This window comes from Myripristis murdjan, chromosome 23 (assembly GCF_902150065.1).
Source record: "Myripristis murdjan chromosome 23, fMyrMur1.1, whole genome shotgun sequence".
Taxonomy (NCBI): Eukaryota; Metazoa; Chordata; class Actinopteri; order Holocentriformes; family Holocentridae; genus Myripristis; species Myripristis murdjan.
In genome coordinates this window covers 132,699-399,988 of record NC_044002.1, presented here as the reverse complement: position 1 = coordinate 399,988, position 267,290 = coordinate 132,699, and the positions used below count along the sequence as shown (strand labels likewise).

Below are 267,290 nucleotides of genomic sequence, written 5' to 3'. Positions count from 1 at the left end.
ACTATGAATGAACACATATGGAATTATGTTGTAAACAAAAAAGTGTGAAATAACTCACTCCAGCCATTAAGACACATTGATATGGTATGAATCATTATTTTGGTTCGGTGTATAAAAAAGTACCACCTTAACAGTACACAATATTAGTATGTAAATGTCTATAAATAAATAAATACATAGACCCTGCAAAATTAGCCTAAACATGTACCCAACACAAGAATAGAATATGATAAAACACAGTAGTAGGGGAACAATGCTTCAGAAATCCTATAAATACGGTCTAATACTAAAGTCTTCATTCATACCATTGGCCGCGAGGGTGTTAAGGGTATACATCCAGAACAGTTCTCTTTGTAGTAATAGGGTTTCAATATCACCCCCTCTGCGGGGACATTTGACAGCCTCAATGCCCATATAGTAAAAGGAGGAAGCATTATGTCCCGGATCTTTAGTACGAATAGAGCTTCTATGTTCTGTAATTCTAGTTTTGAGCGCTCTAGTCGACTTTCCAATGTAGGCCATATTACATAATTCACAATGGATCATATAGATGATTTTCTCTGTTCTACAGGAAATTATACCCTTAACATCAAAAATCTTACCATCTTACTGAGGATGTTTAAAGGTGTGTGATTTCTGCGTGTACACACACTGTTGACAGTTCCCACATTTATAATTGCCAGAGGCAATCTTGCTCAGAAAATGTGTGTGTGTGTGGCGATATGGTGGGGTGCAGGAGGAAGTTGCCCGACAACGCCACCTGGGAATTGCACCCCAGGAAGTACAGGACCCTCAACAAGACCCTTACGACTGAAGGTCACACAGATTCACACCACACCAATTACATATAGAGGACAGGAGACGGACTTCCAAAAGTATTAACAAAAGTTTATTAGTTAAAATGTACTGGGTTAAAAGAACACAAAGATGTCAAAAACATGGTCTGAGTGCCAAATAGGCCACAAAATTGATTGCGGTAGAACATTACAACACACACACAAAAAAAGGGGTAGGAACAAGGATACTGGGTGCAGTGATCAGAAAAAAAGGAGTAACTCAAACCAAAGAAAATCACTACAAACCAAACCACCATGTGCCACGCCAAACTAAAGAAGTGCAGGGGGAAGCCACCACCGGGGAAGTCTGTCACGCACTGCACCAGCTCCTGTCCTGAAAGGAAGAGGGAGAAGAAAATCAACACTGCTTGTGGCGGGACACTCAGGCAGACATGATACTGTTAAAATAAGGTATTTGACCCATACAAAGACACACCCATACACCCAAACACACAGCACTCACACCCACACACACACACCACATAGAATAAACCAAATGAATTGAATAATAAGTAACCAAACCAACGTTACAAAAATTGATGAAAAACAACCCCAAATAAACCTAACACAAAACTCAGCTGTGGGCGGGACCAGGGGTAGTCAATTAGGTGAACGCCAGGTAACAATGAGCGCGCCAATGAAGACAGGACCAATAAGTCAAATTGGCACCGCCTCGCAATCAGGCCCGAACAGCTGAGAATAAGGAGCAGCTGATGCCAATTAAAGTGGAGGCGCAACAGCACTCAACCTGCCACATTCGGCAGGTGGGGTTGGTTAAGCAGACAGTAGCTGGGTTTCCATCCAAATATATCGAAATTTTTTAGCGAATTTTGTCAAAATGCGCAAAAGAAAATGCGAATTTATGCCTATTTCCATTAGTTTTGTTTTGCGATTATTGAGAGGAGAGTGCGCCGTGAGATGACGCTATAAGATAGCGTCTGTGTGTCGACTGAACAACAACAAACACAGCTGACACTCAACAGCTGATCAGGGACAGATTCCTGCTGAACTTGTCGGCTCTTGGGAGAAGTCTGCTTACTATTTTGGCAGCGCTAACTTCGTACCGAACCATCCTAAATAAGGAATAAGATACTAATAATAATAGTAACAATAACTAATAATAAGACTGTAGCGTAGAAGTGTGATATCCGGTCCAGTCATCGTTTATTCGCAAAACCTGTTTCCACAGCAAAAAGTCGCATTTTCTTTTATCGATACGCTGAGAAATCCACCCCCTCCAAGCGTAAAAACTTTTTTGCGAATTTTCGGCCGTTTTTCGAATTTCTGGCGTTTCCATCCAAGTTTTTTTTTCGCAATTTCTGAAAATGCGAATAAATATAGGTGGATGGAAACCCAGCTACTGAGTGCGCCTTTTTACTGAGGAAATGGGGCTGTAGTCCAATTTTCTGTCAAATTTGGAATTGCTGAGTTGACTACGAATTTCTTTGTCATAGGCCTCACGGTTAAGTATAACGAATGAGCCCCCCTTGTCCGCCTTCTGTATCACCAGTGTTTTGTCACTTTGTATTGCTTGAAGCTCCTCTCTCTCTCTTGTCAGGAAAGATTATGCTGTCTGCTTAACCAATTACTGGAGAAAGGCTTTATAAGCAAGCATGAATATGAGTTCATGAAGGTCCCTGATAGCATTGACTTTTGGGCCACATGTGGCGTCTAGCTGGTACCTCTGGCTGAGATGTGATACGGCAAAACACATGAGGGCCACATCATAACCACATTGGTTTGGCCATACCTTCAAAAATGGAGGGGATTTCTCCTCTGGGACAGTTCTGTAATTGAAGCACTTGGCCCAGATAATAGATTTTACTTTTGGGCCACACGTTTTTTGTAACTGGCAAATGTGATATGGCAAAACAACATGCGGGCCACATCCTAACCACTTCAGTTTGGCCATACACTCTGACACCTGCCCAGGTGGCAGAGAGGAGTCTTTTGCAGCACGTGACCAGGACCTTATTTGTCTAATTTTTCACCTGGCTCCTCTCATCTTTCAACTGGCTTGGTAAGTGAATTTTAAACCTTTTAAATTTTGTTGAACTAATGATAATAAATGGCGATTTTATTCTCACTAAGTTATGGTTCCACAAAACCTAGGTCTTTGGAGGAGAAAACTATAAGATGATTAGCCAAACAGAAGTCTGTTCTTCTTTAAAACGTGTGAAGGCGGTGACTAGACACAGGCTTACGGCTGTGTTAGCATCCTCGCTAAGCCTGCTGCTTTTCGGATGAAAATGTTTGATTAAACTTTAATGATCTTTAATATCTGATTTTGCTAAAAGCGGTCACTAACTTTAAGCGCTACTAACATTGGCTGCTAACACCGCACCTGTGTCTATATGAAGCTATATGAAGCACAGTATATAAATCATATTAGCAGCTAACGCAGCTCCCGTGTGGTATATAAATTTTATTAGCTGCTTAGCTGCTAACGCCCAGTGTAAATTAAGTGTAAATTATATTAGCTGCTAACATTGGGTACTAACGCAGCTGAGGCGTGTCAGTGGTGACTAGCTGCTAACGTTAGCAAGTAATGAAGCCAGAGATCTATGCGCGGCGCTCCTGCCCATCCACCAACATGAATATATGGTCGAATGGCCATCTTTCACAGTTTCTATGTGCTTCTCTTACAGTGCAAACATGTCACTTGCCTTTGCTAAGTGTGTGTGCAGACCGGGAGACTGGTTTAGCGAATAACCTAGCTTATGTGTGGTCTTTCAAAAACTACAAATCCCACAATCCCCTGGGCGCAACGAACCAATCACAGTACTTTTCTGTAGTGATGCAACCAGTGTCACGTGAGAGGTGACACTCCTTTGCCTGTCTCCTCCCTCTCTATGCATCTGACAAGTGGCTGACTGATTGAAAGTCATACATACAGTTTATGAAATATACAAACTTTTTGAAAATTTGCAGTGCATTACATTATATCAAAAGCTACAATAACACTACTCTTTCTGAAGGTGCTGTTAGAAGAAACCCAATGACTTCCTCAGTCTCAGACATGGCTTCATCTGGCTGGTGACAGATGGTGGGAGAAAAGAAAAAAAACTGCTAATGAAAAGAAAAGAGCTGAAGCTGACAGTTAAGCTAAATTTAAACTGTTCATTTATCGTTACATACTGTTCATATTTTTTATACTGTTCATTTTTGAGTCATTCCATGAGAATGGTTAGAATTGGACTTGGATATTTTCACATTTTTTACCAAAATGTATTATTTCTATGTATATCCCACATCATTAAGGATATATTTAACTATCAGAAAAACACATTTTCCCACCTCAGGCATAAATTTTCTTTTATTATTGATCATTATTTCAAGATGTGGTCACTGTAATTCTTCAACCCCGTTATGTACACTATGGAGGCTCTCTGAATATTATCATAAAATGTATTTTTAAAGAAATCAACATTTTCACATTAATCAGATGTCCCCCATACTAATTCAATAATTTTAAATAGAAAAATGACATAAAATTACACATTTTTGCTCTCTTAAATCCTGAAATGTAACTAAGAAGTGAAAGCACTCTTGTCATTTTTCATCAAAAATTTAGTTTAACTGAATAATTGTAATCAAAATCAATGATCATATGATAGCTCTCAATTTTTTAGACAAAAGTCAACAAACATTAAATTATTTTTTCAACATTTTTAGAAAATAATATATGAAAATGTAGGTGTGACGGGGTTGTGACTAGCATAACGGGGTTGAAGATGGTAACAGGGTTGAAGGGACAAATGCAGCTTTACATATAAATAGTTGTTTACTCTCAAATTCAATGTAATGACTTTCCATTAGCATTATATTTCATTTTGTAACCATAGGAAGGACACCACATACAAACTGCAGTTGAATTGCGTTTTATTAATCTAAAGTAAAAACAACCACAACAGCATATTAACAACTAACAGTCATTCAGTCATTCATCTTCTAAACCGCTTATCCTTACAAGGGTCGCAGGGGGTTGCTAGAGCCTATCCCAGCGCTCATAGGGCGGAAGGCAAGGAAACACCCTGGACAGGTCGCCAGTCCAGGGCAAACACACACAGTCACTCCTCGGGGCAATTTAGCTTCTCCAATTCACCTAACCTGCATGTCTTTGGACAGTGGGAGGAAACCCACGCAGACACAGGGAGAACATGCAAACTCCACACACAAAGGACCTTGGGTGGGAATCGAACCCAGGACCTTCTTACGGTGAGGCGCCAGTGCTAACCACTGCACCACCGTGCCGCCGCCAACTAACAGTCAAACATTGTAAAGTGAATTGCTCAAATGTAACATAATGTGTATTGTTTGTGTGTGTGTGTGTGTGTGTGTGTGTGTGTGTGTGTGTGTGTGTGTGTGTGTGTGTGTGTGTGTGTGTGTGTAGGCATAAGAGAGCCTCATCAGAGGTGTGCTAAAAGTCACCCCGCCCTTGTTCCTATCTGACAGTAATACTCCAAGCTGTCAGAATGTGTTCTCCCTGCTGTAATGGTCAATTTTAATGATATCAAGCTGAAAATCACAGGACTTACCTGTGATACCTACTAATCAGCAGTATGAATTTGAAAGTTGTGTATAATAATAATTAATTTAAATAATTGGATAACTTAACAACCAAAGTATTAAAATCTCAAACCTGTCACAGTCTCACAACAACGTTACAATCAAACACATGATGGGGTTGAGTGTGACGGGGTTGAGATTTTTGCACAAAAAGGCCTCTGCTCAAATTTGTGAATACCAGAAAGAGAGCACATGGCATGCATGAAATTCAGAATTAGCATATATTCTTGGAATAACAAAAAAGTTTTTCATAAGTAATAGTTTTCTATCTTTTTTTCATGTTACGGTGTTGAGTCATTTAGTTTGACGACCACAATATCACAAGATAAATGACCAAAATAAAGGAAAAGATGGGAGCAGCTTGCCTGTCTCTGTGGTCCTGTTGTCCAAAAGACTTCAGTGATGTCACTTCCTGATGTATATACAATTATGGATCATACCATTGTATTTATGGGGGTGGGATCATTCGTGTAACGGGGTTGAGGGGTTACTCAGGTACAGAAATAATGTGATTTTAATTAATAATTAACAATTAATTTTGAAAAAAAAAGAAACATTTCCAGCAAAAGAGCACAAATAGATGTTTAGGTTGATATCAAAATTTATTGACTTTCTAAATAGTTTCATTAGGTATTGTCAAAGTAAACTTTCATCAAGGCCATGAGGGACATGTCAAAATAGGTGGTGTCAAATGAAAAAACTGTATTATTTCTCATAAAAAGATAAAATTTAGTTCAGTTTTTTTACACTGTATTGAAGGGTGCATTTCAACGTATATGTAAAGCTGTTTAAATATAAAGTTTGGTGACCCAATAGATGAAATACACCTTAAGAGGTGAGAGGGACTCAAATTGTGCCATTTTCATGGAATGACTCTTTTGTTTGTACAACATTTTGTGAAATAAAACTTTGAAGCAAAACTTGTGTGTTTCATTTTCATACATATTATGGATGGTTAAAGTGATCCATATACAGGGCAACTTAATCACTGCTCATATTGCACTAAAATTATTGTTGTTATTTAGTGCCAGTTAGATTTGACCTGTCATTCACTTTAAGTACTGTCACTCTGTCAACCATATGAGGGCCACATAAAGGCCATATTTAGTTTACTCCTGGTAGAAGTCTGGTTTTGTTATGGTTCAGTTAAGGCTAATACACCCTAGGGCCAGATGTGGCCCATCATTCACTTCCGAAAGTGAGCCAGGTAAAAGGTTTGGTGTAAATTAGGTTAGCTTCTGGGTAAAATCTGGATTTTGGTCTGTCAGCCACATGTGGGCCACTTAAGAGCCATTAGGCTTTACCAGAACTCAGCCATACAGGCAAGCTGTATGAGGCCCAGCTGTAAGCCATATGATCTTTGCAGTTGGTACAACTGTGGCAGAGGTTTGGCTATGTTATGGTTCAAGCACAGCTGTCATATACCTGGGCCAGATATGGGCCATCATTCACTTCCATAAATGGGCCACATCTTTGCTGTTTATGTGGGCCACATCCAAGCCTTGCCAATGGAAATTTGCTATTGGGGGTAGACCATGCTGTTACCCCGGTATTGTATACCTTACCGAAAATCCACAAATCCTTTCAGGTCATGCCCCCTGGCTGACCTGTTGTGGCGGCCATTGGATCCATCACGGAAAAGATCTCGGCCTTCACGGATCACACCTTACAACCCCTGGTGACGGCTTTACCTACCTACACACGTGACTCGATGGATTTCATTGAAGGTATCCAATCTATTATACTTACTGAGTCACAAATTTTGCTGACTTCTACCTGCAGATTTCTGGCGTGGCTATTGGATTGCATCACTCTACGTTGGACAGTTTGAGACGGAAGTGGTCTTCAACCTAGAGATCAACCCTTACACCACATACATTTCCAACTGGAGACGGTATCTAGATGATTTTTTTTTTCATATGGTCGGGCTCTGAAACACAGTTAAAAGAGTTCCATGAGTTTATGAACCACAGCAGTGAACATCTCAAATTCTCGATGGCTGTGGATTCTCAAAGAATGAACTTTTTGGACATTTTGATTATACGGGATGGTAACACTGTGAAAACTGATTTGTATCGAAAAAGCACCTATCGTAATTCCTTACTGCATGGGGAATCATATCACCCTAGATTCCTGAAGAAAAACGTACCTGTTTCCCAATTCAGCCGAATCAGACGAATCTGTAGCTCTGAAGAAAATTATCAAAAACAGTCAACAGTTCTTAAAGAACGTTTTAGAAGTAGGGGTTACAAGAAGACGTGGGTTGATGGGGCGGCCTCACGCTTTCCATCTGGGACAATATGTCCCAGATGGACTGTTTGAGGAGAAGAGGACCTAAACAATCTGATTCCAGACTCACATGTTGTATCCAATACTCTCCACTAGGGAAAGACATTGAGACAGTGATAAAAAAAACACTGGTATATTTTAGAGTCTGACCCCTCTCTTAAAGGATGTGGCTTTGATAAGCTCCCCACCCTACAAAAACTACAAAAGACCACCTAACCTTGGCAACAGGGTCTATGTATTTATTTATTTATAGACATTTACATACTGTTATTGTGTACTGTTAAGGTGGTACTTTTTTATACACCGAACCAAAATAATGATTCATACCATATCAATGTGTCTTAATGGCTGGAGGCTTTTTTGCCCCACTCTTAAATGAGTTATATTTAATATTGAGTAATGATATGTGTGCTGGCTGAGTACAACTCCCGCCAGCAGGAGGTGCTATTTTCCTTTGTGTTCATTTATTGTGTGTTCCAGGGGCCAATAGAAATAGTTGAGAGAAACCAGGAAACAGGAAGTGTTATGTTGTGGCTGATAGAGAGATGTTATTTGAGTTGTGACTTACCTGCATCCATCCACCTTTGTTGTTCATGCAAAGCATTGTCTGTGAGTACTTCTTGTATTTAACATGTCTATGAGCAGTATTTCAGACTATTTCTGGGTTTAGTAATGTTTTAGTGAATGGCAATTGATGATGTTTATGCTAGTAGTATACAGTGGGTACTTGCTTCAAGACGATCTAGCTGCAGACCTCCAGTGTGAGGCGTCTTCCGGTGCAGGCTCCCGTCTCAGGCCAACCTCCAGCGTGAGACCGGTTGGGACCGGAAGTGAGCTCAATAAACTTCAAAATAAAACCAAGTTATCGATTTTATAAGAGAAAACTTCATGGCAGATTTATATTTAATTAGCAGACTTTGAGACGTGAATGACATCAGTTTCTTAAATATGTAGCACTTTTGATGTTGTCTACCTTCTATTTGTGGCATTTACCAGAATTACACCAGTAACATCAAATATTAGTCCTCCAATGGGGTAAACTGCAGGTGCACACAAGAAATTTCAAATAAACCTTTAACCTGCTGCATCAATTTATAAACTTTTATCCTAAGAAAAACCTAACCTTTAATCTAAGAAAGACATGTAATCAGATGCCATAGGATAAAGGTATAACAGATACCACATACTGTCAACCTGGAGTCCCTCTGAACACTAGTTACATGAAAACATCAATGCACATTTGTTCAGAGACTTAACAGCTCATGTGTAACATTTATTTAAGTGCCTTATTTTTCAAATTTCTATTGTATTAAATGTCTTCAATGATACACTGTACACCTGAAGATCTTAAGAATGTTGGCACCAATCAGATTTTCAATTATGCTTAAATATAAAATTGTCAGCATTTAGGGAGAGGGAAAGATAAAATTGCAGTCATCTTCTTGAAATGCACTAAGTCACCTGTGACCTTCATGGTATAATTTAAGTAAATAAATTAATATCTCATAACTACATATTTTTATATACAAAATGAAAATATAATACAATTAAAGCAATAAGTAAAACAGGATAAAAGGACACATCACAACCCATCCTTACTAGCCTACTCCTTCATTTCACATTCAGTGTAGGCCATGTTGTCAGCAATCTCCTCACAAAAGACCCATATCTTCAGTTTTTTCGAATTTAAATTTGAAATGGTCAAGGATTGCTTCTGTCTCCTGGTCATCGAGATGGAAACGTTCTTTTTCATCCCAAAGCCTTCTGTACTGCCTCACAACCTCTTCCAGTTCTTCCTCTCCCACAGTGAGGACACAGGGAAACCTTGGCCAGGGAAACCTTTTTGCAGTGATGAAGTACCCTGGCCCCCACTTCGTCCTATGAGAAAGATAGAGAAAAAAGGTGTTAAATAAAAACTTGGGGGGTGATTAATGGTTTTTGTGTTCATTTTAAGAGCAGTTTAACAGACCGGTTGAATTTGACCGGGAGCACTAAAGTAACGGGCACGAGGTGAACACGACAGAGGGTTAAACAGCTTTGGACTAACTGTGATGTTAGATACTGCATGTGACGTTAACTCTGGAGAGTGAAAAGTGTCACGCCTCGTAAAACGTAGGCCATTACCTCGTTTGGACAGATAACACTACACAAATACAAACATCGTAACACTTATAGGATAATCCACCCACTATTTGATTTATCAATGGCTAGATATAATGTACGACCAGGAGCGGGGTCCGCAAAACAGCGGAGAACTGACCCGGGACTTGTAGATGCTAAATGCAATTTAGCCTTCAAGTCAATAAAAGTCGTGTTTTGATCAACGTTAGGCTATGTCTTAAATAAATTATTTCAAACAAATTGTCGCTACCGCCCAACTTCCGACCCTAAGTTAACACAGTTAACATATTTAATTGTAAACATGCAATAAAATATATGTAATGTACTGGGTAGTTTGAGTGCAGATGACCGCTAGTACAACTGCAAACATAACTCGACTATCGTCATTTTTTGTACTTTCACTTACTGTCACAACTGTCGGTCGTACACGTAAATGTCGGAGTCTCCTTCTTCTTGGTGTTTGGCCAAAATTCCGGAGTCCCTCAGCAGGTGTGAAAAAAGTTTGTTATTTCCGGTTATTTGTGTTCTCACGCTGGAGGTTGGCCTGAGACGGGAGCCTGCACCGGAAGACGCCTCACGCTGGAGGTCTGCAGCTAGACCCCTCTCACTTGCTTTGCTTCTTACAGAAATTATGATGTATATGCAGGTATATTTTGTTTGTGGATATGTTTAGTGTGTTAATTACACAGGCCCTATTCATGTTCTTTGTATTTTGTACATGTTACATGTTACATGTTACAATGTGCATACATTTTATGTTCGCATTTGCATATGTTGATATTCACACTACAGCTAAGTGTTTGGAAAAACATGTTTTATTATTTTTTCATAGTTTCACTCTGTTGTCATGTGGAGGAAAACGTCACAATAAAGAAGACAATACTCCTGCCATTTGTCAAAGAGTTTACCTGTCTGCTTAGCTGTGTTCAAGTCGAACAGTGAGAGCAGAACAGTGAAAAGACATTTCAGCCATGGCAACAAAATCTCAGATGGATACACACGTCAGTCTTACACAGAGCCAGAACATGTCTCAGCCACGAGGTGACAAAGCCACGTCAGTCCGCACCCGTGCATCTACATCATCAAGGAGCTCTAATAAGTCATCAGCCAGCATGGCTGCAGTTAATGCAGGGGCCAAAGCAGAGACAGCACGGGCAAGAGCAGCATTTGCTCGAAAAGAAATTGAAATGAATGTTAAACAAGCACAACTCAAAGTAGAGGAAACACGCCTAGAAGCCACTTTGGATGCGCTTCATCAACAACGAGATGCGGAAGCAGCCCTCGCTGAAGCCAATGTCTATGAGGCTGCAGCAAGTGAAATGGAGCAAGGCCGCATAAGTGGAGACCTTTGTCAGGCAGCTAACAACTCAGAACGTACCAGTGAGTATGTGAAAGACCAAATTTACCAAAAGTTCAAAATGACTCCACGAGAAGATATGAAACCTCAGGAGGTGCCAGTCTCTTCCACATATTTTCAACTCAAGCAGGAGATTGACATGCCTGATGCTCGTATTACACCCTACGTCTCTCTGCCTCAAAGCCATGGGAATGATGGTGTTCCTCTGCCATCCCAGAGCTTCAAGGTGCACGAACCACCACTGTGCACTAAACCTCAGACTGTCTCACAGGAAAACTTAGACATGTCTGACCTCACCAGATTTTTAGCCAGACGTGAGTTACTCACTGGAGGACTTATGAGGTTTAGCGTCAAGCCAGGTGATTACTGGGCGTGGAAATCCTCATTCAACAATGCCACACAAGGTTTACACTTAACGGCTAGTGAAGAGCTCGACTTGTTGACCAAGTAGCTAGGTGATGAATCCTCACAACACGCAAAACGTCTCAGAGCAGTGCACATCAATAATCCTTCTTTAGGACTTGCCAAAGTGTGGGAGAGGTTGCAGGAGTGTTATGGCTCTCCCGAAGCTTTGGAAAAGGCTTTGTTTGACAGGCTGGAACGTTTCCTCAGAATCACGAATAAGGACCCTCATCTACTACGTGACTTAGGGGACCTTCTTTTAGAGATAGACTCTGCCAAGAGTGAAGGTTACGTACCTGGACTACTGTACCTTGACACAGCACGTGGAATTCATCCCATAGTGGACAAACTTCCATTTGGGCTGCAGGAAAAATGGATGACACATGGAACAAAGTACAAACAAGAGCATTTGGTGTCATTCCCTCCTTTCTCCATTTTTGCTGCCTTTATTAGAAATGAAGCCAGTATGAGAAATGACCCTAGTTTCAGGTCTTCAACTCTACAACTCATCACAACCTCCAGAACGGATAAATATCTGGGGAAGCATGACAGAACAAGAATGCCTATCTCAGTCAACAGAATGGTAGTGATTAATTCTGAGCGAAAGCAAAGTGCAGAAAAAAGAGTCGAGGACCCTAACAAAGAATGTCCCATCCACAAAAAACCTCATGCACTTAAAAAATGCAGAGCATTCCGAGAGAAATCTCTGGAAGAACGTAAGGCTTACTTGAAACAGAATCAGATATGTTTCCGATGCTGTGCTTCTTCCAGCCATCAGGCTAAGAACTGTAAGGTAGAAATCCACTGTGCAAAATGTGCTAGTGACTCACACATCACTGCTCTCCATGCTGGTCCTGTGCCATGGACAATACACACTGTTGCAGACCCCATCACTGGTCACAGCGGGGAGGGAGAGTCACCTTCACCCACTGCCACCTCCACATGCACGCAGGTGTATGGAGATAAGATTGGTGGACGTTCATGTGACTGGAAGAAGAGCGAGCCATTTTATTGTGGAATCAACTGATGACCGATCCAGTCTGTCCTTGCCCACGCTTATCGAATGTGATATGCTCCTTAACAATCGAAATGAAATCCCAACCGCTGAAGCTGCTCTCTACCATTCTCACCTCAGAGACATAGCTGCAGAGATTCCAGCGCTCGACCCCCAGGCAGACATTTTACTGCTACCTGGGAGAGACATCATTCAGGCCCACAAGGTACTTGCACAGCGGAATGGGCCTCCAAACCATCCATTTGCACAGAGGTTAGCTCTGGGGTGGGTTGTTGTTGGTGACATTTGTCTTAATGGGGTGCACAAAGCTGGTCATGTAAATGTCCTCAAGACGAACATCTTGGACAATGGCCGACCAAGCTACCTCTTGCCATGCCGAAACAGCATTCAGGTGAAAGAAAGCTTCAGCTGCCAAGGTCATCACAAGACTAACCCCCCCATGTTTGGACAAAGAAACAGGCTAGAGGAGGCCGATGTCATGGGAGAAACAGTTTTTGAATGCCCAAGTGCAGATGAAAGGCCTGCATACTCAATCGAGGAACGAGCCTTCCTGCAGCTGATGGAGAGGGAAGTCTATCAGGAAGACACAAACAGCTGGGTGGCTCCACTGCCCTTCCGCTCGCCGAGACCACCCCTCCCCAACAACAAACAGCAAGCCATTCAACGCCTCACCTCAGTTCTTCGCATGTTGAACAAAAGACCTGGAATGAGACAACACTTTGTGGACTTTATGCAAAAGATATTTGACAATGGACATGCAGAACCAGCACCGCCACTGAAGGAACAAGAAGAGTGCTGGTTTCTCCCCTTCTTTGGGGTTTATCACCCTTATAAGCCAGACCAGATAAGGGTGGTCTTTGACTCTAGTGCACATCACCACGGACTGTCACTGCACGATGTTCTTCTTACAGGTCCAAATCTCAACAACAGCCTGCTTGGCGTGCTCATGCGGTTCCGCAAGGAACGAGTGGCAGTCACTGCTGATATCAAGCAGATGTTCCATTGTTTCTTGGTGCGAGAGGATCATAGGAACTTCCTGCGCTTCCTTTGACACGAAAACAACCACATGGAGGCACCCATAGTGGAGTACCATGAGAGTACACGTGTTTGGCAACAGCCCATTGCCTGCTGTGGTGATCTACGGGCTCAGGAGAGCATCCCAAGATCAAGAGGATGATAACAACAAGACAAGACACTTTGTGGAACGACATTTCTATGTGGATGATGGTCTCATCTCATTTGCATCTGATAACGAGGCTATTGCTGTTCTCAAGAGGGCCCAAGAAACGCTGGCTGCATCAAACTTGACATTGCACAAGTTTGCATCTAACAGCATAAAAGTGATGAAGGCATTCCCCAAGGAGGACCTTGCGAACAGCTTGAAGGATCTTGACCTTGGAGCAGACTTCCCACCCATGCAACAAAGTCTGGGAATAAGCTGGGACGTTGCCACAGATGTGTTCACCTTTCAGGTGTCCTCCATGCAGAAGCCCTACACTCGCAGAGGAGTGTTATCGACCATAAACAGTCTGTATGACCCGCTTGGTTTTGCAGCTCCAGTTAGCATTCGAGGCAGGGCTTTGTTGAGAGAGCTTACCACGGAAGCTTGTGAGTGGGATGACCCACTCCCTGAAAGGAAACTCAGAGAATGGTGTGAGTGGAAAAACTCCCTCAAGGATCTAGAACATGTCAGGATCCCGAGGACGTACACTTCCATCTCTCTCAGCACTTCCACAAATAGGGAGCTATGCATTTTCTGCGACACCTCCACCCAAGCCATTGTGGCTGTGGCCTACATTAAAGTCACAGATGCAGAAGGCAAGAGTGAACTTGGATTTGTGCTTGGCAAGGCCAAGCTTGCACCACAACCAGACGTGACAATTCCCAGGCTTGAACTCTGCTCAGCTGTTCTGGCTGTGGAAATGGCAGATGTGCTCACAGAGGAGATGGATGTCCAGTTCCATTCTGTGAGATTCTTTACGGACAGCAAAGTTGTCCTCGGCTACTTACGCAATGAATCCAGGAAATTCTATGTCTACGTAAGTAACCGTGTCCAGAGAATCAGGAAGTCATCCCTATCAGAGCAATGGAACTACATCCCCACGGACATGAACCCAGCTGACCATGCTTCGAGGTCAATCCCAGCAAGCACCTTGATGTCTAGCGTGTGGCTTAAGGGGACAGATTTCCTGTTGAAACCAGCTGAGAATGTGGCTGATATTGAACCATCCTTCGATCTGGTCAACCCCGACTCTGATCCTGAGGTCCGCCCTTTGGTGGCATCTTTTGCCGCTCATGTGGTAGAGTCTCCTTTGGATCCAAGATGTTTTGAGTCTTTCTCATCCTGGAGATCACTTGTAAGAACTATATCAAGACTGATCCACATAGCTAGCACCTTCAGGAGGGAAAACAGCAAGAGTAATTGTCAAGGCTGGCACACATGCAAAAGTCCCTGCCCTGAAGACCTTGCGAAGGCTAAGGGCGTTATCATACGCAGTCTTCAATACAAGGCCTTCCCTGAAGTCCTTGCATGTATCCAAGCAGGGAAGGAGATCCCTAAAGGGAACCAGCTCAGAAAGTTGTCTCCATACCTGGACGATGCAGGTTGCCTCAGAGTTGGAGGCCGGTTGTCACAAGCTGATCTTGCGAGTGATGAAAGAAACCCACTCATTATCCCTCATCGTCATCATGTAACAACCCTTCTGGTACGCCATTACCACCAGCAAGTCCAGCATCAGGGGCGCCACTTCACTGAGGGTGCAGTGAGGTCGGCTGGACTATGGGTTATCGGTGGAAAGCAGTGTATCAGTGCCATCATTCACAGCTGTGTGACATGCCGCAAGCTCCGATGGAGAACAGAGACGCAAAAGATGGCTGACCTACCTGTGGACCATCTGAGCACCGACCCCCCATTCTCTTATGTTGGAGTGGATGTGTTCAGGCCCTGGACAGTCACTTTTCGTCAAACTCGAGGAGGCTGCACCAACAGTAAACGGTTGGCGGTCATTTTCAGTTGTATGAGCACCAGAGCCATACACATTGAGGTGATGGAGTCGATGGAGTCTTCAAGTTTCATCAATGCACTGCAGCGATTCCTCTCCATCCGCGGCCCAGTCAAACAGTTGAGGTCTGACTGTGGGACCAATTTCTTGGGTGCTTGCAAAGAGCTTGGTATTGACTCAAAACACTGTAACAATGAGGCAATACAGGAGTTCTTAACTGACAACGGATGCACTTGGGTGTTCAACCCGCCTCATGCCTCTCACATGGGCGGTGGCTGGGAGCGCATGATTGGCGTGACAAGGCGTATACTCAACTCAATGCTTACTGGCATTACACCCCAGCAACTCACCCATGAAGTGTTAACCACTTTCTTGGCAGAGGTTACTGCTATTGTCAACTCACAACCTCTTGTCCCAGTATCCACCGATCCAAGCTTTCCTCTCATACTAACACCAGCTACCCTCCTTACCCAAAAAGTTGGAGTTCCTTCCATGCCACCTGACACTTTCAATGAAAGTGACCTGTACAAACGCCAGTGGAGACAGGTGCAACATCTTTCCAATGTTTTCTGGCATCGTCGGAAGAATCAATACCTCTCTACCCTGCAAGGTCGAAAGAAATGGCACTCAGAAAGACCTAATCTCCAAGAAGGGGACCTTGTGCTGCTGAAGGACAATCAGATCAAGCGGAACCACTGGCCCATGGGCGTGGTGGTCAAAACCTTCCCTAGTCATGATGAGAAGGTGAGGAAAGTTGAAGTCAATATAGCCTCTGGAGGAACATGCAAAACTTTCTTGAGACCTATAACAGACACTGTACTCCTCCTGGCAGACACTAAAGACAAGAACTATGGAAAGATAAAATGATTGTGACATCTTATGGATGTCAGACGGGGAGTGTGCTGGCTGAGTACAACTCCCGCCAGCAGGAGGTGCTATTTTCCTTTGTGTTCATTTTATGTGTGTTCCAGGAGCCAATAGAAATAGTTGAGAGAAACCAGGAAACAGGAAGTGTTATGTTGTGGCTGATAGAGAGATGTTATTTGAGTTGTGACTTACCTGCATCCATCCACCTTTGTTGTTCATGCAAAGCATTGTCTGTGAGTACTTCTTGTATTTAACATGTCTATGAGCAGTATTTCAGACTATTTCTGGGTTTAGTAATGTTTAAGTGGATGGCAATTGATGATGTTTATGCTAGTAGCATACGGTTGGTACTTATGTTATGATGGTATGTGATTTCAGAGTTAACATCTTTGCTTCTTACAGAAATTATGATGTATATGCAGGTATATTTTGTGTGTGGATATATTTAGTGTGTTAATTACACAGGCCCTATTCATGTTCTTTGTACTTTGTACATGTTACATGTTACATGTTACAATGTGCATACATTTTATGTTCGCATTTGCACGCATTTGTAATGCATTTACATATGTTAATATTCACACTACAGCTAAGTGTTTGAAAAACATGTTTTATTATTTTTTCATAGTTTCACTCTGTTGTCATGTGGAGGAAAACGTCACAATAAAGAAGACAATACTCCTGCCATTTGTCAAAGAGTTTACCTGTCTGCTTAGCTGTGTTCAGGTCGAACAGTGAGAGCAGAACAATATGGATATGATCTGATTATGTGTATCTTTCCTGGCTTTGCACTGTAAATATATTACAAATAGTGATGGTGTACTTTAATACAGGTGACCACCTCCCTGTTCACTTGAACACAGCTGATCTTAATGTGTCTAATTGTCATGTGACTGGGAACACCTTAGATATATCTGTTGGTTTTGTGTATCAATTGAGTCTGAAGAAGAGCATTTTGGCTCGAAACGTCACATTTTTGCACTTGTCTTAATAAATTTTTTCTGAATGGGAGCTACAGTGTGCAGGATCTTTATCTTCTTCTGTGGTCCTCATGTGAGCCAGTTTTGTCATAGCGCTTGATGGTTTTTGCGACTGCACTTGGGGACACATTCAAAGTTTTTGCAATTTTCCGGACTGACTGACCTTCAGTTCTTAAAGCAATGATGGACTGTCGTTTCTCTTTACTTAGCTGATTGGTTCTTGCCATATGAATTCTAACAGTTGTCAAATAAGGCTGTCAGCTGTGTACCAACCTGACTTCTGCACAACACAACTGCAATGTTGTGCAGAACCACACATGCTGAAATTATTCTGCATGCCCGGTTGGGGGCCACCCTCAGGCCATGGAGGCATGCAAACTGGGCCTTGATGACCCCAAAGGTCATCTCTATCCTGACCCTGGTTTTGGCATGGGCCACATTAAACCTCATTTGTGGCCCTGCACCAGGGTGAGGATAGGGGGATCATCAAATATGGCATGCATGCATAGCCCCTGTCTCCTAGGAGCACTCCACTGAACTGCCCTAAAGATAAAAAGAAATAGCTTTGATTGCTTTGAAGTATCACAAAAGCAGCTGCTGATAGGAGACACACTGCTGTCAAAAGGCTTCCTGGAATGTTTATTTTAAGGCCATTATCCACTGAACAACAGATATAACAATAAAAGATTAAGTAAGCAATGATGTCAGATCACAGATGCAGTTGAAGATGCAGATGAAATTTGGAACCACCAGGACCCTCCCTAGATCTGGCCGCCCGACCAAACTGAGTAAGCGGGGAAGAGGGGCTTTGGTCAGAGAGGTGACCAAGAACCCAATGTCACTAAGGCGGAGCTCCAGTGTTCCCTTGTGGAGATAGGACAACCAATGCTAACACACTCCACTAATCAGGCCTTTATGGTAGAGTGGCCAGACAGAAGCCACTGCTCACTAAAAGGCACATGGCAACCTGCATGGAGTTTGCCAAAAAGCACCTTAAGGATTGTCAGACCAGGGGCCTGTTGATCCGGTTGCACAAAAGTGGGATAGTGGATAGTGGGATATGTTATGACATTAGTTACCATGGAGATATATTCTGTGAAGCTAGCCTGCTCCAGACCAGGCTAAGTTCCAGGATCTATTTAATCTCATCCCTTATCTCAGCCAGCAGTCACCACAAACGGAAACTAATAGTTATTCCACTGCCCACTATACATTGCTATCACATCAACACCTTCCTAAAATAATCGCCTAAGTAATTTTTTCTGTTGTTTGATAACAGTGGCCGTGTTGCCCTTCTTTTTTATTTGATCTTTCACCTCCTCATAAGCCTCCATAAGGATTTCTACCTCAGAGGGGGAGAAATACGCTGCTCTCGCTGCCATGGTGAATCGGTGAATCTGTGATCGATGGCGGGGTCTATCTAAGGAAGCCGCGTGCGCGCACTTATCCAGGATAGGTTTCAGCTGGCTTGATGAATCCGTGTCTGCTGATCCTGACTTGGTCTTTGTGCAACCAATTAAGCCTGGACGCTCTTGTTTTGGATTCGTTGAGCTCGGCTCAGTCACTTATCCCGTATGTCTTAATCCTACTTTTGTGCAACGGCCCCAGGAGAAACAAAATTCTCTGGTCTGATGAAACCAAAATAGAACTTTTTGTCCTGAACTCCAAGCATCATGTCTGGATGGCATGCTTGAAGAGAGGAAATTCTGTCTTCAGACCAGCTCTTAACAGTTCTCTCCTTTCTGTCCACACATCTGAAGGTGGGTTTATACACATGCATAAGTTGTAGCGGTTTACCGGCAGGGTGATTTGTTTCTGCGGGGTGCCAGTCAGCGTCTCAGTCTGACAAAAGTCTTAATTATAGTAAACCAATATATTAACCACCAGTTCCACCTAAACCCCTACAAGGGACTGTTAGTTAAGTCCCACCCAAACCATCAACACACAAAACAAAATATACAAGAAAAACACACACAGTATTCTCCAATTTACCCTCGTATATTTCACAGTGCTCCCCTCAAAACCCCTAGTTCAATATTTCCCCATGGACACAAGTTCATACACAGTTCACACCAATCCTCCAATATTTCTCACAGTCTCAGTCTGGAAACACAGTCTGGTGAATGTCGCGAATTCTGCTCGGAAGAGCCGTAAACCGTAGGAGTCTATTTGCCTACGACAGTTTGGAGCAGACCACGGGAGGAGCTAGCAGCGGTCAGCAAACAGTTGCTAGAGCCGGCACTTTACCATTTGTGGATCCGACGCTTGAGTCGCTGCGGAGCTCCCTGGTAGAGTCGAGCCTTACATCCCCATGGAGAACGTCCAAGCCAGGATCCGGATGAACGACGGAGCAAGCTAGGCTAAACCGGACTTTGGAGGACACGGACCAGAGGTAGGCCTACTACATGCGCCCGTACTCAAACACACACCGCTCTTCTCAATGAGACAGCCCCTTTTCATACACCGAGGTCGGCTTGTTTCATTCATCGGATTGGACGGTGTAGTTGTGTGACGTCGGAGAGGCCGGCCGGTGTTTCATTGATAAATTCGGGTGGAGGGTGTGGTTGTGTGCCGATCGCCACACCCCCCCCCCCCTTGGAGAGAAGCTGCAACTAGCAGCAGGTGTTTCATTCTCCTCATCTCTGTCAGTATAATCAATTGCCCGGTGCAGAGCAAAGGTGATAGGGGAACTAGAGGGAAAGCCTAGAAATTCCTCATCATCACTCTCCTCCTTGAAGATAGTCAGGACTTCTTGTTTTTCCAGCTTATCCAGGTCTTGCGCTGTGGGATAACAGGACTTTAAGCGAGAAACATGCACTACCTTCCTGTTTTCTCCACTGTCCTCCAACACCACATCAAAGTTAACAGGTCCCACCTGGGCAGCAATGCGGTAGGGCCCAAGCCACTTGGGAGCCAACTTTGCAGCGAAGGATTTCTCTGCTTTGGAAAGGGGATGGGACCGGAGCCATACTCTATCTCCCTCCTGAAATTGCTGTTCACGGTGAGACTTATCATAATTCCGTTTTTGTCTGATTCTGGCTTTGGTAAGATTGTTCTGGGCAAATGTTGTCAAATCCTGAAGTTTAGCTAGTTGTTTGTAATTGTTGTAATCAGCTCCGCAGGGGTGACTCCGGTGACTTCATGCACCGCTGAATTGAGAGCAAAACGGAATTCTGGTAGGTGTTTGTCCCAGTGCTTATGGTTCTCTCCCACATAGGAGGCAATCATTTGTTTCAGTGTCCGATTTACTCGCTCTGTCATGTTTGTTTGTGGATGGTATGCCGAGGTTAATTTCTGTTTCACGCTCCATTGGTCACAGGTGGATTTGAAGAGACAGGAGATGAACTGGCTTCCCTGGTCGGACAAGATGTAGGTGGGGACCCCCCATCTGGTGAGGATTTCCTGGGTGAGTACTCGGGTTGCGGTCTCGGCTGTGGCTTTGCGCAGGGGAAATAATTCAACCCATCTGGTGTAGTAATCCACAAAAACCAACAGATAGACATTTCCTTTGGAACTCCTAGGGAAGGGACCCATGAAGTCCACGCCCAGCATCTCCCATGGATGGCTTACAACAGTCTGCTGCAACTTCCCAGCGGCTAGGCGGCTCTCTGGTTTGTGGCGCTGACATATTTGACAGTTTTTCACATGCTTACTGACATCCAAACTCATCCGAGGCCAATAGACCAGAGCTTGGAGCCTCTTGTATGTTTTATACCGGCCAAGGTGTCCAGCCAGGGGATCCTCATGGGTCATCTGTAGTAGTTGTAATCGGAGACTCTCAGGAATGAGAACTTGATAGGTGGTTTTATGGGGCAGTTGTAAAACTCTGTGAACTTTGTCTTCCAGGATGGTGTATTTAGCTGAATCTGACAACTTGACCTCTCCTTCCTCCATTACAGCCTGATACAGCCGCTGGCAGTCCGCATCCTCCTGTTGAGCCTTCCATATTTGTTCATCCGTGATGGGCAGGTCCTTCCCCCCCTCCACTTGGACTGACAGCAGGGTGGCATAGGCAGGTGGTAGACAGTGGCTGGTGGCAGTACCGTCATGTGGGGCTCGGGATAAGGCATCCGGTACAATGTTGTACTTTCCTCTCCTGTAGTCCACAGTGAAAGAAAATTCCTGCAGACGAAGGGCCCACCGGGTGAGACGTGCGCTGGGTCTCTGACTCTTGAGCACCCACAGCAGTGCTGCATGGTCGGTAACCACGGTGAAGAGTCTCCCATCCAGGTAGTATCTCCACCTTTCCAGCGCCCACACCACAGCCAAGCACTCCTTTTCTGTTGCTGAATAATTGCGTTCTGCGCTGTTGAGACTCCTGCTGCCGTATGCCAGGACTTCCTCCGTGCCCAGCCCAGTCTTCTGAGCCAGCACTGCCCCAAGGCCCACGTCACTGGCGTCAGTGTAGACCACGAAGGGGAGGTCAAAGTTGGGATGCCCTAAGATGGGTGAAGCGACCAGACACGCCTTCAGGATGTCAAACGAAGCCTGGCACTCAGGTGTCCACTTGAACTTAACCCCCTTGCGCTTCAAGGCATTCAGGGGTTCAGCCAGCTGAGAGAAGTTTGGGACATACCGATGATACCACCCAGACATACCCAGGAACCGCTGGACGCCCTTGATGTTAGTTGGTACAGGGAACTCGTCCACGGCCCTGGTTTTGTCTGGGTCCACCTGAATGCCGGCAGCCGACACAATGTGACCCAGGAACTTAAGGGAGGTTTGGAAGAAGTTGCATTTCTTCATGTTCATAGTCAACCCCGCCTCGCTGAGCTTCTGGAACACCAACTGAAGGTCACGAAAGTGCTGTTCCCCCGACGGAGAATAAACAATGATGTCATCCAGATAAACAAAACAGATGTTTCCCTTCAGCTCTCCTAGTGTGATTTCCATCAATCTCTGAAATGTTGCTGGTGCATTTTTGAGACCGAAGGGCATCACCTTGAACTCATATAGGCCAAAGGGACAGGTGAAAGCTGTCTTGTCCTTGCTGTCCTCATCCATCTGGCACTGCCAGTAACCACTTTGGAGGTCAATGGTGGAGAAGACAGCAGAGCCTGCCAGTGAGTCCAAGATCTCCTGTATTGTGGGGAGGGGGTAGGCATCAGTGTGTGTCACTGCGTTGACCTTGATGTAATTAACACAAAATCTGACTTTCCCAGTTTTCTTTGGAATGAGGACCACCGGCGATGCCCAAGCGGAAGAGGAGGGTTCAATGATGTTGGCGGCCAACATGTCGTCGACCAACTCCTTCATCACCTTCAGCTTGGCAGGGGAGACCCGGTAGGATTTCTGTTTGATCGGGATATCCTGTGTAAGAAAGATTTTGTGCTTGAGAACATGTGTTTGGCCCAACCTTGAGGTACACACATCACCATTGTACTGCAGGAGGTTAAGGAATTGTCTCTTCCCATCACTATCCAGCTGAGCTCTGTCTACCGCCGCCAGCAACAGCTCGGTGTCCTGGATAGGATGGGTAGGATGAACAGTGCAGCGGGAATCAATGGCTGAGTAAAAAGACAGCAGGCTTTTGTCTGCCCAGTTGGTGAGGTTCTCCATCTCCCTTTCAAAAAAATAAGTTTTCTCCTCATTCCTGAACCAGTACAAATTCTGTCCTACATCCATTTGCAGGCCACTGATGCTCAGGAAATCCACACCCAGAACAGCAGGAAAGGCCAGGCTTTGTGAAGATAGTACAACCACCGGCAGAGCACAGGTATGGTTTTGCAGGTTTATTACAACATGCTGCCACCCCAGTGGCCATCTTTCTCCTCCGTCAGCCAAGTAGAGGGGTTTTCCATCCCACGGGTACAATTCCTTGTCCTTCTCCCTGATGGACCGCCACAGTTCCTCATTCAGGAGAGTGTAGGATGAACCAGAATCCACCATAGCCTTGACCTTCACGGCGCCTATGGTTATGGGCACGACCAGCTGGCGAGGGAGAAGTCTGGAGGAAAATGGAAAAGGCAGCTTCTCTGGCTGTTTGTGTGATACAGCATGCACAGTGGGACGGGTGCTGGTGGACGGCTCGGAAGGAGAGGGAGGTGGAGGCTGGTAAGTGGTCTTTGGATTCTTCCCCTTGTCAGAAACGAAACGAGACAGGTATGGGGTGAATGAGAACCTTTACACCGCCAGCAATAGGGTTGAGCAGCTTTGTCAGCCGTACCTGTATGACCGACAGTCTTTTGTGGGGTGGTGGTGGTTGTTACTACTGTTTGATGCCTGTTGGTGGCAGGAGTGTACTTTTGTGCTGCCTCTTGCTGCCACTGTTTCTCTTTGTCCTTCTCCAGCTGCTGACCAAGCCTCACCAGTGCATCCACTGTCTTGACGCCGCTGCTCCTCAGCTGACTTGCTAGAGAGGGGTGTATGTTTTTCAGGATCAGCTGGATGACTTTTCCTTCTGAGATGTCAGGTCTCCACCGACGGCAGAGGGCCCGATACATGTATGCGAAGTCCCGGATGCTCTCACCATCTCCCTGCACCCGTGTCCTGATCCTCTCCTCGAGCTCATCCAAGTAATCCTCAGCAAGGAACGCTGAAAGGAATTTATGCTCAAACTCCCTCCAGGTAGATGTTTCCAGCCTGACCACATCCCACCAGTCCCGAGCTGTGCCAAACAGGACGTTGCGCAGGGTGGCCAGCAGCTCCTCATCAGTAAGAGGGTTCAAGGCTAGATAGTCTCGACACTGTCCAAGGTAAGTGAGAGGGTCAGTTTCATCTCCCATCCTGCCAAAGCACGGGAACTGCAGTTTAATTGGACATTTCCCCGTTGCTCGTCCTCCCAGGACTCCCTGGATAGGAGAGCCCATTTGAGGTGGGAATGGGTCTGAACCACGAGCAGCATGCATGGTTGAGTGCAGCCGCAGCTGAGCGTCCTCCTTTACACCAGCTGGAGGTAAGGTAGTAGAATGTAATGGTGGAGTGGTGGTACTGTGCTCCGCTGGGGGTGGTATAGAGCGGTTTGGATTTTGGAGGGTGTGTTCTTTCATGTTGGTTACATCTTCCACTGTAGTATGTAGTAATTCCTGACATGCTGTTATGTCCTGTTGCAGGCGAGTGACCGTGTCAACCAAAGGAGACATCACATTATTGATATCCCTCAGAACTTCCGAATGGTGATGATGAAGCCTCCATTTAATTGCGGCCTTGCACTGTGACATTGAATAGTCAACATATTGTTTGACACATTCTTGTATTTGCTGTTGTCCTTGTTCCTGCCTCCTAATAAAGGCATCTTCCATAGCTGATAGGCTGTCATTTATTGTTTGGGTATTAGTTTGTTGCTCCATTTTCCATTTGTGCACGGTTTCCAAGATTTGTTTTTGTCCATTTCCCAGAACATCCAGGGTCTGTTGAACTTTTTTGTATTGCTCATATTGATTGGTTGGTTGCAACGGGGCAGCGAGAGTCCCCTCCTCCACAATATCCATGTCAAGTACAGACCGATTGGTGCCACTGATTAACTCCTGTTCTCCAGTAGTTACATCCGTTAACCTATCCTCCTCAATACCAGCAGGGGGAGCCGGTTGTTCAGGGGATGAATTAACCACCTTGTCCTCTTGACTTCCCACAGGGGAGATTTGTGAGTGGTTAAGGTGCAGAGACTCCAGTAATCTGCCCACCATTTCCTCCATTTTGTAAAAAAAAATTCCGTTTGGGGTTGTGAATGGAAGAATTAATATTGCGTTACTTTCCAGATTCCCTATTGGAGGTATTTTCCAGAGCAATCCTTTATTTGCTTATTGATGATTTTGTTGGTTGGGCTTGTGGGTACTTGTGGAATAAACCTTGGTTCACTCCAGTGTGTGTTTCCTTTATTTCAGCCAGGGTGGGGTTTTTCCTGTTTGTTTTAGTGTGCACACGTTTAGTTTGGTTGTTGTTCTCGTGCTTTGTCTGGGGTGCCACTTTTTATGTAGCGGTTTACCGGCAGGGTGATTTGTTTCTGCGGGCTGCCAGTCAGCGTCTCAGTCTGACAAAAGTCTTAATTATAGTAAACCAATATATTAACCACCAGTTCCACCTAAACCCCTACAAGGGACTGTTAGTTAAGTCCCACCCAAACCATCAACACACAAAACAAAATATACAAGAAAAACACACACACAGTATTCTCCAATTTACCCTCGTATATTTCACAGTGCTCCCCTCAAAACCCCTAGTTCAATATTTCACACAAGTTCATACACAGTTCACACCAATCCTCCAATATTTGTCACAGTCTCAGTCTGGAAACACAGTCTGGTGAATGTCGCGAATTCCGCTCGGAAGAGCCGTAAACCGCAGGAGTCTATTTGCCTACGACAGTTTGGAGCAGACCACGGGAGGAGCTAGCAGCGGTCGGCAAACAGTTGCTAGAGCCGGCACTTTACCGTTTGTGGATCCGACGCTTGAGTCGCTGCGGAGCTCCCTGGTAGAGTCGAGCCTTACATCCCCATGGAGAACGTCCAAGCCAGGATCCGGATGAACGACGGAGCAAGCTAGGCTAAACCGGACTTTGGAGGACACGGACCAGAGGTAGGCCTACTACATGCGCCCGTACTCAAACACACACCGCTCTTCTCAATGAGACAGCCCCTTTTCATACACCGAGGTCGGCTTGTTTCATTCATCGGATTGGACGGTGTAGTTGTGTGACGTCGGAGAGGCCGGCCGGTGTTTCATTGATAAATTCGGGTGGAGGGTGTGGTTGTGTGATGTGGGGAGTACAGGTTATCAAGGCGCCGATCGCCACAAAGTTACATACCGTTGTGATAAGAAGCACCCAGTGAGGGCATTGGCAGGGATGTATATGCTCCCTTTACTGTACCATAGCACAGATCAATTATAGTGCTCTTCTGTGTAGTGGAGCAGGTCACATACTGTTCTTGTGTTTTTAAGACTGTGTGGTGATGACAGGACCTGCCTTCCCCATGTAACCTTTACAACTGCCTACATTTTCTTCAGTTACACATTGTATTCATTTATTTCTGGTTAACATATACATTCATACATATTTTCATCCATATTTCATCTTGTTTCTTCTGTTGCAGTATATTCACCTTTAATTTCTCAACTATGTGGTCCAAACAACCTGTTTGCTACAATGCATGCTACATGGTATTCAGGGAGTTTGCATCTTTATATCTTGACCAGTAAAACATTCAACATATAAACTATATTACAAATGACATAACAAAGGTTTGGTTCAAACATGTATTTATTAATTCAACAGCGGTTCAAACACATTATTGCTATCTATCTACAAACACACATACTTACCATATCCGGTTACTTGGTCTTACAGGCAAAAGAGTGACACAGGTGTGCAGACCTCCATTTATAGGGATGGTGATGTCATTAGGGCATACCACTAGCCAGGGGAGTTACAGTCACCTGTAAACTGTTGTTTTCACAATATTTAGATGTATGGTTATTAAGATGAAGTATACTTACCTTTTTGTACATTTTTCTTGTTTTATTTCACTTGAATTGTAGGTGAAGTTTGTGCATTTACCCTGTGTTTCAGACAGATGGTTTGGTCCAATAAGGGGAGGCCAGGGGCCTGTACCATAAAGCTGGATTAACATAGCCGGGTTTTCTCATATGCCCCTTTTCCATTAGTATCTACTCGGCTCGACTCGGCTCGACTCGGCTCGCCTCGACACGGTTTAGGTGGTTTTCCATTACAATTGAGTAGCACCTCACCGTGGGTGGAGTCGTCATAGCAAGGCGGCGCACCGTCCAGCTCCCTCTGGATTCTTTGGGCCGCCACCAAGCTCAGAAAAGTCTCCACGTCTTTATTTGACCACGGTAGCGATTTGCTTGCCATTTTCCGACTTTGACAACTTCACTGACGATCAATGCGCACGGCCGCTGTTGCCGTTTTTTTTTTTTTTTTTAAATGTCGGGTTTTGTTTTCGTGCAGGAGTCACTCTCTCAATAATCTGAAATAAATACGAGGAATATAAATCCATCATCCAGGCAAAAAGCAACACAGTTGAAGCTGCAAGGAATGCTGGCAAAAAAAAAAAAAAATCGCTGACTGTGTCAATTTGGAAATTAGTGGGATTATAATATTACTTCCCCACCATGATGGCATGAGTAGATCTGACTATAGTAACATTTGCATATTCAATAAATTAATGTGTCTCCCACTCAGCCATACACTCCTGCAGAGCAACTGGCCCTCTCTAACAGTGAGAGGGCCATGTGATAGATGGATAGATGTGACATGTTTTGAGTTATTTCAGACTTTTTTTGTTTACTACATAATTGCATATGTGTTCATTCATAGTTTTGATGCCTTCAGTGAGAATCTACAATGTAAATAGTCATGAAAATAAAGAAAAAACATTAAATGAGAAGGTGTGTCCAAACTTTTGACTGGTAGCGTATATACAGTATGTACAAACTGAACATGAGGTCAGAGAAGCCACAGTTCACGCAACAACACTTGAATCCACATTACATCCTAAAGTAGGGTATTTGCAAGAATCCACCTTGTGAGGTAAGAAATATGTCCATTTTACCCAGAGGTTTTCTCCTTTATCTCCTATACCTACAGTACCTATAATCTCAGATTATAGGTAAACTGCTCCATTTGATGCAGAAAGTGTTGAAAGTGTCCACTGGGGGCAATGCTTCTGGAGTCAATGTGTTCCTTTGGGGTGAATCTGAGGTAGAAGAAGGGAAAAAACATACAAACATTAAAGACCAATATTATGGAGATTATTTTTGATACCTCCTCCCAAAATGGCCTAACATGGGGAGAGAGTACATGTGTGTGGTCCACCATTGTTGTCCCACAGTCACTCTGACATGGTAATGTAGTCCCAGTTTGTTTTGATTTCTGTTTAGGGGTAATGAAGAAACAAAGCACACTCCATCAACAATAATCTCTCCAAGATAGCGAATTTGTGGCTGAAAGTTGGGTTTTCCAGATGTCAGCCCACATCTCTTCAGTTTGTTCTATTTGCATTTCCTTCTCACACCTTTGTTTTATGTGCTCTGTTGAATGTTTATTCAGTGATAAGAAACCTGACAATAACCTGCTTATTACACTTTTGTTACAAGGATACAAGGAAGTTTATTGGTCATTATACAACAGATTGTATAATGAAATTAAAATGTGGTTCCCTCTTGATTGATTAATTGATTGTATAAAAAAATTAAATTATTAAACATGGAGGAGTGCAGATGGTGCATTTAATAATCTCACAGCCTGGGAGAAGAAGCTGCTCTGTAGTCGGTGGTATGGCAGCGAATACTTCTGTATCTTTTGCCTGACGGCAGCAGGGTAAACAGGCTGTGGCTGGGGTGGGTGTTGTCTTTTAGGATCCTTTTGGCTCTGCGCAGGCACCTCACCTCCCCGATATCACTGATGCTTGGTAGATGAGTACCAATGATGTTTTGGGCAGTTTTAATCACTCATTGCTAGTGTTGCAAAGGGGTGGAAAGTTCCCGGTAAATTTCCCGGAAAGTGTCCGAAAATTCCTGTGGGAATTTTTGCTCTGGAATATTGGAAATTTTCAGGAGATTTTTGCTGTGACTTTTTTCCCTATTTTTCCAAAAGTTCCCGGGAAAATCCGACTCGGGAATTTTGGGAATTTTCGTTTTTTTTTTCTTGTCATCAATTTGAATGAGTACGGTGGCCGAGAACCGCCATCGCTGCAAATAAAAAAAAAAAAAAATGCAAACAAACAAAAAAAAAACGCAAATAAAAAAAGCTGCAAATAAAAAAGAAAAATGCTGTGTTGCCAATAAAAAAAGCAACGATCGCTGCAAATAAAAAAACGCTGCAAATGAAAAAGGAAAACGCTGCGTTGCAAATAAAAAAAAGCAACGATGCAAACACAAAAGCCAAAATGGAAGTGAATTACCGGGGAGTATGCACAGCTGTTTTTTATGTGAGAGAAGAAGAAGAAGAAGAAGAAGAAGACGAAGAAGACGACGTAAAACAAGAAGAAAAACGAACAAAGTTAAAAGTTACTGTTTAAACAGAAGTTGTACTGCATTAACTGCAGTAGCCATGTGTTTTCTATTTTTCATGGCAGATTTTTTATATTTGTTATATTTAAGCAATAAGCCCCGAGAAGCCATGGGTTACAGTGATTTTACAACGGCTGAGGGGCGTTCTAAAATGTAAAATCGCCGTTGTAAAATCACTGTAACTCATGGCTTCAAGGGGCTTATTGCTTTTATAAAACGGTTACCCTACATATAGCCCATAAAATAAACACACAAGAAAAAAATCAATAATTTATTAGTAATAATGCAACAATAAAACTGAGAACTATTCATTCTTCCACCAAGCAAGATAGAGTGGGCAGAATGGTTGCCAAGCAACACAGACGCTAAGACTGCTTTTTCATCTAGTGCCATCATCATGTGACATCAGGCTATTTGGGCTCGTTAATGTTAAATTGGATATTTCCATTAATAGTGCAATTGTTAAAATAGTATTCAATTATGTTTGGACTCCTCTTTGCAGGGACGGTGGCGTGTGTTTTGTGACAGGTGTGTCTTTGCACAGACATATGCCTAACGTCGGATGTAACAATAACAATAATAATAAAAGTATACAATTAATTTACCATACATCGGCGCTGTCACACTGTGTCCGCTTTGGGTGGAGATAAAAGGCAGGTGGATCAGGAGGCAGCAGGGAGAGGTAGGCTATTTCTCCAGGGAGGCCACCGGACACAGTGGGTTACCCGGCTGCTCATATATGAATCCCCGCAGGCTGTCTATGTTTTTTTCGGCATCATCTTTGTGATTTTTTGTGCATTCAGGGTGACATATTTTAGGTAATTTCGTCGTGGCAAATGCTGAAGGAGTCGGCTTTAATTTGCAGTTGCCCTAATTCGCCCTGCGTCCCATATGAAGCTGCACGTCAAACCAGACTTTACAGACAAGCCCCCAATGTGTGTCTGAACTTCGTGCCTGAAAGTGCTTCATCTTCTGGCAGTCTGCCTCGGTTATGGCTTGGTTTCTTTACCACACTGGCGAAAACATTGTTGCAGGTGGTGAATTCAGCATCCTTTAACAGACACCAAGCACCTCCTCCGACCACTCATCCAGGCTCAGGCCACCCAGCAAATCAAAATTCAACACAAAGTCTGACATTTTGTTTACAAAAGTCTTGAAACAGATGTAACCAAACGAGGAAGTGGAGCGCAGAGTAGTTGGTTGCTAGGCAACGCTATGTCCGTTTACACTGACGCAGGAATATTTTGTGCTGCGGTCTGCCAATGGGTTACACTGATTTTACAATGGCATGGAACGCGGCTCAGCCAATCACATTTAAGGATGGGAAGCACCCGTTTATAATAAAACGCACACACAGCCGGCGACCCTCTGGACGCTAGTGGCGACCCTCCAGCAGATGGCGCCCTTAGCATTTGCCTATACTGCCTATGCCACGGGCCGGCCCTGGGTAAGTGGGTGAGTTAAAGAGGCAGTGAATGTGAGGATGGGTGAATGAGAAAATGAACGAATAGGGGAATGAGTGAGTGTCTAGTTGAGAGTGTGTGAGTCAGTGAATGTCTGAGTGAGTGAGAGTTGATAGATCAAGACTTCAAGTTCCACTTAAAGTCTTCTTGATTAGAGTGCAGACATGGATTCAGAGATGTTGCTTTATTTTTAACCTTCTTCTATTTCCACTCTTCTATTTCATTTCATTTTCTGAAGTCAGTGTAGCTTCTGAAAAACAACATAAAACAAAAATATTGTAACCAGGTGACAATATTTGAATATATGAATGTGAAAAGAAGAGTATTTCACTGCAGTGACTGAGTTCAAGAGAAGGATGTGATGGAAAGGAAATAATATCATGATAAGTAGAGGGCAACACACACCCCACTTACTTTGTCTGTTGTGTGGCGCAGGGAATCAGTGTCCCCAAAGATCAATTCAAAGAAAAAAATCACACTTTTTCACCATTGCATTGATTTATTACAAGGAGTTGGTTGATGTTTTGGTTACAAGAACCTTTCTCAGTCTTGACAAAGGTTTATTATGAAACGCAACCCTTACGGAAAGAAAATATATTTACCAATATATGAAATGTAATGTATTGTAATGTATTAGAATATATTACATTTAATATGCGAACAACAATGTATAAAAATATATTATATATTTGAAAATGTCTCAGAAATAAATGGTGTAATATATAGCTGAATAATATATGTACCATATATTTATATATTGCATCAATATATTGTAATATATGTCAATATATGGAAAAATACAGCAACAATTGCGCATTTCATATATTTGCCATATATTGCAATATAAATATATACACTACTCACAAAAAGTTAGGGATATTCAGCTTTCGGGTGAAATTTCAGGATGAACCTATAATGCATTATAACCTTTACAGGTGAACTTAATGTGACCTTCTGTAAACTTTTGAATGCACATGTCAAACTGTTCAGTGTTTCAGTACCTTTTGCAGAAGTTGCTGTTCTCTAACAAGGAGCTTAACGGCAAAATTCACAACAGGTGTTTGATCCATGAATTGGCCAATAAATTTCCTGGTTCAATTAGAATTGGTATTTAAACAGTCCGCCTCATCATGCTGTTCACATTTTGACATCATTAAAGGAATATCTTATCTTATCTTATCTTATCATGAGACCAAGACGACACTTAACAATTGATCAGCTGCACCTCGCCATTAAGAGGCTTCAAACAGGATGTTCTCAGACGGAAGTGGCCACTGAGCTTAGAGTGTCACAGAGTGTCATCAGCAGGTTGCAACAGAGATACAGAGAGACTGGAAGAGTCACAGAAAGGCATAGAAGTGGACGTCCTTTGGCCACATCCCACACTGATGACCGCTTCATTGTGAACAGTGCCCTGTGGAACCGGATGATGAATGCCACTCAACTCCAGGCACGTTTAAGGGAGGTGAGAGGCACCCAAGTGTCATGTCAGACCATTTGAAACTGTTTACATCAGCATGGTCTGTGTGCTAGATGACCTGCAAGGGTACCTGACCACTCCACCAGGCACAGGTGTCATTGTCTTGTGTAATCTGGGTAAATTCACCCTAGATTAATGCTATGTTACTGTTCCTTTAAGAGAGGCTGACATTGATTGACATGTGCCGCTCACGCACAGCAGAGAGTGCTGTGGATGTGACTTTTTTCCCTCTCTTGCAGTGTGCAGTCTTTGTTTCCCTCTTTTCGCGACGCCACCCTGTATGAGTTGTTGAAAAAATATATACTTGGAAATAGAAAACTAAAAATTAGAGTTGAAGCTTAATGCTGGACAATGAGAAGTGGTCAAGAATCCTGGAACTGACTACGCAGTGTTCGCAATTGATATCCCGGTGAGTTGACGGTCATAATTAACTACCTGTTTCATTAGCATGCTAACTCCCATAGCAAGCACAGTACATGGAAAATTAGAGGCCGGTAACCCAATATTTTTTATTAATAATTAATAATTTTATTAATTATTAATAAAACCGGGATCATCTGAAAGAGGGCTTAAGTGATATTGTGTATGTGTATAAATAGCATTGTATGCCCTATGAGCCATGTGAAATTGTCAAATTGTATTTGCGTTGCCTGCTAAATTCTGTGCCGAAGCTAGCTAACACCACACGCAGTGTGGGGTCGGTGGAAAATCGCGGTCGAAGCAAGGACTAGTGGAAGCCATTTTGTAGCTTCGCTACCATAGTTTGTGGATTGTGCCTATAAAATGTATTTTTGAAGTCTATGGAGGAGAGGTGACAGTGTGCCTAATCTTTAAGATGGTCATGTTGTTTTTTTGCTTTAATATTTACAGTTATTGTTTGATTGTTTGAAAGTGAATTTCATTTGACATTTATGATGAACTTGTTGTATGATGGACTTGTTGAATAATTGTCCTGCACGTGTGTAGGCTTTTTTTTTCTGTGGAGATTCTTCGGTGGAGCACCCATCACCCGTCTGCCCCCTCCACTCATCTGTCTTCCTTCATCCGCGCCTTCGTCCAGGGCAGCACCGTCGCCTCCATCCGGCCAGCACTGCGGCCGACATCTGGGACTGTGTGGGACACTTGGTGTGAAAGATGGTGGTAGGACATTGAGTGTACTCAAATCAGTTTAGTTTTATTTCCTTTTACATTTTTCCTTTGTTAATTTGAACTTTGAAATTCCTGAGATCTCAGAGTTTTTTTTTCAGTTGTACTTACCTGTTGTGTGTCAACAGGGTTTATATGTAAAACAAGGTTGAATAATATGTATATAGTGAATAATATTGATGCTTTTGTTGGACTGGATTCATTCCATTATTATTGAACTGTTGACAAGTATCCTGAAAAAAAAAAAGAAAAGAAATTTTTTTTTTTTGCACTTTTTTTTGTGTGGGGTTACACTTGCATGGGCCAGGGAGCATTTACACTGGACGAGGGACCAGTGGGTCTCAGTGCTGTTCTTTGATGAAAGCCGATTCATGTTGAGCAGAAATGATGGCCGCCAACGATGTTGGAGACATCAAGGAGAGCGCTATGCATCAGCCACTGTTGTCACCAGACGAGCCTTTGGTGGTGGTGGTGTTACTGTGTGGGCCGGTGAGTCTAGTCAGTACAGAACTGCCCTACACTTTGTGAATGGTACAGTGACAAGCCCATTCTACCTGAATAACATCATTAATCCAGTCATTGTGCCCCTGCATGAACAACACTGGCCTAATTTCATCTTCATGGACGACAATGCTCCAGCTCATCGAGGTCCTATCATTAGGGAACGGCTGCTGGAGACTGGGGTACCTCAAATGGAGTGGCCTGCACTTTCTCCAGACCTGCATCCCATAGAAAACCTATGGGATCAGCTGAGTCGCCATGTAGAGGCTCGGAGCTCTGTACCCCAGAACCTCAATGTCCTGAGGGCCGTCCTTTAAGAAGAGTGGGATGCCATGCCTCAGCAGACAATAAGTCGACTTGTGAACAGCATGAGACGTCGTTGTCAAGCTGTAATTGATGCTCAAGTGCACATGACAAGTTATTGAAACACTGACATTTTTTGTTGTGGTATATCCACCACTGTTGATGGCTTTTGTTTAAAGAAATTGTTTGAGATGAGGAAATCACCAGTGTATGCTTCTACTTAAATGCCCTACTTTCATGATATAATATCACTGTAGCGTGAACTTTTTACATTTTCCATAAATTTCACCCAAAAGCCAAACATCCCTAACTTTTTGTGAGTAGTGTATGTGTTCATATATTGACTTTTATATGTATAAAAGTCCTCCATAATGTATTTACATTTATGTGATGAACACTGGGTTAATATATGTGTAAATACATGATCTATGACATTCCAATTATATGAGAACATGTATTAGAAATAGACATAAAATTACAGCTGCTGTGCAGCGATGGGTCGGGTCCAGGCATTTTTAGGAAGATGCTGCTCAGTGATCAGTCACACTCAGGCAGTTTGGAGCACATGATTAAGATATTCACATTACAGTGTGGATTCTGCACCAGTCAAGGTTTGAACCTGCAACCTCTGGAGCCAAAGACAGTCGCTTACCGCTCTGAGCTGATTGGAAAGTATCAACTCAATAGCAGCTTGACAAATTGACTAAGCCAGTGGTTGCATCGTGTTTTCCTGAAACTGAATAAATACCAAACAGCAAAATAAAACTGCTCTGCTAGCTCAATCATGTTGTAACTAGAATATCTGCTGGAAATTTTTTTTTTTTTCATGGACTGATAGTTATACTTCTACCGACTTCTCAGTCATTTTTAACCGGCAGATGTTTTATTTCAGCTGGGGGTGTGTCACTCCAAAAAATCTTACAGGTAGCCTACTGTCCGTGGTGCTGACTCCGCTGAGGCACTTTATTATAGAAATTAAAATTCATGGAGGATCTTGTTTAGCTCTTCTTTCTGTACAGTTGAGAAATCAGCTGTTTGCCCGGTGTTTTTCAGGTAGTCATGTAGACATTTGACGGCCCAAGACGTTTACCGGGCCGTACCGGCTTCATTTCCTGCCCTTACGAAACAAAAATATATTGCAGTATACTGGAAAATATCATGTGATCTATTGGATAATACATTTCCATATATGGGAACTAGTCTTTATATTTTACAATATATTGAAATATATGCATAGACCAGATCAGAAAAATTGATGTTTAAAAATGCCACTTTTACATTGACTCCAATTCTTCACATGAGAGCAAAATTCAAAATGCTGTCAAAATTGAGTTTTTGAGATACAATTCTGAAATTTACCACACATCATCGACCACGGCTCCAGAATTTTGTCAATTTTTTCATGAGCACTGAAGATTTATTTAGCAAGACTTTGCAGGTATATGTTTACAGTAGTGTTTACAGTAAAACATTTTGATGCTCTGTAGGCTTAATTTTTGATGAATCAAAAATCTGTGAACATCGTTTAGTCTGAAGATGCTCTGTAGCAGGTTTGGTGACATTTGAGCAAAAATTGTGGGAGGAGATAGGTTTAAGAAGTTTTACAGTTTTTGAAAAAAAAAACCAGAGTGATGGACTTCATAATTTTCAATAGGTTTAAATGTACAAAAGTTTCTTCTATATTGAGGCTACAGTTTGATGAAAGTTGTGAAGTTGTAGCACATATGGTTGATTTGTTATGAATTTTCAAAGTTTTGAACTTTAAAGGCTTGCTATAGCACCACCATCAGGACTATTGGCTTGAGTCTGCAGCTGAGGTAATCTGGCATGGGACTGGACCTTTGTGCAAAGTTTGGTGAGTTTTCACCCATTGGGAAATATGATTTCCTCGGAAGAAAGAAGAAGAAAGAAAGAAAGAAGACCTGGGGATACAATAGTGTCCGGTGTCCTAAGCTGCCCGGACCCTAAATATATGCCATGCGTGGTCCATGCATATGTTATGGTTGTTTATTGGAAAATATGCAATGTTAAGAAAAATCCCAATATATTTTTTTATATATTATGTTGCGATATATCGATATGCATATGCGATATGCATCCTTGCCAGTCTGGACCCTCAGCAGTTTGCATTCAGAACCAACAGATCCACAGAGGATGCCATCTCCACTGCTCTCCACTCAGTCTTCACTCACCTTGAGAAAAGCAGCACCTACACCAGAATGCCGTTTGTTGATTTCAGCTCAGCTTTCAACACAATCTCCCCCATGAAGCTGATTGGAAAACTGAACACTCTGGGCATCAGTACCACTCTCTGCAAGTGGATACTGGACTTCCTCACAAACAGACCCCAGTCAGTTCGGATTGGCAGTCTCTCCTCCTCCACTCTAGTGCTCAACACCGGAGCCCCCCAGGGCTGTGTGCTCAGCCCCCTCCTGTTCACGCTGTACACCCACGCTGTACATCCACACCCCTGACATGGAGAGAACTCTATTGTGAAGTTCGCAGATGACACCACCATCATCGGCCGGATTTCCAACAATGATGAGTTTTCATATTGGGAGGAAATCAACCATCTTGCAGAATGGTGCACAGAAAACAACCTACTGCTCAACGTCAACAAAACCAAAGAGCTGATAGTTGATTTCAGAAAAAAGGAGACAAAGACACACAACCCTGTCTACATCAATGGAGCTGAGGTGGAGCAAGTGAGCAGTTTCAAGTTCCTGGGAATCAGCATAACAGAGAACCTGACATGGACTTCACATATCTTTGCCCTGGTAAAAAAGCTCAGAAATGGCTGTATTTCTTAAGGAAACTTAAGAAAGCAAAATTCCCACGCCAAGTTCTTGTCAACTTCTACAAAGGAGCGATTGAAAGCATCCTGACTGGAAACATCACAAATTGGCATGGGATGTGCACAGCCCAGGACAGGAAGACTCTGCAACGAGTGATTAAAACTGCCCAAAACATCATTGGTACCCATGTACCAAGCATCAGTGATATCAGGGAGGTGAGGTGCCTGCACAGAGCCAAAAGGATACTAAAAGAAAACACCCACCCCAGCCACAGCCTGTTCACCCTGCTGCCGTCAGGCAAAAGATACAGAAGTATCTGCTGCCGTACCACCAGACTACAGAGCAGCTTCTTCCCTCAGGCTGTGAGACTACTAAATGCACCATCTGCACTCCTCCATGTTTAATAATTTTATTTTCTATACAATCAATTAATCAATCAAGAGGGAACCACACTTTAATTTCATTATTCAACCTGTTGTATAATGACCAATAAACTTCCTTGTATCCTTGTATATATACATATATATTATATGCATATATTGCAGTATATTTGAACATATAAAGACAAACTATTGCATGTAAAAATATAGTGCTGTATGTGGTCTTGATTGCAATATTTTTGTATCAATATATAGACATGTATGGTCTATGCATATATTTCAATATATTGTAAAATATAAAGACTAGTTCCCATATATGGAAATGTATTATCTAATAGATCACACGATATTTTCCAGTATACTGCAATATATTTTTGTTTCGTAAGGGAAGGGCACTCAAATATTAGAGTTTTTCTTCCTTGAGCACTTTCTCAATGCCATCCAGGCAAGATGAGTTTATCCATTTACACAGATTAGCATACAAGTACCTGACAATATAATGTATCCCATTGTCCAGCAGATGGCAGTGTTGGACTGTAACAGCTTAACTCTTATGGCAAGAAGTTTCAGTGGGATGTGGGATATGGTATAGTGATATGGCATAAATATTACCTTTTCCTTGTTTTGATTGACCATTGTGATGGTTTTTGTTTTAGGAATGTAACATGTGCATGGCCCATTCTTACTGGGGCAATGCCCCCTCTAAAGGTCAAATCCTAGAATCACCTTCGTTACAGTTTAGGAGACTTTAGTCTGATTACTCTTGTCTGTCATCATCATCGTCATCATCATCATTATCATTATCATTATTATCATTATTAGGGCCCTCGCCTCTCTGGAAGAGGGCCCTATTGTTATTGTACCATATCTTTTTAGTGCCCAAGCGCTGAAACAGCGCAAAACCCTATTGCTATTGTAGTGATTCTTTCTTCTTCTTATTATTATTACGTGTCATTAGACCTTAATTTGACCCCCTAAACATGCTCAAAAACTCACCATATTCGGCACGTACCTCAGATCTGGTCAAGAATTTGATAAAATGGATAAACATACCCCAAGTGCAAAAATGGGCTCGCTAACGCCACCTAGGCACACAAAGGCAGCTGCTGCGGCCAACAGAAATGTGATAGAAACACCAAACCAAAGCCGAAACGTAGATCTCATCAAGGCCGACATTTTTCGTGCTCGCGCTCCCCACCTAAAACCAACAGGAAGTCCACAATTTGCCTTTGAAAATCACGTCATCGCCCAAATTTTCATTTTGCAGAAAATCTATCTCCTCCGAGGGCATTAATGGAATCGACTTGAAAATTTAATACATGACAGAGGACATAGTACTTCACAAAAGTTGCTCAGGACTTCGACATTACTCGATTTGTTTTCATTTTATAAGCCCTCAAAGTCAGTGTCCACAACCAGAACCTCCACTTTTTCCTATGGACTCTGGTGTGAAAAAGCAGGATCTTGGCAGACACTTCACACTAATTAGGCCCCTGCAGTCTAAACTGTAACTCCGACAGCTTCCAAACCTATGCCAATGGAAAGAGGCCAAAAATTCCTACAAAAATATGATCTTTTGGTGTGGACTGGAAAAAATTTGTGGCCGCTGTGAAGACTTCTTTAACAGGTTTTGACTCTGGTCTGCTCTGCACTATGGTCTATTGGCACACACTAGCTGCCTGCCCATCCCCCCACACACCCCCATGGTCAAGAGTGAGAGGCAGCAGAAACAACTCTCAAACTCAGGGCCCACTCACATTGGCAAGTTTGAGCCCGTATCGTGCTAAAGCCAAAATCCCCCCCCTCCCCAGTCCCCGGCTGGCCTGCACTCACATTACCTAAAGCCCAAACGCGCCCAAGCACGATTGCCCCCGGTGTGCGCGTCATCACGTTGAAATATGACAACAGGCATGGCCCGATGTCATTATAAATCAATGTAGTTCAAATACATTCATCATGTCTTCCTTTTAACTAAAAAACGTTTTTGGTCCTTTTAATCAGACATGGGATGTTTATTTACCTTGACAATTTCGGCGGTAATTTCCTCCTTCTTCAGAAAGGTCCAATTGACAGCCGGAGCGGCACCTGTCAGATCCGGCAGACCGGGTGACCGGGTGCTGTACCATATCTTTTTAGTGCCCAAGCGCTGAAACAGCGCAAAACCCTATTGCTATTGTAGTGATTCTTTCTTCTTCTTATTATTATTACGTGTCATTAGACCTTAATTTGACCCCCTAAACATGCCCCCTAAACACTGGCCGGGTGCTGGCCAGTGCCGACGCGGTGCCGGCCAGCATCAGGTCTGCCGGATCTCCGCACACAGACTGCTGTACTTTCATTATAAACCGACTTTTGTTTACACGCGGTTGCAGCAGCACAATGGACAATGACACAGACAACATGGTTGATTATTGATTGCGCAACGCGGCCATTCAACAATTTTGCAGAGGCAGGAGGAAAGTTGCATGATTTACGTCCGCGCACTGCGTGCGTGACCGTGCATGTGCTCGTGTATGCGCCCGTACCGCGCTGAAGCACACCCCCTCCAACCGTGCCAGAGCGGGGGAAGTGTACTGTATTCATTGGTATATATATCTCCCCATAAAGTTAGAACAAGGCATTAAAAAAGGCAAAAAAAAACAAAAACAAGGCAAAATAATAATAATAATAATAATGATAATAATAATAATAATTTAGCACCTGGGTTACAAAACAAATTCACAAAGAGTACGGAAATGAAAATTACAGAAACCCTAAATGCCACTGTGTTTCATCTAGCCAAGGACAGGCAGAATAATAAGAATCACTTGACTGTCATGGTTAACAAAGTGAGGTACTAAAGTAAAAATGCACCCTTGTCTGGGGGAATTGAACCCCTGAACTCCAGCATGGAAGACGGAGACACTATCCGCTCTAACACAGGGATTATATCCCTTTCACGTAATTTGGGCTCACACTTTATTCATGCTGATAAATTATGGAAAACTCAGAAAGCAAAAAAGTCCGATCGGTTTGAAAATTGACAGCCGCTTTTTTTCTCGCAGTTTCTCTGCGCCACCTTTGCGTTTTCTCTCCATCTCAGTAGATCCTATGAGATAACGTTCGACTCGTGTTGCACTGCACACCGGCGCACCGAGCCACAGGCTCGTGATCTGATTGGGCCAGCCCCGTGTCAGTGAAGAAAAATAACCACAGAGCAGTGTGTCTCAAGGGCCGGCCTGGTGGTTAGTAAACAAACTCTTGCAATGACTTTATTTGCCGAAATAATTATGCAGGCGGGACCAAACTATGCAAAAGGGGTTGTTTAGCAATGTGATTGGGCCAGCCCAGTGTCAATTGGACCGCAGATCTACTGGTTGTATGGGCAGGTCAGCTATTTAAATAATAATTTAAAAAAAAAAAAAAAAAGTGTCGGGGGACGTAGCACATCGGCCCACTGGGCAAATGCCCGGTGTGCCCGATGGCCAGTCCACCCATGGTCACTGAGGAACGTATGTCTTGGTTTATGAATGCTGGCAACTTTGTTTTCCTCAGAGTTAAAACATTAGAACACGGGTGTTCAACAAAAAATTGAAATTTGAAAATCAAGGGATTTTTATTATATGTTGTGAAATCTTTTGCACCCCCATATAGAGGGTTTTCACCGACGTCACGTTCTGGGCGCTAACCCGGATGCGCGGCCATATTGGAGGTACTCGATGTAAACAACTGAACGGATTGCAATGGACACTTGTGCGCTTGGTATAGTTTAAGTGGGTTTAGCCATGTCAAAACAACAGAAAAGCTCATCAAAACGCGTCCATTATGCAAAGGCATATAGGGATGGTCTTGGACCACAAGAAAAGGCGCGATATTTCGAGAAATTACGCTTTATTGGTGGCGCAGATCCCTATGAGTGGGCTCCCTCTTCTCCCTCTTGGATCCATGACGGCCCGGTGATTCTTCCTTCAGCTGCATCCCGATATAGTCAACTACCTGGTTTTCTCACCAAGCCCAGACACAGCGAAAGACCTTAAATCCTACAAAGGTTTGGATGCCTGTAACCAGACTGTGTGTATGGGTGACGGAGACGCAGTACCAAGTCATCACCAAAAATCATCGGTCAAATGGTCAAACAAATTTGATTCTATTTATTGTCATTTTATTCTCCCGTGCACCGAAAGTACTGAGCCCTAATTTCGTTGCATTATTGTACTGTATATGATTGTGCAATGACAATAAAGATATATCTATCTATCAACGTCCATTGTGTTGTTAAGGCCAAAATAAGTAATGCAATAACATCCTAATCATCCTAACTTTAACTGTATGATGTAATTCCGACACTCAAGGTGTAGCCAAGTGACTGTCAATCTTTTTTTATTTTTAATTTCAAAGACCCGCAGTTTGCTATCTACACTGTGCACTATCTGAGTTAGTTTCATAGTGTTTTATTCGATCATGTACAATCTGACACACAAAAAACACACACTTTTGGAAGTCGGTAATATTCCAAATGTTTTTCTCCGTCTGACCTATTGGTACGTCCTAAAACACGGCAATAATTAACCATTTTTCTTGATGACGTTCGGGATCTACTATGTGTGTATGGTTTGTTGTGGTATGGAGTACCTCCAATATGGCGGCTTCCAGTCTGTTGACGCGCCAATGACGCGTCATGAAAACCCTCTATTGCAAAATGGTTTGTTGCAGTCTACAATGTGAGTAAATTGTAGCAAATAGGTCAAACATTCTAAACCAGTGGTTTGGTCTTTTAAGTCCTCAAATGTGAAAGCTTTAATGGACTAGCCATGGGTTGGATCGCTATTTTGTTCAACTGGTTACAGAACACATACATGTATTTACATGAAACTGTTCTATGTAAAAAATCATTCTCAAAAAACAAAACATCTCGATCATCATCATGTCCTTAACACGTTGCAAAATGGCCATCAATACCTGAATCAACTGAGTCGTACTCTCTTATGCGGCGTCTTGTTTGTCTCTGGAGTATGAAACTTTATTCATCTTTGGCAGCACATCAGCTGGTCACTCTGGCCACGTCGTCAGGTGGCCAGAGTTATTTATTTAAGAGTTTTTTTTTTTTTTTTTTTTTTTTTTTTTAACAACTAAAAATGTAATACATTTTATATAAACACGTTTAAATAAAAAGGGTCAGAGTATTTGTCCCTCTGTTTTTCTCTCTCATACTTACTCTCACTCAGACACGCGGACGTACAGAGCTTACAGCATGACGAACACTTAGCCCCGCCTCCGGGCTCTCCTAGCTCTTTGGCTATACCTTTCCAATCTGATAGAGTACGAAGGACCTGCTACTGTGTAAACCAGAACAAACAACTCAGGTGTTGAGCGGACCTACGTGACACTGTCTATCCTGCAGGAGTATTTTCAGCGCAGTGGGGTGGAGGGGAGACACACTGGGATGCAAGACCACTTCCTCAGCGTGTTTGACAAGATCAGAGCAGCGTGTCACTGTGCGACGCGCTCAGTGATTTGTTATTGCCATGTTTGATTTATAAGCGTGTTTCTGACCACATGGAGACAGGGGGGGAGCAGGCGCTGCAGTGCTCCAGCATAGGAGCCGAGCAGGGCATCAACACCTGGGTGGAGGGCACACTGGTATCTGTGGACCACGCTATGCTTGGAGTGGGTGACTGCGCCGGGGTACCAGAGGACAGCCGGCCCAACAGCGTTTTTAAGAAACATCAGCATAAACACAACCTGAGACACCGGTATGAACTGCTAGAGACGCTGGGCAGAGGAACATACGGCAAAGTGAAGCGGGCCCTGGAGAAACACACTGGTATGGAGGTCAGTCACTCATGTTTTGTTCTTAGGTTTATTTCATTTGAGTGTTTACCCTGAATAACCCATCATTAAGAATCAACTGAGTGGTTAAAATACCGAATGTCGTCTATCTGTTTAACATATATCCTCTCCGCCAGAATGAATTCTTGCTAATTATAAATAATAATCACAATTGATCTGATCTGATCATCTGACAGTGATGGAAAAGTCAGCATCCTGCAAAAACAATCGTTTTAACGAAAGTAAGAAAACCGTTTGTTACCAAAAAAAAAAAAAAAAAAAGAAAAAAGAAAAAAACGAAAAACACGCAATTCCGTGTGTGGTCATTATTGACCTATGTCGGCGCATTTGAGGTAGTAATACAAAAACTGTTTTCATTCACAAAGTAAAATGCCAAGTTTTAATATTTAGAATATTCCAAAAACAACAGAATCAATGAATACCAGGAATACTAAATTATTAAATAAAGTGGTTTCATAGATATGGCAAAGAAGTATTCAGCTATGTATTAAATTATATCGGCAATGTGGGCCGTTCCTGACCCATGTTGAGCATTATAAGGTGTCCAATACTATGTGCATCACAGGGTTACTGGCCAAATGAGCTTATGCATACAAGGAATCTGACTCTGGTTTACAGTAACTTGTAGCACTGACATATATCACACAAAGTAACAGGCAGAAGAGATATATAAACGAAGAGACTACTGTTTCCCCATACTGGGACACAAGACTATATGTAATGATAGGACAAACGGGAGAGGGAGTTATTTACAGAAGTGTGAATACTATGCCAAAAAAGAAATACCTCTGTCTTCTGCAGCCAGTAGTATAGATCTTAAGTATTAACTGATATATTTTGCTGCTCTCTCTCATATACTCACTGACACACACACAGCAGACACATGGCCCTCCCTTCTCCAACTTGTCAGCCATGCTTCATACAGTTGTATTGTGAGTGGAGAAGCGGAGCCAAGGTTCTGCATTTGGAATTTAAGATCACAGTGTCTTCTGGATATACAGGTGCATCTCATTAAATTAGAATATCATCAAAAAGTTGATTTATTTCAGTAATTAAATTTAAAAAGTGAAACTTATATAGATTCATTCCACACAGACTGATATATTTGAAGTGTTTATTTCTTTTAATTTTGATGATTATAACTTACAATATTGGAGACGCATGGTGTCACACTCTAATCAGCTAATTAACTCAAAACACCCGCGAATTTTTCCTAAGCCTTTAAATGGTTTCTCAGTCTGGTTCAGTAACTTCACAATCATGGGGAAGACTGCTGACTTGACAGTTGTCCAGAAGACAATCATTGACACCCTGCACAAGGAGGGTAAAACACAAAGGTCATTGCTAAAGAAGCTGGGTGTTCAGACTGCTGTATCTAAGCACATTAATGGAAAGTTGAATGGAAGGAAAAAATGTGGTAGAAAAAGGTGCACATGCAACAGGGATAACAGCAGCCTTGAGAGCATTGTGAAATGAAGCCCATTCAAGAATTTGGGGGAGATTCACAAGGAGTGGACTGCAGCTGGAGTCAGTGCTTCAAGAGCCACCACACACAGACATATCCAGGACATGGGCTACAACTGTCACATTCCTTGTGTCAAGCCACTCTTGAACCAGAGACAACGTCAGAGGTGTCTTACCTGGGCTAAGGACAAAGAGGACTGGACGGTTGCTCAGTGTTCTAAGTCCTCTTTTCAGGTGAAAGTAAATTTTGCATTTCATTTGGAAATCAAAGTCCCAGAGTCTGGAGGAAGAGAGGAGAGGCACAGAATCCAAGTTGCTTGAGGTCCAGTGTAAAGTTTCCACAGTCAGTGGTGGTTTGGGGAGCCATGTCAGCTGCTGGTGTTGGTCCACTGTGTATTATTAGGTCCAAGGTGAGCGCAGCCATCTACCAGCAAGTTATAGAGCATTTCATGCTTCCCTCTGCTGACCAGCTTTATGGAGATGCTGATTTCATTTTCCAGCAGGACCTGGCACCTGCCCACACTGCCAAAAGTGCCAATACCTGATTTAAGGACCATGGTATCCCTGTGCTTGATTGACCAGCAAACTCACCTGACCTAGACCCCGTAGAGACTCTATGGCATATTGTGAAAAGGAACATGCAAGACACTAGACCCAGCAACACAGAAGAGCTTCAGGCCACTATCAGAGCAACCTGGGCTTCTATAACACCTCAGCAGTGCCACAGACTGATAGTCTCCATGCCACACCGCATTGCTGCAGTAATTCATGGAAAAGGAGCCCTGACCAAGTATTTAGTGCTGTACATGTTCTTACTTTTCAGTAGTCCAACATTTCTGTGTTAAAAATCCTTTTTTTTTTTAATTTGTCTTAAGTAATACTCTAATTTTCTGAGATACTGAATTTTGGGTTTTCATTAGCCGTAAGTTATAATCATCAAAATTAAAAGAAATAAACACTTGAAATATATCAGTCTGTGTATAATGAATCTATCTATAAGAGTTCTTCTTCACTTTTTAAATTGAATTACTGAAATAAATAATAAATTAACTTCTTGATGATGACGTGTTGTGGCCATAACTTGTAAATATTTCAAATATTTCAGTTTCATCTAGAAAAATCATGCTTTTTTGCTGCTATGTCAAATGGCACCAAATTTCATAGTATATATTGATAGATAGATAGATACACACACACACACACACACACACACACACACACACACTACCAGTCAAAAGTTTGGACACACCTTCTCATTTAATCTCATTTAATGTTTTTTCTTTATTTTCAGGACTATTGACATTGTAGATTCTCACTGAAGGCATCAAAACTATGAATGAACACATATGGAATTATATTGTAAACAAAAAAGTGTGAAATAACTCAAAACGTGTTTTATATTAGAGATTCTTCAAAATAGCCACCCTTTGCTTTGATTACTGCTTTGCACACTCTTGGCATTCTCTCCATGAGCTTCAAGAGGTAGTCACCTGAAATGGTTTTCCAACAGTCTTGAAGGAGTTTCCAGAGGTGTTTAGCACTTGTTGGCCCCTTTGCCTTCACTCTGCGGTCCAGCTCACCCCAAACCATCTGGATTGGGTTCAGGTCTGGTGACTGTGGAGGCCAGGTCATCTGCCACAGCACTCCATCACTCTCCTTCTTGGTCAAATAGCCCTTACACAGCCTGGAGGTGTGTTTGGGGTTATTGTCCTGTTGAAAAATAAATGATGGTCCAACTAAAGGCAAACTGGATGGAATGGCATGTCGCTGCAGGATGCTGTGGTAGCCATGCTGGTTCAGTGTGCCTTCAATTTTGAATAAATCCCCAACAGTGTCACCAGCAAAACACCCCCACACCATCACACCTCCTCCTCCATGCTTCACAGTGGGAACCAGGCATGTGGAATCCATCCGTTCACCTTTTCTGCGTCGCACAAAGACACGACAGGTGGAACCAAAGATCTCAAATTTGGACTCATCAGACCAAAGCACAGATTTCCACTGGTCTAATGTCCATTTCTTTTGTTTCTTGGCACAGACAAATCTCTTCTGCTTGTTGCTTTTCCTTAGTAGTGGTTTCTTGGCAGCTATTTGGTGCTGTTAACTTGCGATTTCTGAGGCTGGTGACTCGGATGAACTTATACTCAGCAGCAGAGATGACTCTTCCTTTCGTGGGGTTGTCCTCATGTAAGCCAGTTTTGTTGAAGCGCTTGATGGTTTTTGGGACTGCACTTGGGGACACATTCAAAGTTTTTGCAATTTTCCGGACTGACTGACCTTCAGTTCTTAAAGTAATGATGGACTGTCATTTCTCTTTACTTTGCTGATTGGTTCTTGCCATAATATGAATTCTAACAGTTGTCAAATAGGGCTGTCAGCTGTGTACCAACCTGACTTTTTCTTTGCTACACAATTCCATATATCTTGCTTCGCATATTTGATGTCTCCAGTATGTATCTACAACGTAGAAAGTAGTAAAAATAAAGAAATAACATTGAATGAGAAGGTGTGTCCAGGGGCAAAAATCCCATTTCATTATTGGGGGGACCATAAACAGCAAAATTTCTGAGACTAATTGTTGGAGGGGGACATGAAAAAATTGCTGTCTGGCACAACTGTACCTCCCTCTTTCTCTCTTACGCTCCTTTGAAATTTGCCGTACAGTGTCCAACTACATCAAACTATTCTTCAAAAAACATATTTATTGTAGTGTCAACAAAAAACAAAGCAAGATATGGCATCAAATAGTGACATACAGTATATGTTTGAGCTGTACACTGTCCCTTTTAGATCAAATAAGGATACAAGGATACAAGGAAGTTTATTTGTCATTATACAACAGGTTGTATAGTGAAATTAAAATTTGGTTCCCTCTTGATTGATTAATTGATTGATTGTTTAGAAAATAGAATTATTAAGCCTGGAGGAGTTCAGATGGTGCATTAAGTAGTCTCACAGCCTGAGGGAAGAAGCTGCTCTGTAGTCTGGTGGTACGGCAGTGAATGCTTCTGTATCTTTTGCCTGACGGCAGCAGGGTGAACAGGCTGTGGCTGGGGTGGCTGTTGTCTTTTAGGATCCTTTTGGCTCTGCGCAGGCACCTCACCTCCCCGATATCACTGATGCTTGGTAGATGGGTGCCAATGATGTTTTGGGCAGTTTTAATCACTCGTTGCAGAGTCTTCCTGTCCTGGGCCGTGCACATCCCATGCCAGTTTGTGATGTTTCCAGTCAGGATGCTTTCAATCGCTCCTTTGTCGAAGCTGACAAGAACTTGGCGTGGGAATTTTGCTTTCTTAATTTTCCTTAGAAATACAGCCGTTTCTGAGCTTTTTTAACCAGGGCAGAGATATGTGAAGTCCATGTCAGGTTCTCTGTTATGTTGATTCCCAGGAACTTAAAACTGCTCACCTGCTCCACCTCAGCTACACTGATGTAGACAGGGCTGTGTGTCTTTGCCTCCTTTTTTCTAAAATCAATCAATCAGCTCTTTGGTTTTGCTGACGTTGAACAGAAGGTTGTTGTCTGTGCACCATTCTGCAAGATGGTTGATTTCCTCCCGATATGAAAACTCATCATTGTTGGAAATCCGGCCGATGATGGTGGTGTCATCCGCAAAACTTCACAATAGAGTTCTCTCCATGTCGGGGGTTGCAGTCATGGGTGTACAGCGTGAACAGGAGGGGGCTGAGCACACAGCCCTGGGGCGCTCCGGTGTTGAGCACTAGAGTGGAGGAGGAGAGACTGCCAATCCGAACTGACTGGGGTCTGTTTGTGAGTAAGTCCAGTATCCACTTGCAGAGAGTGGTACTGATGCCCAGAGTGTTCAGTTTTCCAATCAGCTTCATGGGGGAGATTGTGTTGAAAGCTGAGCTGAAATCAACAAACAGCATTCTGGTGTAGGTGTTGCTTTTCTCAAGGTGAGTGAAGACTGAGTGGAGAGCAGTGGAGATGGCATCCTCTGTGGATCTGTTGGTTCTGAATGCAAACTGCTGAGGGTCCAGACTGGCAGGGATGTTGTTCTTTATGTGCTGGAGAACCAGTTTCGCAAAGCACTTCATCAGGATGGGGGTGAGTGCCACAGGGCAGTAGTCATTTAGATCAGACACTGCAGACTTTTTAGGCACAGGGATGATGGTGGCTGTCTTGAAGCAGGTGGGAACACTCTCCTGTGACAGCGATATGTTGAAAATGTCAGTAATGACATCTACTAGCTGGTTGGCACATGTTTTTAGTACACGGCCAGGGATGTTGTCAGGCCCAGCAGCTTTACTCATATTCACTTTCAGCAGGACTTTCCTCACATCCACTGTGGATACTGACAGTGGCCGGTCCTCTGGAGGCGGAGTAGACTTTACAGCTGACTCCCTGTTGAGGAGGTCAAAGCGAACATAAAATGTGTTTAGCTCGTCTGGTAACGTGGCCTCACACATGATGGGAGCGCTCCTGCTTTTGTAGCCTGTCACACTTTTGACCGCCTGCCACAAGTCTTTGCTGTTGTTGGTGTTGAGGTCTCTCTCCAGTCTCTGCTGATGCCTTCACTTTGCCTCCTTGATGCCAGCTTTCAGTTTTGCTCTGGCAGTGTTGTAGGCTTCTTTGTCACCTGACTTGAAGGCAGCTTTTTTGGCTCTACATAGAGCTCTCACCTCTCCATTCATCCAGGCTTTCTCATTTGGGAATGATTTAACTGTCCTTATTTTTACCACATCATCAGCACATTTGCTGATGTATGATGTCACTGATGATGCGTATTCTTCAAGGTCAATATGGTTCTCCTGGGTAGCAGCATCCCCGAACATCTGCCATTCTGTGCATTCAAAACAGTCCTGTAGAGCCGCTGCAGCTTCGTCTGTCCAAACCTTAACTGTTTTTACAGTTGGTTTGACCCTTTTTGTCAGCTGGATGTAGGTAGGGAGGAGAAGCAGGGAGATGTGGTCTGACTGGCCAAAATGAGGATGAGGGAGGGCTCTGTAGCTGCCAGGAACATTGGTGTACACATGGTCCAGTGTGTTGTTTCCTCTGGTGGAGATGTGGACATGCTGGTGGAATCTTGGCAGAACAGTTCTGAGGTCTGTTTGATTAAAATCCCCGGCAACAATAATAACAGCATCTGGCTGTTTTGTCATGTGACTGCTGATGACCTCATACAATTCCTGGATTGCATTTTTTGAATTTGCATCCGGTGGAATGTAAACAGCAGCAACAAACACACTGGTGAATTCTCTAGGCAGGTAATATGGCTGACATCTCAGCAGTAAAAACTCAATGTCAGGTGAACATTTTCCATCCACTCTGACTGCACCTGTGCACCAAGCATCATTGATGTACACACAGAGCCCGCCCCCTCTCGTCTTACCGGAGTCTTGTGTTCTGTCGGTCCGGAACAGGCTCCGCCCGTCCAGTGCTAAAGCCTCATCCAGTATATTGTTATGGAGCCACGTCTCTGTGAGGATGAGAGCACCGCAGTTCCTGGTTTCATTCTGCTGGGTCAGCCTGAGCCTTATCTCATCCATTTTATTCTCCTGCGACCGGACATTTGCCAGGAGTAGGCTGGGTAGTGGGACAGCCTTGGGTCCAAGCCTTCTTAGCTTAAGTCTTACCCCGGCTCGTTTCCCTCTCTTCCTGGGTCGACCACACCGCTTGCAATGATGTCTGGTCAGAATGTTTTGGTTGTCGGATCTTGAGATGCCGAGAGCAGATATCGTCTCAAGGTCCGCGGCACTCAATGCAATTTTTGCACTTCCTCTTCTGATATTGACGAGTGTATTACTGTCATAAGTAATACACCCACAAGTGATACGATTCTCAGCAATAAAAACGGGAGAATCGCTCCTCTTTTTGCTGAAATTGAGGGAGCCACCAGCTGCTGCATGCATATGCGCCGCCGTTGCCATGGTATGGTAAATAAGAAAATGAAATTAAACTATGCCACAAAATAATTCAACTTAAAATGCAAAAAATAGATATCTATCCAGAGACAAACTCAAATTAAAGCTGCAAGCAGCGTTGGACGGGCCCTCGCCAAAATGCAGGCAGACAGAGAAATCCTCATTCAATCTAATGGAGAAATCCAGAAAACCCACCCCTTTTTGAGGTGTCACAGCTCGGTCACCGTTTAAGTGACAAACTTGATTCAAAGTTTAAACGAGTCACGAGACTTGGATCTATAAATCTCCCATTTACATGATTTTGCTATCTTTTACCGTTTTTGAGTTATGGCAGTTTTAGTTTGAGAGTGTTTTCTGCTCCCTCTGAGCTCTTACAATGGGTGTGTATTGCGCATTCCTGAGGCAGCTAGAGTGAGTCACATGTCCAGGCAGAGTGCAGAGCAGAGCACACCAGGGTCAAAAACGTTTGAAAACTCTTCACAGCTCCCACAAACTTGGTCCAATCCACATCAAAACTACATATTTTTGTAGGAATTTTTGTCCTCTTTCCATCTGCATAGTTTTCAAGCTGTCAGACTTTTACTTTAGACTCCAGGGGCTTAATTAGTGCCAAGTGTCAGCCTCTTTACACCAAACTCCATGGGAAAAAATGAGGTTTTGGCTCTGGCCACTCCGACTTTGAGGGCTTATAAAATCCAAACGAATCGAGTAATGACGGAGTCTTTAGCAACTTTTGTTCAGCACTGTGGCCTCTGTCATCTGTTAAATTTTCAAGCCGCTGCCATTTACGCCCTGGGAGGAGATAGATTTTGTTCAAAGCGGAATTTTGGGCGAGAACGTGAACATTCCAACGCAAATTGCGGACTTCCTGTTGGTTTTAGGTTCGGGGTGTCAGCGCGTGATTTGTAGGGCTTGATGAGACCTACATTTCGGCAATGGTTTGGTGTTTCTATCACATTCCTGTGGGCCACAGCGGCTGCCTTTGTGTGCCTAGGTGGCGCTACCGAGCCCATTTTTGCACTTAGAGCCACAAAGAGCCATCCAGTTTCAATCTGGATGGGCTAAAAATCGGATTTGGGCTGGCAGTCTGAACGCGGCCAAAGACACACTGGGAGAGGGAGGTATATATACACACAGGGAGAGGGGATAACAAGACAGGTGAAAAACATTGGAATAATTACGAGAGGCAGGAAGAGAACAAAGGGGAAGTAAAGATAGCGACAACACAAGGGGAGACAAGACTTTCAAAATAAAACAGGAAACAGACACTACACACGATGGGACCTGACAATATCAGAATCAGAATCAGAATCAGAATACTTTATTGATCCCCAGGGGGAAATTACTTTTTGTTACAATAACAACTCCCACTCAAAGTGTAAAGTAAAAAGAGCAATTAGTCAAGAAAAATAAAGAAAGGAATATAAATATAAATATACAGAGAATAAAAAGAAAGAAAAAATATATGTACAAGTGCAAACATGGACAGGAGTTATTGCACTATAGGTTATTGCACCTAAGTATGGTATTGAATATGGATTATTGCACAGGTTATTACACATAAGTATGGTATTGAATATGGATTATTGCACAGAGGGAATTTGCACAAGTGTTCGTTTATGGGGCCAGCCCACTGACTCAGAGTGTCTGACACTCAGAGTGAGGAGTTGTACAGTTTGATGGCCACAGGCAGGAATGATTTCCTGTGTCGCTCTGTGGTGCATTGTGGTGCGATCAGTCTGGTGCTGAAAGAACTCCTGTGTCTGACCAACTCCTGTGTCTGAGGATATTAGAATATCTTGTAATAATGTGAAAAAAAAACATCAGAATGTGAAAATATCTTGTTATAACGTGAAAAACATCTTGTTACAACAATAAACTTTTCACATTATAACGTGATACTGGTACATATTTCTTTTTCTGGCGTGGCAGAAATATTCTATGTGTTCAGAAGAATTAAATGCTTTTGCCAAAAAACTTTATATCTCTCTGACCCACTAACATGTAGGACTGATGTTATTTGTTTTGTGCTATAAACATTATGCTGTCATAGCCTTTGTCAGATTGCTGTATGCAATATAAGAAACAAAAGTACATTTTATATTACTTCATTTTTATAACAACAACTTTGGTGTTTGTTACAGTGAGAAAATGGTGAAAGCAGTCCTTGTTGCAGCCTTCCTTTGTCTCCCAGACTGAATGACTGATTACATACTGATGCTGTGACTGCCCTTACATTGTCAGGTTAACAGTTGCCACACTAAAATGACAAGGCATGAAAATCAGTGCCAGTCAGGGTTATAAACCTTTTTATGACTTATATTACACTGAAGTTAAAATGAGTAAGTAAATAATTACATATACAATTCGATTTAAAAAAAAAAAAAGAAAGAAAAAGAAGAAAGAGGACTGGAGAAGGTGGGAAACCCTGAATTCAACAAAAGGCATTGGTAAAAAAAAAAAAATGTAGGGGCAGAAGCAAAACAATAATTTACCTGCCTTTGTTTTATCTCTGTCAACATTTAGAAGGCTGCAGCATTCTGGATGAGTTGTAGCTGCCTACTGTTCTAGATAAACCATTTTTTAAACCCTGTTACAGTTGTCGAGTCTTCTAACAATGAACGCATGAATAAGTCCTTCTAAGTCTTGTCTGGACATGAGTTTTTTTTTATTCTTGATATGTTTTTAAGATGATAATAGGCTGATTTTGTGAAGGTCTCAGTGTAGTTGTTAAAATTCAAGTTTTAGTCAATAACAGCTCAGTTTCTGATTTATGAGTTAGGGAAAGGGATTCAAAGGGGGCACTAAATTAAGTCTTTTGGTTTCATTCCTATTCAGTTGGCTGTGATGGTGTGTTAGGGTCATTTTAGGAAGAAAAAAAAATTACAGAGCCGGGAGAGGAGAGTTAATATTCTGAGAAAAAAACTCACAAATTTATGAGAAAAAGAAAATATGAGATTATGAAGTTACAAATTTACAAGAAAGAAAACTCATCCTCTATCACCTCATCCAAATCAATATATTGTTTTTTTCAGGAACAGGCCCAAGTCATGGCAATGTTTCTTCAATGACTGGATTGGGGCTGTCCTAAAAGATTAGTCAAACGATAAATTTTTCAAGTAATCTAGCGTTTTTTTTGTTTTTTGTTTTTTTTTGGTTGACGAATATTACAAAAACACTTCTAGACATCATCTCCATAAAATATGACCCGGTTTTACTAAAATTGCTGTTATGTGCGACATATTAACAAAGCAGCTGGGTGCAGTCAAAGTTACCTAGTGTTGCTTTAACTCATTCATGCTACCATGTTACCGTAGATTTGTGTTAGTTGGTAATTAGTTAGTTAGATTTACGAATGCCCAGCTTTTTGCTTTCTTTCGTCCTCCAGCAGCACACCGGGATGTCACCGCTTCAGGTGCTTGTTCATCGCTGTGGTGCTGCTGTGCTGCTGTGGTATGCCATCTCCATCTTGCAAAGGCTGCAGACGACCAAGTCATTTGGCTTCTCTTTAAAATATCTCCACACTTTTGATGTCTTTGACCATCTTTTTGGCTGTTTCATGGCGCCACTGGTGCCTTCTTCTCTGTCTGAAACACTTGGACCTGGAGCCTCTGCCATTTTTTTCCACTTCTGTTCATGAACGTCAACGTCTGCTGTATGCTGTTTGCGTAAATTGTGTAATCGACGTAATCGACAACAACTTGACGGTATGTTGGACATGTTGACATATTTACGTCACTGATGTAATCAATTAAGTTGATTAATTGGGACAGCCCTTGTCCGGATGTTTGAATATTGTGATTTTCAGTTAAATTCCATGTACCTCCTTGTTGCTCCTTCTAAGTCTGATTGCTGTTGTATATTTGTGTTAAAGTTTGGAAAAGAAATGAAGCACTGGACAGAGGAGAATGTCACAACTTCATTTACTGTGGGTGCACATCAACCAGCTTATAAATCTACACACAGCAACACTTGCTGTCTTTTTCTTCACTATATGTGTCTGCCTTGGATAGGATTAGTTTACAGAACAAAACAATTTCAAAATATAATTTGATTAATTTTATTAGGTCATCAACTGCAAGCATGATACATAGTAAGTTTATACATCCAGGACAAGTGGCAGCGTCTGCAGTGTGTGGTTGATCCAACCTTGCAAAGTGAAGCCATGTGGTTCCTTGAATAAAAAACTGAAGAAAAAGTGTTTTTCTGAGTTTTTTCAAGTAAATTTGTGAGTTTTTTTCAAGTAAATTTACCACTTTAATCTCAGAGAATATCAGACTTTTAGGAAACAGAATGACTTAGCTTCATCAACCTTTATTATGTTTAGAAAACCACCCAAAGCTGTGAAGTAGTCCTATGGTTTATGTAATATTCCAGATTGGTGATTGCACTTAGAACAACACAGCATATCTGATGAAATGATCCAGGCATGTGTGTATAAAGTTTACTTAAATGTGCAAAGCTCATCTTCAAACTGAAAACAGCCTCATATCAAGCTACAACATAAAGTGCAATCTTTTCAGTAGACCTGTATTCTATAGATGTAAGAATGCTTTGGCTAGTTATAATTGCTAATGCAAATAAATGGCATATAAAAGTATAAAATATTGGCCTAAATTTTTTTCCAACACCAAAAGTATTCACTCAGACTCAGAAAAATTTGGATACCTAAATGAAATTGAACAAACAGCTTTAGTTATCTGTCACCTCCACTACACAACAGACAGATGTTGATGAAGAGAAGTTGGCTTACAAGCAATGCTGTCATAGCTTGCCTACTTAATGCCACAGAAACTACTCTGTAAATACAAGACTGTATTTTCAATGGAAACTCACTGTGGAATCTGAAAGGCTTTTATCATATAATTCTCTATTCTTGGATACCAAAGGAGCTTACCATTTGCTTATTTTGCATTCTTGTTTAGGATATCTTCTTCCTGTTGCTCTTCTTCCTTTTTATTGGTGAATTACAACTATTCGGAGCATTATCACCATCCTTTGTTACAGAGACTTGTTACAGTTTTTAGTCCTTCCTTGTATCTTTGACCCTTTTTCCACCTGGTATTAACATTTGTCCTGAGTGATCTGATTACAAGCTGACACCTCTAATTATAGGTGTAAACAGCAGCAATGCATCCTCAATGTGTTTTGAGATCCAGTCGCTCAGGCCACATTCAGAGATGGCTGCTTTTGTCTGCATCAAACCAGCCAAATCATCACTTTGTTGATAGACAAAATCTTCTACCTGACTCTGCAGCTGAAGGGCCAAATGCAAACTGAAGTGCAGGGCGAGTGTGAAGCAGCTGTTTAATTTAAAAAAAAAAAAAATACAAACTGCAGATTGGAAGTACAATGAAGTACAGTGAACCAGGAGGAGCTCACATCCCCTTAATAAGATTACCTCTCCTAAAAACATGATGCATGAGGCGTCTCTAAAATAAGTATTGACATTACAGCTAGCGGGGCTAGCGCTAACTAAATTTTTAACTTGGGCACAGCGCCCTGTGATGTCACCACGGCGCGTCCAATAGGAGAGAATATTGGAATTGGGGGAAAAAAATAGACGGATTTTGGCAGAATGGCAAAACAACAATGGAGGAAAGCATCATTATGCCTGTCTCTCTGTGTGCAGAGCTGTGGGACACCAGACTACAGTCCTACCAGGATCTCATTAAAAAAGTCCAATCATGGAGAGAGATATCCAGCAATTTGGGAATACCAGGTGTGTTTAAAAACTGGTGTACGTATTTAGAAATCTAGATGATTGACATCATGAGATATGCACTACTCTTGCAAAGACAATGCAGTATAGTCATACATTTATTACAAAATTCCATGTGAAGTCACACACACAACAGGTAACAGGTGAAATCAGATGAAATGAGAAAAAATACAGCCTTCATTCATGTAACAGTTTATTAAGAAGCATTAGTTCAGCTAATACATAAATTAAAGAATGTATTTGCCTACTTACATGGTTCATCCGAAGCTGCAGTATTGTCCTCCGGAGAAAAAGTATGCCAGAACGGAAAACTACTTCCTAATGTCTGTTTCGGTCATGTAGCAACCAGTGCCACATACGTGCATGATGCGCATGCGTGCGCCTTACTCTGCAGGCACGTACACGCTGCTCTGTGCCTGTCTGCGCCTCTCTGCGCAGTACCCAGCGCAGAGTGTGGCCCAAACCGTGCGCTGTGTGAAGTAAAATATCCATAATATCTAGAGGGTACATGCTATTTTTATATTTTTATACTCATTCTTTTATTGTGTTATTTGTCTACTTTTACTGGTTGTTGTCTGTTTGAGCTTGTCTGCCGAGGATATACCGAACAGAATTTCGTTGTACATTGTACAGTGACAGGTCTTCTAAGTTCTCCCTCCAAAAGAATGTTTTTGAAGTACCTAGATGTTGTGAATGGTGTTTTTTTTCCACCAGGGAAAGAATTCTTCTGTGATCCACTTTAGATGTATTCTGTGGTCTTTGAGACCTTTTGGTGTTGCTGAGCTTACCAGTGCATTCCTTCTTTTTTGGGCCATACCAAATTGTTGATTTGGCTACTCCTGAAGTTGGTGCTGTCTGATTCAAGTCCTTCAAGGACATTGGCGAAACAATGTATAAGTCCTTGCCTTCAAGGAGTTATACATTGGCGAAACAATGTATAAGTCCTTGCCTTCAAGGAGTTATACATTGGCGAAACAAAACTTATACACTGGCGAAACAAAACAACCACTCAACAAACACATGGCCCAACACAGACGGGCGAACTCCTCAGGTCCAGTCTCAGCTGTCTATTCACAGCTAAAGGAAAAGGCACACTCCTTTGAAGACAGAAATGTTAAGATTTTTGGACAGGGAGGACAAATGGTTTGAGAGAGGAGTAAAAGAAGCCATATATGTGAAAGTGGAAAAACCATCCCTCAACAGGGGAGGTTGTCTGCGGCACCACCTATCTCCGATTTATAATGTTGCCCTTTCATCGGTACCCAGGAGGTTCAACAAATTAACCTCAGACGACTCTCAACGATCGTCGTTCACCAGGGTTTCACTTGACTCTAACGACTGCCATTCACCAGACCAATGGTCAGAGTAAGCCCTGACTGCAGTCCGCAGATCGAGGACTGGCTCAACGTGGGCGGAGCTAAACGTTTGACTCCGCCCACTTGCTCAATAGCAAGCGGCCACAAGAGGTTGCTAACCCTAACCCTAACCCTAATCCTAACCCTAACCCTAACCAGCTGGCCTCCACGGAGGAGATGGTCTAGTGTGTAAACGGCCGAAACCCTCGATGATTCTGTGGTGACACTACTGATGAAATGTTCCATAGTCAACCCAAATTTAGGAATCCAAAATGGAGGGCGGTATGCGTGTATTGACGGCACACAGGCACGCACACACACACTTATGTGTGGGGCATGCATGGGTGCGTAAGTACAGGCATATAATCCTCTGCTTAGTAACAAAGCGCCTAAAGAGCAATATTCTGTCAAACCTATAACAATCCAAAAATAGGACAAGTACCTACCACCTAAACTGAGACCCAGTACAGGGAATCAGATGCAGGCTACTCAGCAACATTGAAAACGAACGCGACGACAGGACCCAGGTGAGCAGTTTCTGAGACCCAGTCCCGGGAGTCAGTTACGCCCACATAACCTCATATCAGACTACCCACCAACAAGTGAGACCCTCTTCAGGGGGCCAATCGGACCATGGTTGGCGGAGCCTGTATTCCAGTCCCGGGCAACAGGTTCAGCCACGCGGCCCAAAAGCCCCCCCGCGACTCCTACGACCCGAACCCTTTCTCCCTACCCCCACTCTACCTCTTACCTAGCCCAGATCATCCCAAACCTAAAATAAACATTTTGCACACACCGCCTTTCTCAGCAAGAAGCATGTCTAGGGCCATACGGTTCTGCCAGGTCATGAGGGAGGTGGCTTCTACCTGTTCAGCCAAACCTTTGATTGCATCTCAGAGTAACTGACAAAGCGCTGTTGATTGTAGTACAGATAATTTATCCAGTCAACATTTTTATTGATTGTAGACCACCAAAAGAAGAGCGACTCAAAACGTGTTGCAATCTGGTTTCTAGCCTTATATTCATTTGGAACACCTCGTGGGACACCAATTGAGTCAATATAAACTGTGTTGTCAAAAGTTCCGCCGGGGGCAGAATGCTTAAGGCGGTGAAGAAGGCCATGGGGCAAAGAGGGGTTGGCAAGGTCAGACAGGTCAGTGTTAGGCAGAATCATAAAAGGTATAAGAAGCTGAGTCAAAGCGCAGGAGCCAGTCCAGTCCTTGGGGAGTCTAGGTCTCAATGAAAGATCTCCGCAGAGCCACCACACATCAGTTCTACTAACATTGTGATTTAAGAACCAACTGGATGAGTAATTGCCAGTGTCGGAGGTGATATTTATCACGGAGGAACAGTAGCTTGGCGGGAAGGTAGTCACGTTTGTGCCAGACCCAGTTCTCATGAAACAGGTGTAATTACCCTTACATGCAGCAACAGAAAAGGGAAGGCCTTTACCATCACGTTTCAGACGGGGAAACAACAAAGACAGCGAAGCGCAATGGCCAGTACTATAGGATCTGTGGAACATCTGCAAGATACATTGCAAACCAACGGGATCGGTTTCAGGATCAAGTGCAAAAGGGACAGTGCCGAGTCGGGGCTTGGGACTGGAGCATACTATGCAATTACTACGGTTCTGTTGTTTAGCTGTGTACTCTATCCATCGCAACCATTCATTGTCAGTAGTCAGTCCAGTTTCCAGGGTCAATATGTCAGAAAATGTCAGGTTGGATAAGTAAGTCACTGGTCCATCAGTGTCGTCAGCAGTAGCATTTTGAGCAGCAGGGGGAGAAGCAGGTTTAGGGATGACTTTGATAACAATCCCACCAAAGGGATCCGTGCCTGAAAGCCAGGCGTATAGTCTGTAATTACCGGAGTCACAAAGTTGTGGATTTTTGAGGGTAATTAGCAGGGGATTACACTCGCCTGGACCGCAGTTGGGGGGCATAGGCGACTTTATCAGGAACAAACGCTTATGGAGGTCAGGACAGGATGACATGGTGTAACCCCAGTCATCTGTCCCCGTGTGCCACGGGCAGTCGCCCCAGTGGACGTCTTCACGATAACCTGAATAGTAACCCACGCCCGTGTGGGCAGGGCGTGGGAAGAAGGGCGGGGAGATTGACATATGAGTAGTATCAGGGTCACTGTGATCAGGGACAGGAGGCACAGGGTAGTTATGGTGCAACGCATACCACCCATGTTCCTGAAAGGGTTCCAACGACGGTTGGGTTCCATCTCTGAATCAAACGATGAGTGTCGTGTCAAAAGTCTGTAGGTGTGGCAGAGAAAGTCTTTTAGGTGTGTGTGATGTCTTCAACCACTCACCAGTGGTCAGGCAAAAGTCTGTGGGTGTGTGTGTGTGTGCGTGTGGTGGGAAATGCACAAGGCTTTGTTAACACCGCAGGGTTTCCACCTTAGTGCAATTTCACAGCTGATCAGCTCCTGTCGAAGTTCGTCCAATAACCGTCTGTGGTCAGTTGCAGCGGCAGTAAGGGGAGAACCACCTTACTGAGCCGTCGGACTTGCTCTCGTCGTCTCAGGACCAGCCGGTTCCGGTTCTGGCACCTTCCTGCAGTGGCTGGCGTGGACCCAAGTCGTCCTTTCAGCAACCTTCACAGCCGTGTGGGTGGTCAGCAACACCTGGTAGGGTCCTGTCCACCGATGGGAACGCCAGTTCTTCCTCCTGTGGTTCTTGATCACGATCCAATCACCGGGCTGGATGGTGTGGAGTGGGGTGCTCGCCTTCTGGGGCTGGGCGTCCCGGACCTGTTTCCTGACATCACAAAGAGATCTGGTTAGAGACATACAATACGTTACCAGTTGGTCTTTGCAGAGGGTGGTGTCCATCTCCGGTCCTGGGGGTCCCATTCCAACATTGGGTGGGGCTGCAAAAAGAATCTCAAATGGAGAGAGATTAAGAGGACCGCAGGCACGCATTCTCATGTACATCAGTACGATAGGCAGAACTTTAACCCATGTCAAGCCTGTGTCTTCACAACATTTGGTGAGTTTGTTTTTTAGTATCCCATTAGCTCTCTCCACTGCTCCCCCAGACTGTGGGTGATAAGCACAGTGTGTTTTCAAGTCAAATTTGAGTTGCTCTGAGAGTTGTGTAAGAGCTTCATTCACAAAACGAGATCCATTGTCAGATGAGATTTTGGAGGGAATCCCCCATCTTGGAATTATTTCTGTCAGCAGGGCTTTGGCCACCGTTGACGCTGTGGCATGTTTTGCAGGAAAAACTTCAATCCATTTTGAGAATATATCAATTATGACCAAACAGTACTTCTTACTTTCGCATGGTGTCAGTTCAATGAAATCAAGCATGATGTGTTCAAATGGTCAGGTCGTTGGTGGGTGCGCTCCTATGTGTGGTGTTTGTTCTCCTCTGCCTGTGTTGTTTCTGGCGCAGATGACACACCTACTACAGAAGTCTGCTGCAGCTGGTGTAAAACCTTTTGTGTACCAGTGTTTTTGAACTGCTGTACACATCCCTCCTTTTGACACATGATCCAACCCATGTGTCAACTTACAGAAACAGTGAAAAAACTTCTTGGGCAGGCAGGGTTTGTTATCCGGCCCACGCCACACACCATCAATCTGTTTACAACCATGTTGGGCCCAAAGTTTCAATTCAGCAGGGGTAGCATAAAATTTAAGATCAGTAAGAGGAACTGCTGGAGTAGAAAAAACAGGAAGAGTAAGAGGAAGTGGTTTCTGGGATGCTGCCTTTGCAGCAGCATCCGCTCGTGCGTTGCCACGAGAAACAGGGTCGGTGGCAGAAGTGTGGGCTGCACACTTACAGATAGCAATTTGTGCTGGGAGGAGAATGGCAGAGAGGAAATCAGCAACTTTGTCAGAATGTTGAATGGGTTTACCGCCAGATTTGAGAAAATTTCTGTACTTCCAAAGAGTGCCAAAATCATGTACTACGCCAAATGCATAACGGGAATTGGTGTAGATAGTAACAGACTTTCCCTTGGCCAAACGACAGGCTTCAGTAAGGGCAATCAGTTCTGCTGCCTGTGCTGAGAGATGAGAAGGGAGGGGGGAGGAAGAGACAACAGCATGATCAGAAACAACAGCAAAACCAACATGAGAGGTCCCTCGAAGTGGGTCACGTGATGCAGAACCATCTACATAGAAAACAAGGTCAGCGTTAGGAAGAGGGGTGTCAGTGAGGTCAGGTCGTGGTGTGCACGTCAGCTGGAGTTCAGCTTCACAACAGTGAGGTTCACCATCTGTTGGGAGGGGAAGAAGAGTTGCAGGGTTAAGAGTGGTGCAGCGTTTAGTTGTTACATTAGGCAGATCAAGCAGAGTGGTATGATATCTGAGCCAACGAGCTGCCGTGAGATGTGAACTCTTTTGGTCAGCGAGGATAGCAGCGACCTTGTGTGGGACATACAGAAGTAGTTCAGCATAACAAACAAGCTCACGAGAGGCCAGAACAGCTTTTTCAGCTGCTGCTATTGCACGCAGACAACGGGGAAGGCCCTTTGCCACGGGATCAAGAGTGCAGGAGAAATAGGCAAGTGGTTTGAGTGCTGAACCATGACTCTGGAGGAGGACACTGGTCATGTGACCAGCCTTTTCATCAACATATTGGACAAAAGGTTTTTCTGGATTGGGGAAGCCCAGTACAGGAGCAGACTGCAGTGCTTTTTTGAGAGCCAGGAAGGACTGCTCGGCTGCAGGAGTCCAGGTCATTGGTGCACGTGCAGTCAGACCACGGGCCAAGGTTATTTCACGAAGAGGGCGCTCCATTTCGGAATAACCTGGGATGAAATGTCTGCAGTAAGAACACATTCCCAAAAACGATAGGACTTGTTTCTTAGTGATGGGTTTTGGCATGTTAGTGATGGCTGTGACACGTGTGGGAGACAGAGATTTACCTTGTGGTGTCAGCACATGGCCCAGGAATGTTACCTCTTGTTACACAAACTGAAGTTTGCTGCGAGAGGCCTTGTGGCCCTCAGCAGCCAGGTGACAAAGCAGCTTGACTGTGTCAGCTCTGCACTGTTCCTCTGTCGGGGCAGCAATGAGCAGATCATCCACATACTGAAGCAACACAGAGCCTTCAGTAAGGGTTAGGGAAGCCAGGCTGTTGGCCAGTGCCTGAGGTGGGGACTGCATGTGAGGCCTTGTGGAAGGCGTGTCCACATGTAGCGAGCTCCATCAAATGTGAAAGCAAACCAGAACTGGGAGTCTGGGTGAACTGGAACCGAGAAAAATGCATTGGAGGGATCAACAACAGAAAACCATTTTGCATTTTCAGGGATTTGGGACAAAATTGTGTATGGGTTTGGAACCACCGGCACAGGTGGAGAGATGGCATTGTTCACAGCCTGCAGGTCATGGACGAATCGCCACTCGTCCGGCTGGCTGGGTGGGCGTATCTTTTTCACTGGAAAGATAGGAGTTTGGACAGGTGAATCATTACAAGGAACAATTATCCCAGCATCAAGTAGTGATTTGAAAACTGGCCTTATGCCATCAACTGCTTCCTTTTTTAGTGGGTATTGTCGCACATTTGGCCTGTATGTGGATTTAGGCTTGATCCTGACCGGATCACAATTTTTGATGAGATCAACGTCATATTTGGTTGTTGCCCAGAGGTGCTCTGGCACCTCCTCGAGGGCGGGTTGAGCTGTTTGGAGGTGTGTAATGTGGTGTGAGCAGTTGATTTCCTTGTCGTCAATCAGATGCACTATTCGCAAAGCATGCACCCGAGCGAGGAAAGGGCGTCACCACACCTTCGCGGATGGGGAATAGGACACACCTTTTTCATCAGTTTTCCAGTCTTTCAATGACACCCAACGGTGAAGAAATTTGCCTATGTCCTGCCAGCTCCTGGAGCTGGATTTTGAAATTGAGATGTGTGGGACTGATTCATAAATGTCAAAAAGCTTGCGCTGTTTGTCAGTCAATGTCACTGTAAATCCACAATTGTCTTTGTCCCAGTACAAGTCACCAACAGTCAACTGGTCATTAAGCTCACCCTCATGGAAAAAAATCTCCTCGAATGACCTGTCAGGCCCTCTGCACAAATGAGCTGTGCAGTGAAGCTCCTCTGAGGGCATGACATCACTCAAGGGATTCACAATGTCTGCTGTTTCCTGTGCAAGCTGTTTGGCAGTCAAATAACCTATCCACCACTGATAGACATACAGGGGAGAGTTAGGGGTGAACTTAAGGCATTGCAAGTTTGTGCATGTCAAGTCAGTCGTCACAACAGTCAGACCAGTCTCTGCAGGAATTAGTGACAGCTGCATCGGACAAATCAAATCTCTGGCCAGTAAATTTACAGGGCAGATGTCTGAGATCAAAAATGAATGTTTAAGGGACTGAGTTTTGCCTTCATGGTCCCACTGTACGGTTACTGGCTTGGAAAAATGTTCCTTCACTGCGTGTCCCGTAGAACTCACAGAAAAGGAAAATCTGCCACCAGGAACTAGCTCCAAATCTTCTGTTCTAATGACTGAATTTGTAGCTCCGGAGTCTACCAAAAATGGAATTACCTTTCCTCGAACAGTAGCTAGGAGGATGGGCATTTTGTGGAAAGCTTCATTTTTGTACATTTGATACGTTGGCCTAATTTCTTTCATTAGCTTTTGCAGATATTCTAATTCCTGTATTCTTTCCTCTATCATAGCAAGCAGCGCATCAGTGCTAAGCAGCTCTTCATTGCAAACATCAGCGTGTGTGTGTGTGTTTGTATCAGGTACTGTTACAGCATCAGCAAGCAGTGTATCAGTGCCAAGCAGCTCTTCATTGCAAACATCAGCGTGTGTGTGTGTGTCAGGTGCTGTTACCACATCCTGTTTCCTCGAGCTGTCGCGTCAGTCGGAGGGAGAGTGGAGCTCGGCAGGTGAGTTGTCAGATCGAGGGGGCCCATTTCTTGGACGGTTTCTTGGTCGAAATCGGTTGCCATCCCTCCTGGAGTATCGTTGTTCCGACTTGTTAGGGCACTCATTCTTCCATTGTCCTGTTTTGCCGCAATTGAAGCACCTGTCATCCATCAGCTGCCCTCTATTTTCTCTGCCTTGGCTTCTGGCTCCACGTCCTTGTCCTCGGTTGCTGTTTCCGCCTTCGCGGTAGGGCAGGTAGTTGCTGGCCAGTTGAGCCATGGCGAATGAAGCATCGGCAGCAGCCTTTGCCTCTCTGTCCTTAATTTTCTTTGTGTGTTCCTTGTTTTGCAACTCAGCATGTTTGCAATGTTTGACAATGTCAACAATGCGGTTTTCTGACCAGCCGCCAATTAGGGACTGTTGGACGGCACGTGTGATGGCTGGATTTGTCCCGTCTCTCAAAGCCATTTTCAGCACGCTTTCAAACGAGCCTTCTTCGTTTCCCCAGCCGCCAGCCGGGACTTTGTGACTGCTGTGTCGATCACAGGCTTCAGTCAGTCTGGAAAAATACTGAACGAAGCTCTCTCCTTCTTCTTGCTTGCAGTTGCGGATGGCTTCCATGTCAACTTTCACTGGGAATGTGGTTTTGATGTGGTTGACCAGTCGAGTGATATGTTCTTCCCAGCGTCCGTCGTCGTCCCACTCAGCCGTTTCAGCACGGAAATTTAAGTCCACACGGCTAATCGGCGAGACTTTAAAATAAGCATCTGCAGGCAAGATTTTTCTGAGGATTCTGTCCAATTCATGAGCAGTCGGTCTCCATGCCTTACAGAAATCCAAAAGGTGTTTGGTGAATGTCTCTCCCCCCTGAGTGAGTGGGGGAAGGCTTGAGCTGGCTCTCATCATTTCTCCGTCGTAACCTCTGTAGACCAGGACAGGTTGTCCGTCTGGACCTGGAAACTCGATCATCGGCAGCTGGAGACTGGCTGGAGTTGGTTGTTTTGCTCGAGTGTGTTTGGTGATCGGAGAGCTGGCTGGTGGTGCGTCAGCTGGCTCGGCCATGTTTTGCATCAGCTCAACTGTTTTAAGGATACAAGGATACAAGGAAGTTTATTTGTCATTATACAACAGGTTGAATAATGAAATTAAAGTGTGGTTCCCTCTTGATTGATTAATTGATTGTATAGAAAATAAAATTATTAAACATGGAGGAGTGCAGATGGTGCATTTAGTAGTCTCACAGCCTGAGGGAAGAAGCTGCTCTGTAGTCTGGTTGTACGGCAGCGAATACTTCTGTATCTTTTGCCTGACGGCAGCAGGGTGAACAGGCTGTGGCTGGGGTGGGTGTTGTCTTTTAGGATCCTTTTGGCTCTGCGCAGGCACCTCACCTCCCCGATATCACTGATGCTTGGTAGATGGGTGCCAATGATGTTTTGGGCAGTTTTAATCACTCGTTGCAGAGTCTTCCTGTCCTGGGTCGTGCACATCCCATGCCAGTTTGTGATGTTTCCAGTCAGGATGCTTTCAATCGCTCCTTTGTAGAAGCTGACAAGAACTTGGCGTGGGAATTTTGCTTTCTTAAGTTTCCTTAAGAAATACAGCCGTTTCTGGGCTTTTTTAACCAGGGCAGAGATATGTGAAGTCCATGTTAGGTTGGATGTAGGTAGGCAGGAGAAGCAGGGAGATGTGGTCTGACTGGCCAAAATGAGGACGAGAGAGGGCTCTGTAGCTGCCAGGAACATTGGTGTAGACATGGTCCAGTGTGTTGTTTCCTCGGGTGGGGATGTGGACGTGCTGGTGGAATCTTGGCAGAACAGTTCTGAGGTCTGTTTGATTAAAATCCCCAGCAACAATAATAACAGCATCTGGCTGTTTTGCCATCTGGCTGCTGATGACCTCATACAATTCCTGGAGTGCATTTTTTGAATTTGCATCCGGTGGAATGTAAACAGCAGCAACAAACACACTGGTGAATTCTCTAGGCAGGTAATATGGCCGACATCTGAGCAGTAAAAACTCAATGTCAGGTGAACATTTTCCATCCACTCTGACTGCACCTGTGCACCAAGCATCATTGATGTATACACAGAGCCCGCCCCCTCTCGTCTTACCGGAGTCTTGTGTTCTGTCGGCCCGGAACAGGCTCCGCCCGTCCAGTGTTAAAGCCTCATCCGGTATGTTTTCATGTAGCCACGTCTCTGTTAGGATGAGAACGCCGCAGTGTCTGATCTCTCCCTGCTTGGTCAGCCTGAGCCGTATCTCGTCCATTTTGTTCTCCTGTGATCGGACGTTAGCCAGGAGCAGGCTGGGTAACATAAATTTTGTGCATAAAGTCAGTTGCAGGGCTGCCTACAGACACCGGAGGTGGTTTCCGTGGTGTCATGTAGGAAAAAGGGTTGGTGGCGCTGAGTAGCAGATTTGTGGGGGGTGAGATCTCGGCGGTTGGCAGCGGCGGGTAGAGTGCTGGGACTGGTTGAAGTGGCGGTGGTTGAGCGGCTTCCTCTCGGGGTGGCTGTGGCGGTGGGGCCCAATCATCTTGCTCTCTCTCTCCTCCGCCAACGGACAGTCTTGGAAAAGAGGAAGAAGACAGACCTGGGTTATATGGTGGAGGTTGTTGTGGTTCTTGTGTTGTCAGTGCTTTTCCCTCACGCTTTCCCTCTTCGCTCACTTTACGTTTCTGTTTTGCTTCTCTACTCTCACATTCTCGCTTCCACATGTCAAAACACTTTTTTTGACCCTCAATATCCTCAAGACTCTTTTTGCTGATTCTTTTTTTGGGAATTTTATTATTCAGCGCTGAAGGGAAGAACCAAACAGAGTGCAAGGCAGTCTGCAGGGATGTTCCCCAGATTGTTTACAATCAGAGATATTTATGCAGAAAAATCAGACAATGAATCAAAAAAAATGTTTCTATCCTGTCTGGTTATGAGCGACATGTGCCATTTCCTAATTTGGTAATACAGACATGTTAAAAGTTCAAGTTCTTTCGGTGCAGAAGTTCAAGATTCTAAAAAAAAACAAGTTCAGCTAAGGTCTTACGCTAACAAAAGTTCTAGTTCCTTAACATAGGGTTCAAAAGGTCTAACGAAAGTTCATCTGATAAGGAAGTGCAAGCACAACCGGATAAGTGTAGATATTAGACATAGAAAACAGGAACCTTAAACAGGAATGTAGACACTGTCTGGATTTGATCAAAATAATCTTAAGGAAGATTAACAAGTAAACATGAGCCATTATATTTGTAGGAATCAGCAGTAAATTTCCATCACAATGGACAGAAAAACACTATACATGCACCCAGTGCAAGAAGTACATTTGCAATGCACACACAGTGAAACCCTGCACCTATTGTATGGCATAGTCTGGTATGAAATGGCCGTGTTCAATTGGGCTAATGTGTTGTTCAGACAGATTTTATGTGTAAATGTTAAGTTACATTTCTAATGAAATTCAAATAAAACACTAGTTATGAAAAAACTGCCTTCATTTGAACATTTGCTGATTATTTTCTAGTTATGCTTGTTTTATGATAGATTCTTATTTTGTTGCATTTTAATAAAAAAACGAGTGTTATTTCTATTCATAAATGTGATTTTACAAAGGTAAAGGTAACAAATATAACATATGTATTGTTTATATTACTTGAAATTGGGTTGAAGTAAAAATTTGCTGAGTATTTTAACAAAAAAAGGTTTGATTATGTTGAATTAAAAGCCCCAAAATGCAATGGGTCCACCAGACCTAGCAGGACTCCCTGTGTAACAAAAAAACGAATACCATATAAGGGTTAAAGAAGCCATCGAAATCAGCCGGCCGGCTGATAAATGACATGTCAGCAGCACGTCACATGACGTTTCTGAGGCAGGCTGGAGCTACAGCCGAAACTGTCAAGCATGTAAAAGAAACACCTCCTACATATACACTTCTGATCAAAATTTTAAGACCAGTTGAGAAATTGCAAGAATTTACATTTTGCACTGTTGGATCTTAAGAAGGTTCTAAGTAGAGCTTCAAAATGCAAAAAGAAGAAATGGGAGTGAGACAAAAAAAAAATTTGAGTAAGCAATTTATTGCAAACAACCATTAAACTGAAATAGGCTGTTTATCAGCTGATCAAAAATTTAAGACCACAGCCTTTAAAAGCCCAAATCTTGGCAAAAATGTGGATTCAGTGTAATTTTCTGTCAGGTATCCACACTGTCATGACCTCCTGATGGCAAAGGCAAAAAAGGTTTCTCTCCTTGAACGCGGTCGGATTGTTGAGCTGCATAAGCAAGGCCTCTTGCAGCGTGACATTGCTGCTGAGGTTGGACGCAGTAAGACAGTCATTTTAAACTTCTTAAAAGATCCTGAGGGTTATGGAACAAAAAAGTCAAGTGGTAGACCCCAAAAAATTTCACCGTCCCTGAGCCGGAGGATCCAATTGGCTGACCGTCAAGACACGGGACGATCCTCAGCCCAAATTAAGCTTGTCACTGGTGCCAACTGCAGTCCCATAACCATCAGATGGCATCTGCGAGAGAAGGGTTTCAAGAACAAAAAACGTCTTCAAAGGCCTCATCTCCTTCAACGGCACAAAATTGCCCGTTTGGAGTTTGCACGAGACCACCAAACGTGGGACATTGAAAGGTGGAAGAAAGTTTTATTCTCTGATGAGAAAAAATTTAACCTTGACGGTCCTGATGGCTTCCAACGTTACTGGCATGACAAGGAGATCCCACCTGAGATGTTTTCTACACGGCACAGTGGAGGGGGCGCCATCATGATCTGGGGGGCTTTTTCCTTCAGTGGAACAATGAATCTTTAGGTTGTGCAGAGGTGTCAAACGGCAGCTGGCTATGTGGAGATGTTGCAGGGCGCATCCCTCATGACTGAAGGCCATCGTCTGTGTGGTAATGACTGGGTTTTTCAGCAGGACAACGCTGCTGTTCACAATTAGGGATGGTCCGATCCACTGGATCGGTATCGGGTCCGATCCAGGCCAAAATGACTGGATTGGGTATCGGATTTTTTTTTATTAGAACCCGTCCGATCCGATCCATAAGCCCAAGCTATCTCACATATCCTCAACTTTACTTTGCGCGACATGCCGTAACACAGACGAGCTGTCGCCATGGTTGCCATGTGCCTGTGTTTTCGTCACGTGAGCAGAAGCCTGCAGAGCTGTAGTCATGTCCTCCGTTAACTATATGAGTGTCTCAAGGGGTGGTAGCAAAACCGGACGTTTTAACACAACGGACTTAATAAAGCATCTGAAGAAGCATCATGGAAAGGAGTACAGAGACTTTTTACAGGTGAGTGCAAAGAAAAGCGAACCGTTTTTGTTTTGGTGCAGCAAATCTTGGGTCCGTTTCACAAAGCAGGTTTAGTGAAAACTCGGAGTCTGTTAATCCTCAAAAGGTCCTGATAACTGTTGTTTCCTTTGCTTGTGTCTTAAAATTTTGATCAGGAGTGTACATCTGAAGATTTGTACGTTGTTTGTACGTCTGAAAATTGAATATATCGGGAACATATTTGACACAAGGGAATGTTCCTGAGCTGGTCTGACCAGGTAGGGTAGGTAGGTAGGTAGGTAGATACTTTATTCATCCCGCAGGAAATTCACATTTTCTTCAGCAGTATCCACAGATTACAGATTAAGTAAATAAAAAAAAAAAAAATAGAAATAAGGAATAAGATCTAAGTATAACAGAATAAGATCTGAGTACAACAGAATAACCTAAGTACAACCCAGTGTGCAAAAGCAATGTGCAACAAAAAAAACAGAAAAAAACCGTGTGCATGGGTGTATAAAATGTGCATAGAGGTAGGTCAATGTGCAAATTTAGAAGAAATATACAGTATACACATGATAAATAGCAGTAAGCAATATAAACACTATGAACAAGGATTATAAAAAGATAGGAATATGAACAATTTCAAAAGAAGTATTAACAGTTAAACAGAAGTAATAGTTAAACAGCAGTGGAAAATAACCTAACCTGAGGAACACACGCTCCGACCGAGGTTCAGAGTTAGTGTGAAACCATGAGACCAAGACCGTCGACAGAACCTGACGCCCGGTACTGGGAATTCAGGAACTGTCAGCCTTGATCCAGCCTCCAGTCTTTACGTGTTATCTACCAGTATTGCAGTATGTGTATAATGAGTTATTTCCTCCGGGTGGAGTTAAAAAGCCGCATGGCATGGGGGAGGAATGATTTCCTCAGTCTGTCGGTGGAGCAGGACAGTGACAGCAGCCTGTCACTGAAGCTGCTCCTCTGACTGGTGATGGTGCTGTGCAGTGGATGCAGTGGATTGTCCATGATTGACAGGAGCCTGCTCAGCGCCCGTTGTTCTGCCACAGATGTCAGGCTCTCAAGTTGTGTGCCCACAACAGAGCCCGCTTTCCTCACCAGTTTGTCCAGTCGTGAGGCGTCCCTCTTCTTGATGCTGCCTCCCCAGCACACAACCGCATAGAAGAGGGCGCTCGCCACAACAGACTGGTAGAACATCAGCAGCAGTTTTTTGCAGATGTTGAAGGACGCCAGCCTCCTGAGGAAGTACAGTCAGCTCTGTCCTTTCTTGCACAGAGCCTCAGTGTTGGCTGTCCAGTCCAGTCTATCATCCAGCTGCACTCCCAGGTATTTATAGGTCCGCACCATTTCCACACAGGCACCGTTGATGCTTATGGGCTTCGGGTGAGGCCTGGTCCTCCTGAAGTCCACCACCATTTCTTTTGTCTTGGAGGTGTTCAGGTGGAGGTGGTTGGAACCACACCATGCTACGAAGTCCTGGATGAGTTTCCTGTACTCCTCCTCCTGTCCACCGCTGATACATCCCACGATGGCCGTGTCATCCGTGAACTTCTGCACGTGGCAGGGCTCCGAGTTGTACTGGAAGTCCGACGTGTACAGGGTGAACAGGACTGGAGAGAGCACAGTCCCCTGCGGCGCTCCTGTGCTGCTGATCACAGTGTCTGACTTGCAGTCCCCCAGTCGCACATACTGAGGTCTGCCTGTCAGATAGTCCATGATCCATGCCGTCAGGTGTGAGCCTACTCCCATATCAGTCAGTTTGTGACCAAGCAGCTGGAGCTGGATGGTATTGAAGGCGCTGGAGAAATCCAGAAATGTGATTCTCACAGCACCACTGCCCCTGTCCAGGTGAGAGAGGGATCGGTGTAGCATGTAGACAATGGCGTCCTCCACTCCCACCTTCTCCTGGTACGTAAACTGCAGAGGGTCGAGGGCATGGCTCACCTGCGGTCTCAGATGGTGTAGCAGCAGCCGCTCCATGGTCTTGCAGGACGTGGCTTCTTTGGGACTGGGACGATGCATGATGTTTTCCACCGCAGTGGGACCCTCCCCTGCTCCAGGCTCAGATTGAAGATGTGCTGCAGAGGGTCTCCCAGCTCTGACGCGCAGACCTTCAGCAGTCGTGGGGATACTCAATCCGGACCTGCAGCTTTGCTGGGGCGAAGCCTCCTCAGCTCTCCACACACCTGGGCTGCTGTGATTGTAGGCAGGGAGGGGGTCTCCTCATCGCATCTGTCCACTTGTAGCGGGGGAGGGGAGCAGATGGGGGTGTGGGGGGTAGGATGGTCAGAGGTGAGAGTGAGATGGGGTGGTCAAACCTGTTGAAAAAGTTGTTCAACTCGTTCGCCCTCCCCCCATCCCCCTCAATGGTGGCCCCCTGCCTGGATCTGCAGCCAGTGATGATCTTCATCCCATCCCACACCTCCTTCATGCTGTTGTTCTGCATCTTCTGCTCCAACTTCCTTCCTTACTGCTCCTTTGCCTCCCTGAGCTGGACTCTGAGTTCCTGCTGCACGCGTTTCAGCTCCTGCTTTTCACCGTCTTTGAAGGCCTTCTTCTTCTGGTTCACGAGGCCTTTAATGTGACTGGAGATCCAGGGCTTGTTGTTCGCATAGCAGCGCACCGTTCTTACAGGAACAACAACGTCCATACAGAAGTTAATGTAGTCAGTGGTGCAGTCTACAACCCCCTCGATGTTCCCGCTGTGCGACCCCTGCAGTACATCCCAGTCAGTAGTGCCAAAGCAGTCTCTCAGAGCGTGCTCTGCCTCAGGAGACCACTTCCTGAATGACCGTGTGGTTGTGGGTAGCCTCCTCACCTTTGGTTTGTAGTGAGGCTGAAGCAGAACAAGGTTATGGTCAGCTTTTCCCAGTGCAGGCAGTGGGGTGGCCCTGTATGCGTCCTTTACATTTGCATACAGCAGGTCAATAGTCGTATTTCCCCTGGTGTTACAGTCCACATACTGGAAAAAAGCAGGAAGTGTCTTGTCTAGGGTCACATTATTGAAGTCCCCGGAGATCAACACAAGCGCCTCGGGATGCTGTGTTGTGAGTTTATCAACAGCGGAGTGGATGACGTCACACGCCACTTCCGCGTCGGCTCGGGGCGGAATGTAAACAATGACCACAATGGCGTGTCCAAACTCTCTGGGCAAGTAATAGGGACGTAAACTTGTGGCCAGAAGTTCGATGTCCCTGCAGCAGATGCAGATCTACACACTTACATGCCCAGGGTTACACCACCACGTACACCGCGAGCCCCCCTCCTTTCCGCTTCCCGCAGGCTTTGTTGTCTCGGTCCGACCTGACTGTGCTGAAGCCGGGTAGCTCCACGTTAGCGTCTGGGATGCTAGTCGTTAGCCACGTTTCAGTAAAGCAGAGCAAACTGCACTCTCTGTAGGTCTTGACATTTTTCACCAGTGCAGCCAGCTCGTCGATCTTGTTGGGCAGTGAGTTCACATTCCCCATGATTACCGCAGGCACCGTAGGTTTGTATCGCCACTTCTTCTCCAGGCGCTTAGCCTCCAGCTTAGCGCCGGCTCTGCAGCCTCTGAACGGTCTCCTCACCTCGTCAGGTAAATGTGGAACCACGCCGACACGGGACTTGGTCTTCAGAGCAAGTAGTTGAATTCTCGAGTAAACGAGTTTCACCGGGTGAAGATCCATGGTCAGGTAGCACACGGAGGTACGAAATTACAAAAAAACGGAACAACTCAACAAAAAATAAACAAAAAAGTAAACAACAAACACGGACATACACGGAGCTGCTGAAAAGGCTGCCACTCGCGTCGGCGCCGGAAGTCGAAAGAAACTGACTGGTCTGAGCCTAAGTGTCAAGCAGGTCACCCATACCCATACGTTCAATGGCAACTGTTAGAAATGAACTTTAACAGACAATGGAAACTGTAAGAAATGTGGCCTGAAAAGACAATGGTGTGTGACTCATAAATGTTCCAGAATGTACAGTGGGAATTGCCAGAAATATTCCCAAATTGAAAATACCATTTGTCAGAAAATCGCCCCGCGTGTCAGACAGTCAAGGGAAGGGGACCTTCCCTTCTGTCACTGCAGTTTCCCAAAAGGACAATGCTGATTGTCCAAAAAACCCTTTATTGCCAGGGGACAACTGAGATGACAAAAGGGAACATTCCTGACATCGGGACAGTCCAAAGGAAAAGATTCCTGCCACAGGACAGGAATCTCCCTCCTGAATATCATCATATATACTTATTTCTCAACGTGATGTCATCTTCCTCTGGCTCTATGAATCAATGCCTAAGACTTTGTCTTTTTGGTGATTTGTGTTCATTTTATACTGACAGATATAATCTTTATTGTCCCCATCCTTAGTCCCCCATTTTTCCCTTGTCTCTTCCCTGGACAGCTGGTAGGATGGTGCAAAGTATCAGTTTTTCAAAGTTCTTCTATAGTACTATTTGGGTGAGTGCAACAGGACGGTAGTGGTTGGGTTCAGAAAGATGGTGTTTCTTGGATACTGGTATAATGGTGGATGTTTTTCAGAGGGTGAGAACTGATGCTGTCCTGTAGGATTCACAGAAAATGGAGTGAAGGATTGGGGAGAGCTCCATGGCACAAAGCTTGAGCACTATAGCTGGGATTCCATCAGGCCCTGGTACCTTGCACTTGTCCAGCAAGTTTTGGGCATCCTCCATTGTGTAGGGCGGGTGTGTGGGGACGTGAGAGGGGAGGACACTAAGCAGCGTCTCACAGGCAGAAGAGGGATTGTGGATATCAAACCATGCACAGAGAATGTTCAGAGTGTTGGTAAAGGTGGTGGGGTCTGTAATTGTGAAATGATCTTGAGTTGAGTCATGACTGGTTAGTGTTTTCACTTTATGAAAGGCTTGTTTTGTGTGTTCATGTTGCTAAACTCCTGCTCCGGTGTCTCCTTATATTTGAGTTTGACCTTGATAATGTCATTTTTAATCTGTCTGTTAAAGCAAAGCCAAGTCCCTTCACCAAAATGCTGTCTGCTTTTCTTTCAGGTTGAACTTTATCCAAATTGGTTTGAAAAATGTCTCATTCTGTTTGTGCCAGTGAGCCTTGTAATTGTGTGATGATTGCCTTGTCAGTGAATGTTTAAATGAGACATCTCAGCTGAACTTTCATTTCCTGGTGTACATATTGACCTAGGTAATCTTAGCCTAATACAATTAAAATAATTTATTGTGTTCCTTTTAGAAGTTTAAAATTTGATCGCAGTCCTGTCAAATAAGAAAAGGTGGCAATGTGTGGACAGTAGGCTGTCATAAGTTAAAATAAAAAGCATAAATGTGGAGAAAATAGTTGTCACTCCAGAAGATCTAAACAGTGCCATCTGGCAGTGCTTTGGCTTCTGGTCAGTTTAAAAACAAAAACAGTCAAAGCAGAAAATGCTGTGTAAAATATGTCATTAAGACCAAGCATACCACTCTACTGCTGGTAATTTGAAACAAAATCTGCTAACTAAGCAACCGTTCACAAAGATATATGACGAGGCACTGGCTTCAAAACAGCCATATCTGACAGCTGTTACAACAGCGAGTATACCCCACCCCTCCATTGGAGCCCGGGGGCTAATAGCTGAAGTCCAAATTCCCTGAGTGGTCCGTCAAGCAGGCACAGTTGTTCTGTTTGTATTATTTTTACATATGGCAAGGCACAGTGTGTTTGGAGACTTGGCTAATGATAAAAGAATCCTGTTAACGCAGTCAATTAGAGAATGTTTTTATTTAATTTTACAATATTCTGTCAGTGTACCTATTAAATAAGGGTTAAATAAGTTATTATTTTGGCACTGTCTGTCAAATAAAGATTTCCAAAAAAAAAAAAAAAAAAAAGTTAAGAGTCACCTAAGCATATTATGGCCATTCTGGAGATTAATGATGCATTTGATGCAATGTTTTTATTTTATATATATTTTTACAATAAATATTTAAATATGTTCAAATCTTTCTTATTTATTTATTTTTTGATACATTATTCAAAATTGATTGATTGACAGATAGATTGACAGACCTAATGAGTACACATGTGATCTACTTTAAAACACATTATAGTGAATTGTTGAGACATTTACTCAGTTGTACTCAGATGTCCAATAAGTTTCAGCACAATCAAATATCAAATATAGTCATAGCAAAAACATAGCACACTGACCACAGTCCAAAACTGTTTACTTCCCTCCCCTGTAATTAGCTTAAATGTGGCCAGCTTTTGCCAGAGGACATTTAAGCCACCCATAAGCTACCTTGTGTCATGGAGGAATATTACATTTTATTACATTTTATTGCAAGTCAAATAGATGGCTTCAATGTACATCTTTCTTTTTTTTTTTTTTTTTTTTTGGTATTTCTGCTGTATTTGACAGTTACAGTAGAGAGAGACATTAAAGGCAGGCGAGAGAGAGGGGATGACATGTCGGATTTGAAGCCAGGATGCTATGATCAGGACACCGGGGAGCCACAGTGGCACCCCCTACTCCTATAAACATCTTAATATATGATTGTGCCATGCTGGTATATCCAGCTCCAGCTCACGAGTAAATCTGTTCTACCCTCATTAAAACCTGGTCCTTACCATCAGTGGTTGTGAGTATGAAGTAGCCATCAAGCAAGTCATCCACAATGTGAAGTTCACGCATGCTGAGTTGTTCACAAAGTTCAAGCAAACAGTTTGTGGTATGTCCAGATAATACATATGGCAAAAAGGACAAATTGGAAGAAAGTTCGGTTGAGTTGTGTGTCTGAGGTTTGTTGATCCACTAGCTTAGCAAGTGAAGTTTAGTCAAGATTAAAGGACTATAACAGTGATTCTGCATGTTTTACATAAATGTCTACAATTTACGTAAGGGTAAAGGTGGGTGTTAAACCAAAATTTCTAATTTAAAAATCAAGCAATTTTTATTATATATTTTGAAATCTTTGGTAACCCCTGTATGATTTGCAAAATGATTTTTTGTTATATAAAATGTGGGTAAATTGTAGTAAAAGGGCCAAACCTTCATAATCACTGGTATGGTCGTTTAAGGTAGCTGCTGTCCTGTGAGCAGTAGTATGGAATTCCACAGAATTTCTTTCTGTCAACTTCTGTACTGCAGGCCACTGGGAGCTGCCAAGCATGGTAGACCTGTAGTCTTCCACTGGTGTCCATTAACCAGCCCCACTGGAGCAGCTCAGCATTTGGTGCAATGTTTTTGGACCCATCCTGGGATTTGAACTGACAACTTTCCTTTTTTACTGATGTTGAAATTGTAGAATATGGCTAACATTGGGTTTGGACTTTGAATAAGCCCTCTGGATGTTCTTCCTCTCCTGTACATTAAATTGATGTTAATTTATAATCTCAGCCTGTAACTATAGTCATGTATGTATTTTTTACTCTTAATTGAGGTCTTTTGTGGGCATGATGGTGGGTACAAGCACTGTTATTTCCATTTTTATGGATGAAATAAACTTGACTTACCTTGACTTAACTTGATTTACATTAATGTATTTTAACTGAAGTTGTCTTTTTTTCCCTTTCTTCCCTAACCTGAACTAAAGTAAATGAAACTCTCTGTCTATATTCAGGTGGCAATCAAGTCCATCAGGAAGGAGAAGATAAAGGACATGCAGGACATGGTTCACATCAGGAGGGAGATAGAGATCATGTCCGCGCTACAGCACCCACACATCATCTCCATCTATGAAGGTAAGTAGGTGTGTGTGTGTGTGTGTGTGTGTGTGTGTGTAAAATGCTTCTGTAGGGGTTTGTCTCAAAAAGCAAAATTAGCTGGCTCATGAGCAGGAATACGATATTAAGGTAATTAGAACTAAGAATGGTATCACACCCTCATGTGACCACTCCTCTTCAGACATCGAAAAGATGGCAATGAGCCTACAGACGTTTATGTGTAAAAAAAAAAAAAAAAAAAAAAAAACTGCTCATGGTGCAGTTTAGCAGCATTTTGAGTTTGTAGAATGGATACCGAGCAAATTTGGATGAGGCTGTTTGCCGAATTTGCATGACGAAAGTTGTTTCTAGAGAAGGAGAGAGACACTTCTAATTTACATGCCCATGTCTGAGTTAGCCATACACTAACCTTTTGCCAGGACTGATGTGCCATCAAGTCCATCACCCTCCACTGCATTTGCTGCCTGAGTGCAAGCTGCACAACCAACAATATTAGGGGCATTTGGGAAAAGAGTGGGACAAAACACAAAACAAAAGGGACAGTGTGAGGTGGAAAACCATGGTGACAAAGTACCTAGCAAAGAAAATGGGACATGACATGACTATCAGTATGACCTGCCTGGATGGAAAGACATTGCGAAAACCACCAGAACTTTCCAGCAAACAAGACATCCAATCTCTGCTGTTGAGGAGAGACAGCTTTTCCCTTACAACTGGCATGTGGCTTCCAGTCAACATGATTGACATGTTTGACATCCAAACCGGTCACACCTGATTAGAAGCTAGACTCTTAATGCCGTGGCACAAGTTTTTTTTTCATACAGTAGACAATCTTGCTGCTGCACTCAGAGATGCGTTTTGGGACTGGCAACTGGAGGAGAATAAACTCTCAGTGATAACCAGAGACAATGCAGCAAATATTTCTTCCACCTGAATTGGCTGTGGCTTAATTGTTTTGGCTACAACCTGAATTTGATTGCTCACAGCACACTATGGGACCAAATACAAAAAAAAATGTGCCAAAACTGGGGCTCTGCCTTAACATCACCATTGCCTTTTCACTCAGTTGGTCACAGAGAGAGAGAGAGAGAGAGAGAAACTCTCACATCATTTTTAAATTGTTTCCCTTGTTATTGACTTCTTTTAAATAAGGATTTAATTTTTCTTATGTTGACTCTGAAATCTAAATAAGCAATGATCAAGAGCATCCTTGCAGGCAATTAGGCCCTCCTGACTGAACATTTCAAGGACACTTAAACCAGTCAGTGATATTTTGTTTGAAAAAAGAAAATTGTTACCAGCTCCTCTTTCCTCCTCATGCACCAGCTATGCAAAGATGTGTTGACACACTCAGATGATGATGTCTGGTTAACCAGATAACCAAAGGCTATAAAAGCAGGAATACTGAACAAACTGGAGTCAAAATGGTGAAGTGACACTGTGCGAGATGATGCACAATGCACCTTCCTCCACCCGCAATTCTGCTGAGGATACGGGTCTAATGAGATGTGACAGAGATCCCCCATTTCTCAGCTCACCCAACACCACTATGTTGTGCATTGCAGCAACCATGTGCAACAATACTGAACAGCTGATTTGTTTCATCAACTCCTGTCACACACAAAGTAATTGTAAATTCTAAACTAGAAATAAGACAACTTCAGGACTGATTTCCAACTAATTTTCCTCATTTATTTATTCAAATAGCGCTAATGTCAGAATTGTGTGATTACACTCAATTAATAGATGAATATACACTACTCACAAAAGTTAGGGATATTTGGCTTTTGGGTGAAATTTATGGAAAATATAAAAGTTCACGCTACAGTGATATTATATCATGAAAGTAGGGCATTTAAGTAGAAGCATACACTGGTGATTTCCTCATCTCAAACAATTATTGAAACAAAGCCAACAACAGTGGTGGATATACCACAACAAAAATGTCAGTGTCAATAACTTGTCATGTGCCCTTGAGCATCAATTACAGCTTGACAACGACGTCTCATGCTGTTCACAAGTCGACTTATTGTCTGCTGAGGCATGGCATCCCACTCTTCTTGAAGGGCGGGCCCTCAGGACATTGAGGTTCTGGGGTACAGAGTCCGAGCCTCTACTCGGCGACTCAGCTGATCCCATAGGTTTTCTATGGGATGCAGGTCTGGAGAAAGTGCAGGCCACTCCATTGAGGTACCCCAGTCTCCAGCAGCCGTTCCCTAATGATACGACCTCGATGAGCTGGAGAATCAAACACCTGATGTGAATTTTGCCGTTAAACTCCATGTTAGAGAACAGCAACTTGTGCAACAAGTACTGAAACATTGAACAGTTGGACATGTGCATTCAAAAGTTTACAGAAGGGTCACATTAAGTTCACGTGTAAAGGTTATAATGCATTTTAGGTTCATCCTGAAATTTTCACCCGAAAGCCGAATATCCCTAACTTTTTGTGAGTAGTGTAATTAAATGCCAACTACAGCAATTAGCAGAATGTATTTGAACTCAAGGGAATACAATAGATGGCTTTCCACTACTGTGCCACTACAATCTAGGGCTATTTTTGACCCAGACGGTACTACTGGCCTGCAGCCTCAAACTACGAGGACCGCTATAACCTGACCATCACTTACCGCATCAGTTTAAATCTCACACATAATAACAAGACCCTGCAGATGACATACCAGACTTGTAAGACCCTGGTTAACAAAATAGCCATACTGGAAGTACAGTTAATGCCTTTTATCAATCTACAATACAAGAAGGCTATATATTCAGTTGATATTTTCTCTGTTTTGCTAGAAAAATATATTCTGGGGGGTCTCTCCACTGATTGTGGGGCAGTGGCCCAGGACACTGTCCTCAGGTCTTACCACAGGATTTTTTTTCCCTTTGGATGCCACTTTGTGTGTTGTATGCTTTACTGCCTTTTACTTAGACCTACATTTTTTTCAGTTTTTCCAGACCTGTGCTGTTGTGCATTGCATCCCCACTGCTGCTAGCCTTCTCACTATACATTAGGGGTGCTCCATTGCAGGTACCTCACGATTCGATTCGATTTCGATTATGGAAGCTTTGATTTTTCAATTATAGCGATTATAGCGATTGTTGATTTGATGCAATTATTGGTGTCACGATTCTTCGATTATTGTGATTTTTACAGCTATTTTCCATGCAAGACTGATTTTGTGTTAATCTGTGGATAGCTTTGTAAATAAATAGCCCATAAATTAACTCATGTCACTCTCAAAATAAAGATTTTTTGAACATTTGACTAGGAGTATTTTTCAAAGACACAAAATATTTTCAAATTTCAAAGACAATATATTTTGACTATGTAATCTGGGAGTAGCTCCCAACATTTAACCCAACATTGCCACGGAGCACAGCCCGATCTAGGGGCCAGTGAAAGAATTGCATAAGCTAGTTCCATCATAACAAAGAGTAACTCAAAATTTGGTCCACGGGCACGACAGTACACCATTGACTATAATTTCTATACAGATAAGTATGACTCCCCTGGACCTATAAGACACTTTAGTAAGGTCATTAATTCACTTAAACACGAACATAATTATGTATCTCCATCAAATTTTATTAAATGGAAACGTGCCATTTGTAAATGCAAAGTGACATTTTACAAGGCAACAACAGCCTTAACTACAATCCCAAAGACAAAACTGCCTTAATCCAAGTCAAAACAGTGCAATCTTCAAAATAAAGTCAGCTTATTCAGTCCGGAATTCGCCATCATAAACCGCCGTATTATTGCAAGGGAACAATAAAAAGTGCATTCTTCAAAATCAAATAATTCAACTTACTCAGTTTGGATAAGATAAAATACTGCATTGACCTGCATAAAAGACGACCCTGATTTTAAGACGACAATGTCATGGGGGTAACCCATGCCTGTAATAAGTAGGTGACACACCGCTTCTACACACAGCCAAGAGACACACAGTTCTACCTTTTTTTTCCATCTGGCCGGCATGTAGGATTGTGGTTACTTGTGTTGTGTTGTAGTAGGCATCATTGTTGCATCTCTTTTCTGCATTTTGGGCCTCATGGTGTGCCCTTCAGTTTGGCATTGTGCTGGCATGACTAACTAGTGCTAGGTGACATTAAAATATAGTTTGCAAGGCATATGGCTCACAAGCATGTGGGGTTCATAAACATTCATTTCTTCATTGACAGATCATTAAACACACATAATATTTTAACCATCATTTATTGGAATATTTGTGGGTTTCCAAATTGTATGTTCTTTGTTGGTTGCTGTACCTTTTGTCTCCATACAGTTCCTGGTTAGAGTGGCAAACCAGAAGTGGGGGAGTCCACGTGGTTATATAGGAAGGGGTACCCGGGAGGTACCAAGTGAAGGCCCATTCAGAGGGGGGTCTTGCCCTTAGTTTTATATATGTGTTTTGTCAGGCTAGACAGGGGGTGAAATGTGATATTTCTGGGTCAGTGTAGACATAATACTGGGTAGAAGTACACAGGAATATGTATATGTGTTACTGTGGTATGGTGTGCTTGATTGATTTATATTGACTGTGGTGCTGTCCTTGTAGGAGGGGCTTCCTGCATAAACCGGGGGTAGAAGCTCCACTCGGCAGTGTGGCTTGGCCTGGAAGCCGGAAACAGCTAGAGCCCCATGAGCCAGGGGGCCTAGTTTTGGTCCTTTTTCTTTTGTTTGTTGGACCTAAGTTTGTTTTGTTAAGTTGAAGAATTCTACTTTGATTTCATTCTCTGGTCAAATGTCTTCATTTGACCAGTGCTGCCAGTATTAAGGCCTGCCTCTAATTTTCTTTTCTCCATTATTTTTTTGCTACAAAAGTGAGCTGCTGCACTGACATCTGTCTTTATCCGCCACATCTATCTCCCCACCCAAAGCGAGGTAAACCCTGTCTATGACCTGTAGCTCTGCCTCAGATCTCGGTTAGCCCTCTCTGTCCCATAGGTATTCTGTGGGCCATTAGCACCTGGAAGCTGGCCCGACAGCCCCTCCGATGTACCATCAAAGACCGGAAGTGACAGTGGAAAAGCAACTGGCCTTGGCATGCACTAGCATGCCTGTGTTTGGTGCAGCAGTGTAAAGCTAGCTAAAAAATAGCCTGGACTAACTTGTTTAAGGATGTGCAGCACCTCCAGATAAGCTGGTGTGTTCTTCTGCTTGTGAAGAAGGTGCTGTGGATTGGAGTGGGCTTAATGTTGCTTCACCTGTAAGCAAAATCAAACAGGCATAAATATCCTCAGACCAGTTTGCTTTATCTACTATATTATCTACTATACTTCCTTTCCCTAGCAGCTGGGTGTTTTGCAGAAGGGGATTGGTGCTGCAGATATTTTGAAACATAATTGAAAAAAGTAATAATAACAATCAATAAATAATAATAAAGGATATTTAGGCCAAATTAATGTATGTGGGAATTGGTTAATTTTAACAGCTATGGCAAAACTCTCACTATTACACCCCCTTTATTATCATGAAAATTGCCTTGGTAATTTTATTAAAGGTGGCATTATAATAAATGGTGTGGTCTATTGAAAATTAGGTTATGATGTGTCTTTACCTTTTCTACAGTCACATTCATTCTACATTTAGCATTCACGAAATCCCTGTTAGTTTCTATTTATTTCCTGATAAGCAATTTATTTATTTGTTAATTTCAGTGTGTCACAGTAGCTGTATAAGCTATATTATGTTTTTACTTCTACTGGATAGAATAGAGTCCAAAGCAATGACCCTTTCCCTCTGATTAAAATTTGACTGGACTGGTTTGCACTGATGTGAGGAAAAGAAAAAACTAATATTGTGCGTGACATGTGGAAATGACAGTATGATACCAGAATTACAGCTTAGATTGTGTGAAATCTTGGGAGACTGTCCCAGAGATGGATAGAGTTAAATAATAACTCTAACCATAATAGGCATATTTGCCAAGTTTGCACACTGCTAATATAACTCTCCCTGTCCAATGTTAAATTAAATTCACGTGACCAGCAATTTCTGTCACAAGATATTAGTATATGCCAATATTCATTTTAATGCCTTTATTGGCTGATACCAGTGGCACGATATTATCACGCATTCCTACTTTTTGACCGTCCATGCACACTGTTCATATTCATAGTCACAGCAACCAGTTTCTCAGTTACAAATTGTTATAAAGTTCGGCTTCCTTACTTGGCAAGAAAATAACATTTTGGCTTTTCTCAATGGTGTTTTCAATGAGAAAATAATTTAGATTACCAGTTTGATTAGATTCTCCTGTGATTTGTTTGTTCCTCTTGCATATTAAAATACTCTACAGGTACATCTAAAAAATTTGAATATCACGGAAAATTTCTTTTTTTTCCTGTACTTTAATTCAAAAAAATCAAAAAATGAAAGGGTTCATAAAAATAAAATAATCCAGTGTCTCAAAATATTACATAAAACCAATCCAAAAAGGGTTTATATTACAGACATGTTGACTTTCTGAAAAGTATTTTCATTTATTCACATTTATTCAATACTTGGGCTCCTCTTGTATGAATGACTGCATCAGTGCGGCATAGCATGGACGTGATTGGCCTGTGGGACTGCTTAGGTGTTATGAAGGCTGCTTTGATAGCAGCCTTCAGCTCATCTGGACTGTAATAGTTCAGTTTCCCTCCCTCAAGGACCTTCTAAAAGACTTGAGGTTAAACAAGCAATTCAGCAGGATTGTTCCTGCTCCAGTTTATTATTATTTTAATTGCAGCATTGTTGGATATTTTCATATATAATAGCCCTGATATAGAGCCCATAGAACCGAATGTCCACAAAGGTCCACAGCAATTCTACTTTATCAGTTTCATGGTCCTGGTGAACATAAGCACCACATATACAATACCTAGTAAAAAGTACAAGACATGACTTCTGGAAAGGGAGGCAAGCAAGGTGGTTGCCTGAGAATTCAGTTCTCACTGGTCTGTAAAATTAACCTCTCTAAGGAGTCATAAAAAACTGGAAAACTAAAGAGCAACACAGTAAATGATGAGATGGACAAGGAAGAACAGACCTGCTGCAGGGAAAATGGTGATACTGAGAAAAAGTGCTAGGTGCAAGGTTCTATTGCAGAATGTCCGTAGTGCATCAAGCATACAACAAACTACACATACACATTTACATATGTTCACATATCTGGTTTTCTAATAACCATGTTTTAAGATGTATGGAAAATGATGTGATGGTTGGTAGCTCACGTATTGTGCTCGGTATACAGTTCCAGGTTTTAGATGCTTGATAGGAGAAAGATGCTTGACCGAATGTACTTTTCCTCAGTGGTACTTTACAGTCACCCCTAGAGCCAGCTCTGGTGGATCTGTTTGAGTTTTTTTTAACAAAGTCTTGTAGTGGTGGTGGAGACTGACCATGAAAAATTTGGTAGATGAGTACAGAGTCAGTGTGTTTTACGATGTTTTCCCAGTTCATTTGCTCATGTTTCTTCAGAATGCGACAATGATGGTATTGTTGAGTTTTCTTGTCAAGTACTTTTAAGGCTTGATAATAAACTGTTTCAATGGGTTTTAACGTTGTTTTATAAGATGTTGCCCAGCTTGTTAAGCAATACAGTACAGGCCAAAAGTTTGGACACACCTTCTAATTCAATGCATTTTCTTTATTTTCATGACTATTTACATTGTAGATTCTAACTGAAGGAATCAAAACTATGAATGAACACATGTGGAGTTATGTACTTAACAAAAAAGGTGAAATAACTGAAAACATGTTTTATATTCTAGTTTCTTCAAAATAGCCACGCTTTGCTCTGATTACTGCTTTGCACACTCTTGGCATTCTCTCGATGAGCTTCAAGAGGTAGTCACCTGAAATGGTTTTCACTTCACAGATGTGCATTATCAGGGTTAATTAGTGGAATTTCTTGCTTTATCAATGGGGTTGGGACCATCAGTTGAGTTGTGCAGAAGTCAGGTTACTACACAGCCGACAGCCCTATTGGACAACTGTTAAAATTCATATTATGGAAAGAACCAATCAGCTAACTAAAGAAAAACAATGGCCATCATTACTTTAAGAAATGAAGGTCAGTCAGTCCGGAAAATTGCAAAAAATTTTAAATGTGTCCCCAAGTGGAGTCGCAAAAACCATCAAGCGCTACAACAAAACTGGCACCATGAGGACCCGCCCAGGAAAGGAAGACCAAGAGTCACCTCTGCTTCTGAGGACAGTTCATCCGAGTCACCAGCCTCAGAATGGCAAAGTTAACAGCAGCTCAGATCGAGACCAGATAAATGCCACACAGAGTTCTAGCAGCAGACCCAGCTCTAGAACAACTGTTAAGAGGAGACCCGCGCGAATCAGGCCTTCATGTCAATAGCTGCTAGGAAATCACTGCTAAGGAGAGGCAACAAGCAGAAGAGATTTGTTTGGGGCAAGAAACACAAGGAATGGACATTAGACCAGTGGAAATCTGTGCTTTGGTCTGATGAGTCCAAATTTGAGATCTTTGGTTCCAACCGCCGTGTCTTGTGAGACACAGAAAAGGTGAACGGATGGATTCCACATGCCTGGTTCCCACTGTGAAGCATGGAGGAGGAGGTGTGATGGTGTGGGGTGTTTTTGCTGGTGACACTGTTGGGGATTTATTCAAAATTGAAGGCACACTGAACCAGCATGGCGACCACAGCACCTGCAGCGACATGCCATCCCATCCGGTTTGCGTTTAGTTGGACGATCATCTATTTTTCAACAGGACAATGACCCCAACACACCTCCAGGCTGTGTAAGGGCTATTTTGACCAAGAAGGAGAGTGATGGAGTGCCTGCGGCAGATGACCTGGCCTCCACAGTCACCGGACCTGAACCCAATCCAGATGGTTTGGGGTGAGCTGGACTGCAGAGTGAAGGCAAAGGGGCCAACAAGTGCTAACACCTCTGGGAACTCCTTCAAGACTGTTGGAAAACCATTTCAGGTGACTACCTCTTGTGCAACGCAGTAATCGGAGCAAAGGGTGGCTATTTTGAAGAAACTAGATATAAAACATGTTTTCAGTTATTCACCTTTTTTTGTTAAGTACATAACTCCACATGTGTTCATTCATAGTTTTGATGCCTTCAGTGAGAATCTACAATGTAAACAGTCGTGAAAATAAAGAAAACGCATTTGAATGAGAAGGTGTGTCCAAACTTTTGGCCTGTACTGTATAACATATGTGATACACTCATAGAGTCAAGGTAAAGCTTGGCTGTTTCAATAGTTAGATTATTTCGAATGAATCTAAAGTTGGAGAGATTAAATTTCATTCTATTCACAATTTTTTTGACCTGTTGTTTGAAATTAAGCTGTGGGTCAAGAATGACTCCTAGATATTTAAATTGTTGTACTACTTTATTCTTTGATTTTGAACTACAACATCAGGATTACTATCATTATTTATCTTTGAAAAGTACATGCACACAGTTTTGGATACATTAAGGTGTAAGTGCAAACTCTCAAGCCATTTGTATACATTACTCATAGCAGCTGTCAGGTCTTGTGCAGCTTGTGTTTTGTCCTTGAGACAAAATATGAGACTGCATCGTCAGCATACATTTGACACATTACAGTGGATGGACAACAGTTTGGTAAATCGTTTACAAATAAACTGAAGAGCAGCGGCCCCAGCACTGACCCCTGTGGTACCCCATGACTGTTGTTGCGGGACACTGATTTCATGTCCTGAACCCTGACACATTGCATTCTTGATGAGACATAAGATCTGAGCCAGTTCAATGCATTCAAAGAGAGGTTAAAATGAGACAGTTTGGTCAACAATATTTCGTGATTAACTGTATCAAAGGCTTTTCTAAGGTCAATGAAAACAGCACCACAACACCACCAACCGCATCAAGTTTAGATTTATATTTTCAAGAAGAAAGCAGACAGCTGTTTCAGTGGAGTGATATTTTCTGAAGCCAAACTGCATTGGTGAAGGATGTGTGGACTGTTATTCAGGTGTTGATGATTTGCTCTGCGATTAACTTTTTCCATGATCTTTGGAGGACTGCAGGGAGTATACTTATGGGTCTGTAATTGCTAAACTATTGCTGGATTATCTGATTTATGTATTGGTGTAATGACAGAACATTTCCATGAATCTGGGAAAACTCCTTCGCTATTTAGTTATTTATAATGACCGTTGTTGGTGCTATGAGAGATTCCTTATGAGTTTTTAAAAACATCACATCCATACCATATGCATCTTTGGCTTTAGAGGTTTTGAGACCACAGATAATCTTGTCAACCTGTGACTGGGACACTGTGAGGAGATCACTAGCTCAGCTGTGTTCAAGGGCATCGGCAGGAAATGGCATGTTTTAGGATTAGAACTTTGTGCTAGGTCTTTAACAGAGTCTACAAAATAGTCGTTAAGTGCTGTTGCTATTTGTTTTGGATCATAGATTGTGGGTGACCCGCTGCTGGGTTGTCGACATTGGGATGATGGGTTTAGCCGTTAGCTGCCAGCTGCAGGGCCATTCGCCCTGGGCACGGCCCCGCTGGGTGACCCGCCGCTGGGTTGTCAGCGTCGGGATGGTGGATATAGCCGTTAGCTGCCAGCTGCTGGGCCGTTAGCCCTGGGCACGGCACCGCTGGGTGAGCCACTGCTGAGTCGACATCGGGATGATGGGTGTAGCCGTTAGCTGCCAGCTGCTGGGCTGTCCACCCTGGGCACGGCCCTGCTGGGTGAGCCACCGCTGGGTTGTCGGTGTCGGGATGATGGGTGTAGCCGTTAGCTGCCAGCTGCTGGGACGTTAGCCCTGGGCACGGCCCCGCTGGGTGAGCCACTGCTGAGTTGACGTCAGGATGATGGGTGTAGCCGTTAGCTGCCAGCTGCTGGGCCGTTAGCCCTGGGCATGGCCCCGCTGGGTGAGCCGCTGCTGGGTTGTTTGGCGTCGGGATGATGGGTGTAGCTGTTAGCTGCCAGCTGCTGGGACGTTCGCCTTGGGAATGGACCCGCTGTCCCTGTTTTCGACGGTTAACTGTTGTCTTGTGATAAAGAAAGCAGGCAATTGTAAAAAAACAGACTGGGGATCCAACTGTAGGATGGAGTTAAGGTTCGTTTGATGGCTGGGGTTGGTATGTGGGGTACAAGCGCAGCGCCTGCCTCACTGGCAGGCATCATTCTTTTTGACTTCCATCTTACTCTACAATGGCCATACTTGGAAGGAACGGGACGTCCTGCTGGCTGGGCAAGCCATGAAGACGAGGCTGACCTTGTTTTCACTATCGGTCTAATTATTAGCGGTGTCCATATTGTGGACTTGATGTTGTCTGACCACAAAAGTGTAATGTTTTGCTTATCTTTTGACAGCGACTTTGTTCCAGAAAAACATGTGAAAAGCTCTCACATTATCAACAACCTAGCAGTGGAGAGTTTTAGAGCTAGTTTCAACTGCAATGTTTTGATGTCGCTGGATGATGATGTTGACTGTTTGGTCCGTGTTTTTAACGCTCACTGCGCAGCCATTCTAGATGACGTAGCCCCTCTCGTCACTCGCTCTGCCCGCCTCACAAATTCATCTCCCTGGGTGAATGAAGAGATCTGTGTGCTCAGACAAAAACGCCGCAGAGCAGAGAGGGACTGGAAAGCGTCCAATCTGGAAGTCATAGACTGTACTACAAAGACCAATGTCTGCATTCAATAAGTTGGTTGAAATGGCCAGGGCTGCTTACTTTGCTAATCTCATCTTCTCAAGCATGAACAACCCCAGAGTGTTATTTAAACACCATTAACATGATTGTCGCTCTTCCTCCACCTGTACCTGTGTTTTTCAAATGATGACTGTAACACCTTTCTTTTGTATTTTGTCAACAAGGTTGCAGATCATGGTCAATGGTCCCCAGTCCAGTCACTTTACCATCTTTGAGCAGCTTTTCACCTGTCTCTCTTGAAGAGGTCATAGAGGTAGTTAGCTCCATGAAGACCTCCTCAAGCCCCCTGGACATCATCCCCACCTCCTTGCTGAAACAAGTGATCATTTCTGTTGCCCCCTGCCTGGTCACTATCATAACAGTTCCCTGGTCACAGGTGTGGTGCCTTCTTATTTTGAGCAGGCGGCAGTCCAACCCCTCCCTTAAAAAGCCCAACCTGGACCCCTCCTCTCCACAAAACTACAGGTCCATTTCAAAACTACCATTTATGTCCAAGGTGTTAGATAAAGTTGTAGCTAACCAACTCAACTCTTATCTGTCCACCTATGACATTGGTGACAAATTCCAGTCTGGCTTCTGGAAAAAAACACTCCACCGAGTCTGCACTCCTTAGAGTATCCAATGACATCTTGATGGTCTCTGACTCCGGCAATGCTCTGTCTTAGTCCTATTAGACTTAAGTGCAGCATTTGACACGGTCTACCATGGCATCCTCTTGGACAGACTAAGGAACTGGGTTGGTGTGTCAGGATGTGCCCTAGAGTGGTTTGCCTCTTACCTCAGTGAGCGTTGTTTCTCAGTGGCCGCTGGCCGTTTAAGTCCGACACAGCCCCTTTACACTGTGGTGTACCCCAAGGTTCAGTGCTGGCCCCATTACTTTTGCATTGTACATGCTGCCGCTAGGCCAGCTTATCAGGAATTTTTCAGGTGTAGCATACCACTGTTATGCGGACGACAGCCAGCTGCATTTCTCTTTCAAACCCGAGAATATGCAACGTCTCAGCATTCTGATGGAGTGTTTGGCCGCCATCGAAGGCGGCTGGCGAACAACCTCCTACAGCTAAATGCGGCCAAGACCGAGGTGTGAATCATTGCATCTGACAGTGTCACAGCCAGGGTATTAGAACATCTGGGCCCCCTCGAAAACAACGCCCATCCTAGTATTAGGAACCTTGGTGTGCATTTTGATCAGTCAATGCTCCTGGATTATGCATGTGAAGACTCTGAGTTGTAATTGTTTTTTTCACTTAAGAAGCATCACCAACTGCATTCCATCATCTCCCACTCAGAGCTGGAGATGGCTATACACCCATTTATTTCTTCCAGGCTTGATTATTGTAGCTCGCTTTTCACATGTTTAAACCAAGCATCCATAAATTGTCTACAACTGGTCCAAAATGCAGTGGTCTAAATTATTCACCAGGTCAAAGAAATCATATCACATCACACCAATACTTGCCGCCATACACTGGTTACCGATTCCTTTTAGGATCCAGTACAAGTTGCTGCTTTTTACTTTTAAGGCTATCCACAGCTGCACTCCCAGCTACATCTGTGACCTTATCCACCATCGCACCCCCAGTCGCTCTCTGCGGTCAGCTGACCAGGGGCTCCTGGCAGTGCCTCGCACGAAATAAAAACTAAAGGTGATCGGACCTTTGCAGCAGTAGCCCACACCTTTGGAACTCGCTTCCTCAGGCTCTGAGAGCTGCCCAGTCTATGGATAGCTTTAGAAAGCAGCTCAAAACTCATATTTCCGGCAAGCCTTCTTAACGTAGGCCTGAGGTTATGTCCTTTCCGTTTTTTTTCCATTGTACAGTTGTGCGGTTTTTTTCTTTCTTGTTTGTGAAATACTGCACTCGCACCTTATGTCGCACTGCCTCTTTCACACAACTATGGCAATGCTATTGATGATGTTTTGTTGTTGGTGATGATGTTGATGTTGATAATGATGTTGACAGTCACTTTACTGTTTTGTTTTATCTGTTTTTAGTGTGAGGCACTCTGTGTATTCGTACTGTGAAGGGCGCTATACAAATAAAATTTTACTTTACTTACTTACTTACTTGCACCCAATTTTAATGCACACTTCAAAACTGGCTGTGGATGCTTGTGACATTGCGTGGGGGCAGTCCTCTTGCAAGCAGATTCAGCCGGACTAGACAGGCCAGTTGCTATTATTCGAAAAAGCTAAATAAACAACAGAGAGCTTATTCGACTATTGAGAAGGAGGCTTTGGGCCTTGTCTTGGCCGTCAAGCATTTTGAGGTGTATGTGTCTCACTCAGGTAGGGAGGTTGTGGTGTACACAGATCACAATCCTCCTAGCCAAGTTCAAAACCTCAAACCAGAGAGTGTTACGGTGGGCGCTAGTTTGCAGCCCCAGTTTTTGGGAGCTCTGTCACTGGAGCAGACGTTACGACAATGGGTAGAGAAATCTACATGTAAATAAGTTTATTCAAATAAGCATACAGTGGTGTGAAAAAGTGTTTGCCAACTCCCTGATTTCTTATTTTTTTCCATGTTGTCACACCTTAAATGTTCAGATCGTCAAACAAATTTAAATATAAGACAAAGATAACACAAGTAAACACAAATGCAGTTTTTAAATGAAGGTTTTTATTATTAAGGCGGAAAAAAAATCCACACCTACATGGCCATGTGTGAAAAAGTGTTTGCCCCTAAACCTAATAAGTGGTTGGGCCACCCTTAGCAGCAACAACTGCAATCAAGTGTTTGCGATAACTTGTAATGAGTCTCTTACAGTGCTGTGCAGGAATTTTGGCCCACTCATCTTTGTAGAATTGTTGTAATTCAGCTACATTGGAGGGTTTTCGAACATGAACCGCCTTTTGAAGGTCATGCCACAGCATCTCAATAGGATTCAGGTCAGGACTTGGACTAGGCCACTCCAAAGTCTTCATTTTGTTTTCTTCAGCCATTCAGAGGTGGACTTGCTGGTGTGTTTTGGATCATTGTCCTGCTGCATAACCCAAGTGCGCTTGAGTTTGAGGTCATGAACTGATGGCCGGACATTGTCCTTCAGGATTTTCTGGTAGAGAGCAGAATTCATGGTTCCATCAATTATGGCAAGTCGTCCAGGTCCTGAAGCAGCGAAGCAGCCCCAGACCATCACACTACCACCACCATGTTTGACTGTTGGTATGATGTTATTTTCATGAAATGCTGTGTTAGTTTTATGCCAGATGTAACAGGATGCACACCCTCCAAAAAGTTCAACCTTTGTCTCGTCAGTCCACAGAATATTTTCCCAAAAGTCTTGGGGATCATCAAGATGTTTTCTGGCAAAACTGAGACAAGCCTTTATGTCTTTTTGCTCAGCAGTGGTTTTCGCCTTGGAACTCTCCCATGGATGCCATTTTTGCCCAGTCTCATTCTTATTGTTGAATCATGGACACTGACCTTCACTGAGGCAAGTGAGGCCTGCAGTTCTTTAGATGTTGTTCTGGCTTCTTTTGTGACCTCTTGGATGAGTCGTAGCTGCACTCTTGGGTATTTTGGTCGGCTGGCCACTCCTGGGAAGGTTCACCACTGTTCCATGTTTTCGCCATTTGTGGATAATGGCTCTCACTGTGGTTCACTAGAGTGCCAAAGCTTTAGCAATGGCTTTGTAACCTTTTCCAGACTGATAGATCTCAATAACTTTCTTTCCCATTTGTTCCTGAATTTCTTTGGATCTCAGCATGATGTCTAGCTTTTGAGGATCTTTTTGGTCTACTTCACTTTGTCAGAGAGGTCCTATTTAAGTGATTTCTGGATTGAGAACAGTATGGCAGTAATCAGGCCCGGTTGTGGCTAGAGAAATTGAACTCAGCTGTGGATAACCACAGTGAATTTATGTTTTAACAGGGGGGCAAACACTTTTTCACACAGGGCCATGTAGGTTTGGATTTTTTTTTTCCCCCTTAATAATTAAAAACCTTCATTTAAAAACTGCATTTTGTGTTTACTTGTGTTATCTTTGTCTTATATTTAAATTTGTTTGACGATCTGAAACACTTAAGTGTGACAAACATGCAAAAAAATAAGAAATCAGGGAGGGGGCAAACACTTTTTCACACCACTGTATGTGTTAATAAGGTGGTGTGGAAACTGAAAAAAAGGAAAAAAAAACAAAAGTGAAGTGATTTAAAAAAAAAAACATAAAAATGATGTGGGTATAACCTCTTTTTCTATATGTTTTCTCCTTTGGGGAGAGGGATGTTATGATAGGCTTTTGGGGGTGGAATGTGTTGTAGTAAGTGCTTAGGGAGATCACTGATTAAGACATTTAAGAGGCTTGGTTTTGGTTGGCACGTAGCCTCAGCCGGGCTTGATTAGCCGATGAGCCACAGGTGTGAGGAGGCCATGCTGTGAGGGCACACACCAGACGCCATGCAGTGAGAGACACCACGCAAAGCAGACGCTGGAGGACAGAAGCCACGGCGGTTTCCTGCGGAGACGGGCTACCCCTTCTTCACCCCATTCTCCACACCACCACGAATGGTGCACTTTTGTCTTTTATCATCTTTTAAAACTGAACGCTGAAAGGAAGCAGCGCGGGCTGGCGAGGTAGATAGCCAGGCGGCAAGAGGACACTGGCAGACTGAGCGGGCCATGCAGCTGTGGATGCATGTGGAGTGAGAAACCCACCAAAACCCACCAACCCCTTTTAGTTAGGTAAGATACACTCACTCAGGAAAGCCCAGGTCTCATCCTCACATAATTTGCAACACGCAGGGAAAGAGGTAAGCCAAGGTAAATGTCAGGTACTGTGCTAGCTTTAGTTAGGGGTTGGGGGAATAGCGAGCCTAGGCTAGTGCAGGACCATAACAACGAGGCAGAGCCTCATATTGAACAAACAGACACATGGAATCTGCGGTGAAGGAAGCATTTCTCACATCTCTGGAGATACAGAGAACATGCAAGATACACTGATGGATCTGGAGGTAGGTCCAGTAGAGCCAATATGCACATTTATAATGTTTCCGAAGATGCAGAGAATGGCAGTTCGGTTCTGGAGTTTGCTGGTAATTACTGAAAACCGGCGCTCTCCACTGGCAGAAACCAACTTGCCAATCAGTTGGCCCACAGATGCGGTTCGTATAAAAACTGGACGCAATTTGTGACCAAGAACCAAATTAAAATAAATTTCTCCAGTCCAGTACCATGACTACGCTACGGCATTGGTGCAGAAAAGAAGGGAGTACAACGGGATCTAAAGGAGCGAGGGATTCGTTTCCAGATGCCTCTTGCAAAGATCCAAATCCACTGAGACTCTGGCCCACGTACATATAACAGCGGCAATGAAACTGCACAAGATCTGAGAAAAAGAGGGATCGCTGTGGATGTTCCGAACTGCAATGCTGCCACAGCGGCGATGGAAGGACAACTGCAGTCATGAACAAAAGTATTGGCACCCCTGGAATTTTTCCAGAAAATATACAATTTCGCCCAGAAATCATTTTACACAAAACTCCAAAAATGGACTGGACAAAATTATTGGTTTAAACTCACCTGTGGCAAGTAACAGGTGCTGGCAATATAGAAATCACACCTGAAGCCAGTTAAAATGTATAAATTTGACCTTTGTCTGAGGACTTACGAAGCAAAATGCGGAAAAATATGAACAATCTCAAGGTATACAAGACCATGTCCAGAGATCTTGAATTCCTTTGTCCACTGTGTGCAGTATAATCAAGAAGTTTATAACCCATGGAACTGTGGCTAATCTCCCTGGACATGGAACGGAAGAGAAAAATTGACAAAAGAATGCAACACAGGATAGTTTGAATCGTGGATAAACATCCTCAGTCAGCTTCCACACATATTTGGCTGGTCCTGCAGACTCAGCATGCAAAGTGTCCTGCTCGGACCATACGTCATCATCTGAATGAGATGAAGCACTATGGCAAGAGACCGAGGAGAACCCCACTGCTGACACAGAGACATAAAAAAGCCAGACTGGAGTTGCAAAAATGTACCTGAGTAAGCCTCAATCCTTCTGGGAGAATGTTTTGTGGACAGATTTGACCTAAGGTAGAGCTTTTTTGGCAAAGCACGTCATTCTACTGTTTACAGAAAACAGAATGAGGCCTACAAAGAAAAGAACACAGTACCTACAGTCAAACATGGTGGAGGTTCAAAGATGTTTTGGGGTTGTTTTGCTGCCTCTGGCACTGGGTGCCTTGACTGTGTGCAAGGAATCATGAAATTTGGAGACTATCCAAAAGATTTTGGGCCACAATGTAGGGCTAGTGTCAGAAAGCTGGGTCTGCATCAGAGGTCATGGGTGTTCCAGCAGGAACAATGACCAGAAACATACCTCAAAAAGCACCAAGAAAATGGTTGGAGACAATGCGCTAGAGAGTTCTGAAGTGGCCAGCAATGAGTCCAGATCTGAATCCATTGAACACCTATGGAGAGATCTCAAAATTGCTGTTGCAATAGGGCACCCTTCAAATCTGAGAGACCTGGAGCAGATTGCAAAAGAAGAGTGCTCCAGAATTCCAGTTGAGAGGTGTTAAGAAGCTTGTTGATGGTTATAGGAAGCAATTGGTTTCAGTTATTTTGCAACGAAATATTAAGTTGAGGGTGCCAACAAGTCTGGCCCCTTTTTTTAGTTTTGTGCTAAAATGATGTAAAATTGCTTTTTTCTTTTGCTTTTTGTGTTGTTCCAATGCACATAAAGGAAATAAGCATTGGTCATTCCATGTCATTTCAACAAATGGCCCACGCACTTGGGTCTCAAAAATTCTGAAAAATCACCAGTTGTTCCTTATTATCCAATAGGCACATTGTAAAATTTTAGTTTGCTCAGATGGATACTTTTTGAGATATGGCCAATTTAGTGAGGGGGGTATGTGTCGATTTTGGTGCGATTTTCGCGCATCCTTATTTTTCTCCATTTTCAGGTGCCAATATCTCAGGAACTACAGCACATAGGAAACTCAAATTGTACAGTAATACACCTCTACCAACTCTCTCAGACTATACAAAAACATATGTCATACATCATAACTGGTAGGCATACCAGCCCCTCAAAATGAAAAAAAAAATACACAGGTTTCGTGGTCGACCATGTTTGGGCCTTCAGAAAACAACTTTGTATATGCCCCAGCTTCTTGATTTTTTCAGAGCTTTGAGATACATACATGGACTGTTCAAAGCATTAATGGTTAGTCAGATATATGCATTGGTTTCTGGATGGCAGCCTTTCCAAATCCCCAAAAAAAGCTTTCATGTCAGATTTTCATTGGCCCATAACTGCATGTGGGGAATTTCTTAAAAAATCTGATCTCTGTTTTAATTTAAAGTTCAAAGCTTACTCTTTCTTGGGATATAAAACTTTTTTTTTTTTTTTTTTTTTTTTTTACAACATAATATAATTCAAAATGTTTTAATTTACACTCAAATGACAGATAGAACCAGTTAGATTAGAACACAGTCTGGGGCTCGGAACACAGGACCCTTAAAGCCAGCTAGTACTCAAGGTGCGTTCCGATCGCCCTGTAGTTCCCTGCGCAGTGGACTACACAGGGTGTGCCGCAGGGAGCAGTTTGAAGGGCACTGTGAACTGTGCAGGGAACAAGTGAACAACGGTTCCTCACTTCGCCCAGTTCGCCAACTGATATTACCCATCAGTCATTGCGCGCCGGCGAGTCGAACCAACGGTCAACTCTATTTGCCAAACGCGAGACAACCAACAGTCAAGATGGCAGGGAGCCCCGAGTTCGTTTACGTGTGTAAGTATCGTTGCTGTAACTAAAGTTATCGGTGTAGTTATTCGTAGTTATGTAAAGTAGTGGTATTACTTATACAGAACAATTTGCAATAACCTACTTAAAACTCGAGCTGTCGTTGACAAGAGCTACGGTGATTTAGTTAGCATAACTGATCACAATACCATCAAGTTTTCCGTTCCTTTTCTAGCTGCGGTAATGTTAATTATTTCAAGGACACCGATAACTCGGCTAATAGTTACGTACAAGACACTGCACTATTATGACTGGCATAATGTTGCTGTAACTTACGCTAATTGTGATTTTAGGGTCCCGGGAGGAGACCACGGAGTTTATCCAGCGACGTAGCGAGCTGGATCATTTGTTCACAGGGCCGGCGCAACGCTGCAAAGGGCGGGTGGGAGTAAGTAATCAATTGTTCTTTATTTCCGAATAAGTCCTTTTTTTATTTTTAAAGTAGCTTTTATTTCTTACACTGTAGTTGAACTGCTTCACCCACAGTGTGACAACTGTGCTATAGGCTACTATACCGGTGACCTCACTCCCTGTAATTATTAGCTGACACAAAAATGTGTTTTTGTGTTTTTTCATAAATGAACTGACTTTTACATGCCTGAAAATGCAACTGCAAATGTAAATATAAACTGTTCCTATCTTGTATATCCTTAATTTATTACAGAGCTGTACTCAAAGAGATGGGCCTGGAGGCAAAAGTCTCCATCACCTAGGCGTCCCGTAAGTGGGAAAACTTAAAAAAAAAAAATACAAGGTAAGTCAGGATTTATACACACAGAAGCTGTTGTGAAAGGATGGTAAACTTAGTAGTTCTTAAATGTAAATTCAGCAATAAGTAGTTTGGGGTAATCCCCAGTCAGTTGGTCTTAATAGCCTTAATATATCTTTGTAGTTTTGCAATATCTAATGTTTTTGCAGGATCTGAAGAACCCACCAACCGGGTCAGGTATTGAGCCGGGGGATGTTACAGCAGCCTCCTGGCCATGGTTTTATGCCATGGATGCTTTTCTTGGGCAAAAAGCATACATGTCTCCCCCAGCACTAGTTGCCACTCTTCCAGAAACACCGTCCACCTCATCCCAAGAGTCCTGTGCCCTCGACCCCTCGTCAACACCTCAACCTACCCCAATTCCCCAACCAGAACCAGCAGTAGCAGCAGCTCCCACAGCAGCTCTACTACCACCAGCTGACCCAGCTTGATCAGCTGGTGGTAGTAGAGCTGTCCCCATCATCCCGCCAACAAAAGCCAGGAAATGTGTTGCGGCAGAAATCATGGATTTTTTGAAAGAGGAATCAAAAAGAGAAGAAGAGAGAGAGAAAAGAATGATGGACTTTAATGAAAGATTTTTGGCACTTTTTGAATCAGTTTTGAAAAAGTAGGGCATGTATTTTTTTTTTTTTTTTTTTGATTGCAGATCTGGTTGGGGAATTGGGGACGGTTTGAAATGGCACAGATTCGCTGGATGAGGTGGACGGTGACAAATACACTACCCACATTTATTTATTTATTCAATGAATCTGTAACTAGTTTATTAGATACTCAAATGAAATTTAGTTATTGAATTAATCTTTTTCTCAAATCCAATTTATTTATTGAAGCACACACAAATCCCAAATCAAGTCTTTTATATCTTTTAATGAAATGACAATTATTTTTCAGTTTTATATTTACACAATCAATATCGAACAAATAGTTTATTGTATGAAATGTTACAGATTAATTTATTTCTTGAATGAATGGTAAAATGTTTTTTATTTATTGTTTATGAATCAGCTACACTAACATTTTTTATTTATTTATTGAATTAATATTAATAAATTTGTTGATTGAATTTGGAATTATTATATTAGAAAACTATACACATCAGTCTTAAGAAATATTTACAAATTGAACATGTATGAACTTTTCTACATTCTAAAACTTATTATGAATATTTACTGATTACATTACCGTTACTACAACAACTTAAATAGGGTAAGTGAAAATGAAACATTACTCATAATCATGTTCTTGTAACACAGCATGTCTCTGCTGGGGGGCTGATATCAATGCGGCAAGTTCCTCTCTCCTTGCAGACCTCACTACTTCTGCCACATGTCCACGTCTTCCAGCGGGCCCAGCCACTGCCTCGTCCACAACATCCCCTACTCCCAAGCAGATGTTATGGAGGATGGTACAGGCAGTGACTACCTTTGGGACAATCATCCTATCCAGGGGTAAGGTCTGTAAGAAATAGCCCTCCACCGAGCTTTCATCCTCCCAAAAGAGGTCTCAATTATACACCTCGCCCTTGAATGGTGCTTGTTAAAGCGAGCTTGGATTGGCCCCTGCACAGGTTCCCTGTATGGGGTGATGATGGTGATGGGATTTTCAATACAGGGATATCCTCCATCCCCAAGCAGGAAAAAATCTGCTGGAGGATACACTGCAGACAAAAAAAGTGGACTGCAGCGCAAGATTCTGGCATCATGGGTTGACCCAGGGTAACCACAAAACACGTCAATAAATCTACCATTATGGTCACAGACAGCTTGTAAGACAACTGAATAAAACAATTTTCTGTTAAATAGCAGATGGCGTCGTTGGCTGGAGCTTTTATGCGTATATGGCAGCCATCTATTGCGCCCAAAGCCCTCCGGAACGCACCGTGGTTGGCCAACCTGGCAAAGCCTTCCCCCACAGCCCTCCTTTCTTCTCTGTGCTGGGAGCCTGACGATGTGGCTGCGAAACTTGCAGGAGGGTCTTCAGGACCTCCCTGGTGGACCGGAACACAGTGGTCTTGGGCATGGCGAAAACCCTGCAGACAACACGGTAGGAGGTCCCACAAGCCAACCAGAATAGGAAAACAAGCACCTTAATGGTTTGGCCCCAGCCATGGTGTCGATCCTGGTGCAACATCCTGAGGAGGGCATTCAGAGAATCCCGGCTGAGGCGAAAATCAGGTCTGGTGTCATAGTCAGTGTCAAAAAAGCGCTGGAGCACTGGCACAGTTGTGTTGATCTGGCTATATGATCTGGGGATCTCATCCTAAAAATTGAGATTGCCAATAAAGGAAAAAAACATTCAGAAATATTTATCAGACTACTAAATATATGGTTTCTTTTATTTCTATTTAACAGATGTTTAACAGATGTTTTGCCAATAAAGGAAAAAACATTCAGAAATATTTATCAGACTACTAAATATATGGTTTCTTTTATTTCTATTTAACAGATGTTTTTTTTTTTTATTGCAGATCTGGTTGGGGAATTGGGGACGGTTTGAAATGGCACAGATTCGCTGGATGAGGTGGACGGTGACAAATACACTACCCATCTGTTTATCTGATTGTTTTGACTTGGTTTGATTTTACTCATGACTAAACTTAGGTGGTGTCTGTAAAAAGTGCTGTACTGTTATGGCCTTCAAGCCTTGTTGTTTGTTCTCTCCCTCTCTCCTGTCTCCAGGTACTGCCCCTCCCTCTCCTTCCCATCATTGAGCTGTCCATACCTGGGCTTGATAATCAGGAGGATTTAAAAGGAGGAGAGAGCTGAGCTTGCCAGTGGGATTTTCATTGTGGTTTAACTTTAGTTGCTGGCAATTTTGTAAATAAAACCTTTGTTTTTGGTAATCTCTGGTTCCCTCACTTCTTTTGCCTGTTAATTACTTTGTTACCACTCTTATTCCTAGTTTTTTCCCTCTAGATTTGTAACATATACAAATAAACTTTTGCATTATCATTATTATTATTATTATTACTACTATTATGTCTCTGAAATTTAGTGGAATATAGTGGACTGGAAGTATGAAGAGGTTAAAAAATACTAAATTAAAGCACAAACACATCAAAATTGTACATTAGTACAGTACTGGAGTAGTATAGTTTACTTATTAATGTTCACCACTGCTAAGGGATTTTTAACTCCAGTCCCCAGTGCCCACCTGACAAGTTACATCTCTTATGGTTACATTGTTACTGTATTGGTGATATAATGAATTGTAAGATATTAAAATATTAGTTCTGAGGACCTGAGTTAAGAAACTATGTAAAACGAAAAACAACCACCTGGGGGCACTAGCTAGCAACAGACAAAACGATAGGTTGAAACATACTTGCTCAAGGGTTAAGGCATCAGTGCCAGACGTCTTCTCATTCTAAGTCGCCACCTACGACGGGCTCTTTCATATTGCTGGCGCAATGTAAAGAGATATGCCAGACTAAAGGCAATAAAAGGCAATGAGGCTCCATTTCTCCCCCGCGGCGTCAATTAGCCTAGCGTAACTTAACGTTGTTTTATGGCATAGCAAACCGGGGTGGTGCTCGAGACGCGGGCGGGTTATTTCTCTCACCACTGTCATTAGTAAGGATTTTAAAATCATCTGATGAACATATAATACAACACACAATTGTAAATGATGTGATACGAGTCTCTTCAGGAATGAACCGCACATCTTGCAATGAAATCACATTTATTTATAAGTTTTATTTATTTATAAGTTTTTGCTTGTTAAGCAAAGTTTGATTAAGCTGACAACAACAGGGTGCCGAGATGTGACGGTTGTTCAGGAATGACAACCGTACATCTTGCAAATGACAGCGGTAATGTGAATGAATGAACTAACATTTCACAAGACATTTCACCGGGGTGTGTTTTGGAAACTCGGCCGGAACAGCTGTGACGTTGCAGGGTGTTCCGATTGGAGTAATCTCGTGAAGTGAAGTTCCCTTCGCCGACGTTCCCTGTGCAGTGAGTAGGAGTAGGGAGCTCTGTCACAGTACACTGTGGATCTGAACGCACAATCAGTCTGGGGGTCAGACACAGGACCCTTAGAGCCAGCTAGTACTCAGTCTGGGGGTCAGAACACAGGACCCTTTAAGCCAGCTAGTACTCAGTCTGGGGGTCAGAACACAGGACCCTTAGAGCCAGCTAGTACACAGTCTGGGGGTCAGAGCAAGGACAGTCAGAACCAGCTAGAACAGCCTAGGACTCAGAACACAGGACTAGACCCACCTGGATTAGAACATCAGCCTACTGCCATACTCTACAACTAGGCCTACTCTACATTCCAGCCCTGAAGGTTACAGGAAAGATGAGGAGTTGCTCTCTCCGTGTGGTCCCTCCAGGCCTTTTAGGTTGAGGTAGCTTCTTCACACATCACTTTTAGGAACATGTACCACATCATTTCCTTTATAGCAAACGTGGGTCTCTCCCACTCTTTTGTGTTTCCCTGGACTCTTGTGAGAAAGTGTGCAAGTATTTCATTATCCTCAACTTTCTCAACCATGCCAATGTAACGGACGCTCCTATGTTTGGTTTTTAACTATGACAGAGTCACCCACAGACAGATCTGTGTTTCCTGGATCACTTCTCTCATCTCAGAGCTCTCTTCGTCAGACACATCATCAAGTGGGACAGGGACAATCACTCTCCTCAGAGCTGCTAACTACAATTTTCGTTTTGGTTGCTTTCTTTTCGGGTTGCCCTTTTCTTTGCTGTTTTGCTTTTTCCCTGCCAGTTTCCTTTTGTCTTTCTTAATAAGCTTTTTTCATTTGTGTTCTGTGGGGCCGTTTGGGAAGTGGTAGGATTTCACGAGGAGACACATATCCAGGTCGGCTGGGAACATGTGTGCACATCTGACTCAGCTGGCAAGGGCACATCCATGTGGACACATGCGCAGTGGATGGATAGCATCAGCAAGTGGAATTATCTGCAGCAGGTGGTTCATCTGCAGGTGGGATCATCAGCAGGGGGTGGACCATCTGGATCATCTGCAGGGGGTGGATCATGTGCAGAGGGTGGACCATCGGATCATCTGCAGTGGCAGGCTGCAGCTCAGGGTTTGGCCGGTCTGACACCATGGATGGTGCAAATGCTTCATCAGGGAAAATTCTCGGTTATATGGGAAACTCCCAGTGGACCTAAATCCAGAAGTGATATTCTGTGGTGTCACTGCTGCATGAAGGCCTCATTCACAAGTCCTGCAATCTGGTAGATGGAGACTGTTTTGCCAGGGTTAGATCTCATCCACCCATCAAGAACTCGGCTGTTGGGTCACGGGCCATACACAGCCACGTCGAGAGGCTGCATGCGATGGTGGGATGTGTGGGGTGGGAGGGTGAGCAGAAACAATTGCTCTTTGCTATTTCTACTGCCTTGAGTGAGATGTGAACCTTAAGATTATCAAGGATTAGCAGCATGGGACGGTCAGGGGTGCAGTTGGTGTGCTGTATCAAGGAACTCAGCCCAGGTGTCTTCATTCATCCATCCTGTTGTGGTGGAGGTACCTTTAGCTCCTGTAGGTGCTCCTATCATGAAGCAGTCCTTAAACTTAACTCTGGGGAAGACAACATGGGAGGTGTGGCATTCCCAGCAGCATTCACTGCACACACCACAGTCACCAGTTCTCTCTCAGCCGATGTAACAGAACCAACTTGCCTTTTCCCTTTCTCTGTCACTACTTGATTCAAAAGTTTAGAATCAATGGCATGTGCAATCAGTAGGCTACTACTGGTCTAATGGTACATGTTATTTCATTTCAGTCCATTCATTTTTCCAGTTCACAGGCTCACAACATTACTAATAGCATTAGTTTCAGCATTCTGTCAATAGCTAGCTGTTATCACAAGCACTCAGTATCAGTCTGGTGCTCTCTATTGTTCATGTGTAGCTTACCTGCTGTGGCTTTTGTACTGTAAAGGACACCTGTTTCATTCACATTGTAAACCATGTGGGGACGGAATTATGCCTGTTAAAGATGAGAGGCAAGGGAAGAACCTTATCAGAATCAAAACCAAATCTTACAGGTAAAGCCTCCATTAAAACATCTGCAACTAAAGAATGAATTCTGTCACATGTCCATCACTACAGCCAGATTGTCAAAGAACTCCCCGACTGTAGTTTTATTGAAGGCTGTAGCCCTTGCAGGATGTTGCCTACGGAGTTCGGACAGAGAGATGGCGACGTGCTAGGAAGCTGCCAAGCCAATCTTCACCTAAAAGAGTAGAGAATTCATTATTATAAGATTTAGCTTTGTGGCAAGATCAGTTGGCCTTAGTTAACCTACAGAATCATGTGTGATTCTTGCACACCCTAGCCTACCTGCACATTGTGTCTTTGTCCATTGGCAGGGACAGGGATATTGTTTTTTCTCTGCGTATTCAAATGCCAGTTGACGGCACTTAACTGGAGGTAGACCATGGAACTGTTCATCCAGTTATTTCAAGTGTTTGGCAACCTCCTCCTCCATCTCATCTGTGAATATTCTCTTTGCCTCAGCTACTGCACCCCAGGCTACTGATTTTACTTTCTCCGACAGGTTAAGCAAGTGGCTAATCCTGCAGCTAACATCCTAAATACTCAAATGTAAATTAGTATTGCCTATTTCGTTTGATATGCTAAAACCTCTGTGGAAGAAATGGAAACCAGAAAGCAGAAAAACAGACAACCCAGCCTGCTAACTCTGCCGACGTGGACCTGACTTCCTCCGCACCCTCAGACACGCTAACAGTTAGCGGGGCAGCTTACACCACCAGCGTGGAAGCTAACGGAGGAAACGCGATCATGAAAGCTATAACTGATATGAGAGGGGAGTTCTCGGTAAGCTTTGCAGGAGTCCTGATGGCCATACAAGATATAAACAGGGCTTCAGTGAATTTTCCAACAGACTCACAGAGGCCGAACAATGTATTGGAGACACTGAGGACAACGTCACTGCTTTGCAAAAAACAGTCAACACGCTCCAGAAACAAGTAGTTTCACTCACCACAAGGCTGAGGATCACAAGAACCGTAGCTGGTGTAACATCTCCGTCTCATCAACCTGCCGGAGGGAGCAGAGGGGCGCAATCCTGCAGATTTTCTGGAGAAATGGCTTCCCAAGGTACTGGGCACCGATTCCTTCCCCTACCCAGCTTCACTGAGCCCACCGCCTGCAGGGTCGCCAAGACCGCAATGTCCCCAGAGCGCTAATAATGCGCTTCCTCAACTTTAAAGGATAATGAATGAACACATGTGAGTTATGTACTTAAACAAAAAGGTGAAATAACTGAAAACATGTTTATATTCTGGTTTCTTCAAAATTGCCACCCTTTGCTCTGATTACTGCTTTGCACCACTCTTGGCATTCTCTCGATGAGCTTCAAGAGGTAGTACCTGAAATGGTTTTCACTTCACAGGTGTCCCTTATCAGGGTTAATTAGTGGAATTTCTTGCTTTATCAATGGGGTTGGGACCATCAGTTGTGTTGTGCAGAAGTCAGGTTACTACACAGCCGACAGCCCTATTGGACAACTGTTAAAATTCATATTATGGCAAGAACCAATCAGCTAACTAAAGAAAAACGAGTGGCCATCATTACTTTAAGAAATGAAGGGTCAGTCAGTCCGGAAAATTGCAAAAACTTTAAATGTGTCCCCAAGAGGAGTCGCAAAAACCATCAAGCGCTACAACGAAACTGGCACACATGAGGACCGACCCAGGAAAGGAAGACCAAGAGTCACCTCTGCTTCTGAGGACAAGTTCATCCGAGTCAACCAGCCTCAGAAATCGCAAGTTAACAGCAGCTCAGATCAGAGACCAGATAAATGCCACACAGAGTTCTAGCAGCAGACCCAGCTCTAGAACAACTGTTAAGAGGAGACCGCGCGAATCAGGCCTTCATGGTCAAATAGCTGCTAGGAAATCACTGCTAAGGAGAGGCAACAAGCAGAAGAGATTTGTTTGGGCCAAGAAACACAAGGAATGGACATTAGACCAGTGGAAATCTGTGCTTTGGTCTGATGAGTCCAAATTTGAGATCTTTGGTTCCAACCGCCGTGTCTTTGTGAGACGCAGAAAAGGTGAACGGATGGATTCCACATGCCTGGTTCCCACTGTGAAGCAAGGAGGAGGAGGTGTGATGGTGTGGGGGTGTTTTGCTGGTGACACTGTTGGGGATTTATTCAAAATTGAAGGCACACTGAACCAGCATGGCTACCACAGCATCCTGCAGCGACATGCCATCCCATCCGGTTTGCGTTTAGTTGGACGATCATTTATTTTCAACAGGACAATGACCCCAAACACACCTCCAGGCTGTGTAAGGGCTATTTGACCAAGAAGGAGAGTGATGGAGTGCTGCGGCAGATGACCTGGCCTCCACAGTCACCGGACCTGAACCCAATCCAGATGGTTTGGGGTGAGCTGGACCGCAGAGTGAAGGCAAAGGGGCCAACAAGTGCTAAACACCTCTGGGAACTCCTTCAAGACTGTTGGAAAACCATTTCAGGTGACTACCTCTTGAAGCTCAACGAGAGAATGCCAAGAGTGTGCAAAGTAGAAATCAGAGCAAAGGGTGGCTATTTTGAAGAAACTAGAATATAAAACATGTTTTCAGTTATTTCACCTTTTTTTTTGTTAAGTACATAACTCCACGTGTTCATTCATAGTTTTGATTCCTTCAGTGAGAATCTACAATGTAAATAGTCATGAAAATAAAGAAAACGCACTGAATGAGAAGGTGTGTCCAAACTTTTGGCCTGTACTGTGTATATATATATATATATATATAAAACCACAGCTCGGCAGCCGCAAAGCTATTTCCTGAAACCAGGCAACAGGCTGCTGTTTGCACCTGGGGCCCAGGTCCTGGGCTACAATACAAATTCACAAAACGAGCAAAGAAATGAACATTACAGAAACCTTACATGCTACTGTGTGTTTCATCTAACCAATGACAGGCAGAATAATAAGAATCACGTTATTGTCATAGTCAACAACAAAACTATGTAATAAGCTACGGATATCCTCTGTGACGGGTCGGGAATCGAACCCTCGGTATTATGCACGGCAGGCAGAAACTCGCTTAGCTATCAGGGCTTGTTTACATTATAATAATTTGGGCTCATGGTCCATTCATGTTGATACGTTACGAAAAAATGCAAAGTCTGATCGGTTTGAAAATTGACACACCGCTTCTTCTCCACGAGATGCACATTGTTCGTATAGCATAATAAAATAATGATAAAAAGAAAAAATACAGATCAAAAAAGATCCGGGGCTTTTGAGGAAAGATCCCCCCCTCCACCCCCGCGCCTGGTAACAATGTGTATGATAACAGAAGTACACACTTAAACAACCGATTCATATTGATAAAATAATTAAGCAATAAGCCCCGAGAATTTGATTGCGAAGGACAAGATGGAGCAGTTTAGACTACCATCACCACTCGTGTTGACGGGCAACATAGGAGAGAACTGGAGACGATGGGAACAGCGCTTCCAAATTTACATGACGGCGAGTGGTGCAGATGGTAAGGATGAGAAAGTCAAAGTTGCCATTGTACTGCATGCACTAGGAGAGGAGGCTCTTGAAGTGTATAATACGCTTGATTTGGCGGGAGATAAGACTGTGGGGGGCATTCTTGCAGCCTTCAGAACCTACTGTCAGCCTAAGAAAAACACTGTGTTTGAAAGACATCAGTTTTGGACATCCTATGGCGAAAATATCACGATTGAGAAGTACGTGACAGCGCTAAGGCAGAAGAGTAAAGACTGCGAGTTTGGTGCCTCAGAAAATGACATGATCAGGGAAAAGATTGTGTTCAGCATGAATGACCATTGCCTTAAAGAGAGACTTTTAAGAGAGCCAAACCTCACATTAGAGAAGGCCATAGACACATGTCGAGCTGCTGAGACCATCAGATCTCAAATAGAAAGAGCTGTGCATGCTGTGCATAAGAAAACAGAAAAGGACAGTCAAACAAGGAATAAAAGACAAAAAATGGCCAGCTCAACACACAAAAGACGCTGGACAGGTGAACACATGCAAAAAATGTGGAAAATCACACCAGCCGAAGCAATGTCCGGCATATGGAGTGTCCTGCTATAAGTGTGGAAAGATAAACCATTATGCAAAGATGTGTGGAACCGGCAAAACACAACATGGAAAAACAGTGCATGATGTGAGTTCAGAAATTGACACTGTTTATTGGAACAGTGAAAGTTGAACAGCTGGACTCGAACGCTGATAAGTCCTGGTACTCAGAAGCACTTGTGGACCGCATGCCTGTCAAGTTCAAACTGGATACGGGAGCGGATGGGTTGTGGATGGCCTTAAAAGTATACAGAAGGATTTTAAAGTTGATTCTGAATTTGACCGGGAGCCAGTGAAGCTGTTGGAGGACGGGAGTGATGTGGTGAAAGGAGGGAGTTCTGGAAATGATACGGGCTGCAGAATTCTGGACCAGTTGAAGCTTATGGAGGGATTTGTGAGGGGCACCAAAAAGGAGTGAGTTACAAATACGCTGTGGGGTAGATACCAGTTACAGTACGCCTGTGGGGTAGATACCAGTTCAAACGCATATCATTTGGTATCAAGTCAGCGAGTGAAGTCTTTAAGCAGCGCAGTTGTGAAACATTTGGTGACATTGAAGGCGTCCATGTCATAGCTGATGATATGATTATTTCTGCTGCAACTGAGAAAGAACACAAGATAATACAGAAAGTAATGGCCAGAGCAAAGGAGGCTAATGTGAAATTCAACAAAGAGAAAATACAATACATAGTGAACAGTGTTAACTACATGGGCCACACTGTCACATCAGAGGGAGTCAAGGCAGATGACGGGAAAGTCAAAGCCATCACTAAAATGTCATCACGGACAGACAAAGCAGGACTGCAGCAAATGCTTGGCATGACAAAATACCTGGCGCAGTACATCCCAGGTGAGGCCACCATTACAGCTCCACTGAGACAGCTGCTACGAAAGGACAATGTGTGGCAATGGCAACATGATCATGAGCAGGCAGTGAAAAAACTGAAAGATGCCCTCATGAAAGCTCCAGTGCTCTGGTTTTATGATCCATGTAAACAACTCGTCATACAGGCCGATGCGTCCAAGGACAGCCTGAAGGCGTGTCTCCTGCAGGAAGGCCACCCAATAGCATACGCATTATGAGCCCTGACAGAGACTGAAAAGAACTACGCACAGATTGAGAAGGAGCTCTTGGCAATAGTCTTCTCTGTTAAGAGGTTCCATCAGTATGTATATGGTGTGAAAGTAGATGTACAGTCAGACCACAAACCCCTGGAAAACATCCTGAGGAAGCCACTTGGAACGGCTCCCTCCAGATTGCAAAGAATGCTGCTCCAGTTACAGCGATATGACCTAAACATCGTCTACACACCAGGTAAAGAGCTACTGATTGCAGACACACTGTCACACAGGAACAACACACAGCAGCAGATGACATCACTGATGATAAAGTCATCTATGCTTTGGAGCCCACAGATGCCTTAAACACAGAGACTCTAGAGCAGCTCAAGAGTGAAACACAGAAAGATGAAACACTGCAGCTGCTTCTGAACATGCACAGACAAGGCTGGCCCCGACACAGGAAACAGGTAGATTTGAGACTGACACAATACTGGCCTATCAAGCACACAGTGGCCATGAGAGAAGGAGTAATGTTTGCAGGTGACAGGATAATTCTGCCAAAAATGATGAGAGGAGACATGCTACAAAGGCTACATGTAGCTCATCAAGGGATGCAGCGGACTGAAGCGCTGGCCAGGAAGCACTGGTTCTGGCCAGGAATGACTAGAGACATTGAACAAATGGTGGAGACTTGTGGAACATGTCAGCAGATGCAGCCCAGAAACCAGAAGGAGCCGCTGATGTCACACAACATCCCTGAGCTTCCTTGGCTAAAGGTGGGAGCTGACATCTTCAAAATAAAAGGTCAGGCATTTCTCCTGATGGTAGACTACCTCTCAAAATACCCAGAGGTAGGGAACATTAAGGACAAGACAGTACACACTATTATCAGCAAAATGAAATTGGTGTTCTCCCGAATAGGAATACCTAAGGAGATAGTGTGTGACCATGTACCATTTGCAAGTCAAGAAATGAGAAGTTCTGCAGTATCTTGGGGCATAAAACTCACTCATTCCAGTCCGGGTTATGCACAATCAAACGGACTAGCTGGCCGAACAGTGAAAACGGTTCGAAACGTGCATAAAAAAGGCTCAACAAACAAACGCAGACCCCCATCTTGCACTTCTCACCTGAGGAACCACACCTGTCACAGGCATGGAGTACTCACCAGCGCAGATATTCATGGGCAGAGTTCTCAGGAGCACTCTACCAAGCTCCAGCTCAGTGTTCGGCCTGCGGTTGCCTAAGTGTTCACTGAACTCTCCTCAAGCTACAGAGAGACAACAGCAGTACTACAACAGAGGTGCAAAGCGGCTCCAGTGCTGCTCCCGGGCAGTACTGTGCACATGGAGACAGCACAAGGTTGGCGTCCAGCTGTGGTCACTGCTCAGAGGGAGGAACCACGGTCCTGTGACACAGTGACATCTTCTGGTCAGTGCTACAGGCGGAACAGACGCCACCTGAGGAAGACACACAAACAACACACGCGCCCAGATGGACTCTGGGAACTGACTTACTAGCTGATGAACAGCTAGTGCACCAGACGCAAGCACAGCAGAAGTGCTGACGCTGTGCACTCATCTTCTTCGGAGTGGCCACGTTATTCGACCACCTGAGGAAGTATAAAGACTTTGTGTATTGAGTTGATGGTAACAAGAGATATGCCACTATTGTTCATTTAAAAAAAAAAGGGAGAGGGGAGAGAATGTAAAGGAATGTTTTGACGGAATGTTATAGAGAATAATGTTAAACATGATATGATGCTCCTTACACACTGATCAGCCCATTATACAGTTATGTTATTTTGAAGTTAAATCTGTGAGTTAAACAGTAATTACAGACAGTAGTTCAGTTATAAACAGTTGTTTATTATAACAATGTTGAGGTGTTGTAACTTTCATCTTGAGAAGGAGGATGTAGTATATAGTGCCGTGCATTTATGTTGTGAGGTCATGAGGTGACAGCAGCGGAGTAGTGTTATGTGATGTGCTTGAGTCCAGTGTAGCGAATGTGTGTGTGTGTAACCAGAGAGGGACGTGTTAATAAAGAAGCAGCTCATGGAGTTAAAGTCAAGTCTGGACATCCAGAACTAAATTTATGTGAAAGACATGGGGAGAAAGACAACTCAAAAGTTAATACACAAGATTATTAAGCCTCAGGCCAAACCAGGGCTCCAGACTAACTTTTTCACAGGTAGTGCTGGTGCCACCTAGCTTTTCATTTAGTAGCACCAAAAGAAATTAGGTAGCACCATATTTTTCTTTGTATAGTGTGTTATTAATGCATGACCTTATCATGTTGTCAACATGATAAACAAAATAATAAAATAAAATAAAATGTGTTCTTCTGCCTGCAACGGACGGGCCACATGTCCTGCAGTACTCACACACCATGGTTTGTCCGTCGTAACGCAACCACGGGAACTGCGTTAGCCATTGTTGCTGAAAAGTATACTTTTTCTTTCTCTCCACACTGCCCCCCGTCTCTTTTGCCAACCTGTCACTGGCCTCCTCTTCTCCAGTGTCAGAAGAATCTGACATTGTCGCTTCTAGTGCTGGGTATCGATTCAAATTTCAAGAATTGATTTGATTCCGATTCACAAGATTCAGAATCGATTATCACGATTCGATCTGATTCGATTTGATCCGATATTGATTTGGTTAGTTTTATTAAAAAGCATTTTGAGCTGTTACTGAATTACATGCCTGTCTAGTTATGCAACACATTAATACTTGTATTATATTGTGTCATTTGACAACAAATTAATATAGGTATTGATAATTAAAATGGCTGTAAGACTGGTAAAAATGGCTAGGACCACCTTTTGTAGCCCAGAGGAGATATGATGCTCAAACACTTGGTATGTTGTGTTAGTGTATGTTTATGAGTTGTAGAACATAATAAATTATCTTGCAGGAGTAGATGTTTACCAGTAAGCGTGACTCAAATAATTTAACAATATGTTAAATTATTATTTGTTTTAAAAATGTAAATTACTAATCAAACAGACCTAACAATTCAACTACCAATGAATGATGCATGTGATAACATAGATAAGTAAAAAAAAAAATAAGCCAAAGTGATACCGCTTCTCTGAATAGACAAGCTAAGCCAGTGTGCTGCTGCTTTGTTACACAATCTATGTCAGCGTGCTGCTGTAGCCTGGAAAGTTTCTTTGCCTTTTGGACTCGTACGGTGCTGGTGCAAGTTTTGTAATGTTTTTTTCTTGGTGGTGCAGGTGCAGGTGAAACGACTGGAGGGGTTGTGCCACCCAGATTTGCTTCTCTCCATGTAATTTTCCCTAGACATACGTTCATAGATAGATCTTTGGGCGTACAGATCGATCCATGGGAATTTAAATGAAGATTGATTCAAAATCGGAGGATAGATCTTTTCAACACAGGTCTAGTCGCTTCCCTATTTTCAGACCCTCCAGTATCAACAGCCTCCTCTGACACGTTCTTTTTCTTAAAATAATCAATGATAGACCGCTTCATCTTCTTTGTTTAGTTTTTTTTAGCGGGATCGTCGGTGATCATTCAGTGAGCGCGCTGCATGTATGCGCGCGTGTAGCCTACGTCTCTGCACGTCACGCATTAAGACAGACAGGCAGGCAGAGACAGGGAGCGAGAGAGAGGAGAGATAGGACTCGCAGGAATGAGCCAGAAAGTAGCCTAATATTTTTATTATCAACCACAACCATTACTGCACTAACATAGCCACAGGAGTGATGAGAGAAAAAAAAATGTTTGTTTTTTTTTCACTCGTCCTCCTGCAAGTAGCACCAGCGCGACCGAATTAAATTTTAACTCGCACCTTAAAAAAATTAGGTCGCACGCTGGAGCCCTGGGGCCAAATATAATGCACTTTCCACCGCTAAAGCAGAAAACAACTTAATACGACTAAAACAAACATTTTACCAACAAGGAGAGAAAAGTGAAAAATTATTAGCTTGGCAAATAAAGAAACTAGAAAGAGCCATCAATAGTATCCAAACCCCAAATGGCAAAATAATCGTTGACCCTTTATTAATAAACGATACTTTCTCATTATTTTATCAGACCCTATACGAGTCAGAATCATCAGAATTGGAAGAGGACCAATCTCTTTTTCTTAATCAACTCCCAATCCCCACAATACCTGAAGATGATAAATCCTGGATGGACTGTACGCTTGAAAGTCGGGAAATTTCAGAAGCAATAAGGAACATGAAAGGAGGGAAAACAGCAGGTCCCAATGGACTTCCAATTGATATTTATAAATTATTCAAAGACAAATTGATAAGTCCATTGAAAGATATGTATGAAGAATCCTTTCATAATGGTAGTCTTCCCCCCCTCTCTGAGAAATGCACTCATTACCTTGATATTAAAACCAGATAAATCTCCTACTAAATGTGGCTCTCTTTTAAACTCAGATACAAAGATAATAGCTAAAGTTTTAGCTTTAAGATAAGAGAAATGTCTCCCATCTATAATAGGCAATGATCAGAATGGATTTATTAAAAACCGCCAGGCATATTATAATATTAGAAGAGTATTAAATATAACGTATGAAAAAGGAGAGTCACAAGACTCGTGTATTCTGTCATTAGATGCTGAAAAAGCATTTGACAGAGTCGAATGGCCATACCTGTTTGATGTTCTTCCCCGCTTTGGTTTTGGTGATTATTTTAGGCAGTGGATCAGACTCTTGTACTCTAGAGCAAGCGCAGAGATTATGACCAATAATATTATTTCCAAACCTTTCAGTCTACACCGTGGAACCCGCCACGGGTGTCCTTTGTCCCCCCTGCACTTTATTTTAGTGCTAGAACCCTTTGCCATCTCCATTAGAAATCACCCTGTTATCAAAGGAATTCAAATTGCAGATGTAGAGCATCGCATTGCCTTATTCGCAGATGATACGTTACTTTTCATGACAAACCTGGAGTAGTCCTTCTCAGCCCTTACGGATATGATTAATAGGTTTGGGAAATTCTCTGGATATAGAGTTAATAAATCCAAATCCTGTGTTCTTTTCCTTAATGAGCAGGAAAGGCTCCATCCCACAATACAGCACCCGTTTATGAATACTCCTAAAGGATTCAAGTACAGTATCTTGGTATTCTATTACCCAACCTAAACTTGCCAATATCTGCCAATTATGACCCAGTTATTTTAAAAGTGAAGGAATCTCTAAGCAGGTATATCTCATTACCCTTATCTGAGATTGGACGCATAAATATTTTAAAATGAATGTCCTTCCCAAACTTCTATATCTGTTTTAGTCAGTCCCACTCCCACCTCCTCCCAATTTCTTCCGAGATATGAAAACAACCTTCACCAAATTCATTTGGAAAAACAGGCACCCAAGACTCTGCCTCATGCTACTATACCTCCCATTTGACAGAGGAGGTCTAAAGGTACCAAACCTAGTATGGTATTATTGGGCAGCTCAGTTAAGAGCTGCCTGTTTATGGTTCTTACCCCAACCACAGTTACCTTGGGTAAAAATGGAGGCATTGCACACAAAAGGGCCAGAATTAGATTCCTATTTATACTCTGACTCCATTAGGAATTTGAAGAAAAACACTGAACCCATTTGTTAGAAACACTTTGATGATATGGTATGAGGTGCACAATGCTATACGTGATATCCCACCTTTGTCTCGCCTTGCACCTGTCTGGGGAAACAGAGTTCAGACCTGGTAAGAACAATTTAGGATTCAAACAGTGGTCACAAAAAGGAATCAGAAGAATTATGGACCTTTATAACAGTGATATACTAATATCCTTCAACGAAATCAAAGATAAGTTTAATATTCCACAATCCAATTTTTAAAAATATCTACAGCTGCGAAGCTTCATTCACTCCAAATTAAATCACTTATCGAACTGCCCCCCCTTAACAGTGCTAGAACGGTTTGCAGTCCAACGTCAGCAGAGCAAAGGCCAGATCTCTGCGCTTTACAATATATTCTCATCTCATTCTAAAGAGTCATCTGACTCAAAAAGGAAGTCATGGAGTGAAGACTTGCGTGAGTGTGTGCTTGATTGTGAATGGAGTCAGATAAGCTCTCAGACCCACAATATTTCAATAAATTCTAGACTCAAATTGGTACAGTACAATTGGATCATGCAACATATATTACCCCAGTAAAGGTGAATAATTTAATCTGGACGTTCCAGATACTTGTGTGAAATGCCAAACTCACAAAGGCACCCTCTTCCATTGCATTTGGGAATGTGAGAAAATACAAAAGTTTTGGAAAGAAGTAATAAACATAATTTCCCAAATAACTTCTAAGCCCATTCCTCTCACTCCTAAACTTTGTATCTTAGGCCTCTGTCCTGAAAATCTTTACTTAAAAAAAAACATGAAATCAAACTAATCAATATCTGCCTCATCCATACCAAAATGTCTGATCGCTATGTACTGGAAGAATATGTCATGTCCCCTATTAGTCATTGGTTTAAAGAATTAGCATCCTGTCTAGCATTCTGGCCTTTTCCTACAATTTTTAGAAGAAAAAAAAAAAACAGATCTGCAACTTACTCTTGAACCTTGAACTCCCCCCTAACTCATCCTGTAAGTGCGCCTTATATCAATCCGGAAAACTTATCAGTCGTTTGTCTTCTGGGTCCATCTGCTGTTGGAAGCGGAGCAACAATGCCTGTATGCCTTGCTCTATACTGTCTTTGTACCCCTCTGATTAGTACCACTCTGTTGTCTATGCACTTGTTGCATTCAGTTTGTTCTCATGGTCATGGAGTTGCACTATGTGCTCAGATTTCTTTCTGTGGCTATTGGGAGATGAGATGCTGGGTGGGTGGGTTGGGAGTGGGATTAAGATGTACCTGTTGAGACTGTATGTTTATTTGTGTCCTGTGTTCATCTGCATCTCTAACCAAAAGACCAATAAACATATTTTTAAAATATATATATATGTTTAAGACTAATATATATGTTTAAGACTAAACTTAACCTGTGCTTCATTTGTCTCACTTTACCCCAAAGCCACCATTTTAGAAAAAAAGACCTCTCTTAGCAATTCAGGCTAATCTTCAGCTAGCATCATCACATGGTTTTATATGTTGGTAGTTCATCAACATGTATGATATAAGTTTTTCTACCTGAATCAATTTGCTTTGACACAACAGTTGATTAAGTTGACAGAAAGAAAATTTACTTTTACATGCAAAAAATATATTTTTGTGAAAAAACATGCTTACCACAACACCTCCTTCATGGCCAGGGGAAATGGGAGGGGCTTGAAAACATAATGGTTACATGACCACAAATGTGTTCCATTGCCTAGAAAAAGGGGGTGTCTCACATTACCCGATGCCTCACATTACCTCGTTCTCCCCTATTTCAAAAAGTATCCATCCGAGCAAACTAAAATTTTACAGTGTGCCTATTGGATAAATAAGGAACAACTGGTGAATTTTTTCAGATTCTTTTGAGACCCAAGTGCATGGGATGTCCTGAAAATTTGGTGAAATGACATGGAATGACCCACGTGTATAGCAAAAACATTTGTAATTGCAACAATTTCTGGGAGAAATGTTGCAATTACATGGCAGCCCATTGAAAGAGGGATGGAAACAGAGACTGCACAATAGGACAGGAAAAGCTCCAGGAATTTCAGTGGGGGACTGCAAAATAGCTTGGTTATAGTGAGGTGAGAACTTGTAAACTGTCTGCAGAATTACTATGTGATATTGACGGCTTGCTGCTTGTTTTTGTTCCATTTTAAACTGATCATACAGCCACGGTTTTAGTACATCTGGTCATGATTGAGCCACGTGTATAACCGACCAGGCAAATCAAAACTGAATAACACTTTAAGCCGAATGGCTGGATGTTGGTTAGTTTGTTTTGCCTCTTTTTCTCTCATGCTGAACTGACTCCATATGATAATAAACTGCCCGGGTGAGAAATACTCAGATATGCCTCAAAAATAATTTGGACACAGCTTGGGTGGAATACTTCCTAAAAGTTCCACTACTAGTGGGGCTCTTCATTCTTGTGGAGTTTCTCCCCCCATCCTCTCAACAGGTTTAAGATATGGGAGGAAGTCAATTGTTATTTATGTTAAGATCGTGGTTGTTCTGTATTTGCATCTTCCAAGTTGTTTATATTTAGTTAAGTTACAAAGAGTACAATGTCAAATAGAAACTTTAAAGTGGTATCTCTAAACATAAATGGGCTGGTTAACCCAGTTAAAAAGAGTAAGCTTATTGCCTCATTGAAACATGAAAACCACAGATTATATTTTACAGGAAACCCGTCTCTCTCCTACGGAGCATGAGAAGCTTAAAAATACAGTTATAGGATTAGGTTCTCTAGCTCTTTTAAATCTGGTTACAGGGTTCCTTGAATTTTGAATTAATGAAAGAATTTACAGACAAGGAAGGAAGATATGTCATGGTAAAATGCAGATCGGAAGGCAGTGTTGTTACACTTTTAAATGTTTATGCCTCGCTGGGAAGTAATAGTGTTTTTCAAATCAATATTGATTTGATGGCTACGGAGACTGAGGGGATACTGATTTGTGTGGGGAGGGGGGATTTAATACTATACTCAATTTTAAATTGGACTCAACCAACCTGAAAAGGAATTAAACCTCACAGGCAAAAATAAGAAATGCTTCACATGCAGAATTAGGACTGTTTGATGTCTGGCGAGACTTTCATCCATATGAGAGGGATTATACCCACTACTCTGCTCCATATTCTGTTTATTTGAGAATTGATTTTTTTCTTCATGTTTTAAGGGGCACAGACATGGGATAAGAGAATGCACTATGGGGACAACTGACATGTCTGACCATTCAGTAGTTTTATGACGTTACACCTAGATAGTAAACCAAGGAACACCCTATGGAGACTTAACACAGGCATCTTGAATAATGGAAGCACAGTGTGAGCTCCATGACTACAGCTCAATTCAAGTCTACAGGGCCAAAACTACAGGGCAAAAAAAAAGTCATCTCTGAAAACCTGCTAGACTTATAGGCAAAGATAATATGATGATACAGAAAGTTCACTCTACAAATTGAGCAATAGTTTATTGTTAGTGAATACCTCAAGCAAACCTCTGGTTAGGCCTGCTGACTTGTTGAGATGTTACTTCTCAGACTCATTAATGTGATTTAGGATGTGTGTCTCAACTCTGAAAGGATATTTTGAGAATACCTAGACTAAGCTTCTTCCATCTTTCTTTAAATACTGTGGAATGTTTTCTGTTGTGTCTTTACTGTTTGACATCAAACAGATTTTCTCTTTAATCTGTGCACTTTTCTAAAACCTCAGTAAAGCACACAAATCCTGTGCATTTCTGTGCACTTCACTGAGGTTGATGAATGTGTATGAAAATTCAGAAATGGGCATGGCATGGCTAAGGAGGTAGAGTGGTCATTTGGTAATTAGAAGGTTCCTGGTTCGATCCTCTGCCCCTCTAGAGAGCATGTGAAGTGTCCTTGAGCAAGACACTGAACCCCTAACTGCTTCTGATGGGCAGCTTGGCACCTTGCATGGTAGCCTCTGCCATCAGTGTGTGAATGTGTGTGTGAATGGGTGAATGTGAGGCAAACATTGTAAAGCAATTTGAGTGGTTAGTAGACTAGAAAAGCGCTATGGAAATGCAGTCCCATTTACCATTTACAATCTAAAACTTTGGTTATTTTTTGTGTAAACCTGATCTTTGTGAAAATAATTTTGAAAATTAACTTGAATGCAGTGCATTAGAGAAAAAAGATTATTTCAATATTTCATATAGTTTATTTTTTATTAATCTTTTGTTGGCTTGCAATACAAGAGAGCTTATATTCATATAGCTCATATTCATAACCCCCTCTATCCCCTCCATCCCCCACACACAAAAATCTTACTGCTTCATTGTATGTAATATATTTATGTTATATACATGTTACATTGATCTATGTTGCTGACTTCTGTCTCATCATTTTGTGCTGAAGTGTTTGAGAACAAGGATAAGATCGTGATAGTGATGGAGTATGCCAGTAAAGGAGAGCTATACGACTATGTCAGCGAGAGACAGCGTCTCAGCGAGAGAGAGACCAGACATTTCTTCAGACAGATCGTCTCTGCAGTCCATCACCTTCACAAGGTTACAGACGCACTCACACCCATCTTTATATGTTATGCATGTGTTATTCCATTTTATTTACTGTTGATTTACATAATATCTATCTGCATGTGTCTCTTACTAACCTAACTCTCTACATTAATGACTGTCAATCAACTCATTTATTTATGTTAAGGGGTGCTTACTCTTAAATTAACCTGATCAGTGCAAAAAAAAACAAAAAAAACCCCAAAACAAAACAAAACTATGTATCGGTGTCTGAAACACAAACCTGATATTTTGTGGTTGTGTTTTTGCTTCTTTTTCACTTCTCTCTCCTTATATTCATTTGATATTTGTCTTGGCTTCCTGGTCATAGTGAACAGACATCCTTGCTTGATAACCATGGCAGCAGATTTTAACCAGAAACACATACAACTGACACCTTCGGCAAACCTGGAAGGATTACTGATTATGAAATGAGGATTATCAAACTTATATTTACATTGTTAATTAATGTATTATAGCATAGGCCAAGTCAGGCCAAGAATCATGCATGACTGATATTTTCAAATGAACATTTTTGAAAAATCTCACATTCGTTCCCGCAGTTACTCCAGTGTACCGGGTATGTGTACCCCATTTGAGAACACTAATCTATGATATAATTAGACAAATAGGTTTGGCTTATAATATAAAATGAACATAACTACATATGATAATAAAAAATAATACTACTAAAATAAAATCAAATGCAAATATTATCAAAAATCCAGATATCAAAAATCTGGTGGAGCATGTGCCCCTCTACCCCTCACCCCAGACAGTGGAAAGCCGAATATTGATGCCACAAGCATGCAATGAGATGCCATTGCAGTGATGGCAGCACTCCGTGGTTATTGAGGCTTTAATTTCTCATCAGCCTGTGAAGTCCTCTTCAGGGATTTCAGAGCCAAACTGGTCAAGGTAACCTTCTTGATCCTCATCTCCAGCAGAGAGAGGATTCTCTCTGCAGAACCCAATCAAACAGTCCAGCACAGTCACCTTAGGGAGGACATGGTCACATGACTTATGCATATTGCAAATTGTGGAGTGACTCTTGACACCTTTGATTATAAGTTGGCTGAAACTGAAATTGAAATTTAAACTATAGGTTCCATTAGGGGTGGGACGATATGATTCGATTTTATCATGATTCTAAGGTGCCGATTCGATTTACATCACGATTCTCGATAATTGCAATTCTACAAGTATTGTGATTTGATATAAGCGATAATCGAGATTTTTTTTCCTTCTTAAAAATCAAACAGTTGAATCCTACACTTCTAGAGATGATAAACCATGAATGACGTTCCCATAAACAATGCACCATCAATGCTGACATTTATTTCAACTGACACAATAAGTGGTACATATGTACAACAAGTTTACAGCAACAAAATGAACTGAATGAATTAATTTTTAATTTTTAATTAATTTTTTGTTTTTTAAGTGCTCTGTGCTCAGTGCTCTGACTACCCAGTGCTCTCTGAAGTTGTGCTGTAAGATAAAAAATAAAACAGCTTAAATGTGAGCTATGAAATTAAATGCTTCAATTGAACAGTTCTTTCAAAATCCTGTACTGCAGACAAACACTGCTCTCTGAGGTAGTGCTGCAAAATAATTAAATAAAACACTTGGCCAAAATAGTCTCTAAAGAATAAAAACAGCACAATGTGAGCTATGAAATTAAAATGCTTCAAATTGAACAGTTCTTTCCAAATCCTTTACTGCAGACAAACACTGCTCTCTGAGGTAGCGCTGCAAAATAATTAAATAAAACACTTGGCCAAAATAGTCTCTAAAAGCAAAAAAACAGCACAAATGTGAGCTATGAAATTAAAATGCTTTTACAAAACTGGACTGCAGATAAACACAGACAAAACATAACATAATTTTTGAGGTAAACAACAGGTAAGCTGCTACTTTTGGCTGGCTTTCTGTTAATTGAGCTAGTGCTTAGTTAAGTCCCGTGCTTACAGTACGGGACTAGCATGGCGCCTGGCGAGTGGCAGCTGTTGCAGCAGCGTTTGGTGTCTAACTTTTCCAGTGTTTTGTATACTAATCCAGGCCCTCAACTGTGGGCTCATCGTGTGTTTTTGTGTGTGCTACAAACGGTACTTTAATTTACTTACCGGACTGGACATACCAGGACAATGCTCACCTACAAGAGGGAAAAGCTCCTGGATCGCCGAGCCCATGCCGGGCCACCGCCGACAGGACATCCCGGTGGAGCCTACGGAGGCGTCGACGTGGGAGAAGAGCCGGTGTGAAGACAAGGAAAGACGGCGGAGAAACCGGACAAGATTTAAACCTTGTCTTCCATCGATCGTCATGGGAAATGTGAGATCGCTGGCCAACAAGCTGGACGAGATCACAACACTGGCGAACAGTCAGCGGGAGTACCGCGAATGCAGCTTGCTGTGCTTCACAGAGACCTGGCTGAACGAGGGCATTCCGTACTGTGCGGTGGAGATACCCGGCTTTACGGCGGTGCGGGCGGGACAGGGGAGCACAAAGCGGTAAGAGGAAAGGAGGAGGTCTTGCCGTCTTTGTTAACTCCAAATGGTGAACAACAAACATGTAACTGTGGGAGAGATCATTTGTACTCCTAACTGTGGGACTGAGGCCCATACTACCTGCCCCGTGAGTTCTCCCATGCTGTTGCTGTTGTTGTTTTACATTCCACCGAGTGCGGTGGCGGTGCGCGCTTGTGACGTCATCCACTCCACTGTCGCTGCACTACAAACAAAACATCCTGGAGCATTCATTGCAATAAGTGGGGACTGTAACCATGTATCAATCACAAAAACACTGACAAACTTCACACAGTATGTGGACTGTAAGACAAGGGGGAGCAAAACATTAGATCTCCTGTATGCAAACGTGAAGGGGGCATACAGCTCCCATGTCCTCCCTCCCTTGGGCAGATCAGACCATAACCTGATACACCTTATACCAACATACCAACCTATGTCATGTCAGCAGTCCGTCACCACCAGGACTGTCAAGGTGTGGTCCAGGGAAGCCGAGGAGGCCCTGCGAAACTGTTTCCAGTCCACAAACTGGTATTTGTTCCAGGAGGACCATAATGAGGACATTGAGGGCCTAACAAACTGTATTACTGACTACATACGGTTCTGTGAGGACAGTGTTGTTCCCACAAAAATGATCCGGTGTTTTCCTAATAACAAGGCTTGGATTAACAAGGACATTAAGGCCCTCCTTAACAGGAAAAAAAGGGCATTCATGTCAGGAGACCGGGAGGAGGTGAGGGCAGTCCAGAAGGAGCTGAAGAGGGAGCTGAGAAGGGCCAAAAACAGCTACAAAAGGAGGCTGGAGAGCAAACTTCAGCTGAATAACGCCAAGGAGGTGTGGAAGGGGATGAAGAAGATCACAGGAGTTAATTCATCTGGTCCAGCTGTGGAGGGGAGCCATGATCTTGCCAATGAGCTAAACCAGTATTTTAACAGGTTCGACTCAGCCCACACCACCGGGATATTGGCAGGGCATGTCTCCTCTAACAGCCCAATCCACAACCCCCCTGTCCCCACCCACACTTCGGCTGCTATTCTCCCCTTTCCCCTTCTTCCTCCCCAACCTGCCACAGCTGCTGCAGGGGTCAGTGCAGGAGGCAGCATAGCCCCCTCCCACCCAAACTGCCTGGCGACCCCCTTCCACCCCCCCAGTCCAGCTTTTACATCGAGCCAGGTGAGACTGGAGCTATCCAAGCTGCGTGCCAACAAGGCAATGGGCCCAGACCACATCCACCCCAGACTGCTCAAGGCATGTGCAGGACAGCTTGCAGAGGTGTTCCACCACATTTTCAGCCTCTCACTGACACTGAGAAGGGTTCCTCAGTTGTGGAAGACCTCCTGCATCATCCCAGTAACATCATCCCAACAAGCTGGTGAGGAAGGCCAGCCGGGTGGTTGGACTGCAGCTGGACAGTTTGGAGGTGGTGGCGGAAAGGAGGATAAGGGACAAAATGAACAACATCCTGGAAAACCCCTCCCACCCCCTCTATGAGGAGCTGTGGCTGAGGGGGAGCACCTTCAGCCAGAGGCTCACTCTCCCCAGGTGCAGAACGGAGCGGTTCAGGCGCTCCTTTGTACCCACAGCCATCAGACGTACAACAGTGCCTGAACACCCCCTCGCTTCACACAACCGAACACGCACGCACACAAACATACATGTACAACGTAATTACAGGGACAGGCCCCCAGCACCGTAGTGATTTTACCTATTTATTTATGGTCTGTGACCATACTGTTGTCATTTATTTATATCATGCCACAGTGCTACTGTGATTGTGTGTCCGGTTTGTATATGGTGTCTTGTATGTATCTGTTACTTTTGCCGCTGTGACAATTTGAATTTCCCCTCCGGGGATTAATAAGTCTTATTCTATCTATTCTATTCTAGTTGAGCTAGTGCTTACTTAGTTTCAACATTTTTGTGCAAAAACAAGTGCTGGTCAACATGCTCTGCCGTTAGGGTGCTCTGCTGAGCTGTAACAATGTCGCCAGCTGTGGAGAACACACGTTCAGCAGAGACACTTGTGACTTGTGAGACACTTGTCACACATAAGTACTGCTTCGCAAACTTTGCCAGGAGAGGATACTGGTGGTGATGATCTTTCCACCAGGCGAATGGGTTCTCAGACAGTGGCAAAGAAGCAGCTGTGTTGTAATCTTTCACCTCCTCCTCTGCTCTGTTAAAAGCAGATTTCTCTTGTGGTACCAGATCCAGTGCCTGTCCGACATCTCCAAAGGTGTTGCCCAGTAGCTCAGCCAGTGCACAGGATCCTCTCCTTTTAGAAGTGGGGGGTTCCTCACAACCTTCTGCATTCTTGTCAGTTTCTTCATTTAGTCCACAATTGCCAAGATCCTCTTGATCAAGCCTCTCCACTTCACCCTATAACAAATAAAGCACAGTGGAACAAAGAAGATGGCATACTGTGTTTTATTTAGTCAGCATTCCACCTATTTGACTTGATTTCTATTTCAGTACATACACACATAGCCACAGACACTTTCTCTCTCTCACACACATGCATTCACTCACATACAGTCACTCACTCATATACACAAACGCTCACACTCCTCTATAGTACAACATGAGCTAAATTTCTCTTTATAATAATTATTTAATATATTTATCCATATTGCCTATATTTATGTTCCTTTCTCTCTCTTATAATAATTAATATTTATATTTAATATATAGTATTTATCCATAGTGGCTATATTTATTTACCTGATCATGATGGGCCAATGTGACTAGAGTTTCAGCGATCAGTCTTGAAAGTGTTTCTTGCTTCTCCTCTTCAGGCAGGAACAGCAGCGATTTGAATCTTTGATCAAGTGCTGAAGCCAGGTTGAGTGTGGCCTTCTCCATCTCAGACATATACCTTTTTAACAGGTCTTGGTGAAGGGCTTCCTTGAGCCTTGAGCTGACAAATGGAGAATCTCCGAGTGTTTCCTTGGTAGCTTGCAGGAGCTGTGCGTGGAGTGGAGCTATGACAGAGAGTGTTGGGTGAGTCTCATCTGACATGACGCATGTAGCCACCTTAACTGGCTTGAGCGCCTGGATAAACTCCTCCGCATTTGATATGTCAGACTCAGTGAAGGTGCTGATCTCTTTCTCCTTCTTCCTTACCTCCGGTGAAAGCAGTTTAGCTGTGACTGCTGGTTGTTGCTCGAGGAAACGCTCAACCATATCATATGCACTGTTCCATCTCGTTGCTACATCTGTCACCAGTGTGTGCACAGGGAGCTCCAGCAACTTTTGCTTTTGCTCCAAAACATGGCGTGCTGTAGCACTCCGGTGAAAAACCCTGTCACACATCGCACTTGTCCCAGTAGTCTTGCTACTGCCAGCAGCTTAGGTGCACGCTGGGAGGCCAGGTTCAAGGTTTGCACGTAACACTTGATGTGGAGAAAGCCCGCTAACTGCGCAGCAACAGCCATATTAGCTGCGTTGTCTGTGACTAAAGCAGCTTCTTTCTCAGAAATGTCCTACTTGCTTGCTACGTTACTACTATGTCCTACTTGCTTGCTACGTTACGAAGAAGCTCAGCAACATTTGGCCCTGTATGACACTCTGACATGGCCCTTGTTTGGAGGACAAGAGATGACAATGACCAATCTTCTGAGATGTAGTGGGCTGTGAAGGTGACGTACGACTCTGTTGCACGTGAGGTCCAGGCGTCGCAGGTAAGAGCAACTCTTTCAGCTCTCCTCAGCTTTTCTTTTACAGTTGACTTCACCTCGTCGTACATTTGAGGAATGACAGTCTCTGAAAAAAGCTTCCTTGAAGGTATAGTGTAGTGCGGCTCTAAATTGTAGACCATATTTCGGAATCCGATGTTTTCCACTACGCTATACGGGCGTAGGTCTTTGCACATAAACTGCGCAATTGACGTCGTAATCCGTTTTGCTTTGTCTGAGTTGCTTGGAAGTTTGTTGAATGATCCATGCAGGGTCTGCTGGCTTGCTGCTGTCTTACATTTGGCTGTATCAGTTTTCACTTCTGGGTGGTGGCGCACGAGATGAATGCTCATATTAGTAGTGTTGCCGCAGTAAGTTACGTGTCTGTGACAAAGTTTGCATACAGCTTTGGTCATATCTAGCTCCGTCTTTCCGGGTACTGTGTAAAATCCAAAGTGTGTCCATACCTTTGATTTAAAATGTGTGGGTGCAGGTCGTATTTGTGGTAGAGTAAAGTCGTCTCCGTCTGCCACTTTCCGCTTTCCGCGCTCCGCTCAACTTTACGACAGGGCCGATGTTTTTTCATGACAGATATGACGTAATATAAATCGATTCCGGGGAGAGGTATCGATTTTTAAAATCGCCACATAAAAAATTGCGATATTTACATGAATCGATTTTTTCCCCACCCCTAGGTTCCATTGTGTTAAGTTTTAATGTGTGTTGTAAAATGTTCCTAATGTGTGCAGCACAATAAACTAAATCAATTTACCCAAGTTTAGTGTTTACACATGGGACTTGGAGCATTAGCCCAGGAGAATTGTTTGTAAGAACTGTGGCAGAGGTGTGTCTATAGGTAAATCACCATAATTCAGAACAGACAAGAAGATGGCCTCCATTATCTGCTTCATATTAAACATCAGAGAATTAGCTCCATTTTGTTCCAAAAATCTGTGCATCAACGTGACATTCAAACAGAACTTTTTGATCCAGCCAAATACCAATGTAATTATACTTAAAGACCCTCTCAAAACTGTGTTCATTTAAAGTAGTAATATGCAAACTGTTGTCCACATTATGTAGGATTTTGGTAACTGGGTGTGGAATATTAGCAGAGCAATACAGAGCAGTATCCTCCACATAAAGATAGGCATTGCAGTTTATTAAAAAGGATATAATATTGTTAATATAAATTGTGAACAAGACAGGCCACAACTTTGAACTTTGTGGAGAGTGGTGTAAACATGGAACGATCATTTTCCAATATCACACATTGCTGCTTGTAAAACAGGTAGTTTTGAAGCCATTTACAAGACTTCTAATCAAAACCAATATAACATAGCCTCTGTAAGAGCATGTCATATTCAAGAGTGTAAAATGCTTTTTTTTTTAATCAACAAAGAGGGTAGCACAACATTTCCCTTTGTTGACAGCAGATACAATATCATTTATAACCAACATGGCAGCAGTGACAGTATTGTGTTTAGTTCTGAAATAGTGCAGCAATTAGCAGACACTGTTGACAAAACTCGATAATAAAATTAGTTGCCGATGAATTTAATTGTCAGTTATTAGACAGTTACATCACACGTGGGTTTTCATACTGTACACAGACCCTGACATGTTTTCAGGAGCTGAGTTCTTGAGCGATGTGCCATCATGCATCATTACTATCTTTGCTGAGAGTTACCCATGCCAAACTGCTATTGGGAAGCAAAGGTAAACATACAATGTTGCAAAATGGCACTAGCTGATTCAACACCATCGTATTCCAATACCTAAAAAGTCTGGGAATATTTCACCCTAAACCCTGCAAAGACATACATTGGCTGCAAGATTTGTAAAGTGGACCATGCATATCACTGGGTTGTGGCGGTTATGCATGGACATTTGAAAAGAAGGCACGTCAGACTTGTGGATGATGCAGACTTAAAACTAAAATACTTAGCTTCTCAGCTAGTTGATGTCAGCTATCTAAAGACAGAGTTATATTGGCTTTTAACCTCTGGCACACAGGACTTGCCATCAGGACTTGCCATGGCTGTGTGTCAGCGTGTACAACTAGAGACATTACCATAATGCAGGTTGGCCCTCAACCTGTTTCCAATTAAGAATGAGACAATTGAATAAAGTTAATGAACATATACCTTTAACTAGTAATTTTTATGGTCCAAAACATGATTGATTTTTTTTATTATTATTATTCTTTTGTATTAGTAGTGGCTAAATCAGCAGCAGTTTAATAATACATATTTTTGAATGAAGAAGTCTTAAACACTTTATTTTCTTTTTTTCTCTCTCAAATTCATGTTTTTGCTTGATACTAACAAAGTTTTGTTTGATCTTTTTTGCACAAGTCTGATTCCATAGTTAGAATTTGGCACAATAAAGATCTACTCTTGCTATTGAAAGACAAATGAAAAGAAAACTCAGTATCTGGTGCATGGACAAGATTGTTTGGCAAATACGCCGATTTTCCAGCTCCTGCAGCAACCACATTTCCCACATCCATGCTTTAAATGAATTCTCTCATAATTAATTTTAGTTAATTTGGCCTGACAGGGGCCAAGCTAACCCTGCTGGTCCACCAGGCTATAATACAATGTGGAAACCCTGACTGCCACAACACATGAGCTGTATGAAAACGAAGGTTCCAAGTTTTTTTGTCACCAAACATTTAATTGAGGCACAGAGTTCAAGCTCTCAAATGATATGCTTTTAGACAATGCTAAAGTAGGAGCTGTTGCAGAGTAATTGGAGTGAAGATTTTTTATCTGTATGATTTACACTGTCTGTCAAATTCAGTATAATGGGTTTTAATGTTGATTCTGTTAACTGGTACAGTACATTCATGGTGGGGAGATTCAAGCACATGGGACCAAAGTTTTGTGGAAACGGATCAACCTGAACAAGACCTTAAAGAGGACATGAAACAACAGAACACACACCAATATATGATATGGGTATACAGTACAGGCCAAAAGTTTGGACACACGTTCTCATTCAATGCGTTTTCTTTATTTTCATGACTATTTACATTATAGATTTTAACTGAAGGAATCAAAACTATGAATGAACACGTGGAGTTATGTACTTAACAAAAAAAGGTGAAATAACTGAAAACATGTTTTATATTCTAGTTTCTTCAAAATAGCCACCCTTTGCTCTGATTACTGCCTTGCACACTCTTGGCATTCTCTCGATGAGCTTCAAGAGGTAGTCACCTGAAATGGTTTTCCAACAGTGTTGAAGGAGTTCCCAGAGATGTTTAGCACTTGTTAGCCCCTTTGCCTTCACTCTGCAGTCCACCTCACCCCGAACCATCTCGATTGGGTTCAGGTCCGGTGACTGTGGAGGCCAGGTCATCTCCATCACTCTCCTTCTTGATCAAATAGCCCTTACACAGCCTGGAGGTGTGTTTGGGGTCATTGTCCTGTTGAAAAATAAATGATTGTCCAACTAAACGCAAACCGGATGGGATGGCATGTTGCTGCAGGATGCTGTGGTAGCCATGCTGGTTCAGTGTGCCTTCAATTTTGAATAAATCCCCAACAGTGTCACCAGCAAAACACCCCCACACCATCACACCTCCTCCTCCATGCGTCACAGTGGGAACCAGGCATGTGGAATCCATCCGTTCACCTTTTCTGCGTCTCACAAAGACACGGCGGTTGGAACCAAAGATCTCAAATTTGGACTCATCAGACCAAAGCACAGATTTCCACTGGTCTAATGTCCATTCCTTGTGTTTCTTGGCCCAAACAAATCTCTTCTGCTTGTTGCCTCTCCTTTGCAGTGGTTTCCTAGCAGCTATTTGACCATGAAGGCCTGATTGGCGCAGTCTCCTCTTAACAGTTGTTCTAGAGATGGGTCTGCTGCTAGAACTCTGTGTGGCATTTATCTGGTCTCTGGTCTGAGCTGCTGTTTACTTGCCATTTCTGAGGCTGGTGACTCGGATGAACTTGTCCTCAGAAGCAGAGGTGACTCTTGGTCTTTCTTTCCTGGGTCGGTCCTCATGTGTGCCAGTTTTGTTGTAGTGCTTGATGGTTTTTGCGACTCCACTTGGGGACACATTTAAAGTTTTTGCAATTTTCCGGACTGACTGACCTTCATTTCTTAAAGTAATGATGGCCACTTGTTTTTCTTTAGTTAGCTGATTGGTTCTTGCCATAATATGAATTTTAACAGTTGTCCAATAGGGCTGTCGGCTGTGTAGTAACCTGACTTCTGCACAACACAACTGATGGTCCCAACCCCATTGATAAAGCAAGAAATTCCACTAATTAACCCTGATAAGGCACACCTGTGAAGTGAAAACCATTTCAGGTGACTACCTCTTGAAGCTCATCGAGAGAATGGCAAGAGTGTGCAAAGCAGTAATCAGAGCAAAGGGTGGCTATTTTGAAGAAACTAGAATATAAAACATGTTTTCAGTTATTTCACCTTTTTTTGTTAAGTACATAACTCCACGTGTTCTTTCATAGTTTTGATTCCTTCAGTGAGAATCTACAATGTAAATAGTCATGAAAATAAAGAAAACGCATTGAATGAGAAGGTGTGTCCAAACTTTTGGCCTGTACTGTATATTCAAAACATGATACCGAAAAAACAAAAAATAAAAAAAACAGCGGAAATATCAGCCTTTTTAAAGAAAATCAAATTTTAAAAATGCATTTCTGGTACATTTTGGGGTGTGCTCTGCGGCATCTTTATTTTACGTCACTGCCTACGTCACGGGATTGGTTGGTGTTGGCGGTTCGATTTGAGGTTGGTTGAGTTCGGGTGCTCTAGCAAGCGATTTACAAGTTATTGAGGAGGAAAAATGTCAGAGGACAAGGCAGAAAGGGTCGTTTTCGTGCCATCTTATCCAATGGCCTATGCCTTTGAGCCAGTGAGGAGGAGAACAGTGGAGAGACCCGTTTTTGTGGAGGGTGAGGGCAGGGCCAGCTCTTGGCATAGACGGTATAGGCAGTCGCCTAGGACACCATCTGCTGGAGGGGCGCCGCAAGCGGCAGTCAACCTCAGGAAAAATACTACTACTACTACTACTACTACTAACAATATTAATAATAATCATAATACTAATAATGATAATTTCCGATGCCCATTGGCGCCCTCCCTTTGTGTTCTGTCTTGAAAATAACATAAAATAACCAAAGAAAGAAAGAAATAAACAAAGACATGTTTGTCACCTGCGGTGCCGAGTCACATGACGTGTTGGGGGGGTCAGAGGAGTCGGGACTTTCACATAGTGCACGCATGGCGCAGACCTCGGCCGGCATGTGCTATGTGAAAGCCCCGACCCATGCACGCCGCGCCCAAGTTGAAAATTTTTATAACTTGGGCGTCCAATAGGAGAGAATAGTGGAATCTGAATTTTGGCAGAACGGCAAAACAACAATGGAGGAAAGCATCATTGTGGCTGTCTCTCTGTGTGCAGAGGTGTGGGAAACCAGACTACAGTCCTACCGGGATCTCATTAAAAAGCCCAATCGTGAAGAGAGATATCCAACAATTTGGGAATACCAGGTGTATTTAAAAACTGGCAGAGATATATGATGTTTTTGTTTCCACAAGTGCAAATGCCCCTATATTGCAACACTTATGGTAACTCATACGTTAGGTAAAACACAGTGAGGGGCCACAGAGAGAAAGATACAGCCGACAGCAGGCATTCACTGTCCGCACGGACTCCGCAGCTTCCCGTGAGCTCCGCGTGACTCTCAGCCGTCTGGCTCTGTCCCACAGCCCCCAGCTGCAGCAGGAAGCCCTCACCCTTGCACCGGATTGTAAGGAGGACTACTGTTATACAAAATGAATTTAGTCAAAAATTGAGTCAAATTATATCTGGTTCACACCCAAACATTTCTAGCACACAACGTAGTAAAACATAGCATGTGGGTTTTATTTTTCTCAATGGCCCCTCCGCGGCTCCATAGTACATAAACATAAAACAAGAGAAGAAGAATATTTACTTTTTAATCCAATCAAAGAGGACGTCACACAATTTAAATACATACAGTGTACTGTACATCAGCCACTGGACTGAACTGTTTCATTGCTGTGTGTTGTGTTGCCTGTTTGAACTGACTGCATCTGCAAACATGTGAAAAAGAAAAAAAAAATACTGCCAAACAAAACTGAACTTCATGAAGGATGTCGGGAATCCCGACAGTCCCTGAACCCCCCACAAGGTCTCGCGATGCTGTTGTCACCGGCGCACAGTGCTTTTGGCTAGCAGCTAAGGTGGAGATTCCCCATGAAAAGACTTTCTAACTTGATATTTGAGGGGAAAAAACTTAATATTAACTGGGAAACCAACACCTGACCTCAAGGATTTAATCCAAAGGAAGGGACAGAAATTGTGAGGACTTTTCAAACGGAATAGATAGATAGATTTACTTCCAACGGAATGGTACAAAAAGAAAGACTGGGCTGTGTGGGTGTAGTAAAGCTAGCGAGTTGTTGTGCTCTCCGAGTCTCCTTTTCTCGACGGGTAGCGGCAGCATCTGGCTGAGAGAGGCTGACTGCGACCTGTACAACCTGCCGAGGTTTTGCTGAAGCACCAAACCTCCACAGCCCACATCCGCTCTCAGATCGCCCTGAACACCTTTGGTAAGAGCCGGACAGACACAGCGCTGGATGAGCAGCTCAGGCTTCACATCACTGCACATAACAAAAAGGTAAAAGCTAACAGGGAGATTTAAAAGCCTCTCTCTCTCTCTCTCTCTCTCTCTCTCTCTCTCTCTCTCTCTCTCTCTCTCTCTCTCTCTCTGGTTATAAAGTCTTCCTATGTTGTGCTTGTCTATGAGTGACAGTAGCTTTTTAGGTTTTTCAGACTTAGTTGTGCTTGGAGGTTTAATGGTGTGTGATCAGGGTGGGCTGTGTTTATAATGTATTGTTGTTGGTCTTATAGACTGCACTGGAGCTGGAAGTCCTATGTTGTTGAGATTCATTAATTTTGCCTAGGGCACCAACATGGCTAGAGCCGGCCCTGGGTGAGGGAGCTGCAGCTGCTCTGGGCGGAGATGGCAGCGAGGAGAGGGTCGGCAACACTTCATGGTGTACATGTGTTCACTGCTCCGCAATGCCGTCAACGGTGGAGTCTGTGTGCTGCCATGAGGCGGATTTGGATCGTGTGCTAGGGGAGCTATCCTGCATTACCCTGTCCCACACCTTCCAGATGCTATGCCGTGAGAGAGGCTTGTTGCAAGTGGCCATGCTCTCCCTGCGTGAAATCCGTGCTGAGACATTGGAGTGACCTATAAGGAGCAGGTGGGTTCATGCAAACCTAAAAGTTGATGCTCTTTGTTGCAATGTCAGTATCAACAACCACTGTCTGTCTGCTAAAAGCAGTTAATCAAATATTTAGGGCCCGAGCGCTGAAACAGTGCGAAGCCCTATTGTTATTATTGTATAGTTTCTTTTTTCTTTTTCTTTTTCCTATTATTACGTGTCGTTAGGCCTTAATTTGACCCCCTAAACATGCTCAAAAACTCACCAAATTCGGCACACACACCAGGTCTGGTGAAAAGACACCCCCCACCTAAAATCAACAGGAAGTGTGCAATTTGCGTTTAAAAGTCACGTTCTCACCCAAAATTTCGCTTTGAACAAAATCTATCTCCCAGGGCGTAAATGGAATCGGCAGAGGACACAGTGCTTTCCAAAAGTTGCTAAAGACTTATTATTATTCGAATTGTTTGGATTTTGTAAGCCCTCAAAGTCTGTGTTTCCAAAACCAAAACCTCATTTTTTCCCATGGAGAGGCTAACACTTGGCACTAATTAGGCCCCCGGCGTGTAAAGTAAAAGTCTGACGGCTTTGAAAACTATGCAGATGGAAAGAGGACGAAAATTCCTACAAAAATATGTTATTTTGATGTGGATTGGACCAAGTTTGTGGGAGCTATGAAGAGTTTTCAAACGTTTTTGACCCTGGTGTGCTCTGCTCTGCACTCTGCCTGGACATGTGACTCACTCTAGCTGCCTCAGGAATGCGCAATACACACCCATTGTAAGAGCTCAGAGGGAGCAGAAAACACTCTCAAACTAAAACTGCCATAACTCAAAAACGGTAAAAGATAGCAAAATCATGTAAATATAAGATTTATAGATCCAAGTCTTTGAACTTTGAATAAAGTCTGTAATTCAAACGGTGACCGAGCGGTGACGCCTCAAACAGGGGTGGGTTTTATGGATTTCTCCATTGGATTGAATGAGGATTTCTCTGTCTGCCTGCATTTGATGTGATCATGACACAGCTGCCAGTACTCAAGTCAGTCACACACTAGGACAGGGGTCACCAATCATGTGCCATGGAGGGCCGAGAGGCTGCAGGTTTTCATTCCAACCAAGACCTCCACCAGGTGATTTCACTGATTAGCTCCTCCTTTCTGATACAAGGTGAGGTGATCAGTGAAGTCACCTGGTGGAGGTCTTGGTTGGAATGAAAACCTGCAGCCTCTCGGCCCTCCATGGCACATGATTGGTGACCCCTGCACTAGGACATCCTTGACCTTTCAAAATAAAAGCCCTTAACTCTTTCAAAATAAAAGCACCGAAAAATGCCCTTAAAACTGGCACAAACGGACGAATTGTCTGCACTTTGACACGCGCGCTGTCCCCGACGTGCACGGGGGGGTGGGGGTTGGGGGGGTGAGGGCCCATCCAACGCTGCTTGCAGCTTTAATTCTAATATATATTTCCATTGTTACTAATAATAGCTTGCAAAATCTCATTTCGTTAGCATGCTGTTAGCATGCTTTTTAGCAGATTACAACACGTGTGTTGAACCAAGTTAACTGCATGCGTTAGCTTGCAAACATTATATAGATAGAGAGATAGATAGATATACTTTATTGATCCCAACCAGGGAAATTCTGGTTACGAACTATAGCTGTATCATGCTTATTAGCAGATACAGCACGTGGACTGAACAAAGCTAACGGCATGCGTTAGCTTGCAAACCTTATGAACTTTAGCTTCAGTATGTTCATTAGCAGATACAACATGTGGCTTAAACCAAGTTAACTGCATGTGTTAGCTTGCAAACATTACGAACTATAGCTGTATCATGCGTATTAGCAGTTACAACAAGTGGCTTGAACCACATTTTCATACATCACGGTCATTCTAAAGATAATTTCATAAGTCTTGAAATACAACTTAAATTAATTTCTTTTAACATGTGATGCGGATATATATTGAAGTTAGTAACAAACATGTCATTGATCGAATGGCACATTTTTCGAATAGGATAATAAAATAATAATAATTATTAGTAGTAGCCTAAGTAACGGCTAGTAATGGCTAGTAACGGCGCATTTGTTGTCAGTAACGGTAACGGTGTTGTAACGGGGGAAACAGTAATTTCTTTGATTACTCTTTACTGATAAAAGTTACGCTGTTTCTTTGTAACGCCGTTACTCCCATCACTGGTGGTGACCTCCATCAGGAGTGTTTTCCCGCCCCCAGAATACCACGGCTTTGAATATTACGACAATGATGATTTTTAATGATGGTTAGTATTAAAGTGATATGTTTTTATTATTTTGTCACATTGTGCAAATAATTCTTATTAACAGAATAGTCAGTACTCATGTTTTTCAAATAATGAATATTAATTGAGAATTTGTAATAATTTCGTGCTCTAAAGTGATTACAGCACCATAAAGAATTGACATTTATATGATAAATGGATAACCTACTACTAATGTCCTTTGTTGTCATCTCTAGCTTTGCCTTTGGGCCTTAGACTCTCTTGAGTGTAAGGACGATGCTCACATCGGGACATCATTTCAACACATGTCCAGTTGTGGACATTGGTGATGTGGTGAAGGATGGATGCCTGGCTGCGCTTTCTCCACAGGTGCTTGAACAATACCACAGGTGATTTGTGACCATTTTGGTCCACTCGTACAGCTCCTCATTATGAGTGGCGAATATTTTTTACACACATCCTTCACAATCATAACTTAAACCAACTCTGAAAATAACCTGTAACTGTCAAGTCTTTTTCAGGGAGCTCCTGGGGCAGCAGCGGTGCAAAGCGGCTGAGCTTTCTCAACCCTTTTGTGCTGGGCTAGGGTATATGTTCATTTACACTGGCCAACGAGCTAGTGTAAATTAATTGAAAGAGCCACAGGTTGTCCCTTACTACTCCCTGGTGGGATCGTCTTGTTGCAGAGAAACAAGTTCAGGGCTCCCACTGATTCAGCGTTATGGTGAGTAATCTTTTTTTTTGTTTACGCATTTTTACATTTGTTTTCATGCCGTTCGTATCATTTTATTGTGTGGTGTTTATCTGCCACACATTGAAGTGCGGTCCATGAAATTATTGTCTTAATAGGAATTGAAGGGATGATCATGATTGAAATTGGCTTTATGCACAGCTCCGCTACTTCCTGAACAAAATGATTAATTCAGGTGTGTCTGACCATTGCTGTAAGGTCAGACACCTGGATTATTCAGTTTGTCCAGTAATGTAAGACAGGAAATAAAGGAGCTGGCTTAAGTTCAGGAAGTAGCGGAGCTGTGCATAAAGCCAATTGAACTCGGTTGTGGAACATTACTGGATTGTTGAATTGTTCATCCATTTGAGTGCAGCTAGCCAAAGTTGGAGAACATTTTGTCACCTCATGCAAATAATAATTTTTATGGATAGAGAAAAGTCAGTACTCACATTTGGTTTAATAATGAATACTATTTGAGGAATAGTAGAGTAGTTTATATTCTGTAAAATGATCACAGCACTGCAGCATTTAACAACTTAAACCAACTCTGAAAATAACTTGCAACTGTATTAAGAACTCTGCAGCTGTGTTCTTCAGGGAGCTTCATGGGGCAGCTTCGGTGCAAAGCGGCTGAGCTTTCTTCCCACCGATTGAGCCTTTTCAGGTTTCTCAACCCCTTTGTGCTAGGCCAGAGTGTGTGTTGGCTCTGTTTTGTGCTGTTGGACTGCTGCGCAGATGGATGTGGCCTGGGCCCTGCGCAACACACCGGACACAATGTCCTTCCTGAAGGTGTAGTCTTTAGGCCCGTTTCCACCAGAATGTTCCTGGTAGTATTTGGGGGGCAGGGGCTGCTACAGGAACGTCCTCTCCCTCAGCCCTCTCACCTGCCGTGTCTCCACTGAGAGGGCCGAGGAGGAAGGTTCCTGTAAAGTTACCGGGCGGCTGCACGACCATGACCGGGGCATCAACTATGCATGTTGTTAAAAAAGCCTGTTGTTAGCGTTAGCTAACGTCCGCTAAAGCTAACGTTAGCGCCCCTAAAAATGCCGGCTAAAAAGTGTGTTTTTAGCGTTAGCTAACGTCCGCTAAAGCTAACGTTAGCGCCCCTAAAATGCTGGTTAAAAAGTGTGTTTTTAGCGTTAGCTAAAGTCCGCTAAAGCTAACGTTAGCGCCCCTAAAATGCCGGCTAAAAAGTGTGTTTTTAACGTTAGCTAGCACGTTAGCGTTAGCTTGGTAGTGTTGGCTGTGTTGCTAGGGACGCCTGCTTTCTGTTGACATCACATCGCGCCGTGAGTAAACCCAGGAGTTTTTTCGGGGCTGCCCAGAGTCCCTACCCCGAGGCAGGGCCGTTTTTTAGCCCCTGTAAAGGTTCCTGAACTCTCTCTTTCGGGGTAGTTCCGGCGGTGGAGACACGCGACAACGGCCACGGCCCCGTAAAATTACCCCGAAGTTCCGGCGGTGGAAACGGGCCTTTTCTTTACTCTCCTTGCTGTCACCACATACTCTTCTGCACCTTTTGAATACTGGTGTTTGAACTGCTCCTGGCCCGACCTTGTTTTTGCAGTGGCTCTGTTCACATTGAGGTTGTGATCCAGTGCAGCTGTCTTCAGCCTGGCTTCAAAGCTCTGCCTAAGAAACTTCTTTCTTTTGGTGGCATATTTTGTGTACAGTGAGTATACAGGTCTCAAGCTGCCCTGCACATAAAGAATAAAAGGTATGAATATTTCATATCAAAATTCTCATCTATATTTTTCATTGCTGAATTATTTGTTTATTGTGTATTGAGGCAGTCACTAAAATCATTTGTGCATTTTTGTTTGCATAAACATTCATTCATAACATCCATGACATAGTCATGGTTGAAGCAGGTAAGTTTTTAGTGTGCTTATGACATTAGAAATGTTATTCAGGTCAATAAACTGATTTTTAGACTGATTATGTTCATTTTGTCTTCTGTTAAGATAAATGTTTTTTTTCTTGTGATCAGACATGAAGGGACAAAACCAGCTGGGACTCCCTTCTCCAGAGACTCTCCAAAGCGGGGGAGGTGCGGCCGGCTCAACAGTTCAGGGCTCCCACTAATTGAGCTTTATGGTGAGTTATGTTATGCATCTGATTTCAGCTTGTTGTTTTTACGAGTCACCATTACTCCTGCCTCATCAAAAAACGTTTGCTCCATGTAGTCATCAGCTGCAAAATGATCACTACAAATCCTACATCACTACATTGGTGATGTGGTGAAGGATGGATGTCCACTTCTCCTTGAGCCTGGCTGCGCTCCCTCCACAGGTGCTTGAACAATACCACAGGTGGTTTGTGATCATTTTGGTCCACTGGTACAGCTCCTGATTATGAGTTGCGAGTATTTTTTTGTTTCTTCACAATATGCCACAGGTCATATTCATGCAGCATCTCTTTATGTCTCTCTTTCAGGACCTTCTGCACAGACGGGTGGCAGTCCGTGGCAATAACAGAGACCTGCACACCATACTCTGCAAGCTTGGAGAGACACCTTTCCAGACCCTCAACCTCCAGCCAGTAGCTGCTGTTCACTTCTGTTACCTTGACAGTCTCCTGTGCCACCACCAAATTTGATTTGGTATCCAGAAGTGAATAAGTGCCAAATGTTGCGATGTGGCCAGAGCTGTCATATTGACAATCCCCAGAGACAAGTAGTGGCTGATCATGTACTGCAGCTAGCACAGCTTCATTGTGTTTTGTCCACAGTTTATTTATCTTGGGGGATAACGTAGGCCCCCACTCTCTGTTTGAAATGGTTTGCAGGCCGATGGCTTCACAGATCTCCAGAAATGGAGAGCTCTCATTACTAGTGGCAAAAGTAGCAGCCGGGATGCGGAGGTTACACTCCATCATTCTTCTTACCAGCGGTTCAATTCAATTCAGTTTTATTTATTTATATAGCCCAGGATCGCAAATTACAAATTCGTCTCAAAGGGCTTTACAGAAAATACAACATCCTCTGTCCTTAGACCCTCACATCGGATGAGGAGCAACTCCCTAAAAAGACCCCTTTAACAGGGAGAAAATAGGAAGAAACCTCAGGGGAGCAACAGAGGAGGGATCCCTCCCCAGGACGAACAGACGTGCAATAGATGTTGTAAACACAGAACACAAACAATAAAAGATATATATGTATAAGTGTAACAACAGTTAGCCGATGAGGGACAAGGACGTCGAGGGCAACCAGATGCACCGGAGCAGCCAGGGACCCGAGCCACACAACCACCAACTTCATGAAGACCTGAGTGAATGATAGACAAAGCATGCACTCGGACAAACACACATCAACCATTCACACACACTCACACAGAGACAAAGGTGGAACATTAATTATCTGGGGTCATCTGGTGTTTCGGGTGTTTCAACATCAGAAACCCTCGCCCAGGCGACACAGCCAGGGGTGATCAGTCCCTGGCTTGTGTCTAGGTAGTTTGTATGGTCCACGGATCACCCCTCTTGATCCACAGCCATCTCGACGCCTTCTCAGCGGCATCGATGATGTTCTTGATGGCTTTCTTGCTGTGCAGTCCTCGTATCCCCAGCAGCTTGAGAGCCCTGCAGAGTGATCTTCCACCTGTTGCTTCGGCATTTGCCTGCCACCTCCTCATACTTGGCCCTCTTCCATTCAGGCCACCTCCATCCAGTCTATCCAGGGCACAGTCAATTCCAGCAGGACCACCTGCCTTGTTGACTCTGAGACAAGAACCAAGTCAGGCCTGAGTGTGGTCACTGTGATGGTATTGGGGAATTTGAGCTCTCTCCCTAGGTCCACCTTCAGCTGCCAGTCCCTAGCTGTGGCCAGAAGTTCCCCTACTTGGGTTGGGCATTGTCGTGGCTTCTCCACGGCCTTGACAAAGGTGATGGACTGCCTCGCTGGTTGTTGATGCCTGCTGAGGGAGATCCCTGTGCTGATGGTATCTGCTACTGCCCTCAGCACCTGGTCGTGGCGCCAGCGATAGTGCCCCTCTCTCAGGGCTTTCGAGTAGCAGCTTAGGATGTGCTCCAGTGATCCTCTTTCCTGGCACAACTGGCATGCAGGGGTTTCTGCCACTCCCCAACAGAAGAGGTTGGATGGGCTGGAAAGGACATTATAGACTGACTGGATCAGGAACTTTATCTGGTGTGGCTCTGCCTTCCGAAGCTCCGACCACAAGATCTTCCGGTCCACTGCCTTCTCCCATTGAGTCCATGCCCCCTGTTGTCTCATCCCTACCATCCTGCTAGAGTGGGTTTCCTCCACCCCTGCTCGGACCTCTTCCTGGACAAGCTGCCACCTTTCCTTCCCCTGGGCCTTGTTGTACTGAGGCCTTGGGTTGCTGCCAAGCCCTGCTCGCCCTGATGTAACAGCTCCCACCAGTACACTGTGCTGCAGCCACGCTTCAGCTTGGTCAACTGCCAAGCCTTGAACTTGCCTGGCAGCCCTGACTTGTCCACCACTACTAGCCGGGTTCCCAACTCGCTGCTGGTTGCTTGGAGTGCTGCCATGTCCCTCAGGGTGCCATCGAAGATCTTCCCCGGGCTCTTCACTGGCTTCTCTGAGATTGATGGAATCTGGACACCTCCCAGAGAGAAACGGAACTTGTGCATTACCTTCCCCTTCTTCACAACTAGGGAGCGGGACTTAGCAGGCTTGAAGTCCGTCTGAGCCCAGTTAATGAGTCGCTCAAGGCCTTGGAGGATCCATCTGCAGCCTGGAACTGATTTGTGGTAACTGTCAGATTATCCATGAACACTCTGATGGGAGGCTGCCGCACACCTTACTTGGTAAGTGGGCCTCTGCACTCCACTTCTGCTGACTTAACAAGCATGTTCATGGCCAAGGTGAACAAGATCACTGAGACGGTGCACCCAGTGATTATGCCCTTCTCCAGCCGATGTGATGCTGATGTTACTGTTCCAGAGGTGACTCTGTAACTGTTGTAATAGTCCAGTATGAGGCCCCTGATCTTGCCTGGAACATGGTGTAGGTCAAGCGAGGTCTCCACCAGCTTGTGTGGAATGGACCCATAGACGTTGGACAGGTTGACCCACAGAACAGCCAGGTCACCACTGCCCTCCCGTGCCTCTCGGTTTAGCTGGGTGACAACTCCTGTGTGCTCGATGCAACCTAAATAATTAAAAACTATTAAATTAAAATTAAATTCCAGATTAATTTAATTCAGTTATAAGATATTTCATCAAAATATACAGAATATATACATTCTTATAATATTTGACACCTTTATTATTTTATTTTATTTTAGATTTAATTTACTTATTTAAATTAGCTAATTATTTAAGTTTCTTTATACACCAGTTACAATAATTGTAAAATTCAAGAATCATATCGGGGAGTCCAGACCCATTCCCATCCCTGCTGTCTTCACTTTCAATTTGCTCTTAACTTTGAATCTACATTTATGTTTCTCTTCCAGTTCTAACCCCACTTGCCTTTTCATATGTATTTCATATTTCATCCTTTTCACCGTCTCCCTTACACCTACTCAGCCTTTTTTCCCCCTTTATTTTCTCTTCCCCTCCTGTTCCTCTCGTTCCTTTTGCACTTGCTGTACTGTATCTCTGGTACAGTGGCTGCCGTCCAGTGTTGGGCAAGCCACTTGGAAAATGTAGTAAGCTAAGCTACCAGTTACTCTACATTAAATGAAGCTTCACTACACTGAAGCTACCCACCAGAGAAATGTAGCAAGCTAAGCTACAATACAGTGACAAAATGTAGCTTAACTACATCAAAGCTACTTTTTTTTTTTTTTTAACACTGAACCAACTTCATTCCAAGGCACTGCTATCTTTATGATCATTAAAACTGTCAGTCAAATAGATAGTCAGGCAAAAAAATGTTCAGTTCAAAAGTTTATGAAACTGTTCTCTCTCTGCTTTTACTGCTACAAACCATGGCAACAAAAACAAACAACATGCTTCACATAATAACAAAAAGCAGGTGGTGTGTACTAGAGTTCTCATATTCTGCCCGAACCCGACCCGACCCGACCCGACATTTTCGGGTCGGGTCGGGCCTAAAATGTACGTGAATTGGGCGGGTCGGGTCAGGCTTCGGGTTCTGTGGGGGATTTTTTTTTTTTTTTTTTTTTAAATAAAAAAATAGAATTATGTGACCTGTTATTGATTATGACGTTTCATTTTTATGTGACTGGTGGAGAGAGTGAGAGACTGGATTGGATTTGGAGGCTAAATTTTCAGTGACAGACAGACAACCAGCTGTGCGAGCGCAGTGCAAACAAGTGAGAGAGAGTTGCAGCAGGGACGGTTTTTGTTATGGGCAGTGCAACTGCCCAGGGCGCAATCTACTTGGGGGCGCACGAGAAAAAAAAAAAAAAATCTCCAGTTTTCTAGACTACCGTATTGACCCGCACATGCCGCGGCACCATCAGTCGGCATCAGGCGGGCCTGCCGCGGCACCATCAGTCAGCATCAGGCGGGCCGGCCGCGGCACCGTCCGGCACCGTGCCCACCTGTCAGGTCTGCTGGATCTAACAGGTGAGTTGCCTGATAAGCTGGCCGGTGCCGCGGCCGGCCCGCCTGATACCGACTGATGGTGCCCCGGTGCCGCGGCCGACCGGCTCTGCTAAATAATGCCGAATTTGGCGATTTTTTTTTTTTTTCCGGGCTTTATCGGGCTGTCGGGCCTAAAGTTCGGCTAATTAGTTGGGTCGGGTCGGGCCTCGGGCTGGCCCAGTCCGGCCCGGGTCGGGTCGCCCTGCTGAAAAAAACAGCTTAAACCAGCTAAAGCTGGTAGCAGGTCCAGGCTGGTCTTAGCTGGTTTTAGGCAAGTTTAGCTGGTTTACCAGGCTGGACAAGCTGGTCAGGCTGGTGTTGCTGGTCCATCAGTACAGGTGGCCAGCTTGGTTAGCTGGTCACCAAAGCTGGTGGTCGAGCTGGACCAGCTGGATGGCCAGCAAGAAAAAAACAGCATAGACCAGCATGGATTCTTTGCTGGTCTATGCTGGTTAATGCTGGTTAGTGCTGGTCTGATGCTGGTGTAGCTGGTGGACCAGCATGGGAATGCTGGTGGATGCTGGTGGACCAGCATGGGATGTTGTTGGACCAGCATCCCCCAGCAAACATGCCCCAGTGGGGCCCACGCAGGCTTTTTGTGGGCACTGTGGGCTAGGGCCAGCCCAGACCAAACCTACACAGGCCCAGTGCTGGCTTGCCCAGGCAAGGCCCAAAGCTCTGAGCTCACCACGGGCTCTCCGTAAGCAGCCCATAATAGTGGATTGCCCACAGAAAGCCCATGTTGGCCCAGTGTGGGCCAGCCCATTTGGGTCCAGAGCAACTTTTGTACCTTTGGGCCCATGCTGGTTTTGTGCAGGCAGCCCAAAGTCATTTCCCACACTTTGGCGGCTTTTTTTTTTTTTTTTTTTTTTTTTTTAATGTAATTTGAAATTCAGAGAGAGACTGCATTTATAGCCTCTGCACAGAATGCATAAAAAATCCATTATTTGAATTGGATTGTGTCTACACATGATCACTTAAAAACTCATGAACAAATATTACTTTTTGTTTTTAACAAGAAAAGCCTATAATTTTTAATAGATAATTGATGTTTTAAAAGGTTCAGCAGGGTTCAGAATTAACAGTTTACCATTTTTTTGGTCAATAGACCTCATTTACATAAAATTATACCTCATTTTTTTAGTTAAAAAAAATAAGAAATTCTGAATTATTTTGACAGTAGTTAAACTCAGGCATATAAATGGATGGATTATCGCAGACTGGTATATGTGAAAATGAAATAAAATCATTTCAAGTGTTTGGACCACCACCCAGCGTGAGCGGTGAGCAGATCAAATTGACCAGGGAATATCACAGGAGGGGAGAAACTGAAAAAAAAAAAAAAAATAAATAAATGTATATATATATATATATATATATATATATATATATATATAATATAATTCAGTGCAAGTAGTGATCATCAATTTTATTTGAAGTGAGTGTAACAGAGAACCATCTGCCATTTTCAGGCAGTTATATGGAAGAAAATATAATTTTAAATATAAAAGAAAAGTGAACACGGGTCAGTTTGACTCAAAGACCACAGAATAGTTAACTATTAACATTTAACATAATCCACTTAGCCAAAGCTTCCAAACACATGGTGTCGTCGAACATTGGACTTACAGTGGCAAATGAAGACGGACTCCTGGCAAACGAAACACCAGTGATGCGCATCGCTTTTTTCCCCTTTTTTCACCGGAGAGCAAGTCCAGGCGCTGTTTACAACCAGTGAGTGACAGCGGGCACGGCCAATCACACATTAGCAAGAAACAGCAGAGCCAATCGAAGAGCTTGGGGGCGGTCTCAAAGGAAATAGGCTTCATCTTGAGCGGCCGTTTTCCGCTGGGTCCCTGTGCTTGACCTGTCTCCATTTAATATAGCGTAACATTGTTTTTGGACAGTAAAAACTGCAGGGGACCAAAACTGCCTTTTGAAAAAGTGGAGGGGATATGTCCTCCCTGCCCTCCCAAATTACGTCCGTGCTTGGAACTATTTTCTGCTGAAGAGGTGCCATATATCACTACGCACTCGAGCCTCTTCACGTGCCCCACCGGATCAGAGCGCGACCGTTACTTCTTCTGGCTGAAGGTGGTGTTTTCCCGAGGTGAGTTTTAATTGTAATGTTTCATCTTAAAGTTTAATATTACCAGCAAATATTGTAATAGTGTGTGTTCTGCTGGGATTGTATTTGAGTATGGTTTTAGTTAATTCAGACCATTAGCCATTTTTTCGAACGTTGACGAATGTTAGCTATCTTTGTCAGCTAGCAAACCTTGACGTTGACGGTTGGCTTAGCTTAAACTTCAATCAGCGAAAAATAAATATAAGGTTGGGCTACTGGTCCCTATCATCCTGTTTCTCATATTCCTCATGTCCGATTACCACAGTGGCCTGCGAGGGTATTTAATTTTCTGACAACAGTCGGGGCTCCAAACTGAGACCAGATCGTGGCATTTGGCCGTTTTTGAGACGGCGCCAATATTTTCACAGCTACTCTCGCAAAGCACGCGCGTCGTTGTGCATCGAATTTGCCGACGTTTTTCTTTTAGTATCATTTTAATAATCCATGTTGAGGGGGGAGAGAGTTCACCTGTCTGAGTGTGTGCGTGAGGAAGGCTGAGGGTCCAGCTGCGTGGGTCACACCACCTACACTCCTCGGTGTGGGTCTGTGCCTTTTTCAGCTAACGTCACAGTCTCTCCGTATGTACTATGTTTTTGCGGACAGGAGACAGAGGGGGCATTTGTTAAACATGGCCTTACACCCTCTACTTACTCAAGTCCACTTTGTTTGCGCCGGTTTGCGCATCCTCACGGCACTTCACGGTTTACTCATGCTAGTCGTGGAGGATCCACAGTGTAAAACGGAGTTCAGTACGTGTAAGAGTGAGGAGGCAAGCACAGTGGAGAAACACAGCGAGAGAAATGTATTGTGTACCAAGTTTTAAAGGCTACTGTACGTTAAAATAGACGATTAGCAGTCAGGGCTTAACGTACACAGGTTTTTTTCTGGCTAAAAATGAAGTGGTACTTGGAGGCCGGTGTCTGATGCGTGTAAGTGACTTGTAATGGGCAGCATGGCGGTCAGTATTAGCAGAGATAATATTACCAAGCAGCTGTTTTTATTCCAGAACTACCAGTCAGTTTTTAAATGACTGCATTAATCAGAAATAGTTTTCTTTTCATCAGTAGCTACTTCCCATGTGAACTGTTATGGATTTGTATTATTTTTATGGACTTAAGTCAGAGAGAGTAGATGAGTCTGTTTGCTAGGGGGAAAAAAACACTTCTCAAGCTGACCATTGAGCGCTGATAAAAGTGATAAAAGAAAAGTTTTCCTGAAGCATTTAGCCTCAATAAAGTGTGATGAACAAAAGACACTTTTATAAAATTCTGGGTTATTAAACCATGACTTTAAAATCAGGACATCAGTGAAAACAGACAATACTAATAATCAGAAATATTAACGTTTCTTTTCAGTAAAACTTATTTGTGTGCTGCTGCCTGACACAGTGCACAGTTTAAATACTGCATGCAGGTTTTTATTCAGTGCAGATGTTTGTTGATCAGGTAACAGTACAGAGAGAGAAACTCATATGGCTGTGAGCCTAATATTACAGCACTGATGTGCTCAGACACAAACAGCTATTGAACTGACTGACAGCTGATCCAGATGTGATCAGGTCCGAACGACACCTCCCTAAAACTCCTTCCCTTCATAACCGCTAGTTCCTGGACATTTTTAGACATAAAAAAAATGTCGGCAAATTTACAAGTTGCACACGTGCAAGTGGTTGCCAAATATGCTTGCGCTGTCTCAAGGGTCGCTGCAAAAAGTGACCATTTGGTCGCAGTCTGGAGCCCTGTACAACAAATGACAACAAATGACACACCCAAATGTTATCTTCAAACAAACAGTGTGAATTCAAGAATAAACAGATACTGTAACGTGCTTTTATTGTCTTTCAAAAGGAAAATTACCCACGTCTTGGCCTTCTTTCTCTACTCTCCTTCTCTTTCACTCCATCCCTCTGTTTCTCTCCGTCTTTGTTCCCACCCTACTCTCTCTTCCAGAACAGAGACAGAAAACCAAGAAGTGCAGACAGAAGAAGAGTTGATCTTGACTTCCTGGTTCGTGACACAGAGTATAGAGATTAAGGTGTATCTCTGTCTCACTCAAGCACACACACACACACACACACACACACACACACACACACACACACACACAAAGAAGGAATACATCCACTCTGTCGGCATATTTAACATGATATTATTCACTGCTACGCTGTCTAAGTGATTGAACATGGTGGAAACTCTGGAAATAGAAAATTAATATGTGGAGGACAGTGTTGATATTGTGGCGGCCCGCCAAAAATAAATGACTGTTTGATAACACTGGTATTAGAAATAGCATATAGATACTGCTCACTACACACAGTATTTTATATAGGCCCCTTTACTTTTATGTTTCAGAGGCTGTAAGAAAATGCTCCCTCCAGCCAAGTCCTCAGGAGTCTGAAGTTGAGGATGAGATGAAGGTGTGGCTACGGAATTCAAGAGACAGCGGGTGGACGAATGGAGCGCTACCATCGTCGGCTGACTACCCAAGAGACTTTGGGGGAAGAGTGAGCTTTGCCAATCAATACATCACCTCAATTGAAATATGGACATGTTAGCAGCACACAAGAATATATTTTCAGCATCAGAGGTCAGAGTTTTTGCTTTTTCTTTGTTTGAAGTATGGGCTGAAAAATGTGCCACTAGTAACTGAATTTGAATCATTCATATTTGGATTTTGACTGCAGTTCCTCTCATGTTCCGTTGACCATGTTTAGTAGGAAGAGTTAGGGGGTCACGAACAATAGATATCAATAGATCACCAGGTGATTTCACTGATTACCTCACCTTGTATGAGAAAGGAGGAACCAATCAGTGAAATCACCTGGTGGAGGTTTCGGTTGGAATGAAAACCTGCAGCCTCTTGGCTCTCCATGGCACCAGTTTGACAACCCTGTCTTAAATTAATAAGGCTGTAATGTGCAGAGTAGAACATTTTTCATTCAGTGTAATGTGTTTGTATTTAATAAATGAATTGATTGGAATCCTTTTGACTATTGTACATTTTTGACAATGCATACATCAATGACCACATCCACTTCAGATGTATGGAACTCCCAAAGGAAACTACACTTCTAGCTGAAATACATTTATGTGTGGAACTGATTTGTTTTAGATTAATAGGGGGATTTAACTGCAAAATCAGTGTGGGCCTAGCGAGGGCAGTGAGGGCTTCCTGAAGGCTAGGTAAAGCCTGCCTGCTGTGCGCCCTCTAGCCAGCCCTAATTGGGCCCATACAGGGCCAGTGCAGGCTCCTTAGGGGTTAATGAGGGCTGCCCATGGGGGACCAGCACTGAGGGGCCAATATTTTGCCAATGAGCAAATTCTCAGGGGACCTGCGCGGGCAGCCCACTGGGGGCCCTAAGTGGGCTTGTAAAGGGCCACTGCAGGCCTGTTTGCTGGTCACCAGCACAACCAGCATGGGATGCTGGTCACCAGCATGGGATGCTGGACCAGCATAACCAGCATGGAATGCTGGTCACCAGCATAACCAGCACAGGATGCTGGTCACCAGCATCAAAACACAACATATGCTGGTTTTGTTGGTATAACCAGCATACCCCATGCTGGTTTTGCTGGTGACCAGCCTTGCTGGTCTATGCTGTTTTTTTTAACAGGGTAATTTATTTAAATAAAGTTTTTCTGCTTCAGTTCACTTAATGTGTTATTTTATTTTGTTTATGTTTACAAATAGACTTTAAATAGCCTTCATTTAGGTACATTTTCATGACCAGCTCAACCAACCGTCTGATTCTGTTAACTGTTCCAATGTTCTAAATGTTATGATGAAAATTACTTCATAAATGATGGTACGTTGTTGTTTGCAGTAAATATGAAACTGACACTCAACTTTCTCATATTTTAATGGATTTTGTTAATACATACCTTTTTTATATATCTCCTGCTGTTTGCAACTGGCTGAAATTCACCATCATATATTCTATTCAGGAAACAAGGTAGTGTACCACCTTAAACCAGTATAAAACAGCTAAAACATCAGCATAAGATGGCCCTCTCCAGCTTGACCAGCTAAAACCACCAGCATAGGCTGGCCCTCTCCAGCTTGACCAGCTAAAACCCAGCATAGGCTGGCCCTCTCCAGCTTGACCAGCTAAAACCACCATCATAGGCTGGCCCTCTCCAGCTTGACCAGCTAAAACCAGCATCATAGGCTGGCCCTCTCCAGCTTGACCAGCTAAAACCAGCATAGGCTGGCCCTCTCCAGCTTGACCAGCTAAAGTGTGTCCAAAACACACCTTAGACCAGCTATACCATAGACCAGCTGGAATTAAGCTGTTTTTTTCAGCAGGGCGGGTCTTAATTTTCAGGCCCGATGAGAACTCTAGTGTGTACATGCTAATGTGGGGGAAGTGTGTATATATGTTAGTGTGTGTGTGTGTGTGTGCGCGCGCGCACACAGCTGTGTTTGCATGAAGTTTCTGCTTCGATGTTCCAAAGTTTTTTTCCTTATTAGTGGATACAGAGGCCAGACATCCTGATCTTTCTTACAGTTAAGGCCTGTATCACAAAGCGAGGTTCAGGCTTTAGCAAGATAACTTCAGGCTCCACTCCAGATTTTCTGTATCACAAAGCTGGTTCACCTCTCATCAGGATAGGAAACTTAGCCTGGCCCGGAGCAGCTAGCCTGCCCCGGAGCAGGCTAGCTTGGCTAGCTACAGAGCAGGCTAGCTACGTAGGATTGAATCCTACATAAAGCACCACCCCCTGGCCAGTCAGCTGTTTGGGAAAACATGGCCTGCCCAATCATTGAGAATCCCATTGAAGAAGGAGCCCAAATAGTGAGGAGAGCATTACATTGTGAAAGGATTTTCCTGGACCGTTCAAACCCATTAGATTTTGCTGACATCTATCTGTATGAGAGAGAGGATGTAATACTAATGTGAAACAGCACACTTCAGCCTGGCTAAAAGCTGCCTGCTATACCCCAGACAGCAAAATTTATCCGGTTTATATCTGGGCCACATGCTTGCGTTTCTTCTGGCCCAGTATACGGCTGGTTCCACGGGCCAACTCTGGCCCATATACATCTTGGCTGTCAGAAAAAAAGGTATTGGCCTTGACCTGGCCCATTCTGTTTGTTGCAATAGAAAATGGCTGTGGTCCACTTCTGGCCCACATACTGCGTCATTTTAATTTTAATCATGTGGCCCAGCTCTGGCCCATACACTTCATAGGGATATCAAATTTAAAAAAATGTGCTGCTGGTCCAGCTCTGGCCCATACACTTCATAGGGATATCAAATTTTAAAAAATGTGCTGCTGGTCCAGCTCTGGCCCATGTACTGCATTTGTTGAATGAAAAAAATATGTGCTATTAAATGTTAATTGCCCATTGCTTAGAATATTTTTTTAAAAATCCCTCAGAATCATGTTTTAGCTTTTCAGAAACAGTGATTAAAGATATATAAAAAAATACACTGGAACAGAGGCTAGTGCTACACTTACACTAAAACCTGTTGGTCTGAGTGTGTATGTGTGTCTGTTAAAAAGATACACAGCAAAAATATATTCAATTGACTTTTATTAAAGAAAAAGTCAAATACTGAAAGACTAAACAAGTACAATAATAACAAGTAATAATATAACATGATAAAATACAAACTTCAGAGTCCATCTGCATGTAACGCTCTTCGTTTTCTGCCACCTTCGCGGTCTGCAGCAAGCTGCAACCATCTTTTTATCCACAGCTCAATTTCATGCTCTGAAGCCTTTGCTGTGAGGGGGTTCTTGCGGACAGCAGCTGATGTTGGCAACAGGTCACAAAAACAAAACAAACACATGAACAAACAAACAAACAAAAAAATGGTGAGTACATGTCAAACACAATGTAGCAAAACTATACCCAGCAGAAGCACGAATAAATTTAAAAAAGAGAATATTTACCAATGACAACATTCTTTAGTTGAAGGGAGGACATGGCCATTTTTCCATTTATTCCTCTCCAGTTTGTGTGTTTTGCCAGGTTGTTGGTGATTGTCTGCTTCATAATGCGCCACACTGTATCCTTTATGTCAAAACCTCCAACAAGACTTAGGTGGTTTATCTAAAAGGATAAAAAAGAAAAAAAAACAAATGTTGACCGTCTGAGGACAAATCACTGGGTTGTGTCTGGATACTGCAGCATGTACAGTATTTATTATCAGGGCATGAAATGTACCACGGCCTTACTTAATTTTACTCATCCGCTTTTTAGTATTCAAAGAAGATCCTATCAAATAGCTTTGAATATTCCACTGAGGTGTTTGTCAAGTTCTGATAATATAAATAATTTAAAACCACAATTAAATATAATGCACTTACTGACTCCTAATTGTTGATTTATACTGTTTTATCTTCATACAATGTAACTGCCACTTATTTTTCTTGCAAAATTGGTGAATTTGGTTTTGGCCTTAGTGCCCTACATTTAGGCCGAGATGCCCAAATTTTCAAAGGCCAAGTGGCCTTGCCCTATGAATATCTTAATTTGAGGCCTGTATTATCTTAATATAAAGCAAGGAATGTCTTTCTTTCTGTGGCTCATGTACTGCATCTTGAGAGCTGCTCATCCAATCTACACCAAAACTGGCAAATTTGTTGCTGAGGATCCTGGGAAGTGCATTGCCAAATTTTGTGCAAGTTGTCAATCTATCCCTCTTGGGGCTATACATTGACCTCTGTTAATTTGTACATCTTAACCCTAATCTCAACCTAACCTTAATTCATACCTTACCCCTAAACTTAACCAGGACAATAATTTAGTTAGTTACAGAATGATGTAAAAACCACAAAACACACACCCAAAAAGGCACAAACTACTTACCAGTTTTGATCTGATGTCAGCATCCTGAAGTTTCACTTCAAGATTCAGCAGGCCTTCCCGATCCCTCACTGGTAAAAGGCCTTCATCGAGATGGTACTCTGACATATCTTGATCTTTTGCCTTTTGGAGGTGCAACATGTGGGCTTGCTGTTCAAGAATCATTTCTTGCTTGGTTAGCATTTCCCGCATTAGTGCTGAAAAACAAATAAAATATTTTTATAGATTAAAAAAAAAAAAAAAAAATCACACAGAGCTGAATCTCTCCCAAATTATTTTGAGCTTTAGTAAATAAATTTGATACCATCATAAAAATAGAATGAAGCAATTTGTTAATGAAGTGATTGTGTCTTTATAAATTGTTTTCACACTTAAAGCAACATAATGTCACTTTTTTACATAAAGTATAACTTGGACTACATAGACCTTTGAATCACTCACAAGTTATGGTTTCCAATGCAGCTCGTGGAGTCCACGCTGGTGTGGGCCCTGGCTGGGACCATGGATTGGAATGATCTTGGAAGAAACAGTTATTTTAGATTTTGGTAGTTTGCCACAACATAAACATCAAGAACATTTTCAACAGATTTGACATATTCAACATGATTTTTTTTTTCATTTACTGCTACTTTATAATTCCACTCTACCACAAATATTTGATAGCTTTAACTATTTTTTTACTATGTAGATCCAGATTACTCAGTACTGATTGGTAATACTCTTGACATCAGATAAGTGTTTTGGATGGGACACCAAAAGAGATCACTGAGTGGTGACTACAGAGAGACGAGGTTGCCTCAGAGTCAAATTACTGAATTTGTAAAGTACAAGTAATTTTTTAAAATCAGCAATCACACACAAAAATCACCAATATCAATCATCAGAAAAATCCTGAATATCTGCCCCAACAATCAGCCAGATCAATAACTGGTGTAATACTGACTGTCAAATTCAATTCTAATAAACTGAACAGTACACTTTACATGAGTTTCAAGAGCTGTAGGCACACTGTGAATACTTTTACACAGCCACATCTTGAATAGTTTACTCACAGGTATTGTTTTGTTGAGGCACAAGAGGGACTTGGATTTGTGTGCTGTCTTGTGGGGTTCCATCCATCAATGTACTTGGATGACCTTGAAGAAAGAGGATAGTTGTTTGCTGACCTTGTGTTTTCTTACTATAATGTAAAAAAAATATCTCAGGTCAAAACATCAAATTTATGATAAGTGCTTACCGGCATCAGTTCTTGCACACATCTCACTGTAGCTCCCACTTTTTGAACTGTTCTGCATGGTCCATGCATATGGCTGTTTCTGATGTCCCTGGGAAGCTATGTGCACAGGATAGATATACTAATATTATTACCTTTACAACTGTCTGAAAATAACAAATATTTTGAACACAAATTAACTTCATATGACATTTTTTTACTTTTTTTTTTATTTGTTCAAAAGGCAAAAGAAATAGGCTCTTGTACAATTCCAAGCACTTCCAAGTACTTTATCCAAACTCCAAGCACTTTTCAAACCTTAAAAACACTACATTAAAATAAAGCATTATCAAGAATTTATAGCACCCATATGGCCCTTGTTTGTAATATGAAACAAAGCAAGATGACTAAAACCTCTGATTGTAAACACTTACATTCAAAGTGGTGATGCCACTGCACACTGGTCCTGTGGTCCTGGTCTGCATTCCAGTAAGTGGAGGATGGTGACTGGCAAACCTCATGTCTCATTTCATTTTGGCTTTGGCTGGCAGAACTTTGATGGGAGATCATGGGAGGATGGAGAGTTGCATATGTCGGTGGGCTAACTTGTGGAGCACTGGGTAAACCATTGTTGCGCTGCTGAGGTCCTGCTTCATCCTCACTATCTGTCAGATGGGCACCATCTTGAAGTCGGGTACTTGGCCTACAATAATGATATATTGAAATCTTTACTTAGGTGTAGTTTTATATATTAAAAACAAACAAACAAACAAAACACTTGTTATATTAAAATTATAGAAAGTAATAGTAAAATTATTTGCTTGTCTGTCACTTCTCCACTGAGTTTTATACTGGGAAAGTATTGCAGGTGTAAAAAAAAATATTCATATCAAAAAATAGCATCAAATATCTTGTCAACCATGCAGAAACTAAAAACTTTGGAATGCAGTGTACTTTTTTTTTTTTTTATCTAAAATACTTTGTTTAAATATTAGCTGAGGAGGTTCCTCATTAACACAGGGGCCTATAATTTCCGATCACGGAATCACGGACGGAATCGCGGAATTAGACAAATAAAACAGAATCTATTTTACCATGGAATATCGCAGAATTTGAATGAAATGCTGTTTTTGTGTGGAATATGAACGTATGTCTGGGGAAAATTACATGGAGGGAAGCAAATCTGGGTGGCACAACCCTTCCAGTCGTTTCACCTGCACCACCAAGAAAAAATATTACAACACCTGCACCGGCACCGTTCGAGTCCAAAAGGCAGAGAAAACTTCCAGGATACAGCAGCGCACTGAAATAGATTGTGTAACAAAGCGAAGAGTTGCCACTCCACTCTATTTTCACTGGCTAACAGCAGCACACTGGCTTAGCTTGTCTATTCAGAGAAGTGGTATCACTTCGGCTTATTTTTCAATCTATGTTATCACATGCATACTCAGCAAACAGGCAAAAGGGCAGTTTAATGGGAGCTGTTTACAATACTTCACCTACGTTTTGCGCCTTGCTTTCCTTCCACTGCAGTCCTCTGCATCTGACTGAAGGTCTGATCGCCGTTCTGCTTCCCGGACTTTCTGTCTCCCTTCCTGATAATTATCTGTTTAAAACAATTTAAAAAATCAAATTCACCGAATTTAATAATGGCATACAAAACAACTGACAAAAAAAAAAACTTCTTTAAAAATATTTTCATATACATACCAGTTGTAAACATAACTCGAATATTCCATGTCATCCAGTCTGGCCCAGGACTGACTTGCTGCTTTATAGCTGTCTCTAGGGCCTTCCCTCTGAGAGCCGGCCACAGGCATACATTGTCCTTTACCCAAGCACCAGGCACCAACTCGACCTCATTGGTCTCCAAAAATTCAACTATTTTGAACATGTCTTTCCTGTTAGACACAAAATGTGTCACTAGTCTGTTGAGCTTGACTGAACTTTCCCTCTGTCTGAATAGTGTCAACTTTTAAAAGCAAATATGATGTTACTGATATCACAACTTCCTCTGCTTTCATGTGGTGACCTGTGGTTTCAAAACATGAAATAGGTTAGGACAAGCAGCAGGATTCTAATATCAATCAACTGTAGTGTGAATACCCTAAATGAGTTATCCCTTACAAGCTCCACTTTCAACTCACTTTATTCAGTTATCTCTCATAGAGTCAAATCTCTTTTAGTTATACATGTGCAAGAGAGGCATGGCCACATATTTCATCTTATATGGCAACTTAACATACTTAACTATTTTGTCATCAAGTTTGTCAGCTTTAACATGTTTTGACAGATTACTTACAACATATATACCAAGCTCGGCAGAGTTTATGGGATAGTCAAAAAAGGGCTCCTGCTGCTCGTATTCCCTGTACACTACATGGGTTCCACCATCAGACAAAATAATATTTATCACTAAAGCTATACTGTTGCCTATTTTAACACAGCTTTCTTTCTCACATTTAATGTTAATGACTGCAGACCCTATAACTGCCTCCTGAAACTGGGAAACATTTTTAAAACTGCCTGGTATGGGGCCATCTTTGTGCTCTTTTAGTAAGGTTCCCTTCCCTGGCATTTTTTCATTCCTAGGGGAACTGTTCATTTCTGAGAGTCTACGAATGACCTGAGACAAAGGATGATGTGGAGTTCTGATCATTTTCTTGATCCTTCCCAAAAAGTTTTCATATGGAAAACCAGATATTAAATCCAGATTTCCATGCAACTGTACATCCTTACAAAGATGTATCAGTCCGTGAACATTATAAACAACATGTTCTTGACCATACAACTGACTAAAATGTTCTACAAATGACACAAGCAGACTGTGGACAAAATCATTTAGGGCCAGACATAATGTTGGGTTTGACAAGATAAAAATTGATACAGATAGCAGCATAAAGTTTTGATATAGTGGCAATGCAAGCACATCACGGAGGACCACTGGACCTGTGTACAATAAAAACTGCCTTAGTTCTGTTGCCTTCCATCTTAGCCTCTCTGTTAACGCTCGAGGCTTTCTTGCAAAGTCAGCTGGAATGCATTCTTTCAAGGCCATTAGCGCATTTGAAATCAGTTGACTCTGATGGGCAGAGATTCGACATCGCAGTGGTCCTGAAGCATGCCAAAGATCTAACAGTTTTCTTACAACCCCAAGACAAACTAGATGCATATAGTCATGTGGAAAGCATGTCACCATTCCAATATTTGCATCTATTAAAGGGGAAATGGCAATATGGTGTCCCTCATCAGCCATACTAATAAAGGAGGCATCAGTTCTGCATGGACTGCTGACTTCTGGAAAGGTCATCCTGTGGTTGATCCAAACCCCAGTCTGAATGCACTTATCACATCCCGAATATCCTGTATGCGACTTTATCCCCTTAATAAATGCTCTTGCTGGAGCATCACACACAACAGAGCCCACCCTGAGAAAAAACTGCTTGCTTTTTATGACAAAGCCCTTGCCAAGATTTTGAAGTTCTTTCATAAGATCTCCCTGATATTCATTTAGTGCAGATGGCTTAGAGCTACCACAGAAGAGTGCAAGAATGACTGGTTTCTTTGAATAACCCTGAAGTAATCCCAACACAGGCCAGAACTGGACGTTGGAACTTTTAAAGAGCGGCAAACCGTCGATGTTCAGTTGCAGTCTAAACATATGTCCATCTGGGAGCTTAGACCAGACTGTCTCAAAGATTCTCCGAAATGACTGTAGTACACCAAAGTAAAAGTATTTACCACCAGCTAGATCTTGAATATTATACACAGTTTTGGTTTGCAGTAAAGTTCGAGCATCTTTGGGTAGCAAAGGATGATATATTCTCAGAATTGTCAACAGAGCAGTCAAAGCAACCAAAGAGACATTAAAGTTAACAGCCCATTCAGACAGAGACGCCCCTAAAGACTCCTCACATGTACTGTCATCTAAATCATCTGACTGCCCCCCTGAGTCTGCTGACTCAGATGAAGGTAACTCTGCCTCATCAGGCTCTGCGTCATCAGACTGATAAAGCTCAGCTAAAGACTCATGTTCAACATGCACACTCTCACTGGCCTCAACATCAATTTCACCTTCAAAAGAAGCTAACAAGGCGCTAACCTTTTTTACAGCTCGCCTTCTCACATTTCTCCTATCCATGCTTAAAAATTCTCATCAGTATCAGACCCTACACACATGTATAGCAGTACCTTTACATCTGATGTGGTGCTGGACTGGTTTTATCAAAGGACAAATGACCCTATAAAAAAAGAAACACAGAAAAACATGCAAATTAGTTTAAAATTAATATGTATGGGAAAAAATTATGACACGTGCTACTGAAAATAAATTTTATTACGCTTTAAACAAGGAGTTGATGAGTGTGCTGCAAATTCCATCATGTAACATATATACATTATTTGAAAATAACCCTAATACGTATCTTGTAACTATCTATTGGCATACTGCTCCAATTCTCCTCCAAGCCCTATTCTTAACCCTGCAATTAAACTAGGAAAGCTCCGGTTCTCTGCTTTCAGAAACCGTCTGAATTTTTTTCAATAGCACCATTGGTTCAGGAGTTACAGTAAACTCATATTACAAACATGTGACACAACGGGGACTCTTCTGTGATTGGACGGTCGGAGTTTCAATAGCCCTACGGAGTTACCGTAATGGCACTGTATATAGGCGCAAAGAGCTGGTCTCCGACGTTTCTTTCTTTCTTTTTTTTTTTTTTTTTTTTCCAAGTTTTTGTATATCATAAATGGTCTAGGAGATATTGATATGTAAAGTAGGCATGCCGAATCCTGTCGGCACCGACATCATCAGTTTAAGAGACATCTTTGTTGTCTAGCCCCGGCTTCATTAACCTGCGGTCCATCCTGTGGGTTGCAGTGCGTCATTGTGGGTTAACGAGGCTCACTTTCGACGGCAAATGGAGCGCCTGACTGTCAACACCCAAGTACCGCCCCCACCCTACTTCTGATTGGCCAGTAGGCCTATTGTTAGTGTGGTTGGTAACGAAAGGTGCACTTCTATGCTTCTACTGAATCCAGAGAAACGTCTGGTAGACAAAACTTGGCGAACCCAGATTTTTTTTTTTTTCGCAGTTACGCTGGAGATCCGGCACAGCACCGGAATGCTATCACCCCTGTATATGTGCTTGCTTTGAACTAGCAAGGACTCAACAAAGCAAACGCTGGTCTTTATAACAGAAACTGTCATTGTGTTTATAAATTGGGTTTGTAAAGTCCCTAACGTTAGTTTAAAATCACGCACAGTACGCTCTGCATTAAAATAAAACTATCTCCTGTGTCCTGAATTCATATTTGTACTACCTCAGTGTTTCCACAACTGGCCCACACACTGAATTACTTACTTCTGGGCCACAGCCTACACATCGTATATTGCCCATGTCACCTGCAGGGGTGCACTTCGCGCCTAACGTGTCTCTCACGAGGTTATCTCATGCAAACGTTGTTGTTTAACAAACCTTGCATTTACAAGATATAACGTTAACCTTAAATTACTCAACATTATACCGAGTACATAAACGGCAATAACTACTACAAATTGCTATTGAGTCCCGTCAGCGAGACCTAATTTAAACACTTATATCCTATGTAACTTAATGCCGAATTTAAAAAAAGAAAAAAAGAAAAAAGAAAGAAAAGAAAAAAGAAAGAAAAAGAAAAGAAACTGAGCTGTTTGTCTTAGTTCAAGAGTTTGACCACAAATCAATACTTTTTAGGGTTTAATTAGCTTGTGCATCTGTTAACGAAACGTTAACGTTATGTAGCTAGCATACCGAAGCAGCTAGCTTAACTGTTCGCCCTAAAACATTAACGTTGGCGTGGAAGAAAGTTTCCTTTGACTACATCTACACTGCGTTTACACGACGACATACACATAACAAGAATTATTAGCGAAACATTTCAATTTTATAAAATTAAACATTATAAAATATCCACTTACCAAATTGCTACCGCAGCCTCAGGAGTGACTCGAGGAGAGTGGGGGCAGTCCAGCCAGCTTCTGAGTTTTTTCACGGAGGTTGAGAGAGGCGTTCGGTTTTTTCACTAGTGTAGCTCGCATAGGCGGCGGCGTTTCCTCATCTCGGGAATTAATATGTACCCCTCTTTATTTTCATTCACCAGACGGGTGACGACATAAAGACAATATAAATAGAAACTAGGGATACTCTATTCTAAAGCAATCATGCTACAGTGAGATGGTCCGTATGCATTTTCTGGCAATGTGTTTGTCATTGTAGCACCGCCCTCCTTCAATCGGGGCAGACTGTGAAAAAAACAACGTTACCTTCCCCGCCGTGTTTGTTAAAAAAAAAAAAAAAAGAAGAAGAAGAAGCTGCGGGATCTTAACGTTCATTGATTCTGGCCCAGCAAGAGCATCCTGGTTATGTTCTGACACGCTGACGAGCTGTTGTGGGCCAAAAGCCATATCACAGTCATGGGCCAGAAGCTGTCTAAAAATCTTTGGCCCAGTAATCCCTCTACTATCAGATGAACAGTATAAGGCTTCCACATCTGGGCCGATTCTGGCCCATACACAGACAATCGTGCCGACAGTCAGCCGACACTGGCGGAAGACAGCCAGAACTGGCCCAGAAGTGACTGCTATCTGGGACAGAGGTGACATTCTGTAGGAGAGTAAAACAGAAATGAGAGATCATTAAAGGAAATTTGATAATTAAAAGTATTTTTAGAGGCGTTTCACAACATTTTAGGGACGTTTAAAATGGCACAATTAATTAGCTCTAAATGTTTTTGGGGGGCAAATTATTCCTGGGTGAGAGAATGGGCCTAATTGACAGCTCGCTGATACAAATGTGAAAAAGGATCATTTCTACTCTTCATTCAAGAGGGCGAGTAGGCCTTTATATTTACCTTTTGTTCCTGCTATGTTCTAACGCAGCTCAGTATCTGATTTTATTCAGGCTATCAACTTAATGTACTGACGTGATTGAATTGTGGCGTCAGCTTATAGCTTTATTATAGCCTGTATAGCAGGCTATAATAAAATAAATTATAAATATTCACTATTTAGAAAACAGCGACATTACGACCATGCTACTGAGAAATGTAGTTAAACTAGTAGTGTCGCTACTTGTAACACCGCTACTGCTGGTGTCATTATGATGGGACAAACTGACCAGAATCGGATGGTATTAATTTCCTCATCTTTTACTTAATGTGCTGGTGTGGGTGTTGGAAAATGTCCATGTGATAAGTGGAAGTGGCCTTGTATATATTCACCTTGGGACTAAGATAGTATTTTGCACATATTGGTCTTTTATTCAATATCTAATGAAAACGATGTTACTCAGTTTTGTGCATACCTGCTTCAATGGTAGGTACAGTATGTACAGTTCTCAAAATATGCCATTTCCACATAACACATGCCATTTCTAATTTACTTTTTTCAATTCTTACTTTTCATGCTTTTAACAGAGGAGATTTTTTTCTGTTTAATATATGGTAACACTTTACAATAAGGTACACAAAATTGTGAGTAGTTACCAGGGAACAAATGAGGAATAAATTAGGAACTAACCGCTACAAAGCATTCGTTACTGGGTAGTTCTTGAGTAACTCCTAATTAAATTATATAGAGTAGCTAATGGTCGGGTAATAGAGAAACAACTGCTAGATATTATGTTAATGAACTAATATGTCCTTTACTTAATGCATAGTTCTTGATTTACTTCTGAATAATGTGTTAAACATTTTTACCCATCTATTAGTTTCTATTTTTTATGTTTTCACCATCTGACTATTTTTCTGTGGCGCACCATAAGGTATTGTTACTGAGCACTAAATCATTGCCTTTTCATTACTATCCAAGTATTACATTATTAGCTTGGTTACAAAAATCATAATGAATGTAATAACTGCACCCAATATTTTAATAATAAACTAATATTACCTTACATAAGTTTTTAATTGATTAAAAAGTGTCACATCTCCATGACACTTATTGTTGCCTTTTTCAAATAACTGCTCAAAAACCTGGAGCCAAGGAGTTATGACTATGTATTTTTTTGTGGTACCTGATTGCTGTCTCCAGCCCTGTCTTCTACCCCTTAACCATTCAGCACATTTGCATACACAGACAATTCCTCTTGTGTTATATAAAATAAAATCTATCCTTTTGATGATGCTTTGCCCTTGAATACAAACACCATCATTTCTTTTCATGAAAAAATGTCATCTTTAATTGAACACATTTTAATCACTTTTTCAAACAAACTGTTTAAGCCTCACTAGTAGAGCTGTTCAGCACTCTCTGTTTCTCTATCCCTTTATACCAAACGTGACTCCTGAAAATACCTGACTCCTTGAAATACCTGACTCCACAGAATCCTTGCCCTATTTACATCACGGCATATTTGAATAAAGTCATGGCAAACAGTCTAGAATCAAATCAAATAATATCTATGGCAGGGGTGTCTAGCCATGTGCCATGGAGGGCCAAGAGGCAGCAGGTTTTCATTCCAACCCAAAACTCCACGAGGTGACTTCACCTCACCTTCAAGCAGAGAGGGGGAACTAATCAGTGAAATCACCTGGTGGAGGTTTTGGTTGGAATGAAATCCTGCACCCTCTCGGCCCTCCATGGCACATGATTGGACACCCCTGATCTATGGATTTTCTTTGGGCCCTTGATTGACAAGTTATCCAGTCATGTGATTCTGACATTAGACTTTCTTCCTTTATCTGCAAATGTCTGTCTTCCTTATCACACATGTTGAAAGATAATTAGTCATTTAATTTAATTTAGTAAATTCAGTTCATTTAGTTTAGATCCATGCATATAGGGTAACATTTCTTATATATTTAGTGCAAAAGGATATACAAATTCTAATTAAATTCTCATTAAAGTTAACTTACTATATAGTTGACCTACTGTAAACTAATTATTAGCTATCTATGATAACAATTTGATGACATCTGTGAAATCCTGTACAATGCAGACCTCAACCCTGGTCCTTCAGAGCTTGTGTGCAAGACTTAGTTCTAACCAACCAACTGACCAATTAATGAAAATCCGAATTAACACATTTATGCACTTAACCACTCTGTAGATGTTGGAAATGTTGTTTTTTTTATGTGTAATTTTTATCTGCCAATAATATAATGGGGATTGGATGTGAGGGATTGGTTACAGCAGGGAAAATAAGCCAGCATTTTTCTCAGTAAATATATTTCTAATGGGGCTATTGAATTAAATGTTCACCAGATGTCGGTAACAACACAAGTAATCCCTACATACAAAGAAATAACAAACATACAAAGTTATGTGTAATAAACTGGAATGACACAGGGAAAAAGTATTGAACACATGAAAAAAGGAGGTGCAAAAAGGCACGGGAAGCCAAGAAACCAGCTGAAATCTATTAAGAAAGCAATCTTGCCCCCTATTATTGCAAATTAATATCAGCTGATTTAGTCCTAACTGAAGGTCTATAAAAATGTTTCTCATTACCAAGGTGCCACACAAAAAGCAACTCTTGATAGGTAAAAGCAAAGAGTTCTATCAAGTCATAACTGTTAGGAGTAACTACAGGGAATGGACCAAAATGCAGACGGAGGCAAGGCAGCGGTTAAGATTGTTTATTGTGAGGCAGGTGAGTATGGTGAAGGAGGATGGAGCCGGGAGGCGATGAACAGGCGGCTGGATATGAAGATGGCAGGCAGGGCAGGTGGCAGGAGTGGCAGGGAGGCAAGGCAGGTGTGGGTCCGGTGAGGCAGCGAGCAGGCAGGTTTTCTGGAACAGAGCACAGAGCAAATCACAACTAAAAAAACGAGGGAAAGAAAAACACACTCTACTAGAAGAACTAGTCTTGAAAAAGGGGTTTCAGCCAGAGCTTAAGTTACCGCAGGGTTAACGTCAACGATCTAGCGATGAGTGGGAAGTGAGCCGGGATTTTAAAGCTGTGGTGATTGGCAAATGGGATGCAGCTGTGAAGCTGTCAGCTGCTGATGCTGCTGCCTGCTCTGGAACCCCCCTGCTGGAGACGAGGGAAAACACAAGGACAAAAACAAACAGGAGATGCTGCAAGCCAGCACTACAGTACCCCCCCCTCAATGGTCGCCTCCTGGCGACCCACCGGGCTTGCCCGGATGAGCCCGGTGAAAGTCTCTGACGAGGGACGGGGCCAGGATAAAAGAACGAGGCACCCAGCAGCGCTCCTCCGGGCCATATCCCTCCCAATCTACCAGATATTGGAATCCCCGACCCCGGCGGCGCACGTCCAAGAGACGCCGAACGGTGTAGACGGGGCCCCCGTCCACAATCCGGGCGGGTGGAGGGGGATCGGCCGGAGGGCACAAACCGCTCTCTCGTACTGGCTTCAACTGGGAAACGTGGAACACTGGGTGAATCCTGAGAGTAGATGGGAGTCTTAATTTCATGGTCACAGGATTAATAACAGAAATAATCTCATAAGGTCCCACAAACCGGGGAGAGAGTTTACGTGAGTCCGTCTTGAGGGGAATGTTTCTTGCTGACAACCACACCTTCTGTCCCACCTTGTAATCCGGGGCAGGCGTACGGCGACGGTCCGCTATCAGCCGATTCCTCTCCGCAGTGCGGAGTAAAGCAGTCCGGGCATTTCTCCAAACCCTGCGGCAGCGACGGAGGTGATGCTGCACTGACGGCACCGCAATCTCTCCCTCCTGTGCTGGGAAAAGAGGGGGCAGGTATCCGTACGCACACTCAAATGGAGTCATACCTGTGGCAGTGCTGGAAAGAGAGTTGTGTGCATATTCGACCCAGGCGAGGTGAGCGCTCCAGGATGCGGGGTTCTGCGCGGCCCTCCATACCTGGGACGTAAATTGCGGTCCGCGGTCCGAGACGATGTCCAGGGGTATGCCGTGAAGGCGGAATACATGCTGGACCATCAGATCAGCGGTCTCACGACCCGAGGGTAGTTTCTGGAGAGCAACGAAGTGGGCACATTTCGAAAAGCGGTCAACAATGGTGAGAATAACTGTGTTACCTTGTGAAGGCGGCAGACCGGTAACAAAGTCCAGTGCGATGTGGGACCAGGGGCGACTGGGAACAGGCAGAGGGCGCAGAAGTCCAGCTGGTGGTTGGTGGGAAGCCTTCCCTCGGGCACACACTTGACAGGCTGCTACAAAGCCTCGAGCGTCCGTCTCTATACTAGGCCACCAGAATCTGCGCCGCAGGAGGCCGAGCGTGCGTTTACCTCCGGGATGGCACGCCACCCTAGAACAATGCGCCCACTGAAGGACCTGGGAGCGGACCGGGACAGGAACAAACAGCTTACCAGCGGGGCCGCCGCCTGGGTCTGGGTGGGTCTTGAGCGCCTCCTTGACAGCCTTCTCCACTTCCCAGGAAACAGCTCCCACCACACAAGAAGGAGGCACGATAGTAGTGGGACTTGAGGGGGATTCCTGGGTAGAAAACTGGCGAGAAAGAGCGTCAGGTTTTATATTCTTTGAACCGGGGCGGTAAGTGATAGTGAAGTTGAACCTGTCAAAAAACAGCGCCCACCGGGCTTGTCTTGAATTTAGTCTCTTAGCTGTTTGAATATAGGCTAAATTTTTGTGATCAGTCCAAACAAAAAAAGGTATGTCAGCCCCCTCAAGCCAATGCCGCCACTCCTCAAGCGCCAGTTTTACTGCCAGCAACTCCCTGTTGCCCACATCATAATTCCTCTCGGCGGCAGTCAACCGGCGAGAGAAAAAGGCGCAGGGATGCAGCTTCTTGGTGGTTTCAGAACGCTGGGACAAAACTGCTCCCACACCAACATCCGAAGCATCCACCTCGAGGACAAACTGTCTAGAGGGGTCAGGTTGACAGAGAACCGGTGCGGAAGTGAACAGCTGCTTCAGACGGTCGAAGGCGGCTTGAGCTTGGGGGGACCAGAGGAAGGGAATCTTGGAGGACGTGAGTCTTGTGAGAGGGGCTGCGATTGAACTGTAGTTTCTTATAAACCTCCTGTAGAAATTAGCGAACCCCAGAAAACGCTGCAGCTGTTTCACGGAGGAGGGGACCGGCCACTCTGCCACCGCCCTGATTTTTTCTGGATCTGCCTCCACCTGCCCGCTCTTGAGGATGTGACCCAGGAAGGTGACTGAGGTGGCATGGAATTCACACTTCTCTGCTTTGACAAACAGCTTATTCTCCAGCAGCCGCTGAAGAACCAGACGCACATGTGAGATGTGCTCCTCCTCACTCCGAGAGAAGATGAGGATGTCGTCCAAGTAGACGAAAACAAAACGGTTGATGAAATCCCTCAGAACATCATTCATTAAGGCTTGGAAGACTGCGGGAGCGTTAGTCAGTCCGAACGGCATCACCAAATACTCATAATGGCCCAGGGGCGTGTTGAATGCCGTCTTCCATTCATCTCCCTCCTTGATGCGGACCAGATGGTAAGCGCTCCTGAGGTCAAGCTTGGTGAATATGGTGGCTCCTTGGACGGGCTCGAAAGCTGAGGAGAGCAGGGGAATGGGGTACTTGTTTCTGACAGTTATTTTGTTGAGACCACGGAAATCAATGCATGGGCGTAAGGTGGTGTCTTTCTTTGAAACGAAGAAAAATCCTGCACCAAGCGGAGATGACGAGGGGCGGATTATGCCAGCGGCTAATGACTCCGCGATGTACGTCTCCATGGCTTCTCTTTCAGGGCGAGACAAGTTGTATAGACGGCCAGAGGGAAACGGGGCTCCCGGGATGAGGTCAATTGCGCAGTCATAGGGACGATGGGGTGGTAGGGAGACAGCACTATCCTTACTGAAGACAGGGGCGAGGTGGTGATAATGAGCCGGGATGAGGGATAAATCAGGTGGAGCGCTTGGAGGCGTAGTGGTGCTGCCCTCTGTTGGTGGTAGGGCAGACTGCAGGCAATGACCGTGACAATGAGAGCTCCAACTACTAACCTGACCAGCTGACCAATTAATGGTGGGGTTATGGAGGACTAACCAGGGGTGACCGAGCACAATAGGAGCTGAGGGAGAATGGATAATTTTGAGAGAAATGGTCTCTCGGTGATTACCAGACAGAATCAGGGGAATGGGCGAGGTTTGGTGGGTTATCTGAGTTAAATGTTTACCGTCTAGGGCTCTAACCGCTAGGGGTTCCACCAGGGGCTCGAAAGGAATTTCAGCTTGGAGAGCCAGGGATTTGTCCATGAAATTATCCTCCGCTCCCAAGTCAATGAAGGCAGACAAAGGCAGGGACTCTAACCGGGAACTAATGGAAGCGGGGATACTTAGTCTCTTGGTTTGGGTTGTGGAGGAGTAAGTAAGGCTCACCCGCTGCTCCCCCGGAACGAGCGAGCCTTTTCTTTTGGGCGCACGGGACAGACTGCGATGAAGTGCCCCCGTTGACCACAGTAGAGACACTCCCGGGAAGACATGCGTCTGGTACACTCAGCCTGGGTGAGCCGGGCACGCCCCAGCTGCATCGGCTCCGGTTCAGCGGGGGGTGGACTGGAGAATGGCTGGACAGATGAGCCGGACTCCCTGGGCGATGGATTGGACCAAGGAGGCGGAGCAGATGTGACGGAGCGGGGGTAGGACTGTCGAGCCTCTCTCTGCCTTCTCCTCTCCCTAATCCGCTCATCTACCCTGATGGCAAGTGATATCAGAGAGTCAATGGTAGCTGTCTCGTCCCTCACAGCTAGCTCATCCTTTAACTGTTCCCCCAAGCCCTTAATGAAAATGCCCCGGAGAGCGGAATCGTTAAATCCCGAGCCAGCAGCTAATATTCTAAACTCGATCGAATATTCTGCCACACTACGACTACCTTGTCTTAACGACAGCAACTTGCTAGCTGCTTCCTGGCTCTGCACTGAATGCTCAAACACTTTCTTGAACTCATCAATGAATAACGGAAAAGACTTGAAAACCCCAGGGGAGACCTCCCAGACAGCTGTAGCCCAGTCTAACGCTTTCCCCCTGAGTAACCCTACCACATACTGAACCTGGCTCTCACTAGTGGCGTAGGTGAGGGGTTTTTGGCCCAAGACCAGGGAGCACTGAAGGAGAAACTGCTTGCATTTCTTAGGATCTCCAGAATAAGGTTCCGGGTCGGCGGTATGGGGCTCTTTACCAAGAGAGGGGGCCATCGGCGGAGTGGAAGGGGGAGGCGCCGCAGCGGCGGCAGCAGGTGCAGGCGGTGTGGAGGTAAGTGAAGCTAATAGGGAGGTTAGAGACATCATCTGGTTAGAGAGTTCGTTAACTTGTCCAGAGAGTGCAACGGAATTTCCCATTAAGTCTTCCAGTAACTGATCATGCTTACGTAATAGGTTGTCTTGTCCGGAGAGGGTCTGTCTGATTGCCTCAGGGTCCACTTGGTCCATGCTGGCTAGATCGTTCTGTTAGGAGTAACTACAGGGAATGGACCAAAATGCAGACGGAGGCAAGGCAGCGGTTAAGATTGTTTATTGTGAGGCAGGTGAGTATGGTGAAGGAGGATGGAGCCGGGAGGCGATGAACAGGCGGCTGGATATGAAGATGGCAGGCAGGGCAGGTGGCAGGAGTGGCAGGGAGGCAAGGCAGGTGTGGGTCCGGTGAGGCAGCGAGCAGGCAGGTTTTCTGGAACAGAGCACAGAGCAAATCACAACTAAAAAAACGAGGGAAAGAAAAACACACTCTACTAGAAGAACTAGTCTTGAAAAAGGGGTTTCAGCCAGAGCTTAAGTTACCGCAGGGTTAACGTCAACGATCTAGCGATGAGTGGGAAGTGAGCCGGGATTTTAAAGCTGTGGTGATTGGCAAATGGGATGCAGCTGTGAAGCTGTCAGCTGCTGATGCTGCTGCCTGCTCTGGAACCCCCCTGCTGGAGACGAGGGAAAACACAAGGACAAAAACAAACAGGAGATGCTGCAAGCCAGCACTACAATAACCCATAATCCGGAAGTGGAAAGAACATCATTTCACCATAAACTGGTCAGGACCAGGTGCTCTTTGCAAGATTTCTGACAGTTGCCAAAAGAATAATCAGAAGAGTTGTCTAAGAGCCAAGGACCACTCGTGGAGAGCTTCAGAAAGACCTGGAATTAACAGGTACAGTTGTTTCAAAGAAAACAAGAAGTAATGCACTCAACAGCCTGGCCTCTATGCACACTCACCGTGCAAGTAAGTAAGTGAATTTCTTTACCATTCTAATTTTTTGACTACTGAACTTTGTGCGTGCGTTACCGAATCCAATCTTACATCAACGTATTAAGCATCATGTTGCCTAAAACATAGCACTGATTCAAAACATTTAGCGAACTCACAGCGAGTGCTAGTCAGGTTTGAGGCCAATGACTACACAGTGGGGTTGGTTGTAACGCAGTGTTACAACTAAGCCACAATAAAAACAACTGCATATTTGTTGCTTGCATAAGAGTAACGTTAGCTACGTAGTGTAGCTGTGTGTGTGTGTGTGTGTGTGTGCACGCACACACATGTAGCCCCATATATAAATATATTTCTAATAGCCCTACTAGAAATATATTTACTGAGAAAAAAGTTCACACATTCAATACTTATTGTCACACTCTCCCTGCTGAAAAAAACAGCTTAAACCAGCTAAAGCTGGTAGCAGGTCCAGGCTGGTCTTAGCTGGTTTTAGGCAAGTTTAGCTGGTTTTCCAGGCTGGACAAGCTGGTCAGGCTGGTGTTGCTGGTCCATCAGTACAGGTGGCCAGCTTGGTTAGCTGGTCACCAAAGCTGGTGGTCGAGCTGGACCAGCTGGATGGCCAGCAAGCTGGCTGGACTGACCATCAAAGTTTGTATGGTAAGCTGGTCAAGCTGGTTAAGATGGTTGGATGGCCAGCAAGTTATACTGAGGAGGGTGGACTGGTCAACAAAAAACAAAGCAAGGCTAATAACAGTCTCTCTTTCCCATGAATGGGGAGAGAGCTTCACATGGACATATGTGGACTGGGCAAATACTGAGGGCCCTATCTTGTGCCACCCGCTATCCGCTGCCACTACCCGCTACCCGCAAATTGCGGATTTAGGAACTTCCGCTATCCCTAAACGGTATCTTGCGCCACCCGCTACCCGCTATCCGTTATGCCGACTCCGTCATTTGCGCCTGGAGGTGCGTCGTGGGCGTGTTTCATGCGCTATCCCTAAAGTTGCTATCTTGCTGTTATGACCCGGCTCTGAGGCCACAACAAAGATGGGAGACACACCAAGAAAGATTGTTAAACAAACAAATTATTTATTAATAAAAGTAAATAACTCAAAAATACCTAAATATGGGGTGTGGATGTCAGTGGAGTCAGTAATGTAAGTGTGCATGAGTGAATAATGTGGGTGCGTGTTGTAAGGTGTAAAAGAACATAAATTAAGGCAGCATCACCGGTAACCCAGCGCCTGTGGAGAGAGAACAAAGGGAGAAGGAGTGAGGATGAGACCAAGAGTGAGAGCCAGGGTGAGAGCTAGCATGAATGGAGAGAGAGAGTGAGATTGGCAACAGCCAGGCTTTTAACTCCTGGGAACACCAGGGCCCTCAGGTGTTCCCAGTTGAGCTGATGACCCACCTAGGAGGCAAAAGATGAGCCAAACCAAACCCCCAACCCAACAACCTGACCAGCAGGGGTCACCAAACCCAACCTGACTTGCAGGGGTCATCACATTGCGCACACACTGTTTGGGCTGTTACGAGAGCGCGCCCAGGCGGCTTCAATGCGCGCCCCGACGGAGCCTCGCCACGCACACGGTCGGACTGATACCGGGACGCCGCCGGAATGGACTGAGTATATTACTCATATAGACTGTTTAGAGGAAATACTGTTTTAATTGGACACTTACACAGGCACGTTTTATTGTTTTATCATAAGCCAGCAGCTGTGCTATATTTTTATTTTTAATATTTTATTTGCCCAATCTACCTTGTCAATAAATTAGTTTACACATAGTTCCACCTCTGCCTCCTGTGTGTCTGTGGTGTGGCCCGGGGATTTTACTCAATCAGTACAACCTTGTGACACGTCGACTTGGACACATGTGGCTCCACCTCCCGAATTAACTCGCCTATAATAAAATATATAATATGTATATAAAGACAACTTGCTTTAGCCTCAGTAGAAGCCCTGAGAAAATCTACCTCCCTCTCTCCATCGCGGATTTAGGATTTAGGATTTAGGATAGCGCATCCTGCCCTTAAATCAATGGCACCTGGCACACTGATTGGTTTAGCTGGCGTAACACCCAAAACACGCCTATACATAATATAGCGGGTAGCGGAGGTGTTTTGCGGATAGCGGGAGGTGCACAAGATAGCAACTTTTATGGGGGAACGCCTCTTCCTAAATCCTAAATCCGCAAATAGCGGGTTTAGGGAGTCTGGCGCAAGATAGGGCCCATAGAGTCATATATACACTATATTGCCAAAAGTATTCGCTCGGCTGCCTTGACACACATATGAACATGAGTGACATCCCATTCTTAAACCATAGGATTTAATATGATGTGGGCCCATCCTTTGCAGCTATAACAGCTTCAACTCTTCTAGGAAGGCTTTCCACAAGGTTTAGGAGTGTGTTTATGGGAATTTTTGACCATTCTTCCAGAAGTGCATTTGTGAGGTCACACACTGATGTTGGACAAGAAGGCCTGGCTCACAGTCTCCGCTCTAATTCATCCCAAAGGTGTTCTCTCGGGTTGAGGTCAGGACTCTGTGCAGGCCAGTCAAGTTCTTCCACACCAAACTCGCTTATCCATGTCTTTATGGACCTTGCTTTGTGCACTGGTGCGCAGTCATGTTGGAACAGGAAGGGCCATCTCCAAACTGTTCCCACAAAGCTGGGAGCATAAAATTGTCCAAAATGTCTTGGTATGCTGAAGCATTCAAAGTTCCTTTCACTGGAACTAAGGGGCCGAGCCCAACGTCCGAAAAACAACCCCACACCATAATTCCCCCTCCACCAAACTTTACACTTGGCACAATGCAGTCAGACAAGTACCGTTCTCTTGGCAACCACCAAACCCAGACTCGTCCATCAGATTGCCAGACGGAGAAGCGTGACTCGTCACTGCAGAGAACACGTGTCCACTGCTCTAGAGGCCAGTGGTGGCGTGCTTTACACCGCTGCATCCGATGCTTTGCATTGTGCTTGGTGATGTAAGGCTTGGATGCAGCTGCTCGGCCATGGAAACCCATTCCATGAAGCTCTCTACGCACTGCTCTTGAGCTAATCTGAAGATCACATGAAGTTTAAAGGTCTCAAGCTATTGACTCTGCAGAAAGTTGGCGTCCTCTGCGCACTATGCGTCTCAGCATCCGCTGACCCCGCTCTGTGATTTTATGTGGCCTACCACTCCGTGGCTGAGTTGCTGTCGTTCCCAATCGCTTCTACTTTGTTATAGTACCACTAACAGTTGATTGTGGAATATTTAGTAGCAAGGAAGTTTCACAACTGGACTTACTGCACAGGTGGCATCCTATTACATTACTATTACAGCACCATGCTGGAATTCACTGAGCTCCTGAGAGCGACCCATTCTTTCACAAATGTTTGTAGAAGTAGTCTGCATGCCTAGGTGCTTGATTTTATACACCTGTGGTCATGGAAGTGATTGGAACACCTGAATTCAATGATTTGGATAGATGAGCGAATACTTTTGGCAATATAGTGTATATATATGTATAACATAACAGTACCAAATATTTTTAAGGGCTTCATCTGTCACTCAAACACTATTCAAAATGAGCATCTTCAAGGTTTTCCAGTGTCCTGAACAACCCCATCCTAAGATGCAATCTTTCTTCACATTAGGTCAAATAGAGAATGAAATAGAATCTAAATAACAAGAGGAATAGTTAATTGTGGTCAAGGGTGAGTACTCTAATTTGTAGAAAAACATTCTGCATAGTTCCAATGCATAATACAGACAACTTTTGCTGACAATGCATCCCAACAACACAATTTGGTTGGAAGACAAACCCCTCAAAACTTTCAAAAAGATTTTAATGTAATAATTCCGTTGTGTGTAAAAATGATTAGAATTTAGGTACTGAGAGTAAAATAAAATAAAATAAAATAAAAAGATTTGTGTACATAACAAACAGGCAGTCTAAATGCAATCATTTAATTCAGCAAGTCTTTATTGACATCACAGACAAAATGTTTACACAAATGTGATTACATATTTAGGTACTCAAATGGATAGGAACTGATCAAATGAAGGAGTTTTTTGGGGGGAAAAAAATTTAATTCTGTCTTTTTATCACTTTTATGATATATAAAGATAAACAATAATATATCTTTAGTAGTTCAAACAATTCAACAATAGAAAGAAATAAATCAATAAAACACACAAATGTACTTTAAGATGCCCAAGACTGAATATGCCACACATATTTAATTAGTTGCTGAGAATTACCAAAAATCCATCATATAACAAATTAATCATTCTGAGTCATTTTCAGATAAGAAATGTCAAAATTATTTGTTGTCAACTGGAGGTACTGTACATTTTAAGTGTTTTTTTTAAGTGAAAGCAAGTGAATAGAGTAGATAATTAAAGCTGCAAGCAGCGTTGGACGGGCCCTCGCACCCGTGCCCCGCTTTCCCCTCGTGCCCGTCGGGAACGGTCCATTCACGGTGCCATTCACTCAATCACACTCACACACACACACACACACACACACACACACACAGACACACAGACTCACGCACACACACACACACACACACACACACACACACACACACAGACACACAGACTCACGCACACACACACACACACACACACACACGCACGTACAGGTACACACACACACACACACACACACACACACACAAACATATGCACATGCAGGCACATACACACACAGACACACACACACATGCACGCTCAGGCACACACTCACACACACACACACACACACACACAGTTCTGGCCCAGTTGCTAGCGGTGCTCCTCCAGCAGATGTCGTCCTAAGCTTGCGTTTGAGTTTGAGAGTTGTTTCTGATGCCTGTCAGTCTTGACCAAGGGGCTGAGGGGGGGAGAGGCAGTGGAAGCAGAGAACAGAGCAGAGAAAAAAAAAACAGAGTCCAAACCTGTTCAACTAGTCTTTACAGTGCCCACAAACTTTTTCCAATCTACAGCAAGACCTCCTATTTTTGTAGGAGAATTAGTCCTCTTTCCATCGGCATAGGTTTGGAAGCTGTCAGACTTTTACTTTGGACTGCTGGGGCCTAATTAGTGCCTATGCTCACGGCAAGTGCATGTTAATTCACAGCAGGCACACCAGGGTCCATGGGAAAAAGTGGAGGCGCTGGTTGTGGACACTCTGACTTTGAGGGCTTCTGAAATCCAAATGGTTCGATGGAATGTAAATTCCTTCTGAACTTTTGTTAAGCACTATGTCCTCTGTCATGTATTTAAGTTTTCAAGTCGCTAAAATTAACGCCCTGGGAGTTTATAGATTTTCTGCAAAGCGCAAATTTGGGCGAAAACGTGACGTTCAAACGCAAATTGCGGCCTTCCTGTTGGTTTTAGGTGGGGGGCACGAGCACGAAAAATGTCGGGCTTGATGAGATCTACGTTTCGGCGCTGGTTTGGTCTTTCTATCATATTCCTGTTAAGCGTCAAAGTGGCGTAATAATAATAATAAAAAAAAAAAAAAAAAAAAGAAACCTTACAAATACAATCGGGCTTCGCACTGGGACAGTGCTCGGGCCTTAAAAAGAAATGAAGCAAATACAATAGGGCTTCGCACTGGGACAGTGCTCGGGCCCTAATAAGCCAAAGTATTTCTTGATGTAACAGCAGCAGCATCTACACACTTTCAAAGGTATGCACCTTTTAAGCTGGTTTGTGGTAAACAGAGGTGGAGAAGGAAAGGAAGAGGAAAAGAACTAATCAACAGAAAATTAATAGTATACTTAGATGCTGGTACAACATCTTGTCCAAATAAGTGATTGATGAGTTTTAGCAAGTCATCAAGCGCAGATCCAGTTATTTGATGCCTTGCAGCGTAGGTCAGGATCATCAGTAACGCCTCAGCCCGTGATGTCTTACCTGTGGCCTTTAGAGGTGTGTCCATATCTGTGTCTGCTTCATTCCCTGGTGGATCATTTGAACACTCAAAGTTGCTGTCGTCTGGTGACTCTGAATCTTCACTTTCGAAACTGCTGTCACCTGGTAACTCTAAATCTTCATGGTCAAAGTTGCTGTCTTCCGGTGACTCTGAATCTTCAAGTTCGAAGTTGCCGTCTTCTGGTCACTCTGCATCTTCTGACAATGAGCTCTCTTGCATGAAAACCCCTTGGTGATCTGACAAAGTCCAGGCCTAAGAAAGACAGTGACACCTTAAACTCTTGATAACTTTCATAACATCTTTAGACAAGGTTATTTAAGGTTACTTTGTGTCTATTTCTAAAGCATCTATCCACCCTGCTGATTACTTAATTTGCAACTGCAGTGTTTTTGAAGGAGGTGGTTTAAAGGATAACTGTTTCTCTGTTTTACTTTTGTCAACAAATCTTGTGTGCAGAGCCAAACCAACAATGTACTGATCAAAGTAGCTGTGTGTGTGTGTGTGTGTGTGTGTGTGTGTGTGTGTGTGTGTTTGTGTGTTATTTGTCATATTCTATTCTGGACCTAAAAATGTTAAACTGCTCCTTGTTCATTACCAATGCTAATATGTGCGCGTAGGAATAAGATTGTATTTTCAGTTATGCTACCTTGTTGTGCTAAATATCACAACTTCTTGACTTTGTGTTGGATTGTTAATTTTAAATGATTTTAGCACAAACTCAGTTTTATGAAATGTAGTGCCATAAGCTAGCAAAGCTCTGTTAACACAACCACATTACCGACAACGAAAAGGTGCAATAAAGTGGTTGGTTTTATTTTTGTGGTTTTGTGTTGCACATAAGATTTGTTGATATAAGGAAAAATATATAAAAAATTATTGGATTCTTGAAAAAATCTGAGGCAAATGTGACTCCCTGGACCTATTATGTTGCAACTTCTCTGACCATTTTGATCATGTGACAAATGCCAACTTTTAAATGGAAGAGCCCAAAGGTGGCCATTTTGTACTCGCCCAGATGAAGGCCTAATGGCTGAAATGCGTAGGCATGTTTTTTGCATTGAAGCCATGAGAAAATAAAGGCTTTTTATATTCTCACCCACTTGAGTGCCTCAGATTTTGTCAAGAATCCAGAATGATTTAGATCCCCAAACTGAAAAGCACCAGAGGGACACATTTTTCTACACCCGAGCAGCGCTCCTTGCGCTTTGTTTTTTTTTTTTTTTTTTGACTATAAAAAATATTGTTATGAGGATAAAAAATAATCAAAGCTGAATTTTAAAAAATTCTCACAAAAAATTTAATTTGAACAAGCTCGTTTACAAGTGCTATGCTTCATGCATTTCACAGTACCGAGTGATTAATGGCAACAGCACTGTAAGTGTTTAATTTTGAGCCGTCTCACTCATAGAAATGAGTGACACATTAAAAGAGAATCATATATGATTTTGGTTAATAGGGTATTGTCTCTCCATGAGCCTTGACAACAGGCTAAGTGCAATTTGTCTTAAATCATTAAGAAACACAATACAGTACTAGTTTTTCCATCTTAATTATACTACTAAAAATTTGTTCCTGGAGATGTGAGGTTTTCACATCACAGACTGGATTCTCTATAACAGAGTAACAACTGACGCACATGAATTAGTCCATTGCGAGTTGAATGCACAACAATAGTTCAGGTGAGAAGGCGACGTCTCAAGTATTAATCTTTGAAAACTCTATGACGCTGCATGTTCATAAACTATGATAGTCTGGTCGTGGGTCGACTTCCCCTCCCATCCTGGCTCAAAGCGCTGGTAAATTTATGTAGGCTTTTAATAATAACCGTGTATGTATTAAGGACTGCTGACTGATCGTGGAATAGTTTGTTTGCTTTTGAGATTTTCGCCAGCTGAGCTGTCGAAAGCTCTGCTCCCCCCAAAATATGAAGACAATTTATTTTGTATTAAGTTTATTTTCACATTTGTTTTCTACTTGCCAGAACGGACAACTATACAGTGGTGTGAAAAAGTGTTTGCCCCCTCCCTGATTTCTTATTTTTTTGCACATTTGTCAATCTTAAATGTTTCAGATCATCAAACAAATTTTAATATTAGACAAAGATAACCAAAGTAAATATAAAATACGGTTTTTAAATGATGATTTCATTTATTAAGGGAAAAAAGCTACCCAAACCTTCCTGGCCCTATGTGAAAAAGTAATTGCCCCCCTAACCCTAATAACTGGTTGTGCCACCCTTGGTGGCAACAACTGCAATCAAGCGTTTGCGATAACTGGCAATGAGTCTTTTACATCGCTGTGGAGGAAGTTTGGCCCACTCTTCTTTACAGAAATGTTTTAATTCAGCCAAATTGGAGGGTTTTCGAGCATGAAAGGCCTGTTTAAGGTCATGCCACAGCATCTCAATTGGATTTATGTCTGGACTTTGACTAAGCCACTCCAAAACCTTCATTTTGGGTTTTTTAAGTCATTCAGAGGTGGACTTGCTGGTGTGTTTTCGATCATTGTCCTGCTGCATAACCCAAATGCGCTTGAGTTTGAGGTTATGAACTGATGGCCGGACATTGTCCCTCAGGATTTTCTGGTAGAGAGCAGAATTCATTGTTCCATCAACTATGGCAAGTCGTCCAGGTCCTGAAGCAGCAAAGCAGCCCCAGACTATCACACTACCACCACCATGTTTGACTGTTGGTATGGTGTTATTTTCATGAAATGCTGTGTTAGTTTTATGCCAGATGTAACGGGATGCACACCTTCCAAAAAGTTCAACCTTTGTCTCGTCAGTCCACAGAATATTTCCCAAAAAGTCTTGGGGATCATCAAGATGTTTTTTGGCAAATGTGAGACGAACCTTTGTGTTCTTTTTGGTCAGCAGTGGTTTTCGCCTTTGAACTCTCCCATGGATGCCATTTTTGCCCAGTCTCATTCTTATTGTTGAATCATGGACACTGACCTTCACTGAGGCAAGTGAGGCCTGCAGTTCTTTAGATGTTGTTCTGGCTCTTTTTGTGACTCTTGGATGAGTCGTTGATGCACTCTTGGAGTATTTTTGGTAGGCCAGCCACTCTTGGGAAGGGTCACCACTGTTCCAAGTTTTCTCCATTTGTTGGATAATGGCTCTCACTGTGGTTCACTGGAGTCAAAAGCCTTAGAAGTGGCTTTGTAACCCTTTCCAGACTGATAGATGTCAATTACTTTGTTTCTCATCTGTTCTTGAATTTCTTTAAATCGCAGCATGATGTGTTGCTTTTTGAGATCTTTTATCCTACTTCCCTTTGTCAGACAGGCTCTATTTAAGTCATTTCTTAATTCAACAGGTCTGGCAGTAATCAGGCCTGGGTGTGGCTTGTGAAATTGAATTCAGCTCTCCAAAAAAATGTGGTAAATCACAGTTAATTCATGATTTAACAAGGGGGGCAATTACTTTTTCACACAGGGCCAGGTAGGTTTTGATAGGCTTTTTCCCTTAATAAATGAAATCATCGTTTAAAAACTGTATTTTATATTTACTTGGGTTATCTTTGTCTAATATCAAAATTTGTTTGATGATCTGAAACATTTAAGTGTGACAAACATGCAAAAAAATAAGAAATCAGGGAGGGGGCAAACACTTTTTCACACCACTGTATGTCAAAGTTCACTTGCCCAAACACAGAGTTCATTTAGCACAGGCAAGCCTTAATGTAGAGCACCGTGTGGTTTTAAATATTAAAAGCTTTTTACATTGCGTAAGCTAAAAACACATAAGGAGCCTTCTTCATCTCTAACAATTTTCATTTATTCATTCTTTATCCATATCTGCTTCTTCTTTGCAGGGTCGCAGGGGACTGAGGCCATCCCAGCTAACATTAGGCGAGGGCTGAATATTAAGTACATTTTCACAATCAGTGAGGCAATGATGGATGGGGTAAAAAAAAAAAAAAAAAATCTTGACTGTCTTGAATCATGTGTAAGCCCATTTTTAGCATTTAAAAAAACTTGTACATGCTACTTGTGGTGTGAAAATGGCATCATATATTACAGTTACTGTTGTGGTGCAATATGCTTACGTACAATGAGTGAGGTAATGCCTGTGTCTAGTGAATTCTGACCTATAACATCAAGAGGTTGGACAAATAGATGGCAAAGTTGTAGATGAAATACAACAGCCTGGAATCTTGTCTCACTGTTCAATTTTTTTTGGTGTAAATCTAGGCCACTACAGTCTGATAGTGGCTGCACGGTAAACTTGAAAATTAAGAAACAAAAACGCATTTCACCTCTGGCTCCAGTTACCATTTCTTGGGAATAACTGAACAATCCCAACAACTTTTGAATAAGTGACATGGATATTGGTGAAGCCACATGAACCACATACAACACATCCTTAGCTTATTTAATTTCAGACCCAAACTAAAATTAATTTAAAGCACCAACCTCAACTGCATGTGGCAAGCTCTCACGGTCACTTTTCACTCCACAATGATTCTCATCTGCTGGTATCTCAAATGTTGGAGTCTCATCTGCCGGTGTCACATCATCTGGCGTCTCATCTGCTGGCATCTCATACTACTCCAAAGACATAGGACATACAATGACACATGCATAATACTACTATATGTAATAGTTTTTTTGGAGGAGCAAACTATTTGAAATGAACAAAATACATTTATACTCTAGTTCTTGCTGTCACTTTAACTGAAAAGTGCTTTTCTTTCAAACATGAGAAAATTTATACATGATATTCAACTTTTGAGCTGTAGTGTAATTACCAGTGTACTATCTTTATACCAGGGATACATACCTCATTTCGCTGACATATTCTCCTATGTGTCGTTCTTGGGATCTCCGAGCTGCTATGAGGCTCAAGGTACACTTTGTACTTTCTCTTTGGCATCTAAGGAGTAAAATAATACTGCATGATCATGACGGCCTTTTTTGTTTGTTTCCTATTTAACATGTACAAATACCTGTGTGCAGTGACACCAGAACTGTGGCATCTCTCATCATGTAATGCACACTGATTGTACATGTTGCATGTCTATGATAACACCAGTGATTTATGGATTTAAACCAAAATTTCCCCATTGACAAACTGTCAAGATTAAAGTAAAAACATATTACACAAAATGAAGACAATTATATCATTACATCAATCTACAAAGGCAGAAATCAAGAGGCAGATTATGGACAGCATCCTTCAGGTATGTATTTTCAGGGCAACAAATGTTTTATTTGGTTTTTATTTTTGCCATTTAATGTTGTCAATTTTTTTAATTGCATAAAATCTACATAATGCATTCAGACCTTTTAACTACGATTAAGTTCAGCAGTACAATAATGCCAACTGTTCACATGCACACCCAACATGTGAGGATCACATTTTAGGTCTAGTTTATGATTCCTTTCAAACTCTTTCAGGAAAAAAACACAACTTGAAGACGACAACAATAATATGTTTACTGTAGCAAGATTTCAGATGACGGACTCAAGGTGTACAGCTTTAGCCTTAGCAAGTCCCTCTATGTGCACTGCTAGTGTGAATCTGAGGGAAGCTGAGGCTCTGGCGTGGAACATTCCACAGCAGTGTCGCGAGCGCATAGCTGAAGATAGGCAGCGCGAGGAGGTATCAAATCGGCGGGAATCCAAATCGAAATTGTCGGGATGTTTGCTTACGTTAGATATACCGATGGCTACAAAGCTATCATCCCAATTTCAGGTATAAAAAATTTCGATCCGAAAAGCTACCAGAAAGACGTTCTTTATCAAATTCTTTGGGAAAATGACTACTACAGCGGTCAAGTTCTCCTACTGAAAGGTAAGTTCACGTAACTCAAATTTTTTGTGAACATAGGCTAACGCTATCATTAGCTTAATTTAACTAACTAGCATATGCCACTAGTTAATATATATATATGTACATTTTTCGATCTTAGACAGATTTAAGCCTATTTAGATAGTTAGCTAGCATGTTAACATACACACTTAACGTACTTACCTTTTAACAGAAACCCGAGAGGAGCTTGAACAGTTCACCGAGAATCCACAGAAGCACATTAGAGTCCCCAAGGTCTACATGGAGGAGGGGCTAGTTACAGTGGAAAAAAATCCCGAGGTGGTCAGAGAAAGGGATGGCTTGAAGAAAAAAGCGGTAAGTACACTGGATTGGATAAAAGAATTTAGTAGTAATTTTCTTTATTATTATTATTATTATTATTTTCATTAATTTTGGGGGATAGATAACTCTGGTTCACACTCCAACACAGTAGGTGGCGGTAATGCACCTTAACGTTGGTTGCCACCCGCCAAAATAACCCATAAGAAGAAGAAGAAAAGCAGTAAGCATTTACCAAAGCACCTGGACCCTTTGGCCTACTAATGCTGATGTAACGCTGATGTACTAACGCTAATTTCGCCGCAAATTCGTGGCGAGAGATTGCCGTTTGGTGGGGTAACTGCAGAGCAACGCGGACATGCCGACGCACAAGTATAAATGCTTTCAACGGCGTAGGCCACCTTAGGGCTACATTAACAACGTCACAGCTGCACACAGCTTTGGGGGGGGGGGGGGGGGGGTCCTGCCTCAAGGCGGTGTGCAGCTAGGACAGGTAAGGAGTTCACCTCCGTGTTCATTTATGTTAATGATCAGCAGCTGTAAACAGATTTGAAGTGTAGTTTAAATAAAAATGTCTATTGCTTTACCTAGCATCTAATATGTTTTTACTAGGAATCAGAAAAAGCTTTTAGAGGACTAGTTCTGTAGGGAGTAAACATACCATTTTTGTGAAACGATTGTTAGTAGTGTTTTATATGGTATACCTTAAAAGCAAAACATAGAAAAAGATTAAAAACATGTTCTTACTTAAAAATATAATCTTGATAATTTTTGTCTTGAGTGCACTTCTTTGTGTTTCCATTTGAACACTCTCATCATCCGTCATTGTGGTGTGTGTCGTCATGTGTCAGTAAACAAACATAAATTAGATCTAATGTTTCTTTATCGCAAAAAGTTTTTACCACTCAGAAATGGGTCCGGTGTGAAATATAAACAGCATTATACAGTGTGTGTAGTTTAAAATAATGTATGAACCCCCTTCTTCCCCTTTACAATAATTCACTACATTTTCACAATGAGTTAGGTAATTTCACTTAAATATGAAATAATTAAGATCAGTGTAAAATGTATGTATTTATGCTTAAACAGCACCATTAGAAAGTGCCAGAAGCCACCAGATTTGGGCTTTAATGCTAAAACTTTTCTCCTAAGGGGCATTCCTTCTAAATGTAGGTGGCTACTTCATCTCTTTGGCTTTTGAGACTAAATTTGCAGCTTTTAGTCTGCCATTGGTCTCCATTTTGTTATTACTAAGTTTGAATACTGAAGATATGATAAGATTTCACTTGACTGATCCTTCACAGGGGTAATTCAGAACAAGGCTAAGGAACATAAAAGATGTAGCACAAAGGCAAGAAATATTCTAAGAATAAATTCTATAAAATAGTAAAGAAATGCAATGTACAACTTGATGAGACATGAAATCCTGTCAAATTCATTGCAGTTTACAATAAATTCACAATATTTTGGCCATTGTCTTAGAGATTCATATTATTTTTCTCATCTGTCGGAGTTCACCATTTAAATGAAAGTAATATTTTCCATTTCATGGCATTCATATTTGCATATTCTTTCACTATGATATGATCATCAGCAATTTAAGCATTTACTATTTGTATTTCAAGTTCTTTAGTGACTACATAAAAGAAAGATATAATTGTGAAATATTCTTTTAAAGTGAAACACATCTATGCTGCTAAATGCTTGCTATCATTTTTGTGTTTTGTGTTAGAAAACCATCCAAGCAGCTGAAGGAAATGAAAAAAGGAAAAGCCTCATGCAAATCTTGGAAGAAAAAAAGGCAATGAAAAAAACTTCTCCACTGTTTGCAAATGAAAAAAAGAGGAAGAGGGAGAAAACACCGCCAGACAGCTTCTCTGACAGTGATGAAGATGGAGGAGTTGTACCGCAAAAGATATATGATGAACTGAGAAGAAAGTTCCACCAAATGCAAAGAAAGATGCAGGATCTAAAACGAGATCTGGACAATTGCAAAGAAAAGTAAGAAGGAACGAAAAAAGTACAATAAGAAACATGAATGTATTTTTTAGGACTGAAACAAGTAAGGGATGATGTCAAAGGGCAGGTCATTACTGTGAAAAGAACCCCGACAGGGTGATGCTGGTCTTGCATCAGCCTAAAGAGGTTCTTCTCGCAATAATGACCAGCTCACTTAACATCATCTTGCTTATTACATGGCCATTTACTAAAGAAATCAATAATGTGACACAAAATATTGATTTAAATATTTTGATTTAAAAATAATTTTACATCTACCGCTAAATGAAGTCTGTTTGATCCTACAGCTGGACCTACTTGCATAGCAATGTAGTGTTAGCGTTAGCTGTTTCTGTTTTGGATCTGGACTGTGGTTAGGAAACAGTGCCGAAGTTTCTGCTTCACTTTCCCAGCAGTAGTCAAACAGGACATGGGAGACTCTACCTTGGCCTTGAGAAGCTGTGGTCTTTATTAACCAACAACTTAAGTCGGTACAATTCAACAAAACAACGGCTTAACTGCTAAACTAACTGCTAACTGCCTGCTGTCTTCTAGTCGCTATGCACGCACACACAAAACTCACTGGTCCGTCGCCTTCGCTTAACCACGCCCTCTTGAAGGAGCCCCGCTGCTCTTGCAGCAATTGGCTACAGGCTCTGTCCTCCAAGAATAAACTCCCAAATCAGTGGATATTCCCGAAACTGTGACATTGAAAACATGCCATCCTCTGTTTGTCACTTTGTCATTTCACAAAGCACAGTGAACGGATGAGAGACACACAGACACCGGACCTCTTTTTGTGGATTGATATGACAGGACGTGAACTTCCGGAGCCTGTGGATGAGCCGGGTCTGAATGGCGTCCTTAACAACTGTCTATTATTCATAGCAGCAGTCTGTCATTCAGAAATAACAGACTTTAGAATGCCATGATTGACCAATCAGAGTCGAGTATTCAACAAAACTATGTAATAATACAAAATATTTCATCATAGATAAATTTTAAGGTGTACTGTGTAAGATGCAGTGATATCTAGTGGTGAATAAATAATTTTTTTCTTAACATACCCCGATATGGCCACTAAATATGTGGAAAAATCCAAAAGCCTTGACCTAAATGTTTTATGTTATTTAACCACAATATATGCATTTATAGTAGATCAGTGTGTTTTGATATTTTTACTGTTGCACTTTCTAGAACCTTTCCCCCTCTCTCTCTGCTGGCTTCCTGTTTTACTGCAGAGTGGAGTCCACTTTACACACACAAAGTGAAGCAGGGACATTGCTACTTACACGACTTGATGACACAGTGTGTCGCAATTTGTTGCTCGTGTTTCTTTTGGGAAAGTAAAACATTAGGGTTGTGAATTGCCATTTACTATGAAGATATGAGTCCACTATATAAATCAGTGCAGTGAACCTTTTATTCCTCTCACATGTAAACTGCACAACAAAAATCCTGCACTGTACCAGTGTACACCGTGTAAATGCTTAGATGAGGGAGCTAAAATTCACTGAGGCATTGTAGTATCAAGCCATTAAAATAACTTTCAACATATTAGTTATTTCATCACCAGTGTGTTATTGTGAACGTGCAGTTGGAGTTCTTAATGCTGCTCGTTAATTTTTTCTTCTTTTTTTAATTAAGATCTGCTGAACTAAACAAGAGTAAACGTGAGCTGGAACAGGAGTTGGCTACTTACAGGGCGGCAAACCTTTCACTGCAACAAAACCTAGATGAGTTGCTAAAACAACTCTTTTCACAAAGTGAGTATATCTGTTCCTAATTGAAAGTAAATAACTAATAACAGTGTTTTTCTTTTGACAATTTATAATGTTTCTGTTTATTTTTGATAATATCCTTTTGAGCCACTACAATAAAAACCTACTCTGCAATATCATAGAAGAAAAAAAACCTACTCTGCAATATCATAAAAGAAAAAAATGACTGAAAATGGTCAGCCCATAGGGGTCTCTACATACAGTATTATCCATTGAAGGAGCAATTTGTAAGACATTGCTGAACATTCAAAAAATGAACTGACATTAATAACTTGGCAACAGTGTTCATTTTTATGGGGTATGCAAGCTTGAACTTCATTCATGGTGACAGAATGAGGATTTTGTAACTACTAAAGCAGGGGTGGGCAACATTTTCTTTCGGAGGGCCACATTGACTTAGAAAAGCAAGTTGAGGGCCACACATTCTACATTTGAATTGAAAGATGAAATACATGACACCGCATGAAGAAAATATCATTTACTATTTATGAACAACATTCTCATGTACATGAATACATTCATGCATTTCAGCCATGTGTAGACTAAAGGATGCAGTCAACTCTTCTGATAAATCAACAGAAATTATCACATCAGTAATGGACTGTAAATTCCTGAGCTTTTTCAAGTCACAGATGAGATATTCATGATTATCCCAATGTTGAAAATTTACTACAATCAATCTACTCTGAGTGTTTTTATCCTGATATATGACAAATTTTATATCACAGGACCTGTCACAGAGGATGGTGATATTGCTACAGACTTTAAAGTCTTGTTGCTGACAGCTATTTATTGTAATATTAATTAACAAATTTCTGCTACTACTGTTTGTATTGCATGTTAACATTCTGTGGAGAAAGGGTCAATGACGTCTCAGGTCTCTGAGCCTGCCACCAAGTCCACAACTACAGCCACCAGCCCCAGCTCAGAGAGTGAACCTCTCCAGCTGCCAGACACCCCAAGCATATTGGAAAAGAATGATGGGAAGGTACATGTTTGCTTGTTTTTCCCCCGTAGGCTTTCAGGTCATTTGTTTGTGATTGCTTACTCCTAATTTGGCATGTCTGCACTGTATGTATGGATGGCATGTATTAGTCCATGGCAAAATTGATTACCATTTTGTCTGGTTATTTAAAGTACAAACCTACATACATACGCAGTAACATAACGTTGGCTTGAAATATTAAGTAAATCATTACTGATTACCGAAAGGACAGGAGAGAGGAGACAAAAGTAGAGGAGGGAAAGGGGAGAAGGAGAGAAAAGAAAAGGAAGGAAAGGACATGAGAGAGGAGAGGAGAAGAGAAAAGTAGAGGAGGGAAAGGACAGGAAACGAGAGAAGAAACAAGGAGAAAAGAGAAAAGTGGTGAAGGGAAATGAGAGGAGAGACAGGTAGAGGAGGAAAAGGGCAGGACAGAGGAGAAAAGAAGAGAAAAATAGAGGAGGGAAAGACAGGAGTGAGGAGTTGGTTCTGTGCGCGGGCTCTCATTTGCACTAACGTGAGCACAGATATTCTGGTCTCAATTTTTGACAGTGATATGGTGTCATACTTTGTGTTACTTTTTTGTTTGTTCGAAAAGTGCTCTACAAATAAAGTTTGTTTGACTGATTTAACAGATCACAGAATTAGGAGTTTAATTATGGCCAGGAAGTAACACAGTAGCACAGAAATAATATGATTTTGAGCATAAAAAGTATTTGTTTGTCACATCACATGTAATGTTATTTACACCATAATGCTCTGCCAACATAGACCTACGTCCTGTGCACAGTTTTGAAAAGAGAATCTGGCGTGTAAGCAAATCAAAAGCACATTGCAGACTGAGCGAATGATTTTTGAATTGATGTTAGTTCTTGTTTAGGCTCCCTGGTGATATACTGTGGCGGGTCACACACCAACTGCATCACTTGACATCAGTGCAAGGCAGCAAAGTCACAGCACAAAGTTGCTGCAGACACAGGGTATTTCACTTACAATATGAGGAGAGTACTGAGGAGGGTTGACCAGCAGGATGGATGGCAAAGAATTAGTTGTCAAAGTGAAACGTAAAAAGCACCTAACAAGTTACTTCACAGAATTTCAGATGCTGATAGAGAACTTGAAAAATTGATTGACAGAGGAGTTTGTTTGCTCATGTGTGGTCTGTAGCTCTTATCTTACTTCTTAATCCATTACTTTCACAGATGGAATGAAAATATTAAAAATTGATCCACTGTTAACAAGTGCTGAAAATGACCATTGTTTTGCTCTGAAAACACATTTCTGAGAATCAATAGCAGTTAATAGCGGTCGGTATTCAAGCTACTTCACACATTGTATTTCCTGTGACAAGGAAATATTTCCTGTGACTCCTTCAAAATATAAGTCAATTCACATGTAACCAGTTGAATGCTTTTAATGTGAAGCTGCAGCTGTAGAAAATTTTCAGTTAGCATTAGCAGTAACTTAACACTGTGCGCTACTGATAGTCAGTGTTGTTTTTCATGTAGAAAGCTGGTGTACCGGGCATCACATTTTTTTTGCTGAGCAGCTGGTGGGTGACCTTAATGTATTTATCCACCACACCCCAGATTTACCCACATTTGCACTTGTCAGGTGTTAATTTTAGCCCCTGGCTACACACACAAACAGACCAGCTAAATGTTAGGCACATTGGCGTGACCAAGGAAAATTTTTAGTCGCACTTAATAGAGTTGCACCCTGGAGCCCTGGCATCAGTATGTCATGAATTAGGAATGAGACATAAATCTCTCAATTTAACTATTAACCTTCTCAAAAAGCCCTCAGTTACAAAAAATATGTAATCACTTGAAGCTTTGGACGCTGATTTGTTGCATTCACAGATATTTTCAGTGAGACAGGAAATGGGATGTGTTAAAGAGGTCAGCAATTAATTAAGTGTGATGCATAATCACAACAAAAAGAATGGGGAGGAGAGAGAGAGTCACAATATGGAAACTTTATTGTATCATGAAGCCTGATGTTCAGCTAAAATTCTGTGGTTCATCAGTCAGGTGTATGAATCTTCATGAGTGTGAACAGTGACAAACAGGCAGATCTGTGTTATGAGTTTCTCTGAAAGGTTTGCATCCTCACTACGCTGCATTATTATACTGTACATCACAGGCTGTTATACCAGGCATTATCACGCATTTTTGGTGATCCACCTGGCATAAAGAGTCTCAACCTAGTGCTAAATTGACAAATGGGGTCAAATTTCATTGTGCTATATTTGCAGATAAATGTGTTGGGCTGGGAATCCAAATGAACAAGAAGGCCCACATAACTAGGAATTTGTCATAGACAGTTTTTTAAGTTTCTGCAAACTCATCAACTCACAGAACTGAGTGATTTTATATTTGGGGTCTTTCTCTCCATCTTCATCTATTTCTCTCTCTGCATCTCCTTACTGTATGATGTTGGGGTTCAAGTTTGCTGTCTCCCATAGTGCAAACAATTGGAAAACATTGTTAATAAATAGAAAATTAAAGTTAGTTTGGTAATTCAAATTAATAGGAAACCATTTACAATAATGTCATGACCCCACAGCACCCCAACTGTAAGTGAATTTCTGCATCCCATGATATTTTGCTGAAAAATAATAAGTGTAAATACTACTTTTTCAGATCCATATTGGAAATGGGGTTTGGCTGCGAGAGGAAGTTTGGAAGAAGATCCAGGCCACAAAAAAAGACTCACTGTACGCAAAAGAGTTAGCAGTGGCTATCTGGGGGAGCAGTGAACTAAAACGACGGAGTGTGTCAGGAAAGGAATGCCCCACCAAAAACAGTGAGGCAAAGCCTCCCTTGACCCCCTACAGGCTGGGAACCCTCAAAGGTATGCAGTACAGCTCCATGTACCAAATGTCATTTTAAAGGAGCTAGATACAAAATTCAGCCTTATCAAATTTCAGGAAAAACATATTTTGCTTTGTAAAGAACTAGTGCAGTATTGACATCTAGCATTGAGAGTGACATCACATGCCATCTGTGTGTTGTTATGGAGCTTTTCAGTTTCTTTGTTTTGGTAGCCGAGACGGCCGCGCATTCATGTTAGTTCGTGTGAACCCCCTACCTTCAGAACTGTTGGCCCCACCCCCTTTTTAAAATGCCACAGCAAGTGAGGGGCAGCTGAGTACATTTTTATATTCAACCCAGACCCAGCTAACATTACAGACAGATGAGTGGCTTAGCTAACGTCATAAGCTGTTTAGTAATCACATAAATGTTGTTATATTGTGTTGTGATTGAGATTCTGACACACCACGCATCCTTGGAGGAGACAATGAGACGTTTTTGACTTGAAATTACATCACATTGTCATTTATTAGATGCAGCAACAGGCCCGCTTGCCAAGGTAGTTATCTGTCTCATTGAATTACTCATTTATTTAATATTGCATAGTTTTCAATAACTGGTTCCAATATTGGTCCACCTGAGCCTAAAATTCCTCACTAAGCAAACATGGAACCGCTATTAAGCAGAGTTGCGAAAAATAGGGAGTGAGGTAGGTGGAGTGCCATGGGAAAGGGGAGGTGTGGCCAACACGCAGGTTTGTTTTGGTGTAAAACTAATATTGAACTGAGACCACTAGCAGTGAATAGATATTGTATAGAGTTCCTTTAAACCTTTTTAACACTGTATAAAACATTTAAATCAGATTAACTTAATCAAATTACAGTGCATGCTGAGAACGATGTATTGTAGATTTCACTTTTTCTTATCCCAGGCCAATTAATAATTCATTTTTCATTCTCTTTTGAAGACTGTTTCCATCACTGGTTGAGGGCCCAGGATCTGGAAAAGACGGAGGTGGAAAGGAGAGCGAGGCTGGTGGGCTACTTTATCGCTCAAAAAATACAAGACTTGAACAAAAAGGACAAAAAAAACTTGGAAAAATGAAATAGACAACGTTTATGATTGAAAGGTGTAGTTTTTGTAAAACTGGATTATTAATTTATTTAAATAAAGTTTTTCTGCTTCAGTTCACTTAATGTGTTATTTTATTTTGTTTATGTTTACAAATAGACTTTAAATAGCCTTCATTTAGGTACATTTTCATGACCAGCTCAACGAACCGTCTGATTCAGTTAACTGTTCCAATGTTCTAAATGTTATGATGAAAATTACTTCATAAATGATGGTACGTTGTTGTTTGCAGTAGATATGAAACTGACACTCAACTTTCTCATATTTTAATGGATTTTGTTAATACATACCTTTTTTATATATCTCCTGCTGTTTGCAACTGGCTGAAATTCACCATCATATATTCTATTCAGGAAACAAGGTAGTGTACCACCTTAAACCAGTATAAAACAGCTAAAACATCAGCATAAGATGGCCCTCTCCAGCTTGACCAGCTAAAACCACCAGCATAGGCTGGCCCTCTCCAGCTTGACCAGCTAAAACCACCATCATAGGCTGGCCCTCTCCAGCTTGACCAGCTAAAACCGCCATCATAGGCTGGCCCTCTCCAGCTTGACCAGCTTAAGTGTGTCCAAAACACACCTTAGACCAGCTATACCATAGACCAGCTGGAATTAAGCTGTTTTTTTCCAGCAGGGCGCCTTTGAGTGTTGGTAGTTTTGCCGAAAGTCTTTTCAAACAAACAAAAACCATTTTTAAGCCTATATCCAGTACAGGCCAAAAGTTTGGACACACCTTCTCATTCAATGTGTTTTCTTTATTTCTTTATTTTCATGACTATTTACATTGTAGATTCTCACTGAAGGAATCAAAACTATGAATGAACACGTGGAGTTATGTACTTAACAAAAAAGGTGAAATAACTGAAAACATGTTTTATATTCTAGTTTCTTCAAAATAGCCACCCTTTGCTCTGATTACTGCTTTGCACACTCTTGGCATTCTCTCAGTGAGCTTCAAGAGGTAGTCACCTGAAATGATTTTCACTTCACAGGTGTGCCTTATCAGGGTTAATTAGTGGAATTTCTTGCTTTATCAGTGGGGTTGGGACCATCAGTTGTGTTGTGCAGAAGTCAGGTTACTACACAGCCAACAGCCCTATTGGACAACTGTTAAAATTCATATTATGGCAAGAACCAATCAGCTAACTAAAGAAAAACGAGTGGCCATCATCACTTTAAGAAATGAAGGTCAGTCAGTCCGGAAAATTGCAAAAACTTTAAATGTGTCCCCAAGTGGAGTCGCAAAAACCATCAAGTGGTACAACGAAACCGGCACACATGAGGACCGACCCAGGAAAGGAAGACCAAGAGTCACCTCTGCTTCTGAGGACAAGTTCATCCGAGTCACCAGCCTCAGAAATGGCAAGTTAACAGCAGCTCAGATCAGGGACCAGATAAATGCCACACAGAGTTCTAGCAGCAGACCCATCTCTAGAACAACTGTTAAGAGGAGACTGCGCCAATCAGGCCTTCATGGTCAAATAGCTGCTAGGAAACCACTGCTAAGGAGAGGCAACAAGCAGAAGAGATTTGTTTGGGCCAAGAAACACAAGGAATGGACATTAGACCAGTGGAAATCTGTGCTTTGGTCTGATGAGTCCAAATTTGAGATCTTTGGTTCCAACCGCCGTGTCTTTGTGAGACGCAGAAAAGGTGAACGGATGGATTCCACATGCCTGGTTCCCACTGTGAAGCATGGAGGAGGAGGTGTGATGGTGTGGGGGTGTTTTGCTGGTGACACTGTTGGGGATTTATTCAAAACTGAAGGCACACTGAACCAGCATGGCTACCACAGCATCCTGCAGCGACATGCCATCCCATCCGGTTTGCGTTTAGTTGGACAATCATTTATTTTTTAACAGGACAATGACCCCAAACACACCTCCAGGCTGTGTAAGGGCTATTTGACCAAGAAGGAGAGTGATGGAGTGCTGCGGCAGATGACCTGGCCTCCACAGTCACTGGACCTGAACCCAATCCAGATGGTTTGGGGTGAGCTGGACCGCAGAGTGAAGGCAAAGGGGCCAACAAGTGCTAAACACCTCTGGGAACTCCTTCAACACTGTTGGAAAAACATTTCAGGTGACTACACTATATTACCAAAAGTATTCATTCACCCATTCAAATGATCAGAATCAGGTGTCCTAATCACTTGGCCTGGCCACAGGTGTATAAAATCAAGCACTCAGGCATGCAGACTGTGAAACAAGACATTTGTGAAAGAATGGGCCGCTCTCAGGAGCTCAGTGAATTCCAGCGTGGAACTGTCATAGGATGCCACCTGTGCACAAATCCAGTCGTGAAATTTCCTCTCTCCTAAATATTCCACAGTCAACTGTCAGCTCTATTATAACAAAATGGAAGCGTTTGGGAACAACAGCAACTCAGCCACGAAGTGGTAGGCCACGTAAAGTGACGGAGAGGGGTCAGCGGATGCTGAAGCGCATAGTGCAAAGAGGTCGCCGACTTTCTGCACAGTCAATTGCTACAGAGCTACAAACTTCATGTGACCTTCAGATTAGCCCAAGTACAGTACGCAGAGAGCTTCATGGAATGGGTTTCCATGGCCGAGCAGCTGCAGCCAAGCCACACATCACCAAGTGCAATGCAAAGCGTCGGATGCAATGGTGTAAAGCACGCCGCCACTGGCCTCTAGAGCAGTGGAGACGCGTTCTCTGGAGTGATGAATCACGCTTTTCCATCTGGCAATCTGATGGACGAGTCTGGGTTTGGAGGTTGCCAGGAGAACGGTACATTTCAGACTGCATTGTGCCGACTGTGAAATTTGGTGGAGGAGGAATTATGGTGTGGGGTTGTTTTTCAGGAGCTGGGCTTGGCCCCTTAGTTCCAGTGAAAGGAACTTTGAATGCTTCAGGATACCAAAACATTTTGGACAATTCCATGCTCCCAACCTTGTGGGAACAGTTTGGAGCGGGCCCCTTCCTCTTCCAACATGACTGTGCACCAGTGCACAAAGCAAGGTCCATAAAGACATGGATGACAGAGTCTGGTGTGGATGAACTTGACTGGCCTGCACAGAGTCCTGACCTCAACCCGATAGAACACCTTTGGGATGAATTAGAGCGGAGACTGAGAGCCAGGCCTTCTCGACCAACATCAGTGTGTGACCTCACCAATGCGCTTTTGGAAGAATGGTCAAAAATTCCTATAAACACTCTCCTCAACCTTGTGGACAGTCTTCCCAGAAGAGTTGAAGCTGTTATAGCTGCAAAAGGTGGACCGACATCATATTGAACTCTATGGGTTAGGAATGGGATGGCACTTCAGTTCATAGTATGAGTAAAGGCAGGTGAGCGAATACTTTTGGTAATATAGTGTACCTCTTGAAGCTCATCGAGAGAATGCCAAGAGTGTGCAACGCAGTAATCAGAGCAAAGGGTAGCTGTTTTGAAGAAACTAGAATATAAAACATGTTTTCAGTTATTTCACCTTTTTTGTTAAGTACATAACTCCACATGTGTTCATTCATGGTTTTGATTCCTTCAGTTAGAATCTACAATGTAAATAGTCATGAAAATAAAGAAAACGCATTGAATGAGAAGGTGTGTCCAAACTTTTGGCCTGTACTGTACATGATTTAAATACATTAAGTCAGTCATCATTAAATCATTAAACATAATACCATCTATAGGTTACAATTCGCTTTTACACTTTTATTCACCTGTATGGTGTAGCATGAGTGGACTAAGCACGCTCCCTACTCATTAATCAGGCAGTATAAAAGGCTGCCTGAAGCTGCATTTGGGTCCTTTGACACTGCCCAGAACCAGGAAGCACTGCGGTAAGAACAAGGAACACGTTAGAAACAAACAACTCAAAATATCATTTACATTCTTTAAATAAAGAGTTATCTCACCTCACTTATGTGTTTGCGTGTTTGGGGTAAACTTAACATATGTCTCCGCAGAAATGTCAAACTTAGCCAGCAGGGTCTGTTTAAGGTCTGGGTAGGAGTCTGACCGCTTCTCATCCATGGCGGAATAGGCCTCCAATGCCTTCCCCGTCAGCAAAGGAGCAAGTCTGTAGGGCCACTCAGTTTCTCACCACGCCCAAGTTTTGGCAATCTGCTCAAAGCGGAGGAGGTAATTCTCAATGTCCTCACCAAACTGGAATGGAAGCAATTTGGGGTCCTTCCGTGGGGCTGGTACTGGTGGCTGCTGTTGTAGTATTGGTGTTGCTGATGGCTGCTGCAGGTTGTGAAGAGTTGCTCTAGATGGGGCCCCTACTGGAGGTTGAGATGTGGGAAGTGCTAGTAGGGAGGCAGTGCTCCCCATGCTGGGACTAGAGCTGGCTGCTGGTGTATGTGGCTGACTGCCGGCTTGGATGGCTATCTGTAGGCCTCTGAGTTCCCCTAGGCGTGCTTCTTCCCTGCCCCTCTGAGCACCCATAAACTGGTGTAGCAGATCGACCATCTCCTGCTGTGGCGGCGCTGCATGGGCAGGCTCCTCATCCTCATCAGTCTCCCATTCCTCACCCTCTACATCTGGTTCAGCTGATTCAGGATCTGTTTTGAGCTTGGCTGTCTTGCTCCTGGTTTGAATTTTCCTTAACAGGAAAACAGCATTCACACAGGAAACAGCATTGTTGTTACATGTAGCTCAGTGTGTGCACCCACCAAACTATCAAAACCATGCTACCTGGCTAACCTGTGGCATGTAGAGTGAGTGTGGTGTGCTGGTGTGTTACCAGTGGCAGGGGAAACTGCCACACTTATTTTCCCTGCTGTATGTTCTTGTAAGAAAACCTGTATAAAAACGCTTAAATAAACTTGATTAGAGATTATATTTTTCATGAAAAGACATGGTGGTCTTTAAATTCGAGGACAAAGTATCATGAAAAAGGTATACATTTAATATTATACAACATACCTGTATGAGTACTTGTCTGTGTTTGCAAACATATGTGCTCCCACTTCATTTGGCCCTCAAATGGTTAAGGAGTAGAGGGTGTCTAAGTATAGACACTAAGTACCACAAACAAATACATAAATAGTCATAATTAGTTATAAGTAGTATAATAAGTAGTTTTATTGTTTTATTGGTATGTTATTACACTATTGACTTTAATTGCAATTGCAGTTATTCCATTGACCCTACTTGTTACATTGTTGGCTGCTGCACCTTTAAAGTAAAGTAGTGTGTGATTAATTAGCATACTGACAACTGAATTATTAATTCAAAGGTATGTTATTTTAAATTAGCTTTTTTATTTTTTATTTTTTAAATGTTTTTATTTTTTACTTTGTGGCCTGCAGAATGGGGTGGTTCACAGGGATTTGAAACTTGAAAATGTTCTTCTGGATGAAAACTATAACATCAAGGTGAGGTCTCAATTTACTTTTCACTTTCTTTATCCTCCTCCTAACAGAAACCCATCAATTTCCTGTTTTCTTGAAGACACACACACACACACACACACACACACACACACACATATCACTACATTCCCCATGACTAGTTTTGAATTACAGGAATATTTGTTCCTAACAGGACATAAACAAAACAAAAGAAAACAAAAAGGGATTACATAAATATACTCAAAAGACAGTTCCAAAGCACAAAATATTATAAATGACCATACCAGTAATTTTGCATGTTTAACATAATATGTAGAAAGTGTATGTAAATTAATGTAATGTACATTTTCCACTAATCTTTTTCCCAAAATAAGCAGTCGTTTTTAAAACTCCAATATCATTTTTCACAAATTATGTAGCCATTGGTTTCCATTTATTCCACTACAGTAACTTTAAGAGATGTTGTTCACACCAGTATTCCATCACTCTAATAAAGTTGTCCTCATTAATTTACCTAAAAGCAGCAAAACTGTTGCATTTTGATGACTTGACATTGGGCAGAGTAGCAAGGTCTCTCTGCCAGAAAGTAGTCCATGAGGAAATGTTTTCTTTACAGAGCCAATTGTCTGTTCTGAGGTTTGTGAATGGTGACAACTCTGTCAGTAGCAGAATAATTGATTCTAATCATTCTTCATCATAATGATCCAATACCAAATAATTTAATCCCTAAGTTGAACTTTTAACATTTTTTCTCCATTGTGCATTTTTAAAAATAGGAGATACGGATCAGGTAGTGACTAGAACATTATCGTGCTTGAGCTTCTCAGCCAGTCACAGCATGATAAATGACATGCCTTCTGTTTCTACTACTCTCCTTCTGTTTCCTCTATTTGCTCACTCACACATGCATACATTCTTCTCTTATATACATATAATTTCTTCAGACAGACATTTTCTTCTTATGTACACATATTATTTATAATATTAAATGTATACTCTGACTGCATGTGCATGAGAGCAAAATGTATGAAAGTTTGCGTTAAAGTATATAAATATGAAAATAAAAAAGTGTGAGAGTAAGAATGCAAATATATTCATGTGAGAGTGAGAGTGAGAATATATGTATGTGACAGTAGAATGTATGTATATAGGAGGGCCAGAATGAATTATGTCTTGTACGGTCCATAGTAAGATATGAATTTGTTTGAATGTTTAAGTACTCTTCATTGTTATCCTTCCAGATTGCAGACTTTGGTCTTTCTAACCTGTACCATAAAGACAAGCTGCTACAAACCTTCTGCGGTAGTCCTCTCTACGCTTCTCCAGAGATTGTCAATGGGTGGCCCTATCATGGCCCAGAGGTAACTTACTTCAGTTGAAACTTTACTTAAGAATGAAGGGAGAACATAGGAGTTATGGCTGGGTCATTGGCTGGCTTGGTTGTGTCATGTTTTAACAAGAATACAGGGAGTTTTTAAGGGATTGTCCTGTTGGTTAACTTATTCATTAATCATTAAGAACATAACCATCCATGTGATCCATGTGTTGTGTAAATGATTAATAAATTTAAATAACACAAATAAACAGGCCTTTTCATATAAATCAGTATGAGTGGGGATAAAGGAATTCATCAAACAAACTAAGATTGAACCAGATAAAATTACCAAAACATGCTGCAGTTAAAGACTGTATCTCTGTGGTGCTTTCCACAGTCCACTAATTTCAACTCATCTGCCATCATTAAGAGGTTCCTGAGATGTGAGATCAGGTGATGCTGTGTTCTTTGTTAAGGTGCTGTTATAATAGGCTTTTTGGGGTGGAATGTGTTTTAGCAAGTGCTTAGGGACTTAGGGACACTGATTATGATTTAAGGGGCATGGTTTTGGTTGGCATGTAGCCTCAGTCGGGCTTGATTAGCCGATGAGCCACAGGACAGGTGTGAGGAGTAAGTAAGTAAGTAAGTAAAATTTTATTTATATAGCACCCTTCGCAGTACGAATACACAGAGTGCTTTACAGTAAAAACAGATAAAACAAAAACAGTCAGGTGACCGTCACATCATTATTAACATAGACATCACCAACAACAAAAACATCATCAACAATAATGCCATAGCTATGCATAAGAGGCAGTGCAACATAAAGTGCAAGTGCATTATCTCACCAGCAAGAATGAGCAGACCATACACTGTACAAATGAAAATAAAAGAACCCGGAGAAGGCGTAACCTCAGGCCTATGTTAAGAAGGCTAGCCGGAAAATATGTGTTTTAAGCTGCTTTCTAAAGCTATCCACCGTCTGGGCAGCTCTCAGAGCCTGAGGAAGCGAGTTCCAGAGGCGTGGTGCCACTGCTGCAAAGGCCCGATCACCTTTAGTTTTTAATTTGGTGCGGGGCACTACCAGGAGCTCCTGGTCAGCTGACCGCAGAGAGCGACTGGGGGTGTGATGGTGGATGAGGTCACAGATGTAGCTGGGAGCAGAGCCGTGGATAGCTTTAAAAGTAAACAGTAGTACCTTGTATTGGATTCTGAAGTGAACCGGTAACCAGTGTAGGGCGGCAAGTATTGGTGTAATATGACATGATTTCTTAGACCTGGTGAGTAATCTGGCAGCTGCATTTTGGACCAGTTGGAGACGGTTTACAGATGCTTGGTTTAAACAAGTGAAAAGTGCGTTACAATAATCGAGCCTGGAGGAGATAAAAGCATGTATGGCCATCTCCAGCTCTGAGTGCGAGATGACAAGACGCAGTTTGGCAATGTTTCTTAAATGAAAGAAACAATTTCGACTCAGAGACTTCACATGATTATCCAGGAGCATTAATTGATCAAAGTGTACACCAAGGTTCCTGATACTAGGACGGGGTTGTTTTTGAGGGGGCCCAGGTGTTCTAATACCCTGGCTGTGACACTATCAGGGGCAATGACTAGCACCTCGGTCTTGGCCGCATTTAACTGAAGGAGGTTGTTCGCCATCCAGCCCTCGATGGCGGCCAAACACTCCAGCAGAATGCTGAGACTTTGCATATTCACAGGTTTAAAAGAGAAATGCAGCTGGATGTTGTCCGCATAACAATGATATGCTACACCAGGAAAACTCCTGATGAGCTGACCTAACGGCAGCATGTACAAGGCAAAGAGTAAAGGGGCCAGCACTGAACCCTGGGGTACACCGCAGTGTAAAGGGGCGGTGTCAGACTTGAAAGGGCCGGCGGTCACTGAAAAGTAACGCTCACTGAGGTAGGAGGCAAACCACTCTAGGGCACAACCTGACACACCAACCCAGTTCCTCAGTCTGTCCAATAGGATGCCATGGTCGACCGTGTCAAAAGCTGCGCTTAAGTCTAGCAGGACTAAAACAGAGCATTTGCCGGAATCCGAGGCCATCAGAATGTCATTGGAAATTCTAAGGAGTGCAGACTCAGTGGAGTGATTTTTCCGGAAACCAGACTGAAATTTGTCACCAATGTTATATGTGGACAAATACGAGTTGGGTTGGTTAGCTACAACTCTCTCTAGCACCTTGGAAATGAATGGTAGTTTTGAGATGGGCCTGTAGTTAAGAGGAGAGGAGGGGTCCAGGTTGGGCTTTTTAAGGAGGGGTTGGACTGCCGCCTCCTTAAAATAAGAAGGCACCACACCTGTGACCAGGGAACTATTAACGATAGTGACCAGGCAGGGGGCAACAGACATAATGACTTGTTTCAGTAAGGTGGTGGGGAGAATGTCCAGGGGGCTTGAGGAGGTCTTCATGGAGCTAACTACCTCTAAAAGCTCTTCTAGAGAGACAGGTGAAAAGCTCCTCAATGAAAGTAAGGCAACTGGACTGGGGACCGGGGGGGAGGGGGATGGAGTGATGTTAGCTCTTACAACTGCAACCTTGTTGACAAAATACAAGAGAAAGGTGTTACACTCATCATTTGAAAACACAGGTACACGTGGGAGAGGAGGAGCAACAATTGTGTTAATGGTGTTAAATAACACCCTGGGGTTGTTCCTGTTAGAGGAGATGAGGTTAGAGAAATAAGCAGCCCTGGCCGTTTCAACCAGCTTGTTGAATTCAGACGTGAGGTCTTTACAGTATAGTCTATGGACTTCCAGATTGGACTCCTTCCAGTCTCTCTCTGCTCTGCGGCGTTTACGTCTGAGCGCACAGATCTCCTCATTCATCCAGGGAGACGAGTTTGTGGGGCGGGCAGAGCGAGTGATGACAGGAGCTACGTCATCCAGAATGGCTGCGCAGTGGGCATTGAAAACTCGAACCAAACAGTCAACGTCATCATCCAGCGACATCAAAACATTGCAGTTGAAACTAGCTCCAAAGCTCTCCACTGTTAGATTGTTTATAATGCGGGAGCTTTTCACACGTTTCTCCGGAACAAAGTCATTGTCAAAAGACAAGCAAAACATTACACCTTTGTGGTCTGACAACATCAAGTCCACAATATGGACGTCGCTAACAGTTAGACCGATGGTGAAAACAAGGTCCAATGTGTTACCTCTCTCGTGAGTCGGACTGGACACATGCTGGATGAGATGGAAGGAGTCCGTGAGATTGAGGAAGTCCACAGCAAATGTATCCGCGCACTTATTTACATGGATGTTGAAATCCCCAAGCATCAGGATTCTCTCGAAGCTGAGAATAGATGCCAGAAAGTCACCAAACTCAGCCAGGAAGGACCCGTTCTTGCCTGGAGGGCGGTAAACAAGGACACAGAAAAAGGGGTTTGTGCGGCCAACCTTGTTTATGAGGACTTCAAACGAGGAGTAGGCTTTGCAGCCCACCGTCCGTGTGTGGAAACACTTTTGGTGGATAGAGGCTAGGCCCCCGCCTGAGCCGGTGGGTCTGGGGGCACATGAGAAGGAGCAGTCCGCCGGGCAGAGTTCATTAAGCAAGGAGAACTTGTCTGCCTTTTGCCAGGTCTCTGTGATCTGCAGAAAATCCAGGTGACTTGAGACAAACAGATCATTTAATACAAATGATTTGTTTCTAATCGATCTGGCGTCTCGGCCGGGTGCAGGTGCAGGAGGACCTCCAGATGACCCCAGGGATTGTGCGGTGCAGGCGACGGTGGGAGCTCCACTGTTCAGATCGGTGAGACAGCGATCTCAGCACTGATGCACGGATGTTAAACAAGGTATGAAAATCATACACAATCACCGAACTAGCACTGTTCTCACAAAGCGATGAACAAACAAAAAACAGAGCAAACACAACGAGGAACCAGCACAGACGGCCTGCTGCTGGCATGGGCGCGACCATCTTGCTGTCATGCCATGCTGTGAGGGCACACTCCAGACGCCATGCGGTGAGAGACGCCATGCAAAGCAGACGCTGGAGGACAGAAGCTGTGGCAGTTTCCTGCAGAGACGGGCTACCCATTCTTCACCCATTTTCCACACTACCACGAACGGTGCACTTTTGTCTTTTAACATCTTTTAAAACTGAACGCCAAAAGGAAGCAGCACGGGCTGGCGAGGCAGATAGCCGGGTGGCAAGAGGACACCGGCGGACTGAGCAGGCCATGCAGCACGTGGACTTCTGAGAGTCGACAACCTGGCTGGAGTGAGAAATCCACCAAAACCCACCAACCCCTTTTAGTTAGGTAAGATACACTCACTCAGGAAAGCCCAGGTCTCATCCTCACATCACTTGCAATACGCAGGGAGGTAAGGGGTAAGCCAAGGTAAATGTTGGTGGAGGGGTTGGGGGAATAGCAAGCCTAGGCTAGCGCAGGACCGCAACAGTGCTATCAAACTATTATCAACAACATTATCAACAATTTTAACTTAGATTTGTTTAATGCCGCAGTCGGCATGAAACAGATTCATCTTAAAGTTTGCTGATGACTCAGTAATAGTCAGTCTCCTTAACGACAATGAAAATAGCCATGGTCCTGTAGTTGATGAATTTGTAGACTGGTGTGACAATGCTTTCCTTCAACTAAACGTGAAGAAAACTAAGGACATGTACATTTAATTTAGACACAAGCCCTCTAATATCAATCAGACAACCATTATCAAGGGACAGGCATTAGATGTCATGGAAAATTATAAATATCTTGGGACTATTGTGGATAACAAGCTTAATTTTACTTCAAGTAAAGTTTCAGGTCGACAAGTCGACGCTAGGTCCAAAAATGCTCTTAGCAGAGATGTCAAAATGAGCAATAAGATTTTGGGAGTTAATCAATGTACACTATCTGACCTGTTCCATAGGCAGATATTTTCTACATTCCTTGTTTACAGTGTTTATATTGCTCTTTGGTACTGTTATCTGTATATACTGTTTATTGTGTAAATTGTGCTTCATATCTTGCTATCCACTTTGCTGCTGTGATGCGTGAAATTTCCCCACCGTGGGACTAATAAAGGAATATCTTATCTTATTTAGGCCAATTTCATTCGGTCTGACTCCCTTCACATTCTGAGTTCCAGTTGTTGCCTTCTGGGTCCCGGCTTAGATTTCCCCATCAAGAGTAACAGATATAAATACTCCCTCATCCCTACAGCCATTTCCCTTTTGAATGCAGATCTGGGGAGGAGTCGTACTTGACTTATATTCTGTGGCTACTCACTTGGCTCATTTGTTGCTGACAATGATTATGACTATGATTTTCATATCTTTATTTTTAAAAATGATATAATGATGGTGCTGCTGTTGTTATTGATGGTATTGTTATTGTGTATACTCTGTGTAGGCTATTTTAGATACTAGGCTACTTCCTATGCACTTGGCATATTAGTTTTTTCTTATTATTGGCTATGTCCCAGTGTCTACTGTTGCTTCGGCACACTGTGTTCCCCCCTCCCCTCTCGGACCTTGTTTGTACGTACCTGTGTGTTTTTGTTTGCTTGCTTGCAAAACCGATTGCCCTACGGGGACACTGACAATAAACTTGAACTTGAACTTTGCTAAAACAATCAGATCAGATGTGTGTTCAGGCAACTTTGAGCCACCTGCATTGCCGCATGTAGGTGGATATGTAGGTGTGTGTGATGGTGCATTTTTCAAATACATGAGCAAAACAAAAAGGCAAAGATGATATTTGTGCATCCCTCATTTGTTTAGCAAGTCACGGTGTAGAAGTCTTCTATTACAGAAGACAACATCAGCAACAAAGAAAATTGATATGAGCAATAAGATGCCTGTATTGTCACTACCACTTCATGGTACAGTGAAATTGCAAGTGCCCATCACAGTGATGATTAACATTCATACATACATGCAACATCACACGCACAAACAATTATGGGCCAATCATAAAACCATGCAACAAAAAATAAAACAATAAAGCAAAAGCAGGTAAAAAGTGCTGTCAGTGCCAGCTTGCTCTATTTCACTAGTTTGTATGTTTCTGAGATGGCAGCCTCGTTTCTTGTATGTTTGTCTACTTCCCAGCTCTCCCTCACCGATCACATACAGCAGGGAGGAACTTTTAAACCTTCAACTATCGACTGGTCAGACTTTTCTACCGTTTCTTATTGAACCAGATGGATTTTCAGGACTTTTAGAAGGAGGAGCAGCAGTTCTCTATGGGATTTGCAAGAGACACAGACAAAGGAAGCATGCCGGGGTGCTCGTTCAACTCTGGCAGCGGGGATTTCAAACTGTGCTCCCGTCAATACACCTGGCAAATAATCGCTCTCAGGCCAACAAGATGGGCAAACTGCTGCTTCTCAACAGGACAAAGACGTACTTTCGCAGATGTTCACTGAAACCTGGCTTGATGGATGCATCCTGGGCACTACATCACATCGGGGCTTTCAACTCCTCCATGCAGACTGTCTACTGGAGCTAACTGGGAAAACGAAGGGAGGCAGAATCTGTATCTACATTCATGGAGGTTGGTGTACAGATGTCACAGTGTTGCAGACATTATGCAGTCCTCACTTAGAGTCATTTTTCAAAAACTGTAGACCATTTTATTCACCACGGGAATTTTCCTTGTACATTCTGGTCGGTGTTTACATCCCACCTCAGGCCTACATGAGTGAGGCATTACATCACCTGGCTTACCAGATAACAAACATGGAGCATAAGCACCCAGACAGGTATTAAGGCACACCTATCAGGGTAGCCAAGAGGAGCTACACTGAAGAGCTTAAAAAAACAGTTTTCAGCTAATAAACCTGCGTCAGTGTGGAGAGGCCTGCAGCACATCACCAGCTACAGGAGAACATCCCCCCACAACAACTATGCAATGAGCTTAATGAGTTTTACTGCAGGTTGGACAAACCCATTTTCATACCCCTCACCCGCTCAGTCATCACACAACCATCAGCACCCGCTGCCACCCTCTCACCCTTCCCCACCAACCCCCACCTGCATTCAGGATCTGCAATGCAGATGTGTGTCAGCTGTTCTGGAGACAGAAGATCAGGAAGGCACCAGGCCTGGGTGGCGTGTCATCGACTTGTCTTAAAGTCTGTGCTGGACAGCTGGCCCCCATCTTCACGCGGATCTTCAACAAATCACTGTGTAGTTCCTTTCGGCTTCAAACGCTCCACAATCATCCTGGTCCCCAAAAATCCCGCCATTACAGGATTGAATAACTACTGGCCTGTGCCCTGACATCTGTGGTCATAAAATCCTTTAAGAGACTGGTGTTGTCCCACCTGAAGGACATCACAGGGCCCCTGCTGGACCCCATGCAGGGGGGCCTGCGGGTCAGTGGATGATGCAGTCAACATGGGACTGCACTTCATCCTGCAACACCTTGCCTTCCCAGGGACATATGCAAGGATCCTGTTTGTGGACTTCAGCTTGGCATTCAACACCATTATCCCAGAAATCCTTCTCTCCAAACTCATCCAGCTCACTGTGCCAGCCTCCACCTATCAGCGGATCACAAACTTCCTGATAGGGGAAGCTTCAGGGTTGTGTGTTCTCCCCACTGCTCTTCTCCCTCTACACCAACAACTACACATCCACAGATATGTCTGTTAAACTCCTGAAGTTTGTGGATGACTCAACTGTGTCAACAACACTGTGTCTGCTGTGGAAATCTTCAGGTTTCTGGGAGCAATCTCCCAGGACCTAAAGTGGACACCTGACATAGACTGCATCATCAAAAAGGCCAAGCAAAGGATGTACTTCCTGTGGCAGCTCACAAAGTTCAAACTGCATCAGCAGCTGCTGAACCAGTTCTCTTTTGCAATAATACAGTCTATTTATACAAGGGTTTTCTTCTATTCAGACAAACAAAGAAGAAAACCCTTGTATATCGCAATAGAAGACAAAAGGAACTTAATCAGTTGAATACAGTCTTATGTTTTATGTACATCCATCACTGTATGGTTTCCAAGCAGGACAGGGACAGACTACAGTGGACAGTCAGGACTGCAGAGAAACTGGTGCCAACCTACTCTCCATTCAGAACTTATACATCTCCAGAACCAGGAAACGGGCAGGAAACATTACTCACCCCCTGGACACAACCTGTACCAACTTCTCCCCTCTGGGAGGCTCTATAGAACACTATGCGTCAAAACCACCAGATACAGCAACAGTTTCTACCCACAGGCCATCACTCTGATAAACTCACAGTATCAGGAACAATCCCTGTGTAATAACCTGTAACAAATTATTTATTCTAATTATACTGGTAGCCTCACAGTTTCTTAACAGATCATCATTGTACAGTACAGGCCAAAAGTTTGGACACACCTTCTCATTCAATGTGTTTTCTTTATTTTCATGACTATTTACATTGTAGATTCTCACTGAAGGAATCAAAACTATGAATGAACACGTGGAGTTATGTACTTAACAGAAAAAGGTGAAATAACTGAAAACATGTTTTATATTCTAGTTTCTTCAAAATAGCCACCCTTTGCTCTGATTACTGCTTTGCACACTCTTGGCATTCTCTCGATGAGCTTCAAGAGGTAGTCACCTGAAATGGTTTTCCAACAGTGTTGAAGGAGTTCCCAGAGGTGTTTAGCACTTGTTGGACCCTTTGTCTTCACTCTGCGGTCCAGCTCACCCCAAACCATCTGGATTGGGTTCAGGTCCGGTGACTGTGGAGGCCAGGTCATCTGCCGCAGCACTCCATCACTCTCCTTCTTGGTCAAATAGCCCTTACACAGCCTGGAGGTGTGTTTGGGGTCATTGTCCTGTTGAAAAATAAATGATGGTCCAACTAAACGCAAACCGGATGGGATGGCATGTCGCTGCAGGATGCTGTGGTAGCCATGCTGGTTCAGTGTGCCTTCAATTTTGAATAAATCCCCAACAGTGTCACCAGCAAAACACCCCCACACCATCACACCTCCTCCTCCATGCTTCACAGTGGGAACCAGGCATGTGGAATCCATCCGTTCACCTTTTCTGCGTCTCACAAAGACACAGCGGTTGGAACCAAAGATCTCAAATTTGGACTCATCAGACCAAAGCACAGATTTCCACTGGTCTAATGTCCATTCCTTGTGTTTCTTGGCCCAAACAAATCTCTTCTGCTTGTTGCCTCTCCTTAGCAGTGGTTTCCTAGCAGCTATTTGACCATGAAGGCCTGGTTCACGCCTCTTAACAGTTGTTCTAGAGATGGGTCTGCTGCTAGAACTCTGTGTGGCATTTATCTGGTCTCTGATCTGAGCTGCTGTCAACTTGCCATTTCTGAGGCTGGTGACTCGGATGAACTTGTCCTCAGAAGCAGAGGTGACTCTTGGTCTTCCTTTCCTGGGTCGGTCCTCATGTGTGCCGGTTTCGTAGCGCTTGATGGTTTTTGCGACTCCACTTGGGGACACATTTAAAGTTTTTGCAATTTTCCGGACTGACTGACCTTCATTTCTTAAAGTAATGATGGCCACTCGTTTTTCTTCCTTCAGTTAGAATCTACAATGTAAATAGTCATGAAAATAAAGAAAACGCATTGAATGAGAAGGTGTGTCCAAACTTTTGGCCTGTACTGTATATATACACTCTCTCTCTCTAGTACTTCATAATTGCCTACTGCATGTGTTGTATTCATTGATGCACTTAAGAATATTCATGTTCTGTGTTCATAAAAAAATTGTTCTGTAAATAGTTCATTCACTATTATGATCAAAAAAACTGATCTGAAGCTCAATTCTGAGGCTGTTCTGTAAATAGTTTTCCAATAAACAATAAATATAGCAACTTCTGATCAACTGGTATCAATTTCGGGCTTAAAATAACATTCCGGTTAAGCCCCACCCATTTCAGGTCAGACACTGCCCACTTCTGGTTTCAGCCCCGCCCACTCCAAGTACGGATACGGATACAGATAATGTAGATGGTTAAACAGATACAGATAGTGGTGTACTCAAATAATGTATTGAAGATGTTATTATGCCCCCCTTTCTTTTTCCCTTTTTGAGATGGCTTATATGTTATTTCCTTTATGACGTGTGCCTTACCATGTGGGTGTAAATAATTTTATAAAGGAGATGATATGTGAATAGCACTGTTTACTGATAACTATGACACATGCATTATACTAATGATGTTATATACCGTATTGATCTGAATATAAGACGATATTTTTTCCATTGAAAATTCCCTGAAAAAATGCCCTCGTCTAATATTGGGGGTCTAAGCAAATACACATGTATTGTACTTGCATATGTTCCGTGCTTGAATACAGTATACTTCCCCTGCTCTGTCACGGTTGGAAGTGTGCTCCAGCATGGTACGGGCGTTCATGCACGAGCACATGAACGGTCACGCACGCAGCGCGCGAACATGGATACAACGTAAATCATGCAACTTTCCTCCTGCCTCCGCAAAATCGCTTAATGCGCGCAGCGCAATTACCGGCAAATGGCCACGTTGCGCAATCAATAATCAACCATGTTGTCTGTGTAGCTGTCCATTGTGCTGCTGCAACCGCGTATAAACAAAAGTTGATTTATGATGAAAGGTATATATGGCAGTCTGTGTGCGCCGCGCACCTATCAGATCCGGCAGACCTGACCAAGGCACCAGCCGGCATCAGGTGGGCCGGCCGCAGCACCGCACTGTGTGCGCCGCCACCCGGTTGAATGTAGCAGCCAGCTGACATGCCGCTCCGGCTGTCAGTTGGACGCTTTCTGAAGTTACCTCCGAAACTGTCAAGGTAAATAAACATCGCTCAACCCTGGCCCTGAGTGCAATGTGAGACGGTGGCGGTCTCAGAAAGAAGAGCTAAAAAATGCCTACAGCCAGAGAAGCGCTTTTCGTGGTCCAAAAACTAGTCGATTCAACGAGATTGACAGGAGGGTGTGCAGTTTTGTGAATGAGAAACGTCGTGAAGGACTGCCCGTTACGAGGGCTGTGATGCAGCAAAAAACACTTAAAGTTCAAGTTCAAGACCTTTATTTGTCCCCGAGGGGCAATTGATTCTGCCGCAGTAGTAAAAAAAAACAGTACAACAACATCGACAACAACCACAATGACAACAACAGAGTCAGACACACAGAACAACAACTACAAGGAGACACACAAGGCAGACAGTAGTAAATAAATCAGTAGTAAAAAAAAAAAAAAAAAAAAAAAAAAAAAAAACGTAGTTAGTAAATAAAATAAATAAAAAAAAGTGCATACTTGAATAAAATGGGAACTAAAGGTGATGCTACCTGTACTGTACAGAGACCACACAAAGCTCAACATACCCCACACTGAGTTTAAAGCTAGCATGGGCTGGTGTCGCAGAATGTCCATATAAAAAGTATATTTCCAAAAAAGTCTTGAAAAAGAGGGGTCGTCTTAAAATCAGGGTCGTCTTATATTCAGATCAATACGGTAATGATGTTTATCCAATGGATGGCGAGTGTGAGAAGGAACCTAATGGTGATGGAGTAATGTGGTGCTTGCCCTTATATCATGTGATGGTGAATGTGTGGATGGCAGATGAGCAGGTGTTCAGTGGTACTTTCCCTGGTGATACTAACATTTTGATATGGGAGTGAGGATTGAGTTTACTGTGTATGCCAGTAGCTCTTATTTTATGTTTTTATTTATTTAATTTCTGTTGGTCTTTGTCTTTTGTGATGGAACTGTTCTTGTTGAAAAGCAATAAAAAGTGAATTGCAAAAAAAAAAAAAAGAAAAAACCCGTAGGAGCCAATCCTGTAAACTGACCTGGGTGGTGCTTTCCATATCATTAGCACCATCCCCACTAGTCGCGGGCTGGTGCTGGTCATGTTTTATTTTCAATAAATAAATTCAGTGTAGACCAACCTGATATGGTTGCTTTACATGAACAATATTAGTGTAACTAAGAGATTCACTACAGTGGAAAGTTACACGCTGGTGTATTAGCATGTTCTCATTGCCAGGTTTGATGATGATGATGATGATGATGATGATGAATTATGATGATAAATAAATCCTTTGTTATGCACTTATTAAGAGTTAACAATTCTAAACCTTGACCAAATTTAGTGCTCATTGTTGATATGGGTAAATTATAAATGTCTTGTGATTTAAAATACCGTATTTCACCAATTAATCGCCCGGCCGCAAATAGCCGCCGGGTTCTTATAAACGACTGGGGTCTGCACCCATTTTGCGTATTAAACGCCCACCCGAATAACCGCCGGGGCGATTATTTGCATTATATGTAGGTAACCCAAAATAAGGCTATTCACCTCATTTTTGCAGAAGTAAACAGTTAGCCGCACAATAACAGCGCAGCACTTCTGTTTTCTGTCAAAATAAGAGCGCTAGCTAACGTTAGAACAAAAGGGTGTACCGTAATATTAAATCGACCGACTGAAAATATGTTGGACAGTAGCTGTCATCACGATAATGACCTGGTGCAAAAATAAATAAAGGCCTGCAGCGAATAGCCGCCTGGTTCTTTTAAAACGCCTGGGGTCCAAGTCGATTTTGCATATTAAACGCCTGGGCGATTAATTGGTGAAATACGGTAAATGGGTTTATGATGGAGTTATCAATAAACTTATAGTAATCCAGTAACCCTGAACAACATTAAACAATGTGGAAATCTGGGATTCTATACATAGCTCTATAGTGTACGCGTGTGTCCTATGACTGACTATGTTTCTGAATAGCATTTTAGAACATAGATTCAGTTCTCCAGCATACACTATTTTATAGAATTAATACAAATGAAAGGGTATTTGCTTAAAATTCTCTCTGTGAGTCTGGTTGTCCTGAATTTTAGCATCCTAGTCAAGTGTACATACATGTTTTCAGGGCTCCAGCGTGCGACCTATTAGGTCGCATATGCGACCTAATTTTTTTAAGGTGCGAGTTAAAATTTAATTCGGTCGCGCTGGTGCTACTTGCAGGAGGACGAGTGAAAAAAAAAAATCATTTTTTTTCTCTCATCACTCCTGTGGCTATGTTAGTGCAGTAATGGTTGTGGTTGATAATAAAAATATTAGGCTACTTTCTGGCTCATTCCTGCGACTCCTATCTCTCCTCTCTCTCGCTCCCTGTCTCTGCCTGCCTGTCTGTCTTAATGTGTGATGTGCACAGACGTAGGCTACACGCGCGCTTACACGCAGCGCGCTCCCTGAATGATCACCAACAATCCTGCTAAAAAAAACTAAACAAAGAAAATGAAGCGGTCTATCGTTGATTATTTTAAGAAAAAGAATGTGTCAGAGGAGGCTGTTGATACTGGAGGGTCTGAAAATAGGGAAGCAACTAGACCTGTGTTGAAAAGATCTGTCCCCCGATTTTGAATCAATCTTCATTTAAATTCCCATGGATCGATCTGTACGCCCAAAGATCTATCTATATCTATCTATATATGTATATATCTATATATATCTATATATCTATATCTATATATCTATATATATATCTATCGAGATATATATATATATATATATATATATATATCTATATCTATATATATATATATAGATATATAGAGATAGATAGATAGAGATATATAGATATATATACACTACTCACAAAAAGTTAGGGATATTCGGCTTTCGGGTGAAATTTCAGGATGAACCTAAAATGCATTATAACCTTTACAGGTGAACTTAATGTGACCTTCTGTAAACTTTTGAATGCACATGTCCAACTGTTCAATGTTTCAGTACTTTTTGCACAAGTTGCTGTTCTCTAACAAGAAGCTTAACGACAAAATTCACATCAGGTGTTTGATCCATGAATCGACCAATAAATTTCCTGGTTCAATTAGAATTGGTATTTAAACAGTCCTCCTCATCATGCTGTTCACATTTTGACATCATGAGACCAAGACGACACCTAACAATTGATCAGCAGCACCTCGCCATTGCGAGGCTTCAAACAGGATGTTCTCAGACGGAAGTGGCCACTGAGCTTAGAGTGTCACAGAGTGTCATCAGCAGGTTGCAACAGAGATACAGAGAGACTGGAAGAGTCACAGAAAGGCATAGAAGTGGACGTCCTTTGGCCACATCCCACACTGATGACCGCTTCATTGTGAACAGTGCCCTGTGGAACCGGATGATGAATGCCACTCAACTCCAGGCACGTTTAAGGGAGGTGAGAGGCACCCAAGTGTCACGTCAGACCATTCGAAACCGTTTACACTAGCATGGTCTGCGTGCTAGACGACCTGCAAGGGTACCTGACCACACCACCAGGCACAGGTGTCATCGTCTTGCATGGGCCAGGCAGCATTTACACTGGACGAGGGACCAGTGGGCCTCAGTGCTGTTCTCTGATGAAAGCCGATTCAAGTTGAGCAGAAATGATGGCCGCCAACGATGTTGGAGACATCAAGGAGAGTACTATGCATCAGCCACTGTTGTCACCAGACGAGCCTTTGGTGGTGGTGGTGTTACTGTGTGGGCAGGTGAGTCTAGTCAGTACAGAACAGCCCTACACTTTGTGAATGGTACAGTGACAAGCCCATACTACCTGAATAACATCATTAATCCAGTCATTGTGTCCCTGCATGAACAACATAGGCCTAATTTCATCTTCATGGACGACAATGCTCCAGCTCATCGAGGTCGCATGATTAGGGAATGGCTGCTGGAGACTGGGGTACCTCAAATGGAGTGGTCTGCACTTTCTCCAGACCTGAATCCCATAGAAAACCTATGGGATGAGCTGAGTCGCTGTGTAGAGACTTGTAACTCTGTACCCCAGAACCTCAATGACCTGAGGGCCGCCCTTCAAGAAGAGTGGGATGCCATGCCTCAGCAGACAATAACTCGACTTGTGAACAGCATGAGACATCGTTGTCAAGCTGTAATTGATGTTCAAGGGCACATGACAAGTTATTGAGACATTGACATTTTTTGTTGTGGTATACCCACCACTGTTGTTGGCTTTTGTTTCAATAAATTGTTTGAGATGAGGAAATCACCAGTGTATGCTTCTACTTAAATGCCCTACTTTCGTGATATAATATCACTGTAGCATGAACTTTTTCCATTTTCCATAAATTTCACCCGAAAGCCAAATATCCCTAACTTTTTGTGAGTAGTGTATAAATGCTGTTTTGTGTGGAATATGAATGTATGTCTAGGGAAAATTACATGGAGAGAAGCAAATCTGGGTGGCACAACCCCTCCAGTCGTTTCACCTGCTCCTGCACCACCAAGAAAAAAACATTACAACACCTGCACCGGCACCGTACGAGTCCAAAAGGCAAAGAAACTTTCCAGGCTACAGCAGTGCGCTGACATAGATTGTGTAACAAAGCGAAGAGTTGCCACTCCGCTCTATTTTCACTGGCTAACAGCAGCACACTGGCTTAGCTTGTCTATTCAGAGAAGCGGTATCACTTTGGCTTATTTTTTTTGACTTACCTATGTTATCACATGCATAGTACTACTGCTCATTCATTGGTAGTTGAATTGTTAGGTCTGTTTGATAAGTAATTTACATTTTTAAAACAAATAATAATTTAACATATTGTTAAATTATTTGAGTCATGCTTACTGGTAAACATCTACTCCTGCAAGATAATGTTATGTTCTACAACTCATAAACATACACTAACACAACATACCAAGTGTTTGAGCATCATATCTCCTCTGGGCTACAAAAGGTGGTCCTAGCCATTTTACCAGTCTTACAGCCATTTTAATTATCAATACCCAGTGGCGTCGTTAGGCCTATTTTAGGGGGGCTGAAGCCCCCCTAAAATTTTCTTAAGCCCCCCCCAAATAATTTGGTGGGGTTTTTTATATATCATTTTTTTTTTTTTTTTTTTTTTTTTTAAAAAAAGTGCAGACAAAATCAATATAAGACGCACGAATATGAATTTAAATAAATAATAATATAACCTGTCATTATTCACTTGAATATGATTATAAATCTGTTGGTTTCCCTTCACTTCACAGTGTAAGGTGGAGAGTGCCATCAGTGCTTTGTTATCCAGTCCGTTCCACTTGTTCGTATAGACAATGCCCACATTACTCAAAATCCAGTCCACGTTTTCACTGCAACCTTACACCCCGCCGGCATACACAGCATACGTGCTGCACACAGCCGACTGAGAGCAGCGTTAGGACAACATGAAGCAGGGATATACCATATTTCACCAATTAATCGCCCGGGCGTTTAATACGCAAAATCAACTTGGACCCCGGGCGTTTAAAAGAACCAGGCGGCTATTCGCTGCAGGCCTTTATTTATTTTTGCACAGACCTGCACCAGGCCATTATTGTGATCACAGTTACTGTCCAACATATTTACAGTTGGTCGATTTAAGATTACGGTACACCCTTTTTTTTCTAACGTTAGCTAGCGCTCTTATTTTGACAGAAAACGGAAGTGCCGCACAGTTATTGTGCGGTTAACTGTTTACTGCTGCAAAAATAAGGTGAGTAGCCTTATTTTGGGTTACCTCATTATGATGCAAATAATCGTCCCGCCGGTTTTTCGGGTGGGCGTTTAATACGCAAAATGGGTGCAGACCCCAGGCCATTATAAGAACCCGGCGGCTATTGGTGGTTCGATTCCCGGTCAGGACAACAAGGTGTTCCTACTTTATTACCTAATTTTGTTGTTGACAAAAACAATAAAGTGATTCTTATTATTCTGCCTGTCATTGGCTAGATGAAACACACAGTGACACTGAAGGTTTCTGTAATGTTCATTTCTGTACTCTCACCTAAAACTGAACTGAAATGTGACCTGGTGACTGATTGTTATGTTTGTAGCCGCTAGCCTAGCCGTCTCCATATATTTCAAAGGGACATTAGCTCCGCGGCTAACGCTACTTATTGAGTATGTATTTTGACTTAAAAGTCTGGTGCTGGGTGCTTATATTGATTTGAAATGAACCGGAATGAATGTCAAATCAGAGATTATTGTATTGCATTGTATTATATTGACAAATGAAATGATATATTGATGCATGTTGCTTTTAATTGATTGATTGACTGATTGATCTTTATTATTATTGTATCACAATACAACAAAATTTTGTTTGGAGAAATCCAGTCCAGATAGCAGCAATAATAAATAAATAAAGTGCCATAAACATAACATTTAATGACAGATCTCTTGTAATGCACTTTGTAACTGCACTAATTGAGAGTGCCCCTTCTTGTTATTTAAGCACTTGTTAATTATTCACACTAGATTTCAGTTAGAAATCCAGTGTGACACATACCACCTATCTCTCATTCTTCCAAAATGAAATGATAAGTAGTGTCTCACAAGAAATCATAGAGCACATTGTGAAGGAATTGAAACAGGCCAGGATGTACTCTGTCAATGAGTAGGTTAATGTGAAAAATAGGACATTTTCAAGCCTTGTTCTAACTTCATGGGGAGATACATACACCAACTGATTCAGATTCAGATTTAAACAAGGATTTGTGTAGTATACTTTGTCGCCATGGCCTTCCTATGTGCAGTTTGGGCTCATTCTCCATTCATGCTGATAGGCACCTGCACTTACTGATCTGAAATAGATGCCCAAAAGGCGTTACCAATATGGCCATTAAGTGAACAGCCTTGGCCTAAAAGGACTTTGATAGAACTACATGAGTGCTTTCAGTTCCAGTGAGCCGCATACTAGGCCTATTGACCCTAATTAAGCATACACCCTTAATTGATTATACAGTGACTTGAATGCATTATGTTTTAAGTCTAAATTTTGATATTATAAGTCTCTTAAAAGTCCCCTGAAGCCACTATTTAAGGGGTTATTTTTCAAAAATTTCTCATGAATATGAAACATTTCAGTCAAGGTGCACCTCATATGACTTATTTAACTTTAGCTTTTATTTAAGAGTCAACATTATAAAGTGGAGAGAGCCAAGAGACATATATATGAGCCAAATTAGCCAAATTTAAAGAATAGACTGAAGTAAAAAAAACAAACAAACAAACAAACAAACAAACAAAAAAATCTATTGGTGGCCGAAGACTTTTACACTGTACAGTATCTTTGTTAAATCTGTCCAAAAATGTTGAAAAGCAATTTCTCAGTCTTTGTTTTCTGTCTGTGAAATTTTGTGCTTGCGCGCATTCACTCACATCCTGTGCATCTCCTGGGGCTAAGCCCCCCCTGTCCTTAAAACCTAGTGACACCCCTGTCAATATCTATATTAATTTGTTGTCAAATGACACAATATAATATAAGTATTAATGTGTTGCATAACTAGACAGGCATGTAATTCAGTAACAGCTCAAAATGCTTTTTAATAAAACTAACCAAATCAATATCGGATCAAATCGAATCAGATCGAATTGTGATAATCGATTCTGAATCTTGTGAATCGGAATCAAATCGATTCTTGAAATTTGAATCGATACCCAGCACTAGAAGCGATAATGTCAGATTCTTCTGATACTGGAGAAGAGGAGGCCAGTGACAGGTTGGCAAAAGAGACACGGGGCAGTGTGGAGAGAAAGAAAAAGTATACTTTTCAGCAACAATGGCTAGTGCAGTTCCCGTGGTTGCGTTACGACAGACAAACCATGGTGTGTGAGTACTGCAGGACATGTGGCCCGTCCGTTGCAGGCAGAAGAACACATTTTATTTTATTTTATTATTGTGTTTATCATGTTGACAACATGATAAGGTCATGCATTAATAACACGCTATACAAAGAAAAATATGGTGCTACCTAATTTCTTTTGGTGCTACTAAATGAAAAGCTAGGTGGCACCAGCGCTACCTGTGAAAAAGTTAGTCTGGAGCCCTGCATGTTTTTATTGGGATGTGTGTAGTTAATAGGTAACAATGACTGCCTCTCATTCTCCACATGATAGCATGCATTGTATATATATTTCAGTAAAAGAGGCTATTCAAGAATCATGATATGCGCAGAAATTTAACTGGATTCACATTATATTCTTGTATTGATTTTCCTGATTCATAGTTAAGTACAAAAGACAATATTTTGACATGTAGTGTGTGTGCAGGACCTGTGTGATAGCCTGATATTGTTTTCTCATCCTTGACATTGTGAATTAAATCACATTTGACCAGTTCCACATCAGTCTATATATAATTGCTGCCAGGTATGAACTGGGCAGATATAAACACACACACATCTATTGGTCAGGTTTGAAAAATCTGCCCCTTATCTGCCTCTGAAGGGAGGTTTAAAGGGAGTTTAATACATCTTTCCTTCTTTCAGTTATTATTACATACTGCCATAATTTAGCTGAATAACTTATATTGCTGTGTTGTTCAGGTGGACAGCTGGGCTCTTGGGGTTCTCCTCTACACCCTGGTGTATGGAACCATGCCTTTTGATGGAGGAGATCACATGAAACTCATACAACAAATTAGCAATGGGGAGTACAGAGAACCCACTCAATCATCAGGTAATATGACAATGTTTTAGTTTCTTCTGTTGCTCTTACCTTGTCTTAGGTGGCAATGAACTGAAAAGAGCTAGGCTCCCCCAGAACAACCTCAGACTTAAATGGGCTTTTGAGACATTTGACAGGACTGCAGACAGACCCCTGTTAAAAAATATGGGGTGAAATCCATTCTGAACCATTCAATGTTGTCCTTATCTTGGGGTAACTCTAGATCAAACACTCAGCTTTAAAGACCAAGTCGAAAAGCTGAGTAACACACTGAAAAATAATTTAGCAAATTTTAGATACATAAGAAACTCTCTTACCATTGAGGCATCAAGTACATATGTAACCCCTGGTTACTAGAGGCATTAAATGCAATAAATTAAGTAAATCTTAAATTAATACAAAATATATATATTTAGGCTATAGGTTAAATTAATAAGTAATTTGAGAACTAAAAATATTAGAACAGTAACAATGACCCATAAAAAAAAAAAAAAAAAAAAAAAAACCTGTGTGAGAATGGAATTCTCATTCTCACAGCTGCACCTTGAGAGACACTGAGACAGACAGAGATAGAGACAGAGACCAACCGAGGGAATCAAAATAAAAAAAAAAAGAAAAGAAAAACATCCTGAAGAGAAAGAAAGAGAGAGAGAGAAAAGAAGAATAACACCCCTGGAAAAGTTACACTGAAAAAAGGGGAAAGGGAGGGTTGTTAAATTTTCAAATATGTAGTTCGCATATACAACACAATTTATTTATATTCTTCTTCCAAACATATGTCAGTCATGTTGAGTTCCTGTAATCTCGAGGGATGTAAAGTCAAGAAGTTTCAGGCTGTGTCCGAAATCACTCCCTAACCACTATATAGTGCACTATATAGTGATTACTTTTTGTAGGGGTGTCTGAATGTCTAGTGATTATTTATGTTCACTATATAGCCCACTAGATGTATCCCACAATCCACCGCAAAATGTAGTGGACATCCGATGGTCACTAACCAGGCAATATATCCCGTCATGCATTGCGGAACGGCGCAGAACAACGGGCGAAGTAGTGTCCAAAACGGTCCACTATTGAGTTCACTATATAGTCCACTACATTGAATTCCCTATATAGCGAGTAGGGAGTAGTGAGTGAGTGAGTGATTTCGGACACAGCCTCAGTCATGTTAAAAAAAGAAGGAAATAGTTATGTTTGTTCTGGAAACTCCGCCCCCTCTGGGTCCTGCTTTCGGAGGGAAAACTATGCGGTCGGCCATGTTTTCGGTATGCGGTCGGCCATCTTTTCGCTGGGGCTGGAAGAATTATGCGGCTTTGGACGGCTCTCTACAAGGTAAGGATGAATTAAATCTTATAAAACGTCGGTTAGAATTACAGGTAGTGACTTTATGCACTGTTTTCACCAAGCCAAGGTGTTATATGCCATTAGCACTGAGCAACATGAATAAGTCAATGTCAATGCTACGGTAAGCTTTAGTTACCACTCACTTGCGTTAGCTACGCGACTGTTGGCGATTATTATTTTATATGCGATGATATTTATCTAAATGTACACACAGCATGTGTTTTTGTGTCGTAAATATTCAGACTGAAGTCTAAATTTTGTTGTGTCCGCTCTCCAGAGGGCTATTCACAACAATGAACCTAACATTCGGGTTAGCTTAATTTAGCGGGGGAGGGGGAGGGGAGTTGTAACTGGCGCAGTGGCTGCTTAATTTACATTAAACTTCTAAGTTTAAGCTGGCGGGCCAATTCTCCGTTTTTCCGGGTTTTTAAAGTTAACACTAACCGTTGGTCAAAGCAGCGATGGAGGTTACATCGCTATGCCATGAACACACACAGATGCCCCGCACACACATAGAGTTTACTGACAGTGAGAGGATGGGCAACCTGACTGTTAGCTTGAAGATCTGAGCATGGAGGAGGGAGATTGTGCCCTCTGTATTTTTAAGCTCCAATTTGGGAGCAGACTGTGCAGAATTTGTCGATTGTCTTTCTTAAAATCTGTTGAAAACAAAGCTGGCATGACCGTCTCTGCAGCTCAGAGAGAGCGAAGGGTTGAGCGAGCTGCAGGTTGAATGAGGAGAGAGAGCGCCGGTAACATCAATAATGCAGTTAATTAGAAGAACAAAACGGTGTTTTCTGATTTTGTCACAGCAGTTACAGTCAAAAGCACTAAAGCGATCCTGTGTGAAGCTGCCTCACTGCTGGATTTAGTGTGAATTGAGCTGAAGTTTACACCTGTCTGTCTGCTGTGTGTCCATAAAGTAGACACACCCACAGACCTGTTGTTTTATGTGTTCTTACTTGTTTATTTTTCATTTCAAGCAGACAATGGACAAACAAACGTCGTTTTTCACTATTCAGTTTATACAGAAAAACAAAAAATAAATTATCTTTTTTGTTTTTCAGGCTAAATTGATATTTGAAGGAACGGGATATGATAAAGTAATTTTAAAAATATATTTTTTTTATTCTTCTTCTTTTTTTTTTTTTTTTTTGAGTAGTGTCTGATAGTTGAACACCCTGAGACCTCCACCCACTTGCCTTTGAGCACAGTTTCACGGGCTCTGTAGTAATGGTGAGTATTATTAAAATGATTTTGATGATTTACTTGATGTGTTTTACTGGTCTGACAGTGTTGCTTTTAATTTCTGGGGAAAAAAATCTAAACATTTTGATACAATGTGCTACAATTGCAATACATTTACTGGAGCACATTCCTAGCTAAAACTAATGCAGTCTAATACAACAGTCCTGTAATGAATCCTACCATAATGAAGGTCATAGTATTCATTCACTGTCTGTAATGTATAATATTTTTTCCTGAATAGGTATTTGGTGTTCCTCTAGTTCAGAGACCAGTGACCACTTTGCAAGGGGCACTGTTCCAAAGGCTCTGTAGTAAATGGTGAGTATTATTCAAATTATTTTGTTTGATTTGTTTACACACACTTTCAAAATTCATGTATATGACAATGTTGCTATCAATTTCTGAAATATTCACCTAAAGATTTTGTATATAGTGTGCTAAAATGTAAAGAATATACACATTGTCCAATTTACTGGATCCACATTTTTAGCTAAGCAAATATTCCCTATACATATACAGCGTGTAATCTCACGTTTCTTTTTGTGAATGTGTGTTCTGCAGGCAGCAGATGAAACCCTCATCCAAAGTTCAATCGAGCATACCACAGTGGGAATATACATCTTCAAAAGAAGAGATGCCAGAGATGAACCAGACGACATAGGGATTGTCCTCGAGGGCAAAGTTGTGTTGCAGGAGTTGGATAATGTTGCATTTGCTGCTGCCATGTTGGTTGGCCTAATGTATGCTCTGAACCTAAACTACCCTCCTGAACTAAAATACACCTTCGAAGTGCTTCAGAAGGTGGTCATGGAGCTGGAAGGCAACACACTCTTCAAGAAAGCCCAAGCCCTTAAAAACAGACTTTATCAGTGAATCAGTCTTCAATCAGTCTTCACTCACCTGGAGAAAAGCAGCACCTACATCAGAATGCTGTTTGTTGACTTCAGCTCAGCTTTCAACACAATCTCCCCCATGAAGCTGATTGGAAAACTGAACACTCTGGGCATCAGTACCACTCTCTGCAACTGGATACTGGACTTCCTCACAAACAGACCCCAGTCAGTTCGGATTGGCAGTCTCTCCTCCTCCACTCTAGTGCTCAACACCGGAGCTCCCCAGGGCTGTGTGCTCAGCCCCCTCCTGTTCACGCTGTACACCCACGACTGCAACCCCCGACATGGAGAGAACTCTATTGTGAAGTTCGCGGATGACACCACCATCATCGGCCGGATTTCCAACAATGATGAGTTCTCATATCGGGAGGAAATCAACCATCTTGCAGAATGGTGCACAGAAAACAACCTACTGCTCAACGTCAGCAAAACCAAAGAGCTGATAGTTGATTTTAGAAAAAAAAGAGGCAAAGACACACAACCCTGTCTACATTAATGGAGCTGAGGTGGAGCAAGTGAGCAGTTTTAAGTTCCTGGGAATCAACATAACAGAGAACCTAACATGGACTTCACATATCTCTGCCCTGGTTAAAAAAGCCCAGAAACGGCTGTATTTCTTAAGGAAACTTAAGAAAGCAAAATTCCCACGCCAAGTTCTTGTCAGCTTCTACAAAGGAGCGATTGAAAGCATCCTGACTGGAAACATCACAAACTGGCATGGGATGTGCACGGCCCAGGACAGGAAGACTCTGCAACGAGTGATTAAAACTGCCCAAAACATCATTGGCACCCATCTACCAAGCATCAGTGATATCGGGGAGGTGAGGTGCCTGCGCAGAGCCAAAAGGATCCTAAAAGACAACAGCCACCCCAGCCACAGCCTGTTCACCCTGCTGCCATCAGGCAAAAGATACAGAAGTATTCGCTGCCGTACAACCAGACTACAGAGCAGCTTCTTCCTCAGGCTGTGAGACTACTAAATGCACCATCTGCACTCCTCCATGTTTAATAATTTTATTTTCTATACAATCAATTAATCAATCAAGAGGGAACCACACTTTAATTTCATTATTCAACCTGTTGTATAATGACAAATAAACTTCCTTGTATCCTTGTATCCTTGTATCCTTGAATTGTTGAACTGGCTGTGTTCAGTGTTTCAATGTTCCGTGTTTGTGATATTCTAACCTTGAGCCAACCTTTGATATTCTCGCATTTGTTCGACTCTACCTCTTTTAAAATGACTTTTGGGGGGGGTTGACTTTTTGGATTAAGTTGCATTTAATAGTGTATCATATCAGTGAACTGTGATGTTTTTGGAGTGAATCACCGGATAGAGGGAAGCTTTATTCTGACTCTTCTGTGTCATTTCAGTATTTAGTATTTGTTAAAGATGCTGTAGATTTTTGTCATGTTTAACCCTTGCATCTAAGTGCCGTCATTGATTATATGTTTTTTTTTTTTTTTTTTTTTAATGGAACTGATGAATGTTTTTTTCACCCATGTAGAGTTTGGGTTGATTTTTCTTTACAGTGAACACTAAGAGTGGAAGCAAGCTAATTATAATTTTTAGAGCACTTGCACAAGCTTAATTTGCACACTGAGGTGTTTTTCCTGTTACACCAAATACAGGGATTTGTGATAAAGTGAAGTTGTGTTGTTGTTTATTGCCACATCCTTTTTTTTTTTTTTTTTTTTGCATTTTTAGCAAATGTTGTAGCTAAAAGACTAGGATGGATTAAGGGAGGGATGTACACATTTCTTAAATTCAGGGATGCAAACAGCGCGCCGAAAAGCGCAACTCGCTTTTTTCGTGGCCATTTGGGTGACTTGTGTGAATCGTGCAGATCCGATGATTTCTTTTTTTTTAAGGGGGGGGGGTCGACTTATCGATCATGGAATCGCAGAATTAGCAAAATAAAACGGAATCTATTTTTAACGCGGAATTTGACATAATAACAACTGCACCGGCACCGCACGAGCCAAAAGGCAGAGAAACTCTCCAGCTACAGCAGCACACTGACATAGATTGTGTAACAAAGCGAAGAGTCGCCACTCTGCTCTATTTTCACTGGCTAACAGCAGCACACTGGCTTAGCTTGTCTATTCAGAGAAGAGGTATCACTTCTCTTTATTTTTCAATCTGTGTTATCACATGCATACTACTGCTCATTCATTGGTAGCTGAATTGTTTGATCTGTTTGATAAGTAATTCACATTTTTAAAACAAATAATAATTTAACATTGTTAAATTATTGGAGTCAAGCTTACTGGTAAACATCTACTCCTTCAAGATAATTTATTATGTTATACAACTCATAAGAATACATACCGAGTGTTTGACCAACATATCTCCTCAACATAAACCCCCCGGAAACCCCAGGTTCGGAAAGTTCTCTCTTTTTTTGAGGTCCTGCTGTGCAGCAGCACACTGGCTTAGCTTGTCTATTCAGAGAAGAGGTATCACTTCTGCTTATTTTTCAATCTGTGTTATCACATGCATACTACTGCTCATTCATTGGTAGCTGAATTGTTAGATCTGTTTGATAAGTAATTCACATTTTTAAAACAAATAATAATTTAACATTGTTAAATTATTGGAGTCAAGCTTACTGGTAAACATCTACTCCTTCAAGATAATTTATTATGTTATACAACTCATAAGCATACATACCGAGTGTTTGACCAACATATCTCCTCAACATAAACCCCCCGGAAACCCCAGGTTCGGAAAGTTCTCTCTTTTTTTGAGGTCTTGCTGTTTGCATCCCCGTAAATTACAAAGCAGCTTACAAAAGTAACGTGAAAATGGATAATGAAACTATGCCAACATTTATAACTAAATAGTGTCTCATTATCCTGTGGAAGTTAGACTGAGTTCACATGAAAAAGTTACATTGGTACAGCTGATGATGTTTGAATATCATTAACATTAAAGAAATACATGAATTTATCATAAAAAAAAAATCATGATACTTTAGCATATAATAATTGAACATACTTAACATAAAAATCTTTAAATTACTATAAAAAATCATGTTGGTCTAACATATAATTATATAATGTGTAGATCATCAATATATCATTTTGAGAAAACATAACTTTAATTCGTGCAACCGATGTACATATTTTTTACATGTAAATTGAACAGACTGTTTTTTTCGGTGTACAATACTGCTGTTACAATTCAAAGTAAACTTGGTGAGTGGAAACAAATAAGTAACCTAACTATCAAAAGCCATTAGCTGTAGCAGTTGCTCCTAGCAACAATTAGCATTGTTTTTAGCTGGCTTTATGCAGGTGCCGTGGATCAGCTGATTATCAGCTGATCCGGGTTGTAAATATAGATCGGTGTTCTTTGGTGTGTTTTTATGTTTACATTTGGGCCGTTTTAAAATATTAGCAGCTGTTAGCAACAGTTAGCATTGGTGGCCATTGCTGGCCGTTTGTATTGGTGTTAACTGAAATAGAATTTAGAATTGAAGAGTTCATTTGCAAAAACAGATATCTCCATTTGAATTTATTAAACCTTTTCAAACTTTTTTGAATGTTATTAAAATTTACTTTATATTTATTTCTATTTTTTATATGTTTATTTAGCCTGGCATAATGTTTATTATCCTAAATCATGCTTTCTGTGTGTGTGTATATATGTGTGTGTGTGTACTCCAAGCAGTATCAGTGAAAAAAGTGTATTCTTTTAAGGATGGCTTTAATCTGTTTTTGCAAATGAACTCTTCAATTGTTTTTAGCTGGTTTGTATGGGTTTAAAAAAAAAAAAAAAAAAGTTTTAGCTGACAATATGAATGACGATTGTAATAGTATAGTGTATACATATATATATATATATATATATATATATTTTTTTTTTTTCTGTCTTGTTTATTTAAATACTAATAATATAAATAATATTAATCGTATGATAATAAGATAATTTAGAGAATTTAGAAACAGCGTTTAGCATAGTAGCGATTATTTGTACTGGCTGTGTGCTTTCAAGGCCAGGAGTGAGCGAGCAACTGAGCGAGCGAGTGAGCAAACAAGCAGCAAGCTTGTGTGTGTGTGTGGGCCTGATCATCATCGTCCTCACCCCCCCCCCCCCCCCCCCCCCCCCCCCCCACCCCCACCCCACCCCACCCCACCACCACCACCACCACCATTCCCCCCATCATTGCCCTCCCATCATTATAAACTGAAAGACTGAGAATCCTCAGCTCAGCTGGTTCTGAGGAACAACACAGTTGGGACTGGGGTGGCGAGCTAGCCCAGAGACAATCAGAGAAGTTGATCTTTATTTTATTTTTTGTTTTGTTTTGTTTTGTCATTTACATGCTATGTTGATACTGTTGTTGTCATTATTTGGTTAATTATTTTCTTTATTTATATACTGATTATATAGTGAGACAGACCACCTGCAGGTAAGAAACAAAATAGACTTTAAATATAGTAAATAGGAATAAATAGTTTAATAATAACATAAATAGTAGTAATAAAATATTTTAATCAAATATAAATAGATTAAACATTTAATATTAGACCTAAATTGATATTCAATAAATTAGATACTTACCTGACAGGTGGAAAGAGGGAAAAAGGGTTATTTATTCATCTTTTATATTTATTTATTTTGGTTAGGTTAGGTGGTTTTGTTGTTGTTGTATGTCAGTTTGATAGGAAGAAATCAGAAAAAAGAAAAAATAAGTTGAGAAAAATAAATTGCATTAATTATTTACTTTTAAAATAACAGTGATTCTTGTTTGTTTATTTTTTATTTTTTTACTCGCACCCATTTCTCCCGAGCGAACTAAGTCTTCTGATAAATTGGTCCACATTTAGATTATAATTTTATTTACTTTATTTTAATGACTGGTTCTATCATAGCAACCGGTTGTTACACATACTTAAATGCAATGATCATCCCCCCACCTCCTGTATTGTACTACATCCTGGTCTCAGGCATGTAAAACAGTTATAAAACCCTTAGAATCACTGTACAAAAGCAGCCTCAAGATTCATGACAAAAAAAAATGTCATTACGATCATTGTACTTGCTAAATATGGTATCCTTAGCTTTGAAATCTTAATAAAACACTCAAATGTCTCTTTACTACATAAAATCATTCACAGTGCTACTGCTCCCCCTCTGAAAAAGTTTGTAATACTCTGCTCCAATAAAACAGCATGAGCAACTCGATGCGTTATGAGGGATGAGAGTAGCTTCCCACAACGTAGAACTCAATTTGGGAGCTCTTCCTTCTCATGTGTAGCCATGAGGCAGTGGAATGCCCTTCCCACAGAATATATCTTATGTACAAATCCACACACATTCTCATGCCTATCAAAGAGCTGGTTATTGAGTAAGTAAGTTTGCACACATCTGTGAGATATATGTGAGTGTTGTTTGTCTGTTTTGTTTTGCTTATTTTAAATACTATGGCCACCATCTCATCTCTAGTCCTGTTAAATCTCTTTTTAGAATTGTTACTTTTTATATTGTCAAACCTGCCAAAAGACTACAGGTGGAAATTAGCAACTTTTGCTATAACCTGGCCCAAGACATCTTTTCTTGTCTTACAAGATTAATGGTTATTTGTACATTGTCAAATAAATAAATTCCTATCCTATCCTATTCCTCAGTTCAACACACATGCTCAGTGATAATGTCACCTAAAACAGGTGATTGGTTAATATACACTCAAAATTTTAAGACCAGTTGAAAAATTGCAAGAATTTACATTATGCACTGTTGGATCTTAAGAATGTTCTAAGTAGAGCTTCAAAATGCAAAAAGAAGAAATGGGAGTGAGACAAAAAAAAAAAAAAAAAAATTGAGTAAGCAGTTTATTGCAAACAACCATTAAACTGAAATAGGCTGTTCATCAGCTGATCAAAAGTTTAAGACCATATCTCAAAAAAAAAAAAAAAAAAAAAAAAAAAAAACAACCCAAACCCCCCTAAAATAGAAATAAAATTTTCAAAAAAGGACTCAGTAATGAGTAGCTGCGCCATTCTTGTTAATCACCTCAGTAATTAATTTCGGCATGCTTGATGCATCCATTTTTGTAAACTTCCCTTGCCATCCAACCCCAAATGTTCTCAATTGGATTTAGATCAGGGGAACACGCAGGATGGTTAAAAAGAGTGATATTATTTCTCTGGAAGAAGTCCTTTTTCAGGCGGGCATTGTGAACTGCAGTGTTGTCCTGTTGAAAAACCCAGTCATTATCACACAGATGATGGCCTTCAGTCATGAGGGATGCCCCCTGCAACACCTCCACATGGCCAGCTGCCATTTGACGCCTCTGCACAACCTGAAGCGCCATTGTTCCATTGAAGGAAAAAGCCCCCCAGATCATGATGGCACCCCCTTCCACTGTGCCGTGTTGAAAACATCTCAGTTGGGATCTCCTTGTCATGCCAGTAACATTGAAAGCCATCAGGACCATCAAGGTTAAATTTTTTCTCATCAGAGAATAAAACTTTCTTCCACCTTTCAATGTCCCATGTTGGGTGCTCTCATGCAAACTCCAAACTGGCAATTTTGTGCCATTGAAGGAGACGAGGCCTTTGAAGACGTTTTTTGTTCTTAAAACCCTTCTCTTGCAGATGCCGTCTGATGGTTATGGGGCTCCAATTGGCACCAGTGACAAGCTTAATTTGGGCCGAGGATCGTCCCGTGTCTTGACGGTCAGCCAATTGGATCCTCTGGTTCAGGGCCGGTGAAATATTTTTGGGTTTACCACTTGACTTTTTTGTTCCATAACCCTCAGGATCTTTTAAGAAGTTTAAAATGACTGTCTTACTGCGTCCAACCTCAGCAGTAATGGCACGCTGCGAGAGGCCTTTTTTATGCAGCTCAACAATACAACTGCGTTCAAGGAGAGAAAGCTTTTTTGCCTTTGCCATCAGGAGGTCATGACAGTGTGGATACCTGACAGAAAATTACAGTGAATCCACATTTTTGTGAAGATTTGGGCTTTTAAAGGCTGTGGTCTTAAACTTTTGATCAGCTGATCAAATTTTTTTTTGTCTCACTCCCATTTCTTCTTTTGCATTTTATGCTCTACTTAGAAACTTCTTAAGATCCAACAGTGCAAAATGTAAATTCTTGCAATTTCTCAACTGGTCTTAAAATTTTGATCAGGAGTGTATGTTGAATTCAACATTAATCTGAGGACAAGGCCAACTCAGTAAAATCTTCATGTCGTATCTAAAAGATCTTGCCAATTTTCCTCCAGATGCTCGTGGCCTGATCCGCTGGATGCTGATGGTGAACCCCAAACGGCGGGCAACAGTAGAAGACATAGCCAACCACTGGTGGGTCAACTTGGGTTGGAAGACCAGTGTTTGTGACTGCAAGAGCCAGCAGAACCAGGGCTCGCCAGTGCTAGCCCGCTTCACTGACTGGCAGAATCGCACTGCCAACACCGAGTGTACACCACAGCCTGTGCCCCCCCACACAGGTTGTCCAAGATCAAAAAAATCTGAGAAGAAGAATGAAAGTGAAATCCATCAAGTAAGTTCAGTGGGGGAAGACAAACAAAGGCATAAGAGGCCCAAGGGGATCCTGAAGATCCGAGTTCCTGACCAAAGGTCTAAAAGTCTGGGGGAGCTAGAGTTAAGGCAGTCTCTGTACTTTTACGATGAAGGGGTCACTTTTAGCAGTGATGGGAAAGGAAGAGCAGGGATCGAAGAAGAGGATGAGAATGAAGGTGAGATCTGGGCGGGTGGGTCTCCGGCTAAGATAGTTCCTACCCTTCCGAAGAAGGGCATTCTTAAGAAAAGCCAGCAGCATCAGAGAGAGTCCGGTTATCACTCATCTCCTGAATGTAGCAAATTGTCTGAGCTGTTTGGAGGCAGCGCTGCTCTGATGCCCCCACCAACCAGTTCACCAGCAAAGAGGCCTGTAGGAAGAAGGGGCATTTTGAAATGCAATGGGAGGTTCTCCCCATCCATCCAAGGGCGAGATCCACTTCCTCCTTCAGTACCATTCCACTCTGAGGGAAGTAACAGTGGTAACTCTGGCCTTTCTCGCAGCCAAAGCCGACCATCCAGCATCATCTCAGAGATCAGCCTGTCCAGCATTTCATCTGTGGACTCAGGCTGGTCCTTAAGTTCTCCCCAGCCCAGCATCCGGGCCTGCATGTCAGCTGAAGATCTCCTCCAGTTAGCAGCCCACAGAGGCCTCAAGGCTGTTCCAGGACCACTGTATTGTGGGAGGGTGACTGACCTGACCCCTCCTTCCCCTGAAGAGAATGGTAGCTTCTCTCTGCTAGAGGACATGGATGATGTGACCCAGTTCTACCAGAAGTCACTAGACATCACTTGTACAATGACTGAACCTTAGATACACATACACATACTGTGGTTGTGAGGCCCTTCCATGGACTACATGCAATCCTTGGTTGCTAACCTTAACCATGTCCCCAAACTAGCCCCTTGAAGAGGTGAAGCCCATATATACAGTTAAGTCCATAAGTATTTGGACAATGACACAATATTCATAATTTGCCCTTGTACACCACCACAGTGGATTTCAAATGGAGTAACCAAGACATGATTGAAGTGCAGACTTTCAGCTTATATTTAAGGGTTTGAATAAAAATATGGCATTAACTGTTTAGGAATTACAGCCAGTATTAAACATTGTCACCCCTTTTTCAGAGGTTCAAAAGTAATTAGACACTTGACTTAAAACAAGTGGCCTGAGTGGCGCCGCGCGAGGTGGCAGCCTGTTGCAGCAGCTCCCGTGTGTGTCTTAGTTTTTTGTATTTTTTCTTCCAGAAATTCCCTGGTTGGGATCAATAAAGTCTATCTATCGATCTATCTATCTATCTATCTAAAAGCAGTGTCCTGTCCAGGTGTGGCCTTTTCCCTCGTTATTCCATGACAAATTAAGAAAATAAAAGGTTGGGAATTATTTCCAATTGTTTGCACTTGCCTTTGGTAGCTGTTTAGCAGAACCCTCAACATATGATCCAAGAGGTGTCCATGCAGGTGAAGGAGGCCATCATTAGGCTTAAAAGCAAAAAAAAAAAAAAAAAAATCTATCAAACTGATAGCAACAACTTTAAGAGTAGGAGTAGAATATGCTGAAAAAGCAAGAATTCACCAGTGAGCTCAGCAACACCAAAAGGCCTGGAAGGCCGTAGAAGACATCTGAAGTGTATGACCAGAGAATTCTCTTCCTGGTGGATAAAAACCCATTCACAACATCTAGGGAAGTAAAAAAAAATAAAATAAAATAAAAAAAAAACCCTTGAGGAGGTAGGCATATAATTGTTCAAATCTACAGTCAAGAGACGTTTGCATCATCAAAAAAATAAAAAAAGTCTGCCCAATTCTGGAAATGGTTCTTTGGACAGATGAAACAAAGATTGGCTTGTACCAGAATGATGGGAAGAGCCTGCCAATGGAGCTGGGCCACTAGTGTTTACTGATGATTTGACTGCTGATGGCAGTAGCAGGAGGAATTCTGATGTTTTTAGGGCTATACTGTCTGCTCAGATTCAGCCAAATGCTACATATGACCCAAAACACAATGTGAAAACAAAGAGCAAAGAAGTGGAATATTCTTCAATGGCCAAGTCAGTCAGACCAAACTGAAGGCCGAAAGACTCACAAACAAGCAGCAACTGAAGGCAGCTGCAGTAAAGGCTTGGCAGAGTGTCTCAAGGGGGGGAACTCAGAATTTGGTGATGTTGTCCATGGGCTCCAGACTTCAGGCAGTCATAGACTGTAAAAGTTTCCTCCAAATATTGAATATAATCCTTATAATTAGAGTTATGTATATTACATATAGTTTGTCCAATTACTTTTGAGCCTCTGAAAATGGGGTGACAGTGTATAAAACTGGCTGTAATTCCTAAATGGTTAATGCCATATTTTTGCTCAACCCCTTTAATTAAAGCTGAAAGTCTGCACTTCAGTCACGTCTTGATTACTCCATTTCAAATCCGCTGTGGCGGTGTACAAGGGCAAAACTATGAATATTATATCCCTGTCCAAATACTTATGGACCTAACTGTATGCACATAAGTGAATCTTAAGGAAGTGAAAAAGCTAGTCTTTTCACTGAAAGTGCAGATGTGCTCCCTTTACAATATATGGACTGTTTTATAGAATTGTGACTGACTGGTATAATGTGTTTCACTGACATACTGGTCTACTTTGTAGGCTCTGCTCTTTATGTTTACATGTTGTATGGTGGGAAAGTGGGAGGACCAACTCAGCAAACTAAACTCAGACCATGCCTTTGTATACACTACATTTAAACTCATTATATAGTCCAATTGATAAAGATTAGGACTGTTTTTAATGTGCTGGGATGACTGGATTTTATAAAATAATCCAGCATCTCAGTATTGAGGTTCTCATCCATGTCAGTATATCAGAAAGAAATCTCATTAGTTAGAACACTTTTTTCTATGAACTTACTGTATAGCCTTCACACCTCTGAATTATTTATTTATCTTGCTGTCAAACTCTTAGTGCTAATGTGTTTCTGCAATTTCAAGATATATGTATACCTAGCACAAAGGATCTATTACGCCGCTGAAATATCCCAAATGGTACCATAAAAGTAGAATTTGTTGTTAAGCTTGAGGTTAGATCATGTCATTTTTATTGCGATATAATATTGCAGCTATTGTAAAATGCCTTTTTTAGTCAAACATTATCATGTACTGTCTTACCTGGCTATTTAGGGAATTATAGTTTGAATAGTATCCTTTTAGACATCTTAAGTAAGCTACAGTCTAGTATAGACTCAGCCAAAGGGACGTTTCCAGGTGATTTTGTAATGAAATGATTTGTGTGGCATTTAGTTATATTTGCCTTACAGAACCATGTAGAAATGTAGATCTTTACAGGAATATATGGGAATTTACAGGAATTTACAGGAATAAACTGGAAATTTGCAAAATTGCAGGTTAGCCTATAAGAGGGAACTTGAATGAAGTTGAAAAAAAAAAACATCTTGAATGAATGAATGAATGAATTGCAGCCTAATCCTGGTTAAAACAACAAGATTTAATGCAAATTCAGCTAAATTTCTACCCTGCACTGTGCATTCCTCCATCCCATGCACAGATCATTTCTAGAAACCTGCACACTACAGCAGGACTACGTAGGACACACAACTCATCCTACATTTGAGCCCATGGACAAGATCCATCAAGTAGGTTTTGATAATGTGACTGGGGTAAATATATTTGACCTATTGTGTGAAAGTTTAACTAGAAAAAACAAAGTCAAAATGTGTTTATACATTAGCTATTTAAGAGGCTATCTATCGTGATGCCAGCAAGCTCAACTGGTTCTTCTGCCTTCTGCTAGCCAGTTTTCATACAAATACAGTTATCATACAACAGTGTAGGTTCTAGTTTGATTTAGTGTGATATTCATCTAGCCTATTTCTGCTCATTTATCCAGCATTAATCATGAAGGACTGAAAAGCAGAAACCAGATGCTTGAGAAGAGAGAAAATGCTTTCATTTTACTTGTTTTTCTTTTCTTTCTTTTTTTTTTTTTGCTGGGGGGGGGGGGGGGGGGGGGGGGGGGGGGGGGGGGGGGGTATGTTTCTTTTATTCACCATTTATATTTTTTCTTGTTCAGTGTAAGAATTGATTGAAGTTCTACTCAAAAGAAATCAATATCAAAAATGTCATTTTTAAAATTTGCATTTGCACACGTCTGCTTGTGACAAAACAAAATTTCTAAAATTCCCCAGCTTAACTTCCCATGGAAAGTTTCGGGAAATTTACCAGAAATTGTCCGTCCCTTTGCAACCCTAGTCAGAACTTATCTGCTAATCAACATGCACACTGTCACAAAATGTCAACCACACTACCACTGTTAAAACATTTTGGCCCGCTAGTGCTGCTAGATGAGTGGTCATTGAATCATCAAAGTTGACATCTTATATCTAGCTAACATGAATTTTGTAACCAATTTCATGACATTGCTAATGTAGTTTTAAAATAATTAGTGGTCAATGGTGATTAAAACTGTCTGCTTGTGGTGCTAGACGGAAGTTCTTGGATTCACCAAGATGGATAGATTTCAAGCTGTAGGCAACGTGAATGTTGTCATCAAAGTTCATATTGACCCATCCAATAGTTTTATTTGCATAGTTCAATATAAGAAATTACAGGTTTGCCTCAAGGGGCTTGACATAATATACAATATAACATTCTCTGTCCTTAGACCCTCACTTTGGAGAAGGAACAACTCCCTTTGAAAAAGAAAAGAGAGAAAGCAGAGGAGGAGTAACATGATACAACACTGAAACGGTAACAAAATTATTATGGATTTATCTGATATATAACGAATGTGATGAGGAGGATGGCAAATGGTGCCAGGTGTCAGTGGAAGAGCCAAGGGCCTCAGCCACATGACCAGCATCACCATGGAGACCTGGCTAGTCTAAGTTTGGCTGGTTTATTTTTCTATCCCTTCTTCTGTGCTCCTCAAAATAAGTCTCCTGATAAGGGTTGTTTGAGAATTTTTTTTTTATTAAATTACAAGGTCAAGACCACAGAACTTGAACTTAAGTAGAACTGCCTTTCATATTCAAATCAACATTGCAGGATGATCAGAGCAGCAACCATTTTTATGTGAATCATTGCCATTGCAAAGAACTGTGGCCACTGCATCAGGCCAACTTCTGTATTCCAGTTAACATTTATTTACTACTTTCAGTAAGCAGCCAAAGCACAACATTGCATCTCAGTTATCAAAGGAATGTGACAAGACTTAACTACTTATATGTACATTGTCACCATAGCACAATCACCAATTTATTCTGAACTAGCCAAATGACCACAGCAAACAGTTCTATGTTCTACTCAAATTTAGTTTCTGTGGTCAAGATATTTGAACAATGCTGAAAAAATGATTGATACAGTAACTTAATTTAGAAATCTTACTGGTATGAGTTAAATGGGTTATTAGGGCAAAGTGTAGCTCTCTGTCTATTCCCTCATTTTCTCTGCTCTCCTTTCCTCACTCTCCCACCCAGCAGACCTAGAAACTATATTCAGCAGTGACTATACTGGTCCAGGTTTTCTGTCACATGTTAACTGCTGCCTTCCCTGTAGACCCATCTAGGCCAGGCTAAATTTTGTAATGGGTCATGTGCAGCTCTTTTCAGTGAAGCACTTCTGGTGCATTATGAGTATTTAAATATTATTTCCATATATCAGGCCCCAGTAAACTCAAAATACTTTGTTCAACAGCATATTGTACTACATATATGGTAAGTATATATGGTTCATAAACATATTTAAACATATTAAACTCTTATTAATCTGATATTAGCTGTGTTTAACCTTTTTGTCTATTAGCAATGCATAACAGTGATATATGGAGCCAAACCAGTGACTTTTCAGTAAGGAAACCTCTTACCTCTAAATCAGGGGTACTTCACACGGATACTGACTTGAAGTGATTTTTGCCCTCTGGACTGAAAAGATGACTTGGTTTGTATTAATGGACTTGTGTAGGTGTCATACTTGTCAAATAAATGGTGAGTGGTGAGATTAAAACATAATCTTAAAATAATCACTTGCACATTTTTTGCATCAATGTGATGTCTAGTGAACCCTCTGAAAGCAAGGTGATGGGAGGTGATGGGCAAATTCACTTGATTTCTTTCAAAAACATGAGGAAAAAGCAAATAGGAAGTTAGTGAAAAAAATACAAAAGTAAAATATACCAGAAAATTAACAATAATTTAATTAATTAATTAGTTAGTTAAAAATAGAAATTTGTAATGATTAAAATTATATATGTAAAAGTAGGATCAGTGATGTTGGACTAAGATTTCTTGTGTTTAAATGCTTTTGAAAGGCCTTCCAGAAACATAAAGTATTTCTCACTGACCCACCCACCCAACACCATCAAGGACCCTTAGAGGTCCGCAGACACCACTGTGAAATCCGCTGCTGTAGATCACTGCTTCCCCAAGGTCAGAGAACCTGAACCTATAGTCGCTCATCCTGTTTTTTGCCACAATTTTTATCGATTTTTCGTTTCCTTTTGTTGTGTATTTAACACAGTTTAACAATTTCATAATATTTTATTGTGCATTCATATATTTCATGATTTTAGGTATGTATTGTGTTTTGTCTTTGCTCTATTGACAATACTGAAATTCATCTTTTTTTTTTGGTACACTGTCATTAATGCATTTGTATGTTTCCCCATGGTCGCTCTTAGATTCCTCTCGGGTTTAGGCGAATTGCAGAATTTAAATTACCCACAGGTAGCAGGTTCAGGTTCAGGTTCAGGTGACTTTATTTGTACCCGTAGGTAGATTTGTTTTTGCAGCAAAACAGAACAAAGGGCGTCCATGTTAGTAAGACAAAAACACAAAAACATTTGACAATAAAAACACTAAAACGGGTACTCACAAGCTTACTAAAAACTAAAAACCGGACTCAAGATATGACTTTGAGTGTCTGTTTATCTCCGTTAACTCTGATAAACTAGCTGAGATTGACTCCAGCCCCATGGATGAAGAGAATGAATGAATGAACAAATGTGGCAAAGCTAATATTTGTATGTATTTAATACCCCCATTATGTGTATTCCATTTGTATTTTCTGTATTTCATTTGTCTTTGGTATCACCACTAGGATCAATAGTATTTTCATCTGATCTAAATGTTAAAGTTAACCACAATGGCAAAAGAATTTAAAATGAAAAAAAAAAAAAAAAAAAAAGGTCAGTTTGGTGATAAGACACTGCCAGCTTCTGGATGAGGAAATAATTGCAGGATATTGTGAGAGATACTGACAGCAAATGGAGGAAAAATGTTGCAGTACAACAATAAAGACTAAAGTTTTCATGAAAAACAATATAATGCTGATGAATTTTACTTACGATGTGCTAACCCTAACCCTTCTTCGGGGATAATAAACAGATTAACAACATCTAATAGGTCTGTTGTCCTTTTCATCGTTATGCTGCATGTCCTAGCCTTTGACATTTCTAGCATCTCAGTGGTTTCAGAATAAGCTTATCAACACTGTACTTCATGTAGCCTATTTGCAGTACCATTTGGATTGTATTCTCAAACTGGATTACTATATAATACTCTCGTTCTGAAAGCCATCCAGGTTGCTTTTGAGCCTTTTAGCATCTACGTACTGCCTTGCCTTGTTTTTTACACCTTCCATAGACATATTTCGAGGCACTCTTGTTAGAACTCCTCTTAAATTTGCTGCTGCGCTTGGAATATATGCAATCATCTTTTCTCCATCATGTGCATCCAGATTGAGAATCTTTTCCTGCTGTTGTGGTTTATAGCAAAGATTAGCACCTTTTTGTTTTCATAAACCTTTTGGAACTTTTTGAAATCTCTTTCAATAGTATTGGTTAGTTTGTGGCCTCCTTCCTTGCTAAATACAATGTAATCATGACCTTCCATTCATTTTCTTTCTCGTATACTTAGCCTATATGTCTATCCACACATGACAACACTTGATACTCATTGTCTTCCTTTGTCTCGCAAATTAAGCATTGTCATGGGAGAGGGGGCACGACCTTAACCCCACCCAAATATTGAGATGGGAAGGATTCCCCCCAGATTTTAGAACTCGGTGTACCAGTAGTAATAATAACAGATGATTGTGTATGCATGTGAAAATGCACATTAATGTGGGCACATGCGCTAGTAATGACTGAAGGACAACAGCATAGTTGGGGGAACTGTGGGGGTCCCCCACCACCATACGTGCAGGCCTGACAAGCTCAACCACAAGGGCCACCAATGCAGTATCAGAGTCTGCAGACCAACCTGCTGTGCAACCTGTATCTGCCACCCCCCCTGGGCTGAGCAATGAAGACCACCCCCCCCACTACAGATGACCACTGCCAGCTGCTCCCAGGACCAATGGAATCTGAGAGGTTTATGCCAAGAAGGTCCAGAGACCTGCCATGGCACTACAACAGTATGTGGATCCATGGTTTACACTACACTGGATTCTGCCTAACTCCTGAGCTTCATTTTTTAAGACTCCAGCACTCATTTGTCTTAAGTTTTTGGTACATGTTGTGAGCAATTTTTCCTGACCTGATCTGGCCCATTTGGGAGAACTTTTGCCACTTCAGTACCACATTTTAAACATCTATTTGAGGAACTTGCGTCAAACCTATGAATTTTGTCTCTGCTATAGTTCTTGTCATTGGTTTATACTGAATTAGGTGTAGGTTTTCATTAGTGGTACTTTTATACAGTTAGGTCCATAAGCATTTGGGCAGTGACACAATATTCAGAAATTTGCACTTGTACACCACCACAGTGGATTTGAAATGTGGTGTGACTGAAGTGCAGCCTTTCAGCTTTAATTTAAGGGGTTGAACAAAAATATGGAATTAACCTTTTTGGAATTGCAGACAGTTTTATATATATTTTACCCAATTTTCAGAGGCTCAAAAGTAATTGGACACTTGACTAAAAAGCAGTTTCATGGCCAGGTGTGGCCTTTTCTGTTGTTATTCCATGACAAATTAAGAAAATGAAAAGTTTGGAGTTCATTCAACCAATTGTGTTTGCATTTGTTAGCTGTTTAACTGAACACTCATCCAAATCCAAAGAGGTGTCTATACAGGTTAAGGAGGCTATCATTAGGCTCAAAAAGAAAAAAAAATCTATCAGATAAATAACAACAACTTTAGGAGTAGCCAAATCAACAGTTTCATATATCCTGAAAAACCACTGGTGTCACTAAAGAACATGAAGGCAAATTAGACTTTGAAAAAAACTCAGCTATTAGCCCAATTAAAAAGTGTGGAGAATGAAAGGAACAGCTCATGACCCAAAGCATTGAACATTATCAGTCAAGCATGGTGGAGGCAGTGTTGTGGCACGGGCATGTTTGACTGCCAATGGAACTGGGTCACAAGTGTTTGCTGATGATGTGACTGCTGATGGATGTAGCAGGATGAATTCTAATATTTATAGGGCTATACTATCTGCTCAGATTCAGCCAAATGCCACAAAACTGATAGGACAGTGCTTCCCAGTGCAGATGGACAATGATCCAAAACATACTGTGAACCGAACAGTTACTGAAAGCAAATAAAGGGAATATCCTTCTATGGCTGAGTCAGTCCCCAGACCTCAACAGCTGAGCATGCTTTTCACTTGCTGAAAACCAAAAAAAGCTATCAGGACTAATCGGTTAGTCTGAAGTCTGCAGAATGTCCTTTGTGAAAGTTGACAACCAGCTGCTTTGTTTTGGAGGTATTAAGATCAAGGCAGTTCTGCTTACACCACTATGCAAAAATGTCCATCTCAGCCTGTAACTGTCCCTGTGAGTCAGTGGTGTCCATGATCTCAGTGACATCGGAATATGTAATGTATAATATACCTGGGTCAGTACTCCTGCAGTCATTTGTATGTAGTGTGTACAGAACTGGTGAGATTGCAGAGCCTTGTGGGGCACCTGTAGAGACTGTCTTGGATGAGCTGAGGTTACCATTGACTTGGACTCTCTGCTGTCTATCTGTCAGGAATAAAAGGATCCAGAGAATCAGGTATGGGTTTACATCCATCTGGAGCAGTTTTCGTCCCATCAGGCAGGGTCAAGTGCTTTAAACACACAGTGTTTGCTCTTTTTGGCTGCTGAACAGTGAGTGATTAGAGTGGTCAAACCTAGAATAGGTTGAGGTCTCCCACCATGTTAAATCTGCCTTTAGTCCAGATATTGGATGAAGTTGAATTATTATTGGGAGGGCCAGCCAGTGTTTAAACACCTTGTCAGGCGTCCCAGGCTTTGCCTTCCTGAAAGAGTTTCTCAACTCTCTCCTTGTGCTGTATCTTTGCTGCTTGTATTGCTTAATCAGTCTATTTTGAAAGAATTTGGACATGGTTCTGTTCCCTGAGTTGAATGCTATTTTCTTTTCATTCAGAGTTGTTTTCAAAGCTTTTGTGATCCAGGGCTTGTTGTTTGAGAATATCTTTACTGTCTTGGTGGGGACTATCATCTCCTTGCAGAGGGTGATATAGTGAGTGACCAGCTCAGTTGCTTCTCCCCTACTTGGTGGGGATTTTGGTAGCTAAACACCCACTTTCTTGCTGACAGAAGCTATGTCCTTTTTCTTCAGTCCCAAATAAAAAACTTCCTGGCAGTCAATAAAAGTGCAGGCATGGCCCCCTCAACCATTTGGGAAGCTTTAAAAGCTAATTTCAGAGGTACACTATATTGCCAAAAGTATTCGCTCGGCTGCCTTCACACACATATGAACATGAGTGACATCCCATTCTTAAACCATAGGATTTAATATGATGTGGGCCCATCCTTTGCAGCTATTACAGCTTCAACTCTTCTAGGAAGGCTTTCCACAAGGTTTAGGAGTGTGTTTATGGGAATTTTTGACCATTCTTCCAGAAGTGCATTTGTGAGGTCAAACACTGATGTTGGACAAGAAGGCCTGGCTCGCAGTCTCCGCTCTAATTCATCCCAAAGGTGTTCTCTCGGGTTGAGGTCAGGACTCTGTGCAGGCCAGTCAAGTTCTTCCACACCAAACTCGCTTATCCATGTCTTTATGGACCTTGCTTTGTGCACTGGTGCGCAGTCATGTTGGAACAGGAAGGGCCATCTCCAAACTGTTCCCACAAAGCTGGGAGCATAAAATTGTCCAAAATGTCTTGGTATGCTGAAGCATTAAGAGTTCCTTTCACTGGAACTAAGGGGCCGAGCCCAACGTCCAAAAAACAACCCCACACCATAATCCCCCCTCCACCAAACTTTACACTTGGCACAATGCAGTCAGACAAGTACCGTTCTCTTGGCAACCACCAAACCCAGACTCGTCCATCAGATTGCCAGACGGAGAAGCGTGACTCGTCACTGCAGAGAACACGTGTCCACTGCTCTAGAGTCCAGTGGCGGTGTGCTTTACACCGCTGCATCCGATGCTTTGCATTGTGCTTGGTGATGTAAGGCTTGGATGCAGCTGCTCGGCCATGGAAACGCATTCCATGAAGCTCTCTACGCACTGCTCTTGAGCTAATCTGAAGATCACATGAAGTTTAAAGGTCTCAAGCTATTGACTCTGCAGAAAGTTGGCGTCCTCTGCGCACTATGCGTCTCAGCATCTGCTGACCCCGCTCTGTGATTTTATGTGGCCTACCACTCCGTGGCTGAGTTGCTGTCGTTCCCAATCGCTTCTACTTTGTTATACTACCACTAACAGTTGATTGTGGAATATTTAGTAGCGAGGAAGTTTCACAACTGGACTTACTGCACAGGTGGCATCCTATTACATTACTATTACAGCACCATGCTGGAATTCACTGAGCTCCTGAGAGCGACCCATTCTTTCACAAATGTTTGTAGAAGTAGTCTGAATGCCTAGGTGCTTGATTTTATACACCTGTGGTCATGGAAGTGATTGGAACACCTGAATTCAATGATTTGGATAGATGAGCGAATACTTTTGGCAATATAGTGTATCTTCATTTCTTGCTCCTCATAACCCAATAAAACATGTAAATCTAGACTCCTTGTAATATCCGATAAAATGTTAGACAATGATAAATCTTATGCTTCTCCTCCCACTCCTGAGCAAGACTTGAATGACAGACAGAATTTAACTTCCTTACCACAAAAGCTGAAAACATTCTCCGTGGGACAAGACAAGCTTACTTTGAATTTGGTGACACACCTAGTAGGCTAGTAAGGTGCTGAGAATGTGCATTCTAGTGCAGTCAGTGCAGTCCTGGAGAGTGTCTGGTCTACTGGGAGCACTGCTTGTTATAGAGTCTGACGGCTGCAGGAAGGAAGGACCTGCGATAACGTTCCTTCACACACTTTGGGTGAAGCAGTCTGTCACTGAAGGAGCTCTCCAGTGTAGTTATAGTGTCCTGCAGGGGGTGGGAGTCGTTCACAATCATGGATGACAGCTTAGGCATCATCCTCCGCTCACCTACCACCTCCACTGAGTCGAGGGGGCATCCCAGGACAGAGCTGGCCTTCCTGATCAGTTTATCAAGTCTCTTTCTGTCAGCCTTCAAGATGTTGCTCCCCCAGCAGACCACTCCATACAAGATGGCTGATGCCACCACAGTGTCATAAAAGGTCTTCAGGAGTGTCCCCTGCACTCCAAAAGACCTCAGTCTCCTGAGCAGATAGAGTCTGCTATAGCCTTTCTTATAAAGTGCAGTTGTGTTGTGGCTCCAGTCCAGTTTATTGTTCAGGTGAACACCCAGGTATTTATAAGATGTCACCATCTCAATATCCGTTCCCTTGATGTTCACCGGTGTCGGGGGGCAGAGTGCTCGTCTGCGGAAATCCACCACCAGTTCTTTGGTTTTCCCCGCGTTGATCTGGAGGCAGTTCCGCTGGCACCAGTCCACAAAGTCCTGCATCAGTTCTCTGTACTCTCTGTCGTCCCCCTCTGTGATGAGGCCGACGATTGCAGAGTCATCAGAGAACTTCTGCAGGTGACAGGTGGGTGTGTTGTATGAGAAGTCTGCAGTATAGAGGGTGAAGAGGAACGGAGCCAGGACCGTTCCCTGCGGGGCCCCCGTGCTGCAGACAACCGTGTCGGACACACAGTCCCGGGTCCTCACATACTGTGGACGGTTGGTGAGATAGTCCAGAATCCAGCTTGTCTCTCAGAAGTACAGGTTGTATGGTATTAAAAGCACTGGAGAAGTCAAAAAACATGATTCTCACAGTGCTCCCAGGTTTCTCCAGGTGAGAGAGAGCTCGGTGTTGGAGGAAGATCACAGCGTCATCCACCCCAATGCCAGGCTGGTAGGCAAACTGAAGTGGATCCAGTGATGGTCCCACCAGGGGGCGGAGATGAACAAGGACCAGCCGCTCCAGGGTCTTCATCAGGTGGGATGTTAGTGCCACCGGCCTGTAGCTGTTGAGATCCTGGGGGTGCGGAGTCTTGGGCACAGGTACCACGCAGGATGTTTTCCACAGCTGTGGCACTCTCCTCAGCTTCAGGCTCAGGTTGAACATGTGCTCAACAATCCCGCACAGCTGATCTGTGCAGGACTTGAGGAGTCTGGAGCTGATGCCGTCTGGACCTGCAGCCTTTCTTGCCTTGATCCTCCGGAGGTGGTTTCTCACCTGGGTCGTTGTGAGAGACAGGTTGGAGCAGGGGGGCTGTGTGCTGGAGGGTGTGAGTGGGGGGGTTGGGTTGATGAGGTGAGAAGTGGGGGGTGGCTGTGAGCTGAGTGTTGTAGAGGGGGAGGGGGAGGGGGAGGAATTTGGGCAGTTAACACTGGGTGCAGAGAGGGGGGGCTGCAGCATGGAGGACTGGGCTGGGGGAAGGGCAGATGTCTGATCAAATCTATTGAAGAATAAGTTCAGATCATCAGCCCACTTTTGGTCCCCAGTAGCTTGGGAGTCAGGTTTCTTGTGGCCAGAGATGGTTTACAGGCCTTTCCAGACTCCACAGACATCTCTCTGCTGCAGCTGATCCTCCATCTTCCTCCTGTATGTGTTCTTCCCCTCTCTGATCTTCCTTCTCAACTCCCTCTGCACAGCCTTCAGCTCGTCCTTATTTCCAGACTTAAAGGCCCTCTTTTTCTCCTTAAGGAGAGCCTTTATGTCAGGGTTAATCCACGGTTTACTGTTGGAAAAACACCGTACAGTCCTGGTGGGTACAGTGTTTTCCACTCAAAAGTTAATATAGTCCGTTATGCATTGTGTGAGACTGTCAATGTCCTCTCCATGGGAGTCACAAAATTCCTCCCACACAGTTGTGTCGAAACAGTCCTTCAGAGCCTCCTCAGCCTCGTCGGACCATCTCTTCACTGTGCGGGACACAGCTGGTTGCCTGTGCACGAGAGGTTTGTACACAGGCAGGAGATGAACCAGGTTGTGGTCAGATCTTCCCGGGGGGGGAGGGGTGATGAGGTGTATGCCTCCTTGGTGTTGGCATAACACAAATCCAGTATCTTACTGTCCCTAGTGCAACATGTAACATACTGGGTGAAAGTGGGCAGAGTGGAGGATGGAGAGGCATGATTAAAGTCCCCAGAGATAAGAAGGAGGGCCTGTGGGTGCTCTGTCTGCAGCCTGCTTGTGACAGAGTGGAGAACATCACAGGCTGCATCAGCGTTAGCGGAGGGGGGGATATACGCAGCTATCGCGATAACATGCGAGAATTCCCGCGGCAGGTAATATGGCCTCATACCAACAGCTAACAGTTCAATGTCCCTGCAGCAGAGCTGTTCTTTAATAGTGATGTGCCCAGAGTTACACCATCTATCGTTCACAAACACTGCCAGCCCTCTTCCTTTCCTCTTACTGCTCTCCCTCATCCTGTCTGCCCGCAAAAGCTTAAAGCCGTCCAGGTCCGCGGCTGTGTCTGGGGTCAGCTCAGTCAGCCATGTTTCCGTAAACATCATGATGCTGCACTCCCGGTAGTCCATCTGATGCCGAGTTAGCGCCGCTAGCTCGTCCATCTTATTGGGAAGAGATCTTACATACCCCATGATGATGGATGGGAGGACGGGTCTGTATCTCCTCCTTCTAGCGCGGCGAGCAGCTCCGGCACGGCTCCCCCATCTCCTCCTCTTCAACTCCCGGGAAACGTCGGGCCTCTCGTGGGGCAGCACCGCGGTGCCACGGAGGGCCAACAGCTGATCCCTACTGTAAACAATGGGGTCCCGTACGCGGTCTCCAGACACGGACGAAAAAAGTGAAAAAAACAAAAGAAAGACCAGAACAAACACGGCGACTTTGGTCTCCATAGTGCACTGATCAGTTAAAGAAACCAATAAATAATTAAATAGAAATAAAAGTTAAGATTAAACTAGAAAAAATGGAAAAAAAAAAAAAACGTTCAAGTGAACGGGAGCTGCTTGCAACAAGCTGCCACTAGAGCGGCGCCATCTTGAAATTTCACCTTTAGTGGATATGTTCAATCAAGCCTTTAATTCAATAATTATTCTCCTCTCTCTCAGACAGGCAACAATGTCTTTAATTTAAAAAAAGGATAAGGACAAGTTGATGTCTTGCCCATTTGTATTTTAGGGACCAATGTCAAAATTGTACCAAAAGTTCTTGCTCTTAGATTAGAGGTAGCCCTATCCTAAATCATACATATTGACCAGACAGTTTTTATTAAAGGAAGATTGTCATTTTGTAACATCAGTCAAGTGATGGACATTATCTATTCTCCCTCTGAGCTTAATGATCCTGAGATTCTAATGCTGTTACATGGAGAAAGCATTCAACCGCGTCAAATGATCCTACCTTTTCCAAACTCTCCGTAGACTTGGTTTTGATGACAGTTTTATTAGTTGGGTAAAGTTATTATCCACTTCCCCTAAAGCATCTGTCCACACAAATGAAATCTCCTCCCCTTACTTCCCCCTACAATGTGGCACAAGACAAGGCTGCCCACTTTCACCACTTCTTTTCACGCTTGCAATCTAATCATTCGCTATTGCCATATGAAATAATGTCAATATACAGGGTATTGTTTGTGGGGGCGTGGAATGACGTTCCCTTGTATGCGGAGGATGTTATTCTTTTTGCCTCCAATCCAATGTCCTCCCGACCACAGATTCTAAAACCAATTAAAGCTGCAAGCAGCGTTGGACGGGCCCTCGCACCCGTGCCCCGCGCCCCCCTCGGGGACGGTCCATTCACGGTGCCACTCACTGTCACTCATACACACACACACACACACGCACACACGCACACACACACACACACACACACACACACTCACTCAATCGCACTCACGCACACGCACACGCACACACACACACACACACACTCACACACACACACACACACATATGCACGGGCAGGCAGCTACACACACAAACACACACATGCACACACAGGCGCACACACACACACACACACACACACACGCATGTGCATGCACACACACACACCCACACACTCATTCACTCACTCACTCACTCACTGACTCACTCACACACACACACACACACACACACACACAGTTCTGGCCCAGTTGCTAGCGGTGCTCCTCCAGCAGATGTCGCCCTAAGCTTGCGTTTGAGTCTGAGAGTTGTTTCTGATGCCTGTCAGTCTTGACCAAGGGGCTGAGTGGGGGGAGGGGCAGAGCAAGCAGTGAGCAGAGGAGAGAGAAAAAAACCCAGAGTCCTAACCTGTTAAACTAGTCTTCACCGCAGCCACAAACGTTTTCCAATCCACAGCAAGACCTCCTATTTTTGTAGGAGAATTAGTCCTCTTTCCATCGGCATAGGTTTGGAAGCTGTCAGACTTTTACTTTAGACTCCAGGGGCCTAATTAGTGTCTATGCGCATGGCAAGTGCATGTTAATTCACAGCAGGCACACCAGGGTCCATGGGAAAAAGTGGAGGCGTTGTGGACACTCTGACTTTGAGGTCTTCTGAAATCCAAACGGTTCAAAATTTTACGATTTCCTTTAGATCGTTTGTTAAGCACTGGTTACTCTGTCATCTATTAAATTTTCAAGCCGATTCGATTAACGCCCTGGGAGGAGTGCGATTTCATGCAAAGTGAAAATTTGGGCGAAAACGTGACATTCAAATGCAAATTGCGGACTTTCTGTTGGTTGTAGGTGGGGGGCACGGCACGAAAAATGTCGGGCTTGATGAGATCTATGTTTCGGCGCTGGTTTGGTCTTTCTATCACATTCCTGTGGGCCGCAGGGCTGCCTTTGCATCCCTAGGTGGCGCTACCGAGCCCATTTTTGCACCTGGGGGGTTCGTTTTTGGATTTTATCGAATTTTTCGCCAGACTTGGTGGGCGTGCCGAATTTGGTGAGTTTTTGAACATGTTTAGGGGGTCAAATTAAGCGTCAAAGTGGCGTAATAATAATAAGAAAAAAGAAACGAAGCAAATACAATAGGGCTTTGCACTGGGATAGTGCTCGGGCCCTAATTAACCAATACAGTGCCTTCTCAGGATATAAGCTCAGTATCAGCAAGAGTGAATTATTTCCAATAATTATCAATGTGTAAGATCTTCCACCCTCTGCATCCTCATTTAATATGACCTCCGGCCATTTTAAATATTTAGGAGTCAAAATTTCTAAGCAAATGTCTGACCTGTTCAAGTTAAATTTCTCCTCTCTGCTAGATCAAACCAAACAGGACTTCACAGTTACAAATACTAAAAGAAATAATTAAGAGACAAGCAAGCAGACAGATAGGCATTGTAAAGCCACTTCTTCACTACCACTTTCACTTACTGGTCACATCAACTGTGTAAAGTCCAATGTATTACCTAAATTTCTCTGTTTATTCCAAAGTATTCCAATTTTTATTCCCGAATCTTTCTTTAGGCTAATTGATCAATACATCATATCATTTAATTGGAATAATTACCCTGCTAGATTCAATAAACCTCTTCTTCAAAAACCTAAGACTTGGGGTGTCTTACCGCTCCGTAACTTTTAGATTTATTAGTGGTCAGCCAGCATCCATAGTCATCTTCATTTGTTTCAGATTCACTGCAGCAATTTATTTTCAGAACCTTTTCTTTTGTTTCAGATAAATTTATTGATCTTTGCCCTGTAGTAGCACTTTTTGATATAATGAGAAATGAGAAATGCCTTCTCAACTCTAGCGGCTAGGCATCTCATTCTTCAGAGCTGGAAACAACAGAATCCCTGCTCCTTTATTCATAGATGAGAGACCTGAGGAGGTTTTTGTACCTTGAGAAAATTAGATACTAAAGGAGAAACGACATAGAAAAGTTTGAAAAAATTTTGCAAATCTGGTCTTATTTCATTTCCTTGAGACCTGATGAGTTCTCTTTTCTAACACAAGACTGTATTGCTTATACTGTTTCTTAAAAAACACATCAGCCTTGAGATAAACTTATGGTGTTTTTGTTGTTGTTGTTGTTGTTTTGCACCTTTTTTATGTCCCAGTAGATGCATATGGACAGTGGCGGCTGGTCAATGCGGGGCGCTGGGGCGCCGCCCCTCCAATTATCTAGAGAGAATCTAGGTTACTTAAACATATATTAAATTACATTAAATTAATTAGACAATGTAAAGTAATTGTGAAATAAAAACGTATTTGCTTATAGAGCCTGGTAGTCTGCACCAGTCAACATTCACTATAAATAATTTCTGTATGTACTTCCTATGTGCGGGGCGCTGGCCAAATGGGAGTGAATGTAAACCCTTGAACTTTTGACAAGCACGTGACCTGAGGCTGCTCTCTCATTGGCTTCCTTCAGTTTCCCCACGGGGCGCACTGAGCTGCGCCCCGGACACGCTCATTTTAATTGACAGCGAATTGGTTTTGTTTTATGTTTTTTTTAATCTCATGTGATTGGACAATTGTCGCTGCCACTCAAACCAACCCGTCAGCGCAGCTGTCACTCAAACTCCGGTTGAGTAGTAGTTTTGAAGATGGCAACAACAAGCGGAATCGCGAGAGTTAAAGAAAATTCAGTTGTTTCTCTTCAGAAACACCCATTCACACGGCGTTCACTGCCAGAGAAAAAGAAGATTAAGGAGCTTGGACCGGACCGACCCGATTTACAGCTTCAGCAGCAGGCAGGTGATAGAGGACGAGCTTACACCCGGGGCTTTTCCCGCTCCTGTTACGACAAACGGAGCTGGCTAGCTGGTTGTGGTGTAAGTAACTCCTTTTATTGCTTCCCTTGTCTGCTGTTTCAAAGTGTCGGCACCGAAACCCTGTGGACAACTACTGGGGTCCGAGATCTGAAACACCTGTCAGAAAAGTGTAAACGACATGAAAGCAGCCGCAGCCACCTTGACAACAGTTTGAAGCTAAGTTTTTTTGGCGGGCTTAGCATCGCTGAGCAGCTGGATGAAGGCTACAAGATTGGCGTTCGGAGGCACAATGAAGAGGTGAACAAAAATCGACACGTCCTGTCTAGAATAATAGACTGTGTTAAATTTTGTGGGGCTTTTGAGTTGGCTTTGCGTGGTCATGATGAAAGTGAGAGCTCAGACAGGCCCGGGATCTTCCGTGGTCTGGTGGATTTTGTTGCTTCCCTTGATGGAGTGTTAAAAGAGCACCTGGAGAGCGCCACTGTATTTAAGGGAACCTCCAAAACGGTACAGAATGAGCTACTGGACTGTATGTGTTCTGTCCTGAGAGAACAAATCATCAAGGAAGTCCAGAGCAGTGATTTTCTGTCAATTCAGGCTGATGAGACCATGGATATTGCCACACAGTCCCAACTTGTGCTTGTGCTGCGGTACATTGATGAAAAACACAACGTGCAAGAAAGGTTTTTAGAGTTCATCCCTCTGCAGTCAGCTACAGCTGAGTCCATTTCTTCTGCACTAAAAGAGCGTCTTGCTGCCATCCTTCCTGAGGACCAGAAGAATAAGCTCATCTCACAGGCATATGATGGAGCCAGTGTCATGAGGGGTGCCACTGCAGGTGTCCCCGAATGCTCACTACATCCACTGCTATGCACATCAGCTTAACCTGATAATGCAGCAGGCCACCTCTCACATATCTCAGGTCAGAATTTTTTTTTCCGACCTTGGTGGATTTGCCAGCTTTTTCACACGATCACCCAAACGGACAGCAGTACTTGACAGAGTTGTGGCCCACAGACTGCCAACATCCAGCGGCATCAGATGGAACTTTCACAGCCGTGCCATCAACACTGTATTTGAGCACAGAGAAGACCTCATTCAGTGCTTTGAGAGCATACGTGACTCAGGTGACTTTGAACCCAATACCGTCAGAGAAGCAGGAGCCTTCGTCATGCTGCTGGAACACCAGGACACCAAGTTCTTTCTGCAGCTGTTTCACACCATCATGCCACATGTGGACCTCCTCTATGCACAGCTCCAGAAGAGGAACATAGCCGGCCAGTGTGGGTGTCAGGGTGGGCAAAAATTGTTGTCTGAAAGCAGCACACTGGTCTCTACATGGGGTCTTAGGTTCCCGCAGGCATGGCTATAGCTACCATTGAGGACACTGAGGTCATGTCCTCTGTATTTTTTTTTTTTTTCGGTATCATTTTCCATTTTTCCAAGCTGACTTTTATTTTGAAACGTAATTTTTCCACACTTCTGAACTAGCATAACATTAGCAATGCTAACGTTACCCTGAAGTCTTTTCTCTAGTCTGCGTCTAGAAAGTCTACAGCGGCATCTTGTGGTGTAACATAAACACAGCTTCAACTGGATCACATCACACAAACTCATGAAATACGCCAGTTGTTTCAGTATTAGGCTGCTAACGTCAGTTGTTTCAGTCAATCAACCAATCTTTATTTCAAACTCAAAAGTAGTCCATATAAAATATAAGTATTAGGCTGCTAACGTTAAGGCTGTTAGCCTGCTACACTATATTACCAAAAGTATTCGCTCACCTGCCTTTACTCATACTATGAACTGAAGTGCCATCCCATTCCTAACCCATAGAGTTCAATATGATGTCGGTCCACCTTTTGCAGCTATTACAGCTTCAACTCTTCTGGGAAGACTGTCCACAAGGTTGAGGAGAGTGTTTATAGGAATTTTTGACCATTCTTCCAAAAGCACATTGGTGAGGTCACACACTGATGTTGGTCGAGAAGGCCTGGCTCTCAGTCTCCGCTCTAATTCATCCCAAAGGTGTTCTATCGGGTTCAGGTCAGGACTCTGTGCAGGCCAGTCAAGTTCATCCACACCAGACTCTGTCATCCATGTCTTTATGGACCTTGCTTTGTGCACTGGTACGCAGTCATGTTGGAAGAGGAAGGGGCCCGCTCCAAACTGTTCCCACAAGGTTGGGAGCATGGAATTGTCCAAAATGTTTTGGTATCCTGAAGCATTCAAAGTTCCTTTCACTGGAACTAAGGGGCCAAGCCCAGCTCCTGAAAAACAACCCCACACCATAATTCCTCCTCCACCAAATTTCACAGTCGGCACAATGCAGTCTGAAATGTACCGTTCTCCTGGCAACCTCCAAACCCAGACTTGTCCATCAGATTGCCAGATGGAAAAGCGTGATTCATCACTCCAGAGAACGCATCTCCACTGCTCTAGAGGCCAGTGGCGGCGTGCTTTACACCATTGCATCCGACGCTTTCCATTGCACTTGGTGATGTGTGGCTTGGCTGCAGCTGCTCGGCCATGGAAACCCATTCCATGAAGCTCTCTGCGTACTGTACTTGGGCTAATCTGAAGGTCACATGAAGTTTGTAGCTCTGTAGCAATTGACTGTGCAGAAAGTCGGCGACCTCTTTGCACTATGCGCTTCAGCATCCGCTGACCCCTCTCCGTCACTTTACGTGGCCTACCACTTCGTGGCTGAGTTGCTGTTGTTCCCAAACGCTTCCATTTTGTTATAATAGAGCTGACAGTTGACTGTGGAATATTTAGGAGAGAGGAAATTTCACGACTGGATTTGTTGCACAGGTGGCATCCTATGACAGTTCCACGCTGGAATTCACTGAGCTCCTGAGAGCGGCCCATTCTTTCACAAATGTCTTGTTTCACAGTCTGCATGCCTGAGTGCTTGATTTTATACACCTGTGGCCAGGCCAAGTGATTAGGACACCTGATTCTGATCATTTGAATGGGTGAGCGAATACTTTTGGTAATATAGTGTATATTGTTATTTGTGGACAAAAATCAACCATATCCCTCAAACCCAGTTTAGACCTACTGAGAGTTTTCACTGGAAGTTGAAAAGTCTATTACTTTTTTGACTATTCATTATGCTGGTTTAAAAGTAGTGCAGTTTTAAAGCAGTCATGTCAGTATGCAGTTTATACCATATAATAGAATAGGCTGGCTACAGCCTTGCCCACAGGCACTATACACCATCCATTATTCTGTTTATGTATGTTTGTATGTGAAGTCAGCACTTAGACACAATAACTAAAAAAATGTATATAGTGGTGTCTAAATATATAAAGCTTTAGTGCAGACACAGGTCCATACATCATAAAGTATGAAGTATTCATTATTATTATTTTATTAATATCTCTCTTATTATTATTATAAACTGTCTTTGTCCTTCACAGAGATTCTCTCCATTCCATGGTGGAGCAAAGCAGTGGCTCTCTGCCATCAAAGAGGTGTCGTACACTCGGCCCAGAGGAGCATGAGAGGATTGCAGAAGAGGTGAGTTTATGTTGTCACAGTCCATGTTACACTGGACTGTAGTAATTTTATTGTAATCTCTGTGGAAGAGTGTTTTCCAACTTTTTACATACTTTATGTAAATGAAGCACATTTTTGGGAACTAACTTAAAAAGCCTGAAATGTAACTGCAAGTACTAGTATAACATGAGAGCTAAAGCCTAACAGTTAACAATAAATACTGTTTTGGTGAAACTAACCTAGGTTTTATACAAGTTTAAGTTGCAACAATGTTGACCTATTTGTTTCATGGCAGTAACAGCAGAAGTTTCTATAAATGACCTTGGAGTTATCTAATATTTTCCTCTATTAATTTCATGACTACATAGAATTTAACAGTAAAATGGCTGTAGTAGTTCCATATTTAGAAATGGAGCTGCTGCCTGTTTTAACTTTAGGTGATGTGGGTGAAATCTTGTTACATTTTGTCATGTCTAATTATTAATCTTTATTCCTCTCTGTAGATCTCTGACACCATACTGGGGCATACCAAGGAACGCTTCTCCTTTACAGATCACCTTGTTAGCCACCTTGCTGCTGGGAGACAGGTTTGAGCAGTATAAGGCAGCATTTCCTGAGGAAGCACTCAGCAGCACTCTGAAGGCTTACCCCATGCTCAATGGAAGCAAGCTGAAGACAGAGCTTGGTCTCCTGTACAGCAAGGATGAGTTCAAAGCCTGTCGTGGTGCTGTGGACTTGTTTCAGCTGTTTATGGAGAACAATCTTGGAGAGGTCTTTTCAGAGACTGTCACTCTCCTGAAGATCCTCATCACCACACCCATGACAACCACGGAAGCTGAGAGGTGCTTTTCGACTTTGAAAAGAATTAAAACTTTCTTACGAAACACCATGACCCAGGAGAGGCTGAATGCCTTGGCAATGCTGTCCATGGAAAAAAGACTGGTGACTGAGATGACTGACTTCAATCAGAGAGTCATTGAGAAGTTTGCTGGCCAAAAAGAAAGGAGGGCAAAGTTTATGTTTAAATAGTTCTACTGGCCCATCTTGAGGCAATTGTACAGTGTGTTGTGTTCTATTTAGATTTGTTTTCATTTGTTATTTGTTTGCTGAGGTATGATGTGGTGCTACTGTTTGTTTGTTACCGCCCTCCCGGACCCCACACCAAACTGCGCCCCCCCCCAAAATTTTTGTCACCAGCCGCCACTGCAAATGGATACCATATGTACATGTATACATGCATACAGTACAGGCCAAAAGTTTGGACGCACCTTCTCATTCAATGCGTTTTCTTTATTTTCATGACTATTTACATTGTAGATTATAACTGAAGGAATCAAAACTATGAATCAACACATGTGGAGTTATGTACTTAACAAAAAAAGGTGAAATAACTGAAAACATGTTTTATATTCTAGTTTCTTCAAAATAGCCACCCTTTGCTCTGATTACTGCTTTGCACACTCTTGGCATTGTCTCGATGAGCTTCAAGAGGTAGTCACCTGAAATGGTTTTCCAACAGTCTTGAAGGAGTTACCAGAGGTGTTTAGCACTTGTTGGCCCCTTTGCCTTCACTCTGCGGTCCAGCTCACCCCAAACCACCTCGATTGGGTTCAGGTCCGGTGACTGTGGAGGCCAGGTCATCTGGTGCAGCACTCCATCACTCTTCTTCTTGGTCAAATAGCCCTTACACAGCCTGGAGGTGTGTTTGGGGTCATTGTCCTGTTGAAAAATAAATGATCGTCCAACTAAACGCAAACCGGAGGGGATGGCATGTCGCTGCAGGATGCTGTGGTAGCCATGCTGGTTCAGTGTGCCTTCAATTTTGAATAAATCCCCAACAGTGTCACCAGCAAAACACCCCCACACCATCACACCTCCTCCTCCATGCTTCACAGTGGGAACCAGGCATGTGGAATCCATCCGTTCACCTTTTCTGTGTCTCACAAAGACACGGCGGTTGGAACCAAAGATCTCAAATTTGGACTCATCAGACCAAAGCACAGATTTCCACTGGTCTAATGTCCATTCCTTGTGTTTCTTGGCCCAAACAAATCTCTTCTGCTTGTTGCCTCTCCTTAGCAGTGGTTTCCCAGCAGCTATTTGACCATGAAGGCCTGATTGGCGCAGTCTCCTCTTAACAGTTGTTCTAGAGATGGGTCTGCTGCTAGAACTCTGTGTGGCATTTATCTGCTCTCTGATCTGAGCTGCTGTTAACTTGCCATTTCTGAGGCTGGTGACTCAGATGAACTTGTCCTCAGAAGCAGAGGTGACTCTTGGTCTTCCTTTCCTGGGTCGGTCCTCATGTGTGCCAGTTTCGTTGTAGCGCTTGATGGTTTTTGCGACTCCACTTGGGGACACATTTAAAGTTTTTGCAATTTTCCGGACTGACTGACCTTCATTTCTTAAAGTAATGATGGCCACTCGTTTTTCTTTAGTTAGCTGATTGGTTCTTGCCATAATATGAATTTTAACAGTTGTCCAATAGGGCTGTCGGCTGTGTAGTAACCTGACTTCTGCACAACACAACTGATGGTCCCAACCCCATTGATAAAGCAAGAAATTCCACTAATTAACCCTGATAAGGCACACCTGTGAAGTGAAAACCATTTCAGGTGACTACCTCTTGAAGCTCATCGAGAGAATGCCAAGAGTGTGCAAAGCAGTTATCAGAGCAAAGGGTGGTATTTTGAAGAAACTAGAATATAAAACATGTTTTCAGTTATTTCACCTTTTTTGTTAAGTACATAACTCCACATGTGTTCATTCATAGCTTGGATTCCTTCAGTTAGAATCTACAATGTAAATAGTCATGAAAATAAAGAAAACGCATTGAATGAGAAGGTGTGTCCAAACTTTTGGCCTGTACTGTATATATACACACACACACACACACACACACACACACACACACATATATATATATATATATATATATATATATATATATATATATATATATACACATATATATATATATAGTGGTGGCCATGAGTATTAGAACACCTGACAGATCTGAAAATAGTGACCATTTTGTTGCTTCCAAGACATGATTTCATTTCATAATGTTCATGAAACATGCAGATGGTTGCTCTGAGCACAACAAATATCAGACAAAGTGAGTCCTACTGTTTTCATCCACTTTTAACTTTAATATTTGGTATGTCCACCTTTTGCAGCAATTACAGCAGCACATCTCTCTGGCATTGTGTCAATATATTTCCTGAGAACCTCAACACTAATGTTATCCCATGCCTTCTGCAACTCAAGCCAAAGGCTTTTCTTTGAATGTACAACAGATCTGTCCAGTTTATTGTCCAACTCGCCCCAAATTTGCTCGATGGGGTTGAGGTCCGGACTTTGAGGGGGCCAGTCCATCATTTTCAATGTTCCAGCAGATTCCTTCTGTCGCAGGTAGTTCCGGCAGTAGTTAGAAGAATGTTTAGGGTCATTGTCCTGTTGGAAAATAAATCCAGGCCCAATAAGACGACTCCCAGATGGTACTCCGTGCCTCACCAGAATGTTGTGGTACACTTTCTTATCCATGATGCCATTAATTTTCACTACGTCACCTGTTCCTGAGGCTGACATGGCACCCCACACCATAATACTACCCCCTCCGTGTTTAACTGTTGGCAAGAGACACTCATGTTTTATCTTTCCCCCTCCCTCCGTCGAACATACACTCTTCGTTTGTTGCCAAACTGTTCAAACTTGGACTCATCAGTCCACAACACTTTATACCAATCCTCCTTTGTCCATTTCTTGTGTTCTTTTGCAAATTTCAGGCGTTTCACTCTATTTCTCTCTTTCAGTAATGGTTTCTTTGCTGCTATTCTGCCAACAAGTCCTTCTTCTCTCAGTTTCCGACGCACAGTTCTTGAAGACACTGTTGCACCATTAGTCATTGTGGTGTTGATCTCATCACGCAGTTCTCGTGAGGTCTTTCTCCGGTCCTTAAGACTGAGAATTTTGAGATGCTTCACTTGTCTGTCTGAAAGTTTCTTTTTTCCACCTCTCCCCTTTCGGTTCTGGTGTGAATTGGTGGCATCAAAGCGGTCTAAAGTGTACTTTACAGTACTTGGACTACATCTCAAGTCCTTGGCTATGCGGCGGAAACTCCAGCCAGCATCAAAAAGGGCCTTTATTCGAGCCTGTTGCTCTCTTGTTAGCTCCTTCTTCACCTTAGCCATGTTCAACGAACAATATGTGCTTCAAGACTACTTCTAGAGGCTTTGGATTTATACCAATTGGTGTTGTGACCTCAGTGACAAAACCCTGGTGTTACCAATCACTTAATGAGCAGGACAGGCCTTGTACATTCAAGAGTCACACAGCTGTGTCCTAAGATTCTTGCATCCCCATCAATTTAAACACAGTCACACCTGACAGTGATTACACACGTAATTTGGCTTCCTCTGTGAAGGAACATGATTGTGTGGCATTAACAGTGAAATAGGCCGAGCTTGTTCTTTCTGAGGAATATGACCTAAACCTCCCGATGATGGCTCTCTTCTATGGTTTATAGAGCATAATGATGACTTTGAAGATATTTCATTCATTTTATGGGTATTTTAATGGCCAATTAAATAAAAACAACTGAAACCTCTTAAATATGCCAAGTGTTATAATAATCATGGCCACCACTGTATATGTACACTTCTCACAAAAAGTTAGGGATATTCGGCTTTCGGGTGAAATTTCAGGATGAACCTAAAATGCATTATAACCTTTACAGGTGAACTTAATGTGACCTTCTGTAAACTTTTGAATGCACATGTCCAACTGTTCAATGTTTCAGTACTTTTTGCACAAGTTGCTGTTCTCTAACAAGGAGTTTAATGGCAAAATTCACATCAGGTGTTTGATCCATGAATCAACCAATAAATTTCCTGGTTCAATTAGAATTGGCATTTAAACAGTCCTCCTCATCATGCTGTTCACATCTTGACATCATGAGACCAAGACGACACGTCAGGACAGAACTGCCCTACACTTTGTGAATGGTACAGTGACAAGCCCATACTACCTGAATAACATCATTAATCCAGTCATTGTACCCCTGCATGAACAACACAGGCCTAATTTCATCTTCATGGACGACAATGCTCCAGCTCATCGAGGTTGTATCATTAGGGAATGGCTGCTGGAGACTGGGGTACCTCAAATGGAGTGGCCTGCACTTTCTCCAGACCTGCATCCCATAGAACCACGGTTCTCAAAGTGGGGTCCTAGTAGGGGGTACGTGAAAAAATTCACGGAAATGTATTTTTTTTATTATTATTAATTTTTTAAAAACATTTTTGGGGGGAGGGGCGTTAAACTGTGAAATAAACACTGTGTTCGTTTTTAAGTGTCTCCCATGATTGATTTGGGGAGCTTACTCATGTGATTACACATCAGGCAATCTGGTGCTCACAGGCGCTCGCACGGCTTCACAAATAAAAGCAACAACAAACTCTCAAGTCCGTCAGTGTCTAGTCAATTCTTATGGTACACAAAGGGTTAACATCAAATCCCGCCTCTAACCTAATATCGCTCATCGATTGGCTCTACCGTTTCTTGCTAATGCGTGATTGGCCGTCCCCGCTGTCACTCCATGTGGTTGTAAAAAAGCGCGGAGGACGCGCACAGCGGAGTTTGTTTGGCTGGTTGCCCAGCAGATACGTACATGGACTGTTTTCTTCACTGTTTATTTCGTCAGGTGGCAGTTAGAACAATAGTTCAGCATGCTTCTTTGAAATGAGAGCTTTTATCAGGCACATTGGCCTGTTGTCTCTAGGAAAGCAGGAATTATCCATTTTTACTAACCATGATTTAAAATGTCAAGCTTATAGAACTGTAGAGCCTCAACAACAGAGATTTTTTTTTTTTTCAAATAAGAGCAAGGCAATGGACACTGATCTGTTTGTATTTAGGTAGTGTCAAACATTTATTTTATATATGTTTCTGTATGGTGTACAGTATGATGCACAGTTACTAAAGACAAGAACTCAGTTAAATTGCCTGCTTGTCTTTCTTTAGTTGCCTTTAACTTACAGCATTACAGAATTATTAAATACTTGTAGTCAGTATAGATATTCATATATGCAGTATAAACATTAATGTCAATCCCTTACTAGTTTTTATTTTTTCTGATTATGATCATTTGCTTGTTTATTTGATCAGCTCTACATGATGTGAAATTGCAGTCATAAATGCAAAAAACATCAACTTTCAGGGGCGCCGCCTTGGAGCGCTTTTACATCCCCACCAATGTCAAAATCAAACCTATGCCCTTGGATTAGGTTATGTGCTAATGCTGCTAATCAACTAGCTAAGAGTACAAATGTGGTTATAAGTATTATGCTTATCGGTGTTGCAAGTGTCAGGGGGTCCCCGGAAAATTTTGACCCCTCCAGGGGGTCCCTGGGCCAAAAAAGTTTGAGAACCCCTGCCATAGAAAACCTATGGGATCAGCTGAGTCGCCGTGTAGAGGCTTGGAGCTCTGTACCCCAGAACCTCAATGTCCTGAGGGCCGCCCTTCAAGAAGAGTGGGATGCCATGCCTCAGCAGACAATAACTGGACTTGTGAACAGCATGAGATGTCATTGTCAAGCTGTAATTGATGCTCAAGGGCACATAACAAGTTATTGAGACATTGACATTTTTTGTTGTGGTATATCCACCACTGTTGTTGGCTTTTGTTTCAAGAAATTGTTTGAGATGAGGAAATCACCAGTGTATGCTTCTACTTAAATGCCCTACTTTCATGATATAATATCACTGTAGCATGAACTTTTTATATTTTCCATAAATTTCACCGAAAAGCCAAATATCCCTAACTTTTTGTGAGTAGTGTATATATATATATATATATATATATATATATATATATATATATTGTGAATTATGTATTGGCTGCATTACCATATAAATCTCTGGCTGCCATGTGAGCCACCAATTAAAGCTTGGCGAGCCACATGAGGCTCACGAGCTGCGCAATGAGTAACACTGCTTTAGAGACTTGTTGGGGCAGCTTGAGAGTAAGGAGTTGCAGTAATCTAGCCTAGAAGTAACAAATGCATGGACAGATCAGGGTGAGTAATTTCACTCTGATCTGTCCATGATATATTATTATTCTTTTTTTTCTTGACCAGCTCAGAGCTTCCAAAACATATTCTGTGTTTTTCTTGTTTTTTTTTTTTAAGAATGTGTTTTAAAACTTCTTCTACAATCAGGTCCTTTTTATCACCACCATCAACAACGAAACTGAGCTATGGGTATACTTTCGCTGGGTGGTTGTGTTGAAGTCAATACACCTTCCTCACACTCACCCTGTTTCACAAGCAATAGGCATCATTGTAGAATACCCCCATATCTCTTGGTCCTCTTGGTCTTCTCATATATGTCTGTATCCGGTAGATTTAGAACTTCAGTCATGGCTCTGTCCAGTTCATTTTGCAGTGCTGGTCTTATGGATCCAGTATTTTGCACCTGTTGCTGCCACTTTAATGGATCCAACTGGTGCTGAGGGACTAAAATAATTTTTTAGGTGCATCCCAGATCGATTTAAGGCTATTTGAATTGAATATATTTAATTTGTAAAACACATGCTTGTTTAGTTCACTGACCTGCTTTCAGATATTTGTCAGGTTGAAGATGCTTTTTTTTTTTTTTAGGAAAACATCTTTTGTTAAACTTATTTTTTTAATTGATGACTATTTGTGACTCAGGTTTATTTATTTATTCTAGTTTGAAGTTATTTTTTTAGTTGACTAATACAGTACTGCTTATTCCACTTACAGTACTTGCATACATTACATTAAGCTTGTCAAGTTTAATGGAATGTCGTTATGCCGTCGTTTTATTCGTATTATACATTTGGGATTGTGTGGTCGGCGGGAGGTGTCACGTGAAAAATCCAGTAATTTTTAATTCGGCCAGAGGGGGGGGCCTCCAAATAAAATGCCGCTTAGGGCCCCAATTTGGCCAGGGGCGGTCCTGTGTGCTCTTATTTTTTCAAGTCTCTCTAGCTGTCTCTCAAAACTGAATGCTTTGACACTGTCTTGTCCAAAACATGTAATAGTTCAAAAAGGTTTATGTCTACTTATTCACATAAGAGTTACGGTTCCTTTTTTCAGACAAAAATAAAGGTCATGTTGACATTTTTCAACTGGTCAGTCGAAACATGTCAAGGTAAAAAATAAACATCTACTACCTTAATTTTTCAACTGGCCAGTGGAAACATGTCAAGGTAAAAAATAAACATCTACCTTAATTTTTGTCTGAAAAAGGAACAGTAACTCTCTTTTCCATATGCCTTTTCCAAGGTGTGACATGGAATGACATTGTGTTTCATGTCCTGTAGCTTTTGTTTCCCCAAATAGAATTTGGATTTGCAAATTCGTTAAGAGTTGATGGATTTTACAGTCTTGCCAGGGTGACTATGACACAATGTAAAACAAACATTGCATTGCTGCTTATAATTGTGGGACACTATGGTATTATACATATTGTAACAAGTGACACACATAATCAGCACCAAAGAAACGTGTCTAGTTTTCAATCAGATAACAGTGTTCATTGTGTAGGTATAGCCATATTGTTTGTGGGTGTAGGGCTTCGCCTATTTGGAGACACTGCAGACATTACTATTATTTTTCTAGTTTTATTTACTAGATTAAAGTGTCTGATATTGAAAACATTCCTCCCATTTATCAATGGGAGGAACACATTTACATAGTAGAGGGATTTTGCAGACACTAAATTAGCATACATTCGGTGACTAAGATATACATGATAAAGGAATTATTAAATTATTAATTAAAGAATTACTATTTGATACTTAACACCATTATTTATTATACTCATAAAATTCTTTATCTGTTTAAATGTAAAAGATCCACAGTGACAGGAGTGTAGAAGATCACTTTTTCTGAAGGCAATTAGGGCTGAATGTGAAGTAACCAAGTGGGGAAAAAAAAGTGAAGAGGCCAAACAGGATACAGGGTTTGTTCTTAAACTTGTGTCGTCTGTCTATATTTGTAGATATTTTATGGTTGTGCTGATATAATTTTTTTCTTATTTTATGCAACAGCCCCATGAATATTGTGTTGCTGACAGCAGAGCAGCAGTTGGTAATATCCGGTGCATCAATTCCTAGGGAGACTTCTGAAGCAGAACAGACAGTTGAGGCGCTCCTCGAAGAAACAGACAAAACAGTGTGGCACTCACAGCAAGGTGACATTCAACAAGCCGAGTTTTACCGCTGTGTCAGTGTGAATGACAGGGTCATTATACCTGTAACACACCATATTTTGCAGGTAGATGATTTGCTCTTTTTGCCTAATGAATCTTGGTGTGCTGTGTGGAGTGCTCCCTCTGTGGCTCGCAAGGATCTCCTTCCTGGTGACGTCACTTGCCAGCGACCTTTATACCCCGGTCTTGCTGAGTGGCGCGAAGATTTCCTTGCAGTGCGGATTCCATGCGCTAGGAGCAGTGTTGCGCTTCACGGTGGTCGCCACCACTATAATACCGTGCAGAATAATTACTGCCATCCACTACACCTTTGTAGCCGTTAATAAACGAAATGGGGAGAGCATGCTTGGCATGCTTGGAAGATGTCAAAGCATGGCTGGCTTTAAACTTTTTAAATTTCAACAACGACAAAACTGAAGTCATGGTGTTTGGTCCCAGCAATGTACATGTGTTTCCTCCTGGTGATCTGGGCCCCCTTGAATCTTTTGTGAAGCCAACTGCTACCAATCTAGGGCTGAAAATTGACTGAGGTTGAGATTATAGGCAGCTACAAGTACCTCGGGGTGTGGCTGGACAATAAACTGGACTGGTCATGCAACACAGACCACCTGTAAAAGAGGGGCCAGAGTAAGCTGTACTTTCTGAGGAGGCTGCAGTCTTTCAACATCTGCAGGAAACTCCTTTACATGTCTTATCAGTCTGTGGTTGCCTGTGTCCTTTTTTATGCTGTGGTATGCTGGGGAGGAAACGTGTCAAAGAAAAACTCCAACAGGCTGGACAAACTGATCAGGTGAGCCGGCTCTGTGGTCGGCAGGAAGCTGCACTCCCTGGTGACAGTTGCAGAGAGGAGATCCTTGAATAAACTACTGGCTATCATGGATGATGCCAACCATCCCCTGCATACTGTCATCAGTGCACAGAGAAGCCAGGTCAGTGGAAGACTGCTTCTGCCCAGAAGCAAGACCAACAGACTCAAGGACTCCTTCGTCCCTCGTGCCATTAAACTGTATAACTCTGGAGGGAGGGGATGATGAGCATTAAAACATGACTAAGCTCTCTAGCTCTTCCTGAGAAAACTACTGAACTGAATGTGTGCAATGGTCTTATGGTGTGTGCAATATATTTTTATTCTAGTTTTTATTAATATATTACTGTTCCTTATATTATTGCACTTATTTTTATTTTTTATATTGATCTGTGCTTTTGCTGTTTTACTGTTCTACTGTCGATACTGTGCTGCCACTGGAACTCCAATTTCCCTGAAGGAATTTTCCCAAGGGATTAATAAAGTACTATCTATCTATCTATCTATCTATCTATCTACCTAAAAGTGGACAAACAGATAAATGCTGTGGTGGGAAAGAGCTTTTTTCAGCTTAGGAGGCTGTCCAAGGTCAAATCTTTTTTATCGCGTTCTGTTTTTGAAACGGTTATGCATGCTTTTATGACATCCCGTCTTGACTATTGTAATGCCTTGTATGTTTGCGTTAGTCAGGCCTCCATCTCCCGCTTACAGTTAGTCCAGAACGCTGCTGCTCGTTTGCTAACCGGTACACGTAAGCAAGAGCACATCACCCCTGTACTGGCCTCCCTCCACTGGCTTCCTGTGCCTTTTAGGATTGAGTTTAAAATTTTACTGTTTGTTTTTAAGTGCCTAAATGGTTTGGCATCCACCTATCTCTCCAACCTGTTGGAACCCTATGTTCCTTCAAGGTCCCTCAGGTCCTCCGATCAGCTTCTCCTGGCCGTCCCTAAATCCAGGTTGAAGCTCAGGGGAGACCGGGCTTTCAAAGTGGCAGCCCCAAAGCTGTGGAACGAGCTGCCGCTGAATGTTAGGCAAGCCCCCACTCTGCAGGTGTTTAAATCACGCCTAAAGACACATTTTTATTCCTTGGCTTTTAAAACATAGCCTGCGTGACTGCTCATGTGACACCATGTATGTTTTATGTACTTATGTGTCATTTGTTTGTATGTGACAGTGATACCATGTAGCCTATGTTTTATGTTCTTATGTGTGGTTTATTTGTATGTGACACCTTGTATGTTTTATGTTCTTATGTGTCATTTCCTTGTACGTGACACCATGTATGTTTTATGTTCTTATGTGGTATTTGTTCGTTTTGTGTTATTTGTTTGTTTGTTTGTTTGTTTTTTTTGTCTTTTAACTTGTACAGCACTTTGGTTCAACTGTGTTGTTTTTAAATGTGCTATATAAATAAAGTGGTATGGTATGGTATGGTTTGTAGGTTGTATAGTTTTGTTAGAGGGCTAGCAGGCAGTTACTGTGGTCTGGGTATTTTCTAGGCAGTTGTGATCGTCTTTTGAGTTGCTACTATGATGTCTGTGGGCAGTTGCTATGGTATATTGGGTGGTTGCTAGGGCATTGCTAGGCATTTGCTATGGTGTTACTGATGGTTGCTGAGGTGTTGATACGCAGTTGCTATGGTGCTCCTGGTGGTTGCTAAGGCAGTTGCTATGGGTTCATAATGGTTGCTAAGGCACCGCTAAGCAGTTGCTATGGTGTTCCTTATGGTTGCTAGGGCATTGCTAGGCAGTTGCTATGGTATTCCTGATGGTTGCTGAAGTGTTGGGTATGCAATTGCTATGGTGTTCATAATGGTTGCTAAGGCATTGCTAGGCGGTTGCTATGGTGTTCCTGATGGTTGTTAAGCTGCTGCTAGGAGATTACTATGGTGTTCCTGATGGTTGTTAAGCTGCCGCTAGGTTATTACTATGGTGTTCCTGATGGTTGCTAAGGCCTTATTAGACTGTTGCTATGCTGTTCCTGATGGTTGCTAGGCAGTTGCTATGGTGTTCTGGGTGGTTTCTAGGGTGTTGCTATTGGTTTCCTGATAAATAGATAGATAGATAGATAGATAGATAGATAGATAGATAGATAGTTACTTTATTCATCCCGCAGGAAATTCGCATTTTTTCAGCAGTATCCACAGATTACATATAAAGTAAATAAAAAATAAATAAATAATAATAATAATAATAATAATAATAATAATAATAAAGAATAAGATCTAAGTACAACAGAATAAGATCTGAGTACAACAGAATAAGATCTAAGTACAACCCTGTGTGCAAAACGCAATGTGCAACAAAAAAAAACAGAAAAAACTGTGTGCATGGGTGTATAAAATGTGCATAGAGGTAGGTCAATGTGCAAATTTAGAAGAAATATACAGTATACACATGATAAATAGCAGTAAGCAATATAAACACTATAAACAAGGATTATAAAAAGATAGAAATATGAACAATTCAAACAGAAGTATTAACAGTTTTAAACAGCAGTGGAAAATAACCTAACCTGAGGACCACACGCTCCGACCGAGGTTCAGAGTTAGTGTGAAACCATGAGACCAAGACCGTCGACAGAACCTGACGCCCGGTACTGGGAATTCAGGAACTGTCAGACTTGATCCAGCCTCATGGAATCACCCCTTCCCCTCCAGTCTTTACATACAGTATTATCTACCAGTATTGCAGTATGTGTATAATGAGAGTTAGTCCCTCTTCTTGATGCTGCCTCCCCAGCACACAACCGCATAGAAGAGGGCACTCGCCACAACAGACTGGTAGAACATCAGCAGCAGTTTTTTGCAGATGTTGAAGGACGCCAGCCTCCTGAGGAAGTACAGTCGGCTCTGTCCTTTCCTGCACAGAGCCTCAGTGTTGGCTGTCCAGTCCAGTTTATCATCCAGCTGCACTCCCAGGTATTTATAGGTCTGCACCATTTCCACACAGGCACCGTTGATGCTTACGGGCTCTGGGTGAGGCCTGGTCCTCCTGAAGTCCACCACCATTTCTTTTGTCTTGGAGGTGTTCAGGTGGAGGTGGTTGGAACCACACCATGCTACGAAGTCCTGGATGAGTTTCCTGTACTCCTCCTCCTTTCCACTGCTGATACATCCCACGATGGCCGTGTCATCCGCGAACTTCTGCACGTGGCAGGACTCCGAGTTGTACTGGAAGTCCGACGTGTACAGGGTGAACAGGACTGGAGAGAGTACAGTCCCCTGTGGCGCTCCTGTGCTGCTGATCACAGTGTCTGACCTGCAGTCCCCCAGTCGCACATACTGAGGTCTGCCTGTCAGATAGTCCATGATCCATGCCGTCAGGTGTGAGCCTACTCCCATGACAGTCAGTTTGTGACCGAGCAGCTGGGGCTGGATGGTATTGAAGGTGCTTGAGAAATCCAGAAATGTGATTCTCACAGCACCACTGCCCCTGTCCAGGTGAGAGAGGGATCGGTGCAGCATGTAGACAATGGCGTCCTCCACTCCCACCTTCTCCTGGTACGCAAACTGCAGAGGGTCGAGGGCATGGCTCACCTGCGGTCTCAGATGGTGTAGCAGCAGCCGCTCCATGGTCTTCATCACATGTGACGTCAGGGCGACCAGCCTGAAGTCATTCAGCTCTGTAGGACGTGGCTTCTTTGGGACTGGGACGATGCATGATGTTTTCCACCGCAGTGGGACCCTCCCCTGCTCCAGGCTCAGATTGAAGATGTGCTGCAGAGGGTCTCCCAGCTCTGACACGCAGGCCTTCAGCAGTCGTGGTGATACTCCATCTGGACCTGCAGCTTTACCGGGGCGAAGCCTCCTCAGCTCTCCACACACCTGGGCTGCTGTGATTGTAGGCAGGGAGGGGGTCTCCTCATCGCATCTGTCCACTTGTAGCGGGGGGAGGGGAGCAGATGGGGGTGTGGGGGGCAGGGTGATCAGAGGTGAGAGTGGGATGGGGTGGTCAAACCTGTTGAAAAAGTTGTTCAACTCGTTCGCCCTCCCCCCATCCCCCTCAATGGTGCCCCCCTGCCTGGATCTGCAGCCGGTGATGATCTTCATCCCATCCCACACCTCCTTCATGCTGTTGTTCTGCATCTTCTGCTCCAACTTCCTTGTGTATTGCTCCTTTGCCTCCCTGAGCTGGACTCTGAGTTCCCGCTGCACGCGTTTTAGCTCCTGCTTATCACCGTCTTTGAAGGCCTTCTTCTGATTCAGGAGGCCTTTAATGTGACTCGTGATCCAGGGCTCGTTGTTTGCATAGCAGCGCACCGTTCTTACAGGAACAACAACATCCATACAGAAGTTAATGTAGTCAGTGGTGCAGTCTACAACCCCCTCGATGTTCCCGCTGTGCGACCCCTGCAGTACATCCCAGTCAGTAGTGCCAAAGCAGTCTCTCAGAGCGTGCTCTGCCTCAGGAGACCACTTCCTAAATGATCGTGTGGTTGTGGGTAGCCTCCTCACCTTTGGTTTGTAGTGAGGCTGAAGCAGAACAAGATTATGGTCAGCTTTTCCCAGTGCAGGCAGTGGGGTGGCCCTGTATGCATCCTTTACATTTGCATACAGCAGGTCAATAGTCTTATTTCCCCTGGTGTTACAGTCCACATACTGGAAAAAAGCAGGAAGTGTATTGTCTAGGGTCACATTATTGAAGTCCCCGGAGATCAACACAAGCGCCTCGGGATGCTGTGTTGAGAGTTTATCAACAGCGGACTGGATGACGTCACACGCGACTTCCGCGTCGGCTCGGGGCAGAATGTAAACAATGACCACAATGGCGTGTCCAAACTCTCTGGGCAAGTAATAGGGACGTAAACTTACGGCCAGAAGTTTGATGTCCCTGCAGCAGATGCAGATCTTCACACTTACATGCCTAGGGTTACACCACCTTGTGTTCACGTACACCGCGAGCCCCCCTCCTTTCCGCTTCCCGCAGGCTTTGTTGTCTCGGTCCGACCTGACTGTGCTGAAGCCGGGTAGCTCCACGTTAGCGTCTGGGATGCTAGTCGTTAGCCACGTTTCAGTAAAGCACAACAAACTGCACTCTCTGTAGGTCTTGACATTTTTCACCAGCGCAGCCAGCTCGTCGATCTTATTGGGCAGTGAGTTCACATTCCCCATGATTACTGCAGGTACCGTAGGTTTGTATCGCCACTTCTTCTCCAGCCGCTTAGCCTCCAGCTTAGCGCCGGCTCTGCAGCCTCGGTACGGTCTCCTCACCTCGTCAGGTAAATGTGGAACCATGCCGACACGGGACTTGGTCTTCAGAGCAAGTAGTTGAATTCTCGAGTAAACAAGTTTCACCGGGTGAAGATCCATAGTCACGTAGCACACGGAGGTACAAAAATTAAAAAAAACAAAAAAAACAAAAAAACGGAACAACTCAACAAAAAAGTAAACAACAAAGACGGACATACACGGAGCTGCTGAAAAGGCTGCCACTCGCGTCGGCGCCGGAAGCATAACCTGATAGTTGCTGGGGAGTTGCTAGGCAATTGCTATGGTGGAAGGTTGCTGAGGCGTTGGTACGCAGTTGCTATGGTGTTCTGGGTGGTTGCTATGGAGGTTGCTATTGAGTTCATAATGGTTGCTAAGGCTGCTAAGTGGTTGCTGTGGTGTTCCTGATTATTGCTAAGGTGTTGCTAGGTGGCTGCTATGGTGTTCCTGATGGTTGCCAAGGTATGGCTAGGCGGTTACTATGGTGTCCAGGGTGGTTGCTATGCAGTTGCTATGGTGTTCCTGATGGTTGTTAAGGTGCTGCTAGGTGGTTGCCAAGCTATGGCTAGGCGGTTACTATGGTGTCCTGGGTGGTTGCTATGCAGTTGCTATGGTGTTCCTGATGGTTGTTAAGGTGCTGCTAGGTGGTAGGGTGTTGCTATGGTGTTCTGGATGGTTGCTATGGTATTGGGAGTGGTTGCTATGGGGTTGCTAGGTTTGCTAGGGACTTGCTTTGTTGTTTTGGGAAATGGCTGGCATGTAGTGACAGCAGTGCTAACAATAATATAATAATTCAACAATTTATTAAAAATATATCGGCCAGCAGCAGTGCAGTTTTGTAAATAAAATAAATACTGGCAAACTACAAACTAAATATCACTCTGGTAAACACACACACACACATATATAAACGGAATAAACTTTAAAACAAAATTGACAGAAACCGAGTTTCTGTTTTGTGCTTTGGCTGTGCTTTAAAAAACTTTGCAGCAAATGGCAATAAAGTGAATAAGAAATAAGAAAAAACAGCAGCAAAGTAATGGTCAAACAAATGCTTATTAATCAATGTCAGTAACTCCTATTGGAAAATAAAATGATCAGAAAATAACATGATTTTGGGTTTCAGTTATAATGGAAGTCTATGAGGCAGAAAGCTGGCACTCCTGCCTTGTTAAGGCTCAGTATGTGAAAAGTTTAAGCCGGTTTGCTTCTATAGTTAGATTTTCAGAAGCACACCCAATTTTCCTACCACTTTACCAATTTTTATGGATGTGGAGTGAAAAATGTGGGCTTTTGAGCAAATTAAAGAGAAGATTTTTAGACGATTTCCCAGGTCCACCCTAGCAATGATGTCATCCACTCTAACTCTGAACATTCCATGCAATACACACCCATTATAAACTAATAACTGTGTTTCTACCTGTGGATCTGTTAGTTCTGAATACAAACTGCTGAGGGTCCAGACTGGCAGGGATGTTGTTCTTTATGTGCTGGAAAACCAGTTTCTCAAAGCACTTCATCAGGATGGGGGTGAGTGCCACAGGGCGGTAGTCATTTAGATTAGACACTGCAGACTTTTTAGGCACAGGGATGATGGTGGCTGTCTTGAAGCAGGTGGAAACACTCTCCTGTGACAGCGATATGTTGAAAATGTCAGTAATGACATCTACTAGTTGGTTGGCACATGTTTTTAGTGCACGACCAGGGATGTTGTCAGGCCCTGCAGCTTTACTCATATTCACTTTCAGCAGGACTTTCCTCACAACCACTGTGGATACTGACAGTGGCTGGTCCTCTGGAGGCGGAGAAGACTTTACAGCTGACTCCCTGTTGAGGAGGTCAAAGCGAGGAAAACTAAAAATAAAATGTGTTTAGCTCATCTGGTAATGGGCCTCACACATGATGGGAGCGCTCGTGCTTTTGTAGCCTCCCTTACCAAAAAGAAGTAAACTTCTAGTTTACCTTTCCAAGTATACTTAAGTGGAGTTTGAGTATACTTTATCAAGTATACTTTCCTTACCAAGTATACTTGTATTTATGTACTAGTAGTGTACTTACATATGTACTAGTTAGTATACTTACAAAGTATACTTATACTAAAAGTACCCTGATTTGGCCCATTTTTGAGTATACTCGGGTAAACTTCAAGGTTACTTTACTTATATATAAGTATACTTAAATTATACTATTTCCTGTACTTGAGTTGTACTATTCTTTAGTTAAAGTACACCATTCGTATACTCATTAGTGTACTTTAAGTACACTATTGCTTTACTTACTTTGCACTTTTATAAACTTAAAAGTGTACTATTCTTTTACCTTCAGTGTACTTGAATATACTTTACTTATACTTGAGGCATACTACAACCATATTTGAACTTGTTGACCCGGCCGGGGATTGAACCCCCGACCTCCCAGTCTCAGGGCGGACGCTCTACCACTAGGCTACTGAGTTGGCACAGTCTGCTTTAAATCAAATAGCTGACTGGAGAGGTATCTCATGTGAATAAACACTTCTTGGAAAAAAATGCACTTTAATGAACGAAGAACTGAAAAATGCGAGGTACTGAATGAAAGTGTTACAGGGTTTGTGCGCCAACCCTGTGAGAGAAAATGTGACAAATAGGCATGGCATTCAAAACTTCCTTTCCAAAAGGGAGTATACTCAAGTATACTTATAAGTATACTTTTTATGAACTAAGTATACTTTCTGTGAACTAATACTTAGGTAAGTATACTTTTCAGATTACTTTGAATGTACTATCAGGTATATAAAGTTTAAGTATACTCCAAGTATAACATACTTGATATACTTTAAGTTTAAGTATATTATCCAATAGTAGTTAAAACTTAGTACAAGTATATAAAAATGTTGTACCTGCTTGCAACATGGAGTGTTATTTTACTGTATTAGCTGGCTTGTTGTATAGCTATTTTACACATTGGCTGCTTTGAGGTAGTTGCCATAACACATACACTGTGAGTGAACCTGTAGTGTACTGCTTATACTTGACTACATTTACATTTAAATACTACTATATTTACGTATATACTGTTTATAGGTTCAAAGTTGCCAGTTGCCACACAGTACACAATGCTCAAATCAGAATTCAACTCATACTTAAAGTACCATCCATCTTTCTTTATAAAACACATTTAAAAACAACACTGTGCCAAAGTGCTTTACAATTAAAAAAAAAAAAAAGAAAAGAAAGAAAGAAAAGAAAATACATACTGCACATGAATCATCATATTGTAGTCACGTTCATATACATTCGGCAACATACAAATGATCAGCGTCATCAAGTGTTTTGATGACGTTGATCCCTTCCAAACCTTGTGTGTGGCAACTGGCAACCTTGAACCTATAAACAGTATATACATAAATATAGTAGTATTTAAGTGTAAATGTAGTCAAGTATAAGCAGTACACTACAGGTTCATTCACAGTGTATGTGTTATGGCAAAGCAGCCAATGTGTAAAATAGCTATACAACAAGCCAGCTAATACAGTAAAATAACACTCCATGTTGCAAGCAGGTACAACATTTTTATATACTTGTACTAAGTTTTAACTACTATTGGATAATATACTTAAAGTATATCAAGTATGTTATACTTGGATTATACTTAAACTTTGTCTGTGTACTCATCAGTATAAACTAAGTATACTTTTGTTAAGTATATTCCTGATAGTACATTCAAAGTAATCTGAAAAGTATACTTACCTAAGTATTAGTTCACAGAAAGTATACTTAGTTCATAAAAAGTATACTTATAAGTTACTTGAGTATACTACTTTTTGGTAAGGGCTGTCACACTTTTGACCGCCGTCTTGACCTATGATGACTGACCAATCACTAAACTGTCTGATGATTCAAATAATCTGGAGCCACTTACTGCTACGGAAGCAAGTTCTCTGATCTTTTCTGGAGATGATGGGTCCAGGAATACCTACCTTTGCTGCAGGGGAGACAAAAATGGAATCAAAAGGCGAGAAATCTATAACCCGGAGATGTTATAGTCACAGTGGATTACACTGCTCCACAAGGCCACTTTGAAGAGTCTTCAAGGCTTTCCATGATAAGAAAGGACTTGCTGTCAGTACTTCTGCAGAGAAACTCTAATGTCACTGAAAGGCGTGTCAATAAACTGCTTTCTGCGTGAGACTGAAGGTTAGCAGGTTATTTTTAGCATCCTGTGTATGATAAACATGTGTGACCAAAACATGTATAATTGTACTCATTTTGATCATGGCTCCTTAATTTGTGATTTCTAGAATTGTTATGACTGACAGCCACTGCAATTATGGGCTAGTTGTGCAGGAGCGATTTCTACATGTTAAGTTAAATGTAAACATAACACAAAAAGTAAGGAAATTTGTGTTTGGTAGATTATTTCTTTGTTGTAACAATGCTTCTTGGCAATAAATCTTATACCGTTGGAAAGCCTGTTTATTTCCCTTTTAAATGGTGCCACATTTGTAAGGAACATGCATTTGTGGGATGAGCAGCAGAGCTGAGTATGTGGGTTGCACCC

The 267,290-nt window shown here is 42.5% G+C and overlaps 2 protein-coding genes across 2 annotated transcripts; one reads left to right on the top strand and one right to left on the bottom strand.

Moving 5' to 3' along the window:
• Positions 1-42,853: 42,853 nt before the first annotated feature.
• On the top strand, positions 42,854-225,808 carry LOC115355543 (NUAK family SNF1-like kinase 1). Its single transcript, XM_030046400.1, has 7 exons — positions 42,854-43,284; positions 77,444-77,564; positions 118,839-118,990; positions 193,228-193,293; positions 194,511-194,630; positions 213,856-213,988; positions 224,700-225,808. Exons 1-7 carry the CDS (start codon positions 43,009-43,011, stop codon positions 225,806-225,808), a joined length of 1,977 nt encoding a protein of 658 aa, XP_029902260.1. The 5' UTR covers positions 42,854-43,008.
• LOC115355442 (zinc finger BED domain-containing protein 1-like) lies at positions 120,672-124,530 on the bottom strand. Its single transcript, XM_030046238.1, has 3 exons — positions 124,247-124,530; positions 123,431-123,904; positions 120,672-120,951 (listed from the first exon to the last, which is right to left on the bottom strand). The coding sequence occupies exons 1-3, from the start codon at positions 124,394-124,396 to the stop codon at positions 120,940-120,942; spliced, it is 636 nt and encodes a 211-aa protein (XP_029902098.1). The 5' UTR covers positions 124,397-124,530; the 3' UTR covers positions 120,672-120,939.
• Positions 225,809-267,290: the final 41,482 nt, after the last annotated feature.

What these genes read in the sequence shown, in the direction of transcription:
- LOC115355442 (XM_030046238.1), bottom strand. Translation starts at nt 124,396, where the DNA reads ATGTCTGAGATGGAGAAGGCCACACTCAACCTGGCTTCAGCACTTGAT. An exon ending in CATTGGCCCATCATGATCAG is followed by an intron (nt 123,905 to 124,246) that starts GTAAATAAATAT and finishes TATTTGTTATAG; the next exon opens with GGTGAAGTGGAGAGGCTTGA.
- LOC115355543 (XM_030046400.1), top strand. Translation starts at nt 43,009, where the DNA reads ATGGAGACAGGGGGGGAGCAGGCGCTGCAGTGCTCCAGCATAGGAGCC. An exon ending in AGAAACACACTGGTATGGAG is followed by an intron (nt 43,285 to 77,443) that starts GTCAGTCACTCA and finishes GTCTATATTCAG; the next exon opens with GTGGCAATCAAGTCCATCAG. An exon ending in AGAACCCACTCAATCATCAG is followed by an intron (nt 213,989 to 224,699) that starts GTAATATGACAA and finishes ATTTTCCTCCAG; the next exon opens with ATGCTCGTGGCCTGATCCGC.